Here is a 240,746-nt window from a genome sequence, read left to right on the forward strand (position 1 = left end):
GATATAGTTGTTTTAGTGACGCTGAATCTAGAAACGAACTTTTGTTTTGAAAATGCTTTTTTATCGAAAATACTCCATTCGTAACATGACATCTTAAGTTCCACTGAAACCTGGTATGATCCTTCTTTATACATTATTCTATCGTATCCAAATCCAAATCAAATCTTCACAATCTAAAATTTGTTATGGTTTTACTTTGTTATTATAGAAGAATAAATAAGAGCGTAAAATTTGTTTTATTCTCGGAGCGCATTTTTGCTTTTTATTTTACCCTAGTTAAAAAGAGATAGAATAATGTGTGCTTTGTCGGAACATGTAACCAAATTAGCTTAAAAAATTCGATTTTTGTTGGTACTGATCGACTTTGTTGTTAAATATCTATAGATTTCGTCAAAACATCTGTGATAACAATTAGAAGTTATATTATACTATATTATACCAGTTAACGTTGCAAAAAGTCTAAGTTAACTTTGGAAAATTATATCTAAAATAAAACATTATCGTTCAGTCAAAGTTTGTATTTATTTATTTACTTGAAACAAAACAAACCAAAATTATAATTAAAAAAATAAATCCCTATAACCACACACAGAAAAATATAAATTTGGTTTTTTGATTCTTTATTACACGAAAACGAAAAACAGACGCAACTATAAATAAAATAAATAAAAACAAAAACCCCGGAAATGTATTTACAAAATGTACAGGATTAAACTAACGTAGTAATCTTATAGCTAAGAGGAGAACAATAAATAGTTATTACCAAAAATCAATATGTTTCGATGATATTTATGTGTTATAGTGGATAGTATTTTTGTTTTTCAGGTACGATTTCATTCCGGATAGTGACGGTGACAGAAAAAACGATAGATATAGAACAGTTTCCAGTAAAATTGGAATTACATTTTTATGTTGTCATCACATAATTCGTAATATAGCTCTAAAGTCTCAAGATTATAAGTCTCGAAATAAATTTTTTCGCAAAATATATTTCCAGAAAAGTTTTATTGTTACCATTTTAAATATTTCTGAACAGAATCTTGAGACTTTACAATAGCAAACTAACTGATTAAGCATAATCTACTCTGATTCCATAAAATTAACAATGAAGACACTGCTAGAACACATCTTTGTACGTCATCACGAATAGAAACAGCTGCTTCCGTTTGGTTTAGTTTTCGCTGTGGTTTTTCTCATCGCAGGGAATCCAACTACCTGGACGATCTTCTTGTGGGAGAATGGCTTCAGTTTAACGCATAAGAAAGCCGACATCAGACAGGAAGTCATCATGATCGCCAGTAAAACAATCAGAGTAGCCGCGAAGCCAGGTGTTGTCATGCATATCAAGCCGTTGGCTGTGGTGACTTGGTCGACCGCGGCGGGAAATACCATTGTTGGAGCGGAGCTGGTGGAATTCTCGTCCAAGGAGAATGTCAGATCTCCGGTACTTACCACTCGTATGATCCTGTTGAGTCCCACTTCCGTACCAGGCTCGGTCTTCACCGACCTTTTAATTCGGCGCTCATCTCTTGGTCGTGCTGAGTGCAAATAGTGCTCTATGGGTAGAGCTGATGGCAGACCATAGGCATCGGAACTCTGTGCTATACTTTGGTAGCTATAAAGTACCAAAAATTTAGTGAAAACCAACAACCAATACAAAATATTAGCAATAATTTTTTGCACAAATTAAGAAATCATTGTTCTTATATAATAATGTATTATGATGTTTGTTTATTATTAATGATATCTAACTTTTGCCAATTGTATTCTCTCTGAGCTATTTGAAATGGCGGAAAAGTTATTTAGTTTTATTTTGTCATATATTTCTAGGTGATGTATGACATGTTACCCTTTAAATACGCTATAATATGGCTTCATTCAATATTACTGAAGATATGGGATTTTAAAATCATGAGTTAGGAAAAATATCATATACGAGCTCACCTTCCATGATTTGAACCATCAGAACACTGATCAGGGCACTGATACCTACATATCTGTATGGTACATTGAAAATGAACTTCCATAGAATCCGGGAACTTGAACGCCTGGAAGTGGGCGTAAGACAATACCGAGGCGCTCGCTCCAAAGTTTTTAATTTTCGTAAACCTTCGAGAAAATAAGGCTCATTAATCTGAAGACACAAGACGAAAATGGAAATATTCACCTGGACATGAGCTTGGGCCGTGTGACGCATCCCTTTTGATCAACCAGTTGGATGGGGGCCCTTTTACCATCGTGAGCCATACAGTTTCTGACAAGCATGTCGAACTTGTTGTCGTCATCTTTGATGGCCAGAACCATGGTCATCGTCTGGCCGATCTTTACCAGGCCAGATACTTCAGATGCCCATGGACCTGAAATATACATTTCCGTATAAAAATTGCTAAAATGAAATATTGAAATAGCATTTCTTGCTATTTCAATTTACAACTAAATACATAGAACATTTTACTTAAGCTGAAATTGATTCTTACCTTTTCCTACTTGTATTTGCATCCAGCATCCAACATTATCACCAGCAAAGTCAGTCCGAATGACATCTAACATATCGACAGGGAACGGTCTGAATGTGACAGATTTTTCGTATTGGTCGTGCCAGGTACAGCGTAGTTTTCGAGCTTGATCCCAAACTTCTTGAACTTGAGGATCATACTGTTAACAAGCAAAAAAAAATAATTATGATTGATAATGAAGATATTCGTGATCGGGCTGATCAGAATATTCTTGGAGAGTTTGATATGGGCTTTCTTCCAGTAAGTCCTTCAGACCATTCTTCGTCATGAAAATTAAGATTATTACTTTTGTATCTTTGAAAGCAAAACCGACAATTGATATATGACGGACCAACGCCACCATAAATTTCTACAGCGTCTGTATAACAGGTCAATTGAAAAGTCCCCGGCCTACCATAGTAAAATACATTATTTAGCAAATTTTTTTTTATTCAACATAATTCCCTTCAAGGGTGATATACTGATTATAACGAACCTCCAACTTTTCGATGCCATTTTTGTAGTACGATGTGTCCTTTGCTTCAAAATAGGCCTCAATCGGCAATCACTCCTTCATTCGACGAAAATTTCTTCCCAGTGAGCATTCCTTTGATATCTGAGAACAGGAAATAGTCTCTGGGGGTCAGATCTGAAGAACATGGTGGATGAGGAAGCAATTCGAAGCATAGTTAATACATTCTTGATATCGCTTTTACTGATTTGTGACAAGGTGCACTGTCTTGGTGAAGCAGCACTTTCTTTTTCTTTAAATGCGGCCGTTTTTCAGCGATTTCGTCCTTCAAACTTAGTCAGTGAAAATTATTCCATGCGCATCCCAAAATACAGACGCCATAACCTTGCCAGCCCACTGTTGCGCTTTCCCTCGTTTTGGAGCGGGTTCATCGTGTGCAGTCCATGTTTCATCCAATGTCACATATCGACGCGAAAACTCGAGTTTATTACGCTTGATCATCTGCAAACACTGCTTCGAATCATCAACTTGTCGTTGTTTTTGGTCAAAAGTGAGCTCGCGCGGCACCCACTTTGCACAGAGCTTTCTCATACCCAGATATTCGTGCATGATATGATGTAAACGTTCAGTTGATATCTTTATAGTCTCCGCTATTGTATTCAATTTCAATTTACGGTCATTCAAAATCATTTTGTGGTCTTTTTAAATGTTTTCGTCGGTAACAAACTCTTTTGGTCTTCGTTGCTCATTTCACCACGTCTATACTAAGCATACCAATCCTTGATGGTTGATTTTCCTGGGACAGTGTCCGAAAACTCGGCATCAAGCCAAGTTCTTGCTTCAACTGTATTTTTTCCTTTCAAAAAGCAATATTTTATCAACACGCGAAATTCCTTGATATCCATTTTTTCACAATAACAAAAGTTACTTCACTCAAAATCCTATAATTTACAGACTAATGATCCCACATCTGTCAAATTTATACACGTATCTTTTGACGGTTAGGACTAAAAACATATAGATTTAATTCTAACAGCGCCATCTATGTGTCGGGACTTTTCAATTGACCTGTTACACTAAATAACTCAACAATATTAAAAAGTAAACTATAACTTTTTGTAGAATAATATCAAAACTCATCAAATTTAACAGTTGTTTATATTTATACTTGGAATTTTTACCAATGGATATCGCTGATCAAAATACCTACAAGAACCTAATTAAATAAAGTACCAAAATTGCATAGCAAGGAACCAAAAAAGCAAGACAAACGAGGATGATTAACTCAACAAGCGAATAGAATAACGAAACTATAATATTAAAATCCAATAATATTAGTTTTGGAAATTAAATTAAATATGCACATTATTCATACCTGTATAACAATTATATTTTCAAAATAAGTTCCACTACCACTATCCGCCCCATAACCATATAGACCATTTTCTGTATTGCCTGATGTTCCACACGCGTGAATACCTATTTCAAAATGGGCGGATGTCCTGCCAAGTCCTGCCGGTAGATGGACGCAATGAACATTACTGTAATGCCCTTTGCTAAATACAATGCCATAAAAGGGTTTATCGAAACCTGAAAACACGAAAAATATACTCTAAGAAATGGCAATTAATAAAAACAAACCTATGTAGACCTTCATGAGATTCTTTTCGCATTTGACATCGAGAGAGACAATCTTCGGCATCTCCGGAACGGGAGCTGGCCAGATATCTCCCGCCGTGCCATATTTATCCATGGCTTGTTTGGGAGGTGGTGGAGGTGGTCCATTATACAAGTTCTTGTTCTCATAGTTCGGTTTGTTATTTTTGAAAGGTTTATTTTGATAGTAGGTTGGTCCATTTCCTAAGAAAACGTCAAAAATATATTCCATAATTTTCGCGTACGATTAAAATAAGTTTAAAAAGACTCTCTTACCTCTTGGTGGTAGATTTAATGGGTTGTTTCGTGGTGGACCATTATAAGCCAACTTTTTGGGCGGTGGCTCATCCTCGTCCACACTTTCCAGTGCTATCTGATCGCCATTAGAGTCCTTCTCGATTTTATTTGAATGATCACTAATCTCTTCGCTGGGTATAGCTTCAATAACTTCGACTTCCTCAGCATTAGAATGTAACTAGAACAATATAACCACTCAACATTTCTAATATTTACTATATGGTTTGAAAAAATAACAAGTCAATCAATAATAAATTTGTAGTTATTTTATAGCCTTTAATACATAAAATAATTTGCAAGCTCTTAATAGTCCAAAAAGTCTGGCTAACAACCAGAGTATAAAAAAAATTGAGCTCTTTTATATATATATATATATATATATATATATATATATATATATATATATATATATATACGCCTACAATTTTACAAAAAATGCCGTGATTCGACAAATGATGCTCTAATTTTAAAAAAATATTATGAATAATTGTTTATATATTCTACATGTACAAATGAGACTAATATGAACAAAATTCTAGGCCTCATTTATTTGTCGTTGTCTGTTTTATGTACAATATATGCTCTTAATATTATCTACTCTACTGTAATGAAACTGTACTCTAATGAAAATTTTATATAGTATTATTAAGACTAATATTAAGTCAACAGTTAAAAGTCAAATGTTGTATGATGATGTATATAAAATGCTAATTGCTCGAAAATATATTTTTCAATATATGTCTTAAAATAAAAATATTCTTTAACATTTTTTACGCTATCTTATTTAATACAAATTTCTTTATTATCCCTATAGTTTTCATTAATTTGCAATCATGTAAAAGGAAATGACAGCAAGAAATATGAAAATAGCAATAAATCGCAAGAGTATATCATATACATAGAAAAAGCTCCAAAATTACATCATTAAGATTATACATCTCTAATGAAGATAAAATTTTCATACTACATGTATCTTAGTTTGACATAAACGAAAATCTAAACAATAAGAAAGAATATAATTTTGTGACAAATACACAAAAATAAATTACGAATAAGACAAATCTAATGTTTTGCCCTTCACTGATAAATACCTGTCGCATCATGTAACTATAACTGTTTTATTGCGTCCTACTGATGTTTTTTATTCGTTGAGCCATAATCCCCCAACTATCAATTACTTAAGGGTAAAATTACCTTTTAAAGAAGTAATTATAAGTAATTCAAGTACTGTCCGACCCTGAAAACTACTTAATCTACTATCCGAATTGTACCCGTACGTAACAAGCCGAAGCGTAAATCATTCGAAAGGTTGTAACGTTAAAGAAAAATTAGAACCGAGACCATAAAAGCGCGACGCGCGCTCTTTTTCTCCATCGGAGACCGTATCTGTCGATTTCATTATGTCACTGATTTAGAACGATAGAACGAGTTTTGGGCCGCCGCGTCTGTCGCAGAAAACAAAGCTGGAAGAAGAAGCGGATAATTTAAGTTCTCGTTACGAATGTTGCTAAACTATTGATCTAGTTTTTTGGCTTGGGCCGACGATGCCCGCGGCAAAACAATATACTAGTTACTAATTAATAGATCGTGGTTCGTTGCTACCACGTGATGGACGAAGTCGTCGCCGTAGTTTTCTAATTAGGTTAGAAGCGAATTATAATTCCGGTCAAATTTAAATGCAGTAAATTTATTAGGATTTTGAAATGATTATAATGTAAAAATGTTAGTTAACTATCATTTGAAATTATGATGTTTATTTGCTATCTTTTATACTAAATTGTTTAGGCACATCTATATCTCTAACCGTCATTTTCTCTCTTCCTTCAGCTTGAAAATCTCCCATGATTCTCTAGCTCCTTCCCACGCGTAAATATCCAGTAATTAGTATAATGATGCTCTAGCTAAACAGACTGCCTTCAGTCATGGTAAACATGTGAAACATTGTTTGACGTTCAAGATAAAGAACGTTCTGGTAGACCGAAAACGTTTAAAGATACGGAATTGCACGAGTTATTAGATGCAGACCCAACGCACACTCAAAAATAATTGGCATAAAAGATGAATGTGAGCCAAGTAATAATTTGTGTACGATTACAAGCCATGGGGAATATCCACCAAAAGATGATTGCCACATGAATGACACGTAATTAAATCATCAACAAATTATCAGTGAAATGCTACTTCAAAGGTATGAAAGGAAATCATTTGTGTATCGAATAGTAACTGGTGATGAAAAATGAGATTTATTTCCAGAATCTCAAGGAAAAAAATCATGGTTATTTCCTGTCCATGGCCACCAAGTTGGTGTCGTATATTATGAATTGTTGAACTCTGTAAAAATGTTAGTTAACTATCATTTGAAGTTATGATATATATTTGCTATCTTTTATACTAAATTGTTTAGGAACATCTATATCTCTAACCGTCATTTTCTCTCTTCCTTCAGCTTGAAAATCTCCCATGGTTCTCTAGCTCCTTCCCACGCGTAAATATCCAGTAATGAGCATGATGATGCTCTAGCTAAACAGACTGCCTTCAGTCACGGTAAACATGTGAAACATTGTTTGACATTCAAGATAAAGAACGTTCTGGTAGACCGAAAACGTTTAAAGATATGGAATTGCACGAGTTATTAGATGCAGACCCAACACACACTCAAAAATAATTGGCATAAAAGATGAATGTGAGCCAAGTAATAATTTGTGTACGATTACAAGCCATGGGGAATATCCAACAAAAGATGATTGCTACATGAATGACACGTAATTAAATCATCAACAAATTAGCAGTGAAATGCTACTTCAAAGGTATGAAAGGAAATCATTTCGGTATCGAATAGTAACTGGTGATGAAAAATGAGATTTATTTCCAGAATCTCAAGGAAAAAAATCATGGTTATTTCCTGTCCATGGCCACCAAGTTGGTGTCGTATATTATGAATTGTTGAACTCTGTAAAAATGTTAGTTAACTATCATTTGAAGTTATGATATATATTTGCTATCTTTTATACTAAATTGTTTAGGAACATCTATATCTCTAACCGTCATTTTCTCTCTTCCTTCAGCTTGAAAATCTCCCATGATTCTCTAGCTCCTTCCCACGCGTAAATATCCAGTAATTAGTATAATGATGCTCTAGCTAAACAGACTGCTTTCAGTCATGGTAAACATGTAAAACATGGTTGTTCAAGATAGAGAACGTTCTGGTAGACCGAAAACGTTTAAAGATATGGAATTGCACGTGTTATTAGATGCAGACCCAACGCACACTCAAAAATAATTGGCATAAAAGATGAATGTGAGCCAAGTAACAATTTGTGTACGATTACAAGCGATGGGGAATATCCAATAAAAGATGATTGCCACATGAATGACACGTAATTAAATCATCCACAAATTAGCAGTGAAATGTTACTTAAAAGGTATGAAAGGAAATCATTTGTGTATCGAATAGTAACTAGTAATGAAAAATGAGATTAATTTCCGGAATCTCAAGGAAAAATTATGGTTATTTCCTGTCCATGGCCACCAAGTTGGTGTCGTATATTATGAATTGTTGAACCCTGTAAAAATGTTAGTTAACTATCATTTGAAATTATGATATATATTTGCTATCTTTTATACTAAATTGTTTAGGAACATCTATATCTCTAACCGTCATTTTCACTCTTCCTTCAGCTTGAAAATCTCCCATGATTCTCTAGCTCCTTCCCACGCGTAAATATCCAGTAATTAGTATGATGATGCTCTAGCTAAACAGACTGCCTTCAGTCATGGTAAACATGTGAAACATTGTTTGACGTTCAAGATAAAGAACGTTCTGGTAGACCGAAAACGTTTAAAGATACGGAATTGCACGAGTTATTAGATGCAGACCCAACACACACTCAAAAATAATTGGCATAAAAGATGAATGTGAGCCAAGTAACAATTTGTGTACAATTACAAGCCATGGGGAATATCCAACAAAAGATGATTGCCACATGAATGACACGTAATTAAATCATCCACAAATTAGCAGTGAAATGTTACTTAAAAGGTATGAAAGGAAATCATTTGTGTATCGAATAGTAACTAGTGATGAAAAATGAGATTTATTTCCAGAATCTCAAGGAAAAAAATCATGGTTATTTCCTGTCCATGGCCACCAAGTTGGTGTCGTATATTATGAATTGTTGAACCCTGTAAAAATGTTAGTTAACTATCATTTGAAATTATGATATATATTTGCTATCTTTTATACTAAATTGTTTAGGAACATCTATATCTCTAACCGTCATTTTCACTCTTCCTTCAGCTTGAAAATCTCCCATGATTCTCTAGCTCCTTCCCACGCGTAAATATCCAGTAATGAGCATGATGATGATCTAGCTAAACAGACTGCTTTCAGTCATGGTAAACATGTAAAACATGGTTGTTCAAGATAAAGAACGTTCTGGTAGACCGAAAACGTTTAAAGATATGGAATTGGACGAGTTATTAGATGCAGACCCAACGCACACTCAAAAATAATTGGCATAAAAGATGAATGTGAGCCAAGTAATAATTTGTGTACGATTACAAGCCATGGGGAATATCCAACAAAAGATGATTGCCACATGAATGACCCGTAATTAAATCATCAACAAATTAGCAGTGAAATGCTACTTCAAAGGTATGAAAGGAAATCATTTGTGTATCGAATAGTAACTGGTGATGAAAAATGAGATATATTTCCAGAATCTCAAGGAAAAAAATTATGGTTATTTCCTGTCCATGGCCACCAAGTTGGTGTCGTATATTATGAATTGTTGAACCCTGTAAAAATGTTAGTTAACTATCATTTGAAATTATGATATATATTTGCTATCTTTTATACTAAATTGTTTAGGAACATCTATATCTCTAACCGTCATTTTCACTCTTCCTTCAGCTTGAAAATCTCCCATGATTCTCTAGCTCCTTCCCACGCGTAAATATCCAGTAATGAGCATGATGATGATCTAGCTAAACAGACTGCTTTCAGTCATGGTAAACATGTGAAACATTGTTTGACGTTCAAGATAAAGAACGTTCTGATAGACCGAAAACGTTTAAAGATACGGAATTGCACGAGTTATTAGATGCAGACCCAACGCACACTCAAAAATAATTGGCATAAAAGATGAATGTGAGCCAAGTAATAATTTGTGTACGATTACAAGCCATGGGGAATATCCAACAAAAGATTATTGCCACATGAATGACACGTAATTAAATCATGAACAAATTAGCAGTGAAATGCTACTTCAAAGGTATGAAAGGAAATCATTTGTGTATCGAATAGTAACTGGTGATGAAAAATGAGATTAATTTCCGGAATCTCAAGGAAAAATTATGGTTATTTCCTGTCCATGGCCACCAAGTTGGTGACGTATATTATGAATTGTTGAACTCTGTAAAAACAATTAATACTGATCGCTAGCGACAAGAAATAATCAATTTGAAATGTGCATTGATCGAAAAACGTCCGTAACGCGCTGCGAGACCTGATAAGGTGATCCTCATACAGCAAAACCAATCAGGAAATGTTGAAATCACTTGGATGAGAAATTTTATCGCACCCACCAACCATCTCTAGACCTGATTCCGCCTGTTCCCATACTTTCCCATACTCTATCTTCTTTCTGTATATCAGAATAGCAAATATCATAGCTTAGTCTCAGTTAAGTATAACTACGCTTTGATAGATTACAGAAACGCTCTTACAGGAAGACAATATCCAGCAACAAACTGCTGGGTTTCTTTGCTGGCTCTTCCATGCTTTTAAGCTATTTTGGCTTAGTGTTCGCGTTAGGTTGCTTGCAGATATATTTCTGCTTGACGCAATGGTTTCGGCCATGAACATTATATTATACTATCATATATAAATTATAAAACAGTATAAAACTCTTGTTCATTACATGTTAAGTAAAATTGTTGACCCCATTAAATATCTAAACTATATAATAAGAAAGGTAAATAAAAACAAAACTTACCCTTTGTAAAGAACAAACTAGAAATAGGACGATATATAGCCTCATTGCTTAGTAAAAGATCTGAAAATAAAAAAAACTTATAAAAATGTATTTCACCTTTCTCATCTTTTAGAATTTCATTTTAATTGTTAGATAAATAGCATTAATGAGATACTTTTAAACATATCAAGTACAAAAAAAGAAAACAAGTTAGAGAAATATCAATCAAAACTAACACATGTTAGATCTTCAGCTTAAACTAGACAAACTAAATACATTTAGAAAAAAATTAAATCAATTAAAAATTGATTGGGGAAAAAGTAATTTTGATTTCTTCTCCTATTTCTCAAATTCATGCGAATTTATTACAATCTTGCAGTTGGCAGCCTATAATGAATGCAATATTTACAATTTCCTCAAACACTTAACATATTCCTTGATATCAGTCGTGGATTTGTAAGAATTTGTGAAGCTTCTCCGAGCTTCTACCACAATTTTTTACTCATTATTATTTTACGTAAATGTGCCTTTGTTGCAAAAATGACTCACGTTTCACTTCCGTGGTAATCAACAAACTTCTTTTAATAGCTTCTTTAGATTATAGTTGATACAATTATTGTCTCAGTGCATTATTTGTAAAAATGTTATTGACTTCTTCATCGATTTGCTGGCAAGAACGAGATTCCATAATTAGCATTCACTCACTGGCGTTCAAGCAAGATTCTCTTCGATGAAAATTACCTCCCAGTCACCTCCATTTTCAAGGCGCACTAACTTTTAACTGAACAAAAGAATAAGCTAACAATTATATGGAGGATATTCTATGAATCATTAGCTCTCAAACAAGCTATAGCATCGTTACATTGAATGACCATTACTAGACATTCGACTTTAGAGCCATCTATAAGGAAAAACCGAAATTCCATCTTTCTCAACCTATGATACACATGATTGTAATGAGTAATATTTTTAAAAATCGTGTTAAAACCGTACTCTAAATTCGCCAAGCGAAATTATTAAATACAAGCTGGTGCTTTATCTTCAACCACCTATACAGTAAGGAAAACAACAATTTAATTAAGTATCTTCACGTTTGGATCGAGCAGCGACCTGACACGGATCTACGCCTCATGCATCCCATCGAACTGGATTTTTATACTTGTCGAAGCATCTATTCTACTTTTTCAAAAAGGATTAGTGTCGCTGAAAACCCGAACTACCGTTATCTCAAATAGATTCGATTATTGGAAATTCATTGATACATCTATTACGATTGTCCAACTTACATTAAGTAACCATCAGCGTTTCGCGTAATGCATTATGTATCCGTTTCACCTTAACAATTGTTCAGTTTGCGATTTAATTTTTTTAAATTCTTTATTGTAGCGATCTAGTAAATTAACATTAATAAGCTATTTTTTTATCCTAATTAATTTATAGACAGTTTAAGCTTAACATATATGTGATTGTTTTTAATGGGCACTGGATTTGACTTATAACTTCACTGGACTAAATCATATGGTTTAATTCTCTTAAATCTTCTGAATAAGCCATCATAATATAGGCGCTAACAACATCATTGATGTGCCGTTGGAGCCTTTGTTCATTTCTTTGAGCATAGTGTTTTGAGCTGAATATTTATCTAATAACCAATACATTTCTTGTACTTTAACTAGAGTTTTTCACATTTTTTCTTAACATGTGGTATACATGGGTGTGTCATACTGAGTTTAACATCAAGGGTCATGCTAAGATATATATTTGTATAGATTTATGTATATTGGATGTGCTTGACTCTTTTATTGATGAAATCAGTAACTTATGCACTGATTTATTTTGATTCATTTCAATATGCTCTTTTTCTATCTAGCGTTCTATTTTCCAATAGCTGAAGTTGGAGTATGGTGTGGAGTATCGTTTGCAATTGTAATAATAACATTTTCGTTCCGCTTACAAAAGTACTGAGTGTACAGCAGATAAAGGACTGGTCCGAATACACTTCCTTGTAGCACATGTACTTGTATGTTCCTCAAGTTAAAATAGGCATCTTCTTGTTTGACTCTGAAGTATCGGTAGGTTACATATAGCTCTGGAAATTGTGAATTTTGGTTAAAGAATCATTTTAATCGTATGTTTTACCATCATGCCAAGCTTTACCGAAAGCTTGAGCAACATTTTAATATATTAATATATTAATATATAAGAACAAATTTTATTTCCTTTTAGTGATTTTTCTAACATCGGTACCTCATCAGTCTTGGAATGTTGTTTTTCCTGAAACCAAATTGATGATTCGGAATAATATTCTTCAGTAGTTAATTTTATCCCTTTCAATAGAACTTCTTCAAATAATTTGTCAAGACATTGTCTACAATAATGATACTGTTCGGTATTTTAAAATAGCATTATTTTATGTAATTTTACAAGGTCAGTTTTAAACTTTCTAATTAGTACCTTATTTTCCTTTGGTGCGAAATATATTTTAACTGTTATTTTTCAAAAATATTCCTACCGATTTAATTTAACATCTACTGACATAGCTAAATATTTGACACTGTTATTTGCACTTTTTTAAATCTATTTTGTTTAATCTTTAATCTTAGGCGTCCGTGCCAAACTTTGTCGTAGAGTATATTTGTTTTCCTTCAATAAACCTTTAATAATGTCTATCATTCCATGTAGTCTATTATTGCGTGTTTCTCATCATTGATATTATAATTTTTATTATTGACGTTAATATCTGAAGTAATATTTCACAGAAAGTTTTAACGCATTTTATATACAGTTGATTCAACTATTATACACCTGCACCAGAACTGTTTGATGAAAAGGGAATTTTGTTAGTGAATAACTTTTAAACTGCTAAAACAATAGTCAGATTACTATTATAGCTATTTAAACCAAATTGGACCCAGTTTACTGAAAAATAAATAGTGTTATCATCAAAGTAACGCATTTATTGGCATATCTCAAAAATAATCTATAGAATTAGTTAATTTTAGTTATAAAATTAATTAGTCATCTATAAGGTAAGAATCTTTATCAGTTTATTTAAACACCTTAAACATTTTGTTGTGGAAAACAATTTCAGTTTCTTCAAACGCTCGTCATAGCTGTCGTGTGATGCGAAGCAGTAATAGCATATAACACAGGTAAATAACATGAGAAATTGTTAGAGTAGACGAATCTTAAGATAATTATATTATACTGAATAATGAGCAATTTTTAAGCAGTTTTTTTCTGGTTTTGCCAATTTCTTGAATATCCTAGAAAACTTAAAAACATTTGTGTATGCCGCATATTTATGCCAATATTAAAACAAGAACAGATGGCACACAGTATATACATATATGTATACATGTAGTCCTCATAACCTCAACAGATACCTTTCAACTATTGCACCAAATAAGAACAAATTTCACTATTCTAAATAATTAAAACACTACATTTTAAATAGATTAATGATTACTATATATGAAAGAATTAATGAGATATTAAAGCATTTTATAGCAGTTTAAACCAGCGTGGGGTCCGTTTTTATAGGCCCGTTTTCATTTTTACGATAATTTAAATTCGGATATGAAAATACAAACAAATAAATTACATTATCATTTATATATTACCTATTTTCTAGATCATAAATATTACATTAGTCGCGAGAATCCTGTTATTTAAGAAAAATGTTTCAGCTGTAAAGTATGTTTTTTTTTCTGCAGCTTTCTCCTTTACAGGAAATGAATTTATATGTTTTAATTAATTTTAATGTGTTTTATTTTTATATAAAAGACTTTCTGGTTTGAAGAATTTGGAGTTATTCAATATAGTGTCCACGTAAGGGCATATTTATAGGCGAATTAGATAGATTGCATACCTATTATTTTCATAAAAGTTATATACCGCTGTTTTAGGTCTTCGTCTTCATGAAAATAATTAAATTTTCATCGCTAGTTTTATTAATTCATTTCTAATTATAGGATGATTTTAAATTAAAATGTTCTTACATGGTCCAATTAAATGAGTTAGTAATTATTGTAAATGGCCGACCCAGATATTAATTAAATAACGTTACAATATAGCATCATTATGTTTTCAAACTGAGCCATTTACGTTTTATTACACAGTACGAACACTTGTAGACAGATCGCTTAATTTGCGAATTTTTAATTAAAATGTAAATGTAAAATTAGTTTATGCACAAAGTTATGATGTCAAAAAACAGTAACAGTACGTTTTTTTGTGAAAATTGTGTGAATATACTAACTATAACAGTTTTTGTTTTAGTTTAGTGTAATTTAAGCAATTATAGCACCTACTATACTATACTATTGATACACTTTGTATTAAATAATTTCAGTAAATAATGATAATTATTTATCACATCAGGTCCGTCAAATAACTAAGTCGAAACATAATAATAAATCTGGATCCAAGGAAAGGAAGCCAAAACACAAAAGTTACCTTAGAGAAGGCACAATGAAGATCATCTATCTAGTAAATTTTACATACCTATTCCACTATTAACAATTGTGTCTAAGCTACTCAAGAGACTGAGGCTAACAATAAACCAGAATAACCATATCCAGACCTTCAGTTTAAAGACAGACAGAAATATTGAGCTATCGGCCAAGTCCACAAAATAATGGATAAATTACTGAACTCTTCGGAAGAAAAACAAATGTTTCGTAAATATACCTCTAACTTTTCACAAAATTTGAACAAATCTCCAAGAGACTATTTAAGAGTGAAAAAGGGATAAACATCAGAATGGAAAAAAATACACGAATGAATGTCCCATTGTAGTGTCCTGACGCCTACACCCAATGAAGAAATTTTAAAAATCACCAGAAAACGTGAAGGTTACACCTTCATAAAAATTAAGAAACTCTACAACGACATGAGAATTTATATAATAAAGCATGTGTGAAACTACTTAAAGTAACAACTAAAGCTTGTTGTTGGATAAACTATAGCGTATGTGAATACATGCGAATATGTGTGAAGGTGTGTAAAATATGTGAATCTCATAAACAGAATTAACAAAAAAACATTAAATTTTAAAAACAGCTAAAATTTTTAATCTAAATATTTATTTATATTTATATATGGGTAGATAAAGAGCTAGATACATATTATGTTTATACTAAACAAGATTATGATAAAGAAATAAAATGTATACATTTAGTATAAATGAAGGCCTATTAAATATTATTAGATTATTAAATCCACATAAATTATTCATGAAATCGCATATTTATGGTATCAGAAAAGGTGAACCCTAATAATATATGTACTACTTTTGCTACACTGATTTTAAATAGTATACTTAAAAATTAAAATATCATACAAACAAAAGTATTATAAAAATTAAATGTAAATTATGAAAATATCATGTGGTTCTGGTATACTTTTTGATAAATAACATTTACATTACTTAACTAAAAATAACATGACATAGTACCACATTAACATCAAATGTATCAATACTATTTGAGAAATATTAAATTCAATAAATGAACATTCAAACATATATTTTTAATTACCAAACACACTTTCTAGACTAATTTTAAATATTATGCAAACAAGATTATTATCAAAATTATATATAAACAATGAGAATAATATTTGCTTTTGTCATGCTTTTTTATTAATAATATTTAAATTATTTAACAAAAAGCTACATCAAATATTGCTGTATTTACATCGAATTTGTGAATATTTGTTCAACTGTTTCTTTAATTAAAACTTAATTTTTAAAATCAAAAAAGACTAACCTTAGATGGAAAACTGGAAACGATACAAAATCCACTGGGGAAACTGAGTCTAGCTCGCCGATATATAATCGGAAGATGGAGAAGAAAAACTACAAGCCACCGAAACTACCTGAGCGTGCTCGAGACTACGCGCTACGAACTACCAAACACCCCAAACCTATGCCCACTCGATTTTTCTCGTTGCTCGACGTATGGGAGTCGTGTTCGGAATGGAGATCCAAAACAACCTGTCGCGGAAATTGAGGATCGTCGGCATCGGCGGCGTCTTCCTCAGTCGGTCAGCAGGACTCGCAGCGGCGAAGGGGAGGGGACCCGGGGCAAGTACTCGCCGGGTGACCCAGACACACGTCGTCCGCGAAGATGATGCTGGTCGATAGGCGATGGCCCGGATTCGTACCGAAACGAGGATGGTGTTTTCGGTATGGTCCATTTTCGTTCGGTTTCCTCTCTTCTGGCTGGGCCTGTCGTTTTCTCGATCAACGCGATGGCGTTTCCCTGCAATTCGACGTTATATAATTGCCTCTACGCTAGACTTGACGGTGCCCGTCCGGATCATGACCCCATGGTCCTGAAACATATTACGAGACTATAAAAACAACATTCCTCTCGTAAAACGAACAACATTATTTATACATTCTTCTTAACTTAGTCAGGTTATTTAAAATGGAAATATCTAGTTGACCATGTAAAACATATTATTGTTTATTGATAGTTAAATTAATATGAATAGTATCAGACATATTTTAATTGAATTATTACCTTTAGCGTTTCAACAATCTGCCTAGTGGGCAATAAGTATTTCTGATGGTAACTATTATATACATGACCTATCTGTGATTTTCTGTGTAAGGTACACTTACTTTTATTCGAAAGTCTACATAGTCTACCAAAATAGCAGTGAACTCACTTCATCAAGATGTATAATGTATTGCCTATTGCAGTGATGAATTGCTGGTCAGTCCTAAGCCGTCTAACGTCTAAACTGACGAAACCATAATCTTTCACCTTTGCTTGGAATCCTTGAAACTAAGTATTTGAGTCAATCTCCATCTTTGAGAAGTGATTTTACAAATTGCTTCATCAATCCCAACTTTATGTGCAGTGGTGTTAAATAACTTTATGTAAAGGTACCAGCGTTTCTTGGAGGAGGTACTTTTCACCAACTATAGGCTCCATCAGCGGCCAAATCTTTTAGATCCAGTGATTTTCTCGGTCTCTGCTATTCGTAACTATTATATACATCACATATCATTAAGTGGTTTTCTCTATAAAATACACTTACTCGTACTGTAAAGTCTATATAGTCTACCAAAATAGCAGTGAACTCACATCAAGAAGATGTATAATGTAGGGCCTATTGCAGTTTGCATATTCGTTGTAATATTCTCTACCATGTGTTGATAAAATATTGATTTTTGAAGGGAAAAATACAGTTGAAGCAAAAGCTTGGCTTGATGTCGAGTTTCCGGATACTGCTCCTGGAAAATCAACCATCAAGGATTGGTATGCTAAGTTTAGACGTGGTAAAATAAGTACCGAAGACGATGAACGCTGTGGACACCCAAAAGAGGTTGTTACCAAAGAAAACATTAAAAAAATCCACAAAATTATTTTGAATTATCGTAAATTGAAATAAGATATCAACTGAACGTGTACATGATATCATTCACGAATATTTGGATATGAGAAAGCTCTGCGCAAAGTGGGTGCCGCACGAGCTCAATTTTGGCCAGAAACAACGACGAGTTAATGATTCGGAGCAGTGTTTGTAGATGATCAAACGTAATAAACCGAGTTTTTTCGTCGATATGGATGAAACGTGGTTCCATCATTTCACTCCGAAGTCCAATCGATAGTCATCCGAGACCGCACACAATGAACCCGCTCCAGAGCGAGGAAAAATCCAACAGTCGTCTGGCAAGGTTATGGCGTCTGTATTTTGGAATGCGCACGGAATAATTTTTATTGACTACCTTGAAAAAGGAAGGATTATCAACAGCGACTATTATATAGCATTATTATACCGTTTGAAGGACGAAATCGCCGAAAAACGTGATGAAAAACTGAAGAAAGTGCTGCTTCACGAAGACAATGTACCGTGTCACAAGGTAAAAATCCATGAGCTGGGCTTCGAATTGCTTCATCATCCACCGTATACTCTAGATCTGGCCCCCAGCGACTATTTCTTGTTCTCAGATCTCAAAAGAATGCTCGCTGGGAAGAAATTTTCGTCGAATGAAGAGGTGATCGCCGAAACTGGGGCCTATTTTGAAGCAAAGCACAAATCGTACTACAAAAATGGTATAGAAAAATTGGAGGATCGCTATAGTCAGTCTATTACCCTTGAAGGGAATTATGTTGAATAAAAAAAATTAATTTTGCCAAAAAAATTTGTTTTACTAAGGTAGGCTGGGGACTTTTCAATTGACCTGTTACAATGCTGTCTGATATTTAATTATGATAATTTCGCATATTGCGAAAAAATCCCGACGTCTTGGAGTTTTATCCATATTATTTTCGTTTTCGGCATATTAAAATACGTAGAAAGAGTTTTCGTTACAGGCCTGTACTGTCGAAACTTACGAAACGTAGTTTGAACTCGCAGTTCGAATTATAAATACCTGTATATAGATTAAATCGGTCTCTCTGCTAAAACCTTTCACCCATTAAATATCTATCATTGTCACCGAGGAGGCATCATCGGCGAGGAGACGTATCGATGAAGTGTAGGTCTTCGGTTTACAGTTACGCGCGTCCTTTGACGTACGAGACCGACATCTCTCGAAAAGTAGGTGAAGAAGACGGACTAGGTCCGGAGAGCGAACGAGAGAATAGTGTTCAATGAAAACGATCTCGGTGCGGAGCTCATTCAATGTCAATTTATGAATCGCTAATGACCCGGCGCGATAAATATTTGTATCTCTAGTCAATGACTGGACCGTTCGATCGTTTTTCTCGTCGATTCGAGTAAATAAGAAAGTTCTCGGCGTATAAATATGCGGTTGGATGTTTTAATTACGTTTTTATTCCTATTCGGTTGTCTAGCTAATAGGACCAATTAATATAAATGACAGAAAAATTAACATAATTGCCGCCGAGTGTTGACAACCACGGGAAATATAGTTTGACAGCTGGTGATTTAGGTTTAGTGAAAATGGAGCAGTATTCGAGAGAATCACGTTTTCATTTTTCAACAATGATTTATTTAAAAGTTTATTTAACGGAATCAGTCGTATACAAATAAGCTCAGTTTACCTTGATGCTTTTGTTCAGAGAACTCATCTATTCCTCATTCCACAACACGTTATGTACATTTGATGCTTAAATAATTTATTTATTGAATGTATTAGCCATTTGATTCTATAGTCTATGCAAAATGACAGTAAACACACATCATCAAAATATATATTGTAGTCATTTGTAGATCATTTTCATTGTCGGAGTAAATCCTTTTAACATCAGACAATAATTTTATTCCAGTTAAAATGAGGCACATTTCTGGCTGTTGCGTCCGAATATGTAACTGATTCAAGTTATAAAATTCGTCTTGTCAAATAACTGCAAAATTCTTCAAAATATTGGTGATATAAAACTTAATAAAAATACACCTTAGTAATGCCAGCAAACACTTAATTTTTGTATTTTTAAATGTTTTAAATGATTTCAATACAATAAATTGTGCAACAACATGCAATATTTTGTTTACTATAATATAAAAAAAGGACAACTTTGGTTATATATATATATATATATATATATATATATATATATATATATAATTTGAAATTCCTATTTCGTATATTTTTCATATTTCAGTCAGATATTGGATATTAAGCCCATTGCGGTCGTTTGTTACTGTGTCAATTGTTATGTCAAGTTTACTCACCTTACAAGCTTATAGTTTTATATAAGAGAAACTTCTACTTTCTCAATATACGGTATGTTTCTCAACCTCGAACGATTAAAATATTTTAAAAGTATCTTTATATCCATATATGATAGTGATTATTGCATTATCAGAGAAAAGAGAAGCAATTAACCTTAAACTTTCTGAAAGAACTCGACACTATGAAGTATTGAGAGAAAATAACGTAACTATTCAATAGAGTAAGGTATTGATTAGGTTCATTGTGTGTTGGAGTATGTACTAATTTTACTAGATGTACTTTTTGGTTTAAAAGTAGTAAATATTTTCGAAGGCTGAGAATTATTATATGTTAATGTATACAAGTTAAACAAACAATACAATATCGTTATTTTTTTTTGTTCTAGATTTAAAAAAAATTATTACTCATAGTAGTTCCACAATCAGAGGGCAATAAGTATTTGTTATGCCTATATTATATATAGACATGGCATGGCAAATACTATTTCAATTAATTAATCTTATTTTAAAGCCTATTCTAAAGTCTATATATGTCCAATAATCAGATCGAATAGTGTTAGACGTTTTAGTGTTCGCACTTCACTCACTTCGCATATTTAGCTGATTAGCAAGTACATTGGGATACACTGACACTTTTTCGAAGTACTTCAGTCAAATAGGTTGAATTACTCTCGTTCTAGAGGAATATCGTATTGTACCACTTCATTTGAAACATAGTATGGAGCATCGACTCTAGCACGCAATACTTTATTTTGGGACCGTTGTATGATGGATATATTAGACTTGCTAGCGGTTCCAAATAGTTGGATTCTATATGACCAAATAGGCTTGAGTACACAGTTATACAATTTATACAATAATATCTTGTTATCTAATGATAACTTGGATTTGCGCCCGATAAGCCAATACATTTGGTAAAATTTAAGTCCAATTTGTTACCGTTTGGCGAGTATGTGCTTCTTCCTTAAGCGTCGATATAGATCGATCTAGCATCCTCTGCTTGCGGGAGTTGACAAATTGGTGGACATGTTCTTCTACGGAGTGTAAAAGTTAAATGACTGGATTTTGTTTCATTGGCTTTTATACGCCATCTTTTCAGCTACGTTTGTATTTGATTTAGGTATGTTTGTAGGTTAATTGATGCTATGGCTAGATCTTCGTAAGATGCTAAGAAATGGATCCTGGAAATTAATGGGAATGAGTAATTTTTGTAATAAAAATTTAATATACAATGAAGAGAGTTTACAGTTAACAGTGTCATCAAAATAAAAATAACCAAAACATTATTCGGTTTTTGTTCCGAATGTTTTTAAAATATATCTGAGTACCACAGAAGTTTAAATCGGATCAAAATAAGTGATGACGCACACGGCCAAGGACAAAATACACACCCAGCAAATAGCTGCACGGATTTTCTGCCCAAAGCTCTATCGGAACTGAATTATTGAAATGGTCAGCGTACAACAAAGGTCCATCGCGTAAAGCGTGAAAATGTCAACATTCGTAGCATAATCATTACCCGTCCGTCTGACACCGAAACATATATTTTGCTATTCAAATCCTAACCGTGCCGACAGTAAACTTATTTGCCTTTTCTGCCGGTGAATACGAATGAGATCATTTGGAAAAACAATTACTGGCTATTGTTATTCTAAGAATAAAATTATTTCCAACTGTGCTAGTTGCTTTGTTCGATTTTAGTGGATTTTGGCAGCCTGTACGATAGTGCTGTTTTGGCAATGTCTGTTTTTTTATTTTTCCAAGATTCCTAGAGAGAAAAAACCTAATACCAACATACCAGTTTGGGATTATTAACAAGCATTCAGTTGACCAGGTCGACAGAATAACAAACGTTACTGAAGAAGCGTACAAAAGTAAAAAAGTATGATCAGCTATATTCTTAGATGTAGCACAAGTCTTCGATAAAGTTTGGCATGAAGGCCTTATTCATAAACTACGCAAAATGTTACCAGAACAACAGACCAAACTACTAAAATCGTATATTACAACCAGAATGTTTAGAGTTAAACAAGAAGCAGCTAAAGCAAGTGTATAACAAGGAAGTGTACTGGGGCCAATGCTATATCTACTCTACATTTGGGATATACTACAGATGGAGAATATTACGGTGTCTACATTTGCTGATGATACTGCGATTATACCTCTCGGAGGCAATAGTGAAGAAGCCACACAAAAATTACAACAGACAAATGACAATATAAATAATTGCACACAAGCTTGGAAAATAAAAATTTACGAAAGTAAAAATGTGCATGTGCAGTTCAGAAAAGGAAAGAACTGGAATTGAAATATAGGAAAATGTATTGTCACTTGCACGTGTATTGGCTAATTGGAAGAAAATCACATTTATCAGTACATAAGAAATTGCTATTATATAAGCAAATACTGAAACCTATATGGACATACGGTGTTCAATTATGGGGAAGAGTAACATAAATGAAATACACATTTTTCAAAACAAAGTCCTGAGAAGTATTGTGGGCGCAGCCAAATACTACAGGACTGTCTACCTACATCGAGACTTTCAGATACCCACATCAGACAAGAAATCAAATGATTTGAAAGGGGCATGAGGAAAGAATCAATTCTCATGAGAATATGAATTATTGTAACTTTTAGTTACCACCAGAGCAGGACACATACTCAAAATAATCAAACCATCTGATCTTGTGTGGTGTTGTGTAGCGAGGTGCATATAATAAAAAATACAGCAGTGACATGTATAAACATTATTTCACCAGAGACTGAGATAGAGCCGATGGGTCCTCCTAGTTATATACCTATATTTAAATTAACATAAAGACAAATTGTAGGTTAGTCGGAAACGACTGGTAACAAGGTAATTACAAATTAGAAAAGGCGTTATCTCCAAAACTAGTGTTGTCTTTTATCAGCAAAGTTTTGATATATCCACGGTATATCCCAGAGCTTGCCCCATCTGACTACCAATTGTTACAGTTTCTGTAGAACTCTGTTAATGATCTAGATATGGATTAAAAAGAGGCTTGTTCCTATAATGACTAAATTTTGATTTTATCAGAGATTGGTAAAACATCATCAACCAAAACAGTACATATATAATTATTAAAACACCTTTTGTACCAGTCAGAGGTGTAGGTGTGTTGTATATTGTGTTTACACTCTATTTTTCACACATATTCCACATTTTTCTGTTTCTGTTCAATATTCTTTCTTACTTTGACATACTGATCGCAAAATTGTTTAGGCCGTCTTCTGATTTTTATCTTCTCCGTCCTTTTATTTCCCATATCTTCTTTACTTGCATTGTGCCCTCCATGCTCCATTGGTTCGATATTAAGGTTTTTTTATTTCTTTACTTCGCCCTGTCCATATATGTTACGGCTCTTAGACCTGTGAGGTATTTCATTTCTGCTGCTTGTTACTTAATTTTGGCTCTCTTTGTGGATAGTCACGTCTTGTAATCGAATGTTATAGTTATTCAGTAAAGTGCTTTGTACACTTGCATTTTAGGCTACCTTGATATTTTATTTTTATTAATAATTTGATATCATCTGCAAAAGCTTTTAGGGGTATTTTTATTTTTCTATATCATCTATTAACATTACTAAAAGGGTTGGTCTTAAACTTTCGTGTTATCTTTGTCCTATTTGGCTTTTGAAGGTGTTGATTTTATGCTGTTTGCATTAACCTGTACTTTTATTGAATTACTCTTACAATTTTATGTGTTCTGTGTGTGTTCCTCTTGTTCTAATATAACCCATTATTCAGCTGTTTTTTCCAAATCAATAAAAGCTGCATGCATATAAAGATAAAGAAATGTGTTCTTTTGGGTTGAAGATTTTTGAATATTTGTTTTAATTAAATGTATGGTCTTGTATAATTCTTATTTTCGTAATTCTTCATGGCTATGCACAACAGAGAAATCTCTCTATATTATACATATATGATTAACACTATTACTATAATAACTGAAATTATTTTTTTTCCATTCTATAAAATGTTATTAATATCTTTACACATTATTCCCTGATATGATTAATTATCTGCTGAGGTTTTTCCATTATTCTTAATTTAAAGGATGTTTAATTACTCCGCAGACAAATTGATTTTTTTCTGTTTCTCGCGATTGGACAAGGAGAGAAGGAGAAAAAATAGAAATTTAAAAGCCAGACCTTTAAACATCGATACTCTTGCCCGCTAATTATTCAATAACGGTAAACGTTCGTCAACAAACGTACAGATGGTCGATTCGTTCGTTCTTCGGAACTGGTGAAATGCTCCATAATCGGATTTATTCCGCTTCTTTCCCGGTCGCTTAATTGGCCAAATTAATGCTTTTAATTCGTTATCTATTTTAATTGCGACGTTCTGCGTCGTAAATCCATCCTTTTCCTTGCCCGACGCAACAAGAATCGTATCGCGTTTTGTATAGGTTGCGTAGAAAGTGAATTAATACCATACGGGAAATTAATAGATATTTTACCTTGATAAAGTGGATTACTAAGGCACATAATCTAAAAGTATTTTATTTCTATGTTTTGCTTATTAAAATCAATGGTATTTTCTCTCATCTTGGTTTGTCTTAATTGATTTAAAGGTATTTTTAATAATGAAAAACGGACCTGAATTCTTTGTAAAAAATGATTGGAGTCTGTAAAAATTAAGTTCTAAATAGTGAATGTGTTAGCTGAATCTCTTTCTTCAAAAATACCACAGGTTTGCAAATAAATCTAAGGGATATTTAAATTTTGTGACATAATTTTTATGTTTTTGTTTTTGCTAAATCTGAAATTGACTTGTTTTTAATCATAAGATGACACGTTTCTTACATTAAAATAGCAAATATTATTTTATTTACAAACCATTAGCGATATATATTTTTTATCTAATATATGTTCTATAACACACATTAGAACATTTTCTTTTTGCTAGTTGATGCTCCGCTTTGTACATTTTTACTTATAGGAAAACATCCAACAGCAGTCTGATATAATTGAGACGATATATTTTCCTCGCTATCTTTTCTCCTGTCCTGCTAAAATCAATCATCATGTTCTTTACTCACATTTCCTAAATTTTCCATCCGAAAGTAGTCGAGGTAAGAGTGAAGAAAATGTACTTTTATGCTCATTGGTTAACCCAAAACTTGAGTATGCTTTGAGTATTCTTTTGACCATTTGTTTCTCTTCTCTTCTTTATTCCTTTATGTGCAGTGGTAGCAAAAGAACTTTATGTGAAGGTACCGTTATTTCTTGTCGAACGTTCCAATTTTGACCAATTTTAAGCTGCCTATGCGGGTCTACACACCTTTATTCCAATTCCAATGATTTACTCAGTCCAGACCAACCATGGTCTTCATATTTTAACATAATAGTACCAATTCTAACTTCTTGTAGATTTCTTTGAGCTGTAGGTAATGACCTACAGGAATGATGTCATAAAACCTGCAGTTATGTAGCAGAACTGCTTTAAGGTTTCTTTTTGATGAATCTATCAAAAGACGCCATTTTGCTGTATCATATTAATGTATTTCAAATATCTAAAAATATCTTAAATGCATTTCAAAAATCTTGACGTCGTGACATTTTTCCATATTATTTTTGTTTTCCACATACAGTTGTCCATACATAATACATACATAAATCAGTTGAAATTATGTGCTTTCACTTATTTTGATAAGCAATAACATCTTGGTCAAGATGTATAGTATAAATGCACTAATAACTATTAAATTTGACGCTTTTGGCATTTCTTTCCATAAAATAACAGGTTTCAATTTAGTATTATCGAATTATTCGGTATATATAGGCCTTAATCTTGAAACACTCAAGATTGCATGTTCGACATAAATTATTTGTTTTTTGATGTAAGGAAACTGCTGCTGAAGTCCATTCGTTCATATCAGTTCAACTTATTCCAGTAAAATTGGTGATATTGATAACAATGACCAAGATCTTTCAGAGAGGTTTAAAAGAAGGCGCGATCAAACATCAAACAGTACTTAAAAAGCTTAACAGTGGACGCTATCACTGAAGCCCAGATATCTAATTTTCGTTCGCTTCTTTTGTATGCCAAAATGGTCAAAAATCAACAAAAATCGTGAAGTTTAATAGCACAAACATTATATTATTGACTTTCTTCCTATTACTACTACAGAATGAACAGAATTAAACATTTTGATATGAAAATAGAAACAATCAAACAGTTAACATTCGTTATATTAGATAGTAATATATATTTTGATAACCTAAAATGGAAAATATCATATCAACGAGTAGTAAAATATTTAGCCCGGTTAATAGCAATTCCAAGATATTATTTAATAATAAATAATAGATTATATTTTAATAGATTATTAATTTTCTCGAAAAGAAAAATCATCAAGCGAAAAAATATCTTTATTAAACACTTTCTTAGCCTCCAGTTGAATCATCCTTTGTTGAGAGATTCTTCTCAAACTTAAACAAGGCGGATGGTATAAAATATGGCGGTTCTATGGTAACTCGAGAAACATTAGCCATCACGCATTCAGTTGGTTTGCGTTGTTTGGATTTAATTGGTTGTCTCCTGATCATATCCTCAAATATCATTAATTCTGCGTTGTATATTTCTTCAATAAAAGTATCTTCACTTACAAGATCTATAAAATAAAACAATAACATCCTGTATGTTGGCCACACTCCTGCCGTGTAAATAATGCGACGCGTATATATTGCTCAGTTTAGATGCTAGGTCCTGTAATTGGTGTTGTTTAACTTTTTTTTAATTAACAATAGCGTCCAACATACATAAAACATGCTAAAATATAATTGGCTAAAGTGAAATAACAGAGACCGACAAAGGTTTAAATGTATTGTGGCCAGACGACATAGAACTATCGCGGCAAAACTGTCAACAGCACAATCTATTTGAAACCTTATGGGTGGTCTTAGAGCAAGGTCTGTGTAGATTTCGATCCCTTAACACCATTGAAACAGTTGGTGGATGGTTTGGTATAAGAATGGGACAACCTTCCATTGAAAACTATTCACGCACTCCACGAATATATTCCGCGAAGAATTACACTTGTTCTAAAAGCAAACAACTTATTAATTAATAAATGTTGTATATGTCAGGTGTCCAGATCATTTTGTTCATCCCCTGTATGTGATTAAATAAATTAGAGAATTCATCTGGCTATATTGAATGTATCATAATAGTTCAATTGAAAAGTCTCCGGTCCACCATAGTAAAACAAATTTTTTTAGCAAAATTAGTTTTTTTTATTCAGCATAATTCCCTTCAAGGGTGATACACTGATTATAGCGACTCTCCAACTTTTCGCTGCTACTTTTGTAATACGATTTGTCCCTTGCTTCAAAATGGGCCTCAGTTTCGGCGATCACCTCTTCATTCGACAAAAATTTCTTCCCAGTGAGCATTCTATTGAGATCTGAGAACAGGAAATAGTCGCTCGGATTCATTCATTCATGGATTTTTGCCATTTTTTTCACTGATTTGTGACATGGTGCATTGTCTTGGTGAAGCAACACCTTCTTTTTCCTCAAATGCGTTTTTCGGCGATTTCGTCCTTCAAACGGTCCAATAACGCTATGTAAAGTTACTGTTGATGGTCCTTTCTTATTCCATGCGCATCCCAAAATACAGATGCCATAACCTTGCCAGTCGACTTGCGTTTTCCCACGCTTTGGAGCGGGTTCATTGTGTGCAGTGCACTCGGATGTCTGATGAATGATGGAGCCATGTTTCATCCATTGTCATATATCGACGCAAAAACTCGGGTTTATTACACTTGATCATCTTCAAACATTGCTCCGAATCATCAACTCGTCGTTTTTGGTCAAAAGTGAGCTCGCGCGGCCCCCACTTTGCACGGATCTTTCTCATACACAAATATTCGTAAATGATATGATGTACACGTTCAGTTGATATCTCTAGAGTGTATGCTATTTCATTCAATTTCAATTTACGGTCATTCAAAATCATTTTCTGTATTTTTATTAAATGTTTTCGTCGGTAACAACCTCTTTTGGGCGTCCACTGCATTCACCGTCTTCCGGTTTCATTTCACCACGTCTAAACTTAGCATAACAATTCTTGATGGTTAATTTTCCTGGGACAATATCCGCAAAATCGGTTTCAAGCCAAGTATTTGCTTCACTGTATTTTTTCCTTTCAAAAAGCAATATTTTATCAACACGCGAAATTCCTTTTTGTTAATTTTTTTTCACAATAACAAGTTGCTTCATTCAAAATAATATAATTCACAAACCAATGATCGAACAGCTGTCAAATTTATACACGCATTTTTTGACGGTTAGGGCTAGCTAAAAAACATATGGATTTAATTCTAGTAGCGCCATCTATGTGTCAGGCCTTGGACTTTTCAATTAACCTGTTAGATCCTTGCAAATTACCTTCATCTGTTACGTCTGGATCATCATTAAAGGTACATATGCCAAAAGTCTTCATGCCAGTAACATACTGAGATTTTTCTACAAATCCAGTTTTCATCTTGTCCATTAAACGGAACAGCTGCTGAATGTGCTTTTTCTGGTAGAGTAATGGTGGGCTACCCATTCCTGATCTGTAGGTTTTTAATCTCAGTTATTATAATTCAAAACTATTCTGATTGTCAGCGATTTTGTTATTGATTATTGTAAGCAATATAGCAAACAATTTCGTGAAATGTATTAAAATGTTTAAATAATAATGTTTAATAGTAATAGTAATGTAATAATTAATAATAATAGTAATGTTTAAATGTTTTAAATTTAAAGCAAAAGTAAATCGTTCACTTAATTAACTTGGGCTTTGCTTCAGAACATAGGGAATTGATTAAACTAATTATTTAGCTATCACTATTAGTTACTGCAGACTTTTTACCACTCTTGAAAATTATGAACGTGATGGCTTCACCATTTGTAGTGAAGCTTATACATTTGCTGTCAGATGCAACAATGTTCCACTGTTAACGATTATTGATAGATATAATTATTAAGACATAAAATAAAAACATGTAATTTCACAGGTCTGCAACAAGAAAGCTTCGAGTATTTTCAACTGATTTCTATGTACTTTGGTATATTAAAAACCAGATATGTTGGAAAAAGCTCCAAGACATCAGCATTTTTTGAAAAATGCAGGATTATTATAAAAATAAAAGATTTCAGTTTTTTATTATTGTAAAAATAAATATTACCCATTGCATTACATTAGACCAAAAAGGGTTGGCCGCCTAGGGACCTTATGGTTGGTGAAAAAAAAATGTCCTCAAGAAAAATTGACACCACCACTGTACAAAATCACTTTCAAAAGCAAAGGTGAAGGAAGATGTTTTCATCGAACTGGACACTATACGGCTTATGACGCTATACGACTCAGAATTCATCACAGTCATGACGAATCCGCAAAAAGATTGTATTGTGTATTCCCTTTAAGTAGTCCTTTTTCCACGATTCATTATACATATAGTGATTTAAATAAAAAATTAAATAAAAAAAAGTAATTAAATTTAAATCTACCAAAAACTAAAGTATACCTGTATAATAAACACTGATTTAAAAGCTTCAATATGAACTCGATCGGATTATCGCTACCAGAACTCAGCAAATGGGCAATGATAAATTGAAAGAACTCAAAAATACGATGATTTCGTAAGTATTTTTGAGCCTCGCAGATCGACTTGGACGTGGAATACTTAAACTCCTCAATTTCCGGTTCGCTTTTTTTCTTCTTTATTACTCCCACATCTTCTTCAGCGCCGTCTTGTAGACCTGCATCCATAAATTAACAAACTATGCGATTAACCGATGATACTAGTTTACCCAAGAGATAGTCCAGATACTTCTTGCTGGACCCCAAGACTTTTAAATTGGTGGTGGACTCCGTTTGAGTTAAGGAATCGGAACTGATCCTGCTGGCGCTGCTCGATGTAGTCAGAGATGTATCGGTTGCAGGTAATTCTTCTGCTTTTAGCCGTCTTTCTTCGTCACGAGATATGGACAGTTTAACTTTAATCAAAAACTTTAATTACATATCTAATCACTACATAGTATAAAACAAAGTCGCCTTTTCTGTCCCTGTATCCCTATGTGCGCTTAAATCTTTAAAACTACGCTACGGATTTTGATGCGGTTTTTTTTTAATAGATAGAGTGATTCAAGAGGAAGGTTTATATGTATAATACATGCATAATATACTAAGGCAACGTTGCTAATTTTAGAGGTTTCTAACATGATGTCGTAAATTAACCTATTTTTTAGGCTTATTTAGCAATTAGCAAAAACGCTGCCTAACCCTACGAGTTAGATCATATTAATGTACTACAGTATTGTACACCATAAAAAGGTCTACAAAAAAGTCCGCGATGGTATATGTTTATCTTGTAGGGATAACCCACATTAACCATTTTTATTTTTTACTTTTTACGTGAGAAAATGGCTTATTTACGAAGCTATTTTAAGCAATACGGCATTAATCCTTATCGAATTAAGTACCTTAAATACAGTGTGCAATTAATATAGATCAATATGGTTCCTTACAGCATGTAAATTAAACAAATATTTTCGGAGATATTACAAATTTAAAATTTGCGTTTAAAAATGTGTAATGTAATAAAAATTGTATGAATTTAGATGTTCCAAAGATAGCAGGAAATCTTCATAGTAAGTATAGGGGAAGAGGAATTGTTTTACTCCAAATTTAATGCGTGCAGGCCAAGGGCAGTAATGAATGAACCAAAAATACTGGATCGATTTTAATCATGTTTTCATTGAGTGACATAGGCATATATATTTTATGCCCGTGCAAAGTCGGAGCGGGCAGCTATGTTTTTATATACAACGTTCATATTTTTTCTGTAGTGTATTTAATTTAGTATCAGCATTGCACCCGTGCGAAGCCGGGGCGGGTCGCTAGTTTAGCTATAAAGCTACTGGACTGCTTCCACGCTGCTCTGATTAAGCAATCTTATTTCATGTTTTAAATCTTCGATCATCTCGTATACCCATTTGATTCCGAGGTCATCGTGCAGCTCTTCATTGGTTACGTAAGGATAAGCATTGGTAATTAATTGTAAAAGTTTGAGGCTAAGCTGCTCAGTTTTTTGTCTAACATAATGTTTCTATTTTAAACTGCCATTAATTTAATTATGTTTTGTCATCTCACCTCAACGCAAAATTAAAATGGACAGATTTGCAATCAAGCTGTATTTTCCGGTCTTTGGCCCATTTGTAGATCTTGTTGACGGCTATTTGTACTTTTTCTACAGCCTTAGGTAGGGATATATATTTTGTTAATCAATGTTAATTTTTGACAAATGTTCCAAGAACTGCTTGTTTCGTTGTTTAGATATCAGCAGTGTAGAGCAGATTGAGGAGTGGTACCTGTACCCTGTGAAACTCCACCCGAAATATGTTTAAACATTGAAAATGCCTCTTCATGCGGGACTGCAAATTTTCCTTCGAAATGATATGATTCCAACAGCGGACGGTAATTCCGCGGTAATAATTTCGTCTTCTTGCAGATTGATCCCAAATACTATATCGTATCAAAAACTAGTGAGACGAAAATGGAGGAATACTGCAATGCTGTATTTATTTTCTTGGAATACCTTTTCAACAACCGCTGTTACCTTGTGCACTTAGTTGATAGTCCAGTAATGATTTCGAAACCAAATAATTTCGATGTGGCAGGTAGCAAAGAAATAGCTGATTTGTCAAGTTTTTAAGCATAATTATTCGAGAAACCTTAAGACATTACGGAATATGCTTTAGTCTCAAAGAGACATTAAATGTGTATCTCAACATGATGATTACTTTTCATGGCAGCTCCTTCAATAACCCAGATGAAATATCATCAATTCCAGGAGGCTTTTTAAGATTGAGGTTGTTATCAATTTCTGTGGCAACATCTATTAGAAAAATCAGATGTAGTGCTACATCGGTCTGATAAACATAATTTGTATCTATTTTAAATTCTATACCATTTGGTTGGAATATGTCAACTAAATATTCAGCGAATAATACAGCTTTTTCACTGTTGCATTGTACCCATTCATTTCGATCATTTCGAATAGGCCATATTCTAATTATTGGTCTTTTAAATCTCCGAGTTGCTTTCCATAACAAGTATTCTTTATCTGCTTCCGGGATAAAGTTTGGATCTGTTTATGCTCTTTAATCTTTTGATTTGTCTGATTACTGTCTGTTCTGTGCTATAGTCTTCTGGCTTTCCGTCTTCCTTTCCTTCCTTCCTTTTTTGAATCACTTCTCTAAGATGACTCTATAACTTCAATATCAAGGGGTTGTATATTAATGCAAATACAACAGAACAATCCTCATAAATTACAGTTGTACTAAGTATATCAACTGTATGATATAATTTCAACTGTACATGCCTTTGACATAAAACTTTTTTGAAACAACCTTTATGCAATATTTAATTCAAAATTCTTTCCCCTTGTGATAAACTCACCACTTTGATCTCGCCAAAGTTTCCTCAGTTCCCATTTCCTTCTTTCCTCGTGTGACATCTCGATGAGCCTCTGAAACGAGTCAACGTTTCGCATACCGAACCCCGTCACCAAAATGGATGCGTCCTTCCGAAGATCTCCATCGTTTCCTTCTAAAGCTTCTTTTTCCAATTCTAGCTCGTCGAATAGTTTAGCGCTTTGTATCTGTTGAAAATAATGAACCAAATATCTTAATCTAAAGGGAATATGAAAGGCATAATGTAAAATGCCTGTTTGTGATCGAAGTCTGCTTGCGTCGGCTGAACATAGGTATACTCTTGGTAATAAAATTCAGTGGTTTTGGTTGGTAATATGTTTTCGTTGACATTATCCGACTTAGTAAAATCGATGATATTCTCCAATTCATCTTCGGCGTCAAGCAAATAATCGTCAAATGTGTCTGCCATAATATTACAGATTCGTTGACATATAACAAATAAATTGTAGTATAATAAAATACACCAGACATATGAGTGTAAAAATGATTACCATAGATACTATAACTAACAATGAGAGAAAATATAGGCATAGAGAAATAGATATTTAACTTCATTGGAAATGTTTCGCGACGTCCAATATCTAGATGTCGCTACTTTTAACATATTAGTTGCTTTAATCGCTATGCTATAAGCCTCGACGGGATCTAATTGGCTCACTTCGTTTCTATGGTACGTTTGTTTATTTATTTTGAACACCATTTTCAGTATGACAGACATATGGAATAGAGATTAAATTATTAGTTCATTAGTACATATAAGTAGAAAGTACAAAAAGTAAAGTGAATTATCGGTCTAGGAAATGTTGTACACTCGTATGCACTGATAGTAAAAAATTGCAGAATCGTTTTCCTTCGAAGAGGTATTTGGCTGTCATTAAAAAATGGTTGATAATGTTAAAAATCTCAAACCGATTGCGAAAAAAGCTACGCGAGCGGATATATACTTTTCTTCTTGGATCAATAGTTACAGCTCCAATAAAATTATAGCTCCTTAATGCAAATGCACGAGGAATTTTGATGTAAAATTTATTGCCCAAGTAAGAACAAATGAATGAAATGAAAAGAACAAAGTGTCATCAATTTAATAATAAAAAAAGTGTAATTATCCAAATATATATATCGGCTTAAGACTACTTAACCAAGATAGATTTTTTTGATCTAGCTCTTGGATTCAGTAATATACATCCGTGGCTAGTATGATTCAGAAATCATTTGAAGTGCTCAACATAACTTAAATTTTTTAATTTCATTGGCTTTAGGAAATTGTGGAAAGGATGAACAGAAGGGATCTTTAAATAATTTACATTCTATATTAACAAGGGTCTGATGACTCTATAACTTTAATTTCAGATGTTCCTATATGAATAAAGGAGTTAGGGCAATATCCTATGCCCCAGAAAATTGTTTTATTATACTGTCAGTAGGTTTCTTTATTTTAAACTCTTACTTTAAACCCGCGATATTGACACGTCGATAATATAACATTTTTTTGTCAAATATCTTTAAAAAGTGTAAATTTTAAACTTGTACACTACATAATGATTTTCCAGATATAGTGTTACAATATTATATAGTATTATATAGTGATATAGTATTATATTTATTTCATTCCTTTGCATATATATATATATATATATATATATATATATTATATTTATTTCATTCCTTTGCATTTCATTAATAAATTTATTTCAGAAATTAAATTGTTTTTTACTTAAATTTTATTGTCAATTAAACGTGACGTCAAGGCTATCACCTGATGCACCTGCGTGGCTGTGGTGGTTAAAACCAATCAAATGTCTTCACTGTGAAATGTTTTTTCCAGGTACCTACAATGTGGAATTAAATTGACCAGTCGAATTACTTGAATAGCCCATATAACCCTATCTAGATGTTGGGCAAAGCAAAACTTTTCGCCAGAGATCCCTATTTGGTTGACTCTCTATTACTCTATGATTGTAGTGTAATAAAATACACCAGACATGAGTTTGAAAATGATTACCATAAATACTGTAATTAACAATGAGAGGAACTATTACTGAAGTATATCAAAATATCAAATCAACAGCATTTTAATATTTTGCCCACAAAACAGAAATATAGACTGGGAACTTAAATAAGAACACTCGTAACCCCATACACTCAATGAGATGATTTCTACTTTTGTATTCAACATTCATACTTCGTATGTGAAAGTTCCAACGGGTTGGAACGCAATGAGGGATCCTTCTGTTCACAATTTTGCTCAATACTAGTATTAGTGTTGGAAAGAGAGAGATTCTCCATTGCAACACACATTTTTTGCTAATTTTATTCCAATATGTAATGGCCCACGTAATTATCCTTTTTAACCAACGAAGAAAAATCGAACCTACTAGAATAAGAGACCTTATCGATAATTTTGGACGCAGTATTATTCAAGTCCAAAATAATACTGATAATATCATTAGTAAAGCACCAGATACAATAAGTCATGAGCAACCAGAAAATAAACGCAACCTACTTACTTATTTACTTTATTTACTAACAGTAAATTTGATCATCGAGTGTCTGGTTTAGATCTGTATGATGTTATTATAAAATGAGGAAAAGATCGATTTCATTTTAAAGAGCATCTAGTGGTTGCATCGCTTTTCTTTTCGGTATACTTTGGAGAGTATTGCGGTAAATTTCCTGAGGATAAAATCACTTCTGTATGTTCCTTTTATCTCATACTTGATAAAGAACGATTACGAACCGAACTGTCAGATCAAATGATTGCAGGACACTAAAAGGTGCACCAGATCTTCTATAATGTTTAATAGCAAACAATCTAAGAGACACGTTGAAGAAGACTAGACAGTTTTTAGAAAACGTGGTAGCAACTCCCATGACAACATCAGAGGCCGAAAGGTGTTTCTCAACGCTAAAGCGCATCAAAATGTTTCTCAGAAATTCATTGACCGAAGATCATTTAACTGCTGTTTCCATGCTATCTATTAAAAATCCGTTTATCTCCGAAATAGACAATTTTTAAATAATTCATCAAAAAAGAGGTAAGCGAAAATTTCAGAACACCTTAATATTTTTGTCATGAGCCGTCACTGCCATGTAGTCTCTGAAATACAAACGTTTTGAATGTTGGATGATGTATTTAACCAACACTATTATTAATGCGCATTTAAATCCAATAACCATCATATCCTGACCTAAACTCACTAACATAAGCGAAATTATTCCGCGAAAAGTGACATTTTTCTAAACGTTTTTCTATTCAAAATTGGTAATCGTGAGAAGATCCCAACTATTGGTAAATGAAACACTAAAAACATATTTTTGGAACTTTATTTTTTAAAGACAAAAATATGACATAAACTATATAATAAAATTACCTGTCTTAACCTATATATAAACATATACAATTATTTAAAAACATATTTCCTTCCTTACGATCAACTTAAAATATTTTTTTTATTTAATGATGTTGATCCGATACAATAAAAATCTATTTTATATACAAACAATAATATTAACATTTATCACCAACTCAAAATTTTCCTTATTTTATCAACTTTCAATCTATTAGAACATTCGTTTGTCTAGGACAAAGAACTTTCCCGAAATGCCTTCGGGAAAGGGCACATATTTCTGTTATTCATAAAGGCTATATGGAGAAATTTAACATGCCTCTTTAAACTGTTCATAGCATGTGTTTTAAATAGTCGCTAACATGGATGGTGCAGTTTAGTAGGGTCTTGAGTATTTTCATTAAACTGGATCACCAATAAAGTTTCCTAAATTTCGTATAAGAAATCCACTCATCTTATATCTACGATCGTTCTAAATTATTATATAAAATTTATTATTATTTCATTCTATAGTCACGGAGATATTGTACATTAAGTATTCTAGATTGTAACAGATATATATTTAGTTCTTTGTATTGTAGAAAAGATACATTTTTTTAAACCTGAATTCATTTTGCACTATTGTTGATTTCTCTTAAGTTTTTTGATACTAAAGCACAAAGCAATTGATCGTTGAAAAGACACTGATTTTAGGTACATGGACGAGTTTGTTATTTTAAATATTTTTGAAAACTGTTTTCAACACTACTAACGAATTTTTTTAAAAATCACAAAACGTATTCCTTTTTGCTTCTCCGAAAAACAAAAATAATAAAATAAATACTATACAATTGTACATTTATACTATTACAAAATAAAAAACATTAAACATTTATTTTACAGGGTGTTCGTTAAAGTTAAGGGTTCTCTTAAAGTTAACATACAAGCGTCCGTTATCTGGTCTGGTTTAAACAGGATATTTCGCATGTTATCATACAAAGGACGCTTGTTATTATTATATCCATCTAAGTACATGTTTTTCTTTTTTTTTATAGTAAATCAAAATCCGAGATCAATATATTTAATTAATCTACAACAAGAAGTAAATATGTAAAAATCTGCTTATACCATTCTCTTCATTCATTAGGCACCTTTCACAGTCAACTGATATTGTTAGTGTTAATCAACACCTTAATATTTTTATCAGGAGCCGTCACTGCCATGTAGTCTCTGAAATACAAACGTTTTGAATGTTGGATGATGTATTTAACCAACACTATTATTAATGCGCATTTAAATCCAATAACACACATATCCTGACCTAAACTCACTAACATAAGCGAAATTATTCCGCGAAAAGTGACATCGTTTCGGTCCTATGCAAGCCTGTCCGCCAGTTGTGCGATGCGTCCATGCTGCATCTCTCCACAGCATCGGTCCGCATCTGTTCTGTTCGCCGTCAATTGACCACATTGAAGCGGCGATTGTGTTTTACGTTTTCGGACGATTATTTCGCGTAATAATGCGCCGGATCATCGTGAAAATTAAGACGAACGGCACGATTTGCACGACCGTTCGTGTCGAGTTGTTCCGGTTGTCCGACGAACCTGATGGAAAGCGGATATGGTTCGTTAGTGGCAGACTGTTGTTTCGATTTAAAAATAAAAGCAAAATCTACTCTGCTTTCCTAATAATTACTGAAACAGGATCCGCGAATAGAAACGCAATTGAAAGAAATGAATGCTAATGTTGTTTTTGCCTTTTCATATCCTTCAATATATAAAACTACAGCTTCTGCAAAGTTCGGAGAGTACTTCATGGATCAACTTCATATTTTTATACAATGTTGAATTTTACTTAAACAAGTTATAACATGAGTTTATAGGAAGAAAAGAGTCATAGGTTAAAAGGAGCTGAATGCTGAAACAATTAATATTATAATTTAATGATCTTTGTGATGAGTTTTTTTTTTATTATTTAATTATTACATTATTACTAGTCGTTTACAACTAATTTACAATTTGTCTTTATGATAACTTAAATATAGGTATATAACTAGGAGGACCCATCGGCCCTATCTCAGTGTCTTATGAAATAATGTTTGTACATGTCACTGCTGTATTTTTTATTATATGCATTTCACTACACAACACTACACAAGATCAGATGGTTTGATTCTTTTGAGTCTGTGTCCTGCTCTGGTGGTATCCAAAAGTTGTAATACTTCAATATTCTCATAAGAATGGAGTCTTTCCTCATGCTTCCTTGCAATTCTCTTGATTTCTTGACTGACTGTGTGTATCTAAAAGTCTCGATGTAGGTAGTCAGTCCTGTAGTATTTGGGTGCGCCCACAATACTTCTCAGTACTTTGTTCTGAAAAATTTGTATTTTGTTTGTTACTCTTTGTAGAACATCCCCATAATTGAAATCCGTATAGCTTTCAGTATTTGCTTATATAATAGCAATTTATTATGTACTGATAATTGTGATTTTCTTTCAATTAGCCAATACATTTTCTTATATTTCAATTCCAGTTCTTTTCTTTTCTTCTTTATATATTCCTTCCAGCGAAGTTTTGCATTAAAATTCATTCCGAGATATTTAGCGCTGTTGCTATATGGAATGATAATATTATTTAATGTTATTGGTGCTTGTACGGTCTGATTGTAGGTGAACTGCACATGCACAGTTTACTTTGGTTTACTGTTATTTTCCAAGCTTGTATCCAATTATTTATATTCTCACTTGCCTGTTGTAATTTTTGTGTGGCGTCTTCACTATTGTGTCCGACAACTATAATCGCAGTATCATCAGCAAATATAGCCATAGTAATATTCCCCATTTAGGGTATATCACAAGTGTTAATAGTTCGGTGGGTTGTTTTGGTAACATTTTCTGTAGTTTAAGAACAAGGCCTTTATGCCAAACCTTATCGAAGGCTTGTGCTATATCTAAGAATATAGCTGAGCGTACTTTTTTACTTTCGTAGGCTTTTTCAATAACATCTGTTATTCTGTGGACCTGGTCAATAGTTGAGGACTTGTTAATAAACCCAAACTGACGTGTTGGTATTAGACTTATCTCTCTAATGAGTTTCTTGAACAAATATACATCAGTAACAGCTGTCACTCATCTAAAGAATTTGAAAAATTAAATATCTTACTATACATAAGTCTTACTTTCAGGATTTAAGAAATTATTTGATAGTTTAAGTCGCAGGCAATTGGGTAAACAAAGTGTTAGGATTGTTCTGCTACAGATTTTGAAAAAATTATAGAAATATAATTAATTTCTATAAAAATAAACATTATATAGTCTATCCAAAGTTTGTTTGTACATATGTCATCAAGATGTTTAATGTGTTGCCTGCCGCAATATTTAAATTCGTTTTAGAATCAGACAATATTTTCCTTTTCATTATATTCTAGTTAAAAAGAGACACAATGCTGTCTGATAAGCTCGTACGTGTAACCGAACTAGCCTGTCAAAGTCATCCGGTTGTCAAACGTATTGAAAATTCTTCAAAACAATAGTGATAAGAGGTTATAAACCGGCAAAAGTATTATTACTATGATTGAAAATTCCGAAGCCAGACAGAACAGATTGTATCAGTTACTTTGAACATGAACGAAATAATGGAGAACCCCTCTTACCCTCACTGTTAATTAAAATTAGTATAGACATGGCCACTAAAATATATCAAAAAATTAAAAATATAATATGGAATTTGCCGAAAAAAACCCTCCTCTTATGAACCGGGTGAGGAATAAAGATCAGCTTGATATTAGCTCTATCAAAGATTACATATATGAAATGTATAAAAACAGTGAGTAGTTTTTCAATATAAATATAATTTAATACGATTACTTCAGTTAGTACCTTCTTTCGTTAGAAAAATATCGAAGAAATCTAATGGAACTTCCAAATATTGCTTTTAAAATAATATAATTTTTAAAATCATTTAATAAAATGAAGAAAACTTGAAGACATGAATTTTTCAGAATGGGATCTATTTACCCAATGGTCACTCATGGCAAGATGATAATAAAAATAGTGTTATGACAACAAAAGTTGATGGAAAAATGTAAATGCTATACTAACATTTGATTTCATTGCAGATATATTGTACTTTATGCTAAACACAGGAATGGTAAATAACACCTTCGGTTTTGATGAACTCGGTCAAACACATTGAAGAAGAAATTGACAAGTGATATAATTGTGAATAAATATTAGATAAATTCAAAATGAATAGCTTCACTGAACATATTCACTTGAATGAAACTTTCTGAATATGGGATTATTATTCAGTACTGACAATACCAAGACAGAGTGACGAAAGTGGAAACAAATAAAGGTGAGTATATAATTAATAAATAATAATTGAGGAAATATCACTGTAGAGTATAAAAGATTTATGTGCATAGATATGTGTGTAATTGTTAAGAATACACATGGGCATATGGTTAAAATATACCAGGAGAGAATGAATAGTAACTCTTTTGCAGATATGGCAAATACATTAAGGAGAATGCAATGTGTACAGGTATTAACAGACGAAGGAGAAATACAGTGATATCAAAATATCTTTACAAGGAAACACTGCACCGAAGAACACAAGAATTAAGCCTAAAAGGTAAATATGCTCTCTAGTGATAGTAAAATTGTTACTTGGATATACATTTGTTAATTATGTGGCTTTGGCTTCCAGCGGATACAACTACATAAAAAACAAGCGTACTAACTCTTAGGTGGTAAGGAAAAGAGTTCAATTTAAATATAATCAAACAGAACCCCAACTTACAAACTATTATAACTGTGTACTTAATTGTAGTTTTAAGTCCTTCGATAGTATATGCATTAGATATATTATGATGTTAAAATGAATTATATTTGGTATTTTTGTTTATTTTATCTAGATTAGAATGTTGTTGTATATCAAAGCCAAACTGAACTAAAACTGTGAGTAGATACAATATTGCGGCATTTTGACGACACAAATTTAGATGACGTACGTACAAAATAACTTTGGATATACTATAGGTTATATTAAATAAGTTGACGTACAGTTTAACAGGATTAAATTAAGGAAACACCTCGCTCAATAAAATCTTATCTCACAGATATATATTTCATTATAGATATATATCTATAGTGAAATATATTTTATATTTATCTTATATATAAAAATGAATCGCAAAATATGTTCCTAAGCGCATAACTCAACAACGCCTGGACCAATTTGGCCAAATCTTTTTTTAAAATGTTCGTTGAAGTTCAGGGATGGTTTTTACGGCGAGAAAAATTAGAATTATTGCTGGAAAAACCCTAAAAATAGCCCTTTTTGTTTGAATTTGTTTCGTGTATCAGTTGACAATTCATCTGTCATCTGTCAAAAGTCATCTGTAACAGACAACTTTTTTTTTTTAAATTTGATATGACTTGAACTCAAATCCTTTTAATCCGTACGAATTGTTTTATTTATTTAAAATTTTTTATTTGTTTAAAATTTAATTCAAATTTTAAATAAATAAAACAATTCGTACGGCTTAAAAGGATTTGAGTTCAAGTCATATCAAATTTAAAAAAAAAAGTTGTCTGTTACAGATGACTTTTGACAGATGACAGATGAATTGTCAAGTGATACACGAAACAAATTCGTATATCGTGTTTTGTGCAGAGTGTTTAGTTAGTTAGTGTTTGTTTAGTTCGTGATTAGTGAAAAAATAATTTATATTTGATATGCCTCCTATAAGACGAAGCAATTTAGGTAGAAGAACCAGAAATGCTATAAACCAAGCTAATTACCGATCTAATCGTACTGCACAAGAACGTGACGACGGAAATGAACGTGAAAGAATTCGGATATCACAAACGCGTGAAGCGCGAGCGCGACATTCAACTAATAATCGCGCAAGTTTGAATCCAGCTGCTTTCAGTTACGATGTGTCAATTGACTACAGTAACTACCAATGTGTTGTTATTGGTTCTATGAACTTGGTTTGCTCACACTGTAAGGCATTAAAATACAAAAACGAAGCCAATGGATTGTGTTGCGCAAATGGTAAAGTGAAATTGATACAATTGGATCCACCACCAGAACCATTGTACTCATTGGTTTCAGGAATAGGAACAGATTCTATACACTTTTTGACACATATTCAACAATATAACAATTGCTTTCAAATGACTTCATTTGGGGCAACAAATGCAGTTCGGGAAAATTTTATGCCAACTTTCAAGGTATGTATTATAGCAGTTACTCATAATTATTTTAGCGAACAAAATTTTCTGTCACCAAAGTTAAGATGTGTTACTAATCTTCAATTTCTTAATCATTACGAAATATATCACTTAGTCATCATATTATATGGTGATTCAGTTTCAGTGACACTTTTATTATATTTTATATTTGATAGATATTAGTTAAAACTAAATATATACTTTTTAAGATCAAATATTATTTAAGTTTGATCATTGACAATCCATTAATTTATACCACACCATAATATTTTTTTTATTTACAGATACAAGGGCAAATATATCACAGAGCAGGTTCACTGTTACCAGTGTCAGATAGCGACAACAAATTCCTGCAAATTTATTTTATGGGCAATTCACCACAAGAAATTGATCTGCGTTGTGCACATAACAATTTAGTAAAAAGGTCTATTGTAGAACAATTACAAACTTTATTTCATCAACACAATCAATTGATTATATTGTTTAAAACTGCCCTGGATCTGATGCCATCCGATAATCACAAAATTGTAATCAGAGCTGATAAAACACCTGCAGGTCAACATACAAGACGTTTTAATGCACCAACTATTGATGAAGTTGCTATCGTTGTAGTTGGAGAAAACTTGGAATCCCGTGATATTTTTTACATCGTCGGAATTTTCAATTACAACCTATAAAGGAAACACACCGCTCATATGATGCACTGCAATATCCCATTATATTTTGGCAAGGTGAAGATGGCTACGATTTATCAATAAAAATGATAAATCCCATTACAGGTAACTAAAATATTAGTTTAGCTATGGCGATAATATCTCAGTCACTATATTATGTATTTTAATTTTATATTTGAATGTTATTAAAACAAAATCTGTTTACAGGTTCTGAAACCAACAAAAAAGTCAGTTCAATGAACTATTATTCATACCGCCTAATGATTCGGGAAAATGCAGATAATCACATATTGAAATGTCGGCGATTATATCACAAATATGTTGATGACATGTATGTTAAAATTGAAACGGAGAGATTAACATTCATCAGGTTGAATCAAACCAAACTCCGATCTGAAGAGTATATTCACCTTCGAGATGCGATTAATACTGATGGAAATGCACAGAATGTCGGTCGGATGACTATTCTTCCAGCAACATACATCGGAAGCCCTCGGCATATGCACGAATATGCTCAAGATGCCATGTCGTATGTTCGTCATTATGGTACAGCAGATTTGTTCATCACATTTACATGCAATCCGCAATGGATACAAATTAAGCAGGAGTTATTACCTGGGAAATCATCCATTGATCGTCATGATATTACAGCCAGAGTCTTTAGACAAAAGTTGAAATCTTTAATGAATTTCATCGTAAAACATAATGTGTTTGGTGAGACACGCTGCTGGATGTATTCTGTGGAGTGGCAGAAACGAGGATTGCCACATGCACACATTTTGGTTTGGTTGGTTGAAAAGATAAGGCCAAATGAAGTTGATGCAGTGATATCAGCTGAAATCCCTAATGTACAAGTAGATCCTGGATTGCATGAGGTAGTTATCAAAAACATGATACATGGTCCCTGTGGAACTCTTAATCAAAATTCACCGTGTATGATGGATGGTAAATGTTCAAAACGATATCCACGGACATTAATATCGGAAACAATTACTGGTAATGACGGTTATCCATTGTATCGTCGCAGATCGACAGCAGACAATGGAAAATCAACAATTGTCAAATTAAATTAACAAGATATTGAAATAGATAATCGTTGGATTGTTCCATATTCACCCATTTTATCAAAGACATTCAAAGCACACATCAACGTTGAATCTTGCCATTCAGTGAAATCGATTAAATACATTTGCAAATATGTAACCAAAGGGAGTGATATGGCTGTGATTGGAATTGGTGCAGAGAATTCTAATGATGAAGTTACCCAATACCAAATGGGCCGCTATGTCAGTAGTAATGAAGCAGTTTGGCGAATATTTTCTTTTCCTATTCATGAGAGACACCCTTCTGTTGTTCACTTAGCTGTGCATTTAGAAAATGGACAAAGAGTGTATTTTACAGCACAGAACGCAGTACAAAGAGCTGCTCAGCCACCATCTACTACATTAACCAGTTTTTTTGAGACATGCCAAAACGATGATTTCGCACAAACATTGCTATATTCTGAAATGCCAAAATATTATACCTGGAATCAATCCTCAAGGAGATTTATACGACGGAAACAAGGAAAACCAGTTCCAGGATATACAGATGTATATTCCACCGATGCGATTGGCCGGATTTATTCAGTACATCCAAGCAATGATGAATGTTTTTATTTACGACTGCTATTAGTCAATGTACGTGGCCCAACATCATTCCAACAGTTACGAACTGTTGATGGTGAATTGTGTGGATCCTACAGAGAAGCCTGTCAACGTTTGCAATTGCTTGAAAATGACGCTCATTGGGATCAAACTCTCAATGATGCTGTAATATCATCACACACTCATCAAATACGAACATTGTTTTCTATAATCATATCTACATGCTTCCCATCAAACCCAATTGATTTGTGGATGAAGTACAAATATTATATGTGTGATGATATTTTGTATCAAATACGGAATAGAATGGGAAATCCAAATATACAAATCAGTGAAGAAATTTACAATGAAGCATTGATTTCAATTGAGGACATGTGCTTGATAATGTCAAACAAACTATTAATTCAATTAGGCCTGACCGCGCCCAATCGTCCAATGCATGACGCTTTTAACCAAGAGTTGCATCGAGAAAGACTGTATGATCTCAACGCTTTGAAAGAATAAATTCAAACAAATCTTCCACTGTTAAATGAACAACAGAAGTATGTATTTGAAACTCTTATGAAAGTAACAAATGATGAAACTGGAGGGATTTATTTCTTAGATGCACCTGGTGGTACAGGAAAAACTTTTTTTATTTCATTAATATTAGCAACAATTCGCTCACAAAATAAAATTGCACTTGCACTCGCTTCGTCGGGAATCGCAGCAACTTTGCTTGAAGGTGGTCGAACAGCCCATTCAGCACTAAAATTGCCATTAAATATGCAAAGCAATGAAACTCCAACCTGCAACGTTTCGAAGAACTCTGCAATGGCAAAGGTTTTGCAGCAATGTAAATTGATTGTTTGGGATGAATGCACGATGGCACATAAAAAATCTTTGGAGGCTTTAGACAGAACCTTAAAAGATCTACGTAGCAATAATAACCGATTTGGTGGTGCAATGATTTTATTAGCAGGAGATTTTCGTCAAACATTGCCAGTGATTCCACGATCAACGCCAGCTGATGAACTCAATGCATGTCTAAAGTCCTCCAATTTGTGGAAACATGTTAAAGTACTTCATTTAAGCAAGAATATGCGTGTCGAGTTGCAAAATGACCAATCTGGAAACATATTCTCTAAACAACTCATTGACATTGGTAATGGCAAATTTCCTATAGACATGTTGACGGCTTGCTTTTGCTATGACTATAAACAAGTCCCAGGGGCAATCATTAAGTGTTTGTGGTATTAATCTAGAAAACCCATGTTTCTCACATGGTCAATTGTATGTTGCCTGTTCCCGTGTTGGAAAACCATCAGATTTGTTTATCTATGCGCCAGGTAATCAAACAAAAAACATCGTATACCACAAAGCAATATAATGATAATAATAATAATAATTATGATTCACATGATTAACAATAAAGCGATTACTTACTTTTCAATCCTTATATATGTTTTATTTAATTATTTTTTATTCACAACGCCCTATCACCAGGGTGATGGTTCTGTTCAGGAGAATTTTTTAAAATACGTAGGCACAAAAACTGCCACATTACAAATCTTTTTGACAGGACGAAGTCTGTCGGGTCAGCTAGTTTATATATATAAACGATGAACTCACAGAATTACATCCAATATATTCAGGAGTTTCGCAAGTCATGTATTAACATATCGATGTTTTCGTTAACCAATAAAACTGTCAAAACAAAACATTCACGTCAATGTCGCTGTTCAACAAAATTACTTCTACATGAAGTTGATCACAAACGTACTGGTTGTGTACACAGTAACATAATCTGTCCCTTAATCCTTTAAAATTAATTTAGAGATAAGATGATTTCTGCAAAAAAACCTGGTTTGTCCTCTTTCTGTTTAACGATGTGTCACCTTAGCAATCCAACCTTAATAAAAATCATAATTTGGCTATAAAATATAGTGATGGATGTGTAAAATGTAACTAGAACAATGTTTCTTATCAACTAATATATCTAACACTGTGGGAATAAAACTTATATATATAGTATAGTATAGAACATAGAATGCCCAAATTGTTCGTACAACAACGCATATATATCTGGTAACATATAAAGCATACTTGACCTAATTCATAAAAGAAAGTGTAGACCTGATGAAAGATATACACAAGAGGTCGTCAGAAACAGCTAGGCATACAAAAATGTTCATTAAACATCAAAGAACCAGCATTGTTACGAACGAAGAGTAATTTTCGGAAAAGCGCACTGAAATATTTACCAAACATCCGAAGGTGTTTGGGTTCGAGCAGAAGGAGGATGAGCAAGGAACGCATTTAGTTGAAATAAATTAGTAGGTCAACGATCCGCACCCATCATCCGAAAGAATGTCGATTGACCTTGACACAGACGCTTCGAGTTAAAGAGGAAGAAGCCGACAAGTACGCAGCGATAATCAGGAGAGAGGCAGGGGGGACACGAGACGATAAAAAGTACCGACAGTCCAGGCCATTATTCGATATAAAACCGATTTAACGATGACCAGCCTTAACATTAAATACGTGTGACTCTTACAACCCAATTTGAGTTGTTATACCATATCACTGTCCTCTGGATCTTCTTCGAAATACTATCCGATTATTCCTACACCAATTAAAACGCAACTAATTGAAAATATAACTCCAAAAATCTATTAAACAGCAATTTAAAAAATTATGAAATAGATTCCCGGCGCACTCGCCATAACCTTACCAAATTGATATAGTCTTAATCAGTATTATTTTATTTGTTAATAATGTTACTTCATATATTTCATTTGGATTCCGAAATTCTCGATTATTTAATTAAAATAAAATGTTTTTAAATATTGAATATATTAAACAGACACTGTTGTAACCGAGAATGTTGGCTTTTATGGGTAGTTAAGGATATACTTCATAGAAATAGATTTAGATATATATACATATTGTTTTCATGACTATTATACCAGAATTCCCAAAAATCAGGTATGTTATTACTTATTTTATGTAGTTTATTCAAAGAAAAATAATTATCAAAATATATTTTTATACACCAGTTGTGTTTCAAACAACCCACAACTTTGTTGATAAACGAACAGAAATGTCATTATTTCCGTCGGCGGAACAGTATTTTTTTGATAAATAAATTTTAGCTCTCCCATAAAATATTTCATTCTCTATTCACACCAATATTTTTTTTTGTAAAAATAATTAAATGGCTCGATTTTCGTTAGTGTTTTCGTTGTTAGTTTTAATAATTTGTGTGGAGTCCTACCGAAGACGGCCGGAGGATAAAACTAAATGTCCTTTAGTGAAAGCCATCAGGAATTTCAATGTGGAAGATGTAAGTACGGCATTATGGTTATACTATAAAAATAATTCGTTATAATTTGGAGGACTACAATCGAAATGCTAATTACATTTACAATGCCGCAACAAAAAAATGTTAAATAATTTCTAAAAGGGTTTATTTTAAATCATTGTGATATAACAAAGCGCCTTCGCCATTTTAAGTTTTTCTTGTTATTTTCAATATGCCCTATTTAAAAATAGATATAATTAAAAACACATACATTACAATATAAAATTATTGTTTACATTTGTAATACTGAAAGAAACAATTTTGATATAAATATTAAAGAGTTAACTTTAAATAAGTATACTGAATTGTATTGTAATTGAGCGCTTTCGCCATGTTTTGTTACCATTGCCATTTTAGTATGGCTTATATAAAGTTAGAAGTAATTATGAACGCGTACATAACTATATAATATCATTTATTGAACTCTATTTTATTAAAATAAACAGTTTTATCATAAAAAGTGAAACGGTTTATTTTAAATTATTATACAGCAATATACTATAAAAAAATTTCCTTCACCATTTTCTGTTACTACCAAATTTTAGTTATAATATGCCATGCTCTTTATACAACGAGATACTATTGAGAACATATATATAACTATGAATAACAGTTTTTTTGAAGTTGTTTTTAACGCATTCGCTATTTTATATTAATTTGAATATAACTAAATTTTCTTGCAGTTGTTGGGAAAATGGTATGTCATCGAATACTACGCCAGTTCAGAAGAAGCTTTGGCCTATCGATGTATGCGTGCCGACTTCACGATGTCCTCCAACGATGTCATCACAATGAACTTCACCTACAGTTTCACCGATGATCCCATCAATGAACAACTATTAGGGAACATCACCTGGGTCATTCCGAACCCCGCGGAACCTGCTCATTGGGCTCATTCCGAGGACACTTGTAAATAAATGATTTCCGATTATTAAAGTTCATACGAAATGCTTCAAAAAATAATAACATACAATTTTTTGAATATAATTAGATAGAACAATATTATAATAGCAAACAGAACAGTTAAGTTCATAATTATTATAAGATCTTTTTTTATTAGATGAAGGTGTTTATAACACATACGTATTGGATTCCGACTATATATCCTGGGCACTATTGCTTCACTGTGCAGAAAAATCCAAAGTACCAAGGTATTATAACATTATGAGTATTATAACATTTCGATAACAGTAAAACTCGAATTTTGAGAGAGAGGATCTAAATGGCAATAAAATATATTTCCAAATCCATATACCTTCTTAAGCGCCATTTAAATTCTGTTATTATATACGTTCCATTTTTACATTCCAGATATCTGTCGAGTTTCATAATGAGCAGAGAATCCACACTTGGCATAAACGTCATATCCTATTTAAGAGATAAATTGCCGCGGTATGATATCGATGTATCATACATGTTCAATATGTCACAGGTGGACTGTAATGGGACAAATTTTAGCGATTTACCTCCAACAGTTTTATTAAACATTGACAGGCCGAATGGGATATCGTCCAGAAGACATCCAATGAAACATCATCACGGTTAAAATGATTTTTGAAGAGTATTATAAAACAGAGATAATGTATCTAATTGTAGAGTTTCTGATATTCACAGTTATTTTTGTACTTTATTATAAAAAACTATAAAATGGTCTAAAAGCTTAATAATATTCTATATAGACACACGCATAAGAATACATAATTTAATCATGACAATCTCACAGCTACCTTACTATAAATCACTCATACCCTTAACATAGAAAATGCTTTCTTTGTTTTCTCCTGTAAAAACATACCTAAAAGTTTTACACAATTTTAGTGGGAGACACTATTTAAAATTTTAGTTCAGTCAAACATAAAAACCCCTATCTAAATTTAATATTTGATCTGTTACAGTTTCCTTTTTTACTATATAGCTTATTCTATGTCAATGTGTCAATAGGTGGCGCCGGCATATATTAATTTGATTTAAATACTTGTGTTCTGACAACAAAATTAATTAGATTTCATCGTTAGTTCTTATAATTAATATATATTTTAATTATTATTTTAACAAAGTTTAATTTCAAATATCCAAAAAATATTAATAATGTCTCAGGAGAAAAAACAATAGAATAATAATTGTTTAGTGTTAAGATAAACGTTTGATATATATAAAAAACGTTTTTCTATTTAAAATTGGTAATCGTGAGAAGATCCCAACTATTGGTAAATGAAACACTAAAAACATATTTTTGGAACTTTATTTTTTAAAGACAAAAATATGACATAAACTATATAATAAAATTACCTGTCTTAACCTATATATAAACATATACAATTATTTAAAAACATATTTCCTTCCTTACGATCAACTTAAAATATGTTTTTTTTTTATTTAATGATGTTGATCCGATACAATAAAAATCTATTTTATATACAAACAATAATATTAACATTTATCACCAATTCAAAATTTTCCTTATTTTATCAACTTTCAATCTATTAGAACATTCGTTTGTCTAGGACAAAGAACTTTCCCGAAATGCCTTCGGGAAAGGGCACATATTTCTGTTATTCATAAAGGCTATATGGAGAAATTTAACATGCCTCTTTAAACTGTTCATAACATGTGTTTTAAATAGTCGCTAACATGGATGATGCAGTTTAGTAGGGTCTTGAGTATTTTCATCAAACTGGATCACCAATAAAGTTTCCTAAATTTCGTATAAAAAATCCACTCATCTTATATCTACGATCGTTTTAAATTATTATATAAAATTTATTATTATTTCATTCTATAGTCACGGAGATATTGTACATTAAGTATTCTAGATTGTAACAGATATATATTTAGTTCTTTGTATTGTAGAAAAGATACATTTTTTTTAAACCTGAATTCATTTTGCACTATTGTTGATTTCTCTTAAGTTTTTTGATGCTAAAGCACAAAGCAATTGATCGTTGAAAAGACACTGATTTTAGGTACATGGACGAGTTTGTTATTTTAAATATTTTTGAAAACTGTTTTCAACACTACTAACGAATTTTTTTAAAAATCACAAAACGTATTCCTTTTTGCTTCTCCGAAAAACAAAAATAATAAAATAAATACTATACAATTGTACATTTATACTATTACAAAATAAAAAACATTAAACATTTATTTTACAGGGTGTTCGTTATAGTTAAGGGTTCTCTTAAAGTTAACATACAAGCGTCCGTTATCTGGTCTGGTTTAAACAGGATATTTCGCATGTTATCATACAAAGGACGCTTGTTATTATTATATCCATCTAAGTACATGTTTTTCTTTTTTTTTATAGTAAATCAAAATCCGAGATCAATATATTTAATTAATCTACAACAAGAAGTAAATATGTAAAAATCTGCTTATACCATTCTCTTCATTCATTAGGCACCTTTCACAGTCAACTGATATTGTTAGTGTTAAACAACACCTCTTCGTCATCTTCATCAGGAACATTCCTCGAAAAAATTGGAGTATTCGATGAAAATATATTGTATAAAAAGTTATGTGGTTTGAGCATTTTTCATACGATTTACAGGCATAAGGTTCTTGCTATATTGCACCAATATCTCATTTACTCCATACACCGTGCGACTTCGCGATGGAGGAGGGTGAATCAATTTCGTTTCTCACAGATACCGTAAAAAAAACCTTACATTAACTACCACAACCGTTTTAAAGTATGATCGTCCGTCACAACCAATCTGAGTTAAATAAAAACCGAGATCAAAAACGAATCAGAACTGCACAGTCTTCTTCAGTTTCGCGTGTAATTTCTTCTCTCTTAATTTTGTTTTTTTTTGTTTGTTCGCCGAGTCGATTACTACCTTGAAACACTACTTTCGTTGTATGTTGTCCGAAACGGTTATCAATAAATAGCTACCTCTAAAGAAATAGTCTTTGCTTGTACTATGTTTTTGGACAGAAGGAAAACAAAAGTGTTACTGAGTGACTTGGGACGTTTCGGGATCGTTCACGCCGCTCCCGTACAATCGATTTCGACGATGTCTTTGGGTACCTCGACGAATTGATACACCAGACGCTGGCCGTCCACTTTGGCCAAGATTCCTCTCTGATAATAGTACCTGTTGATCGAACAAGAACACGGTTTTAGTATACGGAGTGGGAATCGATAATTTCGCGTACTTACCTTAGAGCTCTGCCCATGGTCTCGTAATTCATGTCGGGCTTGTTCTTGTGCATACCCCACAGCCTGGATACCGCCTTGGAATCGACCAGTTTGAAGATACCCTTCTCCCTATTGGTCCACTTGATGTACCTGGGACAGTATTCCCTGTCCTGCAGGAGCTTGAGCAAAAATTCCCAGAGATACGTCGTCGAACCCTCGCGACTTTTCCGTTTGGGCGCCGTTCCTGGTTCGCCAACCTGCAAAAAGACATCGCGTATAGTACCATCGATTGTCGGTTGTCGTTCGAGGTGAGCGCTTACCTTTTGTTTCTTCACCTTCTTGAGTTTCCGGGGCGAGAATCCCAGGTAGTAGGGATCGTCGAAGACGGAACTGGAGGCTGCCTGGATCACCGACGTGGGGATGCCGGCGTGTCTGAGCGGCGGCGACGGGGGCGAGGGGGTAGTGAAGGGCGACGCGGCCGGGTGATGCGGATGGTGATGCACGGACTGGTGGGGGTGATTCACGTGATGCTGTTGTGTTTGCAGTAAGTAGGTTTGGTAGGGGTCTAAATCTGGAGGAGAAATAAACGTGTTTATAATGTTATGCTTTAAAAGAGATAAAATCTAAAAATATTTTGATTAGATATAATGTAACGGGATCGACTGGATGTTTCTGTATGTAAACAGAAAAAAAAAGTTTTAAATGCGATCTACGATGTTTATTATGTTTTTCTAAAGTATACGAGGTGGAATTATTTACGTTGTAGTTTAACTCGTACTGAGGATAGAAAATAAAGTTTCTTTCTTGTACCAAACCAAAATTTCATTTATTTTTCGAACGCGTCTGGTATTTTGCAGCGTATCAATAACATTTTTATAGGAAATAAACTCTCTATCTTAAAAACCGATTTTGTTTATCTTTTCCGTAAGCGAAATAATGACCGGGTAGGAGCCATATGATGACGGTTCGAAAGATGGTTAAAGTTAAAAACGACAAGGGATGGACAGTATAATTTCTTAAATAAAAAAGAAGACGAATAACTAGTAGAGGGAGTTGTAGTTTGACTCGGACTGGAAATAGAAGTGTAAATAAAATTTATTTCTTGTTTCAGACCAAAAGTGGTGTTATCAATTGCTGCCTCTCAGGAACACAAAGTAATTTGTAACAGAGATAAGCATTAATGTAGACGAATAAAAATTTCGCTTATTTTCGAACGAGTCTGGTACTTTGCAGCTTATCAATAACATTTTTATAAGAAATAAACTATTTTAAAAAGCGATTTTGTTTAACTTTTCCCGAAGAAGCCATTTAATTATGGTCCAGATGATGGTTAATGTTAACAACGACAAAGAATGGACAGGATTATTTCCTGGTAAACATTCTTCAAGAATTCGCGAGCGAGCATGGCTAGAACTTGACGGATCGGTTAAACTGTTATAGAAGGGCGAAAACTAAGAACTAGATACGCGTTTGGCGATGTGGATTATTGTGTTAATGTGTTGCGGGGTAGATGGGACGGCGGCGCGGTCGTGCCGGTCCCAGGGGGAGAGGAAGGGGGGAGTATCGGGGAACTGGACGGATTGGCGACACGGACCGACGGGACGGACGGCAACGTTGCAAACGGAAGCCGAACGTTGGGCTGTCTGGCGTTTTAGACTGACCTTGAAATCGCGGAAAGGCGCTGCCAGCGGGTCGCTGAACTAGTGACCGAAGCAGCCACGATTCCACAGTCGCCATGTTATTGGTTCGTGGTGCATCCAGTGCAGACGGCCGTCCCGTGGGCGCAACAATAACAACAAAAAACGAACGGTGCAAAACGAGAGACGAAACGAGATGGCGCGCGGGTGCACGCGGACCACGGTAACGAGGAAGACAGAAGTTACGGAGCAGAAGGCGGCGGACGAAGAGAGGAGGGCCTGTCAACTTTTGCTTTCATCGTTTTACTCGGACTATCGCTTTTTTATTGCCCGGCAAACGGTACTATTTTATATATAAATATATCACGGTTTGATGCAATTATAGCATGTTGATGATAAACATTTTGGCTGCAGCTTAATTGATAGTTGATATTATCAACTTTGATTTACAGTATAGGAAATTAATCATTTGAAGGGCATTTAATTTGGTTATAGACATAGAGTATTATATAGAGGTTTAACGTTCGTTTCGCATGGTCCCACTAATACAGATACTGAGACCACTTTTAGCATTGGTTCGTTTGGATTGCCCTACAAAGGCATTTGATTGGCTCATTTCTATTACCCGATTGTTTGTTTGTATGGTTTGTTTCTGTTTGTTTATGATAGCATTTTTGTGTGTCTAACAAAGCGTATGTTCAGCAGTTTTGTGCTTTAATTAAAATCACTATTATTTGGATATAACGTATGTTCAGTCTTAAAAGTGTTGTGTATCCAGTGTTTGTGTGGAAATAAAAAAACGAGACGTCGTTTTCCTTGGAAGAAAAATCCCAGTTTTTTAGAAGATACAACAGAAGAAATCATAAAAATATTACTCACAGTTTAAACTTGGTAAGAGGTATATATATGTATATATATGTGTACATACATATATATATATATATATATATATATATATATATATATATATATATAAGCCAAAATTTTGCCAAATTTTGTTGCCCTTTCAAAAGTTATTTGTAACGTACCATCAATTAAAAATTTAATTATTTTGAAGGGGTTCATTTACTTAAACAAAATTATATTGGTTAAGATACTTATAATTAATATTTTGGTCTTATTTTCAAATATAAGTTACCTTTACTAAAATGCATGTATTTGGAATACGAAATGTATATGGCCATGTGCAGATGTTTGATGTTTTGTTGAACATTATTTTTAACGATTTTTTTTAATTTCAGAAAAGTCCACAGCAACTAAATCTGGCGAATAAGCTGGATATTAAAACAATTCGTCCTTTTCGTCGATTTAAACAGAAAAGTTAATTGACAGAAATACATGATGAAGATTTTCCAACAAATTAATATGATATTTTGAATGTTCTGTAATATAATTGAGGTTAATTAGTTTATTGATTTTTTTCTTAAAAACTTGTATACGTTAATAAATAAAAACTTGTGAATTATATATATATATATATATATATATATATATATATATATATATATATATATATATATATATATAATATATAGGATATATATAATATATAGAACGATGGACAAGTATTTTCCTAAGCCCTATTATAATATATCTCCATAAATATGTTCTACATATGAAGCGTCCGTCACTACTCAGTCAAAACCTATTGCCAGTGTCGGATTCAGACTACTTGATACCTTAAGTAATCCACAACTATGGGGCTACCCCATCCATAAGTAACAGAGAGATTTTCGAACAGCCTTTCACGTGCTAACATTTTTTTTTGATGCTGTTTCTGATGCCCCAAGACTCGATATATTAAGCAATTGCTTACTTTTTGTGGCCAAACTATGGAGAAGTTTTACACACGATCACAATGCCCACATTGACACCAAAGAAGGTGATATTTGGAGGGATTGAAAAGGAATTGTGCATCACGAGCTGCTCCTACCAAGCAGAAGATTGTTTTCTACCATGAAAAGACACATCTTTAGTGATTAGAACTGAGACAGATTGGGATGTTACCCTGACGTTAGACTACCACTTTGCAATCTTTACAAAATTATGTTAATGGCATAAAGCTAGATTCAAAAGAGATTTGTAAATATCAATTATGATTTAAAAATAAACGAAGTGCGCATGAGCAGACCTCCAAACATTCTGTCGTTCATTTTTATCGAAACAAAATGTGATATTTCGAATCCACCCCATTATCTATACGCGTCAAAAATAGCATTCATTGGCAACCCCCCTCCATCCCATCAACAAGAACACCCTTCAAGTAGCTCGACCGCCATTGGCGCCAAATGGCAAATTCCTCGACCAATCGCCGAAGCCCGAGCTGACACTGCTCGCCAGTAGCGAGAGCGTACACGAAAGCAGCCAGTGTATTTTTAAGTTCGGGCCACGGAAATAACTATTTTTAGATTTGCGGCTTTTTCGGTTCCATATCTTGCGTTCGCAGGAAACCTTACTGCTATTTTAAATTGGTATTTACTTTTCGACTATTGCGAAAGTATTTCCGCCCAACACCATATGTAGAACATCAATATGGTCAATATTCATAACCATTTGAATTATTTTCATGCGGGGATAAGCAAGGGCTGTAAAATTCCTAATGATTTTTTTAAAATAAATACATAACAATTTTACGTTTTTCTGCTCGCCTTTATCTTTATTTAAACAGCAGCTCCGTTATCATTTGTTTCGATACACCAGCGTTATACAATCGGCGGGCGACTTGGCAACGCCGAGGCAAGATGCAGTCGATATCATTACTTCAAGCAGAGAGAAATTATCTGTTGCAAACAGAATGGGGTTATTGATACAGCACAAGGTCAATGGGGATTAGGTTTGTGCGAAAAGGAGGATGCGTCGGCTCGTATACAGGACGTACAAACCTAAATAGCGTTGTTTGTTGTTGTCTTAACGACGTAAACATTCTAAGACTATGAAGTGTCGTTCGTTTTCTGTTATCAGAGAAATTGATAGTTATGCAACCGATTCGTCGAATTTTTCATGAAAACTAACTTTATTTTCACCTTAATAGTTAACCACTGCTATAATTAAAAATAGTAAGACCCAAAAATGGTCGTTTTCAACCAAACAATCGTGTTATTATCCTGCTTTAAGACCGTTAAACCTTAGGTTATTACCTAAACTGAAAAAATTATTTCGTAAGCTCTTTTTAAGTCTCAAAATGTATCTTTCCTGTCATTCATTTAAATATACAGTAAAGGGTAAATTTAATTTTAATAATTCTAACATAGGTTACATTATATCTTTTGCATTTTATTCCATGATAATTTAAAAATATATACTAACGTTTTTATATTGCAAAATTAATTTTCAACCAAATTAACATTTCAAAATGCTCTCCTCGTAAAAAAGAAAAAGTTTTTAGCTTCGTTAAAAATACGGAAAAAACAAATATATTTTTTAAATTAATTGGAGATATAATTATGTGATTTAGAAGTTAGGGAAAATAATTAATGATTCTGCTTCAATATTCCAAACCTTATTAAAACAATTTTAAATATATATTTTAAGCTGAACTAATACATTTGTTTAAATAATAACATATTTTTTCTTCTAATAGGAAAACTCCAACTTAAAAACATACATAAGGGTTTATATCTTTTAAATTAAACTTTCAAACAAATTTATAATTAAAATATTTTCTATGTCTTAAGAAAAACTGAAAAATATATCGTTTTTAACTTGATTGGTGATATAATAAAGCTACATGTTTAGAAAGAAAAAACGTTAATTATTTTGTCTGAATACTCGAAACAAATTTTAAATCTAATTGAACCAATATGGTTTTTTAAAGAATAATATATTGTTTTCGTTAAATAACACAATCCCAAAAATGTGCTTTGTTTTATATAGCTTTATATGTGCAGTTCAGGACAAATTTTCGTTCTTAAATTATTTAGTATAGGTTACAATTATTAGTTTTTCCAACCTTTGATAATTTAAAAAACCTTTGAAATTAATTTTAGAGAAACTTAAAATACCTATCGGGAAAATACATAGTTACATAATTTGTATAATAATGAAATATATGAAAAAATATTAATGATTTTGTCTGAATATTCGAAACTAATTTTAAATGTATTGTTAAAGTGCTAATCCATCCATCCCAAAAAATGTGTGTATTCCGTTTGTTATTTATCTTTGGATGTACATTTTAGGGTAGTTTTTTTTAATTAGTTTAATATAGGTTATAAATATTGTTTTTTTTTCAAATTTATGATAATTTAAAAACCTCTTATCTTTCAAATTAAACCAATTTGCTTGTTAACTAAATTAATAATATGAGTTAATTAAGTTATTTGATTTAGAAGTTTTTTGGAAAAATAAGTTTGGTTGAATAATCGAAAATATATTAAAGTAACTTTAAAAGTATTTTTAGCAGTCTTTTAAGTTATGATATATTGTTTTAGAGTAAGAATAACATTTTAAATAACAGGACAATGATTCGCTTCAAACCCTAAATATTTAATATTTAAGACTAGCAGAAGATTGCGAAACCACGACAGAAAAAAGTGTTAGGCCTATATTTAACAGTCATTTTAAATAACGGGATATCCCGGACGAAAATAAACGCCAAAAGAGGCAAAGAGGAAACCCTCCGCGGATACAAAGCAAAACGGCGCGAAATAAATCATGCGATATCAACCCCGATTCTATTCCTGGTTGTTGACGTCGAACATTGTCGTCGATTGCCACTCGAAGCCTCCGATAATAGGAGAGGAAAAAAAGAGGGGGGTACGCGGGATAGGGGGTCGACCACGACGACACGACCCATGCACGGAAAACGGAGAGAAGAAGAGGAGAAAGAGTAAAAATATGTGCACGTCCAAAAGGACACTGTAACATTCGTCTACTGTTTTCACTCCAAGGTCAATTTATTTCGCGATGCCCGTTTGCGACCGCCGCCTCCTCCTCCGCCCCGCGCATCGCCCCTCTTCCTCTATAATTATATCATTGCACTTGCAACGCCGGGGTGCGGGGCGGGGCGGAGGGGGGACATGGCGACGCGAATCGGGGTGTTTGAACGGTCCAAGGTCCTGCCGATGTATGCGTTATAATGCAGGCGAATTTGCGATACGCCGCGTTGCCGATACGTCCGATTCCCGAGGAGGAAGCCGGAGCGCGCCAACAAAGGTAGGTGCCCACGATTCGAGAGCTTTCTCGTCAGCAGGAAATCGGGTCTCTAATACTGGCCGTTTCTCCATCGACCTTTTGCTTTTGGGATCGTATTTTTAAATACATTTTCAAAGACTAACCCTTTAAAAATGTGTAATTAAGAGGATTTTTCCGAATTTAAATTATTTTCGGAGATATAGCAGTTTTAGTTTTATGCATTTTTATGTCTTTTCACTTTTTGAGATGGTTGGGGTGATTTATCACATTCTACTCACTCTCTGTAGATTCCACAACACAATTTTGATTTTTACTATGTTATTAGGCCTATAAATTAGTTTTAAAGGATTTTTTCTTCCATGTGAAGCTTTATTGTGAAAAATTGGCGAAAAGTATTTTATTTTCCATCAATAGCCAATACTTCTTCTCACCTTTCAGGCAATTTACGGATTCCATATCGAAAAACCATCTATCTAAAATATATGGGATAAAATGGGCCAATTTTATGGCATGCCACTACTCGTATATCGGAACAAGTAGTAATTAGAAGGAGCAAGATTTGGAGAATAAGGCGGGTGTGGTGGCATTTCCAATTTTAATATTTGCATTTATGCTTTTATAGGTTTTGCAATGAGTGGTCCAGCGTCGTCATGCTGAAGAATAACGTTTTTTGTCTTTGTTCGTATTCCCAAAATCAGGAAAGTCCTCAAGTGAATTGAAATATCACACACCTATTTCACTGTTACAATTGCTTTCACTACGATCCTTATGACATACACGTGTAATGTACCACTGATGGAAAATATCACCATGGCTACATTTTCGTAATATGATTACATATAACCATGAAACACTTTACAAGAGACAAGCAATAATATAAATAATTGGACCAGGGCAGGAGATTAAGTTAACCAAAGAAAATCGATGACTCCATATACAACAATAACAATGAATAACATAGTCATCTCATAAGGCAATAAGACTAAGTTCCTTGGGATAAACATAGATGCAAAACTTCGTTTGAGGAAGTACATTAAAAGGGAAATAAATGAAGTTGAAATATAGAAAAACTTGGAAGAAAATCTCAATTATCCGTATATAATAAGTTGTTGTATAAACAAATTTTCATACTGCTATGGATCTACACTGAGGACACATTCAGACACCCACTGTTGCTCATGAAATCTAAAGAATTGCAGGGGCACGATAAGAGACTAAACTCTCACGCTAATACCGACGTATTGCAACTCTTGGCTGGTGTTGCAGACTTAAAAGGATCCAACCATGTTGTCTAGTAGTGTAGTAATAGTATAAAGTGTATCTAATAGAAAAAACATCAGTGTTAATAGGGGAATTTTATTAGTATAATCTATTCAAAGCTATTTTGTACATACGCCATCAAGATGTTTAATGTATTGCCTGCCGCAATTTGTAAATTCGTTTTGGTATGAGACACTATTTTCTTTCTCATTTTATTCTAGTTAAAAAGAAACACAATGCTGTTGATTGATTGATTCGATCGCTTAAACGAATGAACCTGTCAAAGTCGTCCAGTTATCAGACGTATGGAAAATTCTTGAAAGCAATAGTAATAAGAGGTTATAACTCTAACCTATAAACTATTGTGGCTGTATAATTATCTGCAATTTTTAGATGTACTATAATGTTCAAATAAATTATATTTGATAACAGTATTTTTGTTCAATTATTTAATTTAGATGAGAATTTTGTTGTATGTCAAAGCCAAACTGAACTAAAACTCAGAGTTTTTGACGCCACAAATTTAGATGACGTATGTACAAAATAACTTTGAACAGACTATATATAGACTAAGTAAGGCTTATGGGTTTTCCTATATATATTCTTGGTTTTAGATTATTGTAAACAACAAATTGTGGGTTAGTCAAGAACTACTTGCAACAATGTATTAAGATAAAAAGAGTTAAAAAAGTTAAATTAAGTTAATATAATTAAATTAAACTCTATGAGAAAAAAATAGTGTAAATTTCATAGAATATATGGTTAAAATATAAATTTGAGTGTTGTTGACATTATGAACGTAAGTAAAGGTCTGTGTCTTCATGCTTACACAGTCGAATTCATACAAAAACTTGAACCCAATGATTATACAGTGCAAAAAGTGAAAATTTCTAACTTATTTAAAACAAACAAAATATTCTTAGTTTTAAAACAAAATATTCTTATCAATCAAGTATTTGTCATGACATTTTATTTGTTGTTACTATTGCTCTTAACTCTGTGGGATCTTTTTAATAGAATAGTGTTATTATATACATTAAGAAGCTAACAGATCCTAAACCTGATTACTTTTGAAAGGTTCTAAGCACTCATCAATAATTTATTGTCTGGATCTTTATCTGTATTGTACTGCGTCTGTATTTGTATTGGCGAGAAATCTGAGAAAATCGACTTTTTGCATATATTCATATTTTAAATGTTTAAGAATAGGTCCAAGATAACTTTTCTAAATTCGAATTATTTAATTAAATTACCTCTAATATTGACACCATAATATCAATTGGGATGAATTAGAAGTCTTGAATTAATTACTAAGAATATTTATTGGTCATGACACTTCAAAATCACACACCGATTTTCACATAAAATGTTTCGTTAAATTTGGAAAAACGCTCCTAGTCCATAGATTCTTATGATTTAGAAATGCTGACGCTGCGGAAACAAAATCCCATGCCATGGACTGTGGAATTCGGGAACATCAAAACTTTGTAGCAGATTGTTCTAAGAAATCGGTGCTTATATATGGTTTTCGTTTATATTAGAATAAAATTGGGTCGGTTGTTGATTCAACAAATCGCCACTCCTTTTTTTTATTAAAACAGTTTCAAGTGAATTAAAACATTTCATAACTGATATACGTATACATATTTCGAAAATCTATCGAATACGAAATAATTAAGTGGGACGGAAACGCCTAATTACAGAAATAGTTTGGAAAAGAAATGTGTTTTTCCGACTCATCGTCATAAAAGCTCATTCAACAACGCCGTCCTCGAAACCTAGACCTGAATTCTAGACTGGAAAATTAGTAGACACTCAGCACGCGGGAAAATTGACCGAAAAAGACCAGAATCTTATTGCGAAAATTAACAGATTCATTATCTCGCGACATATAATTAAAAAATCATCGATATCGAGCACACAACGCCTCAAAAAAGAGCATTTGAATGATAACGAGACCGTTATGTTATATTATCTAGGATTTGGCACAATACCAATGTTGAAATTGGAATGAAAAACGAAATTGTTCAAATGCCATCGCCAGCGAATTCCAATCCCCGCGCAATCATTTAATTATATTGCCCAAAAAAAGTCGATTCCCCAGTATAAACAGGCGTGTTTTGTTTTATATTTGAAGGAATAAATATTGACGTTTCGTTAGATCGGCCGCAAGGTTTAGTCTGGTTGAAATTTTTGTTCAGCGCCAGCGCTATTGGAAAACATACTCGTGTTTTTGACTTCGTGGAGGTGCCGGTGCAATAGCTTCCTTTCGCAACGTTCGATTTCGTAAGGTTTATGACATACAGGAACGAAGTAATGGCTGCCACACTTCCTCGATATGAAATCGCAATATTTACTTCCAATTTGTATAAATATCACGTACATTCATTACACATTATTCTGTTTGAAGGTTGATAATAAATAGATGGCTCGATGAGAAACAACGAAGAATTTTCGGTTTCAACAACTCCTAAATTGCTTCTTTTTTCTTGGTGAAGACTAGGTTATTTTTAATATCCTAATTTCTGTAATGAAATCATACCTTAGACGGACATTTTATTGTCAAACAGGGTGACGAATACGCTGACCTACACCCAATATATTCTAGTGTTCCACAGGGCAGTGTTCTAGGTCCATTGTTATATCTATTCTATGCAGCTAACCTACCAACCTCAAGAAACAGTACTGGTGCAACATATGCTGATGATACAGCGGTTTTTGTCATCACACATGTCATCCAATATCAGCCACCCGAAACCTACAACTTCATCTTAACAAAGTCGAATTGTGGTTTAAAACTTGGCGTATCAAAGCAAATGAGACAAAATCTACCCATGTGACATTAACCCTTTGTAGAAGAACTTGTCCCTCGGTAAAATTGAATAACCATGAACTTCCGCAAGCAGACAACGTTAAATATCTGGGAATGCATTTTGATCGATGTTTGACATGGAAAAAACATATAGTGACAAAACGCAAACAGCTTGGGCTTAAACTAAACCAAATGTATTGGCTGATAGGGCATAAATCTAAATTATCATTAGATAACAAGGTTTTGCTGTATAAGTCAATACTTATACTGATTTGGACCTATGGTATTTAACTGTGGGGTTGTTTTCATTAATTACAGAGGATATTTCTAGTTATTAATTATTTAAATTTAATGATTTTCTTGCTTCTTCTTGGAAGAATTCACATTTAAAAGTTCTAGACAAAATAGGAACAAGTTTTGTTGAGTTATAAAATAGTTAAATATATATTATTGAAACTGAACAATATCAACGCAAGTTAGTTGATATATCTCCAATGAAATGAAGAGTAGTTATGTTATTTAACGAAAGTTACCGTTGAGTATCTATCTATAGAATCAATCGAGAACCTACAATAAAAATGTTCATATGTCTGTTTAACAGTAGATACGAGATGATATTTTATTACTGGCGACATTGTACTTTTATGCCCTTTCGATATTTATTTATATTTTTAATGACATTTGTAAAAAAGAAAATATTTTGAACGTTCGGCTAACGAAGTTATCACAAAAATACTGATAACATATTCACCAAATATATTCAGTCTTTTGGTTGAGTAGATAATCCAAGTTTTTGAACTTAACGATTATTTGATTGTAAAGGGATAATAACAGCTGCAAAAACAGCTTGTAATTACTGATTGTTTGGTATAATTAATTAAAGATGAGTTTAAGTAAATAATTAAATTTTAATCTCTGCCAATAATAGTCTATTATATGGTCGAATAGTACATAAGACGAATTGATTGGTTTGAACATTGGAGAGAAATTATTATATTTAAATACAAACTGTAAAAAAGAAAATATTTTGAACGTTCAGCTAACGAAGTTATCACAGATATACTGATAACATATTTACCAAATATATTCAGTCTTTTGGTTTAGTAGATAATCCAAGTTTTTGAACATAACAATTATTTGATTGTAAAGAGATAATAACAGCTGCAAAAACAGCTTGTAATTACTGATTGTTCGGTATAATTAATTAAAGATGAGTTTAAGTAAATAATTAAATTTTAATCTCTGCCAATAATAGTCTATTATATGGTCGAATAGTACATAAGACGAATTGATTGGTTTGAACATTGGAGAGAAATTATTATATTTAAATACAAACTGTAAAAAAGAAAATATTTTGAACGTTCAGCTAACGAAGTTATCACAGATATACTGATAACATATTTACCAAATATATTCAGTCTTTTGGTTTAGTAGATAATCCAAGTTTTTGAACATAACAATTATTTGATTGTAAAGAGATAATAACAGCTGCAAAAACAGCTTGTAATTACTGATTGTTCGGTATAATTAATTAAAGATGAGTTTAAGTAAATAATTAAAATGCAATCTCTGCCAATAATAATCTATTATATGGTCGAATAGTACATAAGAGGAATTGATTGGTTTGAACATTGGAGAGAAATTATTATATTTAAATACAAACTGTAAAAAAGAAAATATTTTGAACGTTCAGCTAACGAAGTTATCACAGATATACTGATAACATATTTACCAAATATATTCAGTCTTTTGGTTTAGTAGATAATCCAAGTTTTTGAACTTAACAATTATTTGATTGTAAAGAGATAATAACAGCTGCAAAAACAGCTTGTAATTACTGATTGTTCGGTATAATTAATTAAAGATGAGTTTAAGTAAATAATTAAAATGTAATCTCTGCCAATAATAATCTATTATATGGTCGAATAGTACATAAGAGGAATTGAATGGTTTGAAAGTTGGAGAGAAATTATTATATTTAAATACAAACTGTATTTTCCTAAATATTGTATACTTAATTCATCATATCTAGCCTTAATAATCCTAAACAGTATATGAAAACCAATCCCAAGCTTTCCTCAGGTTCTTCTGATGTAAATGCAACTAGGAGGAGAAATATTTTTGCCTGAAAGAAGAAGTAAAGCTCTAAAAGTCTGAAATTTAGTGATTATTTGGCAGGATTCAGAGTCGAAAGAACATTTTACACTGTCTGCCTTTCTAGTGGATCAATTTTAATAAATGTTTAATGAAATATTATATTGACGCAAGGTGCAAGATTATAATCATCAGTTCAAGAGGTACAGTGAATTTAAAAGCGACTGAAATATAGCAGAATATTTGCCTCGTTTTGGTAGGTCATCGACTGAAGCTAAAACGAGGAAAATAATAACTTCAAAAGTGTTATTTAGGTTTGGGAAGAAAATATAAAGTTTGCGGAATGAAAACTCTTGGATTTTGCATCACGTCAAGGCACTATCTTACGGAACTGTCAGTATAATTACATTTTTGATATTTGTCAACATAAAAATCACCTTATTCACCTGGAATGGCTCCGATCGATTTATCTCTCTTTCCAAAACTCAAATTACGACATCCATGGATATGTTTCCAGACGATGGAATCTATAGATGAGAATTAGAGACGTAAAGAACAGATATCGAAGAATAACATAATAAATAAGTTGTCTCTATTAGGGCTAAATGATTGTTTGTTTTATTTACCTATGTATCTATGGTTTGGATTAACTGTGCGTAGAATATAATGAGCAGTGACTTAGGTCACCGTTATTGATGCCAGTGCCTTAAAACTAACTCTAAAGGTCATCATTACTAAATCGGAACATATGTCATATTTTTTTTTGTAATTTCGTTATTTGATGAACGATAACATGTTGATCCATGCACTTTTCGTACATAAATCATTTTAATTAACGAAACTTTGTGTGAATATCTGTTTTGGGATGGAAGTGAAACCGTGGCGGTTATCTCACGGGTGTGTTATTATTTTTTTTCAAATACTAACCTTTCGCGAGATAACATGACATTGTGGAACGGTTGCGAAACGTACGCGACAAATATAATTTTTATCGCCACTTAAATAGAATCTTATCGGACCAAATAAAACAAACACTTAAACGCGGTGAGACGACAGATAGGAGATCAACAGAATATATTTTGGGAACGATAGAAAATTGCGATAGCCTAGGTCAGTGAATAGGATGATAATTTTCGATATTGTTTACGTCGACTTTTGTTCGTTGATGTTGCGTACGAAAGACAAAACCCCGGATGATTTATTGATTTATTAGTTAATACAGTTCAATATTTTACAATTTACAGGCTTTTTATGATGGTTCCCGTATTGGCAACTGCATTTTATTTTAAAATTTTTATTGTATTGGTAGATTTACTACAGTATAAAGGTTTCAACTTCTACAATCACTTTAGGTGTTTGGATTGTGGCGACCGCCACGACCCTTTAGGCCACCACCAATTCACCATCAACAACTACAAAGGTTGGCAACGCCGGTGGATTGGTACCATGCAGTTCTGGAGTATAAAAGGCCATCACGACGACGTCTCGCTCTCTTTTCTTATCACCGTCCCCCTGTAACAGTACCACTTCCACAGCGCTACCGTACTTCCTTCACCTTAACCTAATATCCTGTCAATTCTCCCATCGACCACATGTATCAATCGTAAGTTAGAATAAACAACTTTGATTCAACCAGTGTTTTTAGTTCCCGTGCAAATTCCTTCCAAAAATAGTAGTGAGTGTTCTGACAAATAATCGCCGCGGCAGCCACACATTTCGACCGACTGACCGACCCGACGAACATTCCTACAGGATGTATGTTGATATCGATCAGCATAACAGATCAATTGAAGAGTCCCCAGCCTACTATAGTAAAACACATTTTTTTGGAAAAGTTTATTTTTTTTATTCAACATAATTTCCTTCAAGAATGAGTCGCTGATTATAGCGACCCACCAACTTTTTGTTACCATTTTTGTAGTACGATTTGTCCTTTGCTTCAAAATAGGCCTCAGTTTCGGCGACTACCTCTTCATTCGACGAAAATTTCTTACCGGCGAGCATTCTTTTGAGATCTGTGAACAGGAAATAGTCGCTGGGGGTCAGATCTGGAGAATACGGCGGATGAGGAAGCAATTCGAAGCCCAATTCATTGATTTTGCCACCATTTTCACTGATTTGTGACTTGGTGAAGCAGCACATTTTTTTCTTCAAATGTGGCTGTGGATTGGACTTCGGTGTGAAATGATAGAGCCATGTTTCATCCATTGTCACATATCGACGCAAAAACTCGGGTTGATTACGCTTGATCATCTTCAAACACTGCTCCAAATCATCAACTCGTCCATGTTTTTGGTCAAAAGTGAGCTCGCGCGGCACCCATTTTGCACAGTGCTTTTTCATACCCAAATGTTCGTGAATGATATGATGTACACGTTCAGTTGATATCTTTAGAGTGTCTGCTATTTTATTCAATTTCAATTTACGGTCATTCAAAATCATTTTGTGGATTTTTTTATGTTTTCGTCGGTAATAACGCCTTTTGGGTGTTCACTGCGCTCACCGTCTTCGGTGCTCATTTCACCACCTCTAAACTTAGCATACCAATCCTTGATAGTAGATTTTCCTGGGACAGTGTCCGAAAACTCGTCATCAAGCCAAGGTTTTGCTTCAAATGTATTTTTTCCTTCCAAAAACAAAATTTTATCAACACGCGAAATTCCTTTTTATTAATTTTTTCAATAACAAAAGTTGCTTCACTCAATATGCTACAATTCACAAACTAATGATCCGGCAGCTGTCAAATTTATATACGCATCTTTTGAGGGTTAGGGCTAACTAAAAGAACTAAAAAAATCCATATGTTGATTTAATTCTAGTAGCGCCATCTATGTGTCAGGCCAGGATTTTTCAATTGACCTGTTATAAACAACTGTTAAAAAACCTAATCTAGCTGTTAAATTCGATGCTTTTAACATTTCTCTTCATAAAATAATAGTTTTCCATTTATTTATTGTGTTATTCAGCGAAGAAATTTGCTGCCGAAGCTCATAAAACATGTTTAGAAACTTATGACGATGCTGCTCCATCATATTCGACTTGGAGAAAATATTTTGATAATATATACAATGTATTGAGATAAATAACAAAACATTTTGTGTTATTTTGGCAGAATATCTGAAGTATATTTTAGATAATTTGTTCTTGTTTACAAACTCGTTGACTAACTGTTCCAATTTCAAAGCGTCAAAAAATCACTATGAAAAATCAACAATTACTCACTTCGGTTAGATCTAATTAACAGCAAACAGTATTATTACAAAAATTATAGAGATTTATTGCATATTAAACATGCATTCATTATATTAATTTATAACTGTGTATTAAGTATTCAAAAGTTCAGAGTTTCAAAATTTCGAAGTCATAGAGTTCATAGGCTTAGAACCTCCGAACTATTTCGTATATGTCCAAACGTGATAATTAATTATCGAGTTCCTATTTTTTTGTGAGTGTATGTGTTTATTCACGCTCCAATAAGCGAGATGTTTAAGGCAAAAAATTTAAGAAAATCAAAGATCTTCCATCAGAGGTACATGATCTAAAAAAAATTGTAGTTACTACCTATGCAAAATCAATATTTTTTTCAGAAGGTTTAAGTAGAGTTATTATCTGCACTTATCATGTGACTTATGTGTAATTTATACTCACTACCGACGAATCGATTCTGGGTAAATTTAGGTTATTTACCTTGATAAATCCTAGTTTTTTTGGTTTATCTTTTCTTTTAGTTGGTAACCAGCGCCCGATTTTTTAATAGTTAAATATAAGATTAATAATTCAAATAAAATCGAAGAGCGTTGGAATGCCGGAAGGATGGTTATGAAACTGTAAATGATATCAATGTTTCTCTTTAGTAGCGCTTCTGATTGCTATTTGACTTGACATGATGAATTTTGAAATTTTATGTTTTTATTTCTGATAAGATCTTAGTTATTTTTTAATACTTTTAATTTTAAATTAAATGTATTTTACAATAATCTTGCTATAGCATATTATTATTTTAATTCATCAATATGTTTGTGTTTCTTTATTACAGTCATCTAGCCTATTGGCGCGCACTCTAGGCTAGATAGTTCGTCGATCGCCGTCCGCTCAGTCTAGTTCTCCGAATTCGTCGTTAATAAATAGGTGGGAATTGCGCAAACCGTGACCTAGGTCAATGTCAAAGCGATAATATAGTGCGACGATCCGAGCGCCTTCAAAAATAGACCGGCGGCGGGCCCTGCCGACTTTCGGTTTCTATAAAACCGTTCGAAAAAGTCTCCCGTCTCGCGTTCGCCTCCTACCGTTGCCCCCGCCCCGCCAGGTCCGCGTTCTCCTTCCGCCTTAATCCACTCCCGATGACGACACACGACGATTCTATAGTCGATGCCGTCCTATTTAAACAACCAACTATGTTTGGTTATTATTTTCGTAGAAAAATAAGAATTAGAATGCGTGGCCTCGAGATGATGTTCCTCGTTCGCTTCGAAACCACCAGAGGGCCTGACGCACAAAAATTGACAGATTATTTATTGATTTAGCTTTGACATTTTATCCGATATTTTCGGTTAATTATTTAATTAATGATTAAAAATTACTATTTTAACGAAATTTATTTTTAAAACATCATTTTTTTAGTAAAAATTGTAGTCCTTCGAGTAAAACAGTCAATGCAGTCATCATCAAAATTTATAATGCAATGTTGTCGCACTAAATTTAAGTATTCTTTTGAATCGTTTACCGATTTATAACTTCTAATTATTATTGCTAATGTTTTGAAGAATTATGCAGACATTTGACAACAAGGTCGACCAGCACCAACACAAATCGAATTTTAAAAATTGATTCGGTTATATGTTCCGATGTATCAGATAACATTCTGAGTATTTCTAACTAATATAAAATGAGAGGGAAAAATCCTCCTCGGAGTGTAAAACGAATTTTACGTTTTTACACACTGCGCTTGGTAGCATATTAGACGTCATCTATGACGTCATTGGCTGTTTTATTGGAATGGCCATATCTGTTTAAATGCAAAAAAGAAATAAAACTCGTTTTAGACCCTGCTGAATGTAAAACGTCAAATACTTAATTTTGCATATTTATCTTATTCAGTATCATCTAAAATTACTACTATTATCTCATTTATAGATATATCGAATGTCATCTTATCTTGAAATGTTAATGAGTGAATTTATCTTTTTATGTTTATTTTTAGTACCAATTTTAGTTATTTGTAATAAAAAATAAATTGATATCTCACTTTTCCTTGTTTTTTCCTACTTTTATTTTGATTTTTTCTCATTTTAAAACTGTTAATACTTCACTCCTTTATTAATTACCATAAAATTATAACATAAAAACATTTAACATTTTTAATTTTACTGTTGTATCACAGCTAATACAAATTTGTTTTACTTCTTGCGTTTCTTAACTATTTTATTTATAAATTTCCTAATAAACAGAACAGAATATATATATATATATATATATATATATATATATATATATATATAGAAATCTAAAAAATTTACAATGATCTTCTTCTTGAAGAAATATGAAAATAAAATCTTTGTGTGGCTAAAATCATTTATTAAAAACCCTAAACATCTAGAAACAACTTTTTTCGCATTGTCAAAATGCCAGATATCGAAAATTAAAATATAAAAATCTTTACGACAATGTCCAAAGCCAAGAAATGTGAAAAATGCCTGTACTGGTCCAGAACAAATCACCCGATTTTTTTTGTCGGTATCGTATTTATTGAAACAGTTCTATGATGCCGGCCGTGAATTTCACTTGTTTTTTAAACTTTCCGAACAGTCGTCGTTGCCGCATACCAGGATGTGTTTTCGGTGATGCAAGCTGATGATTCTCACGTAATATCGCTAAAACTCCTCGCTCGTTTTTTTTATATCTCAACCTTCAAATCACCGCTACGCCGAATTTAGCGAGATGACCTACCGCAAAATCATATTTGATTAGAGAATGTTTTTATAAACAAAGATTACAGTTGGATTCGAGCGCGACAATGCGATCCAGACGATGTATTTTCTGTGATGTGTGCATAGCAAATATTTTTTGTTTCTAACATGTCAAACATGCAGCTTTACGATACGATGTGGAGAACAATCGATTACTCGTTACTTTTAATATGTACTATCTAATAAGTGTTTATGCAAAGTTAAATATTTACATTTAGCTAATGCTAGTATTTTATTTTTGTCTACTGGAGAGCCCCTAGCAACTTGAAAGCCATCTATAGTACATTTTTGATTAGAATTTTATATTGAAACATTTTCTTCGTCGATTTCACGTCAACTCTGCCCATTTAGTTTGCCCTGTATAAATATCATTTCTGCAAAAAGAAGATTTGAAAGAAAAATTGACATTTGAAATAAAACATTTTTAAGTGTAGGCTTGGTGTGGTAAAACCTAGTTTTTGGTGGCGTTTAATGGTTAACAATGCAAGTCTGATTTATACCTTACTTTAATAATTTGTATATCAATCAATGTAATAATACATCGGTAAAAACTCCAAACAAGTTGTTTATTGTTGTTCCAAGGCAGAAAAGAGTCAGAGAAATATGATTAAATCTTGCAAAGCGGGAACCAGCAGATATTATTTTTTTGAAGACCAGTTCGATGTAAGAGTTTACTACTTTTACTCCCTTTAATTATGTCTAGCGTCGATAAAATTTGAGGTTAGACCTTAATTGTTTTATTTATTGTATATATTTTGTATATATTCTAATAACTATTCTTGCTTTAGTTACCAAGTAACATGGATAATTATATTTAATGTGATGTGATGGGCTTAGTTTTATAAGTGCGCATAAAATCAGGGTGTATTTCTACAAGATTTGAATGTCATCCATAGTGCAGAAAATGGGCTTCGATGATTTATATTTCACCAGGCTGAGGGTAGCTTGTACATGTTTGTTTGAACCATGTGATTCTGTCAGGACTTTACAGTCTGTTGTGTAATGGTAAGTAGAAGTTTCAAGCATTTTGAACAATACTTGCATATAGATGTGTTCTCACTAAATCCAAGTAAAGTGAAAGAAACTAACAGGAGATCTAGTTTTAAAAATATAGTTAAATGTAATATATTAAAGCATGTCTAAACACAGATTTTGCACTTGTACACAGATAAAATACTTGGTGTGATATTGTAATTGCATATGTTCTTACAAATCTGTAAGGCTCTAATGAAAACAAAGATCTCAATTACTAAAAATCTAACAAAACCAAATGTTTATTGAAAAACAGTATACCAATATTGGTGTACTTAATACTGTGCCTTATTAACTATTTAAATTGTTTCTGTAAGTATCGAATTGGATGAATTATTATATTTGATGAAAAATAAATTTCTGTAACTTTATAAAAATTGAATAATAAAAGATCATATCTTATTCATTGTCAAATAGTGTGGTATATATCAAGAAAATAATATCTAAGGAAGTTTATCTATCGGAAGTTCTGTACTCAGAATGTTTCATTCTTCTAAAGTATTCCAAAATTGTTCAAGTTGTTGGCAGTCCTTTGATAGTTTTTAGCTGTTCTTACTACTTATTACTTATTCTAAAACTACCTTTTGTGTACCTTCTTTGTGCCGTCTATTTTTAATTATTGACGATTAACTGATAATTTGGCAACTTATTTTTGTATTTTGTATTTTGCCATTTGATGTTCATCTGGTAATGCTTCCAATTTGTAGTCTTCTCATATTTTACCATCTTTGAAAAGTCGAAACCAATTTCTTACAAATAGTTTCAGATACAGAATATTCTCTTTAAACTTTCAATGATTTTTTTTTTAAATTATTTCTTCTTCGTAAAGAAAATTTGATGAGAAATGAAAATGATTAGACACGGTGAATAATTTATTACAACTTATGCACACATCCAATATTAAACATATTTATGTATAAATAAAATACTTACTGGTGAAAGGTTGGTAAAATTGCTGGGCGACATGGTTCTGTCTTTGCGAGTGTTGATGGATTGAGGTGTTCCAGTTCAACGACGGGTGTCTGGGGAAGAGTCCTCCGACGGGCGAGTGGATCGACGGTTGAAGACGGGCCTTCAACTCGTCAGTGGAGGCATGTCCCGACGAAGAACTATCCACGTCGGACACGCCAGAATCCGCGGGACTCGGTGGCAGCGAACCTGAAAACATCAATATCGGTGAGCCTCTTGTATCCGTTGAACAATATCGAACCAGCACCCCCCGCGCCCTTTGCCGGCCGACGGAAAATGCGGACAATGGGAAAGAGGAAGGTTCGAAGTCTGAATGGCCGGCATTATGGCGGGCAGGGCGAGAATATTACTGACCAAAAACACCAAATACCCTTCCCCGAATTGTCGAATAAATAAATCAAAACAATCCCCCTTAGCTGTTGAATATCTTATGCAAATTAGGAAACGAAAGCTTACCACTTTGTGAAGCGCTGAGCAAGTGGATGCGACCGCTATAAATACGGGGGTAAAATGGAGAGTTTTACGATCTCGGAAACATATATTGAGTGTTCTAGTAGCAAGAGAACTGGCAAAGTTCATCGTGTTATATTGAAAGGCGTATTAAATAAAATTCACTACGCTAATTGACTTTAGATCTTAGATTATTTACATAATTTTGGTTTGTTTTCCAACAATAAATGTCTCTTTGCTACTTCTTCAAAATAAGTATCATGTTAAATAGTTTATATAAAATTTTCAGTTTACATCCAATATTTTTCTCGCCACAATGTTTAAATATTTATCTATTTCTATGTACTATAACTAACTTGGACTTGTTGAATTCGACCTTCAACTTTGTGTGATAAGATTAATTAATTTGAACCTGCTGGATTATCTTATTTTATAGATTATTTATATATTATTTTATTTCTACATATTATATTTTATACATGTAGCTTTTTTCAAATATATGCTTCGCTTCTAATTCGTTCTGATCAGTTTATAGACTATTTTAATGTTTAGTTTTAACAGTCTTAGTTTCAATATACTATTTCTTAGAATATAGGAAGAAGAAATATACTTTAGTGTGCCCTGTTAAATAATGTTATATGATTATAGATAATCTATAGCCTTTTACTAAAATTATAGAATATCTAAGCTCTATTGCCCTTAAGACTTATTGACCTACATGAATATTTTACATGTTAATGAGATGTTTTTGTTGTATTATTTCTACGAGGAGTTTTAGTCAGAAGGAGCTAAATCTGAAAAAACAGTTGTTGGGGAGTTGTAAAAAAGGAATTAAAATTTGTTGTAAATTAAATTAAATTTTGTTGTTGTGTTAGCGAGTGAGATAATTAGTTGTTTGTTAAATTTCATCTAAAATAATAGGTCTATGTCTTCTGTCTATTTATGTTACCATCTCTTAAAGAAACATATAAATTATCTGAAACGTACATTGGCAAGACCAATATTTCGAATTTTTTAAAATTCTAATAAAGCGATTGAGAGAATAAAAAATGTATGGACCTCTCTGTAAGTATTCATGTTTACTCTTTGAGATGTCTATATATTCTCAATACTTAAACTATTAGGCGCGTGAAATAGTAATCCATTTTATTAATTTTAGTAGTTCTAGTTCTATACTTTAAATAATGTTACATTTATATTTTTAGCTATAGCTATATAATAAAGTGAGTTTCTAAGATAATATACTTTTGACTTTTCAATATTTTTCCTCTGTGGTCTCTATATCAAGACGTTTTAAATGTACCTGTTTATATTTAACTATAATTTTCGTTAATTCATTAATAAAATAGTAAAGTTAATATAGAAACATATAAATCATCTAAAACATACGTAGCTAAAAACAATTTTTCGTATTTTTTTGAAGCTTCAATAAAGCGATCGGCGATAAAAATCTATGGACTAATCCGTAAATCTCCATCCACGTAATCCCCGGTATATACGGTGGAAAAAAATCGCGAACCAAATCTCCAACGGTCAAGAAATGTAACGACATAATCGCCAACTAACCAGTTACACTCGCCCATCGCAAAGAAACGGCTACTATGGCCCCACGACGTACACCACGTATCTCACCGTTCGACTGTACCGCATCGAACGCCCTCCCCTCTACCCTCGCAGGCTGATGTCGACATAAAAGTATGATTAATGGTTTTCGGGGCGCAAAGGTCACTTCTACCCTTCGAATGGACGATGTCCGTTTTCGGACATGCGAAGATCTTCCTTTCGGACAGGTTTTTTTTGTGGGTCAGTCGGACCGAACGGGGTGACGTGCAGGGGTCTTGTTTGCCGACTGTGCGTGTGAGAAACGGGACGGAGGAGAGGTGCCTCAGAGTTCGCTTGACGGAACTAATGATCGAGACAGGTTTGGAGGTTGTTTTTTTTTCTTTGCCTTCAACGACGGACGATTAAAATTAATTAGAAAAATCGGATATCTTGGGGTTGGTATGAGATTTTTTTCTGAGGCGACTCATGCTCATAAATATTCTTCGGTTAAAACAGTCTACCGGTTTCGTCAACCGCTGGTTTTTTAACAATAGAGGATTTTAAATAGTAGGAAAAAGATATTAGTGCTTAGTTTCTTTTGTAATATCACAGATGACTGTTAAATTCGATGGTCTTGACATTTGTCTACGTGAAATAACAGTTTCCCATTTAGCATCATTGAGCATATTCATTATTTTTGTTTTATTTAAAAAAAATCTGTTGCTTAATCCCATCAAATACTTTTAGAAACTTATAGTGCAATTGCAATAAATTGCAAGACCAAATTGGACGAATATCCCGTTTAATCTCTTAAATAACTTAGCAATATATTAATCAATTATTTCTAAAACATCTAAATGGATGTATAATATATCAAATTGTTAACATATATTGGCATATTGTTGCTACAAAAATAGCAATCACTATTAATATTATGTTCCTACTCCCCTCTTGTGTTATTAACCTCTTGACAGGATTTTTCTAGTAATAATTAGTTTGTTGTGTTTATAACTTAATCATAATGTCTTGCAAATATAAATAACGCTTACTTTGTATCATCAATTTGTCCATTTTGGTGTCTTGTAACCTGTACAAGAACCGAATTAATTAATTTGAGCCAGTTTCTTCATTATCTCAATAATACTTATTTTAACTAATTGTTGTATTTAGTTTTGTACACTTTTAACCTACAGATTTATTATAATAAAAAAGGAAGCACTTGACATTTCATTCATTAATAAAAATAACTATTCTTATTTTAAGTCCCTAAAAACAAATGACATTTAATTTTTGGTCTTGGAAATATACTGCAACGAATTTTTCTGAACTGTAATATACTTGTTCGAACGAAATTCTCATTTATGTAAAATCCTGTACGGTTTCTGCGCTGTTAATTCTTCTTATAATGAAGATCCTTTTCCATAAGAGAATGTTTTAAGGTGTGAATAAGTTAGATGTTAACTTTTTAGCTTATTGTTTAATATAACATCAATGTTGGTAGGCTAGAATAACGAGCAAAGTGACACTCAAATATGTCTTTGTTGCATTATGTGAATATGGCAAGCATTGGGCACAGTGCTCATTGTGTCTTAAAATAAAAAGTTCAATATGATTTTGGGTAGTTCTAGATGTCAGAATCAATTTTTTCCAAGTATTGCCACTTTTCTATTTGTTGCTCAAGTAATACGTTTTTATAAGAAGAAAATATAAGTTAATAATTATTTTTATCATCTAAAAACTTTTTTACATAGCATAAATGAACATTATTTTAGACTTTAATCATAGAGATTTGAATAGCAACTAAAGCTTTGGATAATTTAAAACTGTACCAATTTTAATTAAAAATTGGCTAATAAAGACCACGATTTAAACAAATATTGATAGCAAATAATTTATCTTCGATTTTAGACCTTTTAGATCATATAATTTTTTATTTTTAAGTTAACAAACAATGATTTGCTACTAAGCAATAAATATTGGTAAACTATATAAATCAAAATTATATTAAAAGTACTCTAGTATGTAACGTTTTTATTAAATTATTGTTATTATGTCGTCTGATTGAAATAAAACATTGTTAAATTAAATTAATTAATAACGAGTAATTTATCTGCTTAATACTTGATTCTTTCCGAAGTATTATAAGCATAAATTATACCAGTGAAAATTAATCAAAGAAACAGAAAGCCCAATGGCAGTCAACTTCCTATTTAAGACAATATAAATGACAGTAAACCCCTATTCATACGGAAAAATAGCCCCTCATCTAAACCCTTTGTTGGCTGAAGGTCCCTACAAAGACTTCTTCAACCCAGATGGTCATTTTTCTACTGTTTACACCCGTATAAGGTTTCAAACAAATCCTTTTTGCGAATCGGTCGCCGAGTTCCGAGGGTATAGAGTCGGCTCCCCCATTCATCCACGCGGCATGCAAATACCGGTGTTGCGTTGTCGTTTCCCAACGTACGACCACGTTGAGGAACCAATCACGTATTATTACACGAAAAGGATTATGGATATTTTGTCGGTTTTCGGGTAAAAATGTAAACAGTAGTCGAACACGTGCCCGCCAACATCTGTCGGATACGTCATTTTTGTTGTTCGCAATTGTGCAAAAGGGTTAGACCCGTATTCGAACAAAAGAGCATTCCGCGCGGCGGGTCACAAAGGTGGCTACGGCGGGGGCGATCGCCGTTTGTCTCGGCTAAAAGCGAAAAATGACGTCTCGTCGGACCCGAACCGTATTTATTTATGCAACAGAAACGTTTCCCTCTACGTTTCTCTGTATTAACGCATCAAGCTCGAATAGACAGCATTAACGTGTTTATTTTTCCTGATTAGATCTATTTCTTGGTAATTAACGAATTTGATTTGTTCAAGTACTGTGTTATATCTGATACGGTGGCGTTTTTTTTATGTGTTTTCTTAGGAACATGTCCTTAAATAATTCAACAGTTAACAAATACGGGCGATAAAGATAGCGTTATAATTCAAATGAAATTATTACCCACACTAATTTAATACAAAGCAATAAATAGTCAAATATAATTGTTATTAACTGGTTAAATTCAATTAATTGCGCTTCGAATTGCTTTTCCAAACACCGTATAGTCCAGATCGGGTCCTCTGTGATCACTGACCTTTGGCAGACGTCAAGAGAGTGTCGTAGAAACATAATCGTCGAACTCCCTCAAGATCTAACAGCCATTGATTACTGGATGTTTACTTGTTGAAGCCTACTTTGGAAGTAAAATGATAGTGTTTTGAACAATAAGGTTGCATTGTGTTGTTAATTTATTTTTTAATCCCAGAACTTGTTGAAAAAATGAAGACATCAAAATACATCACGTTAGACAAAAAGCAGAGCAGATCAGAATTAAAATCAAGCAACTGATAGGACTGATAGCACCTGATAGTCGGAAGATACTCTCAACTTGATCTAAAATCAAAGTGATTGGTTTATTAGGCAAAGATAAAGCCAATTTAGACCTGTATTTCCAAAACAAAGTCCTACGATTCCATGATATACATTTATACATTACATTATTCTAAGATATACATTTATTCTAAGAAGATTGTGAGTCGAGTCATATCATTAAAAGCAATTGAGAATCCAGCAATAATTTGAAAGACTGGTAAAATGTTATATTCTATCCAAGGAAGATCACTTTGAAGGTCAATATTGTACTGCCAGAATGTTTGAAATACTGTAGTGCATCAAGTGTTAACAGAAATATCCGAAAACACATTGTTAAGCTCACCAGAAGAAACAGAACAAAATTATAACACAAAACAAAACATAATAAAGTCCGAAGGCATGTGTACGAGTATATGCCAGTAAAACTTAACTGATTTTTAAAAAACTACCCTCCATGTTATTTCTCCACAATACGACCATCCCTTTTCAATTATAATTCACCCTATCGAGACCCTTTTTGTAGGAAAAAACATTTCTGCTTCTTCGGCTCGTTTTTTACCGCCAGAACACAAGGCTGGACGTTGGTCAGTTAGCTGGCGATAGCCGGTTTTAAGGAATATTTTCCTACTGGCCAGAGGGACAGGGTGGGAAACGGCGGAATTAAATGAATCTCCCAACCTTCGGATTCTCTATTTGAGTAGGAAACTAGTTTTCGATGGCCCGTTTCTTTTCCACTGTTAATTTCGATGGACGTTGGTCAGCATGTAATTTGGTGGAAATTGGGGTGTAATTTGATATGTGGGGTTACTCGTATAACGTACTTTCGCATATTTTAAGTCTGTTCCTGTTTCCACTCTATTCTCATTACTCCAAAGAATGTCCAAAAAATGGAAAACAAAAGAATGAACGAAACCGAAAGTATCCTATTCCCATATATTTTTATACTCCTCCCTCATTCACATTTTCAGTTTTAGTGTTAAGGGTTCCGCATGGCCGTGTCAGTACACCTGCACCCAGTGGTCCGATATTGTATCTCCTATATATGTGGTACTGTGGCAACATTTGTAGAGGACACAGCCGTCTTAGTATCACACGAAAATTCAATAACAGCATCAAAGAATCTACAAATACATATTGATAAAATACAACTGTGACTAAAGACATGACGAATTAAAGCAAATGAAAGCAAAATATGTTAAATATCTTGGAATGCATCTGGACCGACGTATAGCCTGAAAGATGCACAAATCTAATCGAACACAACATAAATGTAGTGGCTCATCTGTCGCAAATCCAAATTATCATTTCTATTTGGTCATTTAGAATCTAGCTAGTATAGCCATCATACAATGGATCCAAAACAAAGTGTTGGGTGCCTTTATTGATGCTCCGTACTATACCTCTAATGAAATGATACAACACGATACACCTCAAGAACCCATAACGAGTGTAATTCAAAATGTTTATGTTAGGTACTTTAAAAGAGTGAAAATATAGACCTTAAAATATGTTTTAGTATAAAACTAATACAGGATATCACTTAATGAAGTGATTTTCTACTTATCATGTATATAATATAATCACAAGAAATACTTATTTGCCTACTAGGCAGATTGTTGAACCACTACGAGTGATTATTTGAAAAAATGCCAAAAGTCCGATTAGCTTTAGTCACAAGTCCTATTGGAAAGGATAAGCTAGGCTGTTAAATACTTCAAGCTCTAAAGGAACAAAAGAGACATACAATTGGCCCCAGAGCTTTTACAAAAGATGGTATCTCAACTCAGCTGCAACATGATCATTTAAAAAAATGTTTTTCTCCTCTCTTACCTCGATATATTTTCACCTAGTTATATTCTAGTTTCATCAACATGCTCTAGTCATCAGTTACGAGGAAAAAAACAAGATCTTTTCCAATTACTGACTATATCAAATATTAGGTGATGTTAACATGTTTACTATTTTCCTTAGGACAAAACACTTTTCAAAAACTAAGTCTAATGAAAATATCCTTTTTATTGCTGAGCAAGGTTATCATTGCTGGCTAAAGCTAGTGTAGAACGAGTTGATGATGGGATTGAGCTATGAAAGAAACGATTGAAAAATCCGTCAATCAGATTGAGAAAACGTTTGATATATAAGCAGAAATGTAAAAATCTACATGGCTGAATTTACCAGACGTTGGCCCCTTCAATTATCAGAACATATAGTAAACTATAGAAGAACAGCTTTTGATTAACTGACCGCATTGTTATCAATAATTATTACAATATAAACAGGCACAGGAATAAGATAAATTATCTTTCAATATTAAAGGAAACTCATAATATACCAGGTGTGTTGGTAATAATTTTATAGTTCTTTAATATATTTATATTGGCATTATTCTATTGACATTAATCTCACAGCTAGACAAGTGACATTATAGATTCTTAATTTTTGAAAATATCCAACATTGTTCTTGAAAACTGTGCGTTTATAGCACGCATTACTTTACTTGTCTCATCAAAAGGAAAAAAGCCACTGAAGGTCATGATTATGCTAGTAAGTATGCTCAACTACAAGTGGCTTCGACGATTCAAAAGTGACTCAAGACAAATAACGTTCTAATAAGCCGAATTGCTGGAATTATTGAATAAAGATCCAAAACAAGCTCAAAAACAACTGGCAGATGTCATGTGAAAGATCCAAAAGATGGAAAGATTTTGGGGAGATTCAGAAGATGGGAAAAACTATACACACTAACTAGTTAAAAAGTATTGAAATTGCTTGGATGGGAAATTTTTGTCGCACTCTCCAGACCTGGCTCCATCCGCCTACTACGTTTTCGTGTTGATGGGATATGTGTTTGCAGTTCAGCACTTCGTTTATTTTAAAGAATTTAAGAAATTACTCGATGAAAATAGTTTATTTCAAATAAAAAACTATCTTGTATATAAATCTTGTATTTTTTTGGGATAAAACAAGATATAGATTATCGACTCCCCTGGTATATTTATACGCACAGTTAGAAATTTCTTTTGCAAAGGAAACTCATCAGATCACAAAAAATAGTTTGAATAGTATGGTTCTTGAAAATTCGAAAATACAGGACGAAGAAACATCAGCAATAAAATTTAATGAAAACAGCAGTTAGTACTGTCAATTAATTGTAACCAGTCAATTTCCTACCTGTGGATGTTGGGTAGCCGGTTTTCCTTCTAGCGTACTCACACAGAGACTGGTGTTGTAGATCACTCCTCTGCCTCGAAAGCAGTTGATGAAGATAGTTATTTTGTTCCTTGTCAACTGCAACAAAAAGAAACAGAATGTATTCGTTTTTTCTTAATGTTATATCGTTATGCCATAAAAAGATATTGAATTGCAAGAACATACACGCAGTACCACGACAACAATACCAGGAGCAGCGTTGCCAAGTAGGCCAAGGAAACCGACCGTTTCCGGACGGTTTTCGCTTCTTTCTCGCCGCGCTTTCGTCATCGTCTGATTGACAGACGCCCACTTGATAGACCGGCAGCGGTGAGGCAACGCTGGAGTCGATCAATCGGCGATATGCATCGGTTGGGTTGTTGTGGATCCGCCGTGTATCAGTTTTGGCAATGGATCTCGCGAAATTGTTGATGATGCGTCTTCGGAAATTAGGTCGCGAGCGGGGAACAAATAAGGCCGGCGGGGTGGGGAGGGGCGAGAGGCGTGAAGGCAGGATAAACGATCGCGGAGGAAAAACTGCAATAAATACGGGCGCGGTTTTATTGCGAATGCGACCCAATTCCCTCGGGATAGAGCGTTTCTCGTGCGCATTTTGATCGGCGATTCTAATTCGAGATCATGCTGCTTGTTTAAATGTTTTCGCGCAAAAAATAAATTTAACCCAGTTAATTCCATTTTTCACGTTTCCAGGGGCGACCGCCTCGCGAGAAATTAGCGCCAGTCCCTGAAATAGTGGCGACATATGCTGGACCCGGCTAGAAAAATACATTTAGAACAAGTATCGTGTAGAAAATCCTATTAATTTTTGCCGAAACACTGTCATTAGTTAGCCCCACGAGCGGTCCAAGATTACTATGAAATAGAACACCCGCAAATAGTTCGATTTTAAACTGCTAACGTTCATAGCTCGACTTTCAGTTTAGAAGATTTGAAAATCATGGATAAAATTCCATGATAACCTCCTCATTATAACACTCACCGTTCACATTCACCATAAAAACAAACATTTGATTATAAAGTTTTAAACACATAATTTGACAAATATAAATAAATGGTAATAATAATCTAATAAAACTATATCTTGTCAAATATTGATCGAAGATTAGTGATATATAGAAATCTAAGGTTGGTCAAGATTTCAGTTATCTATATAAAGAATTGTTAACATTATAAAATGAAGTGATTCATGAAATCGGTGGTGGAACTTAAGCCACATGGTCATTGGTCGAGTAGTTGTATTATTCAACAATCTGGGCCATCATTTAATGGTAGTTACGACGAAATGACAAAGACCTAATTAAATCACTTGACGGATGTCCCATTCCTCAAGCAGAATCAGTTCAATACTTCGGCGTACATCTCGATGGTAGGTAAAATTGAAAAAGATCATGTTATACAAAAAGCAGAGCAGATTAGATTCATAGTCAAACAACTGTACTGGTTAGTCCGAAGAAACCCTCAACTTAACTTTAGCTTAAGTAGTTTAGTTTTATTTTGATCGAGGATTAGTGATATATAGAAATCTAAGGTTGGTCAAGATTTCAGTTATCTATATAAAGAATTGTTAACATTATAAAATGAAGTGATTCATGAAATCGGTGGTGGAACTTAAGCCACATGGTCATTGGTCGAGTAGTTGTATTATTCAACAATCTGGGCCATCATTTAATGGTAGTTACGACGAAATGACAAAGACCTAATTATATCACTTGACGGATGTCCCATTCCTCAAGCAGAATCAGTTCAATACTTCGGCGTACATCTCGATGGTAGGTAAAATTGAAAAAGATCATGTTATACAAAAAGCAGAGCAGATTAGATTCATAGTCAAACAACTGTACTGGTTAGTCCGAAGATACCCTCAACTTAACTTTAGCTTAAGTAGTTTAGTTTTATTTTGATCGAGGATTAGTGATATATAGAAATCTAAGGTTGGTCAAGATTTCAGTTATCTATATAAAGAATTGTTAACATTATAAAATGAAGTGATTCATGAAATCGGTGGTGGAACTTGAGCCACATGGTCATTGGTCGAGTAGTTGTATTATTCAACAATCTGGGCCATCATTTAATGGTAGTTACGACGAAATGACAAAGACCTAATTAAATCACTTGACGGATGTCCCATTCCTCAAGCAGAATCAGTTCAATACTTCGGCGTACATCTCGATGGTAGGTTAAATTGAAAAAGATCATGTTATACAAAAAGCAGAGCAGATTAGATTCATAGTCAAACAACTGTACTGGTTAGTCCGAAGATACCCTCAACTTAACTTTAGCTTAAGTAGTTTAGTTTTATTTTGATCGAGGATTAGTGATATATAGAAATCTAAGGTTGGTCAAGATTTCAGTTATCTATATAAAGAATTGTTAACATTATAAAATGAAGTGATTCATGAAATCGGTGGTGGAACTTAAGCCACATGGTCATTGGTCGAGTAGTTGTATTATTCAACAATCTGGGCCATCATTTAATGGTAGTTACGACGAAATGACAAAGACCTAATTATATCACTTGACGGATGTCCCATTCCTCAAGCAGAATCAGTTCAATACTTCGGCGTACATCTCGATGGTAGGTAAAATTGAAAAAGATCATGTTATACAAAAAGCAGAGCAGATTAGATTCATAGTCAAACAACTGTACTGGTTAGTCCGAAGATACCCTCAACTTAACTTTAGCTTAAGTAGTTTAGTTTTATTTTGATCGAGGATTAGTGATATATAGAAATCTAAGGTTGGTCAAGATTTCAGTTATCTATATAAAGAATTGTTAACATTATAAAATGAAGTGATTCATGAAATCGGTGGTGGAACTTGAGCCACATGGTCATTGGTCGAGTAGTTGTATTATTCAACAATCTGGGCCATCATTTAATGGTAGTTACGACGAAATGACAAAGACCTAATTAAATCACTTGACGGATGTCCCATTCCTCAAGCAGAATCAGTTCAATACTTCGGCGTACATCTCGATGGTAGGTTAAATTGAAAAAGATCATGTTATACAAAAAGCAGAGCAGATTAGATTCATAGTCAAACAACTGTACTGGTTAGTCCGAAGATACCCTCAACTTAACTTTAGCTTAAGTAGTTTAGTTTTATTTTGATCGAGGATTAGTGATATATAGAAATCTAAGGTTGGTCAAGATTTCAGTTATCTATATAAAGAATTGTTAACATTATAAAATGAAGTGATTCATGAAATCGGTGGTGGAACTTGAGCCACATGGTCATTGGTCGAGTAGTTGTATTATTCAACAATCTGGGCCATCATTTAATGGTAGTTACGACGAAATGACAAAGACCTAATTAAATCACTTGACGGATGTCCCATTCCTCAAGCAGAATCAGTTCAATACTTCGGCGTACATCTCGATGGTAGGTAAAATTGAAAAAGATCATGTTATACAAAAAGCAGAGCAGATTAGATTCATAGTCAAACAACTGTACTGGTTAGTCCGAAGATACCCTCAACTTAACTTTAGCTTAAGTAGTTTAGTTTTATTTTGATCGAGGATTAGTGATATATAGAAATCTAAGGTTGGTCAAGATTTCAGTTATCTATATAAAGAATTGTTAACATTATAAAATGAAGTGATTCATGAAATCGGTGGTGGAACTTGAGCCACATGGTCATTGGTCGAGTAGTTGTATTATTCAACAATCTGGGCCATCATTTAATGGTAGTTACGACGAAATGACAAAGACCTAATTAAATCACTTGACGGATGTCCCATTCCTCAAGCAGAATCAGTTCAATACTTCGGCGTACATCTCGATGGTAGGTTAAATTGAAAAAGATCATGTTATACAAAAAGCAGAGCAGATTAGATTCATAGTCAAACAACTGTACTGGTTAGTCCGAAGATACCCTCAACTTAACTTTAGCTTAAGTAGTTTAGTTTTATTTTGATCGAGGATTAGTGATATATAGAAATCTAAGGTTGGTCAAGATTTCAGTTATCTATATAAAGAATTGTTAACATTATAAAATGAAGTGATTCATGAAATCGGTGGTGGAACTTGAGCCACATGGTCATTGGTCGAGTAGTTGTATTATTCAACAATCTGGGCCATCATTTAATGGTAGTTACGACGAAATGACAAAGACCTAATTAAATCACTTGACGGATGTCCCATTCCTCAAGCAGAATCAGTTCAATACTTCGGCGTACATCTCGATGGTAGGTTAAATTGAAAAAGATCATGTTATACAAAAAGCAGAGCAGATTAGATTCATAGTCAAACAACTGTACTGGTTAGTCCGAAGATACCCTCAACTTAACTTTAGCTTAAGTAGTTTAGTTTTATTTTGATCGAGGATTAGTGATACATAGAAATCTAAGGTTGGTCAAGATTTCAGTTATCTACATAAAGAATTTTTAACATTATAAAATGAAGTGATTCATGAAATTGGTGGTGGAACTTGAGCGAGTGGTTAGTCCGAAGATACCCTCAACCTAACTTTAGCTTAAGTAGTTTAGTTTTATTTTAATTTGGGAAATACATACTAATTTATTAATCCAGTACTGACCTTTGTTGCATGTTAATGCAAGTACAACAGAACACTAATAAATATATTTGTAAATTAAGATTGTACTAAGCATTTCTAATGTAAGATGTAATTCATTTAAAAACATTAATGGTTACTTTCGGAAACATTTAAGCTGCACCTAAAAAGTTTAATAGAAACTAGAAAAAAATGAGAAAAGATCCATTCATCAAGACAATGTAACACATCGCATCTTTACCATTACTGGTTATGTAGCCAAATCAGATCAGGCGTTAAAAAATTAAATAGCAAGTGAAATTGTATAGAAAAAAAGGAAGTGTTAATATTATTCCACAAAAATGACATGGTTATAAATTAATTAGAGTTTTTTAATTATTTTAATTAGAAATTATGAAGGACAAAAGTGCCTGGTTTGAAATATATGTAGAGTGCACTTGTGAGCTAAGTGAACAAATATTTTATTTTTATTTTAATAAATGTACATCAGGAACTGTCATTGGGTATTTCAACAATAAAACTTTTAAAAAAAATTGATAATTTAATAAATCAACATCTTATAATGAGAACGATCGAATTTCCGAAAAAAAAAACACAGTTGACACTTTTCGATCTTAACCGCTCCCAAAACGAACCGAAATTACTGGCGGAAAACCTTGGAATAGTCACTTGACACGTGTTACAGTAAACTAGAAAAATACGATTCGAAAAAACCTAATTTTCGTTAAAATATTACCGTTGTGTCATAGTGTGTTTATTAAACGTTGTCAACTGTCTAAAGTCCGATGTGATTTTTAGAGTTTAGTTTAATTAATGGACCAACTGATGGTTTTTAGTAGGTTTCAGAGTTAAAAGCTCGAACTGCCAAACGGTGATCAGCTGTTCCCACAGATTTGATTTGTCACTGGGAACCATTTTTGGAACTAGTCCGAGATTTTTTTCAGAAATGATGCCATTATTAATTAATATTGTAATAAAATGATTTAATCCAATTGAAAGTGAATATATTTTTTGGTTTACACTGGGCGTAAGTAAGATTAATTTGATTTAAGTACTACATTTTGAATACTTAATTACAGAAACGTTTCTTGTATGGTTTGCTTTTCATAAAAATACGTCTTGCAAGGATGTGGTAGATTGATTTAGTGTAGCTTATGTTATGCTGTCAAAAAATCAGTGGTATTCGTGTATTTATAAACGATTAGAAAAATGCTGCATTTATTTCAATAGTTATATAGGCAATAGTTCCTTAACTGCCCAAACATTTCAAATTAATAAAAAATAATATTGGTGCTTTAATATATAATAAAAAATAAAAAATATATAATATATATAAAATATAAATAAAATATAAACTATATATATATATATATATATATATATATATATATATATATATATATAATATAAATAAAATATAAAGAGTATAAATAAAATAGTTAAATTTTCGTTACTATTCGTTTTTGAAAAAAAGAGAATATAATGATTTATATTATAATTTTAAGGTGTTAATATGTGTCATAAAAAATTAAATAAAGTAGTTAAAATGTTGAAGATGAAATGCACATCTTAGGAAATTAATATACTGTCAATATATGACATTAATCCCTGTTAATAGCTTTTTTTTAATCTCTGTTGCTTTTTCCTGTAAAACATTTTCCAATAGGCCGGTTGGTTTTCAAAGTGGTTGGGAAATTGTACATGTAATGTTTTAAGTACGCAAAAAAGCTCTCCAAAAAAGCCCTAAAAAAAGAAAATAGTTAAATTTTTGGAGATAGTTGTTTCTTTTTTTTTTTCTGAAAAGCTAAATCTTGACGAAGACAGCTGCCACCGAATCAATGAAATGGTTTATATCATAATTTTTACGTGTTATAGTATATCATAACAAAAATGCAATAGAGTAAGTAACTTTTGTTTCAATCTGTGTTTTCTCTTGTAAAACTATTTCTATTGGTTTTCAAATTTGGTGATAAATAAATAGAAATATCACTGGATGATGTTGGACATAGTTTTACGCAAAAACGAGAGTCTTTATTTCTATCTGGTGGGTTAAGATTCAAGATCAAATAATCCCCCTGTATAGGCACGGCAACAATATGAGCAATTAATGATGGGAAAAAACGTCATTTTCTGAAAAGGAAGTTGATATTTCAGCGCGATTGCCGCTCCACGGTGGCCGTTGCGAAAGTCCAAGCCTACTTTGATGCCGACACAAATCTAGGTTAAGGCCGAAAAAATACACAACGCTCGTACCCGTGCGCGCGTTACATAACGAAATTCGTTCTCGTCTATCTCGTTCCTTTTCGGTCTTTTCCTCATTTTACTTTTGCATCGAGACCGTCGCGGTTTCCTAGGAGGTACCGAAGAGAGATCTAATTGGCCGGCTAGCGAACGAAACAATCGATCTCTGAAAATTATGTTTTTATAACGTCGAACTGAATCGATCCCGGATAAGAGATGTCGAAATGAAATCGGCAATATTATGGTACCGAACCCATAGGTGTTACCATATCAGAAATTCAAATGCAAAAATCTCATTGTTCTTGATCAATTTTCGGGGCAATTGCAAAATCGCCGCTCAGGATACAAAAGAAAAATTTAAATACAAGACACAAGTTTGCAATAAAGCCAGTGAAAGTTACGTGTGCTTTTCTGTTTCCCTCTCTGTCGCTCTCGTTCCGTCCGCATGTGTCCGTTTCTATATATGTATGTGATTGTAGTCTGGAGATATATGAGACCTGATCATATTTTGCAGTTAAATCGATTTGCCTTAATAGTCTATTAACATTTGTGTGTGTTTGGTTCCATGGGTTGGGCCCCATATACGAATGGGTCCGAATGGCCGAGATTTCTTTGAGTTTATTTTTGTTAATGAGGTAGTACTGTCTGTATCAGGCAAAACCAATGTTTAAAAATATTCATTTTTCATATTGCAGTTGGGTTTTTAATGAAAAAATATTATCTGTTGTCTGTTTTGATTATTTTATGTTACTCTTCTTAATCTATATCTATATAATAATAGTTAATCTATATGAGTGTTTGAATGACCATAAGTTGTGGAAGATCAGTGACCTCCTATAGATATGAAAGAAATTTGTCGGTTATATATTTTTGGAATAACTATATAACAGGAAATAGTTTTACCATTATCTATGGTAAAATGGAAAGACCTCATTTTGTGCCAGTAAAGGTTACGTGTGCTTTTGTTTCTCTCTCTTTATCTCTCATTCAGCATCGTCCGTGTCCATTTTTATATATGTGAACAATGAATAACATTTACAATAACATCAGGCAAAACCCAATTTGTTTTATTACTCTTAGTCGTTCCACAATCTGCCCAAAGGGCAATAAGTATTTGTTATGTTTATATTATATATACATGGTATGTTATATCACATCATGTTATTTTAAAGCTTATTCTATAGTCTATATATGTCCAATGATCAGATCAGATGGTGTTAGACTTTTAGTCTACGCACTTCACTGTCACTTCACATTTTTAGCTGATTAGCGAGTACATTGGGGTGCACTGACACTCTTTCGAAGTACTTTACATAAACCCCTTGAATTACACTCGTTATTGGTTCTAGAGGAATATCGTATTGTACCACTTCATTTGAAACATAGTACGGAGCATCGACAATAGTACGCAACACTTTATTTAGGAACCGTTGCATGATGGATATATTAGACTTGCTAGCGGTTCCCCATTGTTGAATTCCATATGACCAAATAGGCTTAACAACAGATTTATACAATAATATCTTGTTAGCTAATAATAACTTTTTTTGATTTGCATACGATAAGCCAATACATTTGTTGATAATTATTGATATAGACTGGTGGACAAGTTCTTCTACGCAGCGTAAAAGTTAAATGACTGGATTTTGTTTCGGTGGCTTTTATAGACCACCTTTTAAGGTACATTTGTATTTGATTTAGGTGTGTTTCTAGGTTAATTGATGCTATGGCTGGATCTCTATGAGACGCTAAGACTGCCGTGTCGTATGCGTATATTAGTATGTGGGTGCCACAGTGGTTTTTTTTTTGTTGTAGGTAGATCAGCTGTGTACAGAAGATATAGTACTGCACCCAGTGCACTACCTTGCGGAACTCCTGAATATATTGCATGATATTCGGTATGTTCATCGCCTTGTTTTCGGTAAAATGACTACCTGTGAGGTAGCTCATACTCCGGATGAGGAAGACGTTTTAGGAAGTAATTTTCTTTAATTTAACCTGCAATCCCGTATGCCGTACTTGAGATGTCTAGGAACGTTCAACAATAATTTTTGGCGTTTAACTAACCCACATTTAATCGTATTATTGTATGGTACTATATGATACTTGTTCATTTATTTTTGGAATAACAATTTGAAACCCATTTCTTGCATATGTCTCTCATTGCTGTCAAATTAGGATTAACACAAGGCAGCTAAAATGTTTTTGACATCTTTTGATATTTGACTGTTAGTTCTTTGTATGCTAATATGAAACTGTGTGAAAATGTGCAGATTTTTGCTTTTAACCATAAGCTGTCTGAAATTTTATGGATTCTTTGAGGTGCGTTTTCGTCTTGCAATTCATTGTCTTTCAACTTTGTTGGAAGCCTGGAGGATGGCTGTTCATTGTCAATGACACAAAATCACCACTTATAACACGTAGAAACCAAAACGGACAATTGGAATACGACGTGTGATATAAATGAAATGACATAACCATTAATTTCTAAAGGTATTTGATGGGCTTCGGCCAATAGAATGGTATACCCGAAATGGAAAACTGTTTTTTTTATGTAAAAATGTAGATAATTTTCAAAACCATCTAATTTAACAGTTAGGTTGTTTAAATGTTCTTTACTTTAAAAAAACACCCTACATAAATGCCATTGATTATATAACACGTCGCCATGTTATTTGGATAGTACCAAATTCGCGCTCGATATATTATTATTAAACTATTTCTACACTTAGCAAACGTTTGATTCATTATTGACCTAGATCGCATATCCTTTTGCATTATTATAACATCAACAATATGTGGAGTAATATCAACCGTATATAATGGGTTGGACAAAAAGTAATATATTTTTTTAGTTAGTAGACTTCGTTCATAAATAAAAACAATGTATTAAGGAGTATTATAAGTATTAAGAATCAATTTGATTACAATTTTGTGTCAGCCTTCTATCTATATTTCTCTAGATTGAGAATTTTTTTTATTTTGGTTTCAGGTTATCACTTTGTTATCCTGTAATTTTTTGGATTTTTTATTTTGGTTTTTTTCTTTTACGTATCCTTTGAATATTAATAAATATCTAGTGAAAATTGTTTTTTTTTACAAAAATACCTAAAATATATACCTCTAGACTAGAATAGCGTCCTACAGCGTTTAAAAATATTTATAACGAAACCGATTAACATCTCCGATGTCTCCCACTGATTCAAAGGCCAGTGAAAAACGGAAACATGACAATGTACAAATAAAACAAGCGAAAAACCCCGTCTGCACGAAAAATTTTTCCAGCCGGAGCGGGAGAAACCAGAAAGGGAATGCAGTATACAATGATGGCGGCATCAATGACCTAGAAAGGTCGGCCAGTCTAGTCGTATCGATCTTCCAGGGGCGGAAATGCCGGAAAGAGAAAGTGGAAAAGCGCCGGGAAATGCGGATCGAGCGACGGCGAGGGGTTAGGCCGCGCGGTGGAGGAGCGGGAGGGTACGGAGGGGAAGCCAGCCACCGAACGAAAATTCCTGATTCCATTTAAGGTTTTACCCTTTGGCATTGCCGGGAATCTTTAGCAGGATATTTCCTTTTTCTTTTCGTCAATCTGGATGGTATTTCATTCTAGAAATTTGAAAAAATAATTTTTTCCAGAAAAATTATTTGTTTGATTTTGTACGATAGCATCACTTGTCTAGATTAAGAATTTTCTTTTCCCCACATTATAACATTTTTTTTCTTTTATGCTTTCTGTAAATATTAATAAATATATAGTAATATGGATATTAAAAATATTGTTCAAAATATTGTTTAAATTTTACTTAAAAGTACCTAAAATCCATGCCTCTATACTAAAATAACCCCTTAATATCGGAAATCTTGGAACGCCCGCTAGGATGTTTATAATAATTATGACAATTTCGTAAGTTTATATATCGATTGAACTAATTGAACTGATGATACTTTTCGAACAACTCTGGTAAAATTCGAACGATACCAGCCAGCAAAAGAGTGAAAGTCATTTTTTTATTTTGGTTATTTGGCCAAGGTTGGTGTGATTTCCTCTTATAGTGTAAGTGCGAGTGTATGTCGACACGATGTACAGGGTGGTTCAGTTACGTGTAGAAAAACGTTTTTTATTACCACCATCATCAGTATATATAATTACACTTAAAATATAACTAATAATAAATATTAAGTTTATTTTTACTATTTATTTATTACTTAATTTTATTGATCATTAATAACATTATTAAATATACTAATTGGATTTTTATTTGACCCTGTAATAAATAATAAATAAAATAACTTTGGGAAAACCAGAATTTTTAAATGAAAATAAAAAACAATGGTCAAAAAACAACCGCTGTTAGGGTTGGTTAACGACAAATGTCAAAATTTCATTATGTTTTGGCGTGTGATTTAAAAGTTATAGTAACTTTATTGAAACCACTTTTATTATTTTCAAAAGAATGCATTCTTGTTCTGTAGATAAGATTTATATATATATATATATATATATATATAATGGACTGTACTTCTAATTTCTTTGTAACCTACTGTATAATCCAGAGAGTATGCTATAGAAAAAAAAATTGGCTTAAATGAAGAAATTATTTTGAAAGCATAGGCAAATAATTGTACGAAAAAGATATCTTGATCAATAAAGTTTTAGTATTGAATACAAGTCGCTGTGTAAGTATAAATAAATTATTTGTTGGGCTACATCTTAATATTAGTTTAGTTTTATTGGTTTTTAACATTTTCTCATAAAAACACTCCATTGAGCAACTGAAAAAATAAAATAAAAACTATACGTGTCCTTGGCCGACTACGTTATAGCATTTGAATAGTTAGAAATCAATAAGTGACTAATAATTTTTATTAATAACATACAACCGACAAAAGACTTCCCGAAAATAATTGTTGATGTCCTAATACAATTCATTCTTGAGAATCAGCGACATTTCCTGTTTTCGAAGGACGAAACCCATATAATGCTTCGCATCGAAGAAATGTTCTATAGACCGTCTGGAATATACGTCCAATATTTTATATTCTTCGTTGTAACAAGGTTTCTTTTAATTAATAACTAAGTTATACTATCGATGCATAATAATAAGAATACTAATAAGATATAAAGGTACAAAAACTGTGAGTTCCAAACGATTTTGGTAATTTGTTTTGTGTATGTTTCTTTTTGAATAAGAGAAAGTGTAAAAAAGTAGTGGAATGATACAGAACAGATCGATAAGAACTTGATCAGTGCATAGTCTAGTTCTAGGTATTTGTTCTGATGTCTCTAGAACTCATCACTTTACATCAGCAAAATGTAGCAGCTGTTATAGAAAAAAAAGAAAATTCAGGAGTAAAAAAAGAGAAAAAAGGAATCAAACGAAATACAGGAAAAAACAAATCTAACAATATAGACCAGTAATTTATTCAAATTTTGCCATCTGCAATTCGATACTCTAGGTTACAATCAAATGAATTACTTACAAATGAATTGTGTTATATCGTCCTCGTTATGTCAGCTTTCTTCCGTTATTAGTTTAGTTGTGAATAAAGCGATGATTTTGTTAGTTCCTAGATTATTTTTAGTAAATTAGCCCATGTTTTAGTAAATATTACTCAAGAAATGGTTTTGGGTATATATATTGGGCTAAAAAAGTTCGATTATGTCTCAGAAGGACTGGGGAATTACAAAGGTGGGACTCCATGTTGAAGCCTCTGTGACAGTTTTCACTGTTCAGTGTGTTAGTTCGTGTGTGAGTAAAAATTTGTTATCAATGCGTCGAAAATGTCTTAATTAGTAGCGAGTAAATCTCATTTGCGAGAAGTTTTATATTTTTACTTCAGTCTGAAGAAATAGGTGACTGATGGTCATCGAGTGCTGTGTGAAGCTTATTGAAACCGTGCTCCATCGATTTCAAAATTTGAATACTGGTTTGGACCTTTTAAAAGTGGTGATTTTGACACCGAAAACAATGAGTGTTCTGGACAGGCAGAACAATTTGAAGAGGGTGATTTGAAGGCATTGCTCGATGAAATCATCAATGAAACAACATTCATCAGCATGACAACATGCCACATGTTGCACAACCGGTGAAAACATACTTCGAAACATTAAAATGTGAAGTGCTACCCCAACCACTGTATTCTCCAGACCTTAATCTTTCTGACTACTACTTGTTCTGAGCAGCGTTTAATTTTTGATGCAGATACCCAAAAATTGGCCGATTCTTTCGAGATCGAATCCGAGAATTGTCCGAAAGATGGGAGATGGGAAGATCCGAAAATGAAAAGTAGCGGCTATCGATGGACATTATCACTACATAGTATAAAACAAAGTCGCCTTTTCTGTCCCTATATCCCTATGTGCACTTAAATCTTTAAAACTACGCAACGGATTTTGATGCGGTTTTTTTCAATAGATAGAGTGATTCAAGAGGAAGGTTTATATGTATAATACATGCATAATATATTAAGGCAACATTGCTAATTTTAGAGGTTTCTAATGTGATGTCGTAAATTAACCTATTTTTTTAGGCTTATTTAGCAATTAGCAAAAACGCTGCCTAACCCTACGAGTTAGATCAAATTAATGTACTACAGTATTGTACACCATAAAAAGGTCTACAAAAAAGTCCGCGATGGTATATGTTTATCTTTTAGGGATAACCCACATTAACCATTTTTATTGTTTACTTTTTACGTGAGAAAATGGCTTATTTACGAAGCTATTTTAAGCAATACGGCATTAATCCTTATCGAATTAAGTACCTTAAATACAGTGTGCAATTAATATAGATCAATATGGTTCCTTACAGCATGTAAATTAAACAAATATTTTCGGAGATATTACAAATTTAAAATTTGCGTTTAAAAATGTGTAATGTAATAAAAATTGTATGAATTTAGATATTCCAAAGATAGCAGGAAATCTTCATAGTAAGTATAGGGGAAGAGGAATTGTTTTACTCCAAATTTAATGCGTGCAGGCCAAGGGCAGTAATGAATGAACCAAAAATACTGGATCGATTTTAATCATGTTTTCATTGAGTGACATAGGCATATATATTTTATGCCCGTGCAAAGTCGGAGCGGGCCGCTATGTTTTTATATACAACGTTCATATTTTTTCTGTAGTGTATTTAATTTAGTATCAGCATTGCACCCGTGTGAAGCCGGGGCGGGTCGCTAGTTTTGAATAAAATACATTGTACCGATTTTTCGCAATAAAACTTCCAATTAAATAAATCATAATTTCAATAAAACAAGTATTTAAATAAATTCGGCAACTAATTATACATATTAACCAATATAACACTTTTCACGCATAAAAAAAAACAGAAAAAAACTGATTATTCACCAGTATGTGTGTTTTTTTTTCCAGTACATGTATACTTATCGTTAAATTTTCGAAAGATAAACGCTTCTTTTAAATTTCAAAACAAAGATTCTTTGGTGATTGCGGTTGGACTTCCTGGATATGCAGTATATAATTAAGTGCTTCCTCTCTTTCTATACGAGCAATGAAGCAGCTACGTGTGACGAAGTGTAAGGGGTTTCGATGGGAATGGTCGGTCGGCCACTCAAGTGGTTTTATCGCAAGTTATTCCTTACGCCTTTTTTGTCATCGTCGAGACAATGCAAATCGGAAGTTTCGCGACAATTTAACGAATAATTTAATAAAATCGTCGACAACTCGGTTATATTTTTAAATAAATTGATTTCTGGTTTTAAATATGAAGGTTATTATCGATTTAATTGATTCACAATAGATTTTTGAAATATGTTGATCGTAAATCATCCGTTATTTCCCGTAATGTATATCAATGTAGTGGAGTTCAGAATTCGTTCTATTTTTATCTTAAATCGTCTTAAGTTTTCGATCCCAATCGGTTTATTTTTACTAAAATTCTCTGCACTTATTTTAATTTTAGATCGTCCGATTATATTACAAAATGTTTTATCTTTTACTATATTTTTGATATTTTTTTGAAGCAAAACCGGATTGGTTATTTATTGCCACGAAACGTTACCTCAGCATACAAAAATATTTCTTCCCGCCGTTTGCTTTTTTTTTCACATCGGTCTGCCTTCGAAATTCAAAAATATTTACATTCATTATACGGATTTTTGAATATAGATATACCTCGTCCGTTCTTTTGACCCTTCCTACCCACTGTATCGTTCGAACGGTTCCATAGTTCGAAAGGAAATAGATAAAAGCCAGGTAAAAAACGGCCTTTTGATGGACGTTAAAAACAGGAATGTATTTTACACACACACACACCAATATTTGTGGGTACGTCACAATTATTTCGACGCCTGTCCATAGGATTTGAATGCTATTGTAGAACAGTTTTAGATATTCGATTAAAAATAATGTAGACGTGTCCAAAAAAATGTAGATGTCTTTTTAATTGTTAGTTGATTGAAATAAAACTAATTTAAATAATTTTAAAGCCATTTAATAGACCCAGCAACAGAAAGTAAGCTACTACTACTACTACAACATGGTGATATACTTCTTGAAGGATTTGCCGTTAATTTCCTAAAATTGTAAACATTTTTCGAGCCATGTTTGTAACGAATCATTTTGTATAACATGTGAAATGTCCGGAGAAGCTTTACATACCGTTGCAGGACTTAAACCTTACCACACTGACGTTGATGAAGTGTTTGGTGTTGTTGGAAAGGAATTGTTCATCATGAGACTTTCAAACCTTTAATTCGACTTTCCTTTATCAACAGCTAATGCAATTGAAACAAGCTATTAAAAAAAACGAGAAGTTTCCACAGTATGGCCCGCACCTAACCCCGTCCGACTACGATCTCTATAAAACTTCATTAATTGTATCAAGCTGTCGCATATATCAGAATTTCTACAGTGACGGAATTATGGTTCTAGCAAAAAAAATAAGACCAATATTAATAATAATAAATCCAGATTGAGCCATTAGACATCCTTATAAAAAATAAACGGATACTTTTATGAAATCAATTAATACAGTAACAAATGATTCTTTTCAATATATTGGATTCCTTAAAATAAAACTTTACTAAGCGACATGAACTTGCTCGTGCTTTAACGCAGTATTATCGAAAAGGAAGCCCTTATATGTTCAGCAATAGATGATCACTTCCTCACCACTAATCGTTCCTTAAATGGCACCCGCTGGCTTGTACAGTACAGCTCAAACGTTTTGCAACCTGTCTTACGACGCGCTTGAAAAAAACTTTGAATTTTTTCCACATTATTGTTTATAAAAAATTATTTGGTATAAATATCTCGATAACACAATTGATAACACGATTGTATAATAACATAGAACAAATTTGGTTTGAAATTGGACACCCGAATGTGAGTTTAAAGATGATTAAAATATTTTTGAATGTACTTTCATCATTATGCATAAGATTTGGATCGCTCATTATTTACAGAGCTTTTTCAAATCAAAGTATTATTCACAAATAAAATACCTACAGCTTCTACTAAAATTTTAGATTATTTTAGATTATATTAGATTAAAATATCTACCTAAGATATGGAAAATAGCGGAAATGATAATGATATCTAAAACCGGAAAATCCCCAAAACCCTTAATCAGTCCCCTTTTGCCGGTAATTTTGAAATTATTGAAGACTGAAGCCACTAATAAATGATTACAACATAAACTCAACACATCAACTTGACTTCAGAACTTCATCAACAATTGAGAATCAGAAGTAATAGAGAATCAGTTTGAATGAGACTAAATATTTAAAAATCTCTATCAGATTAAATAATATAAAGGTGTCATATGATCATGTCAACAGAAAGAGAGAAGAACTGGTCATGAGAACGAACTACATATTGAGGAGTACTCCGTAGTATTTCAGAAATAGTTATCTCCACAGATACTTGGAAACGACATATCTTCCCCATTTCAATATTAGATTGTAATTTTTTCCTAATCAAAAGTAATTTTAGAAATAATGTTTAGAAATATTACTCAAAATATTGTTGATAAATAGATGTTCTATGAACTTGTGGAAAAACCTAGTAAGAGTAATTAGTGTAAACAAATAGGAAAGACCCTTTTTAGTCCTTTTTTTGTAGTAATTCAGGACTAAAACAGGACAGGATAAAATTATTCCGAAATGTTATTAAAATAATACCGAAAGAGTCTGGTAAGAATATAACCATCTACCATTTTTTGAACAAGATGTAGGAAACATTGATAATTCTGATGATATACCGAAATGTTTACAATTTATAGGTAGATTTGTCCTTTATCAATAAAAATTCTGCGAATATAATTCGCAAAAAAATTTAGCGATGTCACCGAATCGGCCGAATTAAAAATCCACACACGAAAACTTTAAAATTACACCATTTTCGCTTACGCTAATGGTACGATTACGTTGGCAAACATTTTTAAGGTATTATACTAGTTGCATTCGTAAATAAGCGTCGCAACTGTATCTGGGTTAAGGCTGTGACACACTCAGTGCAAGAGGAAAAAAATACTATACGATTTATCACTGCTCGAATACGACTGGAAGTAGAAAATAATGTCAGGCCTGATCTGTTGTGACTGCTAGGTGGAAAAGTTGTTCAGTGTGTATTATATGTGACCCATTTTAGATATTTTTCATGCGCATTTTTTTACACCGATCTCATATAGAGATACGGCTTTATTATTAGCGGCGAGCGGAGATCTTGACGGTGTTTATTAATTTCATATTTCTTTGAATTGTCCAATGCTATCCGCGTTATATATTTGACGTGATTAATTTTATCATAAAAACACAATTTTTGCTATTAACACGAATATATTTAAAGGAAATTGAAAAAGTAAGTATAGAAATAAGTAAATTCATTCCTAGACGAATAAAATTATTTGATGGTTCAGTGGAAGCCAGGAAAATCAATTTATACCAAACAAAACAAAAATGAAAATATATAAAATAATTATATTGATCTACTCTGTCCAATAATATATCGATCAGTAGGCTATTCAAATTTTATCGCCCCTGCTGACATCTGAAATATACAATCATATTAATTGCTTTTTTTGTACAACTCTATCCTAATTATTATCAATTTTTTCCCGTTATGAATCAATGAAAGTCAGGAAAAGGAATTCATTCTAAGCAAAACAAAAATGAAAATATATAAAACAACTATATTGACCAACTCTGTCCTGCCATATATCGATCAGTAAACTATTCAAATTTTATCGCAGCTCCTGACATCTGCAATTTACAATCATATTAATTCCTTTTGTACAACTCTATTTTCATCGTTATCCTTTTTTTTTTTGTTTCATTAGTAACATAGTTTGTGAACCAGTTCATATAAGGTCTCGGAGGCAAGAGGGGAATGAAAAAATAAACTGGATGAAAAATGCTGAAATAAGAAACGATCTCAACATAGAATTTTTAGAAAAATACATAAAAAGAAGAGAGCTCACTTACAGGACAACCTACAGTGCGTGTAAGAAATAAGACAGTTTAGGAAGCAAGGATAGAAAGAAACATTACCAAAGAAAAAAATGGAACATGACTTAAAAGTCAAAAAAGAACAGTATCAAGTGGATAAAAATTAAATGATAGTTAAATTTAGAGAACTTCGGTTCAAATATCTTTTCAATTTACTATGTAGCCTACTATGTTTCCAGACGCCAAAAGAATATCCAGGGAAAAAGGCTTGGCTTAAATGAAGCTGTGGTAGACGAACTTGTAGCATATCTTAAAGGAAAAACAATATGTTCTATGAAGAAGTATAAAAACGAGAAGATTCAATGTATCTCTCTTGTTTTGCCTCAATCTTCTGACTTCCTGAATGTTGTCCAGTAGTTGTATTGCTCCAGTAACCTTTCAATATATTTTAAAGCGAAATAATAATTATTTGAAGAACTTTGTTTTGGCAGCGATGGATTACTTATCAGTTAGACGGCGCATATTTGCATTTAATAAGTCCAAATATGCTTTATAATTGACTGATAAACTAATCTCTTTCATCTTAGGTCAAGTTGGGAGTATCTTTAGATTAACCAGTACAGTTTTTTTGATATTGAGTCAGATCTGCTCTGCGTTTTGTCTAACATGTTATTAAGTAGCTGTAGCTGTATTGAATAAGTATTACCTATATATTAAGGTGATGTACTAAGGAAAACCGAAATTACAGCCCCAAAACTAATATCTGTAAAAACCAATAACTGTACTCATTTAAACAACTGGTTAAACGAGCATTTAAATGACCTCTGTTGAAAAAAAAACTCGTCCATATAAAAAAAAGGAAAATAATCCAACTAAGGCAAACCACACCTTTCTTACAGTTTACATTTTTTCTGTTAGTATGAAATATCGAACACGTTACGATGACCCAAGACAAGTGTGTGGATTTTGGGTGGGTTATGAAACGCGAAATCTTATTCGCGAACTATTCTCGATGGGTAAAACAATACGTGTGACCTATATACGTGAAGTCCCGTTATATCAATTGATCTAGCGCTTATTATATATATAAAAACTCAATATAATGCTGCAGGTAGCTGTAGATTCTCTCTACCTGTTGGTTCTTTCACCCTACGAGACAGATGATATGGGGTGGTTTAAAACACACTGTACTGTTACTCGAGGGGGTAGGGAGGCGAAACGGTAGTTTGGGTTTCGACGATTATGTGGGTGAGCGCCAATAATCAGGTCTGGGTGACGAAAAAGAGACGAATCCTTTCAATTTCATAGTAATTTAACGTCGATAAATCTTCGAACAAAAACGGACCCGACGCACCGCGACCATTTACGTGTAAAATTGAAGAGATTTCATTTACTTTCTTTGCAATTTCTCTACAACCTACTTTAATAAAGTAAAACTGCACTTTTCTCATCTATGCGCGTATTCCTTCCATATATCGACTGGATTTCTTCGGTTTTGCCGCTTGGCTCGCGAAACGTTTATTTTTACCGACCTGATTCCGAACGACTGATGATTTACTTTCGCTAGAAGAAAATAGAGAGTTTTTCCTTTGTTGCCGGCAATATTCCACCGATGATATTGCACATTATTAATAATAAATGCATATAACGATGTTCTGTTGTGGAATATGATACTCCAAAACCCATAACACCACCAAATTCGAAAAATAATAAGGTGTATTCATTTTTAAATCGATTTTATTTATCTATTATATCATTCTTTTTCTCAACATATAACTACAAATACATAATAATGCATTTTTTGATTGTATACGTATTATATATTAGCTACAATATAGCTAAATAAACAAAGAAAATAGTATAGCCCTGAAGATGCTATCCGACCGAAACATTATTAAGACAGTGATAGTTCTAAAATCGCTACAGGTTAGATTCCGTTAAATATCACGTTATACAAACGACAATATTGCTAATTAAATTAATTTTATGGGCTTTTAATTAAATTATATTTAAGAGCTAAATTAATTAAAAATCGTTAGAAAATGATACATGATTAGAAAAATATACTTTTCTTACTATTAATATTAAATATGATGTAGTTATAAGCGAATACATTATTTTAGTATTAAAAACAAAAAAGGATTTTAATTAAATATATTTTAATAAAAATAAAAATTTAATTAATTAGAGTGTTAAATTGTCATTCATGTCATTATTTTAGTCTTAAAAATTAAAAAGGGCTTTTAATTAAATATAATTTTATTAAAAAATAAAAGTTAAATTAATTAAAAATAGAGAAGGGTAATATACTTTTACATTTTTAAATATTAAATATCTCATGTGATAGATATTAATGAGTAGTTATTTTAGTGTCAAAAACAGAAAAAAAAATAATTAAAAATAGAGAAAAACAATATGCAATACCAATAATAAATATTATAATGTCTGAGGTAGCAGATATTAATAGATAACTTAATTTAGTCTTAAAAACGAAAAAGGGATTTTAATTAAAGATAATTTAATAAAAAAAAGTTAAATTAATTAAACTAGAGAATGGTGCAATTCCAAATATGAATATTAAACATCTCATGCGATAGATATTAATAGATGCATTATTTTAGTTTTAAAAAGTAAAAAAGGCTTTTAGTTAAATATAAGTTAATAAAAAAATAAAAGTTAAATTAATTAGAGAATGATGAATGATAGATACCCATTTCCAAATATAAATAATAAATATATCAAGTGGTAGATGTTAATAGGTACGTTAATTTAGTGTTAAAAACGAAAAAGGGATTTTAATTAAAGGTAATTTAATAAAAAAAAAGTTAAATTAAATTAATTAATTATATATATATATATATATATATATATATATATATATATATATATACCTATTTCCAAATATAAATAATAAATCAATATCAAGTGGTAGATGTTAATAGATACGTTAATTTAGTGTTAAAAATTAAAAAGGGATTCTTATTAAATATCACAAAAAAGTGGTATAAATTTGGTTGACTTGAACTTTTTTTTTTGATTAAAAATTTTTAAAGATTGTCTGATTTTTTTTGTAATTAATTTAGAAAAATAATTTATTAAATTTTTAATATTATGGCAAGTATTAGATATTTATATCATGGAATGTTTTTAATTTTTCACCTTAATTGCATTTTATATCATTATGAAAAATTCATGTTTATAGCCAATTGAATTTGAAATAAATATCAGTAAAATATTTATGATATTTTTAATATTACGATAAGTATTAAAGGTTTAGACAATTAAATGTTTAATGTTAATTGCAAATTACGTCCTCATGAATATTAATAGATGTTTTAAATAAATAATCAGCTATATTTTAAACCATTTTAAGTGAGTTGAAATCGGTCATATTTAAGTTAGTTCTTGAACATTTTTCTGAAATGATAATTGTGATTGTGATTTTCTACGTCGTCATGAATATTGCATATTCAACTCGGTTACGATGAACCATTACAACCTTGAAGCTGATTTTAGGTCGTGCTATTATTCGGCAGTGAAAACATCCAATCGATTCAAACATTTTTTTCCTGGATTTATATATATTTTGTCGTATCTCGCGTTACATGCAAACAGGAAGTCTAACGCTAAAAATAGCCTTTTTCGCTCTGGCGATTTTCTCCACTCGCCGGGAATCTTTCCGCGACCAAATGTACTTACATCGTTTGATGAGGCTCTTCTTGTAGGGCTTGCAGTCGGCGTCGTCCTGGATCATCAGCTTGTCCTCGGTGTCGTCACTCTCGGTACCGGAATCCCGATCCCGGACGGGACTGTGTCCCCGATCGAAATTAACCCTCAGATCCAACGGACTGTCGTTGGTCTCGTTGGTATCCGCCTCGGAAGCGTCGTCCTTGTCGCGACGATCCAGATCGGCGGGGAAATGTCTATTTTTCGCGTGGATGTGGCCCTCGAGGTCGCGATCCAACAGTTCCTGCTTGATGAACACCTTCTGCGGCGCCAGGTTCTGGATGAGCGGCATCTCGGGGATCTTCTGGTGCGACTTCAACAGTATCATCGTCATTTTCCGAACATCCGTCGGGGGGCGAGCGGTCGCGCGGGGGGGTGTTTCGGGAAAAGTGAAAATCTCGGTACGGGAAGCGCGTCACTGAGACCGACGGCTGTGGCGTAGTCCGAATGCGGTTGGGTCTGAGAGGATGCGCCGGTGGAACTTTCGCTTTCGTGTACGGCAACCGTCAACGTCGAGCATTTCTAACCCACTAACTCCGATACGGATCCGCCGGCACAGCGGCGTGTCGCGGACGAGAGGCCTCTTCGGGCGCGGTCGGCCGCGCTCGGCCCCGGAACGAAAGGGAAATCGAAATCCTGGAGCAGGAGGTATGGTGTTGGCGTAGGTTAGGTATTTTTCGTCGTCGCGTATCGCTTCCTCGGGCCGCGTAACCGGCGCGAGCTGCCGTCGGCGGCTCCGTCTTCGGTGGCAGGGGTGCGAGGCTGGGAGGGTTCGCCGTTTGACCGGTGGACGATTAGGCCTGATTAGCGGGGAGGGGACGGTCGTCGATCATCCCCCGGATCCTCCGCCATTGGCCGGACGGTTAAATGTAACATCATCGGGTTACGCGATTTTTTTTTGCCAAAAAGATGTTAAATATTAACATTTAAAGCCGGATTACGTATCGATAGTTTTGACGATATTTTATAAATTACACTGCTAGATACAGTTTTGGAACTGATCAACCAAAAGCTACTTACTTATAAAGTGAATTGGGGGGTTCAATTCGAATCAGTAGCCCAGTTTTTAAAACTGACTCTAGTTTTCGAAATATTCAATAAATTAATTATTTTACTATTTATAACCATTAACGAACCTACTGCTTAGGATTAGCATCGGTATCATTCCCAAAACCCTTAGTATCCTCTTTAGATTCTCGCTAATCTTGGTGCCTGAGCTCTCCTTGCTAGTCGCTCGTGCCGCCCAAGAACCTTAAGAACCATTCTCATCTGCGCTGGTCTACAAGCTGACACGAATTTGTATTCTTGTGTATTTAAAACAAGTTTGTAGAACGTATTCCCTATCTCATTATTGTTCTAACTCAAAGAAGTACCTGTCATTTGATTTTATACATCTCGTCACTCTTTCAAAGAATTTATGGGTGACATCCCAAAAAACTTTTTGTCCTTTGAGAAAAACAATTCATCGAACCATTTGCTAACTTCTTCGAAATTGGCGACGTGCTGATCTGCATTGGTGTCCCATTGATGAGAAAAGTTAATAGTCGGACGGGACAAAGTCTGGAGAGTATAGCTGGTGCGATAATATGTTCCAAATGCTTTCATCGCTTCATTAATCGAAAGACTAATTTTAATATACCTCCCTATGGCAAACCTACTTGTATTTTACTTAAGTCAGAATAGGCATCTCTTTGTTGGACTCTGTTTGAAATATCAATCAGTTATACATGAGTCATGAATTTTAATTTTATTCTTTAAGCCCACATACCAAACTTTTTTAAAAGCTCGACCAACATCTAAAATAAATTATTTAGAACAATATTTTTTATAACTGAATGATAATGTTCCTTATTTCATTTATAACGTATCATATTTATGATTTATATAACGGATATGCTAAAATGGGAATAAATGAAGCTTTTTATCATGAAAATGTGAAATTATTAAAATTTAATGCTAGTTTCATTTTGTTATTTATATATTATTTTTCATCCAGCATTTTCACACTCATAGAGTACATGTATTTCTTGTTTAGTTTTCTATTGATATTATATTTTGAACTTTTCTATTGATAGTATATCAAGTATTTTTCAGATTCATGAAATTATTGTGTTTGACTATTCTGGTTGTTTTTTCCTTTTTGATTCTTCTTTTATTATTTAATTCAGACGCCGTAAGTGTGGTGGGGAAAGTTAAATATATCAAATATCCGCATTTACATTAGTGAAATTTATTTTTTACAAGTTGTTGACGGGAAAGATATTTTACAATTATTTCAACTAGAATAAACATTGCCTAGAGTAAAAAAAACTTATTACCCAATCTGTCCAAGGTATTAGAAATAAATCATTGATTCATTTAAACAGGTAACATATATTATTCGTAATAAAATTCGTTTTTAATGCCATTTATATATAATGTATTTATAAAATTCTCTGTTTTATATTGCACTAAAACTGTTTCATTGTAATTGTATTTATTCCAAAATGCCAATATACATTTTACAATTATAAAGGCGGGATTTTTATTTTTAGATCTATATTTATTGACATAATACTAATATTATGCAATAAAAATAACCATATGGGAATTAAAACTGTGGCGACCGCCACGACCCTTTAGGCCACCACGCATTCAGCTACAAGTTCAAAGGTTGGCAACGCCGGTGGATTGGTACCATGCAGTTCCAGGCTATAAAGGACCATCACGACGACGTCTCGCTCTTCTCGGAGAGATAACTTGAACTACTTCAAGTGTTCCAATCCAAAATAGTCCGCGCGTTACTCAATACCCCATGGTTTATGAGAAACGTCAATACACACCTCGAATCAGGCATCCCGTTTGTGAAAAATTTCATAATCATGCTCAGTGCGAGGTTCTCCATAGGAACCTTAGAACACGATAACACCTTAATAAAATCCCTACCCGTCCACAAACCCCGGTAGTAAAGAAATTATGACAGTCGTAACCCAGACATCAGCCGGAGACCATTTGGTTCTAGCTGGTCATTCTAGTAAACGAAAAAAAAAACATCTCGCTCTCTTTTCTCTACTCCCTTGTAACAGTACCACTTCCACAGCGCTACCGTACTTCCTTCACCTTAACCTAATATTCAGTTAATTCTCCCGTCAACCATATGTATCATTCTGTGTTCAAATAAACAAGTTTTATTCAATCAGTGTTTTTAGTTCTCGTGCAAATTCCTTCCGGACATAGTAGTGAGTGTTCGGACAAACAATCGAATCGACAGCCACACATTTCGACCGATCAACCTGCCCGACGAACATTCCTACAAAATTATCCTTGATTATTTAGGTAAAGTCTCCGTTTACCAACTATGGGTTTATCTGGACTGGACCTACAGTTTAACGTGGGCTCCGAACCACGGTCCTCAGCATTTAACCTACCGACTGGCGAGTGACCAACTTTAGAAATCATCCCAGAAGACATCCGCTCTTACCCAGCCTGGTTACTGGCGTGACTGGGATCATTTTCCTTGTCGGATTTTACACTCTTGCCTAGGACAATTACAAATTTTAAGCAAACAAACATAAATTTACGACCATGTCCCAGCAGGATTCGAACCCGCGGCTATCGCAACAGTAGGAGGACCGTCATATCGCCTTTACCAGTGCGCTACTAAGCCGGCCTTACTGATTTAATAATAAATAACAAATATATTGGTAATAAATTAAAATAAGAATAATGTGGTACTATTAACAAGAATTCTATTAAATACTAACGTATATAATTCTTATTTGGAGTAAAATGTTGTATATGTTATCGTAAATAACACGAAAAAGGTAATTTAACTCAAAAACACAGATATCGGGCGTAGTTAGACATAATATACAAGTTTTTTTTACTATAATGCAATCTGGAACGACTATTTGGAAAAATAACAACTGATATACATAGAACTGTGTAATATACTTAAATATTTCATACATAAATAGTAGATTAAGCTATTATAGATGCTTTGGGATCTTTCAAACGACCTTAGCAAATTCAGATCAAGTAATTACTAGTAATTGTTAGTAAAGGTTGAGCAACTTTCAGTTATTTTTTTGTTTCAGTTGTTTCCTTATTTAATGAAAAATGTCTCAAAAGATATTTCTTGTTCATGCTTGGTCATTAAGATGAAATGATACAAAAAATACTACCTAAAGCCTAATTTTCAAAGTTTTAGAGCCTCGAAATAAAAAAACATTCTTCATCAAAATGTAATATTATGTACAAATTTAAAGTCAATCCATTAATAACTTTCCAATTGTTGAAGACACAAATATAGAGAAGCTCAATTTTGCTTTTATATGTTTAAAATGTATTCAATATCTAAAATATGCCTTTTGCCATAAAAAAAATGGACCACCAAAAAAAAAACAATATTCATATGGAATTTTTCTTTCTAGAGTGTTTGGTTTAAAAGGAGACAACAGAGAACTCTTATATATTTAACAGCGAAAAGCAACAACTTTTTAGTTATTTAAACGTCAATAATTATTGGCCAGTAAAGTTAATTTGACTAAATCTATGTTGAAGTGTCCATTTCAGTCAGTAAACAATTATATGCCATTCGTTTCGCAGCAAGAAAAAAATAACAAAGAGCTGTCAAAATCTGAAGAGTTATTTACTTGTAAATGCACCTTGACTTCATAGTTTGCGTTCAGTTAGTTAAATAATTCTTTCTTTAATGCCGTCTATTGAGGAAAAACTATTGATTTACCAGACGAATTTTTACATACATAGTGTTAATATTAGAAAAATAATTTTTGTATGTGAAAAAATGCCCTTTAGCCAATTTTAGTCTCTTTGTTTTTTTACTCGATGATCGAAAATACTCTTAAAAAATTGAGCGGATGATCTATATTTTATACTTCTTATACTACTTGCAATAATATATCGGGAAAAAAAGTGGGAATAAGTTGTTTATTAGTGTTCCATTGAAGAAATAATTTAAGTATATGGGTAAATGTTGCTGGACAAGATTGCCAGCAGCTCAATCGGTAAATTCGGTAATTTATGTATCTGAAAACCATTTTGATGTTACTATTTATTTTATTTACAACATTTATATTGTTGGACGTGTCTTAAAAACATAATATAGAGATTAATAATATTGTCGAGGTTAGGTTTCATTTATTTTGCTTATTGTAATCACTGTATGGTCTAGGTAGTTTATTTTAAAATACATGACATGATTATATTTGATATTATACAATTAATTTAGTGTTACAAGTGTGCATAATTCCTATAATGTCATGTCATTGATATGTCAACTAGACAAAAAAGTTTATAAAAATACTGAATGACCATATTTTTTCAAAAAAATCAAAATAAGTCTCAATTGAGCCAGAAAAACCTATTATGGAGATATTATAAAAATATCAGTCTAGATATTAGTGCCTTGCACACCAAATTGTTTGATGAATTTTACCAGATTAATCTTATTATTTGTGTGGTATAATAGTTACCATCATACTGTCAGCTATGCACCAGTAACTATTTTGCGTCTGTATACTACATTGTTCAGTAGATTTGTCATCTTTGGCATAATTTTGATATGACTTAGTAAATGTGGGATACCTAATCTTAATAATGCTATTCTTATTTGGTTATTATTATTTTGTATTAGTTTCCATTTGGTGATTGTGCTATCATTATATAGATACATTATACAGCTACTCTTAGACAGTATGATATTTATAGATTTTGTTAGTAACTATAAAATTGATAGTAATTGTAATATTCAAAGCACGTTTCATGGTTTATGTATCTAAGACAACCGTCTATATTATCAAACACCCTTTGCAAACTAGAGCCGCTTAATAAATCTGAATTACACATTGCGCGTTAATTATTTATTGAACGTCAACAGCGAAATGTCAACGTTTAGGATGACAGAAACAGGGGTACACAGTTAAAGGATACAAAGATAAACGATAATTATTGACAGTTAAGGGAAATATTCATATGAGTTAATTTCTATGATAATAATCAATCTCTTGCAAAAATTCCATCAACCAAGTCCTTCAAATGTGGTGGCTCCAGGTGAGCCAACGATTAAATATGATTCCCAGGAATCTAAATCGATCGACTGCAGTAATGGATAGGAATAAATACTGATGAAATGGATATGAGAGTTATCTGTGTTTGCGACAGAAATGGATGACTTAGGCCTTTGGAGGGGAAATATGGAAGCGGGGGAAAAGACCATAACGGTAATTTATTCACAGCTCCCTGTAGAACTCTATCTCCTAAGTTGGTGGACTTAACTGCACAGTAGACCAGTATATCGTCTGCAAACAGACAATAAGATTTATAATTGACTGATAACATATTATATAATTGATAGTTCTTTGAATTTGAGTCTGATCTGCTCTGCTTTTTGCCTAACGTGAGATAATGTATGGGCTGAAAAGTCCCTGGCTTATCACATAGCTGGCGCTAGTTTTATGAATGCAGTCATGGCTTTTAGGGTTAGTACTAACCTTCAAAAGAAAGCTGTTAAAATTTAATGATATTCTACTCATAAGTTTGAGAAATATTGTGCTAAGAGTGATATTAAAGGATTTCTCAGCCCATGTGTTATCACTACATAGTATAAAACAAAGTCGCCTTTTCTGTCCCTATATCCCTATGTGCGCTTAAATCTTTAAAACTACGCAACGGATTTTGATGCGGTTTTTTTCAATAGATAGAGTGATTCAAGAGGAAGGTTTATATGTATAATACATGCATAATATACTAAGGCAACATTGCTAATTTTAGAGGTTTCTAACGTGATGTCGTAAATTAATCTATTTTTTTTAGGCTTATTTAGCAATTAGCAAAAACGCTGCCTAACCCTACGAGTTAGATCAAATTAATGTACTACAGTATTGTACACCATAAAAAGGTCTACAAAAAAGTCCGCGATGGTATATGTTTATCTTTTAGGGATAACCCACATTAACCATTTTTATTGTTTACTTTTTACGTGAGAAAATGGCTTATTTACGAAGCTATTTTAAGCAATACGGCATTAATCCTTATCGAATTAAGTACCTTAAATACAGTGTGCAATTAATATAGATCAATATGGTTCCTTACAGCATGTAAATTAAACAAATATTTTCGGAGATATTACAAATTTAAAATTTGCGTTTAAAAATGTGTAATGTAATAAAAATTGTATGAATTTAGATATTCCAAAGATAGCAGGAAATCTTCATAGTAAGTATAGGGGAAGAGGAATTGTTTTACTCCATATTTAATGCGTGCAGGCCAAGGGCAGTAATGAATGAACCAAAAATACTGGATCGATTTTAATCATGTTTTCATTGAGTGACATAGGCATATATATTTTATGCCCGTGCAAAGTCGGAGCGGGCCGCTATGTTTTTATATACAACGTTCATATTTTTTCTGTAGTGTATTTAATTTAGTATCAGCATTGCACCCGTGCGAAGCCGGGGCGGGTCGCTAGTATCAGATAATTTATAGGAATAAACTAGAAACGTATCAGCAAGCTCAAACTAAATACTGATGAAATTACGTTAACGAAAGCATTATGTCAATATGGTGGATTATTATGATTTCTGTTTAACGTTTAGTATTTGTTTTAGAATCTCTTATCCTATAACGTTATTATAAACCAATATTTTTCGTGGCTCTTTATTATTGTCATCGTGGACCCCATTATGCGCTAACAGGTTTGATTTGTCAATCATCATCACATGGCTCGCAGCTTTCTAAAACATTCGCAGGTAAAGCTCGACGGAGCAAAATGTGCAAGGTCGTCCGAGAAAAGCTGACCAACAAGTTGAAGACGAAACGCCATCGATTGCACACCGAAACACCAGCAAAATTCGCCGACATTTCCTTTTTTTCTAACTCGTTAATGCTCCTTTTTTTCTGTGTTAAATGTTAATTGTTTTTCGAGAACGGTGAACAACCTCTCAGGGTAACCCCATTCTCTCCAAATGGTGTTCAAGGTAAATAAACAAATGTGACGTATATTAATGATTTTATTTGACTCAACTGTTTAGCGGCGATAATATTGTTCGACACTGAGCGGTTTTTTGCTACTATTCAGCGCGCCCCGTGCATTTCGCAATTTTCGACTGTTTTTGTATCAAAATTCCAGTCGGTTTGGAATTTTAATTGAAATATATTCCGTCGATACGTTTGGCGATCGATAACCGCAAACATTATCACGAAGCTTCGTGTATTATTTACATTTACTATTGATATGTTCATTTGGTTAAAGTATGTTTCAATCACTGAGACTAATTATAATCTCCTAGACACTGTTCAATTAAAAAGAGTTTTATTTTATCTACAAAGAAAGACTATGAAGGTAAAAACTTATGTTCAACTATATTATGTGATCTGGTACAAGTCCTTGATTGATAAACTACAGAAAATGTTACCGAAATAACACACTTGCTTATTAAACTCATACATTACAGCTAGAATTGTTAGAGTCTAACAAGGGGAAACCTACTCCACAATAGAAGAAGCTAAAATAGTTGTACAGCATGGATGTGTATTGGGACCAAACCTTTACCTACTCTACAATGTGTTAAACTATTCTAATTATTCGTAGCGTAGCTTGGCGTAGTTAAGTGAAGTTCGGCCAAAAGTGTCGCAGCTGAAGCTGTAAGGCTGCAAAAGGTGGATAAAAGATGCTTAACGACCTCTAACCATATTTTGATCCACTTAAGAAACATTCAAGCTCTGAAAAATACCCTAGTCCGTGGATCCCTGGCACATGTATCACAGTCCAAGGTTTAAGACCACCAAAGGCGGACTATAGTGGCTGCGAATTGACATTAGTCTAACGGAATTTAGATAGAAGCTTACAATTCACTATAAACGGTCACCAAAAGCTGATTGTAATGTCTTAATTTCTTAGCCGTAGATTATTAGAATCTGGAGTCACCAAAATATGCAAGAGGGGAGTTTTTGAATTCCGTGAAATTTGGGTAGAGACAGTGTCATTTCGAAGATCTTGAAAAGCACACAGGCGGATCAGACGGAATAACGACCACGTACACCTCTGTGGCCGTTTTTTTAGGAAAACCCTACCTGAATAATTTTAAAGTAGTATTCCAGGCTTCTATCCACATTTAATTCTTCAGAGAACCTTAAAAAAGAACCTGAACTAGTTCAGGTCGTGTTACGGCAACTAGAGCTAAAGGAAGCGAGACCTGTATATGGTAGACGAGATTTTGCTGAAATATCGTCAAAATATTAAAGGTTCTTTTAAGAATCAAGTCCGGAATACTGCTCCAACATGTAAAAGAAATAACATATGTATCATTGTACTTATTGTAACAACATTTATAATTCATCAACAATGTAATATTTATTTAAACAGTTTTACTGAAATCAATTAACGGTGTTACTGTTATAAAAGCACGGCAATGCAACGAAATCTATTACTATATCAAATTAACATAATACGTAAGCTCGATACGTTTTTATTACGCATTATTCCTACTTAATTAAGTGTTGAAAAGATGATGAAAATGTTATTCCCTACCGACGGCCGTAACCCCTCGAATAAACTCGTTGAAATTCACGCGAATGCTGAAACAATTGATTTGAATTCAGCCCGTCGCGCTAGTGACACGACACGAGCTCCAGAAGGTTACGTCGAACGGTTCTAGAAAAGAACCAAAACAAAAACTATGCCGTCCACTACCTTGCAAAAAAAAATACATTTCGTAACGCTGCTTCGCTCTCAGTCGAACCTTTCCCAAAAATTATTGTTGCATATGCAAATATTGTTTATCAGCCTTGGAAGTAACCATTGTTTCAAATTAAGGCTATTTCTAAACGGAACAGGCATCATATCGGAACCTTGGACGTCCAAAGACACTACCAGAAATACGGGGACAGTTTAATTAGTGTATCGATACAGCGAGGTGACAAATGAGTTAAATTCCTATATGATTTCGTAGAATAGAATAGTTTTATTTTTTGCTTCGAACCCTTCATATTTCATTACTAGCGATCTTAAGACTCTTTTGAATTCATTCAATAAACCGGAACCTAATTACTTAAGATCGAGTTTTAGAGCCACTTTTGATATTATTTTGGCAGAAGTTCCACAGGGTAGTGTCTTGGGACCACTGCTGTATCTTTTCTATACTGCTGAAATCGCAACAACAAAAGAATCAGTACTTGGAACATTTGTTACATAGTAACATTCAACAAGATCTACAAATGGACTAGAGACTTGAAAATACAGCTTAATAGCTCCAAATTTGTCTATGTTAATGTTGCGATGCGGCGGAAACCTAATTATATCACTAGATGGATGTTCGATTCCTCAAGCAGAATCAGGTAAATACCTCGGTATGCATCTCGATGGTAGGTTAAATTGTAAACATCATATTAGACTCAACGTTAAGCAACTCTACTGGTTAGTTAGAAGATACTCTCAACTAGACCTAAAATCAACGAGATTGCACTAAAACATCAAACCAATGAGTAATTCAACGCTGCCAAAAGAAAGTTCTACGATTAATTACCAATGCTTATTGCGACTTAATCAACGGAATGGACACACGAAGTGATCCAAGATTTCGCCTTAAAACATTAAATAATTTTGCTAAATCACAGCAACATAGAAGCAACAAGCTACTACTACGCAGGAAATTAGAAGATTGAAGCGATCCAAATCAGTTGTTTAGTATGTAACTGTATTCTTAAACTTAACTTACGTTGTTTAGTTTTATTTTAATTTGGGAAATACACACATGCTTTGTATTATTGCAATTACAACAGAACATTAGTAATAAATTAATTTGTAAATTAAGATTGTACTAAGCATATCTAATGTTAAGTGAAGTTCGGATAAAAGTACTACAGCTGAAGCTGTAAGGTTACAAAAAGCAGATTGAAAGTGCTCAAAGACTCCTAGTCATTAACTATTTCAATTAGGAAACATCTAAGCTCTGAAAAGCATCCTAGTTTAAGGTGTAAGTCCACCAAAGACGAATTGAAGTTACTGTGAGATAACAAAGAATTTCGACAGAAGCTTGCAGTCCAGGGTATATGAGCACCAAAGACGTTTTGTTGTATTTCAATCAGTCAGCTGTAAATTATGGGATTTTGGAGTTACCAAAACGTATGAAACCATTCCATACAGGGTAAAAACAATGCTATTCAGGAGATGAACTAATGTAAACTGGTGGACGAAGGTATAGGCATTACTAACAAGTAAATTTATTATAATTTTAATTTGTCCAGACTAAACTTTGGACATTTTTAACTTCGACGGTCATATCGTTACTTTAGCCAAATGTTTTCCTCTGAAATATCTTAAGGTCTACAAACTGTAGTAATTACTGGAGACCGAATTTGGTCAATAGAGTGGGTGGCAAAGCAAATCGGCTCCATCCTTTCATGGCTCCATCCTTTCACTCCGAAATCCAATCGACAGTCATCCGAGTGGACGGCACACGATGAACCCGCTCCAAAGAGTGGGAAGGTTATAGCGTCTGTATTTTGGGATGCGCATGTAATAATTTTCATTGACTACCTTGAAAAAGGAAGGACCATCAACAGCGATTATTACATAGCGTTATTGGACCGTTTGAAGGACGGAATCGCCGAAAAACTGCCGCATTTGAAGAAAAAGAAAGTGCTGCTTCACGAAGACAATGCACCGTGTCACAAGTCAGTAAAAACGATGGCAAAAATTCATGAATTTGGTTTCGAATTGCTTCCTCATCCACCGTATTCTCCAGATCTGTCCACCGGCGATTATTTCCTGTTGTGAACTCAAAAGAATGCTCGCTGGTAAGAAAATTTCGTCGAATGAAGAAGTGATCACCGAAATTGAGGCCTATTTTGAAGCAAAGAACAAATCGTAGTACAAAAATAGTATCGAAAAATTGGGGGGCCGCTATAATTTTGCAAAAAAAATGTATTTTACTATGGCCGGGGACTTTTCAATTGACCTGTTACTTATCGGACCACCCTCGTATAATAACTTTTCGGTATACCCCTATACATAGTCGGTTGAATGCAATAACGCTGAATGTATTAAACAGTGGCGATTTTCGCCGTTCGATCTTTACTGTATTTACGGTTCGGACGGGGTGTATTTTTAACTTTTTGTCGCGCACACACACTCACTCACGCACACACATAATATTGAGAAATAAAAAAACATCTTTAACAGTGTCCGATAATAAACGAGAAACTATAAATAGATACGATATGTAGTCACGTGTTCGGATGCCTCCTACATCGACGTCGATCTAAGGTTACAGTTGCTCGATCTTTTTTTTGTTGTTTTCTGCCGACCAGAAACATTAAGGTATCCTATTCCTTCTAATTATGAGGGTTTTAAAGGTTAATATTATTTCGTCTGCGTATCTCGACGAACTGTTTATATATTTGTGCTATATGGTTCATTATATACTTTAATGCTATAGTTATTCGTCAAGTTCAAATTGTAAATGGTTGTTCAACCAAGTTTTTAAAGATCCCTTATCTATCCATCAACAAATTGAATATAAAATATCATTTAATTATTACATGGCATTGTGAAAAGTACAGTGTGTTTTATTCAAAGCATATCGATAATCGCTACTTTCTCCTATCTTTTAGGCAATTTATAGATTCAATCTCGAAAGAATTATGGATATTTTGAAACTGACCCATCTTTTGGTATCTCCATAAGAATTGAAGCGTTACTCAGACTGGTCATGACTCACATGCCGGAACAAGCAGTAATCAGAAGGAGTAAGGTTTGGAGAATACGGAGGGTGGGGTAGCAGTTCCCATTTTAATGTTTCCGAGTTTGTTTTCACCGGGTTTACAACACGGTCGAGCGTTGTTATGCTGAAGAATAATAGTGCGTGTATTTGCTCGTATTCTGTCTGTTTTTCGCGCAGTGCTCAACTCAAGCGCATCCATCCGTAGTTGACAGTGATCACCACTGATGGTTTCATTCGGTTTTGGCAGCTATACTATATCAAGCATAAACATTTCTGATTTTGCCGATGAAGCAGCATTTCGCATACACATTTCTATGTCTCTTGGTTTCAACTCATACGGTACAAAATATCAAAGCCATTTTGTCATTCCCATGATCTTCAGGCGATTAGATATTGTTTCTTATATTAATATTTCTTAGTAACAAATTCTTCTTGCGCTGCTGCTTTATACGGATCACCATCGATTAATATCCCCCTGTTCACTTTTTTTGTCTTCGGCATGAAAATCGCCACTTTTAAAACGTCCAAACTAGTAGTCACATGTTGAAATCTATGAGGCCTGGTTTCCATTAGCTTCACACAGTACTCGATGATCTTAATTCGCCTATTTCTTCAAGTTGAAGTAAAGGAGTAAAACTTGTCGCAAATGCGATTTACTCGGTACAAATTCAGTCATTTTCAACGTACAGAAATTTCTTTTGTCTTTGCTCTCTCTCTCTCTCTCTCTCTCTCTCTCTCTCGATGAAATAATATATACTGAAAAGTGAAGTAAGGCTCTTAGACTCACTCTCTCTTTTTTTCTCCCTCACCTTCTCTCTATCTCCCTTTCTCTCTCTCTACGATTTTACTCTCTCTTACATACTAACAAATAACTACAACTAACTACTTAGTGTTCAAACATTAGTAAGATCCAACGTTTTTTTAGGTTTCTAATGATATTATGCACATTTAGATATTTGGATCTTCCCGGTTAATATAGTTAACATAGAAGGCTCCAGCTTCTTTAACGGGATAAAGTTTATCAAGAGCAAATTAAAATTTTTGGATTAAGCTGTCTGCTGTCTCTGCTACTGCTACTATTGGTGTATCATCATTAATAAAAGTAGCATGTAGTCTTGTGGGGGAGAACATTGATGGAAAGAAGATAGATCACTTATGCCCCTTCATGTTTAACATTGAAGTAATATTAATTATAATAACTTTCAATTATCTATCATCATTGTCAGGTTATTCATTAATTTCTATCGTTACCAATAATACTAATCAATGATTTTTTTCAAAGTTTTAGTTTTACTGTTGACAAAAAGATGATATTCCAATCTATAGAATTGCCTACTATATCAATGGGAATGGTTTATGTAACGAATGTACCACATCAACTGGTAGCATAAGTTTGAAATCCGTGCGTTTAAACATCCCACATCTTGAGTGAAGTGTGCCGAGCAATAATAATAATAATGTTAATAAACGCGGACGTTGAGTAGACTAAAGGAAGTGAATAATTGCAGACGAAAAGAATAACTTTCCGTCCAGAATGTTCCTTCAAGCGTAGACAAGGACGGATTAAAACGCATACGAGTTTAGCCCATCTGCACCAATCACCACGGTAATGTTAAATATACGCATAGTTTTTAGCTATGATATTTTCCCATAGACGTTTATTATTTTATGTATATTAAATGCAAATAATTTTTAAATAATCAATTATTTTTAAACAACATGAATATTGTATGTTACATTTGGAAAATATGGTAACAAAATAAATTAGTGTTAAAAATGCAAGGGTTAGACAAAATAATATGAATACAATGCAATATAGTACATCTTGTCGCATGTTAGCAACATTGCTTTTCAACAGTCAACACTACTGTTGAATAAAATGATGAAAAACATGGATTACTTTTTCCACCAAATATTCTCAGAATTTGTTATACAATAACCTTCCTTAACATGTTAAGACGATTACTTAAGAATTCATATAGAATCAATGAATTCGCAGTCGACGAAAACTTTAGCACCGTACCTATTTTTCATCACAATTATTAATAAATATACATTTTGAGCTTTTGGATTACAAGATTGTTAGTCAAGATACTCGTGTTATTAGTTTTACAAAGCGATAGGTATTTTTTACTTATAACATACGTTCTATATAAAACCCTGTAGATGTAAATATGAGCAATAACGCAGTGAAGTTAGACCAAAAATGATGTCATCTTATTAAGCAATTAATAATACATAAGTATTGATGTTTTCACCAATATATCTTAGATTAACCTGGAGTTATAACGAAAAGTTTGAAAATGACCAAAAATCACGATTTTTCCTGAGTCGCGAAATCACTTAAAATCTTCATATTTCATCAATAATGAGACGAAAAAAACGTGGGAACTGTAATTTTTTGTATAGAGTGCGTAGTTTTTGAGATACTAGCTATAATGGAGTTTAAATATTTTTTTATAAAAAAACATAATTTTGATATGACTGTGAACCTTTTAAAGTTACATGGAGATTTAGGGTACCACCTTAATAAGCAGCTAATTTTACATAAGTATTGATGTTTTCACCAATGTATCTTGCTTTGAACTGAAGTTATAACGAAAAGTCTGAAAAAGGCCAAAAATTGCGATTTTTCCTGAGTATATATATGGAAAAATCGTCAAAAAAATGTAGGTCACGAAATCGCTTAAAATTTCCATATTTTATCAATAATGGGAGGAAAAAAACATGGGAACTGTCATTTTTTGTATAGAGTGCGTAGTTTTTGAGATACGAGCTATAATGGAGTTTAAATATTTTTTGATAAAAAAACAATTTTCATATAACTGTGAACCTTTTAAAGTTACATGGAGATTTAGGGTACCACCTTAATAAGCAGCTAATTTTACATAAGTATTGATGTTTTCACCAATGTATCTTGCTTTGAACTGAAGTTATAACGAAAAGTCTGAAAAAGGCCAAAAATTGCGATTTTTCCTGAGTATATATATGGAAAAATCGTCAAAAAAATGTAGGTCACGAAACCGCTTAAAATTTCCATATTTTATCAATAATGGGAGGAAAAAAACATGGGAACTGTCATTTTTTGTATAGAGTGCGTAGTTTTTGAGATACGAGCTATAATGGAGTTTAAATATTTTTTTATAAAAAAACAATTTTCATATAACTGTGAACCTTTTAAAGTTACATGGAGATTTAGGGTACCACCTTAATAAGCAGCTAATTTTACATAAGTATTGATGTTTTCACCAATGTATCTTGCTTTGAACTGAAGTTATAACGAAAAGTCTGAAAAAGGCCAAAAATTGCGATTTTTCCTGAGTATATATATGGAAAAATCGTCAAAAAAATGTAGGTCACGAAATCGCTTAAAATTTCCATATTTTATCAATAATGGGAGGAAAAAAACATGGGAACTGTCATTTTTTGTATAGAGTGCGTAGTTTTTGAGATACGAGCTATAATGGAGTTTAAATATTTTTTTATAAAAAAACAATTTTCATATAACTGTGAACCTTTTAAAGTTACATGGAGATTTAGGGTACCACCTTAATAAGCAGCTAATTTTAGATAAGTATTGATGTTTTCACCAATGTATCTTGCTTTGAACTGAAGTTATAACGAAAAGTCTGAAAAAGGCCAAAAATTGCGATTTTTCCTGAGTATATATATGGAAAAATCGTCAAAAAAATGTAGGTCACGAAATCGCTTAAAATTTCCATATTTTATCAATAATGGGACGAAAAACACATGGGAACTGTAATTTTTTATATAGAGTACGTAGTTTTTGAGATACGAGCTATAATGGAGTTTAAATATTTTTTGATAAAAAAACAATTTTCATATAACTGTGAACCTTTTAAAGTTACATGGAGATTTAGGGTACCACCTTAATAAGCAGCTAATTTTACATAAGTATTGATGTTTTCACCAATGTATCTTGCTTTGAACTGAAGTTATAACGAAAAGTCTGAAAAAGGCCAAAAATTGCGATTTTTCCTGAGTATGGAAAAATCGTCAAAAAAATGTAGGTCACGAAATCGCTTAAAATTTCCATATTTTATCAATAATGGGACGAAAAACACATGGGAACTGTAATTTTTTATATAGAGTACGTAGTTTTTGAGATACGAGCTATAATAGAGTTTAAATATTTTTTTATAAAAAATGTAATTTTCATATAACTGTGAACCTTTTAAAGTTACATGGAGATTTAGGGTACCACCTTAATAAGCAGCTAATTTTACATAAGTATTGATGTTTTCACCAATGTATCTTGCTTTGAACTGAAGTTATAACGAAAAGTCTGAAAAAGGCCAAAAATTGCGATTTTTCCTGAGTATATATATGGAAAAATCGTCAAAAAAATGTAGGTCACGAAATCGCTTAAAATTTCCATATTTTATCAATAATGGGACGAAAAACCCATGGGAACTGTAATTTTTTATATAGAGTACGTAGTTTTTGAGATACGAGCTATAATGGAGTTTAAATATTTTTTTATAAAAAAACAATTTTCATATAACTGTGAACCTTTTAAAGTTACATGGAGATTTAGGGTACCACCTTAATAAGCAGCTAATTTTACATAAGTATTGATGTTTTCACCAATGTATCTTGCTTTGAACTGAAGTTATAACGAAAAGTCTGAAAAAGGCCAAAAATTGCGATTTTTCCTGAGTATATATATGGAAAAATCGTCAAAAAAATGTAGGTCACGAAATCGCTTAAAATTTCCATATTTTATCAATAATGGGACGAAAAAAACATGGGAACTGTAATTTTTTATATAGAGTACGTAGTTTTTGAGATACGAGCTATAATGGAGTTTAAATATTTTTTTATAAAAAATATAATTTTGATATAACTGTGAACCTTTTAAAGTTACATGGAGATTTAAGGTACCACCTTAATAAGCAGCTAATTTTACATAAGTATTGATGTTTTCACCAATGTATCTTGCTTTGAACTGAAGTTATAACGAAAAGTCTGAAAAAGGCCAAAAATTGCGATTTTTCCTGAGTATATATATGGAAAAATCGTCAAAAAAATGTAGGTGACGAAATCGCTTAAAATTTCCATATTTTATCAATAATAGGACGAAAAAAACATGGGAACTGTAATTTTTTGTATAGAGTGCGTAGTTTTTGAGATACGAGCTATAATGGAGTTTAAATATTTTTTGATAAAAAAACAATTTTCATATAACTGTGAACCTTTTAAAGTTACATGGAGATTTAGGGTACCACCTTAATAAGCAGCTAATTTTACATAAGTATTGATGTTTTCACCAATGTATCTTGCTTTGAACTGAAGTTATAACGAAAAGTCTGAAAAAGGCCAAAAATTGCGATTTTTCCTGAGTATATATATGGAAAAATCGTCAAAAAAATGTAGGTCACGAAACCGCTTAAAATTTCCATATTTTATCAATAATGGGACGAAAAAAACATGGGAATTGTAATTTTTTGTATAGAGTGCGTAGTTTTTGAGATACGAGCTATAATGGAGTTTAAATATTTTTTGATAAAAAAACAATTTTCATATAACTGTGAACCTTTTAAAGTTACATGGAGATTTAGGGTACCACCTTAATAAGCAGCTAATTTTACATAAGTATTGATGTTTTCACCAATGTATCTTGCTTTGAACTGAAGTTATAACGAAAATTCTGAAAATAGCCAAAAATTGCGATTTTTCCTGAGTATATATATGGAAAAATCGTCAAAAAAATGTAGGTCACGAAATCGCTTAAAATTTCCATATTTTATCAATAATGGGACGAAAAACACATGGGAACTGTAATTTTTCGTATAGAGTGCGTAGTTTTTGAGATACGAGCTATAATGGAGTTTAAATATTTTTTTTATAAAAAACATAATTTTGATATGACTGTGAACCTTTTAAAGTTACATGGAGATTTAGGGTTCTACCTTAATAAGCAGCTAATTTTACATAAGTATTGATGTTTTCACCAATGTATCTTGCTTTGAACTGAAGTTATAACGAAAAGTCTGAAAAAGGCCAAAAATTGCGATTTTTCCTGAGTATATATATGGAAAAATCGTCAAAAAAATGTAGGTCACGAAATCGCTTAAAATTTCCATATTTTATCAATAATGGGACGAAAAAAACATGGGAACTGTAATTTTTTGTATAGAGTGCGTAGTTTTTGAGATACGAGCTATAATGGAGTTTAAATATTTTTTTATAAAAAAACAATTTTCATATAACTGTGAACCTTTTAAAGTTACATGGAGATTTAGGGTACCACCTTAATAAGCAGCTAATTTTACATAAGTATTGATGTTTTCACCAATGTATCTTGCTTTGAACTGAAGTTATAACGAAAAGTCTGAAAAAGGCCAAAAATTGCGATTTTTCCTGAGTATATATATGGAAAAATCGTCAAAAAAATGTAGGTCACGAAATCGCTTAAAATTTCCATATTTTATCAATAATGGGACGAAAAAAACATGGGAACTGTAATTTTTTGTATAGAGTGCGTAGTTTTTGAGATACGAGCTATAATGGAGTTTAAATATTTTTTTATAAAAAAATAATTTTGATATAACTGTGAACCTTTTAAAGTTACATGGAGATTTAGGGTACCACCTTAATAAGCAGCTAATTTTACATAAGTATTGATGTTTTCACCAATGTATCTTGCTTTGAACTGAAGTTATAACGAAAAGTCTGAAAATAGCCAAAAAGTGCGATTTTTCCTGAGTATATATATATGGAAAAATCGTCAAAAAAATGTAGGTCACGAAATCGCTTAAAATTTCCATATTTTATCAATAATGGGACGAAAAACACATGGGAACTGTAATTTTTTGTATAGAGTGCGTAGTTTTTGAGATACGAGCTATAATGGAGTTTAAATTTTTTTTTATAAAAAATATAATTTTGATATAACTGTGAACCTTTTAAAGTTACATGGAGATTTAGGGTACCACCTTAATAAGCAGCTAATTTTACATAAGTATTGATGTTTTCACCAATGTATCTTGCTTTGAACTGAAGTTATAACGAAAAGTCTGAAAAAGGCCAAAAAGTGTGATTTTTCCTGAGTATATATATGGAAAAATCGTCAAAAAAATGTAGGTCACGAAATCGCTTAAAATTTCCATATTTTATCAATAATGGGACGAAAAAAACATGGGAACTGTAATTTTTTGTATAGAGTGCGTAGTTTTTGAGATACGAGCTATAATGGAGTTTAAATATTTTTTTATAAAAAACATAATTTTGATATGACTGTGAATCTTTTAAAGTTATATGGAGATTTAGGGTACCACCTTAATAAGCAGCTAATTTTACATAAGTATTGATGTTTTCACCAATGTATCTTGCTTTGAACTGAAGTTATAACGAAAAGTCTGAAAATGGCCAAAATGTGCGATTTTTCCTGAGTATATGGAAAAATCGTCAAAAAAATTTAGGTCACGAAATCGGTTAAAATTTCCATATTTTATCAATAATGGGACGAAAAAAACATGGGAACTGTAATTTTTTGTATAGAGTGCGTAGTTTTTGAGATACGAGCTATAATGGAGTTTAAATATTTTTTTATAAAAAAACAATTTTGATATGACTGTGAACCTTTTAAAGTTACATGGAGATTTAGGTGATGTTTTCACCAATGTATCTTGCTTTGAACTTATTCCTTGGAAATTATTCCTCCATATTTGGCTAACAGTTCGTCAATCTAGTTAACATAACTTATACTATTAATTTTCCTATACATTATTTTTATTTCAGTTTTTGCTTCGAAACCTATAGCAACACTTCCTCCAACCAACTCACTACGACTTAAAATCATGTGATCTTTTTTAAAATCATGATTGTAGTAATATAAGTACATTAGTAAATAGTATATCATTCATACCATCAGACTAGAGACAATACCGTCAATATAAAATTAAATTGCAACACTAATAACACGTGTATGAGACATTTTAGTTCAGGCATTTTTTATGAGCTAGCAGGAAAATGCCGTTTATATCTGTGAGCGAATTACTAGCACGAAAAAATACATATTAACACCCTTTTTATAGATTTTTATGTTTTTATGAGTATATAAAAGTGGTACAACTCATATTAATAAAAACGGTAGTTTATTCATGTTTTGTTTTGTTGTATTTTTCGAGAATTTGTTGACCTATTAAAAGTTCCCCAACAGGGAATTTTTATTTTTTATGCGGAACCCGATTTTTCCCTGGAATTAATTACGTAGACCATTATTGTTGCGGATCATCCACGTCTCACCCTCTAAGAACAAGTTTCTGATAATAAGATAGGACTTTATAGATTCAAATTAATATTCTTGACATCCGTTTCCCATAAGAGCGGAAAATGCATCAGACAATAGCTTGTATTGAAGCGTGCTATTGCATTTTCATTTTTATTTCGTAAAAATAATACAACTTAATAATATAAGTTGGCAAAATATATTCGCGGATTATACCGAATAATCTGAAAACTGAGAAAAAATATAAATATTCTATACCTAAAATATTAGACATTTATTATATTAATCTACAAAATGAGCAAATTGCTACCGCGGAATTACTGTCGACTGCTGGAAACATATCTTTTCGAAAGAAAATTTACAGTCTTGCATGAAGGGCCATTCTCAACACTTACACAACCTATTTCGGCTGGTGTTCCACAGGGCATTCTCTTGGGGCCATTCTTGTATCTGCTCTATACTGCTGATATTCCAACAACAAAAGAAACAATATTTGGAATATTTGCCAACGACACAATTCATCATGGCAAAATATGTATATCTATTTAAGGCTGTTGAAAAAGTACAAGTAGCGGTTAAGAAGATATATAAATGGACTAAAGACTACAGAATACAGCTTAATAGCTCCAAATCTGTCCATGTTAATTTTGTTTTGCGGCGAAATGACAAAAATCTAATTATATCACTTGACAGATGCTCGATTTCTCAAGCAGAATCAGCTAACTACCTCGGAATATATCTCTATGGTAGGTTAAATTGAAAACATCATATTAGACAAAAAGTAGAGCATATTAGATCCAAAGTCAATCAACTGGTCTGGTTACTGGTCGCTCGGAAGATACTTTCATCTGGACCTAAAATCAAAGAGATTGGTTTATCATTCAATCATAAAGCCAATTTGCACCTGTGGGATGCAAATATTGGGTTGCACTAAAACATCAATCCAACGCATCCAAAACAAAATTCTACGATTAATTACCAACACTTATCGCTACGTGACCAACGAAGAGTGTAACGAAGAATGACCTCAAAATCAATAAGATTGCTAAATAACAGCAACGTGGACGCTATACAGCTGCTAGACAATACGCAGGAAATCAGAAGATTGAAGCGAACCAAACCATACGAACTTGTATAGTGAATAAGTGAATAACTTTGCCTTAAGTAGTTTAGTCTTATTTTAATTTTCGAAATACCTACTGATGTATTAATCTCGTACTCGTCCTGCTGTCTATTAATGCATGTACGACAGAACAGTAGTAATAAATTAATTTGTAAATTCAGATTGTAATAAGCATATCTAATGTAAGATGTAATTAATAAAAAAATACTATATGTAGATTATTGAAATGCGCATGACCAAAATGAACTACATCTTGTTCACTTTCATATAGTGTAGTTTGAATGCCATCTGTCATTGAGTTTCTTGACAGTGCTTGGTTTTGTTGGTTTATGCAACTTTTGCCATAAATAAATACGTCGAATTGCCAGTACTTTTTGACAGGCTACATATTTGACGGAAATGACTTAGTAACAGCGAATAGAAACGCCTACTTTGAGTACAAAATGCATCGCTCTCTAGATATTTATTTTATACATAGGAAAAACGTCACTACTGGTTCCGCACTTTCTAATTTTAGGTGTGGGAATGTAAAAAATAGATTTTTGTATTAGTAATGTCGAAACAAACAGGTATATATACTGTGAAAAATAAATAAAAATAGATTCGAAGGATGCAGTTAGTACGGCGTTTTTGTTGTTTTTCGGTGATGACCCGTGGGTTGAACGGATAATTCAACGAGAGCCTCAGAACTTGGCATGGAACTGTTCTAACTGATGAATTCTGAATACATTCTTCAAAATTTAACCTATGTTTATTAACTAGTGTTCAAGTGGTTATCCATACGACATTATATAAAAATGGTCATTATTTTCCCAAAAAAACTATGTAAGATATAGATAAAAGTCAGCATTTATCGTTATCACTTTATACAACAAAGGTTCCTTTCCTAAAAAACATATTATTGCATAATAACGCCTAATGTAGCTCTATTTGATTTTACGAAAAAATACAAAGACGAATGGAACGAAGTAGATTTGTGATTTTTTGTTTCATGTATTAATTCAAGTCTTATTATTTTTTGATCACGGCATTATTTAATTGTAAGACATGAGAAACCAACGGAACGATTTAAAAAACAGAAGGAAGTGAGAGATAAAATTAGGAAACAAGCAGAACGGAGGAATACGTGCTCACAGAGGTTGTTAAGGTCATTCTCCGTTTCAAAAAAGACAAAAATACTTAAAAATCGAACGATTTCTAAACGTTCCGTGTAAATTGGCGTTTTTTTCTTTGTGGTATCGACCGAGTTTATTGTTTATACCGTTGACAGTAGCAATGAAATATTATTTTGACGCATGAATAGCCACACGTATAGCTCGTAGTACCACAGCGGCTTTGAGCAGCATTTTGTTTATATTAGTAAATAATTGTCCAAGGTCAGGTAATCCTGGTGTACTGACCTAACGGTGATCCTGCTAAACTGCTATATATTAACAAGCGACATTGGTGCATTCAGAAATATTGATACTAATGACATAAAGGGTATACAGTCAGTCAAAAAAGTACCGTGAATTTATAATAAGAATATGAAATATAAATATAATAATATATGAAAGAATAACACAGGAAAGATCTGGAGAGAACTGTGTCAAAATATATTTTTTTTATTTTATTATTACATTGTTACTAGTCGTTTTCGTCTAACCTACAATTTGTCTTTACGCTAACTAAAATCTAGGTATATAACTAGGAGGACCCGTCGGTCCTAACTCAGTTTCTGGTGAAATAATGTTTATACATGTCACTGCTGAATTTTTTAATATATGCACCTCACTACACAACAGAGTTTTTTCTCGTGCCCCCTTGCAATTCTCTTGATTTCTTGACTGACTGTGGGTATCTGAAGGTCTCGATGTAGGTAATCAGTCCTATAGTATTTGGGTGCACCCACAATACCTCTCAGGATTTTGTTCTGAAAAATTTGTATTTCATTTATGTTACTCTTTGCAGAACATCCCCATAATTGAACTACGTATGTCCATATAGGTTTCAATATTTGCTTGTATAATAGCAATTTATTATGTACTGATAATTGTGATTTTCTTCCAATTAGCCAGTACATTTTCCTATATTTCAATTCCAGTTCTTTTCTTTTCTTCTTTATATGTTCGCGAAGTTTTGCATCAAGATTAATTCCGAGATATTTAGCGTTGTTGCTATATGGAATGATGAGTGTTATTCAATGTTATTGGTGCTTCTACGGCCTGTTTACAGGTGAACTTCACACGCACAGATTTACTTTCGTTAATTTTTATTTTCCAAGCTTGTGTCCAATTATTTATATTGTCACTTGCCTGTTGTAATTTTCGTGAGGCTTCTTCACTATTGTCTCCGACAGCTATAATCGCAGTATCATCAGCAAATGTAGCAATCGTGATATTTTCCATTTGTGGTATATCACAAGTCTAAAGTAGATAAAGCATTGGTCCCAGTACACTTCCTTGTGGTACACCTGCTTTAGCTTCTTTTATTGTAGAGTAAGCTTCTTCTTGTTTGACTCTAAACATTCTGGTTGTAATGTATGATTTTAATAGTTCAGTGTGTTATTTTGGTAGCATTTTCTGTAGTTTATGAACAAGTCAAAATAAAATAAAATCTAGAAAAATACTGGTCCACCCCTAAGAATTTAAAAAGTTTCTTTAAAAAAGGTAAATTCCTTTTCAACGTCTGTTCGAAATCAATTATTCATTTAATATACTAAATCTGCACACAGTATATTAAAAACACAAAGCGATTGGTCCAAGCCTATCCACTAAATAATGAGTAACACACTTAATGATTTTCATCGAGAAACCCCTTAAAATTAAGTAACACAATTTTTTTTGCATTATTGTTGATAATACAATGTTTTTTGATCAATAGCTGAACAAACATTAAATAATGTTCCATCGAGAAATCCCTTAAAATTAAGTCACACTAATTTTTTTGTATAATCGTACACAATAGAATGCTTTTTCATCATTCAGAATGCTGAGCAAAATGATGCTTCATCGATAAATCCTTTATAATCAAGTTACACTAAAAATGTCCTGTGGAATATTGTAGCTAATACAATGCCTTTTGACCGATAGACAAATCCTAATAAAGAAGAAATAGGTATTCGTAACGGTTAACACTTTAAAAATAGCAAAACGCGAGATGCAAGAGAGTGCGCGTGTGTGTATGAGAGAGAGACCGAATGAGACAGGGGACAACAGAAACTAATAGATCATTGGCCTATTTTCCTACTTGATTGGCGAGTGCGATAGAGGCGTAGAACTTAAACAAGCGGAACGAATTCGTATCGATAAAAAATCGATTCAATCAAATTTCCGTGAAAGGTTGCCGAGTGACCTTGAACTACAATTCATGTCGAGTTCTTAAATGGTTCTGTTCCGTTCCGCTGGCTGTCGACTTTTATGCTTGCACGCGATCATTGCTTGGCTGATCCTGAGGACTTTCCTCCATCGGTTAATTAGTCGAGGTAGAGGAACGACGTACTGAAAACGAATCGTCATTCTTTATGAAAATATGTTTGGGAATATATATTGATGAGTAACTGTGGTGATATATTAAAAGGTATACCAGAAAACAAGTTTTGAACTATCAATATGTTTTATATCAGCACTATATACCAGCTTTTATATTTAAAAATCGGACTCACCAGTGAGTAAATTATTATTATCAATTTGCAAAAATTAACTATGTTTGAAAGAGGAAACTTCGAAAAACAGAAATACAAAATAGGAGGCCTTTAGATCCTTAGGGACTCAGAGTTTCATCAATTTCTCCTGTATTGGTTTGATCATGATAGTTTTCATTCAACATGGATTCTTTGTGAGATTTGTTAAAGAGAACGAAAGATAAAATAACATTAAGCTATGAGTGTTTATGTATACAACAGAACTATTGTGTGAAATGAGCAAAGCATGAGCAAAATTCTGTAAACATTTACTCCAGTACTCTTTCTCCAGTAATAGCTTTCTTATAAATCAACTTATTTTTCCTGTCGAAATAGGCTTCAGCTTCGGCAATTAGTCTTCATCTAAGTCAAACCGCTCTCCCTGGAGCACTCTTTTGCAACATGCCAGTGCAAAGTAGTCACTGAGCAGCAGATCTGAGCTGTATGATGGATAGTAAAACATTTCGAAGTGGAACTTGAGGTTTTTAAAAAAAAAAATTCACCAACATCACTGTAACTTTTACACTAATAGCCAGATTGACGGGTATGAAGATTAGAACAATCAGGATGTCGTTTTTTATGATTTTTATATTTCAATTAGTTCATGAATTTATGGATTCTTTAAACAAAAAGGTTCCTTAATCAAACTCTTAATTCCTATAAAGATTATGTATCAGTCACCACAAAGAGCTAATGCACGTTTTCATATATTATACTTAGACGTTTACTTATACAAATAGAATTGCTTTTATATATTATAAAAAGCAATTTAACTTCTTCTTCTTTATCAAAATCTGTTTTGTTATATTTCTTTCATCTTTTCACTGATCCCCGATTATGTATCTGAATTGAACCTTAACGTGGGCTTCGAATCATTGTCATCTCTATTTAATCTATCGACTGGACTGAGACCAACTTACAGACCATTCCACAGGATATTTGACCTAATACAGCCTGGTTATCGTTGTGGCTATAATGGTTAATCCTTCTCCATAAACATTTTGGTTTTTTTAACTTGTAAAATTTACTTATTACTATCGTTCTATTGTACTTGTACCAATACATAAACAAGACGAGTAAGAACTGTTTGCCATGTATACAAGATGTGCAAGACAAACGATTAGTTATCTCCTCCGATTCAATGAGCTCCTTAAAGTGCCTCCAACTATATCTACCTCTGCAACCGCTAGGAGTGCTTACCCGTCAACTAACCTCTAAATTGGAAAGGAGCGGCAAAACGACCACCTCTATGTGGCTCCCTTCTCACTCTGCGGTCATTGAAAATGAAAGAGCGAATTTCTTAGCCAAGAAAAGATAAACTTGTGGAAAATTTCGTCTTCTGGAGTAGAGATATAAAGTACCACTCTACTAGGATCTTTAGACATCTATGGGATCCAACTCAGATGGGATCTAATAGAAAACAACAAGCTTTGAGGGGTGAAAAAGAGTATTATCATAACACCACTAACATCAGCAGGCGCAAATTAAGCTTATTCTCGCCGCTCAGAATTGGTCACTGCAAATTAACTCATGAGTTTCTCATTACGGGAAGAAATCCATCACTTTGTGTCGAATGTGGTTCCTCACTATCTACGAAACACGTGCTAAACGAATTCCGAAGATACAGCTTGCTAAGACTGGTCAATCTGGGATAGACGATGGACCAGTGTCTTAGGCTCGAGAACCTGGACAAGCTGATTAATTTTCTAACCGTAACAGAACTACTACTAGAAATATAACAGTGTGCATCTATGTAATATCATGTATGTTCGTTTGAATTTTTTGGATCTTGTATGACTGTCATGGGTTGTGCTACCATTATACTGTAGCATTCATATAATCATGCATCTGTTTGCTTTTACGTATTTTACTTGTCATCTTGCAACATGTACCCTTTTACTATTTTATTGTTTATATTGTTCTTTGCATTCTATACTTGCATTAAGATTGTATACTTGTTTTCTACTCATACTTTTTGAATAATTTTATCTACTTTTTGAAAAATTAACTAAATAAAGTATAATATAGGAGAATAATAAAGGAGGTAGGGTAAAAGAACATCGGGGAAAAATGGCGAGGTAGTTAGACCGGATATTTATTAAGAGATTTATTAATTACAGTATTTTAATGATTGTGTTAAGTGAAAACCTAATCGTAATTCCCATATAGTATTATAGATATCGTAAATTTGTCATTAGCGATAAACGATTATTGTTATAAAGTTAACTACCTAAATGTGCAATATCTTTAGACAACAATTTAATTGGTTAAATCGACTATACGTGCAGTTTGTTTAAATTAATCGCATCTGATTTATTATGAACTTTATTGCATGTGTTTTTAAATGTTTGTGTATCTTTATTGTTGAAATCTCATAGCCTTATTTGAAATCAAACTATTACTATCAATATTTATGTTTGTTTATGTAGTTAAAAGCAAATATTTCGGACATAAAATGAACCATTCGTCGAAAAGTGGAATCGGTGCTCTATCGAAAAACACAACGACAATAATAAAAATAATAATAACGGAGGCAATTTTAGTGATTGTTTCCTTTTTCCACGATTGAAATGAACACTCAACAGTTCCGTAATCATTTGGGTTAAGGTTACCGGTACGAAATCAGCCAAAGAACTAATAGCCATTCAAATACCGAAAACCAACATCGCAGTTTTTTTTATGGTACCTTTCGCGTCGACTCCATTAGCGAATAATTGCATTTTTGTTTTTTATGTTGACCGATTTTAATGATATTTTATTATATTGGCTTTAACATAAAAAGAAAACGCATAATTTCATGTCTACAGGTTATCACCACTTATAATATAGGTTGTTCGATAGCTTTTTAACAAGAAAGCTAAACATTTGAAGCCATTTTTATCACTACATAGTATAAAACAAAGTCGCCTTTTCTGTCCCTATATCCCTATGTGCGCTTAAATCTTTAAAACTACGCAACGGATTTTGATGCGGATTTTTTCAATAGATAGAGTGATTCAAGAGGAAGGTTTATATGTATAATACATGCATAATATACTAAGGCAACATTGCTAATTTTAGAGGTTTCTAACGTGATGTCGTAAATTAACCTATTTTTTTAGGCTTATTTAGCAATTAGCAAAAATGCTGCCTAACCCTACGAGTTAGATCAAATTAATGTACTACAGTATTGTACACCATAAAAAGGTCTACAAACAAGTCCGCGATGGTATATGTTTATCTTGTAGGGATAACCCACATTAACCATTTTTATTGTTAACTTTTTACGTGAGAAAATGGCTTATTTACGAAGCTATTTTAAGCAATACGGCATTAATCCTTATCGAATTAAGTACCTTAAATACAGTGTGCAATTAATATAGATCAATATGGTTCCTTACAGCATGTAAATTAAACAAATATTTTCGGAGATATTACAAATTTAAAATTTGCGTTTAAAAATGTGTAATGTAATAAAAATTGTATGAATTTAGATATTCCAAAGATAGCAGGAAATCTTCATAGTAGGTATAGGGGAAGAGGAATTGTTTTACTCCAAATTTAATGCGTGCAGGCCAAGGGCAGTAATGAATGAACCAAAAATACTGGATCGATTTTAATCATGTTTTCATTGAGTGACATAGGCATATATATTTTATGCCCGTGCAAAGTCGGAGCGGGCCGCTATGTTTTCATATACAACGTTCATATTTTTTCTGTAGTGTATTTAATTTAGTATCAGCATTGCACCCGTGCGAAGCCGGGGCGGGTCGCTAGTATTATATAAAGTTAAATCTTATCGGGCAACTTCGCTGCTACCAATATCTAATGTTAATAACCCATGTTGATCCCAATAACTCATGTTAAAATGGTTAAAAGCAATAATACATAGAAAAAATCTAATACCCCCATATCAGATTGGTTTCATTTGTTGTGGTTTCAGTTGTTTTATCACATATATTATTAAGCTTACCTCTTAAGTTTACCCTTAACGCAACAATGAAAAGAATAAAAGCAGGGTGCAAACTGTAACACACAAGTAATAATATAAATCATTGGACCAATACATGAGGAATAAACATCAACGAGAGTAAATTATAAACCGCAAAACTAACGTTATTAACTGTTTTTCAACCTCCTATCCTATGTCCTATCATCCTCTTCTTGTCTCGCACCAATTTATGTTAATGTCCCATGTCCACATCTTCTCTTTCTTTAGAATTTTGCTGTTCTGTTTCTCTTTAGTCGCTTTATTTCCTATTTTTCTCTCTATTTACCTTTGTTCCTCTCTCCTCATTAATATATATTGTTTCTTTCAATTTAACTAGTTTATTTCATTTATCATTATCGGTTGCTTATATTTAATGTTTTCCATCTTAATTATAATATAAGAATAGATTATATTTCCCAATTTTCTATTGTTTTTTTAATGCCTCATATATATACGGCAATGAACGAAATTCAGTTCGTTCTTATTTTCCATCTTCATAGCCAATTATCGAATAACTCACTATTTGCATATTGTTCATAATTTCAGTACTATAAATAAGACTTGGGATAAGGATCGGCTATCACCATCTGAATCAAATCAAGAAACTAGCAAAATCACATTTTTATTTATCAGTGTATTATTGTTCCATATATGGTAAATAATTTCCTGTCAAAAATTCACGTCATTGCAACTTTAAGTTTACAAGTTACTGCGGATTGAATAAAACGATTATTGTCCTTTTTAGATGACGGATAAAAAACAATGGAGATCAATTAATTTCCAGGAAATATACAAAAATCGCGATATTATTTTGGGATACATAATGGCTAAGTCGTTTTAAGAACAACAAGAGTTGTTTCATTTAAACCGCTGTATCCTGTAAACGAACGGTTGAATTGGCGCTTAAGTCACAAGATTGGTTTTACTGGAGATGTATTGTTATATGTTATTGATATAATTTGTAAGATTAGTTTAATATTAATCTTCTATTTTTACATATATCCGATATTAATATTAATAATATTATTATGTTGTATTGATATAAGACCAAAATTTCTATAAACACTTACAACCATCCTATGTACCTGATATGGCTCCGGTCGACTTATTTCTCTTACAGTATAACTTTTTCAACCTTCTCAATAAGACATTTTTAAATTATTTCTTTGGTGAGGCTTCTTCTATTAAGTTCAATATATTTATTTGAGAAAATTGTTATATAAAAATACCTTTTTTATCTATAAACTTCCTTATATAACTTTTTCTCCGATGTGATGTATTTTGTTACAATATCCACTCTGTCATTTCACTCATGTTGCCTAAGTTTTCCGGAGAAAAATCAAGATTGTTGTGTAAGAAATGAATTTTAAAACTCATCATCGAAAAGTTTTTAACTTGTCTGTCATATATCTACGATACATTTATAGTGTAATTGTGGTGGAAGATACCTTTTGGGGTCTACTACAGTTTCATGCAAAATGCTCTTCTTGTCCATATCTTCCCATCATGTTTTTGGACCATTACTTCACTCTGCAGTCCCAGTTACATAGGGCAGATGGACTATGGAGACTGCTTTCAAATCTCCAGACAATAATGTAGTATAGTCCCGGGTAAACAAAATACATGCATTGCTTTAGTGAAAATATAAATTACAAAATGCAATCTCGCATCTGTTTAAAATACGAAACCAAAATATTTTTAAATAGTTTATTTGAAATATAAAGTGCAGAATACAGATTTCTAACCATTTTTATTGTAAAGTATAAATTACAGAATATAGTTAGATGTTGTGTGTTGTGTAAATGGAATCAAACTAATATAGCCCAGTCTATTCACTAAAAGAAGACCTTTCATAAACTCTAAATTTTAAAATGTATTATTAGACAGTCTCATGCTAGAGAATGAATAAAACTTGCTCTTATGAATGTATTTTTTTACTTGGTCAGTTAACTAACTCTAACTCCATTTTTGATGAGTATGGCTGATCACTGCCCTTAGTGGCAAAAACAATAAAATCATCATTTTCTTTACTAGTACTGCTCTTTCTGTTACTGCCAGGCATTATTTCATCATTTTTGTATTTTGTCTCTAAGGCGTGGATGATTACAAGATTGTGTAACTAACCACTATGGTTGTGATATGAAGCCAGCATGGTCTCATTTATCTCAAGTGACAGTGACATATATAACTTGACGTACAATACAGGTAGAGTCTGCCAACTTTAAGGGCTCCCATATTTCGGTCGTCATTTTACGTACGAAAGCTATCGAGTGCTATTTTCTGTAGAATGAATCCATTCAAATGTATTTAGAAGCTATTAGTATATAAAATACTAACCACAAAATACTTCTGCATCGTATATTTGAAATACCAATTGCAAATTACATTTTAACTTTGTCTATTTGTCTGTATTTGTTTTGTCTTCTTTAAAATTATACAAATAATTTCGTAGATTATGAACTGAATGAACAACAAAGGAGTTATAAGTATTTTCATGATGTAATGATATACATTTTAAATTTGTTTTTGATGATGGAATATTTAATTTTATTTTTTAATATATATATTACTATTTTGGGTCTTCAAAGTACACTATCAGATTCACAGTATCAGTACACAGATTATCTAGGAACAAGTTTTTTTAATGTTGTTATTATGTCATAATTAATTAAGATTAAAAATTATCAATTTTTTTTTTGCACGAAAATCTGTAAATGAAAGTAAACGAGATTGAAGCATTCAACTTTCGATACAATATAACATACTTCCAAACATGCGGCTTGAAACGACAAAATAAAGTGAAATAAAGACTGAGATAATTCCAGCTGTAAACAGGAAACATGGACAAGCGAAACCGCTGGAAATAAAAAGGCCAGCGCAGCGCGGGACGCTAAAAGAGAGTTTGCTATTTCTCGTAGATGCGGCAGGCGATGCACTTGGCAACCTCGCACTTAACGGCGAGGAAGTGCAAGTGCAGCGAACGCGTCCAAGGTTGCGGTGTGGCCGCGGGCAAGATGGCGACCGGGCGACTGTTGCTGCTGCATTCCTGTAAACCTACTTCGACGACTTTTGCAGGAAGGATCGGTTAAGGGCCCCCGATCAACGACAACCCGTCGACGCTTTTTATTTTCCGCCGTCCTGCTACTTAAGTTTCCTGCTATTCGCTCGTCGGGTTTTTTTCTCTACGCTCTTTGATTTGTCGTTTCGCGATCGCTAGACGCAACAACAAGAAAAATGAGAATCGCGACTTCTCCACACGATTATTAACTGTATTTATAAATATTAAAACTATTGTTTTGATTGAATTTTATAGATGTTTTTATTTAGGAGTCAAAATCAAATTTTAATATAATTAAAACGATTCATGTGAAAATCGTTAAAATAAGTTTCTTGCTTAATGAATAATGAACCAATACAAGGAATAGAACAAAATATTATCTCACTAACTTAAGCTCTAAAAATTCGTGAAAATAATTTGAAAACGTATCTGTTCGGCTATAAATAGTTTTGACTAATTTTTCTCATATTCAGTTCCATAACTCTGCAGAGGTCTGTGATATGCTAATAAAAATATAGGGTTTGTGTAGAATTCAATGCTGAATAAGATAGTGCTTAACTCACTAACTTAAGCTCTAGAAATTCGTGAAAATAATTTGAAAACGTATCTGTTCGGCTATAAATAGTTTTGACTAATTTTTCTTATATTCAGTTCCATAACTCTGCAGAGGTCTGTGATATGCTAATAAAAATATAGGGTTTGTGTAGAATTCAATGCTGAATAAGATAGTGCTTAACTCACTAACTTAAGCTCTAAAAATTCGTGAAAATAATTTGAAAACGTATCTGTTAGGCTATAAATAGTTTTGACTAATTTTTCTTATATTCAGTTCCATAACTCTGCAGAGGTCTGTGATATGCTAATAAAAATATAGGGTTTGTGTAGAATTCAATGCTGAATAAGATAGTGCTTAACTCACTAACTTAAGCTCTAAAAATTCGTGAAAATAATTTGAAAACGTATCTGTTAGGCTATAAATAGTTTTGACTAATTTTTCTTATATTCAGTTCCATAACTCTGCAGAGGTCTGTGATATGCTAATAAAAATATAGGGTTTGTGTAGAATTCAATGCTGAATAAGATAGTGCTTAACTCACTAACATAAACTCTAAAAATTCTTGAAAAGAATGCTAAAAAGATCATATCGGCTATAAATAATGTTGGTTAATTTCTCCTCTATTCATGCAACTCTGAAAAAGTATATATGTTAATAAAATTATCAGCGTTTGTGTAGAATTTAATGCTCTATATCTAAATATAAAAGTTCTAATAAATAATGATAAAAATATCTGTTCGGCTATAAATATATAAATAGAATAATTTTTCTTATATTCATTTTCATAACTCTGGAGAGGTCTGTGATATTTTAGTAAAAAATTAATATTTTCCTTATCAACATGGAAATAGATAAAATAGATACTCTAAAATTACCAGTACATGTATAAAATTAAATGTTTTGTAAGTTACTATTGTCACATTGCTGTATGTTTAATAAGGATAATAATTAAGGAAGGATATATAGTTAAAAGTATCACTACTTATGTAAAATTGGATGCAGAATACAATAGTAATACAACTTTGAATGAAATCTAGATATTTTAAGAAAAATGGCTTAACAACTATTATTTTTGCTGAACATTTTTTAAATTCGAATTTTACTGTTATTTAAAAAAGTTAAAATATATTTAAGATACACTTTAAATATTGATTTCTATTTTTTTTTCACCATCATATTTACTAGATATAATAATTTTATACCATTTGGAGTTTTAATTTTTTTTGCCATTTATTTCTTTAAAAAGTATTAAAAAATGGAATATCAGTAGAGATTGAACAACGACATATCAAAGAAAATTAAGGTACCAGTTGTGGGTAACAGGACATTATGCACATTTCTTGCAAATTTCAAAGTTCTAGAAAAAAATGATAATAATTTTTCTTCTATTTTTTTAAACTCTAAAACAGGATAACATAAATGTATCACTACTTTACAGATTTTTGCGCTCAAGAAAAAAGTATAATTATATTATGTGCATATCCAAAAGTTGTAGAGAATCATGATAAAATGTATAGCATTATTAAAACTTTATTACTAGTAATCTATTTTTTTGCATTAATTTTATTTGCCATTTGTTGGTCTATTCTGTAATGTTATTGACAGCTGTTTGTAATCTATTTACACTTATCGTCTACAAATGTGGCTATTGTAAATGCGTTATTCCTTCACATGTATTCCACTTCCACTGGTATACACATTATTTTCTTTAGGAACAATATCTTCAATGAAGTTCCTCATTGATCCATGATTTCTGAAAAGATGTCTTCCTTGTTAGTCACTCATTTAACACGTTTTCAACCACCATTCATGTGTAAATAATGTTCTCACTGTATATTCAAATAAAGAGAATGTTGCAATTGTTTATATCCATGTTACGATAGCGTCAAACTCTATTATAACCATTTTTTTTTCTTAATTTTTTTACAATAAAAACAACGTAATGCAAATATTGGCTATTAACTTTAAAACAATTGCTTTTCTGGTTCTATTTAATTTTTTATTTCCATAATTAAGTTTTTTAGAACGGCAGTTTCGTAATATTGACATATATTCCTGCTAATAATTTTTCAATAAAACATTCAATCTGTAAAATTGCGACGTGGAACAGATTGCAGTTCATAAAATATGAAATTTTATGATACTTAAAGGTTAGTCCGGTATATATTAACACTTTCGGTTTTTTTTATAAATTTTGTTAAATTTTTTGTTTTTGACTAATTATCGTTTTAGATGAGTCTTGGGGTTACCATTATAGTCCGGAATCAAAACAACATGCTAAATCTTACATCCAAACTTTATATTTTAGCTTTCAAGCAAAACTCGGATAATAATGAACGTATTCTCAAGAATTAGCCCCCTTTGAATTTTAGCTCTCCTCAAACAATTCATGCGTTGATAATTAACTGTGTTGAATTTATCTTAAATCTCAAAACAAATTTAAAATTTGCTGCAAAACATTTGGCACATACATATCGGTGATTCATTTTTTTTATATAGATGTATTTTTTAAATTTTAAATCTTTTATAATATTACTAGCGACCTGCCCCGGCTTCGCACGGGTGCAATGCTGATACTAAATTAAATACACTACAGAAAAAATATGAACGTTGTATATAAAAACATAGCGGCCCACTCCGAATTTGCACGGGCATAAAATATATATGCCTATGTCACTCAATGAAAACATGATTAAAATCGATCCAGTATTTTTGGTTCATTCATTACTGCCCTTGGCCTGCACGCATTAAATTTGGAGTAAAACAATTCCTCTTCCCCTATACTTACTATGAAGATTTCCTGCTATCTTTGGAATATCTAAATTCATACAATTTTTATTACATTACACATTTTTAAACGCAAATTTTAAATTTGTAATATCTCCGAAAATATTTGTTTAATTTACATGCTGTAAGGAACCATATTGATCTATATTAATTGCACACTGTATTTAAGGTACTTAATTCGATAAGGATTAATGCCGTATTGCTTAAAATAGCTTCGTAAATAAGCCATTTTCTCACGTAAAAAGTAAACAATAAAAATGGTTAATGTGGGTTATCCCTAAAAGATAAACATATACCATCGCGGACTTTTTTGTAGACCTTTTTATGGTGTACAATACTGTAGTACATTAATTTGATCTAACTCGTAGGGTTAGGCAGCGTTTTTGCTAATTGCTAAATAAGCCTAAAAAATAGGTTAATTTACGACATCACGTTAGAAACCTCTAAAATTAGCAATGTTGCCTTAGTATATTATGCATGTATTATACATATAAACCTTCCTCTTGAATCACTCTATCTATTGAAAAAAACCGCATCAAAATCCGTTGCGTAGTTTTAAAGATTTAAGCGCACATAGGGATATAGGGACAGAAAAGGCGACTTTGTTTTATACTATGTAGTGATTTCAAATAAAAACATTATATGTTGTACTTTTAATGGTGCTAATTTAATTCCTTAATTAATTCGAAATTAATTGTTTGGCAACGTCGTTATTTATTAAAACTAAAAATTCAATGAAACAAAAAGGAGTTAGATCCAATATCGAATGAACCACTGTTGCAACAATGTCAAAAAATAATTTTTAACCGAGATATTCGATTAATTAATATTTCTTCCTCAATTCGGTTTCGTTGTTCGAAACGATATTACCTCTTGTTGTTCTTGAATACTCTAATAATATTTTGTGTTAGCTTGTTCCAATTATTTATTACTAACTGCACCTGTTCTCATACCATATATATATATATATATATATACTATATTTTTGTACAAACTATACTATATTTTTGTACAAACATAAATCGATCTCTTCGTAATGTCTCTTCTTATCATTCTTCGCTTAATAAACCAAACAGCTTCTCTTATTATTAGTTATATAATCTGTAATACTTTATATCTGAATATAACTGAATTATTAGAAAAATATATTATCTGTATCTAAAAAAGAATAAGGAATTAGAGATAAAGTAAAACACTGCTAATCTGGATCAGATAATACGTTGTTTGAGGTTAGTAAGTACACCACAATAGATGTCTGAATTATTTGTGATATGAATTGTACTTGATTTCTTTTCTTCTGCAAACAAAAAAAAGACGTCCAATTATATTCGGAGAATTAGATTGACGCACGATGATTTTGGAAACTGAAAACGATGGAAACCAAATAGACAATGTTTACAAGATAGCCTTGTCCAGGTCAGGGACAGTCAGCGCCCCCTGTTTTGCAGGCTCTGCTGTTTTGCAGACAAGCGGAAAATGGAAAGTGGGGGTGTCTAGCCGGGCGCTTTTGTGCGGCAGTAGCGGCGACGGCGGTGGCAGCGGCGGTGGAGGACGAGGTGGAAGAGGAGGTGGGGGTGGCGGCGATGGAGAGGGGGCAGCGGGGGAGCGTTGGCCGTCAGGGGGAGGGTGAATTTTCGGATCGGATTTGGGTGGCTGGCGACAAAAAACGAGTACGTGAAAGAGTTTGGGTCCGGAGTCATATGTGAAATTACGATTGTAGGCATATGGAATATGTGATAAGTTGGATTATTTGATGGTTTTATTGCTGACAAGGGACTGTGTATATATAAATGGAAAAAAGAAATTTATTGAGAAAAATGAATATATATATATATATATATATATATATATATATATATATATATATACTTATCATAAATATATATATACAAGTCAGAATCAACATACTTAACATGATACTTCAACATGATTAAAGAAACGCAAGAAGTGTGCGTACTTTGTGACGAACCCAACGTATGTGCTATAAATATTTTTCGGTGAAATATATGCAAAGAAGATGGGCCTTATTGAGCAATAATAATAATAATGATACAATATTTTCAATTATAAATATATCAGTTGATAAATTATTGTCTTAATTAAAAAAAGCGGAAAACTTAAATTGTTCGCTATTCCAAGTAGTGATCTATTTGAAATTAAAGAGAAAATATTCAAATGGTTAAAACTCCCATTTATATCATCAAATAATTATTATCAGGTATAGTTTAAATAAGAAATGCGGTATATGATGTAACAATGGGATTGCTTGAATTTAAATAATCTGATCTATAGCGAAATTTACTTTCTCGAAGATTTATCATAACCACAAAATTATAACAATAACATACATCAACCTCTATAGCTATTAAATACAAAGGTGATTTGCATTGAATGCTAAAAATGACAAACAATCTACGAACGACTTATGATAATAGTCGTATTTACCCAATATTTCATTACAAATTAATCTAGATTTCTTTCTAAATATAGCAACACCACTTCTTTCTCTCCTTTCATTATTTTTGAGAAACTATGTTTTCTATTTTGTTATCCTTAGTGTTATGTATAACGGGTTTGTATTCAAATGGAATACAGTTGTGTCTGAAAAAGGAAGGAAGATTCTGGATAGTGGAGGGTGGTATTTCCCCACTACTTTTTTAATTATTTACATTAGCAATCAAGTAAATTAATGATAATAATTAATAACCTATTTATTTTTATCCAAATTTAATGTGACTAATGTTATTTTTTTACTCTTTCTTAACTTAATTTAGAGTAACAAATGAAAATGAAATTTTCCCATAAAATATATAATAATTTTTATGTAATAAAGATTTAAAATTCGAAAATTTATGTCGGTTTCCAATTTGAAGTCCCAATATTTATCTATTAGCCCTCGTAAAATGATTAATGCCACTTAATAATGATATAATATAGTTATATGGTTATAATGCATTTGAAACATTAGAGGTGTCACGTTTTGGGGTTAGCAATAAATAACCGATACAAATAATCCCGTAAAAATGCAGTCGCGCGACACCATAATGACACCTAAGTGGCGTTAAAATTTATGTTCACCGTGTAAATGTGTTTTGATAGCTTGCTTATGTTACCCAATAATGATAACAATGATAATTAAATAAACAGCATTTATGAAGGTCATGCTACTTAAATACATCGTTTAGTAATATCTACATCTTATCAACTATAAGACAAATTTTAAACGATACCATGTTATATATTAACTATAAAAGATCGGATAGGTAATCGATATTTTAGAACATTTAGTATCTATCTAACGTGTTAAAAAACTAAGTTTCAAATTTGCTATGAGATATGACTTATTATAGTTATTATTGATATTACACGCAAGTAATGATATGAATAAGTAGATTTAGACAGAGATAATAAAAGTCAATGAAAGTAAATTAATGGATATCGAATTCACCTATTATTCATATACCAATAAATATGAATTATATAATATTATTCCATACAGTAACAGTTCTAATTACCTTGGGATGAATCTTTGTGGGAAGATGCTTATCAAAAAGAAAATAACTTGAATAAAAATACCAAAATAATGTATTGGTTATTTAGAAGAAAACAAGTGACTACTGTACAAGCAAATACTAAATACTTATATGGATCTATGAAATTAAGTTATGGGAATCTTCTACGATAGAGAAATAATATAAACAAAATATAAATGTTTCACAATGAAATATTTTTAACAAAAAAAATAAAGAACTCACTAAAAATTAAAAAATAATCAAACTTAGATTTTTAACACAAAATAAAATATTTCAAAATAAGATATGTACATAATAATCGTTGTAATAACTAAATAAAAATAAACAAAAACCTTATTTAACCTATCTACTACACGTATTTTATATTCTAATATATACACACAATTCAGCTTAATACCTACCTAAACCTATTTATCTATTTAAAATATTATTTTAACTACTACCAACTGATCAAATTGAAGTCGGTGCCGAACCCAAACACTTATATTTATTTAGATTTGTTTTGTTGGTAATTTAATTTTTTGTATATGTCACAAAATCATATTATTATTTTTGTATTGTTTGGGCAGCTCCATCACATTAGCTCAGCAATAACACTATATCCAAGTATCTGATTATTATAGATAAAAAATATGTGAAAACATAGCACGTGCCTTTGAAATTTGAGGTTCTCCCTCGATTTTCCCCCCTTCTATAGAACTACCGCGAACGTGCACTCTTTGGAATAAAAAAAGAATTTATATATATATATATATATATATATATATATATATATATATATTATCCTCCTTTTTCGAAATCGGTTAATAAAGTACTGAAAAACATTGTGGATGCATCCAGATATCTACGGATTCCAACTGTCATAGAAGGAATTAAGAGATTTGCAACAAGACGTGGAGAAAGATTTAATTCCAATGTAAATACTAAAGTACTGCAACTCTTGGATATCATTACAACATAGCAACTAGGATGCAGACTCTAGAGTACCAAACCGTGCGATCTTGTGTAGTATTCTGTTGTGAAGTGTACTGAATAGTAAAAACACTGAAAAGTGCGATCAAATTTATAATATAAATATATATATAATATAAATATAAATATATAATATAAATATATATATAGATATATATATATATATATATATCTATATATATATATATATATATATATATATCTATATATATATATATATATCTATATATATATATATATATATATATATATATATATATATATATATATATATATATATATATATATATATATATTATCCTCCTTTTTCGAAATCGGTTAATAAAGTACTGAAAAACATTGTGGATGCATCCAGATATCTACGGATTCCAACTGTCATAGAAGGAATTAAGAGATTTGCAACAAGACGTGGAGAAAGATTTAATTCCAATGTAAATACTAAAGTACTGCAACTCTTGGATATCATTACAACATAGCAACTAGGATGCAGACTCTAGAGTACCAAACCGTGCGATCTTGTGTAGTATTCTGTTGTGAAGTGTACTGAATAGTAAAAACACTGAAAAGTGCGATCAAATTTTATTTTATTAGATAATGAGTAAAGGCTAGTTGATCTTAAATATAAGATAAATGATTAATAGATCCAAGATAAATACCTAATATATATTTAATAAATTTTAATAAGTATATTAATAAATGAAAAAGATCTATACATAATACTATAATGATATACAAATAAATCGAAAATATCTTGAAGCAAAATATCACCAGTCACTATACAATATGTACCTATCTGCTATAAAGTTCAATTTAATCTCAGATTTTGTATTATTATGATAAAGAATAAAATCAGTAGTTAGATGATGTGATTGGAACAAGCCTTGTTATTTTCAACTCAGTAAAAATAATATATTTTAATGCTGAGAACTAACATACAATCTCCTAACAGTCTATAAGCTTATTATCTATAATCTACTTTTTTGAGAAGCTGTACATCAAAAGTCTTAACACAATAATATAAAATATAAATATTTTTTCAGAATATCAATTTGGGATTCACAAGAAGAGTAGAACTTTAGAGGAAGTGCACAAAGCGGTATACTAACAATAAAGACTTGAAGGATAAAATATATTCGGTTGTATCCTGAGTATATCTCAGGCCATTGATAAATTGTGCCTCAGTGATGTGCTGGTTAAGCTAATGAAATAATGTCAGATCAGTAGTTAATTATAGAAAAAAATGATGAATACATTGATCTATATCCAATATATCTAGGAGTTCCACAAGGCAATGTAACATATTGTGTCCAATGTGGTATCTCCAGCACATGATTATTTATCGACCACAGGAACGCTACTGAAATAACGTATGCAGACAATTCGACAGACTTAGCAATAAACTAATTATACAAACTAGATTCAGGTAAAATAACAAGATACTCCCGTATAAATATTCAGACCAATTTAATCATACGAAATATAACTATGGAGTTTAATGTTTAAAAGAATTCATTCCCATAACATAAAAATTCATTGGATTCTGCTTAAAAAAAAAGTCACGAACCTTTTCCAAGAACCAACATTTCGAACAGTGGTTTCTATCAAAAAAGGTAATATTGCTACTTTTCCATCATCGCTACATGGCCATACACGTAACTGCTATAGCGAATATTTTCGAAAGTTAGCTATGAAAATAAACAAGCGAAGATATCTTCGATGTATAATGGACGTTTCCGGGAAACTGCTAGAGAAACTGTTCGCTACATATTATTTTCTTAATTATTTCGTTTCACATATTATGCACACGTAAACTTTCACTGGTTCAGTGTTTTTATGCGCTTTTTGCTTTTCGTTGCAAGACTCACATCTAATTCGATCAGGTTTACTTGGCGAAATAATAACCTAACCGTGAATTTTTTTTTATCCCATTTTCTTACTACTTTATTACTTACCTTTTGTCCATACTCGATGAAAGCTTAGCCAAGAACAATTCTTACCTGAAACAAATAAATAATTTTTAATAAATTGTACTGAAATTAATTAAAAAATAGTAAAATATAGAAATCATGAACCCATTTGACTAACAGGTCAATTGAAAAGTCCCCGGCCTACCACATTAAAACTTTTTTTTATTCAACATAATTCCCTTTAAGGGTGATACACTGATTACAACTTTTCGATACCATTTTTGTAGTACGATTTGTCCCCTTTGCTTCAAAATAGGCCGCAGTTTCGTCGATCACCTCTTCATTCGACGAAAATGAAGACGGTGGATGAGGAAGCAATTCGAAGCCCAATTCATGAATTTTTGATACCGTACATTTTCTTGGAAAAGCGGCACTTTCTTTTTCTTCAAATGCGGCCGTTTTTCGCCGATTTCGTCACTCAAACGGACCAATAATGCTATGTAATAGTCGCTGTTGATGGTTCTTCCTTTTTCAAGGTAGTCAATGAAAATTATTCCATGCGCATCCCAATATACAGACGCCATAACCTTGTCAGCAGACTTTTGCGTTTTCCCACGCTTTGGAGCGGATTCATCGTATGCAGTCAACTGGATGACTGTCAGTTGGACTTTGGAGTGAAATGATGCAGTCATATTTCATCCATTGTCACATATCGACGCAAAAACTCGGGTTTATTAAGCTCGATAATCTTCAAACACTGCTCCGAATCATCAATTCGTCGTTGTTTTTGGTCAAAAGTGAACTCGCGCGGCACGCACTTTACACAGAGCATTTTCATACCCAAATATTGGTGAATGATCTGATATACACGTTCAGTTGATATCTTTAGAGTGTCTGCTATTTCATTCAGTTTCAATTTACGGTCATTCAAAATCATTTTGTGGATTTTTTAAATGTTTCCGTCGGTAACAACCTCTTTTGGGCATCCACTGCGTTCACCGTCTTCGGTGCTCATTTCACCACGTCTAAACTTTATTTTTTCCCTTCAAAAAGCAATAATTTATCAACACGCGAAATTCCTTTTTATATATTTTTTTCACAATAACAAAAATTGCTTCACTCAAAATGCTGTAATTCACAAACTAACGATCCAACAGCTGTTAAATTTATACGCGCATCTTTGAGGGTTATGGCTAACTAAAAGAACAAATTAATTTAATTCTAGTAACGCCATCTAAGTGTCGGGCCGGGGTTATTTCATTTGACTTGTTAGATTAAAATATGAACAAGGAGTAGTTCTGAGTACCTTTTTGAGAAATTTGAATGCTATGTATAGTTTTTGTGAAATTTCATTCAAAGAAAGCAAGAGATCAAGGAGATCTTAAGCTTCTGAATTTCGTAAACTATATTTTTTAACAACAATCGATTTCGCATAGGTTTCAAAGAGTATTTTCATTGAACGGTGATCTTTACTAGCAAAAAAAAGACAAAGGCAAAATTATTAATCTAAATAACTGTTAAACTGACTAGCTTAGCTAATATCTTTTTGAATTTGAGTCTATATAAACTTATAATTAAAAGAAACTATGCTAATTTAAGTTATATACAAAGGTGTCTAGCTGATATCACATCAGAGAAGAAACAGAGCCAATCAGATTTAAAATAAAAAAACTCTAATGGTTAGTCGAAAGATACTCTCAACTTGAACTAAAGTCCATGGGATTGGTGGACCAATCTATTATAAAGCCTACTTGGACTTATATAGTTCAACTATGAAGGTAATCCAATAATGCCAAAACAAGGGTCTTCGATTAATTACCAATGCTGATCGCTACGTAACCAACGAAGAACTACACGATTACCTCGAAAACAGATCTATTTGCGAAGTTATTCAAGAATTCATTTTAAGACATGAAATGAAATAAATAAATCACAGAAAGTAAATTTCATATCGGCATAACATTCATATCGAAAAATCATATCGGCTAAATGGTAACCACGATTCGCTATGCAACTTTCGACCCTGTTTAAGGCATTTTTCATGACTTCCTGCAACATCTGAGGCTGAATTTCTTCAATTTCGTGACGAATATTGTCTTTAAAATGTTGAATCGTTTGGGGCTTATGCACATGTACCTTTTTTTTTAAATCCCGTAAGAAAAAATCTGGTTCCACTTCGCCAAATTAGTCTTCGTGAGAAAACGTCATTCAATAATTGAATTGTTGAACGAGCTGTGTATGCTGTGGCCCCATCTTGCTGAAACCATTTGTCGTTTAATCATCTCTTTCATTTTAGGCACAAGAAAATTTCGAATCATGACTTGGCACCGTTCAGCAGTAACAGTAGCTGCAATACCTTCGTCATTTAAAAAAAAAAAGGGGACAATGATGTTTCCAGCATGAATGATTCTGTGTTTCCCAAAATCGACTGTTCATTATCAATTTAGACGAAGAATCTTAGGATTGTATTACTGTACTCAACTCATTGATCAGGATCTATCGGTAGCAATTTTTCGACTAATTGAATTTTATACGAGAACATTTTCAAATCAGCTTTTAAAAGTCACCTTAAACTGAGTGCAGAAATTGTAAATGGAAACCGCGTCTCCGAATTGGTGTTTCTGGAGACTCTGCAACACTATCGCGCACCAGAGCCACATTTTCAGCTTTAAGAGACGTCCGTTGTTTTCCAGCACGAGACCTGTCTGCTGTCGTACTGTACTGTCGACAATTCGCATGTAAACGATAAATTGTGGCTTTGTGAGGCACTGGACGATTAGGATGTTTTTACGCTATTTCTGCTGAGTGGCAATGATTATTTTTAATAAACATTGTCACTATTTCGGCTAGTTCTTGTAGCGTATGTGTATCTATAATAAAATTTGGACGTCTACACAACACAATGGTTAAAACGTCACATAACCAAAATGTCGCGCAGTCAAAATGGTAGCAGGTCTTTTGCCCCTCTTGTTATATTGATGCAAGTAGAACAGAATAATAGTAATAAGTTAATTATATAAATTACAGTTGAATTAAGCGTATAATCTTAATTAAGATTTAATTACAAAAATGTGCCAAACTGAGAACTAACCAACAAAAATAAATAAAATTAAGCACAATTCGCCATCTATCCTACATGTATCTGATATTAAATATTAAAAGCTTAACACAAACATAAGAGCGAAATTACTCCCTTGTCATCCTAATAATTAGCAGAGTGTTATAAAATATATAAAAAAATATATAAATATAATATGTGTGAATACATTGAAACGAACAAAAGACGAGCAAATTTATCTCTAGTGGTGGTATTATACAAATATCATTAGATTTATAAATAGAACATTATGGATATAAATGAGCTTTGAGGTTAATTTGTATCGAAATTATTTCGCCAAAATATATCTGCATATATTTCTATACTTTGTCTGGAAAATATCGAATAATGAAGCCACTGGGTCTTTCTAGAAATATTAAACTATTTTTAGGGAGCTATCCGAAAAAAATAAATAAATAAGAGGATATCAGGGCCCACTTAGACCACTTGACCGGGACAGCGATCTTCGACACATAACAGCAGTCCACTTAAATTTTTTCCCATCGATCTCCTCTGGTTCACACGTTGGCGACTCGAATATTGGCACGTTCAGAGCGGATCCCGTACCTGAGGAACGTGAAAACTGTTTCCCTAAAACTATTTGTAGACAATTTGTTTGTTTTTTCTTCTTTCATATGTTTAAAGGTAATGGTGTCACCCTATAGCATGTAAGTTATGTTAGGTAAGTCATTGACGCTGTTAAATTAATAAAGTACAGAGCAATATTAATAACTATGAAAAAAATCGCTATAAAAAACCAAATTACTTTCATGTCAATCTGTTATATGTATAGGTGCTCACATGTATTTTAATCATCGATATATATTGTTGAGTAAGTTCAGATCACACACCAGTGATTGTAACACTGAATGAAAAATATTACGATTATCAAACAAAAAAAGAGACTGGGAAGGTTCTGCATGAAAAAACCAATCGAATTCAACTAAATGTACTAAATTTTGAAACAGAAAAATTCGTTGTAGATATCCAACAAGCTGCTTGGAATAATACTGCAGAAATTAAGACAACAATTAAAGTTGAACAATTGGGGTTAAAAAACGAAAACTGCGATGAAAATAGTAACAAAATAGAATGACTGAAAATCAAAATATTTTAAATAATATAACCCAAAGGTTGAAAAGAGAATTAGGCGGATATTGGGCACGCAGTAATCAACAAAAAGTTGAAGCATGTATCGACCATCTAGAAAAAAATTGAGTATAATGCTATTGTGCGATTCTTCCTGACGAAGACAAGAGCAAAGAAGCCACACGAAAACTGCAAAAGGCAAGTGACAATATAAATAATTGGATCCACACTTCGAAAAAAATGAAGGAAATTATATATATATATATATATATATATATATATATATATATATATATTACGATTATTAGTACATAATAAATTCTTATTAGACAAGTAAATATTGAAACTAATATGGACATACAGAGTTCATTTATAGGGATGTTACATGAAAAGTAATATAAATACAATACAAGTTGTTTACAAGAGTTTGAGAGAGATTGTAGATGCACTCAGACTTTACAGGAGGAGACACGAGAAGAGATTTCATTTTCATGCCAATATCGAAGTATTACAACTCTTGGACAACACTAGATCAGGATACAGGCTCAAAAGAATCAAACCATTTTATCTTATAAGACCTATTGTTTAAAATGTGAACTATGAATACTAAAAACTGTTAAACAAAATCATCTAACTATTAAACTCGATAGTTTTCCCATTTAAAAGTGGTGGTCTCGGTGTCAATTTTGTTCACTTCGAAGACAATAATTAATTAATAATAATAATTGCAAGGCTTATTGGACAAAATCCTAGCTCAGACTCACAATGTACATTCAGAAGTGATGAGAAAGATTCAAAACTATATAATGACTGAACTGACTGAAAATGCCATCTGGAACGGAATCAATGTCACGGAATGAAATACCGTGACATACCGTACCATCCTAATCCTGCCATGTTATTAAAAAATATGTAAATAAATTATAGAAAATTCAGAAAAGATTTCGATAATTTTTTTTATATATATTATAAAGTCTCTTTTTACCAACGAGAGTTTATCTGGACTGGACCTACAGTTTAACGTGGGCTCCAAACCACAGTCCTTGGCATTAAGCCTAGCGACTGGCGAGTGACCAACTTAGAAATCATCCCAGAAGACATCCGGTCTCACCCAGCCTGGTTACTGGCGTGACTGGGATCATTTTCATTGTTGAGTTTTGCACTCTTACCTAGGACAATCACAAATATTAAATAATCACAAATATAAATTTACGACCATGCCCTAACAGGATTCAAACCCGCGACTATCGCAACAGTAGGTGGACCGTCATGTCGCCTTTACCACTGCGCCAACCATGACGGTATTTTTATTAGTATTAAAGGAAGTATCATGTTAATACTGACGAAACGCATTTAATAAAAATTGTATTTAGTTATAACCTATTATAGCTTATTCACAAAAAACCTGATATACTAATGTGTTATAGGAAAAATAGTAAGCTGTATCAGCAAGGTAGAATAGCATATCACAGTCACAATCTACACCAAAACATAATAAAATATTTCAAGGTCTGTAAAAACCTGCCAAAATAGTGTTAAAACGCCCTAAAAGAAGATTATCTCGGCTTAACTGACCTTACCGACAGACGATAGCAATCAGTTACCTGATGCCAAAAGAAATACCGAAACGTTTGTTTACGAAAAGTTAAAGGAAGTGCATACGCTCACACACACACAGGCTAAAAAGAGCCTGAGATTTTGGATATTCTCCACACTCCCCTAGTTTTCGGTAAATATAAAGGGCTCTAAGTAAGAAAAAAATCGGAAAGAAACTCAATAGCGAAGAAAAAACCGAACTGATGGCCGAGACGTGGGTGTTTATGTTTTTCGAAATCCTTTTCCACCCCCGGGTCACACTCTTGAGCGTTTTTTCGTGTTCCAAATTTAACACTTATAGGTTGTCGTTCGCCACTTTTTTTTCCCTACGACTTTAAACTATTTTTGGCGTTTCCAATATGGACCAGATGTTCTGGTCAGTCGATTTAATTCCAAATCAAAAAGGATCTCTCGAAATTTATTGTAATTGGATAATATTCAAGTTTCTGGGAATCTGATGTAAGTTTAATTAAAACTATAAGTGTTGGGAAGTGAAACAAGTTGCTTTATTCGATGAAAAATCTCATAATTTGTTACAGAAAACGGATGGAGACTGTAACACAACTAATGCAGTTGTTTAGACTATAATTTGTTGTTAGTTCGTTATCTTTATCAACAATATGACTTTAGATAAGAGTGTAGTTGAAATTAGATAATATTTAAGACGTATTGGGAAGTTGGAATAAGTTTAATTCATATTATAAGTGAGGAAGTGAAAGTATAATAATTCAAAAGTTGTTTAACGTAAATTAATTTTATTTGATAACAGATAATCAGTTTTCGATTAATTATAAATTAACTTTTATTACTTTTCTTCATAACATTCCTAATTAAATAATAGGGAAGGTGGTGGATGAATCTACGTCAGTTATCTGTATTTCTGTTGAAAAACCCCGTGAAAGTGTGAAACAGAAATTAAAAGAGTTCCAAGCCAATGACATCATGGCCCTAAACTAAAATACCAAAAATACCTAGTATTAATACATTCTGAGAATGAATTATAAAAAATTAGCACAATTATATCAACTTATATACCCAATTATAAAGCATATATACCCAAATTAAATATAAATTTAAAAATATATTCTTATATCTAAAAACAGATATATAGGGCGCGCCAATTGTTTCTTAGTATTTCAAATCAAATCTCAACTAAAAAATTAGAATTAGACAAGACGAGGTAACATATTACACCTCCAATGATTCTATAACGGAAGTTCTGGAAGTGTTTGGTCAAAAATGTATATCTGTAACAAATAAATTTAACTCGACTTTGTCCTATCTAGATATCATCATTCATTAAAATTTACATCAATAAACCAAAGACTATTGAAAATTTAAGAGAAAACATATACAATGAGATGGAAACAAAAACACCTCAAGTACCAGGCTAAAATTTACAGTTTAAAATACAATATATTTTGTTTTTAAACTAAAATACCAAAAATACCTAGTATTAATAAATTCTGAGAAAGAATTGTAAAAAATTAGCACAATTATATCAACTTATATACCCAATTATAAAGCATATATACCCAATTAAATATAAATTTAAAAATATATATATTGTTATATCTAAAAACCGATATATAGGGCGCGCCAATTGTTCCTTAGTATTTCAAAGCAAATCTCAACCAAAAAATTAGAATTAGACAAGACGAGGTAACATATTATACCTCCAATGATTCTATAACGGAAGTTCTGGAAATGTTTGATCAAAAATGTATATCTGTAACAAATAAATTTAACTCGACTTTGTCCTACGTGGATATCATCATTCATTAAAATTTACATCAATAATCCAAAGACTATTGAAAAATTAAGAGAAAACATATTACAATGAGATGGAAACAAAAACACCTCAAATATCAGACTAATATTTACAGTTTAAAATACAATATACTTTGTTTTTTTTTTTCAAAAATATTTGATATATGAAAGAATTTTTTTCCACTGTCTATCAAGATGTATTAAGAAAATAATAATAAATCAGGATGTGGACAGGAAAATAGAAAAAAACACTATTCGACGTCAGCTCCCCAACCCTAGACCGACTAAACAACTTCCTGATCGGACATCATCAAAAATGGCATGCCACTCAAATAGGTCAGCTAGATATTTCACACACAGTGCGTGAGCCATTTTAAAAACAGCCATTCTATTAATAACAACTTTTAATATTTGTTTATTCAGGTTATGTTTTGAATGATATAAGGAGGATATAACAAATTGTGCATCTTGCAACATTTCGTTCAGTCGCTCTCGCAAAAATCGACCTGATTTGTTTGGAGAGCCTCCAAATTTCTCATATTCAACGGCACCGGTTATGGAAAATGTGAAATCGCAAGCGAATAAAATATATATCAAAAACTATTTTAGACATGGATATCATCCATATTTATATATATACAGAAATCCTTGATGGAATTTTCAATAATCATGTGTGAAAATTTGCTAGTATTAATGCTAGTGAATTAAGTCCGGAAACAGACAAAGATTAAAACTCGGAGATTTAAAATTAATGAGTTCGACGCAACGGTGAAAAAGCTGAATTATTCGTAGAACATTTAGTTAACGGATTCCAACCGAATGATATCGAATCCACAATAGATACAGATTCTGTCTATTAACCCGATGTAACTGTAAATTTGATTTTTCCAGTGTAGCTTGTCGCATGTTTGAGACCTGTTGCATGTTCCGGAATGTTTTAAGGTTGTCCGAATAATTATTCTTAAGAACCTGACAAATCGGTAGAACAAAACAAACGGCAAACGTCACCTCTCGACAATTATTCCAAGAAAATAAATACTGCCTGAAATACAAAATGTGCAAAAAGAGCAAATTACTACTGCGGAATTACTGTCTACTGCTAAACATACATCTACGAAATCATACATTTTCGAAAGAAAACCTTGTCTCGCATGAAGGGATATTCTCAACACTTAATTCCGATGGAGTTATCCATGGTAAAGTCTTCAGACCACTCCTTTATCTGCTTTATACTGCCGATATCCCAACAACAAAATAAACACCATGACATCATGGCAAAAGATATATCATATCTGCTAAGTCTGTAGAAAAACTACAAGTAGCAGTAAACAAGATCTACATATGGAGTAGAGATTCGAAAATGCAGCTAAATAGCTCCAAATCTCTCCATGTTAATTTTACGGCGAAGCGACAAAAACCTAATTATACCACTTGAAAGATGTCTGATTCCTCAAGCAGAATCAGCTAAATACTTCAGCATACATCTCTATCGTAGGTTAAATGGGAAACATCAGATTGGACAAAAGCAGAGCAGATTAGACTCAAAGTCCAGCAACTGTACTTTATGATAGCTATATTAGAGTTGCTAGCAGTACCCCATAGTTGTATTCCATATGACCAAATAGGCCTGCCTAAGTATTAATTCTCCATAAGAGCTCGAACCGACCTTTCAACGTTTTCCATATTTTTATGCCCTATATGTAGTCCTATTTTGTCTATTTGAACCTTGGTTCAATTGGTAGGTTAAATTGGAAACATCATGTTATACAAAAAGTAGAACAGGTTAGACTCAATGTTATGCAACTGTACTTGTATTAGATTTGCTAGCAGTACTCCATAGCTGGATTCCCAGTGACCAAATAGCCTTAAGTATTGATTCGTATAGCAATACCTTAATACCTAATGATAACTTGGATTTACACCCGATAAGCCAACACTTTTAATATAGTTTAAGTCCAAGTTCCAGGTAAGACGTCAGTCTAGATGCATACCAAGATATTTAGCATCATCAGCAAAGTGAAGTCGACAATTATTCTTGGTGTTCTTTGATGCTGTTATTGGATACATCACAATATGAACACTAACTATTATTATAATTCTGAAAATTTGGCATAAGTTGTCAAAATATAAAAAAAGCATCATAACAAATATTGACTTGCAATTGAATTTAAATATTCATAATCTTGTTAATACAATTTAATTATATTAATTTACATTAACTCATGTGATATTAATTATGACCGATAACCGATCTTTAGCTGGTACGTAAAATGACTTGACTGGCACTGAAAGCAACGAGATAATGCTTAACTGCAACACGACATAATTTGCCAAAAAGAACGTTATTTTTGGACCGTAATCATCTGACCTGTTTGCAATAAAAAAATATTTATAAAAATTTTAGAAACTTTTGATAAACCATATGCATTAATTACATCCGCTATAAGATAATTAGTAAAAACATATTAAAACAAGTCCAAACAAATTAACTGAACTTTCATGCAATCTTGACTTGGGTGATGTATTTTATTAGTCTTTCGTTATGCACACTATATTATCCACGTAGACTTTTTATTTTTGTTAGTTTCGGTGGTGCTTTCGATCAGCTTTTATATTTAGTCAAAAAAAAACTATTTGGTACTATATGATAGTGTGGATGTGTTATGTTTAGTGCCTTTTCTCTTGATCTATAGATAAATCCTTCCTTTTTTTGTCTCTGTTCAATCATCTTACTTATGCTGATTTTTCTACTCTTCATCTTTACGTGCCATATTCTTTTTACATATCTTGTATCCTCCATAGATCGTAAATGTTCCCAACAGATCAATTATCTCATTTTTATGTATTTGTCCACTAATTAAATATTGAAATATTTTCTTATTTACTTACTCCACCTTTGCTACTCCACTGACTCTTCTGAGGTTTTTAATTTCTGTTGTTTGTATCTTACTTTTAGCTCTTTTTAACAATACCCATATTTCGCAACTGAATAGCAAAATGAAGTTAAGCAAAATGTTTTGTACACTTCCAATTTAGATTTGATTTTGTTAATTATTTTTCTATCTATAGAGAAGTATAAATTCGAGGTTTTTCTAAATCTGTTATTCATTTTTACCTCATGCCTTTTTTACCTCATTATTTTTGTTTTTTAAACTCAGATACTTGCTACTATGTATTTACATGTTCTATTTTTACAACGTCAATTTGGATATTTTTTACCTTTGGCTCTCCTATCGCCATGACTCTCGTTCTGCTTTTATTCATTGTTATTCCATATTTTTTTAGTATCATATACCATTCATTAATGATTATCTGTAGGTATTCTGGCCTATCAGTTGTTATAACGTCAGTTATATAATATCATTATTATAATATCAGTTATTACATTATCTACAAGAGCACCGATCGATCTTTTTAATTTTTTCATATTTTTATGTCCCATACGTAGTCCTATTTTGTGTATTTGACAATTCTTTATTATTTCTTCCAATAATATTATAGACAGGATTGGACTCAAACTTCCATCTTGTCTTAGTTCTAGTCGACTTGGAAGATTTCTGATATCATATTGTCTGTTACATCATTGCTACTTATACTTATACTTACTTGTTACAATTTTATTATCGTATAATTTCTATAATTTGATCATATATCTTCATGGCTAAAAAAGAAACAGTACTTGGAACATTTGCCGATGACACAGTTTTCATGACAAAAGATGTTTATCTATCTAATGCTGTAGAAATAGTACAAGTACCGGTCAACAAGATGTTCAAATGGAGTAAAGTCCAAAATGTGTTCATGTTAATTTTGCGTTGCGGCAAAATGACAAAAACCTAATTTACGGTGCCCAATTCCTCAAGCAGAATCAGCTAAATATCTCGGCATACATGTCGATGGAAAGTTAAATTGGAAACATCATGTTAGAGTCAATGTCAAGCAACTGTACTGGTTAGTCGGAAAATACTGTCAACTTGACCTAAAACCAAATATATTGGTTTATCAGTCAATCGTAATTAACGAAGAGCTGCACGATGACCTCGAAATCAAATGGGTATTCAAAGTGATCCGAGATTTCGCCTTAAAATATGAAATAAGGTTGCTAAATCATAGCAACGTGAAAACAATACAGCTATTGGACAGCACGCATGAAATCAGAAGATTGAAGCGAACCTAAGTATACGAACTTATATAGTGTATAAGTGTTTTCTTAACTTTAGCTTAAGTAGTTTAGTTTTATTTTAATTTGGGAAATATATATTGATATATTAATCCCGTACCCCCGTAAATTGATTTCTAAATTAAGATTGTACTAAGCTTAATGTGCAAGGTTATTAATTAAAAAAAACATGTCTATGTACAACAAAGCATTACCTTTATTACAGTATTTATCTCGTTTTTTGTATTTTATGTATAAGTGCTATTTGCTAATCTTATGGATAAATTCCCCTTTCCATACTCTACTGCCTCAACGCACTCGCTAAGTAACTAAACATGCGATGTGATAGTGATGTGCGTAGACTAAAACGTTTAATACCACCTGATCCAATTACTGGACATATATAGACTTTAGAATAAGCTTTAGAATAAGACTAATTAATTAAGATAATATTTTATACAGGAGGTCGCTTAATGAAGTGATTTTCTACATGCCATGTGTATATAATATAGACATTAGAAATATTTATTGCCTATAGGGCAGATTGTGGAATCACAATGAGTAAAAAAATACTCTATTGAAAATTTCCAATAATAAGTTAGTATCTTTCTGATCCATTATTTATCTTGATTCTGTTCTTTTACATGCTTCAGTTTTCTGAGTAAACTATGAGTAAAATCAATGGTATGCACTACTAAAAGAACTAGAACAAAATATAGTTCTTACAAAAAATAAAACTGTGCTTAAACACATAACCGAAAGTTAAAAAAAAACACGAAATTCCTCTTTTAATTTACGAAGACATGTTTTGGTTATCCCACCCCTATGAGATCGAAAAATCCGTGTAAAACGTTATATAGGGCGCCGTCCCTTATTAGAGGGTTAAATTTTTAAGATGCGTGACACTACATCACTACGTATTAAGTAGCAACACATGCACGACGCTTTTTTAAGTCGTTAAACGCTGAAGATGGCTGCTAGGAGAAGAAAAACGATTCCTCGCATATGGACTCGATTAAAGATTGTTTTGGTCATTAATTTTCCGAGTTTTGAAGGTGAACGGTGCGGGGGCAAAGGATACTGTCCTAATTTGTTTGTTTTCGATGATGCATCCTGGAAGAAACTTGTCTGACTGGATGATAAAATATCGTCTCTTCCCAAGTAATAAAATCATTAAAAACACAACAAACAGATATAAATATAATGAATTAAGCGTGTATAAATAGCAAAGTATAAAGGAAAATATTTTTGTTGATGATTTATAGTGTTTAGGAAATAAATGTTCGGGTTTTATATCAAATATATTAATTAGCCTATGAAACTAAAAAGATATGTTCAGCTATATTTCTAGATTTAGCACAAGCTTTTGATAAGATGTGGCATGACAGCCTTATTCATAAGTTACAGCAAATCTTACGGAAACAACACACTGAACTATTAAAATGTTACATCTTAAAAAACACTCCAGTAAAAGAAAAGTCCCCGGCCTACCATAGCAAAATACATTTTTTCATAATTCCCTTCAAGGGTGATACACTGATTTTCGACCCTCCAACTTTTCGATACCATTTTGTAGCACGATTTGTCCTTTGTTTCAAAATAAGTCTCAGTTTCGGCGATCACCTCTTCATTCGACGGAAATTTCTACCCAGCGAGCATTCTTTTGCGATCTGAGAACAGGAAATAGTCAGATCTGGAGAATACGGTGGATGAGGAAGCAGTTCGAAGCCAATTCATGGATTGTTGACACAGTGCATTGTCTTGGTAAAGCAGCACTTTCTTTTTCTTCAAATGCCGCCGTTTTTCGGGGATTTCGTCCTTCAAACGGTCTAATGTCTATGTAATAGCAGCTGTTGATGGACCTTCCTTTTTCAAGGTAGTCAATGAAAATTATTAAATGCGCATCAGAAATACAGACGCCATTGCCAGTCGACTGTTGCGTTTCCCACGCTTTGGAGCGGGTTCATCGCGTGCAGTCCACTCGCGTGACTCTCGATTGGACTTCGGGGTAAAATGATGGAGCCATATTTCATCCATTATCACATATCGACGCAAAGACTCGGGTTTATTATGCTTGATCATCTTCAAACACTGCTCCCCATCATCAACTCGTCGTTGTTTTTAGTCAAAAGTGAGCTCGCGCGACATCCACTTTGCATAGAGCTAAAAGAGAGGGTGACAAAATGTTCACAATGAGATTATATTATCATATCATCTTCCTTAGGTCCTCAGAGCATAATTTCATATATGGTGTACTAAAGTGTAAGCATGATTTGAATAAAAAACACAGGTTATTTACTTTTTTAGGTTTACATTACATATTTTTCGTTATGTTTTTCCACTAATATTTAAGTGATCTTTATAAAATGCTGCCTTTCTTGCAGCAGTAACTTATATTCAATATTTACCAGGATAATCTATGAGATAGTTATTTATTCTTTATTCGATTAATAATTCCAAACCACTCCCATTTCTATCCACGATTTCTTGAAGTCAGTTTATGGGGTTTTTTAAGAGATGAGGGGTGAAGAGGTGAAGAAACTGTAGATAATAGAAGAATGGCTACGCTAAGAGGACAGGAAGAACTAAGTGTTTATAAGTGTATACAAATAAAGATCGAATATATGTAGTGAAGGTATATTTTAATTAATTTAATGTTACAATAAGAAAAATATGAAGAAATATTTATTTCTTTTTTCCGAAGAAAAAATCGCTATTCCAAGGTGACATCGAATTTAATTGCGTGCATTATACTGCATATTTTATATTCATGAAAAAATATGTCCACCGTGGTATATTTTTCTGCTGTAAATATTTGATAACAAGAATATTTTTTTATATGAAAACAACATTATAAAATAACGTTTTCATAATACGTATCTTCGCAATTAATAGGTTCTAATATGTACCTTAAATATTTATCTACCTAATTATAATAGACAAATAATAATAATTTGTTAATCAAATTTAAATTTAGTTTTTAAAAGAAATTTCTGGTTCCAATAACCAATAGAAACTATAATTTAATTAGAATCTATTTTTTCCCGTTGAATTTATTGGATTGTAATTTGTAAAGTAGTTTTTCAAGCTTAATATGCTCTTTATCATGAAAATGATTTGTCGTCCACTATATTGTGGCCAAGAATAGGACCGGCTGCACGAATACGAACATCTGGAGGAGCATTGCATGATGAATATAAAGGATATTTTAACTTGTACCTGGGTACGCTTTAAAAAGTTATATATCACCAATATATTTAGAATATTATGTCCAAGTTTTATTTAAATAATACTATATATAATATTGATAAGAAATTCACTACAACTTTTTTAGATTCATTCCGGAAAATGTGGTTTTCTCTGGTTGTTTTTATATAACTCTTGGATTGATAGAAAAAGCAATGCCAATAAAATCATTCTTTTGTGAAGACTCTAGTTGATTCTTGGGAACCTTGTGTTTTTTCTGGTACTCTATTTGTATACATTTTGAATATAAAATAATTAATGTATTGCTTGGTTACGTTCTTAATCTCTCCTATAGCATTTCAAGTTTTTACATAGTTTATATGATTTTCACAAAGTTTTATTGTTACCTATAACCAGTAATAGTCTCGGCTACCATATTTTTAAAATAAATATAAACAATCATTATTGTACATGTATTAAATGGACTTGACTGCAATATATTCCGGCAAAGAATCATATGGCCCAGTTAGATATTCATTATCTTCAATTTCTTCTTTTGTTTCGATAAAATTTTATTTATTTTATTTTGTAATTTACGAATATATGGTTTCGGTAAAAGGAATTTTGATTATCTGAGTAGTTTTTCTAGTAATTAGATCATCTTGATCTTCGTATCAACTATATCTGTCTGGCAAATGATTTTCGACAATAACAAGAGCCACTTCATCGATTGTCGCTGAATTAAACCTCCAGGCGTGCCCACAGGGAAGTGTTTTGTCAGGTCTGCTGACGGTATTATGGCTGTCTATATACATTTGTCGTTGTATCTGTTGTTAAGTTATTTCTGATGTTACCTCAAATTTTTTATGGTATAATACCTTCAAATAACTATTATATTTTTGAATGTTGGCAAAATTTGGTTAGAATTCTTAGTCATTCGAGAAACTAATGAGCCTAATGGATCTGGTGATGGGACCAATGTTGGGAATTTGTACTTTTCCACGGGTACAACATTATCCAGAAGATTCATCACTGTATTTTAATGCCATGAAATATAAACAAACGATGTAATTTCTCTAATTGTAATTGATTTGTAGGTACCATAATCTCTTTCCTCATCATGGTGGAATACTGTTCAGTTTCACTGTGTCGTGCTCAATATTTTTGTATTTGATATGCATGAACTCGTTGTATTCTAAGCCAATCCATTTCACTTTCAGTCACTCTCGTCTCACATGTGATTGACTTCAATAACGTAATTTAGACACGACATATTCTTGGTAAAGGTTTACTTCATTATCATCAGAATACGATTCATAGCACATTCATACAGATTTCTTCGTTCAATAGTACATAGTTATATCATATTTGACATATATGTCATTACTTTTCACTTGATTTTAAGGTTATCAAATCTATGCACCTATCCAAAATTGCATTAAATCGTCAATACTAAGAAATTATCCTCAGTGTTTAATACATTATATATTCTAATCTCGGTTTTATAACAGTGGCTGGTACTTTGAAACAGTATTCAACATTTTTAGTCGCCATACAGTGAACAGTGATACTGTGAATGGGGAATAAAACTGTTATTTTTATCATTTTCCTTGCAATTATTCTATATTTTCTCCACATTTACCAGGTGCAACGGACAGTCATTACCGTCTTCTTTCAAAAAAAAAATCATATAATTTTCAAGAAAATGGAAAACTTATTTATTGAATGAATTGGCCATTTGATTCTATACATCTTATGCATTTTTCGGGAAAATTATGGATGCCACCCCAATAAAACCCATTCTTCGAGCCATTTTCTAACTTCTTCGAAATTGGCGAAGTGTTGCTCCGTAAGCGCGTTCCCCATTGATGCGAAAAGTTGATAGTCGGAGGAGGCAAGGACTGGAGTATATGGCGGCTGCGATAATATGTCTTATCCAAGTGTTTTCAACGCTTCGTTGACCGATTTTGCTTTATGAAACGGCACTTTATCGTACTGTACAATAAGTTTATTATTTGTTTTTATTATTTGTTGTCAATAGTGATCACTATTAACTGTTTCATCAGGTTCCGGTAGTTCGTAATACACCACGCCACCCTGGTCCAACCCACAATTTGGCCTTGTGATTTGGCACTTCGCCAGGTGATAACCATGATTTATTGCGTTTAGTGTTTTTAAAATAAATCAACTTTTCATCATCCCTCACTATTCGATGTAAAAATAACTTTCGATCATATATCCCCATAACATCACATTAGGCAAAAAGCAAAACACATTAGAACCAAAATAAAACAACTATACTAGTTAGTCGGAAGATGCTCTCAACTTGATCTCAAATCAAAGAGGTTGATCAATAATAAATTATAAAGTCAATTTGGACCTATGGGGTGCAAATATGGGGTTGCACTAAAAGTTCAAATTAACTAGTCATACAACGCTGTCAAAACAAAGTTCCTCGATTGATTACCAATGCCTATCGCTACGTAACCAATGAAGAATTGCACGATGACCGGGAAATCAAACGGATTTGCTAATTTATCCAAGATTTCGCCTTGAGCGAAAGACAACATGAAAGAATGAAAGACATGAAAGAATCATGCTAACGTGAAAGCAATATAACTGCTGGACAGCGCGCAGGATGTCAGGAGATAGAAGCGAACAATATATCTCATCTATATATATATATATATATATATATATATATATATATATATATATATATATATATATATATATATATATATATAGATGAGATATTATCACTACATAGTATAAAACAAAGTCGCCTTTTCTGTCCCTATATCCCTATGTGCGCTTAAATCTTTAAAACTACGCAACGGATTTTGATGCGGTTTTTTTCAATAGATAGAGTGATTCAAGAGGAAGGTTTATATGTATAATACATGCATAATATACTAAGGCAACATTGCTAATTTTAGAGGTTTCTAACGTGATGTCGTAAATTAACCTATTTTTTTAGGCTTATTTAGCAATTAGCAAAAACGCTGCCTAACCCTACGAGTTAGATCAAATTAATGTACTACAGTATTGTAGACCATAAAAAGGTCTACAAAAAAGTCCGCGATGGTATATGTTTATTTTTTAGGGATAACCCACATTAACCATTTTTATTGTTTACTTTTTATGTGAGAAAATGGCTTATTTACGAAGCTATTTTAAGCAATACGGCATTAATCCTTATCGAATTAAGTACCTTAAATACAGTGTGCAATTAATATAGATCAATATGGTTCCTTATAGCATGTAAATTAAACAAATATTTTCGGAGATATTACAAATTTAAAATTTGCGTTTAAAAATGTGTAATGTAATAAAAATTGTATGAATTTATATATTCCAAAGATAGCAGGAAATCTTCATAGTAAGTATAGGGGAAGAGGAATTGTTTTACTCCAAATTTAATGCGTGCAGGCCAAGGGCAGTAATGAATGAACCAAAAATACTGGATCGATTTTAATCATGTTTTCATTGAGTGACATAGGCATATATATTTTATGCCCGTGCAAAGTCGGAGCGGGCCGCTATGTTTTTATATACAGCGTTCATATTTTTTCTGTAGTGTATTTAATTTAGTATCAGCATTGCACCCGTGCGAAGCCGGGGCGAGTTGCTAGTAATTTTATAATTGAGGAATACATATTGATGTATTTTCTCGCACTCGTCTTGCTTGTGAATTAATCCAAGTACATAGGAAAAATAGTAATAAATTAATTGTAAATTAAGATTTACAATTAATTTATTACTACTTATTTACAATAAATTACAATTAATTTTAATAAAGACTAAGCGTATCTAATAAAGGTGTTATAAAAAAATAAAATATATATCCCCATTGCTCGTACTCGGTCGCTAATCGTTTCATTGGCCACATGTGATACTTCTGACAATTGATTTTGTATTTTGGTTAGATCTTCATCCATTAAGTCTTGCAGTTTGGCACCTTCAAGCTCTTTCGCTTTTACAATTTCGAAACCAAAACGTGGTACAGGCAGTGATATAAACAGGTACGAAACTTGACATCTTCAAAGAGGTATAAACCAATGACGGTATCACTTTCTCAAATATACTATGCATAGCTTTGAAGCTTCATATCAGTAGAATAAAATGACATATGTGTGAAATGATAACGTAGGATGCTTAAGTCTAGTGATATCTGTTGGAAAACCCGGTAATAACTTTCCGGTATACCCGGTAAACATTCCTTGGATATCCACAAATATTTTAGACCCAAAACTAGCCAAATCGGTAATTTAATTTTCAAGTTTTAACGAGCAATTCTTGTAGTGTATTGTTTGTTGCATATTTCTTCACAGAATCGAACCGTCGTTCGATACAAACGGAAAAATAATTACCAACGAGTTATAATTCTATTTCAATTATTTCAAAATATAATGCCATATATTAATATGGCATCCGACGCGAATTAATATAACGTTAAAACAATTTCAGTAGCGGATTATCGTTGTACGATGTATAAAACATGTCCGTTTAAGAAATATCTTATTAATAATTAATTATTTAACATTAAGTCGGTATTACGACACAGTAAATTCGCCGATACATAAATCAGGACCCGCGTGTCGAAAACAATGACCGACCAAAATTCTGCCATGAACCGATCGACGGCGGTGGCGTCGGCTGCGAAAGAGGTCCCCCGGTTTTCCGTCGACGTAGCGTACGGCACACTCCGTCATTCTTGCGCACCTTGACACGCTTACGACGTTTCTGATTCGTAAAACTCGCGGTTTGCGACATAAAACCAAGTTCGATTCGAAATACCGTTCAAAGAACACTGGCCGACAGCGAAATTCTTCGTCGTGGCTCTCTAAATGCTGTAGGTACGTTTTAACTCTCGTTGGAGATTGGAATAATTAAGAAATAAATTTGAAGTCTCTTTTTTACCAACGAGGGTTTATCTGGGTTGGAGCTACTGTTTAATGTAGGCTCCGAAACACGGTCCTCGGCATTAAGTTAACCGACTGGTGAGTGATCTACTTAGACATAATCACAGGAGACCTACGATCTTAGCTCGCCTGGTTACCGGCGTGATTTGGATCATTTTCCTTATTAGACTTTGCCCTCTTGTCTAAGGATAGTCACAAATATACGACGACCTGACCCAGGAGGATTCGAACCCGCGACTATTTCAACAGCAGGATGTCCGTTCTCTCGCCTTTACCACTGCCCCAACCAAGCTAGCTAATATTGTATTATATTATGTGCTTACAAATATTTTGATCTGCGATATCTATTAGGGAAGGATATCAAAAAAGGGAAGTATCAACGTAAACAACTGTTAAAAACGACGGTGTTAACATTTTTCTGCACAAAATAACAGTTAACTATTTAATATTATTGAGTTACTCAGAGCATACAGGTACTAATTTTAAAACCCTCAAAACTGCTTTCGACATTCACTAACTTTATGGTTTAATTTGAAAGAATCTGTTGTCAAAGTTTATCAAACATTTTTTTAACATATGGTCATACCCTATAGCGGTTATAACCCTTGGTTTCAACGATTTTAAAGTGATAATTTTGATGTTAAGGGCAAAGAATGTTCTCTCGAAGATCAGACGGAAACCAAGCTGACATTCTCGTTAAACTTTCAGACAGCTAGCAGTTAATGAGTCTAAACTATTTCCAGGCTTTTAGATGCATCGGAAAAGCTCCAAAAGAAAACAAGGAAAATGGCTACCACAGAACACACATTGATTGAAGTACGATTTTGAATATCAAGGTTTCATTGCTTGCCTGGCAAAAAAAGAAACGCTTGAATGAAAAATACAACTACTGCGCCAATATCAAGTACATGGGTTAATCTAGGAGAGCCTAACCTCAAGGATGCTGAAGCAAAATTTCTCTGGACATGGCCAAAGTGGAATTAGCAATTTGTTGCATATCATGGCATAAAAGGCCCAAACGATCATTTAAAATGATAAAAATTTATTGGTAAGACAGCGTAGGAACATCAGTGTCCTAAATAACAATTTTTTAGCCAGCATTTCCTTTGCATGGTTCCTGTGTAAATAATGTAACCGTTATGTGTTGCTCATTTGATTTAAAGAACCTGTGATGAAAGCAGTTAAACAATTTAATATTTCATGAACGACAATATCCACGGTGATAAAAGTATACACAAAAAATGGTAAAACATCATCGACGAAAAGGAATAGTGGGCAAACCCCAAAGTAAACTGACAGAGTGACCAAAAAAACATAAAACTATCACACTAAAGTGACCACTAACCTCAACACTAACTTGAGTAATATTGTTTTGATAAAAGCACTTCTGCCAGAGCTTCACGAAGCTAACATTCATGGAAGGGTTACGATTGTGGAACTCTTTATAATGCAACGATCATAAAATCTAGACATTTTATTTGAAGGTTGATGAATAATTGTTTCCTGTTTCTTACAGACAAATGTGAGGGAGGTTTGGTACAAGAATTGGACAACCTTCCGCTGAAAACTATTCCGCCTCTCTACAATTTTATTTCGGCGAATAATTGAGAGCAATTTTAAAAGCAAATGGTGCATCCCTCATACTTATTTTCGACAAAGTGTCACCATAAGCAAACTAAATAATTGATGATCTCACAGTAAAGGACAATTTTGCCAACTTGGCGACAAAAAGAATTTCAACAGTCCCTTTAAGCGAACTTATCAAACAATCAGTTCCCGGACAGAACACACATAGCCGAACGCAAAAAAGAGTAAAGAGGGAAATCGTCTGCCGAAAACAAAAAAACGACGGGATGGGCGTGAGAGACAGAGAGGGGCAGGGGAGGGAGGTGTAGAGAGAAGAAACCGTCGCATATTCCATCGCGACCGTTTTTATCATCAACAATTTTTTCCTGTTAGCCGGGTTCTACCCTTGACCTTGACGTCGGCCGACCTTCACCCCCTCGGCGGCGTCGGATCCGCCACCGGCGTCGACCTACCCCAATCCGGGGGTGGGAAAATAGACGCGGCCGTGTCTAGGCGTCGTCGGCGTCGAGACGCTCGCCGGGGTAAAGCCCGAATAATGACAGCGCGAGTGAAAGCGACGGGACGTTATCGGGGCCGGGGGTAGGGGGTGGACGACGAGGTGGACGCACCGAAAAAAGCGACAACGTCGGAGGCTCGCAGTGGTCGGGAGAAGAAAAAAGACCGGTTGGTCGGTGGTGACGCGTCCCGAGGTAATACAGATATTTGGATGGAAACGCCAGCCGTCAGTATTGTGGAAATACTTGATGTAATTCATAAAATAATATTTGGGACGCTGGTTCAATAGGGTTAATAAATAAGTCACGCTTTTGACCGGGTATGGCATTTGGAATTAATTTACAAAATGAGCAAATTGTTACCGAGGAATTACTTCAGTCGACTGCTGGAATCATTCGGCTGGAGTTCCCCAAGGTAGTCTCTTGGGACCGCTTCTTTATCTGCTCTACACTGTTGCTATCCCAACAGCAAAAAAAACTATACTTAGAACATTTGCCGACGACACAGTCATTATGGCAAAATCTCTGTCTAAGCTGAAAATATAGCTGAATAGCTCCAAATTTGTCCATGTTAGTTTTACGTTCCGGCGAAATGACAAAAAACTATTTATATCACTTACAATACACGGATGTTCGATTCCTCAAGCAGATTCAGCTAAATTATCAGCTAATGTAAGTACAACAGAACAGGAGTAATACATTAATTTATGAATTCAGGTTGTACTAATAATATCTAATGTAAGATGTAAATAATAAAAAAACAAATACAATAAATAAATAAACCATAACCGGTGTATCTAGCTCGAAGGACCATGAATGTCCCTTAAAAAGACCGCGATTATTTACTGCGCAATTCATAAAATAATAATTAGCCACTGACTTACTAGGGCTAATTATAAGTTGTCTTGAAGGAAGTGATTCACGAAACTGATTCCCGAACTCTTTTCGATCATACAGATCGATTTTGTGAACTTGATGAACTTGTAAATTAGCTAATAAGCTAGTAACCTAAATATAAACTTGTTGGGAATATATGCAAACCTCTTGGTTAGTCCTTGTGACCTTGTGAAATGTCCAAAGGTAAATTTGTCTCTAATGAAAATAAAATACATTACTTAGATGCACAGTTATTAATTAGGTAGATTAAGCCTCGAGAGGATAGCATAGGTGGTTTAGAAAAGAGTTGAGAGTAAATATAATAAAATATCTCTAACTTACAAATTATTATGGCTCTTTAATTAACTGTAGTTTAAGTCCTTCCATAATTTGTATATTAGTTTTACTATAATGTTAAAATAAATTATTATTTTATAATATTATTGGTTCGTTATTTTATTTATATTAGAATGTTGTTATATACTAAAGCTAAAATAAACAAAAATGAACAAAATTCCAAAATTAATTGTGACATTTTGACGTCATAAATTGATATAACGTGAATTCACTGCTACGTTGGATAAACTATATATAACTATATATTTAAGTATACTTAAACCAACCGAGAGATACGATGATATATGTCAATACTAGTTTCAATAAAACGCCAGCCACTGGTTGGTTTAATGCCTTAGAATAGCAACAGGGACATAATTTAAACGACTTAAAGTTACTTTGTATCGAAAATCTCTCGAATTACCAGGGCGAGTTAGAGAATTACACGGAGCGCAAACAAAACCAAAATAATGTTCAGTAAGAATATGTCTCCCTCAATAAGGCTTTTATTTGTCGGTGTACCTGAAAAAATGTTGATAATACACTCAGGAGACTATAAAAATCGCATATTGAAGAACAGCGTCAATTGTAACTGCTGAATCTCGGACAATGATGACATAAAGACAACTATCAAGCCCTGCGTGTTAAGTTCGATAAGTAACAGAATTAGTAAACTTGTCACACTATATTAAAAAATATACATATAATTTTGAAGATTAAAATTTCTACCTTAAAGTCGTTTTTTATCCAATTCTTTATTCCTTTACAGCCTACCCTTTTATCATTCTAAATAATATAATTTTCTAAATCTATCTATATTTAGTCTCCCCAGTTCTCCTATCCAAATCCAGTACCTGCCAAGTTATCCTTAACCAACTTATGCTAGGACATACTCCTTACCCAGTATGCCATATACAGCTTACTCAGTCAAGAAATACATGTCTTTTATATCGTTTATAAATCTCTAACGTATATACATATGTATATGATTAGTCATGTTCCTTTTTACTTTTAGGGAATATATGAATTGATGCTTAATCTCAAGTGTCCATCCATATCTCTCTGAAATCTTGTGGAGTGGCTGACATGTCGGTCTTATTGATCTGAATATTATAACCAAAGCTGACTGACAATGTGTTCATATCTCACTCAGCGTTAATGTCCCATTATCCATGTATTTATAATCTTTCGGGTTTCTACATAGGTTCCCGGTATGTACAAACGACCTTGTATACACCTATCATTATCAGAGAACTTACGTTTTCAGGTTACGTTAATTTAGAACCTTGACAATGATGTCTGATTATCTTCTTCTGTGTCCCCTGTTATAGTATGTAGCATTGGATATATATATATATATAGTCCACTCGGACGACTGTGGATTGGACTTCGGAGTGAAATGATGGAGCCATGTTTCATCTATTGTCACATATCGACGCAAAAACTTTATTATTACGCTTGATCATCTTCAAACACTGCTCCGAATCATCAACTCATCGTTGTTTTTGGTCAACAGTGAGCTCGCGCGGCACCCACTTTGCACAGAGCTTTCTCATACCCAAATATTCGTGAAAGGTATGATGTACACGTTCACTTTATATCTTTAGAGTATCTGCTATTTCATTCAATTTCAATTTACGGTCATTCAACATCACTTTGTGGATTTTTTAAAATTTTTTCGTCTGTAACAACCTCTTTTGGGCACCCACTACGTTCACCGTCTTCGGTGCTCATTTCACCACGTCTAAACTTAGCATACCAATCCTTGATGGTTGATTTTCCTAGGGCAGTGTCCAGAAACTCGGCATCATGCCAAGTTTTTGCTTCAACTGTATTCTTTCCGTTCAAATTTTTTCACAATAACAAAAGTTGCTTCACTCAAAATGCTATAATTCACAAACTAATGATCCGACAGTTGTCAAATTTATACACGCATCTTTTGAGGGTTAGGACTAACTAAAAAAACAATTCATTCAACAATTCAAAATTAATTCTAGTAGCGCTATCTATGTGTCAGGCCGGGGACTTTTCAATTGACCTGTTAAGTGATGATGTGACGTAGCCTAAAGATATCTATCCGGTTATGTGAGTTGTAAACTGTTAACCTAATATCTCAGCTGATATATGAAGATATGAGGAGTGGACCATAGAGACATCGGATGTGTGTTCATAAAACTTTTCTTGGAACAGGAAATAAGTGGAAACTGGAGAAGAGATAGAGGAAATTAGTAAGATCGTGCGAAGAAGGCTACAGAGTTAACGGATTTTTGGAGGTTTGTATAGCTGGAGTGGTATTTAATCTCGAAGAGTTAATATTTTTGTAATCGTTCATTCGGAAATTTGAGTGGTTTTTTCTATTGTTGAGGCTGTTTTCTTGGTAGAGCAAGAATGTCCTCGTTCTCCATAAAACTTAAGTTGATTGAAAATTGAGATTTTTGAAGGTGTTATGTAGCCAATAGTTCAAATATGAACATCAAAGTAAGTCTGAAATCAAATATGAACTGAAATAATATGTAGATATGCAAAAAAGCGGTATAAAATGCATAATAATATTGCACAAAATGTTATCGATCACAACAAAATTTAACAACACAATGTTAATTCTACATTATTAGATAATAATGACCATTTAAAAAGAACACTACACTTTCATTTTATTGCCTGTATGTCTAGGAGAAACATGTCGTAAATTAATTTAAACAAAAAGAAGAATAAACCTAGGAAAGAGTGATTTTACTACGTCGGTTTATATTTATCACACTCTAATAGTCACCATTGTCAAGGCGTTACAAAACGAGCTGTTAATATTCATTCATTATTACACGTAAAAAGCGTTCTGTGTAGTGATTCGTGAAAACAAGTTCGCTAACAAATCCATGAAACTCTCTTTAAATCATATAGATTCACCGTTTAATTAACTTATTACGAAAATATCTTATACATACGTTACAACTATTTAAAAAAAAGTTGGTATTTTTTAAAGTTTGATTCAGTATTACACAAAAATTATTACATATTTATCTGGGAAAATACTATCCTCAACGTTGACACATTCTTTGAATAAGACGCCAGTTCTGCATTGATATAATTACTCTTGTTTTGAGGAGATCCAAAAATCGACCAATTGATTCAAAATCTTTCAAAGAAATACGCTATTTAACCACTCTGTGTGTCATGGACGGCAATAGATATTAATCTGAAGGAGCTCTGTTCAACATATTCAGGCTTCTATTCACATGGTAGCCGATATGTATCTTCCTGAACCAAGCCTTATAATCGATGAAAAAAGTCTCCAGTGTTTTCAAACTTCTTTGCTGCTTCGATGTACTAATATGAACATCTGTCATTATCGGCACATTATTTTAGTAATAGCGTCTTCTCCATAAGGTTCTATTATCATTCTACGCTTGTTTGTATATTAAGCTCTGTCTAATTCACAAATGTAATGAGACAGAATTTTGGACAAATATGGGGCACTGACATATCAAATTCCTATTCTTCCCATTCGTGTGGCGCCATTTTTTGTAAAACGGCGAGTTTCTATTTGTACCCCCAACATTTTTTGTATGTTGTCTTGATTTATTACATTATAATGTTACTACGAAAATTTTAAAAGATTGTAAAATATAAAATCCTACTGAAGACTATTAAATCAATGAAAGTACTCCAGTTTCAACTAGCCTGGCTGATGTTCTGAGATTATAATCATATCATCATCAACATCAGTCCATAGGCCACGCTCTAGGAGATTGTCTAGTTCTCAACCGATAGGCTGTTGTTGATGCCATAGTTGGCGATCTCAGACAACGTTAGTCTTCAATCCTTCATATCATTTTCGATGATCTGAATCCATATCTTTTTAGCAACTGTTCTAGGCATCTTCCACCAGCCTGCCAGTGTAAATTTAACAGTGTCTAAGTGTCTGAGCCTCACAAAAAGATTGATAAGATAAGTAGTAAGAATATGGCTCCAAAGAGGCAGATTTTCTCTTGATGTTAATATTTCGTTTGTTCTGCACGAGTCATCATTGAGAAGCAAAAACTCCTGCAGCTTGATTAAATAGGTTTACTACTTCACTGGTAGATGCCACCTTCTTCTACTGTAATACTTGTTCTGAATTCTGAATTGGAACTCGTTGAAACGGTCAATGAGCTTGTAGCATCATATTGAACTCCGTGTTTATCTTTAAAAAAAATTTTGTATAGTTGCATCCACTACCATCTTTTGCAAATTATTTTGAACTGGCACATATGGAACCTTTGTAAGATTACCTGAAGAAGTTTGACCTCTTGGGTCTAAATCCTTTAAGTCTCTTTAGATTAGTTTCCTCCCAGGTTCTTTGAAGTCTCATTTGTATAACATTCAACACGTTCCCAATAGTTAATAGATTTATACCACAATATTTGTTATAGTGACTCTCAGAAATGAGATTATACTATCTCTTTATCTTCATATATATAATTCTTCTGTCCGTGTGTGTGCATGTAATTAAACTTCTAAATTTTGACGAATTGTTTTATGTGTGGCTATATGGATTCGAGAATGGTTTAGATTCGTAACCGCAGGTGGCGCTACGATAGGAATCCAGGACCTTTTAAATATTTTTCGATAATGAGAACCTATCCTATAGTATTTGTTTTACTGTCGAAATAATTTATTCTTTTTAATAAATAGTAATTATAAAAATTATAAATTATTATAATTAATAAAAATAAATGAGGATATTAATTATGTTTTTGTTTCTTGTAGCCTCAAATGGGATCAAGAACCTTGTTTGCTCCATTGCATGTCCTACAAAGCAGGAAAAACTGAATAGAACGAAAAAACCGCATAAATAAACAATTTCTAGCCGGTTCTCCAACACCGCCGACACCACGACCCTCCCCGCCGACATTTACCGTTTCTTTCCCGGCCCTAATTTGAATATCTATCTCACCACTGTCTAGCCGCCATTTCTGAAAATTATGAGGCCGTTGCTTCCATCAGACGGCCCTCCTCCCCGATCATCGATTTTCCGACCGAGACCCAGACTTTCCCTTTCAAGCCGGCGCGCGGGGCTGGAGGGGGACATGGGAGCGGGAGCGGGCGGCCATGGGGGGATTCTCCGTATTCTCCCTTGGCACCTAAATCTCTTAGTACGGACGAAAAAGTTTTATTTGCGTTCAGACTGGTTGTGGAAACGTTTCTGAGGTTTTGGTAGATAAACTTTCGGTCGTAGACATAACATTCGCTTCTTTTTATGTACAGTAACGATCGACAAGCAAAAAAAGCAACGCTCTTTTGTGCTTTAACGTTTAATGCTGATTAAAATTAAATTCTACAAACCATGATGTATACACATATATAGGGTACAATTGTATGCTGTAACCAACTGTGAAAGATGGTCATTAAATACGCAGCTGTAAATGACAGTCAGCAACTCATCGATGAAAATTATCAATAAGCTGATTGATTAAGACTCAATTAATCAAGTTTCACCTATTCGCAAAATTTTCAACATGTTAAAAATTATACGATAGTGATTCACGCAATTTCGAAATATAAAAGGCAACACTTGTATTCTTAATATTGGCCTATAAATTAATTTTAAATTATTTGCAGCTGATGTGTGATGTGTGAAAGTATCTGAATTAAAGTAAGTAAATTGCCTGAAAGATGGGAAAAAGTAGCGGTTATCGATTAACAATAATTTGAGTAAGAAGAAATCGTATGTTTCATTTTTAGTACGATCTTTGGGACTAACATGCTGAATCTACCTTAGTATACGTATTTGAAAGACTTCAACTTTACACATATCAAGTGTCAGATTTCGGAGCCTATATATCCCCTCTTCCACATGTACCAACATAGGAAAGCAAAAAATTTTTAAACTTGACTGATTTGTCTTACTACTCCTTACATTCCTCTCCTATATTGCTAAAGTATGATGTCCTTCACTTGCTCTGATTTGATGTCGTTAATATATATTGATTTGTATGACAGTTTCGGAAACAATTTTTTTTGCACTTGTATCTGAACATATTGGCAATGGATCACGTCAGGATATTTGTACTTAGCTAATTTTTTGCATTAACACCGACGACATTAATCGAGCAATAGTAGCAATGATCTAGGTGATTTTTCCGTTCTTTCCATAATGTTGGCACATAAAATGAAAAGTATATATTTTGACCATTGCACCATTGCATTTTGACCGCTTGTATAGCCTTGCTCTGTATGCGTTACAAGACAATTTCGGTACCCATGTCCTTGAGTGCATTTTCCATAATTTCTCCACGTTTTCAGAGAATATTCACAAACCTAACCAAAACTCTTTGACTCGACTTTGCAATGTTGCCCCAAATAAATTCCAAATGATGTTCAATGCACTATCGTCAGCTGACAGTAGCTATAAGAGCGCAGTGCTGCCGTCATGCGCGAACTCGAAAAATAGAACCAATCTTAACACACGGATTGAAGATCTGAGTACAGGGCATCAAATAACGTTAAGACTAACGTTCCATCTGCTGGGGTCCAAAAATTTACCCGAATTTTTAATGGTGTGTTATCACTACATAGTATAAAACAAAGTCGCCTTTTCTGTCCCTATATCCCTATGTGCGCTTAAATCTTTAAAACTACGCAACGGATTTTGATGCGGTTTTTTTCAATAGATAGAGTGATTCAAGAGGAAGGTTTATATGTATAATACATGCATAATATACTAAGGCAACATTGCTAATTTTAGAGGTTTCTAACGTGATGTCGTAAATTAACCTATTTTTTAGGCTTATTTAGCAATTAGCAAAAACGCTGCCTAACCCTACGAGTTAGATCAAATTAATGTACTACAGTATTGTACACCATAAAAAGGTCTACAAAAAAGTCCGCGATGGTATATGTTTATCTTTTAGGGATAACCCACATTAACCATTTTTATTGTTTACTTTTTACGTGAGAAAATGGCTTATTTACGAAGCTATTTTAAGCAATATGGCATTAATCCTTATCGAATTAAGTACCTTAAATACAGTGTGCAATTAATATAGATCAATATGGTTCCTTACAGCATGTAAATTAAACAAATATTTTCGGAGATATTACAAATTTAAAATTTGCGTTTAAAAATGTGTAATGTAATAAAAATTGTATGAATTTAGATATTCCAAAGATAGCAGGAAATCTTCATAGTAGGTATAGGGGAAGAGGAATTGTTTTACTCCAAATTTAATGCGTGCAGGCCAAGGGCAGTAATGAATGAACCAAAAATACTGGATCGATTTTAATCATGTTTTCATTGAGTGACATAGGCATATATATTTTATGCCCGTGCAAAGTCGGAGCGGGCCGCTATGTTTTTATATACAACGTTCATATTTTTTCTGTAGTGTATTTAATTTAGTATCAGCATTGCACCCGTGCGAAGCCGGGGCGGGTCGCTAGTTAGCTTATAGAACCAGCTACATTCAGCGATATATGAGCATAAAAAGTAATTCGATTTCGTCTGAAAATCGACGAACGACAAAACGTCACAATAACGTATTCGTACAACGCCCAGTACAATCGAGTATAATTTATGCCACAGTTTGACTCCTGACATTTTATTTTGAATGAAAAACTCGTCTGGATTACCAAAACATTCTCCCCACCGCCGCCGCCGCGAGAGAAAAAAAAAACACCCGCACCAGCGCCCTCCTACCCATCTACCGCCCTCGACGGCCGACGCGTCTCCCACCCGCACTCACACGCACGCACCTCAACGGGCTCTATTGCGGACGGCCAATGCGCATGATCGACCTACCTCAACCCCGAGACTGGTGCGCTTTCCCTTTCGCTTTTCCGGGAGGAGAACGGCGCCCCTCCCGGCCCGCCGCGTCCCGCGTCCTCACTCCCACCTCCGGGCGCCACCAAGGCCGATCCCGGGCCACTCTGCAGCCTCGGCGAGGGCGAAAGGTGAAGGTCGACCGCGGAAGGTGAAAACACGAAAAATGTTGTCGACGCCACGAGGGTAGAGGGCGAACGGAAAGCGAGGGGAGCCAGGCGGCGGGGGCGACGAACGGCAAATAGGGGAGACGAGGGGGGTGAGGGTCGGGTGTCAGGGAATTTCCTTTATTGCGCGCGTTTATGCCGGAAGGGGGCGCCGGTGGGCCGCGGGTGGTTCGAGGAAGGGTGTAAGAGATGCGACAGAAATTGTGTTAAATTACAAATAAGCTAGACTGTTACTTTATCATTTAATCACGAGACACCGAAATGGTTTTAATGAATTTTAATGCGTTTCATTCAAATAATTTAACTTAAAATTTGTATATATAGAATATTCAAAATAACAGTGAATTCACGTCATCAAGATGTTTAACGTATTGCCTGCCTATCTAACAAAACTTTTTCCATCAACTTTTCTGTTTACCTTCTTCTGGTAGATCTGGAGAATACAGTGGATGAGTAAGCAATTCAAAGCCCAATTCATTGATTTTTGCCATCGTGACACGGAACATTGTCTTGGTGAAGCACAAAAGGGAAGTCGGCGGCACCCAATTTGCACAGAGCTTTCTTACACCCAATTGATATCTTTGGAGTGTCTGCTGTTTCATTCAATTTCAATTTTCGGTCATTCAAAATCATTTTGTGTATTTTTTAAATGTTTTCGTCGGTAACAAACTCTTTTGGGCGTCCACTGCGTTCACCGTCTTCGATACTCATTTCACCACGGCTAAACTTCAAACCAATCCTTGATGGTTGATTTTCCTGGGGCAGTGTCCGGAAATTCAGCATTAAGCCAAGTTTTTGCTTCAACTATAATTTTTCTCTTCAAAAAGCAATATTTTATCAACACGCGAAATTCCTTTTTATCAATTTTTTTCACAATAACAAATGTTGTTTCACTCAAAATGCTATAATTCACAAACTAATGATCCAACAGCTATCAATTTTATACACGCATCTTTTGAGGGTTAGCGCTAACTAACTGCGTTAGATCAGGAACTTTTCAATTGATCTGTTACAATGCCGTTTGGTACGTTCGAAAATATAACCGAATCAGCTTACGAAAGTCGTCCGTTTGTCAAAGGTCTGTAAAATTCTTCAAAATATTAATTATAACGTTGTTTTAACGCTTTACTTGTTTTGATAAATTTCCGCCTTCATACGAAGTCGGTGACGAATCAAGATCAGCTTGATGTTAGCTCTATCAAAGATCAAATATATGATATGTATAAAAACAGTTAGTATTTTTTTCAATATAAACATAATTTAATACAATTATTTCAGAAGAAAGAAAAAAATTATTTCAGAATAGGATTTAAATGGTGTAAAGATAACCCACGAATTCTAATGAAAATTCCAGATATTAATTTTAAAAAATACGGTTTTTAAAAGCATATAATAAAATCAAGGAGGACTTATTATTTCGATTTGTATGTTTATATGAGACATTTGTTGTGTTTTGAGATGTTTTAGAATGGGGCATTGGGTCGTTCATGTGAAGATTATAATAAAAATAGGGTTAAGATAACAAAATTAAACGGAAAGAGGTAAATGTCGGAATAACAATTGATGAGGTTTTAATAGTCACCTATTAATACTTCATTGCAGATATATTGTTCTTCATGCTGAAAAGAGGAAAGGTTAATAACACCTTTGGATTGGATGAACTACATCAGACATAAATGATGGAATTGTCAACAAATGTTGGATGGATGGATTCACAACTTAATTATTCACTTGAATGAAACTTTCTGATACACGAACTATTACATGTTCTTGCTGTGATTTGAAAATCAGCTGTTAAAGAAATGGAAATAAAACAACAGTTATTGTTATGGACAATACACCATACCATACCGTGCCACAATGGTAGAAAAGGCTGTAATTAAAGAATAGCTTGCCAAACATAAATAAATTAAAAATTCATAAAATAAATAATTCTTGAAGATACGATGTTCAAGGGTGAACTGTTTCAAATTGTTACTTGGCAAATATAAATGAAATATTTAATTGAAACCTGAAAATATCACTCAGTCTTTATGTGACCTTTCTATGTAAATATATTTTAAAAATATACTTTCATTATATAGACTTCAACGTACGAAAATGAATAATTATTACAAAACCAAAATTTTTATTTGGAACTGGAACAAATTTGCTTTAAGATTTAAAAAAATGTTCCTCCTTGACCTTTTCATCGATATTCTCCAGGATTTTCGGCCAAATTCTCCTCGCCCGATCAATTATATTTGAAAGGGTATCCAAACAAGAGCAACGCCGCCCCTTCTCATTTTGTCTGCTTCGACTTCCGCCCCAGTTAATGCGAAATCGTTTCCGATATTCACCAACGTAAAATCTGCGGTTTTCTTTTTTTATTTATTTCTTTTTGGTATATCTTAGATGTATATTATATAAAAATAAAGTGAAACAGTGATATATTATAATAGAAACAAGTAAAATACATTCAGGGATGGGAAAGGCTAAAGTTAATATTGATTAATAATATTTTCATTATATATTCACTTTGCTATGTAATTTCTGTTTTTTCTTAATAGATGACTATAAAGTCGCATATCTCTAATGCTTATTCTCTTTATATATAGTCCTTTCAATAAAACAGCCAATGCACGTCATCGACACTGCCGAATATACTGCCAAATTCAGTTTATAAAAACATAAAATCGCTTTTAAACTCGGAGCATCTTCGACGAAGTTTAGACGTGGTGAAACGAGCACCGAAGACGGTGAACGCAGTGGACTCCCAAAAGAGGTTGTTACCGACAAAACCATTAAAAAAATCCACAAAATAATTTCGAATCACCATAAATTGAAATTGGATGAAATAGCAAACACCCTAAAGATATCAACTGAACGTGTACGTCATATCATTCACGAATATTTGGGTATGAGAAACCTCTGTGCAAAGTGGGTGCCGCGCGAGCTCACTTTTGACCAAAAACAACGACGAGTTGATGATTCGGAGCAGTGGTTGAAAATGATCAAGCGTAATATACTCGAGTTTTTGCGTCGATATGTGGCAATGGATGAAGCATGGTTCCATCATTTAACTCCGAAGTCCAATCGACAGTCATCTGAGTGGACTGCACACGATGAACTCGCTCCAAAGCATGGGAAAACGCAACAGTCGGCTGGCAAGGTGATGGCGTCTACATTTTGGAATGCGCATGGAATAATTTTCATTGGCTGCCTTCAAAAAGGAAGGATCATCAACTGCGACTACTACATAGCGTTATTGGACCGTTTGAAGGACGAAATCGCCGAAAAACGGCCGCAAAAAAAAGAAATTGCTGCTTCACCAAGACAATGAACCGTGTCAAAAATCTATGAATTGGGCATTAAGCATCATTGTATTCTCCAAATATGGCCCACAGCGATTATTTCCTGTTCTCAGATCTCAAAAGAGTGCTCGCTGAGAAGCAAATTTCCTCGAATGAAGAGGTGATCACCGAAACTGAGGGCTAAGGTCGCTATAATCAGTGTATCACCCTTGAAAGGAATTATGTTGAATAAAAAAACTAATTTTGCCAAAAAAAAAAAATGTTTTACTATGGCAGGCCGGGGACTTTCCAGTTGACTTGTTATAGTCAACTAATACAGCTAAAACAGGCCGTCAAAAAATGACCAGAAATGATCAAATGGAAACGCGTTGTCTTCCATCGCGATAACACTAAACCATAGATTCTGCTCGAGTGTCCTTTGGTTTATGAAAGATGGGGGAAACCGGTGTGGCTAGCAGCACAGTTTAGGGATGCTTTGCTCTCTCATAACCGAGTGTATACGTGGGTCAGAGAATTCAGGAATGGGCAAGAACGTGTCGAAAACGAAAGTCATGATCGACGCCCTCTACCAAGTTTCACAAATGACAATATCCGTGCTCGGGGAGAACTTGTCATTGATCACTAAATTTATTTTACAAAATTACCGTTTATATTTGATTCCCCCTCGTATCTTTAGTGACTCAGAGAAGTTTTGTAGCATCTACCGTATAATCCGGATAGTGACGCAATTATGGATTTAGAACACAAAAACACGAAACACGATTTTTTTCGAACACGAAAAAAACCAAATCAACCGACACATTATACATTTTATTTCTTTCTACAATTCCAACGCTCTCGTTGGATCTAGCAGCAAAACAACTCAAAGAAATTGATATTAAACGTTTTCAATTGTTATGGTTCGCGTGTTTTTTTCGACGATTTCTTTACCGTCCAGACGGATTAGTTAGTTGCTGGTAGTCGTCGAAGATTGAGGTAGGTCTCTCTCGCAAATCCTGTGCAGACGTCTGTCGAACAAACATCGATCTGCCGAGCCCAAATAATAGAGGCACTTTTTTTTCGTGTTGTTTGAATTGCGAGAAAATTGTGTTCGTTTAATTTCATAACAGATCATTTGTTTGTAGGAAAAATTACTTGAATGAGTCATAAAATCTATAAATAGTTTATAACAGTTCATATATATTCATAACATATGTCATATTTAGACATAATGTTCTACATTGGTGTAGCCGTATTATAGTAGTGGCTCTTTTAGTATCATATTTTAGTCCATGTATAAATTTCTTCTGCGTGTTTCAGTCGGGGATTTTTCTCCATGTGCTCCAAATGTCCTGACCAAGTGCCTGTCCTCACTCTTTTCTATGTACTCCTCCACTTATTCAATATTCATATTTATCTTATTTTATTTTCTTATTTTCGTACTTCTCATCCTGTTCATCTTTCCTTACACCCCTAACTCTTCTGAGATATTTAATATCTAGTGCTTGTATGTGACATTTATCTCTCCTTCACAATACCCACGTGTCACAACCGAATGTTAGAATTGAACCGTGGTTTTTTTTGAACACACACCATTTTCATTTTGCTATTTGTGCACTTTCAATTCTTACAATTTTTGTTTAATTTTTTTTTAATTAAATACAATTTCATGTTTTTTCTGGCATTCATTTTCATCTCCTGACCTTCATTACGTTCGATTTCTACACATCCTCAGTTTGGATATTTATTATTTCCAGCTGTCCGATCACCAATGGATGGATCGGATTGGATTTTGCTCAATAATTCATAATTGTTAAAAAAAATTACACTTTTAGTATCATTTGAAGATCTACCATATATTGATATATGATATATATTAGTTATTTTATAATAGTACTACCATGTGTAACTGTTGATAATATACAAATGAATAAACTTTAAGAATAAATTAGGATATCTCCGAACAATTCAATACAGAACTCACATATTATCAAGAATGCACAGAATTATTGATATAAGGGAATAAACTAGGGTCTTAGAACAAACTGTAGCCCAAGTATATACTCTTGGCTAATAAAGCACAATTTTTAATCAATATTGAACTTTATAAATCCCTGAAGCTCTTTTGTAATAGTATGCATTGTCCTGAATGTAATTCAAGTTATTTGAAATAAATGCTAGATTGTCGTGATATATCTATATATCAGGCGCAAGATTTATTGAGTGATAGTGATAATGTAGTTAACCAATTATCATTAACCAATATATATATAATGATTTTCCTATCCATTATCATGACAAAGAACGGTTTTTTAGAAGGAATGTGCAATAATCAACGCCAAAACAAGACATACACGGTAATCTGAAGGATTTAAGATTATAATTATGTGACTTAAATAAGAAGAGTCCTAATTAAGAAGCAATTAAGCAAACTTGAACACATGAAGAACAATTATCATAACCAAAAACTCAATTGAAAGACAGATTCAGAAACAGTTTGTTACTAATGATTCTACTTGATAAAATGTTCAAATAATTGTAATGGTGTTCCCATCCATTGTTACGATAACGACGGGATTTTTAAGGAAGATAAGACGTATAACGGTAATTTAAAGATTCTAACAATAAAAATAACGAATTTAAAGTCTCTGATACACAACTTAAAATGTACACCATACAGTAGAAACACCAGAACTAATGAGGGAGAAAATAAAATCTAATACACATAATAAAATACATTGTTTAACAAACTGATCCAAAAAGTAGAAATATTTATAGCTTACATATAAATACACTCTAAAAATCCGAACTCGTTGGCCGCATTCGGAAGGAATTTCCCCAAACAGACCCGGGAGATTCGAAATTCGGGATAAACACGCGAACAGACCGTTTTCCGATTGATTTTCGCGTGGGTCGCTCGTTTGGTTGGTGTCGCAACATCGGCGGTTTGTTGTTTACGACGAACCAGATACATGTTGAGGCTACAGCGTCAGACAATCGCTCTATTCGTGGAAAACACAAAGGAAACATCATCGTGAAAAAAATGTCATTTTAAGGTAACACCATTAACTTAATTATAATAAGGAAATAAAAAATAATAAAAAATACATGGTTCAAAAGGCTTTGAGCTTTAAGTATATCTACTTTCATCAATCAATCTTTTACCTTATATAACAGTTGTTCGATATCAAAAGCAAGTGAACTGGAGACAAACGACAAATGATAAACAGAGCCATTTAGTGATGAAGAGAACGCTGCATTTACAAAGGTCATAATAATTCCTCGAAACCTCCAAGTATCCTGCTCTCGTGGTATCCAAAAGTTGCAATACTTCAATATTCCCATGAGAACGGAGTCTTTCCTCATGCCCCTTGCAATTATTTTTATTTCTTGACTGACTGTGGGTATCTGAAGGTCTCGATGTAAGTAGTCAGTCCTGTAGTATTTGGGTGCGCCAAAAATACTTCTCAGGATTTTGTTCTTTATGTTATTCTTTGCAGAACATCCCCATAATTGAACTCCGTATGTCCATATAGGTTTCAGAGTTTGCTTATATAATAGCAATTTATTATGTACTGATAATTGTGATTTTCTTCAAATTAGCCAATACATTTTCCTGTATTTCAATTTCAGTTCTCTCCTTTTCCTCTTTATATGTTCCTTCCAGCGAAGTTTTTCATTAAAATTCATTCCGAGATATTTAGCGTTGTTACTATTTGGAATGATAGTAACATTTAATGTTATTGATGCTTGTAGGGTCTGATTGTAGATGAACTGCACATGCACAGATTTGCTTTCGTTAATTTTTATTTTCCAAGCTTGTGTCCAATTATCTATATTGTGACTCGCCTGTTGTAATTTTCGTGTGGCTTCTTCACTATTGTCTCCGACAGCTATAATCGCAGTATCATCAGCAAATGTAGCCATCGTAATATTCTCCATTTGTGGTATATCACAAGTATAGAGTAGATAAAGCATTGGTCCCAGTACACTTCCTTATGGTACACCTGCTTTAGCTTATTTTATTGTAGAGTAAGCTTCATCTTGTTTAATTCTAAACATTCTGGCTGTAATGTACGATTTTAATAGTTTAGTGTGTTGTTTCGGTAACATTTTCTGTAGTTTATGAACAAGGCCTTCATGTCAAACCTTATCGAAGGCTTGTGCGACATCTAAGAATATATCTAAGCATGCTTTTTTACTTTCGTAGGCTTTGTCAATAACATCTGTTATTCTATGGACTTGGTCAATTGTTGAAAGCTTGTTAATAAATCCAAACTGATGCGTTGGTATTAGGTTGGGACCAAACCAAACAATCTTCCATAGTGCTTGCTTGGGTATTGACACAACTACAGCAGAACAACAATATTACATTAATTTGTAAAAAAAAATAATAACTTATTAATAAGATGTAATTAATAAATTATGTTTATTTTTTGTAGTCATGCAGTATATTCAATATAGTCGCTTTTTGACATAAACGAAAAATAAAAAATGTAAATGTAAGCCTATAATTAAATCAACCTAAATATTCAATAATATTTCCAAAGATGTTTATATAAAAAGGTCAATCATTCACGTTAAATCACACCGCCAAGGTCAAGTCATCTTTAATATAAATAGATTTAAAATTTTGAAATTGACCACAAAACTGCAACGTACAAAACATCCAAAGGCGAGTTACGTAATTCAATAATATAAATTATTACACAAACGTTCAATTTCAAAATTAAGGAAATTATAAATGTTGACCTCCGCAGCACATAAATATTAAATTTAATTAAATCATTATAACTATCGAGGGAATAACAATTAGTTTAAATATATATAAATATTCATGTTTTTTTAATAATTTATTTATGCCAATTTATATTTTTGATCTATTATGCATAATATTGACATTCAAATTTTTTATCATTATATATTAAAATGTTTATTATCCATATATTTGCATTATTATATTATTTTATTGTAAAATGTGCTTTGTTGTGATTACTTTATGGTATATTTATGTGTTTCTTGCATAATAGGAACTAAACCTCACTAAAACTTACAAACTACATTAGTTATTAAATATAAATAACGTTAAAATAATACATATATAATCCTTCGAATAAAAGAGCCAATGCACGTCATCAAAATTTATAATGCAACGTTGCCGTACTAAAGTTTTCGTTTATTTTGACTTTGACAACAAAATACTAATATAATTAAAATAATAAAACACAAATAACGTAATAAGATATAATTTATTTCAAAACTATAGTACTTCTAATGAATATTTATTGAAATACTTAAACCACAGTTAATTAAGCAGCCACAATAGTTTGTGAGTTAGTACAGTACCAACACAAATCAAATTTTATAGAGGGATTTGGTTACATGTTCGGACGGATCAGACTTCAGTCTGTCTCTATTTAACTAAAGTAATGGCAATTAGTAAAACGAGAAAGAAAAATGCTCCGAGTTTAAAAGGGATTTTACGTTTTGATAAACTGAATTTGGCAATACGTGCGACAGTTTTGATGACAGACATTGATTGTTTTATTGGAGGATTATAGGTACTTTATATTCCACGAAAAATACGCTACCAGTGAGGTAATGTAAGATTTCCTGATCTAAAACAACATGTCCTAAAACTGAATATCTGTCAATAACATAACCTCCAAATATTAGTGATATGATTTAGAGTTTTTATTTCTTTTGTTCTGTGCGTCGTTGAGGTGGAATTTTTAATGTCAAGAAATCTGCAACTAAGACTGAAGTCAAATAAGTTAAGAGTTGTTTTAATGGCTTAAGGGCAGTGAAGGGAAGAAGAAGGTATTGAATTGAGAGTTCAGCATTGAATATAAATTGTCCTTGCTCCTTCCGACTATCGCCGGTCCATGATTCATGGCCACACCAAGCAGCCAGCACCTGCCTTCTTTCCCCCGAAAAATTAGAATGATATGGTGAATTGAATTTGTATGTTGCTTGAGCTTAATATAGGAAAGACTAACATCTAACTATGGACAGTACTTGGGAAAGCTATATTTCTCTGAAGAAAAAATAGTACGAAAATCCTATAATTTTTAATTTTTTTACTACTTCCGCCCTCTCTTGCTCAGAACTTGAAGTATAATCCGTCAAACGCAGAAAGTTACCTGTAATTGATTACTTTCATAAATTTCACAATATAAGTATTTTTTTTTATAGAGAATTTCCTAACAAATAAAATATAAACGCGTCGGATAACGAAAAGGGACTAATTCTTGAAGAACGAAGGATTCCCGTAAGAAAGAAAATATAAATCAGATCCGGTGATTGTCGATCGGTGTTCGATTTCGATTTAGAAAAAGTTCCAGGCGGTTTTTTTTTTCGTCTCGTTCTCTTCGGCTCTTTTTTTGGGTCAATGAAATCACCAAAATTGGCAAATCAACTTGACTGGTAAGCAAGCGCGCGAATGTTACTGTGTGTGTGTGATTGTGCGAGAGCGTGCATGTGTGTGTGTGTGTGTGTAGCAAACGTTCGCGATTATGTTTATTACCGACGTGTTCGGCGTATAAAAACGCAGTCGCTGACTTTTATTTGTGCCGAGGCTAACACCTTAGCCAGAGAGTGCCCCAGAGGTTGCGCAATTCCGAATCCGACATACTTCCAATTCGTTACCGAGAAAAAACGAGCTTTTTTCATCTTTAGCGTACGAACTACCAGAGTCGTTTACCCAGGTACCGCTCTCGAAAATATATCGAATTCATCGGAAAATGGAACATATAGCAATCGCAAGTAAATTAGAAAACTATAGAGCTAGTAACGTTCGTTGAAAATTAAGTTGGGCGCATGCGCACTTAAATAAATTGAATAATATTTCAATTTACTTTGGTTATGTTTTTATTGTCTACATTAGGGGTGTTGGCCGTTGCCGGATATTTTTCAGAAAATACATTGATATTTTCTAAATATATTAAGTAGTGATATTTTTAGCAAACATTTAAAATTAATAATCCAATTTAAAAATAAGTCAAATTTGATGCGGCAACATTGCTTTATTTATTTTCTTCGGTAGGCTGCATTATTATGTCGATATTTACTGGTTTCGTTATATACATATTTTTGAGTATTTTCTTATTTTAAAACTAGGAACAATTAACTTTCCCTCAAGTATTTATACTAAGCAAACTCTTTGAAAATGTGATATATTTTTTTTATTCAAACTCTCCTTGAAAATCTTTGATATTTTTAGCAGTAATATATGGCAAGAACTCCACCGCCTGCCATACTCTCCTGATATTGCTCCACGTAACATTATTCCTCTCTAGCCTAGAGTTACCAAAAGGTGTTTTTAAGCGATTGGGAATTTGTAAAAGAATGACAGAAGTGAAAAGTAGATCTAGATGACTCAGAAAATGACTGTATTGCATTTGAAAGTTCCCTTAAGTATTTATACTACGCAAACTCTTTGAAAATGTGATATATTTTTTTTATTCAAACTCTCCTTGAAAATCTTTGATATTTTTAGCAGTAATATATGGCAAGAACTCCACCGCCTGCCATACTCTCCTGATATTGCTCCACGTAACATTATTCCTCTCTAGCCTAGAGTTACCAAAAGGTGTTTTTAAGCGATTGGGAATTTGTAAAAGAATGACAGAAGTGAAAAGTAGATCTAGATGATTCAGAAAATGACTGTATTGCATTTGAAAGTTCCCTCAAGTATTTATACTAAGCAAACTCTTTGAAAATGTGATATATTTTTTTTATTCAAACTCTCCTTGAAAATCTTTGATATTTTTAGCAGTAATATATGACAAGAACTCCACCGCCTGCCATACTCTCCTGATATTGCTCCACGTAACATTATTCCTCTCTAGCCTAGAGTTACAAAAAGGTGTTTTTAAGCGATTGGGAATTTATAAAAGAATGACAGGAGTGAAAAGTAGGTCTAGATGATTCAGAAAATGACTGTATTGCATTTGAAAGTTACAAAATAAGTTTCGAAATCATCAGTTGGATAAAGAAATGTCGCCTTGACAAGCAGGCATAATATTTAGTCGATGATCAGTTGTATGTGAATAAAAATTATAAGCAATTAAATCAAGTAATTCAGGAAAGTTCATATAGTCCGCCCGATAAGTCAGCAGACTTTATTCAGTACTTAGTACTGATGTAAAATAAAAGTTCCTTAAAAATTCCTCCTTAACACGGACTTAAATGGTGGGTTGAGGGTTTTTTATTGTTGGACGTAAGAGATTTTTTTGTACACTTAATAAGAATCCATGTTCCAAAAGTTTCAAAAGGGTAAAGTTGGTTTAATTTAATTTGGTTCCAATGTAACTCGAACATTATCTACCTAGGTTCTAGTGCTGAAAATCTAAAGTAGACAACTCATTCATAAAATGATATTAATAATTAATAAGTTCTTCTTCTTTAAAATTATTATTTAACTTTAGAGAATTTATGTTTTAAAATAAATCTAGTAACGCTAATAATTAATTTAACAGTAAAGTGATGAAATAGATAAGGTGGAATTCAAATCAAGGCTAATCAAACTAATTAATAATCGTTACAGACATTGCAAATTCAAATACTTCGTTATCAAAACGTTCTGTAGATTTCTCTTTCAATTCAAGGAACTTCAGTTTTCATTGCCTTCGAATTTCGAAAACTCCTCTAAACTCCGACCGAAAAGTCATAAACCGCGGACTTAGAAATATAAATTCTAATTATCAAGGTTACTACAAATATCTATAGTTGAGAAATGTCCGTTTTCGTATACGCATAAGCGGCGAAAAAAATTGATCTTTAAACGTATTCGTGCTGCGACATCATCCCGCTACATACGGTATCGTTTTAGAAACTATTAACCCATCAAGCTACCATATATAAGCTCGAAAAACAAATGGCAACGAAATTTCAAAAGTCAAACCGTTGCCCAATCGCCGCGATCGCAATCAGAAACGGGAAAAAAACCGGCGAAAAGTAGTGAACAATTCAGTCCAGGGCCTCGCCATACGGATCGTCGATGCTGCGCATCATCTTAAAAGCAAAAAGATGTAAAGAGGTCATGGCGGATGACTGCCGTTCGAGATCGCAACAATCGCAATTGGTGAATCTAATTAAAAATCAGCTAATTGGTCAGTTTCACTTTCGACTCCCACCGATCCGGTTCTTCCGTCGACAATAATACTACAGAGCCATCTGTCGGGACCTACCTTTCTCGATCTTTGGCGTCAGGGTGACCAGGTGGCGCGCGCTTTCCTGGCCGCCTAGGTGCAGGCTCTGTTCGCTAGGGGTCGCCAGTTTCTCGGCTAAAATCGGATTGGCGGCGGCGATGGTGAACTTCCTGCCCATTTCGTTGACGCCGGACGACCTCTCTTGGCCGTTATCGATACCGCAATGATCACTGGATATTGTATTATTGTTTTCTTCTTGCTGTTAAATAAAATATATTGGTTATATGGCGAATGCGCGGGGTCAAACATTATTGTTCAAGAAATGGCGAAGGTTCTTAATTTTTAATTCATAGTACAATAATTACCTTGATATATGGTGTCGAGTTAAATTCACTGAGGATGTTCTCAATTTCAATGGCAGTGGTATCGGATAAGTGCTTAAAAATATCATCGGTATCATTGATATGATTATTATCAGGATTGATAGCTGGCACTAAGTTGGTAAGATCAGATTGTGTTAGTTCTCCCAGCGAGTGGTTAGTAGTGTTCGTGCTGGTAGCAACTGTTTGGTTCCCGATTGCAACGGAAGCATCCTGCAAAGCCTCAATTGATGATAATTATTAATAAACCAATTTCATTTAATTATTACCTGGAGACAAGATGATAGATCGACCATCTTACCATCATGGTCACTGCTCCATAGCAGATCGTTGTCGATAAAGGGCATCGCCAAAGCAGACATTTAAGAAACTTGCCCCCCTTGATGGGGCAATAATGCTTAAGATAATTTAGAAATTCTTGGATACTCTAGCCAAGCGGTAGCTGTACTATTGGTACAATGAGGCACCTAAAATAATAACTATGTATTAATTGTTTTATTCGTTAAGTACTTAATATTATTATAATGATTTTTGTAAGATATAAATGCACAATTGGTTTTATAACAATTTTTGAACTTATTATGTTTTATTATGGCGAAGGAGTTTTTTAATAGGTGTCCTTCACCATAATATCTAATAATACATTTTGTGAAATATTAGTTACCTGTAATATTATTATACTTTAAACTAACTAATTATCGCTATAAGTAAAATCTAGTTCTTACCTTGATATATCCCTATGGATTTGAAACCTTCTCCAATACATGTAAACCGATATATGTTACACCTGAAAAAAAAAACAAATAATAAATAAAATAATTTTAGAGTGGTAGTGTCGTTAATTAATTACATATGTAGTAAAAATTTGGGAAATACATACGGATGTATTAATCCCGTATTCGCAGTGCTTGTGTATTAATGCAAATACAACAGAACAGTATTAATAAATCAATTCATAAATTAAGATTGTACTAAGCATATTTAGTGTAAGATGTAATTAATGAAAAAATATATAGTAAATATAATTAAACATAAAATATATATAAATATTTTAACTTTCTCTTAGAGTATAGTTATCTATAAAATATGCACGAAAATCATCAAAGTGCATATGAAACGACATAAAAGTGAAAGTATTTTAATTCCCTGCATAATGATATAAAACGATATTATGTCTTACTCGAAGCTTGTATCCATCGAAACAATGTTATTTCATCGTAATTTTTTTAATAAGCCTTTAGACATTCTTATGTGTTACGCTTTATGTAATAACACAATATTTTCTATCTCTATTTTCTATCTCTATAACAATCATGGTATCAATTAAATCAAATATGTAATTCTCAAATGACGGTTTCAATTTTCATTCATAGAGGGCGCTGTGGCGCGTTTACTATTATTGGTTCTGCAGGAACAAATTAATTTTTCACCATTTTAAGCAAATATTAAAATAAAATTAATTTATTGCTTGGCTTTTATACTTTCGCTGAAATCCATCCGCTTTTTTGCTTCTTTCGGATGGTAATTTGCAACGTAGAAGTGAAATTAATCTCGCTTTTATTGGTAAGTGTGAAAGTAGCCGTTTGTTACGTAATTTTCCGTGCTTTCTATCGGTCGTTGTTATTGTTTACTACTTTTTATTATTTTGTTAACAGTTCAACTTGGATGCCATGGCATTAGATTACACAAACTTCGATTATCTCTAATATTATAATATTATGTTTTGTTTTAAAACATATACATTATATTTTGATGTATAATTTTCAATAATTTTTGATCTATTACAGTTATTAAGATAATTTCATTAATTATTGGCCTAACTTTATTAAAATATTAATTCCATAGTCGGAAGTATTATTGGTTGCCTAGCGACGCACAGCTGATCGTATTGTATAACAATGGCCGATGTTCCTGGGCCTTCCGGCGTCAAAACAACGAAAAATGAAGAAAAAGACACTAAACTCGAAGATGCTATTGATTTTTATAGTGAACATTTTGATCCATTGGTTACCCTGTACAGTAATCAAGTGAAATTACCGAAACCTAATGCCAAACCGTTCGATAATTTGGCGATGTGGAACTCGCATTATCGTAGAGGAGAAACTAAGAAAGTAGAGAAAAAATCGAAAGATCAACCACTTCCGCAGCGAAGATGGTTACCCCATCAGTGTAAGTATCGTGTTGTGTTATTATTGTGTTATGTCTCTCATTTATTCTCAATACATCTTCAAGTATATACAGTTCAACTTTTGAGGTTATGTTTCTCAAGGAAACAACATGTATTTTCAATTGAATAGAATAAAAAACGCCAACGTTTCCCGAACGATACTTAATGCATTAATTTCTTTTGTTCATTGTAAACGTCAAGATGTATTTACGTGGACGGTAATGGGAATTCAAGGTGGCGAGTGTGGTCATGGTTAGAAATATAACCTTTAGTTTTGTATTTATGGTTTCGTATTAGAGTTGGCAGATATCAAAATCGAAAACCATTAATACGTACTATTAAAGTTATACATCTGATGGTGAATATTTTAACATATACAAGGTATTACAATTTGTACAGCCGAGAGTTTGTTAAAGTTACTTTTCTTTGATAATAGATGTTTCATGTTGACTTTTGTTTAAATATTGGGTTTTTTATTGATATATAATTAGAACATATTTTCTTTCTAGGGTACAGTAAAACGTAATTTATTGAAACTGCCTGGAACTGGCATATTTTGGTATTTTTTTGCTTTTTTATTTTTTTTCTGGTTTACATGGATTAAATTTGATCATTACTATTGATTAAATATTAATTTAATAAATGATCTTGAATGGTAATGTACAAATATAAAAGTTGTTTTTGTTATTTTTGGATTTATCTTTTAATATAATAGTATCAGCCCTTTTTACTCTTGAATTCTATCATACACATTTTTTTACAAGGGATTAATCTTTATGGTTATTGGTTTGTTAATTGATTTTTATTAATATAAAATTGTGGAAGGTTATTTCTGGATTTGCCTCGTATAATAATAATAATATATTGGTACAGTTCAATTCTTTTTCACTATATTATTTTAAATGTTTAACTTATTTTTGTAGTTTTGATATATTTTTTATAGGTTTTCATGGGATTTTTTAGTTGTGAGTTAAACAAATATTTATTTCATTTAAAAAAAGTTAAATGGCCTGACATTCTCTCATTACACATGGCACCATATTTTGACTGCCTTTCCCATAGCCGGTAAACATCTGGAAGCTACTCTATATTAATTATAGAGTAGCTACTACTCAATGGTAGATAAAAATGTTCCTGTGTACTTAATTTTTTTGTCTCTCAGAAACTCTTGCCTGGGATTTTTGGTTGCAGTATCTCAGTTCACAAAATCAAATATGATCATAATAATGATATTTTTAATGCTGTTTTTTCTGATGTGCTAATTTTTTTGTTTTCTATCGCAAAATATTTAGATTTTTGCTTTATTACTTTTTTATTATTGTTTAAAATAAGTCAACTGCTCTCAATGAGGATTCTTGATATTCCTCATTATTTTTGTAAATGTTAAAATATGCTTGGGTTCAACTGCAGGCTAGTATATGTAGTTTTATTAGTTATTGCACAATAATAGATAAATAAACAAAGATGTTTAGAATTTATAGCATTTTGATTGTAGTTAGTATTATCTCAATAATGAAATTATGAGATAATGAAACAGTCATATGCGTGTGTTGTTTGTTTTGAAGAATTGTAGCCAATAATAATTAATAGTAAAATATTGTCTTACCTTGCGAACGATATTAATAAACATGATTTTATTTAAATATGAACATGTTGAACAATGAACCGTTCGTTCTTTTTTCCTACGTTCCATAGAAAGTATTTTTTCCACATGCACGTTTCGACGCCATTCATGTAAACTCATTGTAAAATGCTGGATAGTAAACTTGTCTAGGAGACATTGACCTTTTAGCGTCTCAACGTTGCTGAATGTATGGCGATCGATGATTAGGTTAGATATTTTTGCATTAAATTTTTCTGCTTTTACCTACAGTTTTCAGGGTTTGTTACATAGTCCTGTCAATAATTAGGCAACTAGACAGATTGTGTCGGAAAGCTAGATGGTTTGGGTGGGATCAACACAAAGTACCTTTAAAGTGTAATTTCATAATATTATATTTAAGGATATTGAGTAATATGAAGTAAGATAAAAATAACGCATTGTGTAGTTCAGAACTCGGTGAATGTACCAATCATTCAAAACAAAATTAGTTACATAAGATGAATTCGTTTTCTTTGAAAGTATGCATAATTTCTCGATTTAGATGTTAACAAAATAGAAATTGCCTATATTCGACATTATTGCAGAGAAATTATGACTTTTTACTTAACGATAAATGTTGGTGGATAGTTAGTTTTAAAATTTTATATTCTATTCTTATCTTTTTTGCCAAAAAAAAAAACAAAAAAAAATTAAACGATTATCAAATGATATCGAGTCAAGGCTCTAGTACTGACGTCTGAATATTTTTGTTTCATTATTTAATGTTCTAACCAAACATTGAACTGATGAATTGATGATGATCACGTTTCTTCATGACTTGTTTATTTTTCCTTTTAATTTCTTGTGCCTTTAGCTGAAATATATAGTGATAAAGTGATAAGATTTGATATAATTTCATTTAAGATTCCTGTACATTTGTAGATATTGTTACATCTTATTATTTCTTTTTTCTGGTGTCATTAAATGTATAGTATTAGTCACAAGATCTCAAAGTCGTTGATATTAATGTAGAATCGTCCACATTGTACTTTTTGTAAATATTTTATGCAATTCATTGATGGCAATGCAAGGTATCAGTCTAACCAACTGTTAAATTAGATGGTTTTGACATTTGTCTACAAAAAATAGTTTGAGATACATATATGAAATGTGTAAAAGTAGTCTACGTTTTTTAAACTATATTTTGTTGAAGTAATTTTTTGTTATTTTCTTTTTCCAAGTGGTATATATTAATGGAAAGTTAATTTTGTAATAAACTTCATACAGATGCAGAGGTTTTTACTGCATCCACCATATAGTCTAAACATTTCTCCATGCGATTAGTGTTTATTTTTGTCTTTGGTTGTTTTTTTGGCTTCTGAGGGTCTATATCTTTATTATCATGCAATGTAACTTTCCGAACGTTGATTTTTTTGTGGAATTAAAGTTATTTTGAAGCAACTTACGTACGCCTAATTGAATCCATTACACGTAACTACACATTTGTCATGGCAGAAGGTCGAATACGAAGCTCGGAATTGTTTATGTTTGCATTACAAAGTCATTCATCTAATATAAATTATTGTATGCACGATTTTATGTTATTTTAGATACGGCACTTTATTACGCACCAGTCTCGATACGCCAAGGCCGAACGAAAAGGTTTTTCGTTGACGCACCGACGCATTCTTTTGGAAACGGTACTGTGTGAAGGTGTACCTCCAAAAAAGGAAAATTTTCTTGGCTCTTTATTTTGGGGAAACACGGCTTTTTAAGCTATGCATCTTTTACAGTGATGAAATTACGGATTGGTGATAAAATATTTTGGTTTTTCTTGGCGTTTTTTTAAGGCGAATTTATGACATTCCGAATTTCTCAAAATTCCTAGACAAAAACTGAGCCAAGTCATTTTCCAAGCCTTTCTTAAAATCAGTTTTATGCTATTAACATATATTTGATTAAATAACAATTTTTAATTGGAAAAAATGTTGATGAAACAAAGAGCTTACTATTGTTAGGATTATTTTCTCAGGAGAATCGAGCATCTTTACTAAGACGGTTAAGTGAGGTATTTTTTCCAAGAAAAATCATCAGCCACCAAAAAATTAATTCCTTTAAATTATTTTGTAGTAAATAATTAAGATTATTAAAAGAATCAAGTAGAAGAATCAAGTAGAAGAACAGAGTTAGTTTTCATCATCTGTGTTCTTTCTTTTGAAGAGAGGTACATTGATAAATAAATTGCTGCTTGATCAAAATTGTTTTTTTATTGTTTATTCTAAAAGTTTATCCATTATACTGGATATTTTTCAGTTTATTTGCACCAGAGGAAGTACTATTGATGATCAATATTACTCTTTGGAGTGTTGTTCGTGCCATATTATAATTATGAATGAGTCTTGGCTGATTAATAATTACTAACCTTTCCTTTATTTTGACCTTTTCTGTGTTTGAGTACCTATTAGCTTTTAGAAAAGGTCCAACAGTATAAAAATTAGACAAGACAATGTAACGTGTATGTTATCATGCCATTGATGGATGACCTCGGTTTTTCTTTTTTATTTCTTGTTTTGTTATAATAGTACATTTCTTAGTCCTATCGTATCTGACAGTGCTTGTAGCTTTAAACCCTTTATATTTAAAATCAATCAACACTTGCATTCTGTTGAAAAAGTTATTGAAGTAGACTATTTGTGGGCTGGGTTTCGTACTCATTTCAACCAACTTTTTACCCAAGCCAGTACCACCTGAGATTTGAGCATTCTTGCTTGTATATAGTGATTAATGTTATAGTGACACATTTCATAGTTCATAGGGAGTAGTTTTTACTTGGCCCTCCTAGATGTGACCTTAAAAATAATGTGCCGAATTTATGCTTATATGTACTTATATGTAATAAATATAAGCATAATAAGCATATAACATAATTGTAATAAAGTACATTAATATGACAGTATTTAGGAGTTCTTTCCTATAAATTAATATTATTTATTAACGTAATGGGCAAAAAGAATAAAATTTTGATTAATAAATAGTAAAACTCTCTAGTCTGCTCTTTTTGTTTGACTTTTTCGATTTTTTATGAGTGTTGATGTTTGTTTAACCGTTTTAAATGTTAAAACTTATTTTATTGAAGTTTCAACCATTAATAACTTTAAAATATATTTCTAATTTTGATTAACGATAAATAATATTATTGTTTTATCTGTAAAGGGTGCGATAGTTCAATAGTTGGTAAAGATTGATTGATTTTTTAATTTCATTATATTTATATTATACATACAAATTTTATTAGAAATAATAAAATAAAAGGAGTAAAAATATTGAATATAGTGTCTTATAAAAGAGATGGAAGGAATGGGTGATATAGTTTTATTCAAAAAAAAACCAAAATTTTTCTATAAAATAAATTTAACTTTACCCTGTATACTACAAGTTACGGAAAATATCTTTTCGGGTCTGATGTTTTAAGCCTCCTGCTCATACATCCGTGTGGTCGCTTCTTTTCTCGTACCTCGTGTATATAAATAAAAGAGATCCTCTACGTTTCTGGAAATGTAGGCCAAATTGTGGGCGAAACCATCTTGGCCGGTCTAATTTTAGACCATTTTTAGCGGCGATCCGATGTCATTGTCCTCTGGGTAGTGGATTGGCACGCGACACTCATTTGTTTATTTATTTTTAGCCGTCTTTTTTTCTCTTTCGATAGACGAATCCGAAAATAATTAACATTTTCATTGAGAGATGGTGGTGCACGTTGTTTTAATTTTGGTTTAATCGTTTAATCTCGGTTGGTTCTGTTGAAATATGCGGTGGTATGTGCCGAGGAGGTTTGGCTGTAAATCGGATTGTGATTATAACATATATTTTTGATATATGTTGATTTTTTTGTGTATAAAAATCTGTGTGTTTAAATTTGCGTCAAATTTTTTTTATAAATAGATTCAAACAGCACTTTTTATATGAGTTAGAGACTAGTACATAGATTAAATAATTTATCGTCCTATAAAAAATTGAATAATTGGATTAATGGTTATAAGAAATGTTATTTTTCGCTATTATATTTAAAAAATTTGAAAATATTTTACTTTTTTGATAGTTAAGTTCGTAATAAAACAGAATTGACAAATTTACACGAACACCCTGCAATATAGTACATTTTGTTGCATGTTGGCGACATTGTTTCCGCGTAAATAATACTACTTGTATGTATTGCTCATTTTACATCTTGTAGGTTATATTTTAGTGTATTATAAAATTTGTTCCACGTGAAATGTGTTTCTCTTAGATATTTTACAAAAGATAGTAGCTATGTTAATGACAGTATACTAAAAATATGGTAAAATATCATCGCGGGAGCTCGATAAAGCTGACATTCATGGAAGGGCTGCGATTGTGAAACTCTTTATAACGAAAGCCAAGGCTAAACTGCGAAAGTGGTTGCATAACGATAATAGAACCTGGATACTTTACCATTGGAAGAATGTATGGAGAACCCCAAAAGAAGCCTACGATTCGGACTGGTATGACTAGCATATTGGTGCCAAATACTGCCATATTTCAAGATGATAATGCGTCCATACACACAGCCAAAAAGGTTCAGTCTTGGATTGAGGAGCATCAAATTATCATAAAACTTATCCTCAGGCCTCAACATAATTGAACCGTCATGGAAAGTTTTAGCACAAAGAGTGGGGAGTAGATTTCCATCTCCCAACATCATTGCAGCAATTGCCGGGTTTTTTTGGTACAAGATTGGAACGACATTCCGTTAGAGGCGAATGTTTTAGAGATCTAACGCTTCATAACATTCCTAAGCAAAATGTCGACCGCTAACGCTAAAATATGTCTATCTTTAAAGTTCGCATCGCTGTACCTTAGATTTCATACGTTTTTTGAATTGTCATCCTTCCAATAAAACAGCCAATGCACGTCATCGGTCAGCACCGTCGATGTAAAATCCCTTTTAAGCTCTGGGCATTTTTCTTTCTCATTTTTCTAATGCGTCCGAACATGTAACCAAATTGGTCTATAACAGTTCAGTTAAAAAGTCAGGCCTGACACATAGATGGCGCTACTAGAATTAAATCCATATGTGTTTTAGTTAACCCTAACCTTCAAAAGATGCCTTTATAAATTTAATAGCTGTCGGATCATTAGTTTGTGAATTATAGCATTTTGAGTTAAGCAACTTTTTAGTTATTGTGAAAGAATGGATAAAAAGGAATTTCGCGTGTTGATAAAATATTACTTTTTGAAGGGAAAAATACAGTTGAAGCTAAAAATTTGGCTTGATGCCATTGCAGTGCCAAAATGAACCATTAATGATTGATATACTAAGTTTAGACGTGGTGTAATGAGCACCGAAGACGGTGAACGCAGTAGACGCCCAAAAGAGGTTGTTACCGACGAAAACATTAAAAAAAAACTGCAAAGTGATTTTGAATGATTGTAAATTGAAATTGAATGAAATAGCAGACACTCTAAAGATATCAATTGACCGTGTACATCATATCATTCACGAATATTTGGGTATGAGAAATTTCTGTGCAAATTGGGTGCCGCGCAAGCTCACTTTTGACCAAAACAACGACGAGCTGATGATTCGAAGGAGTGTTTGAAGATGATTAAGCGTAATAAACCCGAGTTTTTGCGTCGATATGTGACAATGGATGAAACATGGCTCCATCATTTCACTCCGAAGTCCAATCGATACTTATCCGAGTGCACACGATGAACCCGCTCCAAAGCGTGCGAAAATGCAACAGGCGGATGACAAGGTTATGGGGTCTGTATTTTGGGATGCGCATGGAATAATTTTCCATTGGGAAAAACGGCCGCATTTGAAGAAAAAGAAAGTGCTGCTTCACCAAGACAATGTACCGTGTCACAAGTCAATGAAAACGATGGCAAGAATCCACGAATTATGCTTCTAATTGCTTCCTCATCCAGCGTATTCTCCAGATCTGACCCCCAGCGACTATTTCCTGTTCTCAGATCTCAAAAGAGTGCTCGCTGGGAAGAAATTTCCCTCGAATGAAGAGGTGATCGCCGAATTTGAGGCCTATTTTGAAGCAAGGGACAAATCAACGTTGCATTATAAATTTTGATGATGTGCATTGGCTGGTTTATTGGAAGGACTATAATTACATAATACTAGAAAACAAAATATAAGTGGAAAATAATACAAAATTTTGCAATTAATTCCTTAGAGTAACAGGAATATGCATCGAAGCATCTCAAAAGACATCTTGGGTCATATCCTGCATGATATTTTGGGCATGAGAAAGCTGTGGACACAATAAGAGCCGCGTTTGCTCACTCCGAACAAGCGCGACCGTGAGACCACTGTTTAACGCTGTTTAAGCCCGGTCCGAAGGATGATATAGGATGCATAAGTTTGTGACCAACGAAGCATCGATCCACTGGTACACACCAGAGACTAAGGAATAGTCGGAACAGTAGATTTCACCTGGCGAACGTGCTCCGAAGAAGGTGAAGGCAGTCCTGTCGGTTGGAAATGTGATGGCCACCGTTGTCTGCGATTCACAAGGTGTGCTCTACATCGATTACCTCGAGAATGGCAAAACGGTTACAAGACTGTACTATGCGGAATTATTGGGCTGATTCGACACCAAGTTGTAGAAATAACGACCTCATTTGGCGAGGAAAAAACTGTTTTTCCACCACGACAACTTACCGGCACTCATCACTTCTAATTGGGTTACAAACTGCTGCCACATCCGCCACACCTTTATTATCGTATGGTATTCTTCGGATTTGGCTCCGTGCGACTGAAAAAGTCACTTGCCGGATATAAATTTGAGTTGAATGAGGAGGTCATCGCCGCCATGTAGGCCCACTTTGCAGATTTCGAAAAAACGTACTTTTTAGACGGCTTAAAGAAGTTGGAGCATCGCGATTATGAATTAGGTGAATTAAACTTCCAGGGGATACCATAGGTGGTTTAGAGAATAGTTCAATGTAAAGATAATAAAATAACTTTGACCTATAAACTGTTGTGGCTGTTTAATTAAGTGTAGTTTAACTCCTTCGATATTATATGCATTGGCTGTACTATAACGTTAAAATAAATTATATTTTATAACATTTTTGTTTCATTATATTATTTATATTAGAATGTTGTTAAAATAAACTAAAACGAGTGAAATATCAACGTTAAATGAGGCAACATTGAACTGTTTTGACGTCATACATTGAGATGACGTGAGTTCAATGTTACTTTGGATAATATATGGATAGACATCATTTCTTCTTTACCGGTAACAAAATTATATTTTCCGCCACTAAACCGAACTTGAAAACTGACTCTCTGCGCCCAAATCTAACTGTATCTGCATTTTGAACGTTCCGATTCCGATATGCCACGCAAATATTTCATTTTTAATTGCTTTTTACAGTGCCGATCCCATCGAAAAAACAGACACGTAAAGAAAAGAACATTTTTACAAGGATGGACGACGCACAAGGTCCCCTGTCGTTACTGCGGAAGTATATGCAGGAAAAAACACCAATCAAGGTAAATTAGGGAGGTTTAGCATTGGCTGCGCGATAAAGGTTGCGCGCGCTTAAGCTCGGTCTTTCTCGCCGCCGGTTAGAGTTGCGGTTAAGTTGTCGGTTAAGCGTTTCGGTTCTTTTGCAGTCACACATTATTAGAACTAGATGAAAATGAAGAGGGAGATAATATATAGGATGCACACAGAAATTTGAGTATTTATTTAGAGAAATTAGTGCGATATATTCTATTCAAAGATGATATAATTCTTTGTTATGTAGCCAAAACCACTTGAAGAGTTGGTATCTTTTTTTTCTTTATTATTGCATTTCTTTATTACTCATATTTATGTAGCATTTAATGTTCAAGAAGTTACCTGAAAGTTTTAGAAAGTAATGATAAAAATATCTGTTCAACTATAAATAGTTTTGACTAATTCTTCAGGAAATCAAATCAAAGTCAGGAAAGGTCTGTGATATGTTAATGAAAGTATTTATGCAGTATTTAATGCTCGACAAGAAGGTATAAGGATATCATGCTTATATTTGAGATTTCTGTATGATAATAATCAAAATATTTGACCGTCTACAAATAGTTTTGGTTAATGAATTTTGTTTTGTTCCTTATAAATATGAAACGAAACGAGGTAGGTCCCTAAAATTATGGGAACATATTTAAAATTTAAGGTCAACAAGGAGATATGGGTACTTTTACTGTATGTTTGTTAGTTCTAAAAATTACGAATAAAATATATTTTTCATTAGATATATTTTAAACACAATTTTGCTTATATCGTTAAAACTATTATACTTGCGTGAAAAATAATGTTATTTTCGATTTTGTCATCACAATATTCCTACAAAATGAAAGTTTCACCTCGTTGGGAAGCCAACATTTTTTTGACAATTTTTCCATATATATGCTCAGGAAAAATTAAAATTTTTAGCCTTTTTCAAACTTTTTCTTATAACTTTCGTTTAAAAGAGGATATATAGTTAAAAATACCATAATTTATGTTAAATTGGATGCTAAGTAAGATGGTTATGTCATATTTATTGAAATGTAAAAATTTAAAGAATTATGGCTTAACAGGTTTTTTTTACTAAAACAGTTTAAAATTCGAATTTTACTCCTATTTCTAAGTATATTTGATACCAAAATATCTATGTTTTTTTTTCATCACCATATTTACCACATATTAAAATTATAGTCGATTTGGAGACTTACATTTTTTAAATATTTGTTACGTATATCGTTGTCATGCGTAGATATACAAGTAAAACTAGCTGTTTGAATATCTTTTCAGCTATAAATATTTTTGTCTAATTCTACTTCTATTCATATTTTGGAAAAGTTCTACGATTTTCATTAATAAATTATCAGTTGTTATATTTAAATTATTGCTTATTAAATGAGCAATATTTTTTTTATCAGAGACAATAACATTTTCTAATTCTTAAAAGATTATGATGATATCATGGTTTTACTGAATAGTATTAATAAAACAACAGATTAAAACATCTGGACCACGTTATTCAACATGAATTTCAACAGAAGGCATTTTAACATTCAAATTTTGTAATTCAGGATGTCAAAAGTGACTTTTCAAACTACCTCTTCCTCCTCTTCCTTTCACCTCTTGAAAAGACCAATAAAACCAAACCAAGTTCCAAATAAAACTCGATAATAACCTGGAATAAATGAATAGAAAAAGAAAATGGTTACAAGATCGTTAGAATTTCTGGGTTATATTGCTGACAAATATATAATCTTACTGACAATGAGCTTTTCCGTTGAAAATAAGAAACCTAATAGTTACTAATAATCTTATATTTAGTGAATAATTGTACAAAATTATGCATTTTAATTCATTCGTCAACAGAATATATTTCGAAAAGTATTTAGTGATGTATGCTATAGTATATCGCTGTGTGATGTATGCTCTGGGAAGTATATCGGTTTGCTGAAAAATATCGGTTTGATGCATTTTTAATATTCGAAGTATTGATGTATTTTTATCGATTTTATATATGGTTGATACTTTTCAATAAGCCTTTGATGCAGACGTAATTTTGTTTTGTGTGAACTTCAACAGTCTCTGGATTTTTTGATCGTTTTATTGCTTTATTAGCATTGTACAGAACCAATTCATCTTTGGACAGTATCACTTGTTCAAGCTAGATCGACATCACTTTTTTTGACACTCAACACTTTAAAATTAATAGGATACCTAAGTAAAATACAAATAATGTTTTGTTGAATTGTAATTTGACGTCTCAGTTAAACGTATTGATAAAAAAATACAACAAAGAATCGAAAATGGATATGGTTGCTGATACACTGATGCGATATAGCTAGTTCGAAATTAATGCACAGTCCAAGAATTGTAGGAATTTAGTTATGAAAGTCTTATAGGGGCTTAATCTAATATTAATGTGTCTTGTTATGTGTTATGAGTATTCACTATTAATTTTGTTGTCTGCATCATCGGGCTTTAGCTCAGCAATTTCCAATTTACTATTAAGTAACATTATATTTCAAGTAAATACTTAAAATTATCGTCTGTGGTGAAAGACATATTTTTTAGCTATTTCTGTTGCTATGTACTGATGCTGTTTGAATTTGTAGTCTATATGATTAGATTCTTAACGTGTTACTTCCTATTTTCTTTTGCCAAATTCTGATGTGCTCAAGAGACAAACCATATATCCTTTTATAGTTTCCTTAAACCAAATTGGATTCATTATTGTTATAAACCAACAGAGCAAGTGTAAATCTGATGCTGATGATAATAAGTATAAACTAATCAAATTTATGATCAGATGAGAGACGGTCTTTAGTCAGTAGAAAGAAGGAAGGCTATGTAGCCTCGAGAGATAATCATCATTCTACGAAATTATTGGATTAGATCTAAATTATCAGTGTAGATGTGTTTCGTTTTTAATTCCTTTGGTCTGAAAATAATTTTTTTAAATATATGACAAAATTGTTCCAAAAAACCTATACTAAAGATTGGAGGATCTACTTGAAAGTGCTAAAACTGTTTTAAATTTCTCAAATCCCAACGAACTTGAACACGTTTAGATGGATAAATAAATATGCACTCATATCCACTGAGAATGGTACAGATAGTCGCGAATGTTCAGAAATCACTTCCTTATATAGATCCTCAATGAGAACTGCTACTACATTCAACTATTATTTATATATTTTTGCTGGTTGTTGCTAACATTCAGCTAGTACAACGTTTGATCGTTAATAACCATCTAATAAAAATCGATTCAGTGGCCTTCGCTAAAAACTATGCTGCGAATCAGGAAAAACAAAATCATTTCTTTGCAATTTAAGGTTAATCGGCGCGTAGTTGCTATATCGACGTCGACAAAACGTTTGCTTCAGCAACCATAGCTATTTTATGTGGTTGTTTCTGCACTTGTTTTTTTTTCGGTTTTTCAATGAAGTCTTCCTTGAACTTTATTTGTTTTCCAATTGCATTCTGCTGCATACATATTAAATATTTTCTAGAATTTTAAAGTTTAGGTTCGACAAAGGTTATGAAGACATAACCATCATTTTGCCTGAATTATTACTTTGATTTTACTGAAATTATTTTTGACCATATGTCATTAAAGTTTGACAAACTCTTATTTTTGCTAGTTGGGGTGTATTTTATGACGTTATAGAAAGAGAATAGGTTTCATCAGCATTTGTATAGAAGGTAATGCCCACACAATGGTATAATTATATTATCTGTATGTCTAAAATTCTTAGAAAATATTGACAAAAGTACCTGTTCAGCTATAAATAGATCAATTCTTCTATTCTTTTTGATAAATCTGAAAAAGTCTATGATATGTCGATAAAAATATCAGTATATATAGAATTTAATGCCAAACAAGAAGGTGTAATCATGCTATACGTATATATAAGAGTTCTAGAGAATAATGATAAAAATATTTGTTCAGTTTTGAATAGTTTTGGGCAATTTTTCTTCTATCCATTTTTGTAACTCTGGAAAAGTCTATTCTATGTTAACGAAAATATCAGCGTTTGTGTAGAATTTAATGCCCAACAAGTTGATATAACTATATTCTTTACGTATTTGAAACTTTTATAAAATAATAATAAAAATATCTGCTCATCTATAAATGGTATTTGGTAATTAATTTTGATTTATTCCTTATAAATAGGGAACGAAACAAGATAGGTCTCTAAAATTATGAGTACATATATAGAATTAACTGCTTAAAAAGATGGCATGAATACTTTTGCCGTATGTTTGATAGTTTTATAAAATTACCCATAAAATATATTTTTTGTTAGTTATTTATAAAACGCAATTTTGGTTATATCTTAAAAACTATAAGTATTACATAAAATATAATGTTATTTTCGATTTTCTCATCATAATATTCATAAAATCTGAAACTTTCAGCTCATTTGGAAGTCAAAATATTTTTGTCAATTTTTCCATATATATACTCAGGAAAAATTGCAATTTTTGGTCATTTTCAAACTTTTCCTTATAACTACAATTAAAACGAGCATACATCGTTGAAAATATCACTACTTATGTAAAATTGGATGCTAAATACGATGGTAATGTAATTTTTATGAAAAGTTTAAAATTTTAAGAAATATGGCGTAATAGTTGTTTTTCATCAAATTTATTTAAATTCGAATTTCACTCTGATTTTGAAAAATATTTGATTTACATCAAAAATAATTATCTCTATGTTTTTTTCACCGCCATTTTTACTAGATTTGAAAATTTTGGTCCATTTGGAGACCCAAAAGTTTTGGCCCTTTATATCCTAAGTTTTTAAAAAATCGATTATCAATCGGGATTCGTCAAGGATATTTTAAAGAAAATATAGATACGTAAGAAAAACTAACTGTTTGAAAGAGTACTATACAAATTTCTTGTAAATTTCAAAGTTCTAGAAGAAAATGACACAAATCAATAAATTATATCATCAATAAATAGTTTTGATTAAAACAAAACTCTGGAATAGCACAACATAAATTAGTAAAACAATCAGTATTTATGTAGAATTTAATGTTCAACAAGATGGTATAATTATATTATATGTATAACTGAAAGTTCTCTATATATAAAATTTATGGAAAATAATTACAATATATCTGTTCAGCTATAAATAGTTTTGGCCAATTCTGCTATTCTTTTTGATAAATCTGGAAAGGTCCATGATGTATTATGTATATGTATATTTCAATGTTCAATAATGTATAATTATATGGTGTGTATATAATCAGCTTCAAGTAGTTTTGGCTAATTCTTCTATTCTTTTTTATAGTTGTGGAAAATCCTACCATGTTAGTAGTTAAGGTAAAAGTATTTAGTAATACAGATGAAAAAAGTAGAACAAATATTTCAGGCAAATAATAACTCTCAAAATTTGAATAAAAGGAAATAATATGTGATGTTAACAATTTATAATTCACCTAACATTCAATGTAAGGCTCGCCAGATTTAGGTCCTTTCGAAAAGTATAAAAATTTATAAAATTTTTTGACCTCTCCTGGTATACTGCATTTGTTAATCACCTCATGTGCTTCCAAGTTTACAATCAAGTGTCCTTTAATGTCAAATTCATATCTATGAGTAGTCGTATGGAAAAGGTCACGGCGATATGAATATTTCATTATAGAACGAAACGGTTCTTCAACAAATTTTCAACATCGGTGGCATTTTCTTTGGGTGAAACACTTTCTCAACCAGCAACATTAAAGCGTTCGTCCAGTCTAACCATCGATGGCTAGTACTGTTGCTGTTTAAGAGTATTGTTTTTGGTGTAGGCATTTGAAAATAATTTTCGAAAATATTTCATTCAAATTTTATAATTCTGGAAAAGTCTATATTAATGAAAATACCAGTATTTATGTAGAATTCAGTGCTAAACAGATGGTATAATTATATTATGCGTATAACTAAAAGTTCTAGAAAATAATTATAAAAATATCTGTTAAATTGTAAATAGTTTTGGCTCATTTTTTTCTATTCATTTTGGTAACTCTGGAAAATTATGTGATATGTTTATGAAAATATCAGCATTTATGTAGAATTTAATACTCAACAAGATGGTGTAATTATATTACGCTGTTATAGCTGTAGAAAATGATGATAAACATATTTAGTCAGCTGGATATACTTTTAATTAATCTTTCTTCTACTCCTTTTTATATCTATGGAGAAATCTATGGGATGTTGGTGAAAATATCAGTGTTTGTATAGAATTTAACGCCTATTAAGATGGTGTACTTATATTTTGAGTATATTCGAAACTTTCTTTGTTATATATATTTACAAATTTAATATTTTTTTATAAATATGGAACGAGGCAAGATAGGTCTCTAAAATGACCAGTAGGTATATAAAATTAAATGCTTTATAAGCTGGCATGGTTACATTTGCAGTACGTTCGATAGATTCTCGATCGATTTTTAAAAAAATATTGATAAATCACCTTTTTCGGCAGTTATTTATTAAACAAAAATTTTCTTATATTATAAAAACTATTAGCCATATATGAAAAATAATAATATTTTCGGTTTTTTTATAGCAACAACAAAATCTTACAGCTTCTCAAACTATTCTTTATAATTCCGATTGAAACAAAGATACCTAGTTAAAGAAATCATTATTTTTGTGATACATAAAATAATATAAAAGTGATAAATATGGAGTATAACTGAAAATTTTAGAAATAATAATAAAATTATCAGTTCAGTTATAAATAGTTTTATAACTGAACACTGTTTTATAACTGAGCAACTGTTTTATGGACCTAATTTTTCCTTCTAAACATGGAACGAAACAAGATCAGCTTCTAAAATTACCAGTGCATATATAAAATTAAATGCTTAATAAAATGACATAATTAGTTTTGCTATATGTTTCATAGTTTTAAAAATTATGGATAAAATATCTTTTTCACTAGTTACTTATTAAATACACTTTTGTAACAGGTCAATTGAAAAGACAGATAGATGGCGCTACTAGAATTAAATCCATATGTTTTTTAGTTAGCCCTAAAAAATGCGTGTATAAATTTGACAGCTGTCCGATCGTTAGTTTGTGAATTATAGCATTTTGAGTTAAGCAACTTTTGTTATTGTGAAAAAAATCGATAAAAGGAATTTCGCGTGTTGATAAAATATTACTTTTTGAAGGGAAACAAAACAGTTCAAGGAAAAACTTGGCTTGATGTCGAGTTTCCGGACACTGCCCCAGGAAAATCAACCATCAAGGATTGTTATGCTAAGTTTAAACGTAGTGAAATGAGTACCGAAGACGGTGAATGCAGTGGACGCCTAAAAGAGGTTGTTACCGACGAAAATATTTTAAAAATCCATGAAATGAATTTGAATGACCGTACATTGAAATTGAATGGAATAGCAGACACTCTAGAGATATAAACTGAACGTGTACATCATATCATTTACGTATATTTTTGGGTATGAGAAAACTCCGTGCAAAGTTGGTGCCGCGCGAGTTCACTTTTAACCAAAAACAACGAGTTGATGATTCGGAGCAGTGTTTGAAGATGATCAAGCCTAATAAACCCGAGTTTTTGGGTCGATATGTGACAATGGATGAAACGTGACTCCATCATTTCACTCCGAAGTCCAATCGACAGTCATCCGAGTGGACTGCACACGATGAACCCGCTCCAAAGCGTGGAAAAACGCAACAGTTGGCTGGCAAGGTTATGGTGTCTGTATTTTGGGATGCGCATGGAATAATTTTCATTGACTACCTTGAAAAAGAAGGACCATCAACAGCGATTATTACATAGCGTTATTGGACCGTTTGAAGGGCAAAAATCAGTGACTTGGGCTTCGAATTGCTTCCTCATTCACCGCATTCTCCAGATCTAGCCCCCAACGACTATTTACTGTTCTCAGATATCAAAAGAATGCTCGCTGGGAAGAAATTTCTGTCGAATGAAGAGGTGATCGCTGAAACTGAGGCCTATTTTGAAGCAAAGGACAAGTTGTACTACAAAAATCATATCGAAAAGTTGCGAGGGTCGCTATAATCAGTGTATCACCCTTGAAGGGAATTATGTTGAATAAAAAAACTAATTTTGCCAAAAAAATGTGTTTTACTATGATAGGCCGGGGACTTTTCAATTGACATGTTATATCTTAAAAACTATTGTGAAACTTGGAGCGCAGTACAATATAAATGTATGAAATAGTATTCTTTTCGATGGTATTTGCATTCTTGAAAGTCAATAAATATCTTATAAAAATGAGATAGTGAAAATATTTCTAATTTATTTTTATTCTACTCGAAAAACGACTGACATTTAGACCTCTAAACCAACATAACCCCTTAACAGTCGATGGCTAGTACTACAGTTCGCTGTTTACCGAGAAACCCGTTGCATAATACGTTGGAATAGAATTGTCGAATAATAATTCCGCCTTTGTGATTCGCGATCGACGTAAGGTCAGCTAGTACAACCAATATGGTATTTGGTGGTCCAGTCACCTAGATAGTTTTTATTCGTTTCTTATGGCTGCGTATATTCGGTTTTGCACTACACGTTTTGATTTTTTCGAGTTTTTATAGCTTAATCTATGTCGAAACCGCTTCTTTGTGAAGAAATTACTATGATTACTCAATCATGCATTTTTTCGGTAGTTGTTACGGTTACCGATTTTACTCAAGAAAAATACTACTTATTTTTTTAGTTTTGCCAAACTTACTGCTGATAAAATGGGCTTGTGCTTCAGAACAAGACCTATGCTGGTCGACCTTCTGGGTTTCTTTTAAGACCAATTGAGCTGATGGAAGGCGGACATCCGTGTCAAGTGACAATGGAATTGCTTCAAGCAGATTTCGAATTAGGTTTACGTTTTGATCAATAATAAGTTCAAAAAATCCTTCTAATTGACGTTAGCCACAAGAAGTTATCATTAATTTGGGCGCGGTTGTATAATAGTTGCTCCCAAATAATTTTCATTTAATGAATATAGTTCAGGTATTTGTATGATTTAACTAGTACTGCTGTACTTCCACATTTTTTGCTGCAATAGGCATTGCTTCAATAAAAATAATTTATCTGTTATAAGAATTTTCTTATATAAATAAATATATCTGATTATTTTAGCACTCTAAGAAGATATCTTTTGTAGAATAATTTCCTAAATCTTTATCCCATTTTTCTGGAAACATGGCGATATTGTATCGAATGAACGATGCTCCAATCAGGCGTATACGGTGATCCAATCGTCGATCAATTTTCGCACTTAGTAGCCATGTTTCCTCTTTTAATTTTTCTTCATCAGCTACTAAGTTGTCGGAGAGTTCTTTAAAAGTTCGGCCTAGATTTTTTCCAATAGGTCTTGCAATTTATGATTATTTAATTTTTTTCGGTCATCTGGTGCGTTCTTTATCATTGACATCAAAATTACCACTTTTAAATGGCTGAAGCCAAAACCTACAATTGCTTTTTAACGAGCAGCATTACCATACGTTTTTAAAAGTTTTAGCTGGGCATTTTGGTTTACATTTATACCTCGTATATTCACTTAAACCAACGGAAAGTCTAACTGTCAAAACACTTTTGAAACGCTTTTGTCTTCTATCACTAGAAAACAGGTCCGTAGAAGTGGTAATTTATGTTTTCAAAAGATATCGGCTGGAGCCATTTCAGTTGAATATGGTGGTTGTTCGATAGTATTTTGCGTCGTTCTTTCCTTCCACACATCTGACATTTGACTTAATCTTAAATGATGATTTCTCACCATTTCCTTCTCTTTAGCAATGTTAACTTCAATTGAAGATATTGATAGCCAATTGATAAGATACAAATCTACTAATTTAAACATTTAGAACAGTTAGAAAAATCGCAGGAAATTATACTTGCAATGTAAAATTTAGGACAAATTATTTGGTTGGTGTTTCTAACTATTCCAAAAATCCAGATCACTTGAAAATCAAATCGAGTTCTGTAAAGACACTCATATGTGATGTTTAAATCCCACGCTAATATAAATGACAGTTGTGTCAACTTGTTGAGCTGTATGCTGAGATATATATTGATGATGTAAAGGTTATCTTAATACGTTGGAAAAGTGACATCTTTTGAGACCACTATAGAAGTGAATACAATTTCAATAATCTTTAAAGATATTCAAACATAGTATCGATGGGTAGAGTTTGGAGAAAGTCAGCAAAATAAACAACAGGTTTTAATTTCAACAGGTCATAATAAACTATCATATATTTCCAGTAAATTTTATCAAATTTAGGTATTTGATGTTTAAATCAGTAAAAAAAGTTTGATCTTAATTAGGTAACTCACTTTGTTGGAAACAACATGCAGAGATTGATTGAAAATCAGAGAGAGATTGAAATCAGTAAAAAAAAAGTATGATCTTAATATTGAACAATCTCTGCATGTTTTTTCCAACAAAGTGAGTTACTTAAATGAGAATGCTTGGGAAATATTGTTATTTTATTTATTAAAACTAATGTACAACTAACCATTATTTTTTATGTATCTTAGCATACTAACAAGTAACTACAATTACAACTGTGCTGTTTTTTTCGTTTGAGATGTCTAATCGCAATAGACCACATTTAGAAGTCAGGACGCAAGACTAACTAACTAAATTCATTTTTATATTTATTCTTATACTTCAAATATTTTACAATGGTCATTAAGAACGGACTAAATGTCTTTATTCTCAAATATTTCTTGTTTTTTTCCATTATTCTATACAAGTTAGTTTACACTGAAGCATATAGCTATAGCAGGTAACGCTAGACGAAATAATGTTCGAACATAGTATTACTATAGCATCAATTTTTACTATATAATAGTACTAATAGTATTCTGAGTCGAACGATACTCGATTTAATGGTATTATTAAAATATCAGAGATTCTCTTAATAGTTGATTTGAAGTAGTTAGTTAATTGTGCTTTTACAGTCCTCTACACGTTAGTATAACAACAGTTGTTTAACTGACGCACAAAAGCAGGAGTACGGAAATTAAATAAATGAAATATTATTTTGGTTTTATGAATTAGATGTCAGGGAATGGGAATGATGAAAAATTCTTTCTTGGTGTTCTAAAATACTGTTTTTTGTTTGTTTTAATTATTATATTAAATTGTTCAATGTTGTTCAACGTGGTTTTACTATTTTCCTCGCGGTTATTCCTTGTTTCCTGACCATGTAAACTTGCACTGGACTTGTGCAAATATTGCAAAACCAAAATTGGCCAAATCGATCCGGCCATTCTAGAGTTTTAGGAAGACTAACGAACATAAATTAATTTTTATTTTATATTCAATTATTATGTTCTTTTTCTGTTGTCGGTCGCAAAATAATGATAAATTTGGTTTTTCAGTCCGATCTGTTTACTCCCAACGGATCCAAATTGAATCCGTCGCCGATTGTTGTGTTGTGTTGTGTTTTTTTTTTTTGGGTACTCGCTTTGACAAGGTAGTAGTGCACCGACTGAACAACGGAGAAGGCGTCCACGTTCGTAACGAAGTACTTTCCCGCTGGACCTTGACGTAGCGAGGTCCCAAACGAGGTCACCACACAAGGTCTTCACGCCTAAGATTATGGCGGTCCTAACCTTGCTATAGAATATATTTTGATGGAAATTCAAATTAAACGTTCTCGTATATGAAGGTTTTTTTATTTATCTCTCAAGTTTTTTTCGCGCGCGTTAAGCGATAGGCATCCGGGGAGGAGATGGGGGGGGCAGGAGGAGGTCTAACGAACAGAAAAAAACCCTGATTTTGACTTACATATTTCTATGGGTGATACGACGAGATTACCGTGGGAGTTTGAAAAGTACCCAAGGATTTCGGTGGATTAGAATCTGAATCAGAGAACCCTGATTATCTACGGTTGTCTGATGAAAAGGTAATCAAGTCCATCGGTATTGTTTTGTTCATAATATTGAGGAATATTCTCATTCAGGGTTTTTCGTTTTTACAATCAATTTGGTCTTCAGTCATGATTAAATCGTGGGTTGAGTAAAAACGAATTTCGTTTTTTTTTCAGATCTTTCAAAGGGAATTTGTTCATATATATTTCATTGCTTCTACAGAGTTAACTGACAGCGATCGACGAAGATTAAAGAGGATGACGACCAGACAATTTACAGATATCGAGGCAAATGTGACATCAGAACTCAAAACTCACTTGAATAATACTGTTTTGACAAAAATAGCACGGCGGGAGTTTCACAAAGCTAACATTCTAACCAGCCCTGAGCTGCAAAGAAGTGGAGCAATGATCATAAAACCTGGACGGCTGATGATTGGAAAATTGTGATATGGTCCATAATTTTTTTTCCATTGTTTCCTACGGGCCGGAATGCCTAGGTTCCGATATGATTTGGCTATATCGCGGTATACATTTGGTTCTCCCATTCACATCATTGACCGGATTACTGCGATTGAATATTTCGACATCCTCAATGATCATTTTTTTACTATATCTAGCATATATTCCACGATGATAATGTGCCTATACCCACAGCCCACAAAGTTCATTCTTTGTTCGAGGAGCTTCAGAATATCATCAAACATATTTCCTGGTCAGAACAATCCCCAGGCCTCAACATAACTGAACCGTTATGAGGAGTTTTAAAGAAGATAATGAGGAGTTGGTTTCCATCTTCACATCATTGAAACAGTTGGCGGATTTTTTGGTACAAGAATAAGACAACATTCAGTTGCAAACTATTTAAATACTCAACAGTTTATTTCAGAAATTAAATGCCATAACGTCAAGAATTTTTCAATGTACAAATATGTTTTAGGGATATTTTGACATTCTTGGCAAAATCAGAGGTTTTCATGATGCAAAATTTCTTCATTAGATTCTAACTAATGATTGACAATTTGTAACGACCTTTCAAGATAAATTAAATTAAGTTTTAATTATCGATTCCGTGCTTTCAGACGTATTCGGTGCTCCGATACCAAATTTACCGCCTTTATTGTTCAGACGACTTGTCTGTCCTGCGGATTTATTCAAATTAAATAAGTAAAATGAAAGGCCCAAAATTATAATAGAAGGAAGGAAAAAATATGTTGTTGATACAAAATCGCCAATGCTTTATATCAATATCAATGCAATATCTCTCTTAATATCTAATGTTGGCTTTACATTTAATTCTGTTTTTCTCACAGATCTTTTCATTATTTATTTTAAAAATTGTCCTCAATTATTATTGGTTTTACGCATTTTAAGTATTGCTTCAAAAGAAAACTTTCCAAGACTTTAAAATTGCAATTGCAGACAATATAAATTGTAACATAAAGACTTTGATCTAATATGGGACGTGGAACATAATTATAAACGATTTTCAGTATATGATGTTTCTAATGATTCTAGTTTTTGGTTAATAGAACTGAGTCAGGATTAGTCAGGAAAAAATAGGTAAAGCCGAAGTACCTTCAAAATGTTCTAGAAAGAGTGAAAATGCCCACCATCTTCTGGACATCTTGCGTAGAAGTATTAAAAGACAAGTTTTACTACGTTAAGACACAAATTGAATCTTTTGCTGTGATACGAAAAAAAAATATGGTAAAACCGCGCTGTATAATATGAATGTATTATTAGAACTGTCAACTTAGAGCATTGTCTTAGTTTCTTCGCCATCCTCACTAATGTTTAGTGTTTTTTTTAACTGATAACATCTGGACTGCAACATTTTGCTTCGTCTGGTCGCTGAGTATTCCCTAAACACAAAAAACCCCTTTGAGGATATCATTTTCAGTTTAGCAACCAGTTGGAAGGCTTGGGAAATCTTGGAAACATTTAGCATGGGATGCAACAAAATTAATTTGAAAAAGTTAATCGGTTCGAGTTTTAATTGAAAAGTCTTCGGATGACGGTAGCGGGGGAGTAGGGCGGAATAATCGCCCATTAAGAAAAATCTCCAATAATCTTTTACAATAATGATTCTTTAATATAGTTTTTGGTTTTTACTACAGTATAACTAATCACGTTTAGCTTGACAAAATAGAGATTGAAAATCCTACCAAACAAAGATAATTATACTTATTTAAGAAAAGTAACATTGGCTGTAATTGCTCAATATTATCAGATTGGTAACAAGAATCTCTTCATCATTGACCGGAGGCTCTATTTCTGTATCACAGCTCAGTTCACAGTTTTATTTTTCAGTTTCACAACTATCACATATTGTAAGAACTTCATATGTTGGAGCCTCACTGTGATAGACTTTTCAGTATGTGTCATTTAGTCGAAGTGAGAAGAAAACATTTTTTCAGTGCGTTGAACATGAATCTGTACCGAGTGAAATGAATTTGTGGGAAGTTTTATTTTTTACTTCAATTTGATAAAAAATGCAGCTGAAGATTATCGAATGCAGTGTATGCTTATGGCATCCAAAACGGAAGAAATACGAGACAATAATGTTATTCTTCAGAATGACAATGCTCGACCACATGTTGGAAATATTAAAATGGGAAGTGCTACCTCGCCCGCCTTATTATCCGGACCCTGCTCCCTTTGATTACTACTTGTTCCGACGTATGAGTCCTGACGTCTCTAAATGGCACTTGACTTCTTATGGAAATACCAACAAATTGGTAGATTCATGGATAGTTTCATAAGAAACATCGGTTTCTTTTAGGTGAAATTCGTAAATTTCCGGAAAGATGGAAAAATGTAGCGGCAAAAAATAATTTGAGTAAAATACAGTGTATCAGTTTTTCACAATGAACCTTTAAATTTAAAAAAATCCTTTAAAACTAGTTTTAAAAAACTAAATTTTAAATTTGTATGTAAATTTCGACGTATATTTCGAAGTTGATTATTTACTTGCATTAAACTTATAATAAGACCATTTTAAAACTTAATATGGTATGTTTACCCATCAAGTGTTCAAGCAGCAATGCGATGAGTCACACATTCTTCTTCCGGGTGTTTCTGTACTACTTCAAAATAAAACAAGATCCAAATTGTTTTGATACATGTAAACTAGTGTAATTTAACAATAATATTGAAATCCTAAACATTTTTATATCGTAGCAATAACTGAACAATAGTTTGATATTAGAACGTGGAGTTCTGATTACATTTGGTTTGTTTTAGGTTATCACACGTAACGACAAGGGTGTGAGAGGTTATTGTACGGGTGTGTTGATAGCTTTTGATAAACATTGGAATCTTGCGTTAACAGGAGTCGTGGAGGTATGGAGGAGACCAGCGAAGAGCAAGTATACAGGTAAATGTCGATGATCTCGGTTGGTGTGTTTGAATTTTGTATGATACTAGGAATAATATACGATAATGAACCTTATGACCTCGAATTTGTCAAAATATGTGCTGAATTGTTTTAAGTATTGCTCGACAAAGATGTCGAGTCGGAAGAAGTACCGCCCAGGCCACATCCCATATCACCACCTGTGATCGAAAAGAAGAAAATCAGCAAAAATGTGATTGAATGTAGACAGACCGTCAGTCAAATGATCATGAGAGGCGAACACGTTGTTTTAATACATGCAGTCTTGGGGAACACTTAATGTGTTTCTAACGCTGGTTATTGTTTATTTTGACTACTACTACTTTTTACTGTTTTCTATGATTATTATTAAACGTTGATGTGATATCAAAATACCTTAATTTTTGTATTAAAACTTGTTCCTTAAAATAACTGTTTTTTTTTCATCCTAACGCAACCTGTATTGTGGACTACATAATATAAAGGGTGTTCCAAAATGTACGTAACGTATTGTTTTTTTTTGTCGATTCAATATATTCTTACGATGTATCCATTGTCTCTCCATAGCTTCTTTTACATATGATGTAAATAGGTATTCTTCATAATATATGATTAAAAATAGGTATGGCTTCCAATATGATGCTGATGATAGCGGTATATTCACTAATAGAGATATTGAAGCTTTTAGTATTCTTCATGATATAGTTTACACTGCAGGGCCATATGGCTTGAGAATTAATGAAGAAAAGACCAAAGTGTTGACAACTGACGGATCGCTGACTATTGTACATCTCAACTGGATTCAGTTAGAGCAAATGCAGAAAATCCCTCGAAAACCTTATTACGTTGTCTCTTAACAACTTTTTTACATAGAATTTAAAAATAGATATGGCTTCCAATAGGATGCTGTAAATTCCTTGGCTAGCTTGATGATCACTGATGATGGGCTATATTCGCTAATAGAGATATTAAGGCTTCATTAAGGCCACGTTGCAGGGCCATATAGCTTGAGAATTAACGAAGAAACTACCAAAGTATTGACATCTGACGGATCGCTGGGTATTGTAAATCTCAACTGAATCCAGTTGGGGCAAAAGCAGTTCAAGTATTTAGAATCAGTAAAACAGAAGAAGAAATCCTTCTCTTCGAACCGCTTGGACTTGGATACTTTTATTATATGAGATCTGTAAACTTGAAGTCTGTTAAATACGATGTTTAAGGCAAATTCTTCATGGTTTTTTTGGAGATAATATTAAAAATAATGTTAGTGATAATCAGTGCATAGTTGAACAAGTCCAAAAGGAAACGATTTCCTCACTCACTTCTTCACAGAAGAACCAAAAAGGTTCCTGATAAGCCTATTGGTGCCAAGAAAGCCATGAAGGCCCGAAGTAAATTATGGTAAATCTGGGATAAACCATCGGACATCATATAGAAAGGAGATGATAATTTTGGTAGGTATGTAGATATATATTTTATTACAACACTGCAGTTTTGCATATCATATTTTTGCGTAGCTAAATTTTTGGCAGGTTTTTATTAATATTATTTCCCGAATAACAGCTTATTCTTATATTTAAAATATTTAACAGTGGTCTGATGAAAAACTGGACAAATTTCTTTGTTATCAAATATTTATTTTATTCATCATTCTCTGCAAGTTGTTTTACACTGAAGTTATAACACGATAAAAGAAATACTATTCGAGCATTATAGTCGAATAGAATTCGGAGTCGAACATTACCCATACTTGATTGATTGATTATTGATTTAATGACATTATTAAAGTATCACATATGCTTTTGATTGTTGAATTGGAGTATATATTGTAGCCTGTACGTTAGTTGTTTAATCGACGCAAAATAAGTTGAAGTACAGAAGCTAAATTAAGGACATATTATTCTGATTTTATGAATGAGATGTCAGGGAATGGAAATAAAGAAATTATTAACGAAAATTTCTCGAGGAAGAATGGTAAATTTCATGTTATAAACTGAATAGTTTATAGATAGGTTCTTAGTGTTCTACAATCCTGGATTTTTTTTTCAATTATTATATTAGATTGCTCAGTATTGATCAACGGACCTGAATCCAAACAAGACGGTAATGGGGGTATTAACCTGTTTTTTCGCCTTCGAAGTGAGTTTGTATTTGTACATTCCTCAAGAATCTCATTTCGATGACAAGTTAAATTGGAAACATCATGTTAACTAAAAGGCAGAACAGATTAGACTCAAAATCAAAGGAATCTTATTTATCAGTTTGTTATAAAGCCTATTTGGACTTGGGGTTCAAATATAAGGTTGCAGCAAACCATCAAACCAACTAGTAGTTCAACGATGCCAAAACAAAGTTCTTCGATTAATTGCCAATGTTTAACGATCCGTATTCAAAGATAAACTACACGTTGACGTCGAAACTAAACGGATTTACGAAGTTATGCAAGATTTTGCTTTAAAACTTGAAATAAGATTACTAACTTACAACAACAAAGAATCGATACAGCTACTGGACACCAGCACGCAGGAAATTAGAAGATTGAAGCGAACCAAACCAGAAGAAGTTAGATAGAGTATAAGTATTTAATCTTAAATGTATCTTAAATAGTCTAATTTAATTTTAATTTGGGAATCATCTAACACTAGTCCTGCTTGTTTATTGAGACAAGTACAACCGAACAATAGTAATAAATTAATTTTATAAATTAAGATTGTACTAAGCATATCTAATGTCATATGCAATTACAAAAGAAAAATCAACGCGCTAAAGTACACATTGTTTTAGTATCCGCCTTATTCTCCAGATTTATCTTCCTTTGACTTGGGACACCCCGGGTTGCGTTCTTTTTTTTGTTGTTGTAGTGTTAGATATTTCCAATAACAATATTTGAAGTAGTGATAGTAAGTTTTTGCCACAATATATGAGAATTAAATGTAAATTTACTATTTTCGAGTTTTAATTCATACCTTTCTCGCTTCGAGCTTGTTATCCGTCCGAATCCCGCATAAATTATCGACCGATACATAAGAACGAGTTTAAGCTTTTTTTCGAGCGACATAAATTAATAGGATTTTGTGTTTATTTTGGCAAAAAACCGTAGCCTTCGAATCACTTCGTTCGATATAGTTCTAGTGCTCGTTAAATTACACGAAAAAAAAAATTAATTACTAGTCGAATAGTTTTCTTAATTCTTGCTTGATAATAATATTGTACAGGGTAACGACAAATTATTTATACAGAAGTGGGCATACAAAGAAAGACCTTTTACAATAGCTTTGCTATAATTAAAATACAAATTACTATCTCATAAGTATTTAAAATACGAAATACAAAAAGCAACGTATATTTGAGATATAAAATAATACTTGGGTTGAAAAGTCCCGGGCCTAATACATAGATGGCGCTAGTTTAATTGCATTCACCACTTTTTCAGTTAGTACTAACTTTTACAAGAAAGTTGTAAAAATGTCATGATATTCTACCCATAAGTTTATGAGTTATTGTGCTAAGAGTGACACTACTTTTGTTATTTTTAAACCAATGTATCAAAAACAATTCAATTCGTATTTTAATTTTACACTGCTTCTTGATGGGAAAAAATACCGTTCAAGCGAAGCAATGGCTTGAAACGTGTTCTAAAGACTCCGCTCCATCAGAAACAACAATAAAACGTTGGTTTGCTGACTTCAAACGTCATCGGAACGCAGTAGACGTCCAAATGAGTTGGTAACACCAGAGAACATTAAAAGAAATCTACAAAATCGTTTTGTATGATCGAACAGTTAAGTTGCGTGAGTTAGCTATCATCGCAAAGATATCAAAAGAACGTGTGGTTTTATATTGCATGAGTATTTGACTATAAGAAAGCTCTGTTCAAGCTGCATTTGCTCACTATTGACCAAAAACAAGAACGTGTTGATGATTTTGAGCAGTGTTTAGCCATGTTTAAACGTAACCATTTTTGCGTCAAGATGTAACAATGGATGAAACATGGACTTATCACTCATTCTGGAATTTAAACGATCGTCATCTGAGTAGATAGCAACTGGTGACAGGCCTATTTTGAGGCAAAAGATAAATCGTCCTACAAAAGTGTTAATGAAATGTTTCAGCGGCGCTGGAATGATTGTGTCGATCTGGATAGAGATTATATGAATGAATAAAGCAAATTTTAAACTAAGAAACTGCGGTTTCTTTGTTACGCCCGAGACTTTTCAACCCTTGTGTTACAATATTTTAACTATTTTTATACAAATTACAAGATGCAGTTAGGCGTTAGGTTTGAATAGAATTCATCCAGCTAGCGCAGCCTAAGAGTTTCCATTTTTGAACACTAGATTTTTAATTGTACTATCAGACAAACAGCCTCTTATTGGGTAATGAATAAAACATGTTACCATCACCTTCCTTGACGTCAATCTCTAAATATAACACAGGATCTCTTAATTTGTTTATTTTGTAGAGCCAGAACACTTCCAATTGGACACTAACTTGTTGAACAGTTGAACTTTTTTTTCAAAATTCATTATCTTAACTGAGGAATCACTACATAGTATAAAACAAAGTCGCCTTTTCTGTCCCTATATCCCTATGTGCGCTTAAATCTTTAAAACTACGCAACGGATTTTGATGCGGTTTTTTTCAGTAGATAGAGTGATTCAAGAGGAAGGTTTATATGTATAATAGATGCATAATATACTAAGGCAACATTGCTAATTTTAGAGGTTTCTAACGTGATATCGTAAATTAACCTATTTTTTTAGGCTTATTTAGCAATTAGCAAAAACGCTGCCTAACCCTACGAGTTAGATCAAATTAATGTACTACAGTATTGTACACCATAAAAAGGTCTACAAAAAAGTCCGCGATGGTATATGTTTATCTTTTAGGGATAACCCACATTAACCATTTTTATTGTTTACTTTTTACGTGAGAAAATGGCTTATTTACGAAGCTATTTTAAGCAATACGGCATTAATCCTTATCGAATTAAGTACCTTAAATACAGTGTGCAATTAATATAGATCAATATGGTTCCTTACAGCATGTAAATTAAACAAATATTTTCGGAGATGTTACAAATTTAAAATTTGCGTTTAAAAATGTGTAATGTAATAAAAATTGTATGAATTTAGATATTCCAAAGATAGCAGGAAATCTTCATAGTAAGTATAGGGGAAGAGGAATTGTTTTACTCCAAATTTAATGCGTGCAGGCCAAGGGCAGTAATGAATGAACCAAAAATACTGGATCGATTTTAATCATGTTTTCATTGAGTGACATAGGCATATATATTTTATGCCCGTGCAAAGTCGGAGCGGGCCGCTATGTTTTTATATACAACGTTCATATTTTTTCTGTAGTGTATTTAATTTAGTATCAGCATTGCACCCGTGCGAAGCCGGGGCGGGTCGCTAGTATTGTATTAATCACAGTTGAAAGATTATTGATTGAAAGACAAAAAAGTGTTTAAATGTATTTTGGATGTGAACAACTTGTTGTTTTGTCAATAAACAGAAACGATGGAGTTGTCATTGAACATATATTACTTTCAGTTTTTTTTTTGGTTAAAAATTCTAACGGAGATTGGATCGCCTTGGCTCTATACATTCCTCAAAATTCAACTGCAACAAAAATGGTCCCTCTCCTATGTTCCTTGTTAAAATGAGGGAATTACTTTTTATCGCAAAATTTTCTAAATTGCTCCTATTGATAATATTGTTATCAGCAATTTCAATTGTTGAACCAATTATCTATTAAACTTTATGATGCAGCAAAAAATTCACTAAAAAACTGTAGGTAAAAAAACTACTATAGAAAACAAAAGGACAGTTGCAAATTGTTCGCTACTTAAGCGATATTACATTAACATTGAACATTATGAATACTTTACGCCTATTACTTAACTATTAATGAATCTGATTCTTTTATCAAGAATAAATCTTAAATTTTATCAAAACAACAGAATATTACATAGAATCGTTTTCACATTTCATAAATAAATCTCGCAAAGAAAGCCTACATCGACAAAGCTGTAGGAACGAAACTTTATAACAAAGATTCTACATCAGATCGACTTCTTTATCAGAGTCCGCGGCATATAATAATGTTATTTTCCCGTACCGAGCAACGTCGAATGGAGAAATTTGGCATAACGGCCGCAATTATCAGACTGTAACACCGTAAGTTTTTGGTGAAACCGATATTTTAGGCGACTGGGTTTTTAACCATCAATTTTTACTTTCATTTCGATTTAATCGTTTTGGAATTTATAAGCACAGTGTTCGCACGACCACCCGCTATTTTTTTTTTCGGTGAATTTTTAAATAAAACGTCTTGGTTACCAGTCTTATTCGGCAGATTTAGAGTCGTGTGATTTTTTTTAAATTCAACTAATTTATTTTTGGTCGATAAATATAAATGAAATAGAAGACATATTGGTTTCATTGAAGTTTCGTATAAAACCTGATTATTGGCCTTATTCGGCAGATTTAGTGTAGTGTATTTTTTTAATTTAACTAATTTTTTCGATTTTTCGGTCGATTAAAATAAGTAGAATTAGAAATCGTATTTGATCGATCTGTACCATTGAATTTTTAAATAAAAACTTTCTGGTTACTGGTCTTACCCAGCAGATTTAGTGTCGTGCGCTTTTTTACATTTTTGGTTGATAAATATATGATATATATGACATTCGTTCCATTTAGTTTTTAAATAAAACCTCGCGTTTACCGATCGTTTTCGGCAGATTTAGTGTCGTGTGATTTTTTTCAATTCAACTTTTTTTTGTCGATAAATATATGTAGAATTAGGAGATATATTAGATTCATTCGTTCCGTTTTTTAACGGATCTGTAACATCTGTTTAATTTTAAGTGGGATATTATCAAGTACTCTAGATTAATACTTCATATTTAGGAAAATACTGACAATCATTTTTTTTTCAAGTGTTAATACGTTAATAATGAAAACAATTTTGGCTCCTTTGGATTTTATTGCATTTTTAACACGTATGGGCCATTGTATGAAAATGAATCGAAAACGAAACCATATCTAGCAGGGTTATTTCTGAAAAGGTCGATTTGCATTGATCCTACTTTTTGTGGGATGTAAACTACAATCTTTAACGATTTAAATAAAAATAATTCTTGAGTTTGATGATGCTTAATGATATTAGAACAGTATTAAAAATATCCAATTAGCTAAATATGGTACTATCAGATTTGCCTTCACATATTGTTATTATTTAAAGATCAATATATATATATATATATATATATATATATATATATATATATATATATTAGTAATTTTATTTAACTATATTTTACATAATATTGAAAAGTGAATTATAAAAAAACTGTTTAATTACTATTAATATTTTTTTTACAGAAATAAAAAAGGTTGTGCTTACATCTTACACCTTTGGCGATGATTAAAACATAAAATCGTAATATAACATTCGGTAACATTTTTCTCATTATTTAAAAACTTAAATCAAACGAGTATTAATATATTCAAATTGATTTATTCTATAGTTTTGAATTTATTGGTTTTATTTTGTTTCATTCTTTGACAACAATCTGTTTCAGATTGAATTTTAAAATATTATATTATGATTAAATTCTAAAAAATGTTAATTAAGGCTCAATTTGTTTTACGCTTTCGCATTTATTTGTTTTAAAGGATTTTTGGCCCATTGACAGTGAAATTTAAATATATACCGTATAAAAATGTAAAATTTACAAGCATATTTCTGTAATTTTGGTTTTATTAACATTGTTTTATTGATAGATAATAACCCATTTTTGGATGATATTTAAAATCGTTTTCTACGCTAAAAAGCCTTCGAACAATGCTAAAATTTTTCGTAATATATCGTGACAAGTAGAACGGGTATGAAAATAGCGAGATATTTTTGGAATCAGAACATTGACAATATATAATCACTTTTTACATTGTAGCCGTGTACCATTAAAAAGTCAGGCAGTATAGGTACTTATTAATATCGCGATAAACAAATTGATGTCATAAGAATTACTCTGCATTTATTTGGTCCGTTTTGGTAAAACCGTCTCGTTTTTAACTACAACTCTGTATGGAGTGAAAGTTTCCTTTTTCTTCTTCTTCTTCAGCACGGTTTTTGGGAAGAATTTTTAACAAACAAACGGTTTCGGTTGATGAGTCTGATTTGTTGTAGTTCACACACTTTAACAATTTCTCCATATAGTCGGACAATTAGGAAAAAAGATTAATTGATACCTTTTTGATTCTTTCACTTTTGTTGTTTTATATAAGAATTAAGCGTTCGTTATTATTTTAAAATAATAATTAATTTTCTGTTTTTGATTGTAATGATAAAGTGTAGTGCTGTTCACTTTTTATTTCAAGAATTAACCGTTCTAATGATTTAGTTGTTTTTTTTTTAAATTAGTAATTAATTTCCTGTTATTAATTGTAGTGATAAAATATATAATATGTTGAAATATTGTCTTTGTATTAGTTATTGTGTGATCCAGAGAAATGACGTTGAAATACTTACCTCAAGATATCCATAAGCGAAAATAATATCCAAACAAAATAGGCACAAGAATCAAGTAATCCAAGAAAAGAGGAATATTGTAGCGTTAATATACACTCCTCTACACCACACAGCAAAATAATCTGTTTTACTCAGAAATAATCACTACTCCACAGTAATAAAAGGTCACTAAGTTCACCAATAGGGGCCGTCGATTAGTTAAACCTTTTTTGAAAAATCTCTGGTCGAAATCAGGGCTCGGAGGGACCACTCGCGTAAATTGGAAGCGAAAAAAAAACAAGCGAGCGCGCGGTCGATCGTCTTTTGTCGGGCGCGAATTGGTGTGGTTTGCGCAACGCGTACTTGATGGCGACTGAGAGAGAATCGCTCGTTCCGCGGCCTGTGCTATCTAGCGAAAGATATTTGGTGTGTGTGTGTGTGTTTTTTTTTCGTTTTTTGGCGGGAGAAAAACTACGAGCGAAGAAAGGCGCGCTTTTTGGTAAAGGCGGCTCTGGGCGCGCTCTGATCGCCGTTTGACTTGGAAAATGTCAAGGCTGAGGGTGTTGAAGGATGCGGGGTAGAAAATAATTGTAAGGTTTCCTTTCCGAACGTGTGATCCCATGTATCAGCTGTTGCTTTGAACAATTTTTAAAATACACTGGTCTACAAAAATGTCTTCAAAATCTTTTAAGTTGGCAGCTATCGACTATTTAGTAATTGACTACCTTTTTTTATCGACTATTTTCGGTCTGACTGAGTTTATTACTTTTTACTATCGATTTTTTCAGTTCACTACTTTCAGTGGCTATTTTAGGTTTGACTGATTTGACTATTTTTTACTATCGACTGTTTCAGTTTCAGGCAAATGCGATTCAACAATCTCTTTTGTTCATCGTCTTCGGTGCTCATTTCACCACGTCTTCCTTGATGGCTGATTTTCCTGGTTTCCTCAAAAGATGCGTGTATAAATTTGACAGCTGTCGGATTATTAGTTTGTGAATTATAGCATTTTGAGTGAAGCAACTTTTGTTATTTGTTTCGCGTGTTGATAAAATATTACTTTTTGAAGGGAAAAATACAGTTGAAGCAAAAACTTGGCTTGATGCCGAGTTTCCGGATACTGCCCCAGGAAAATCAACCATCAAGGATTGGTAAATTATATTAAAAATCCACAAAATTATTTTGAATGACCATAAATTGAAATTGAATGAAATAGCAGACCCTCTTAAAATATCAACTGAACGTGTGCATCATATCATTCACGAATATTTGGGTATGAGAAAGCTCGGTGCCGCGTGAGCTCACTCTTGACCAAAAACAACGACGAGTTGATAATTCGGAGCAGTGTTTGAAAATGGCCAGGCCTAATATACTCGAGTTTTTGCGTCGATATGTGACAATGGTTGAATCATGGCTCCATCATTTCACTCCGAGGTCCAATCAACAGTCATCCGAGTGGACTGCACACGATGAATCCGCTCCAAAGCGTGGGAAAACGCAACGGTCGGCTGGCAAGGTTATGACGTCTGTATTTTCGGGTGCGCATGGAATAATTTTCATTGACTACCTAGAAAAAGGAAGGACCATCAACAGTGACTATTACATAGCGTTATTGGACCGTTTGAAAGACGAAATCTCCGAAAAACGGCCTCATTCGAAGAAAGAGAAAGTGCTGCTTCACCAGGATAATGCACAGTGTCACAAGTCAGTGAAGACGATGGCAAAAAACCACGAATTGGGCTTCGAATTGCTTCCTCGTCCACCGTATTCTCCAGATCTGGCTCCCAGCGACTATTTCCTGTTCTCAGATCCCAAAAGAATGCTCGCTGGGAAGCAATTTTCGTTGAATGAAGAGGTGATGTCCTAAACTGAGGGCTATTTTGAAGCAAAGGACAAATCGTACTACAGAAATGGTAACGAAAATTTGGAGGGTCGCTATAATCATTGTATCACCCTTGAAAGAAATTATCTTGAATAAAAAAAACTAATTTTGTCAAAAAAATGTGTTTTACTATGGTATGCCGGGGACTTTTCAATTGACCTGTTGTATATAGGGATAGCGTGAGTCAGCCTACCGACGGTAGATTATTCCACTGATCCATGTTGCTTCCGTGGCTTGCTTTCCATTGCAGTTTTTTGACATTTATTACAATAAAAATACGCGAGTTAGTATTTTAGTGAGATTACATAATCCTTTTTTGTCACTATTCACTATTTCCACTGTTTTCAGTCGATAGTTACCAACGCTAAACAAAACTGTTTAAGTAAAATGGAGGTGTCTTTTCTTCCTGGTACAAATCAAAACTTATCACTGATTAATAAATTAATGAAATCCATGAATAACAATTGATCGAACCCCGTACGTTGATTAGTTGTCTATCAAATAAAATTCCAAAAGCGTTCGTCGTCCGATTCAGCCTTAAGTCGAGATCGAAAGATTTAAGGTCGGTTCCACTCCTCGACAGTTGACCGCCAAATTCAATGTCAGTCGCCACCACCACCACTACCGAGATACGGCAGTGGTAGTGCTCTGTTTTAAAAATTTCTCTATGGCGATTGCCAATTACGCTATTGGGCTGCCGTTACGTAACGCTCGACCGTACGTATGTGTGTGTGTGTGTGCGTGACACTGAAATAGGACTTTTTCGAAGGTCCACCGTTGTCTCTCCACTACATGTTCGATGTTCAAGAACCGATAGAATATTATTTGTTTGATGAATTTGTAGCGTTCGTTTTTTGATCGTGCCCTGTAGGGTACATGGTGGTAGGGGAATTTGGGTAATTTTCTGGAAATTCGTACGGCAGAGGTGAACAGCGGAGCGTTAAGGGGTTTTTCGATATTTTTTCAATTTACTTATTACATTCTTACTTGTCCTTGCCGACTAATCTACAATTGGTCTTTACAACAACTTAAATCTAGGTATATATCTAGGAGGATTCATCGGCCTTATGTTAGTCTCTGGTGCAATAATGTTTATGTCTTAATAGTGTTGTCTTTTTGTTAAATTCACCTCACTACACTAGTTATACTACACAATATCAAACGGTTTGATTCTTTCTTGGAGTCTGTGTCCTGTCCTGATGTTATCCAAGGGTTGTATTATGTCGGTATTGACATGAGATTGCAATCTATCCCCTTGTCTCCCTGCAGTTCTCTTGATTTCCTGAATGACAGTCGGTATCCGAATGTCTTTGTGTAAGTAGTAAGTCCTATTATATCTCGGGGCACCTACAATACTTCTCAGAACTTTGTTCTAGAAAACTTGTATTTTATACGTATTACATCACGTGGAAGAGCCCCATAATTGAATTCATATCCATATAGGTTTCAATATTTGCCTGTATAATAGCAAATTTATTGGGTTCTCAGAATTGTGATTTTCTTCTAATTAACCAATACAGTTTCCCATATTTTAACTCCAGTTCTTTCTTTCTTTTTTTTTAATGTTCCTTAATCTAATATATCCGGATCTAAAACTTCGAAGACAATTGTAGAACTTATTGAAGTTTCGGACAGCTTAGTAGTTGATGAATCAACTGGTTCCAGATAAAGTATGCTATGATAAAGATCCAAAAAGAGTGAAAATTGCTATCACATAAATTAACAGAAGATACCGTTTCGAACTGTTTCAACGCGTTTTCCTTGCTTGGCAGGTAGAAGAAGAAGAGGCGTATTTTGACTAGCGATGAAACGAAGTACTTAAAAACTGCCAGGAAACGATATAACAAAACTAGCAGTATCTAAGCACTGCGGAAATTATTATGATCTCTAAACCAGATAAATCTTCCAGCGATAAAACATCATATCGATCTTGTTCTTAAAACGCCTCAAACTAATGAACAAACTAGTGAAGAAATGTAGGCGTGATATAGGCTCACCAGTTTGGATTTAGAAACAATTGACACTCAAACTCAACACTTGCTTGATTGATGGGGCGCATACAAAATTGTTCAGCTATATTTCTGAGTGTGACATGAGCACCTCGAATACAAGTTGGCAAACAAATTACTTAGCCAGATGAGTCAGATTCTCAAATCATATATTTCTAATCGTCATTTCAGAAGTACTAAAACTAAACTGCCCGACAACAGTGGATATACCAGGAGGTTGAAGATTCAAATAAACTTTTTAATTAATATAGTTAAATTATGCGTGAAAACTGTGACATGTCTTAAAACTATCTGGAGTACATAATACTCCACCAAATACAAATTGAGGTTAGGTCAAAGATCTGGACTTTAAGATCAATATGGAGGAAACATTACTAGATAGCTGCAGTTAATAACTAGTTGTAATATGTGTACCATATGCCTTTTAGATTAAAAAAATCGTCTATCTACACCAAGATTACCAATAGTGAATAAAAGGCGCAAAGTCATGCTCTTGCATTAGAACAGTCGAAGACATGTTGCAAGAGTTGTTGAGAATACATTGTTGCATTTCGAATGAGAAGTTCTCCGCGCCTAGCGGACTCATCAGACATAGGCCTTTGTGATTATCACTTTTAGATCGATTCAACATGATTTTGTTTAACATGCGGTTTCGAAATGCTAAAAAAGTGCCAAAATGGATCTATGATTGTATCCAACGTCGTTTCTTCAAGACGGTATCACTGTGTTGCCAAAAGGAGGGGAAAAAGAGATATTTTACAATATTTTTTCATTAAATACTTTTTTATTGTCCATAAGTGATATATCCTCATCATGCAAGCACCTAATATAAACTGAAATAACCTACGACTTACTCTTAACATTTACTTTACCAGACAAGCTATGAAATAAATATCAGATAGTAGAAAATATCATAAATGTTTAGGAAACGGTACGGCGCATGATTCCATCACAAAGAACGACAACAAAATGACTCAATCCGTACGTAAGGTTATCGGGTTTCGCTCGAATGGCCTTAGTCGCTCGATTTCCGCACGAAATGAGTAAAAACGACATACGTTGTGACGAAAAACAAAGTGCCTTCGACTTACCTTCGACGCTTCTGACCGTTCGGAGTTTATTTCCGACGTAAATTGCATCTAACAGGACCGCGTAATGATAGCATAATGAAATAGTCGATTTAATTTAAGGGTGTTCAAGGCCGCCAGTAAACAAAAATATGGAGTGACATCACCTCAGTGACAGAAATACTACAAACAGTCTTACACATACAGCTAAAATATTTTACAATTTGATATACGCATGGACACTCATAAATGTTCAACATTCACAAGTACAGGACGAGATGCTGACAGTGCTACAAGTAATTCAACAGTCTTTATTGCTAACGTTTATAATCATAAGTTTAGAAGACTTATTTATAAGATAAACAAGTTTTCCAAATAGTTCTGAGAATATTGATGTCTTAAACATGACCAGTTTAAATAGTTAAACTAATTATTAATACAATAGCTACGTTTCGGTTAATAATATTGCTATAATGACTGCAAGTAGAGATAATTATACTAGCAGCAATAAATTTGCAAGCATCTTAAAGAAAACTAACAGTTGGACGAAGTAATGGCGAATCAATTGGAATGAGAGTAAATATGTCGTCATTTTCAATTCCTTGGCGATCCTGAAAAATGTAGGACACGAAACTACGCTAGAAAGCTTATGGAAATATGAAACGTGTGTTGCTCTATTTGATAAATTTTTTTATAACATCTTTATTAGATACGCTTATTACAATCTTAATTTACAATTAATTTATTACTACTTTTCCTATGTACTTGGATTAATTAACAAGCAAGACGTGTGCGAGAAAATACATCAGTATGTATTCCTCAGTTATAAAATTATAATTATTTATTACTTATTAACTTATAGCTATAGTTTACACTAAATGTATACACTTTATATAAGTTCGTATGGTTTTGTTCGTTTCAATTTCCTGACATCCTGCGCGCTGTCCAGCAGTTGTATAGCTTCCACGTTAGTATGATTTAGTAATCTTTCGTGTTTCAAAGCGAAATCTTGGAAAACTTCGCAAATCCATTTGATTTCCAGATCATCGTGCAGTTCTTCGTTGGTTATATAGCGATAGGAATTGGTAATCAATCGAAGAACCTTGTTTTGACAGCGTTGTATGAGTAGTTGATTTGAATTTTTAGTGCAACCCCATATTTGCACCCCATAGGTCCAAATTGGCTTTATAATTGTATTATAGATCAACCTCTTTGATTTTAGATCAAGTTGGGAGTATCCGACTAACCAGTATAGTTGTTTTATTTTGGTTCTAATGTGTTTTGCTTTTTGTCTAACGTGATGCTTCCAATTTAATTTACCGTCAAGATGGATTCCAAGGTATATTTGATAATTGGTGAAATATTTGATCTCACAAATGAATAGATTGAATCGTTAGTGCTCGGTTAGCAGGAACATCTGTAGTGAAAACAGTTGAATGTTTTAATGTTTTTCGAGCAACAGTCTCCACAGTAATAACAGTATGCACAAAACATGGTAAAGCATCATCCAAATAGTGAGGAATAGTGAACAGACCATATACAACTATCGCGACAAAACTCAACTCTCACTTGAGTAATACTGTTTCAACAACAACAGTACGGTGGGAGCCCTACAAAGCTGACATTCATGGAAGGGTGTCATGGAAAAATGGTGTAAAAAATTGTAAAACACTGACATTTGATGATTGGAAGAATGTGGTATGGTCCGATCAACCATACTTTACATTATTTCCTACAAAATACCGGCTTACGATCTGGATTGCTTATTTCCTACACTCAAGTATGAAGCTCATCTTCTCATTCACATCACCGTCCCGATTACTACGATGAATATCTCGACATCCCCAATGATAAAGTTTTTACTATGACGAACATATTGCAGCCAAATACAGCCATATTCGAAGATGATAATGCACCCATATATACAGCCAAAAAGGTTCAACATCTTCCCTGGTTAACACAATCGCCAAAACTCAACTTAATGGAATAATTATAGTGAGTTTTGGAGTGTAGAATGAGGAGTAAATTTCCATCTCCAACATCCTTCAATTAATTGGTGGATCTTTTCAAAATAATTTGACAGCATCTCCTTGGAATCTATGCAGAGACTACGTTCTATTCCACTTAACTGTAGCTGAATTTAAGAACCGATGGCGGCTCAACACTTTGTTAATAAATAATTATTTTGTATAAGTCAAGTCTTCAGAATTCAATTTCGAAACGTATTACATCTTATCGAAAACCATAAAAATGGAAATATCAGGTGCCGCAAAAGAAAACTTTGGTGGTATGATGACAAAAACGAGGTGGTATGATATGGGCGCGAAAGTTTTAAAACTTAAATATTCATTCACCCAAAGTGACCATATATGCTACCATCTTAGCGTGAGTCCTTTGATTTAGGCTTGATTTTGATCGGCCTTTACTTTTGCATTTCTGAAGAAGAATTTTCCATTAGGACCATATTATTTTTAACGATTCAAATTATATTATAGCAACATTGATGGCATTAAACTCTAGGGTTGTGCTAAGAGCATCCTTCAAATGGTCTAGTGTTTCCAGAATAAACTTCTAAAGAATATTATTGATACATTAGGTACTGCAAACTGCTAGAAGACATGTGGTTTCAGCAAGATGGGGCCACCGCACACACAGCTCGTTCAACAATTCAATTATTGAATGACATTTTTCCATGAAGACTAATTTCGCGAAGTGGCGATTTAGGATGGCCAGCCAGATCTCCGGATTTAACAGCATCAGACTTTTTCTTATGAGATTTTTTAAAATCAAAAGTTTATGTGAATAAGCCCCATACGATTCACAGCTTAAAGACAATCTTCGTCACGAAATTGAAGAAATTTAGCCTCGAAGGTTAAATAGCGAATCGCCGTCTCCATTTAGCCGATATAATTTTTCAATCATAACGAAAAAAAAATTGTAAAGACCAAATAAACTTTTTATAAAAACCAAGCTTACTTATCTTTTCTTTGAGCAAAGTTCTAGCCAATCAAAATGGTAGCGGGACTTTTGCCCCACGTTGTATAAATTCATAAATTGTGTACTTTTTACCTCAGACCTTTATTTAATCAAACTGCTAAATATCAACTTTCTTTTGAGACATCTGATACTAGATTTTTTTCTATTTTCATTTAGAGTTCATTGTCTTTCTGAATAATCTAATAAATTTATGTTAAACGAGACGTTTTTTTCGCTATTTTGAAACCCGCCGATTACGAGACGAATAGAAATGGAAGAGGGAATATTCGTATGTCCGCGCTCGTCGTCCGACTGTAAACGGAATCGAAACTTTCCCTGAAACGACCAAGTTAAAAGTAAATTCTTTTATTTACGGTTTGGCGGCGTTGCAATTTGCTTTCTTATGCGTTTCGCAGATGACGTCCGATTATATGGCCGACACGTAAGAGTTACGTGAGTGTGGATCAGTTTTTGTTACTATATCGGACGCGAGAGTAGATCCGAACGTCGATGTGATACATCAACGCGCTTTAGATGTTGATCGGTGGCCGATATGTTATGTTAACGTCTTTGTATGCAGATACTGATAGAAAATAAGACAGCAATCTTGTTCATGGTACCAGTAGATTGTTTAATTTTTATGAGTTTAACTTTTTTTAATGTTTTTATTCTATTTATATGAATTACAAACACTGGTCAATGACTTTTGTCTCTTTTTCTGGTGATACCGTTACTGTAAAACTTCTTATTTCTAAGCGAAAATCTGAAAGAAGTGATTTTCACAGGTCTTTTTTTTTTGTTTTCAGATACAAACTCGCCATTTTTAAAAAATTATAGATCTATAACGCTGTTATCTTGACGGAACGTAATTTATATAGTCAGTAGAGGTCTCTGGGGAAAAGTTTCGCTACGTCCAATATCTAGGTGGTGTTATAATCGCCCATTCCCGTAGTTTCATTGGTCCGTTTAAACCTCTATTACAGGTACCAGTATTTCACATTTCATTATTGCGTTTAATTTAATAGGATCTATAAGAGTTCTGCCTTTTGTTTTATTATATCGAAAACAAGTTCCTCATCCATTTTTATATAATTATCTCTATTCTCTCTATATACATACCAGGTAAAAACAATGCTAAGTCACATCACACCACACATGTTTAATCCATATAATTTGAGATCTCTTACAGAACCTATCTATTTTTTAAGTAAGAGTCGTAAACTTCTTGAATGGAAAGCTGTGTCTCATTATTTAGCTTTTCGTATACCTGGTTACACTTTTTAGAGCGAATATACATTATAATGATCTCATTTGGCTATAATTTAGTCTCGAAAACGTAGTAAAACGCTAAAAGCACTGTTCTTTACTTGCGAAATCAGAAAATGATACTCAAAACAAAATAAATGCCCCAGAGAAACAAAATGAACTTTTTTTTTCTTAATGCCTGGTGGATTGTTGCTGCAACGCGCGCAGCTTGATGAAGGCTTGAGTGTTTGGCACGGAAACTGAATTGTTCGCTCGAGATTATGTTGTGTGCGTGTGTGAAACTGTTTAAAGCGTGTAGTATCGCTTTTTCGGCAAGTTTGGAAACGAAATGAACCGATCAAATGCCTTCTCGGATCTTAAGATAGCGATTAAAACAAGTAATAAGTTCAAAGTAGTGACATCTAGATATTGGACGTCGCGAAACATTTCTCTAACATTGCCCATAAAAAAGTTAAATCTCTATTTTCTCTGTTTTTGTAGTTTTGAAGTGGAATAAAATAATATTTGTGTCAAATCACAACATTGTATACTTATGTCTACTGAATTCTCTCTCGTGAGCCGGCAAATAATTTCCTACATTAGCCTCTTCTTATTTGTGACAGGCATTTGTTCATTTTTCATTCGACAGACTCGTCTAAACCATTCTAATATGCGTCTCTGATCTTAGGAAGGACCATGTATAATAGCCTTAATACGTCACATTGTCTAAGTTTCAGGCTCATACCGAAGAATAGAATTAAAATAAGTGTTCAAAAAAGCCAGGTTCTAGTTCTGATTATAATATTTCTTCTGTTTGCGCATACCTTCTTCTAATAAGTACAATGATCGGTGGTTAAATTGACATTATTTGCAATAATATTGTCTTCATTTTCATCTAACAGGTCAATTGTAAAGTTCCCGGCCTGACACATTTATGGCTCTACTAGAATTAAATATATATTTTTTTTATTAGCCCTAACCCTCAAAAGATGCGTGTATAAATTTCGCGTGTTGATAAAATATTGCTTTTTGAACTGCCTTGAAATAGTAAGGACAATCAACAGCGACTATTACGTAGCGTTATTGGCCCGTTTCAAGGACGAAATCGCCGAAAACGTCCGCATTTGAAGAAAAAGAAAGTGCTTCTTCATCAAGACAATGCATCGTGAAACAAGTCATTGAAAACGATGGCAACAATCCATGAACTGGGCTTCCAATTGCTTCCTCATCCACCGTATTCTCCAGATCTGGCCCCCAACGACTATTTCCTGTTCTCAGATCTCAAAAGAATGTTTGCTGGGAAGAAATTTTCGTCGAATCGCCGAAACTGAGCCCTATTTTGAAGCAAAGTCGCTATAATCAGTGTATCACCCTTGAAGGAAATTATGTTGAATAAAAAAACTAATTTTGCCAAAAAAATGTGTTTTACTATGGTAGTCCGGAGACTTTTCAAATGACCTGTTAAAGCTAAGTATCTATGTTAAAATCGCTGCGAACCAATTCTGAAACCTAATAAATAAATATTCTTGGAAATCAGTTGAAATTCTATGTTTTATCAACGAACTTAGAAAAAGACGCGCTCATTTTGAAAGACATTTATTATTAGATTCAATTTAAAAGAAAACAGGCAGTAAAACGAATAAAGAAAACAAATTAGTTATTATTTTACTATTTCCTAATTAAATGTTTTTCTTTAACGATACATTGCACTGCGCTGTCTGTGCCGTATGTTTTCATTTCGAGTACGTTTAACCTTATTTTATTTTCGTACGACTGGTTGGCGTTTTTAGAAAGCCTTCAAAATCGTATAACTTGTTGACCATAGGACGAGACACGATCGCTCTAAACAAAAACGCACGAATTGAACGATCAAGCTGCATGCGGAAGGGGCTCGCACCAAGGATGTGGAGTTTATTTAAAATGCGCTGGTTCACAAAACTGACATCATCGCAACTTGTCATTCTAGTTACTCATAACTAACTGTACTAAAATAATTATATTTCGCCAAATTGATCCTTGGCTTTTTCTCATTCAGTGATCAATATTAATCTTAAAATAACTAACAGTTATCAATATATCTTGGTCGTATGTAATGTCAACAGAGATAACACATTTTTAAGATGGGTATAGTTTTAGATGGTTGGTTTTTAATGTCGTCACTGAGATCTCTGCTATCGGAGAAGTCTACGTTTATTTGACCAGTAATCAGACAGTATAGGGAAACAATAGTAGTAGGATATACTGGGTACTGATAGGATCTTTATCAGTTCTGTCTACTTTTGTCTGCAAACTCCTTTTCATGTGGAGGTATGAAGTTATGTTATATAAACGGATTAACAATATTCAAAAAGAACTTTTCGAGTATGAGATGCACATTTTTGTGTACAGTTATTGATATCTTAAATGCTATTTTATACCAGTTAATTCAAATATTCAACATTGTTTTTTTTTGCCAAATATTTATCTATTAAATATATATATATATATATATATATATATATATATATATATATATATATATATATATATATATACATTTTTAAAGTAACTGCAGTATATATCCTGTCAATAAAGTATTGGAATTTAATCAGTTTAAAAAGTCCGTTTAATAGGAATATTACAAATTATTTTTGTCATTAAGTTGTCACAAATGCGCTCTATAATAAAGTAGTAAGTATAGATGGTCAGTTTGAAGGTCTGTCATTTAGTTTGTTTAGAGTACCGCACTTTGTTAGTTCATCTCAAGCTTGCCTTGTGATTTTTATAACGGATAAAAACTGGAACAGAGGACTTTGTTCCAGATTTTTAGTGTGTGAAATTTTGAGTGTCCAGTCTCTAAAAATATTGCATTAGACAGTAATATGATAAATTGTATTAAAAACAAACAAATAATTATTATAAAAATAAAATCGGCAAAGTAAAAGAAATGATAAATCGTCATTTATGTTTAGAAGAAAAAAAATCGGATTTGCGGAAAGAAGATTCTTGGATCTTAGATAAAGTCTATTTATTTTTTTTTAAGCGCATGCCACACCTATTACAACTAATTATTAACTGCAATAATCTAGTCATCTTCACTCGAATAACTATATTACATCAAAATTATTAGTCTCTTCAATTTCCGAGGAAGAAGCCGGCTTGGTGGCGCAGTGGCAAAGGCTACAGGATGGTCCACTTACTGTTGCGATAGTCGCGGGTACGAATTCTGCTTGGGCATGGTCGTAAATTTATGTTTATGGTTATCCTAGGCAAGAGTACAAAATCCGACAAGGAAAATGATCCCACTCACGCCAGTAACCAGACTGGGTAAGACCGGATGTCTTCTGGGATGATTTCTAAGTTCGTCACTTGCCAGTCGGTAGGCTTAATACCGAGGACAATGCTTCGGAGCCCACGTTAACTGTAGGTCCAGTCCAGATAAACCCCTAGTTGGTAAAAGGAGACTTTAAAATATATATATACAAAAAAATTCGGGAAGGACCACTGTTGTCGAGCAGTTATAATACTTCGACATTTTTATGATTACGCTATCTTTTTTGATACTTTTTTGGAAACCTTTTAATGTTTTCACCACAAAGTTCTACTAGTTTCTTTTTAACGTGCTCAGAACTATCACTGAAGACAAGTTTTGACCAAAAACTCATCAAACACTTCCCCTTATCTTATTTAGACTTCTTTCACTTTCAGAAACTCAATTTATCTTTTCGAGACGTAAAAAAGATAATTACGAGCGAGAACTGATATCAATTCCGGTAAATGTCGTTAAAAAAGTATTTTAAATATTTTTTAGGCATTCTATTACCACATAAATATTATCACATATAAATACATGTTCCCAGTAACCCTTCAAGCCATTATAAATTGTGTCTGAGTGTGTGTGTTAAGTGCAAAAAATAATCAGAGGCGATTCAGCTATGAAGTACAGTTATAGACAGGAATAAGACGATCACAAAATAATAAAAATATAGGACGAGTGGCTATTGCAAGGCTCTGGTGGTCGAGGTGCCTCCTATCCGTGGCGCCTACGTTAACGGTGAATTTTATACGACGCTAAATCATTTTTCTGTCGTAAAGTGAATCAGTCGACCCGTCAGCCAAAGTTGGACGACGATTTAAATACTTGTTTTTAAATAATGGGTTAGGCAAAATGATATATTAAACTAACGTCATTTATAATAACTCCCTGAAAAAGTATAGTGTTAGTCAAAAAAAGTACGTGCAAGAATTTCCTTCCGTTTTTTGTCTGTGTTGTCTTCTTGTTTCCACTGGTATTTTCATGGTCTCATTTAAAGTATTTCTCTGATGCCAGGTTCGTTTCTCTTCCTTTGATTCCGCTTCTTGTATCGTACTTTTTATATCTCTTTGACAATACCAACGTCTTGCAACCGAATGTTAGGATTGGTCTGTAAATTGCTTCATACACAACCATTTTCGTTCTGCTTGATATTTCATTTTTATTATACCAACGTACAACTTCAGGCTTTTCCAGTTGTGGCATTCATGTCCATCTCTTAACTTCCATTAGTTTCGATTTCTATTTTTACATCCTCAATTTTGATATTGATTGCTTCAGACTCTCCTATCACCATGACTTTCTTCGTTTTTCGTTTTGCTTATAATTATTGTCCTTCCATATTCTCTAGTATCATATTCTATCTGTTTAAGATTTTCTGTAGGTGTTATGATCAGTTTATTCTACTACTAACATTTGTACTTTCTCTATTTCCATTTTTATGCCTTAAATTTAGTCTTGTTTGCATTATTGACATTCATTTCGCCTATTAATGTTATAAACAGGGTTGAACTGAACCCCCTTTGTCCTAGTCCTGCATGGGTTTTGAAGGTTTTTAATTTCATATTGTTTCCAGTAACGGCATTGGTATTTACCCTGTGTGTTTCTTGAATTTTTAAAATTAATACTCATAAATTGCATTCAACTGGTAGCAGATAAATATAACCACGAATTTCTAAAGACTACGAGTGGTACGACTACGATTTCTTCAAGAAATGGTTTTTGATAAATTATGATCTACTCTATATTTGGCCCCTTTTATAAAAATTCCAACATATTTATTTGTCTGTATATTTCAGCACTATATTGATTATTGTAAATTGTGACTGTGAAGTTTTTGTAGTTAACTGCCATACGTTTTCATCTAAAAGAAGTGTACTATATTTCATATTTCAATAACAAATCATCGTCGTATATAAGATATAAACGGAACGAACAAAAAATCCTTAGAATATATTTCTTTTAACAATTAATTTTTTTAAATAAACATATATATCCCAAAGCAAATGGATATTTAATTTTTTTTCCTCAGACGTATTTTAACTAATTATAAACATATGTTTAAAAATGTATTTTTGGTCGACCAATATATGTGATTAGGCACAACATCATCAGAAAGCAACTAGAGCCAGAAGGATAATTATTTGTGACAAAAATACTATGCGTAAACAAGACTGTAAAAATCAACCTGCTATTGAGATTTATTTGTCTAAATTGTGCAAGTAATTGTACCTGACAGTATACTATAAATAATCTGTTATCAACTAATGATAAATATAGATAACTTATTTTTAAACTAACCTACTCAAATCTTATGTATTTTTGAGTTTTTTTTCCTATAATTCTATCATATTATTTGATAAAAAGATGATGCATTTGAATTGAAAAAATCATAGTTATTTTTTGTATTTCCGTCTCCTTTTTTTGTTCGGAGTTTCTTGCGTAGTTTGTCTAACGATGTGATGTATTTTGTTGTTCCCTGTAAAGTGATCAACATCAGTTATCATCCCTGGTATTATATCTCCATTGCTTTTATATCCTGATGATATCGTCCAACTATTATTCTTGTTATTTAATCAAATTACCTAAGTTTCCATAAAAAAGATTAAAGTGGTCGTGTAAGAAGACTTAAATGCTCATCAGGCAATAAAGAATTCTGAACTTGTTATCTGTGATATTATCTGCACTTAATTTATAGTTAGAGCTTTTAACATTATCTAAAACTAGCGACCCGCCCCGGCTTCGCACGGGTGCAATGCTGATACTAAATTAAATACACTACAGAAAAAATATGAACGTTGTATATAAAAACATAGCGGCCCGCTCCGACTTTGCACGGGCATAAAATATATATGCCTATGTCACTCAATGAAAACATGATTAAAATCGATCCAGTATTTTTGGTTCATTCATTACTGCCCTTGGCCTGCACGCATTAAATTTG

The 240,746-nt window shown here is 32.9% G+C and overlaps 7 protein-coding genes and 2 long non-coding RNA genes across 12 annotated transcripts; 5 read left to right on the top strand and 4 right to left on the bottom strand.

Moving 5' to 3' along the window:
• Positions 1-503: 503 nt before the first annotated feature.
• Positions 504-16,895, bottom strand: dy (transmembrane protein dusky). Its single transcript, XM_076402568.1, has 9 exons — positions 16,667-16,895; positions 10,917-10,976; positions 4,900-5,098; positions 4,609-4,827; positions 4,343-4,557; positions 2,478-2,655; positions 2,168-2,357; positions 1,945-2,109; positions 504-1,615 (listed from the first exon to the last, which is right to left on the bottom strand). Exons 2-9 carry the CDS (start codon positions 10,959-10,961, stop codon positions 1,141-1,143), a joined length of 1,686 nt encoding a protein of 561 aa, XP_076258683.1. The 5' UTR covers positions 10,962-10,976; positions 16,667-16,895; the 3' UTR covers positions 504-1,140.
• A 10,042-nt stretch (positions 16,896-26,937) lies between these two features.
• On the bottom strand, positions 26,938-33,487 carry LOC143195401 (uncharacterized). The gene is made up of 6 exons (XM_076402481.1): positions 33,300-33,487; positions 33,033-33,234; positions 30,383-30,568; positions 30,097-30,331; positions 28,973-29,142; positions 26,938-27,195 (listed from the first exon to the last, which is right to left on the bottom strand). Exons 1-6 carry the CDS (start codon positions 33,474-33,476, stop codon positions 26,969-26,971), a joined length of 1,197 nt encoding a protein of 398 aa, XP_076258596.1. The 5' UTR covers positions 33,477-33,487; the 3' UTR covers positions 26,938-26,968.
• A 3,112-nt stretch (positions 33,488-36,599) lies between these two features.
• Positions 36,600-37,918, bottom strand: LOC143194813 (uncharacterized). Its single transcript, XR_013005389.1, has 2 exons — positions 37,715-37,918; positions 36,600-37,623 (listed from the first exon to the last, which is right to left on the bottom strand). It is a non-coding gene; the product is annotated as an uncharacterized LOC143194813 (long non-coding RNA).
• Positions 37,919-42,008: 4,090 nt separating this feature from the next.
• Positions 42,009-43,314, top strand: LOC143194855 (uncharacterized). 2 transcript variants are annotated; one of them, XM_076401596.1, is made up of 3 exons: positions 42,009-42,458; positions 42,519-42,637; positions 42,922-43,314. In XM_076401596.1, the coding sequence occupies exons 1-3, from the start codon at positions 42,137-42,139 to the stop codon at positions 43,312-43,314; spliced, it is 834 nt and encodes a 277-aa protein (XP_076257711.1). In that variant the 5' UTR covers positions 42,009-42,136. The 2 variants fall into 2 exon arrangements, with proteins under 2 accessions (XP_076257711.1, XP_076257710.1); XM_076401595.1 differs by having other exon boundaries at positions 42,009-42,637.
• LOC143194856 (uncharacterized) lies at positions 42,922-46,395 on the top strand. Its single transcript, XM_076401597.1, has 2 exons — positions 42,922-43,416; positions 43,519-46,395. The coding sequence occupies exons 1-2, from the start codon at positions 43,398-43,400 to the stop codon at positions 44,382-44,384; spliced, it is 885 nt and encodes a 294-aa protein (XP_076257712.1). The 5' UTR covers positions 42,922-43,397; the 3' UTR covers positions 44,385-46,395.
• Positions 46,396-48,045: 1,650 nt separating this feature from the next.
• Positions 48,046-50,015, top strand: Karl (lipocalin/cytosolic fatty acid-binding protein Karl). The gene is made up of 4 exons (XM_076402573.1): positions 48,046-48,282; positions 48,984-49,209; positions 49,361-49,451; positions 49,612-50,015. The coding sequence occupies exons 1-4, from the start codon at positions 48,154-48,156 to the stop codon at positions 49,844-49,846; spliced, it is 681 nt and encodes a 226-aa protein (XP_076258688.1). The 5' UTR covers positions 48,046-48,153; the 3' UTR covers positions 49,847-50,015.
• A 511-nt stretch (positions 50,016-50,526) lies between these two features.
• Positions 50,527-225,490, bottom strand: Eip74EF (Ecdysone-induced protein E74). 3 transcript variants are annotated; one of them, XM_076402570.1, is made up of 10 exons: positions 225,353-225,490; positions 191,012-191,073; positions 190,556-190,753; positions 190,272-190,499; positions 189,946-190,165; positions 81,923-82,039; positions 73,306-73,530; positions 52,759-53,009; positions 52,460-52,695; positions 50,527-52,394 (listed from the first exon to the last, which is right to left on the bottom strand). In XM_076402570.1, the coding sequence occupies exons 3-10, from the start codon at positions 190,646-190,648 to the stop codon at positions 52,283-52,285; spliced, it is 1,482 nt and encodes a 493-aa protein (XP_076258685.1). In that variant the 5' UTR covers positions 190,649-190,753; positions 191,012-191,073; positions 225,353-225,490; the 3' UTR covers positions 50,527-52,282. The 3 variants fall into 3 exon arrangements, with proteins under 3 accessions (XP_076258685.1, XP_076258684.1, XP_076258686.1); XM_076402569.1 differs by having other exon boundaries at positions 190,272-190,508; XM_076402571.1 differs by lacking the exons at positions 189,946-190,165; positions 190,272-190,499; positions 190,556-190,753; positions 191,012-191,073; positions 225,353-225,490 and adding an exon at positions 103,830-104,388.
• LOC143195456 (uncharacterized) lies at positions 54,140-55,478 on the top strand. Its single transcript, XR_013005539.1, has 2 exons — positions 54,140-54,415; positions 55,317-55,478. It is a non-coding gene; the product is annotated as an uncharacterized LOC143195456 (long non-coding RNA).
• Lsm11 (U6 snRNA-associated Sm-like protein LSm11) lies at positions 191,739-217,240 on the top strand. The gene is made up of 5 exons (XM_076402572.1): positions 191,739-191,849; positions 192,132-192,455; positions 201,457-201,575; positions 216,682-216,814; positions 216,931-217,240. Exons 2-5 carry the CDS (start codon positions 192,185-192,187, stop codon positions 217,110-217,112), a joined length of 705 nt encoding a protein of 234 aa, XP_076258687.1. The 5' UTR covers positions 191,739-191,849; positions 192,132-192,184; the 3' UTR covers positions 217,113-217,240.
• Positions 225,491-240,746: the final 15,256 nt, after the last annotated feature.

Source organism: Rhynchophorus ferrugineus, unplaced genomic scaffold (assembly GCF_030347505.1).
Source record: "Rhynchophorus ferrugineus isolate W39M unplaced genomic scaffold, kcgeb_rfMv2 rfM4, whole genome shotgun sequence".
NCBI classification, from domain to species: Eukaryota; Metazoa; Arthropoda; class Insecta; order Coleoptera; family Curculionidae; genus Rhynchophorus; species Rhynchophorus ferrugineus.

Excerpts from the sequence above, each read along its gene's own strand:
- dy (XM_076402568.1), bottom strand. The coding sequence starts at position 10,961 with ATGAGGCTATATATCGTCCTATTTCTAGTTTGTTCTTTACAAAGG. Across the intron at positions 2,656-4,342 it reads AAAATATAATTGTTATACAG|TATGATCCTCAAGTTCAAGA; the intron begins GTATGAATAATG and ends GCTTGTTAACAG. Across the intron at positions 2,358-2,477 it reads GCAAATACAAGTAGGAAAAG|GTCCATGGGCATCTGAAGTA; the intron begins GTAAGAATCAAT and ends TGTATATTTCAG.
- LOC143195401 (XM_076402481.1), bottom strand. The coding sequence starts at position 33,476 with ATGGCAGACACATTTGACGATTATTTGCTTGACGCCGAAGATGAATTG. Across the intron at positions 30,569-33,032 it reads ACTTTGGCGAGATCAAAGTG|TTAAACTGTCCATATCTCGT; the intron begins GTGAGTTTATCA and ends TTTTGATTAAAG. Across the intron at positions 29,143-30,096 it reads AATCAGTGTTTATTATACAG|ATCAGGAATGGGTAGCCCAC; the intron begins GTATACTTTAGT and ends AAAAACCTACAG.
- LOC143194855 (XM_076401595.1), top strand. The coding sequence starts at position 42,137 with ATGCCTCCTATAAGACGAAGCAATTTAGGTAGAAGAACCAGAAATGCT. Across the intron at positions 42,638-42,921 it reads ATTTTATGCCAACTTTCAAG|ATACAAGGGCAAATATATCA; the intron begins GTATGTATTATA and ends TTTTATTTACAG.
- Karl (XM_076402573.1), top strand. The coding sequence starts at position 48,154 with ATGGCTCGATTTTCGTTAGTGTTTTCGTTGTTAGTTTTAATAATTTGT. Across the intron at positions 48,283-48,983 it reads GGAATTTCAATGTGGAAGAT|TTGTTGGGAAAATGGTATGT; the intron begins GTAAGTACGGCA and ends ATTTTCTTGCAG. Across the intron at positions 49,452-49,611 it reads GAAAAATCCAAAGTACCAAG|ATATCTGTCGAGTTTCATAA; the intron begins GTATTATAACAT and ends TTTACATTCCAG.
- Eip74EF (XM_076402569.1), bottom strand. The coding sequence starts at position 190,648 with ATGTCTGCTTTGGCGATGCCCTTTATCGACAACGATCTGCTATGGAGC. Across the intron at positions 190,166-190,271 it reads ACTCGACACCATATATCAAG|CAAGAAGAAAACAATAATAC; the intron begins GTAATTATTGTA and ends TTTATTTAACAG. Across the intron at positions 52,696-52,758 it reads AGAAGGTGAAGAAACAAAAG|GTTGGCGAACCAGGAACGGC; the intron begins GTAAGCGCTCAC and ends GTCTTTTTGCAG.
- Lsm11 (XM_076402572.1), top strand. The coding sequence starts at position 192,185 with ATGGCCGATGTTCCTGGGCCTTCCGGCGTCAAAACAACGAAAAATGAA. Across the intron at positions 201,576-216,681 it reads AGGAAAAAACACCAATCAAG|GTTATCACACGTAACGACAA; the intron begins GTAAATTAGGGA and ends GGTTTGTTTTAG. Across the intron at positions 216,815-216,930 it reads AGCGAAGAGCAAGTATACAG|TATTGCTCGACAAAGATGTC; the intron begins GTAAATGTCGAT and ends AATTGTTTTAAG.